Raw genomic sequence first — 288,358 nt, 5'->3', positions numbered from 1 at the left:
TCATCATCTGAACGCTGCTCAAAGTGCTCACACTGTTTTGAAAAAGCCAATTGTCAGTCTGACCATCAACCATGGCACTCATATCCCTCCTGGACTTGCACCCATATGTCTGTTGCATGTTGGATGCTAATACCCCAATGTGCAGACATGCACCACCTACACAGTTGTTGGACATGCAAGTGTACATGTAGAAGTTTGTCACTATACACACATCACACCTCTTGCCACTGACTCAGGACAGGTGTCAGGAAGAAGGGATGGCCAGAGTCTCATTTCACATGCTTGTGATGCATACCAGCAACACACACTATGATGTTCTCATGTCCTGATAGTCAATGCCACAATGGGGTGCATGGAGCACATTTGACTCCAATGTAGGATCCCTCATAGCAAGTTAAATGCCATGGCACAGGCATACCTGGAAATTCAGTCATCACTGTCTCCTGTCACAGGGGTAGGGCATCCAGACAGCAACAGTATGCACTGTGTCACAATCATAGGTCATGAGTTAAGCAAACTCTGCAGCTGACAAGTGCATTTGTCCATCCCCTGCAAACAATATATCCCGGACTCAGATGACCCCACATCATACAAATCAGACATATGAGTGACTGCAAACACAACTCCCTGAACATGAGCACCTCACAGTCTGCTGTGTATGAAACACAGCTGCCTGAAATTCAAAGTTGCATACACCATTGTGCACTGTCAAGTGATCACACACCTATATGTCCCAAAGGTCTCGTCTCCTATAGTCACATCTCAGATGTCCTGCTGACCCTCAAACTCATGAACACCCCAGTTGTCCTGAAAAGGAAGCCCCACCACAATGACACAGAGGCAGACACCTGAAGGCACATGTCACTAAGCACAATCTGTAAGTTGATACACGGGAGTGGGAGTACAGAGTGTTTTTAAATGCCCTGGAGTAGGCATGACTGCCCAGGTCTACGTGAAACAGTGTATAGCCCTGGACAGTAGGCAGGTGGCTAAGCAAGTGTGACACACTTGATATACATACTCCTGAGGCCCAGAATTTGGAGTCACCTGCTGCATGGGTGTGTTTGGAATACCCCAGGCACATGTGGCGAGTCAGACCAGCAATTGGAACACATATCAAGGGCACACACAGATCACATGTCAGATCTCAGCATTGTGTAAACAATTGACCCACCCACGAAACACACAACAGAGTCCCGATAACAGATGCTGTCCGGAACCTTAAGCATAGCTGACTGCAGGGACACAGTGCCCTAGTGAAACAAGGCACAGACTGTAGTGGCCACACCTGTGGGTCAGATGAGGACGGTGCATTACACAATTGAGGGACATGAGTCCTGGACTACAAGACCGACGTAATGTGGAAGTGTGACCAGGCCAAAAGACTGCAAATAGCATGTCAGACATAGTTCACAGATTAGGCATGGACTTACCCCCTCCTTGCTGCTGTCTAGCCTTCAGCTGCCCATCCAGGTCCGGGAAAACCACTGCCAGAATCCTGAGCATGTGGGGGGTCAGGGTCCGGTGTCCGCCCCTCCTGCGAGTAGGCGACCGCTTCAGCTGGACCCTTGCGATCCTCTGGGTCCAGCCCCGAAGGTCCTGCCACCTCTTCTGGCAGTTACGGATCCGGCGCTTGTAGACCCCCACTGATCTAACGGCCCGGGCGATGGTCAGCCAGGTCTCGTGCTTCTGGTGGGCATCAACCTGTGAGGATGACAAAGTGAAAAGGCCATTACCACACATGCCACATATTTGTGCTGCACACAGTTGGATATACATGTAGTCATCACAAAGGTAAATGAGGTACACAGGTAGTGCACCCAAGGAAAAGGACAATTGCCCTGCATGTCTGACATGGTAACATTGCCAGGGAAGTTAAAGCTTGCACAAATGCACTTTTGCTGCAGAACACCTGTGTATCACATGAACCTACACACTTTGTGGGTTGAAAGTACTCAGTGAGTATGCTTGCCACTGGGGTACACACTGCTAGTACTGCTAGTCAGACAACATGCACAATTAGGAAGGCAGTGGACTGCACACTCACCTGCTCCCCTGGTTTCCCATACAGCTTGCAGTACTGTGGAAGGAGCCCGTCCAGCAGGGCCTGGTTCTCCTCCTCAGTGAAGGCTGGGGCTCTCTCCAGAGTACATGCCATAGCAGTAGCCAGAGGATGCAGAGACAGCAGCAGTGGTAGCAGAGATGTGGTCCAGTAGCATGTAGTGCAGGCAAGTGAGCTCCCTGGGAGCCAGTCAGCCTTATATCTGTGCTGCAGAGGCAGAATCTGTGCCATGTGTCCTAAGTGATAGGTCCAACACGGTTGCATCCTATGAATCTGGCCAATCCATGGAATTGTACGACTCGTACATGTCTTCCGCATCGTTCAAATTTTCACCTTCATGACATCCTAGAAATTGCAACATTGCTGTAGGCAGCCAACTGAATTTCCAGCGCCCGACTCGTACAAGTTTTGAATCCACGTCCATCTCCATGACAGTCAATATCCAATGAGTGCGCACGGCTCGGTCAACTAACTGACAACGCGTAGTTTGAAAATCCACACGCACCCGTCTCCATACGATTCAATGGGCTATGCGTTCGCACGGCTCGGTCCATGCCTGCACGACGCATATGCATAATAGTCACCCGCATCGGTTCACATTGCAGTCAATGGCCGAGGCGTGCGCATGGCTCGGTCCATGCCTGCACGACGCGTATGCATAAAGTCACCCGCATCGGTTCACATTGCAGTCAATGGCCAAGGTGTGCGCACGGCTCGGTCCATGCCTGCACGACGCGTATGCATAAAAGTCAACCACATCGGTTCACATTGCAGTCAATGGCCAAGGCGTGCGCACGGCTCGGTCCACATCTGTGCAATGCGTCTCTGTAGAAGTCACCCGTGTCGGTTGACATTGTTGTGACGTGTTAACGGATTCCACACACAATTACTTGCCAGGGACTCACACTACAGCATCTGCCACACTCTGTCCCATGGCATGTAAGGCTGCATTACCTGTGTGTGTAGGGGGGCAACATTTGGTTTGTTGTGTGGCACTTTGGTGAAGCCACTCCCAGGCTGTGCACGTGTTCATGGGGACAGCATCCTTTGAGTGTTGTGCACATTACCACTGTGATGTGCAACTGTACAGTTATGGGCATGAGTCATGGACACAGTTGCAGGTTGGATATGTTTAGGACATGTCACATACACCCTGAGTCCTGGGTCAGATGGTATGTACGTCACAGTGAGACCCATAGCCACAATTCTGATGTACACCCACAGTCTGTGTACATGTTGTGTCTCAGATGTGTCTGATCCCATGTGCCCAATGGGAGACAGTGTCCACATCCATGTGGTTTGTGCATCAACATTGATGTTGAGTGTGTGTCTCAGAGACGTCCATGTATGGCTTGCAGAGACAACAGGGGCCACTACCTGTGGGACTCATGGTTGTTTTATGGCATGTACATGATACGCCATGTCATGCCAGTGTCCAGGTGGCAATACAAGGACCCTGGGTATCTGCCTGTCAAAAAGCTGTGATGCCTGGGAGACATCAGTCCTCATTTGTCACTGTGGTGTGTGTTTGGAACGTGACAGCAGTACATTGGTACTGCGAAACAGCCTAATGATTGGCCATTGCACTACATGTAACTTATGTAGACATGTGGACTTGAGATGTGAGATGATGGGCATGTAGGTGACATATGTGTCCATACCCAACAGCACACACCTCAGTACATTGTGTATTGTCGTGATGTATCATGTGATATTTTGCTTGGTCATAGCCACATGGGTGGATGAATCGACAATCTTCCTTTGTTCATCTCTGTACTGCAGGGCATCAGCTGTCCATAGACCGTTCCCAGACCTTGAAACCATGCTGGACTGAGACTGCATCCGACGGTACTGCTTCACCAGGCCACTGATTGAGGAGTTGGCGGAGCAGTTGGTGTCACATCTACTACCTGGCCAGACATACCCTACAGCACTGACCCCAGAGGTAAAGGTGATGGCAGCCCTGCACTTCTTTGCTACTGGTACCTTCCAGTACACTGTGGATACTGCTGGGGGTATGTCGCAAACTATGTTCAGTTGTGTGCTACACGATGTCTTGGAGGGGATGTTGCATTTCCTTGACCTGTAAATCAAGTTTCCTAGCCCAGGTCAACTCACTGACATAAAGGCTGCTTTTTATACACTGGGGAGGATGCCGAACGTCATCGGATCTATTGATGGTACACATGTGGCCCTGGTACCACCACGGGCACATGAGCAGACATACCGGAACAGGAAACATTTCCACTCCATCAATACTCCATCAATACTCTGGTGGTATGTCTAGCGGACATGTGCATCACACATGTGTGTGCACGTTTCCCCCGGTTCTGCGCACGATGCCTACATCATGAGGAGTAGTCGCATTGCAACGATGATGTCACAGATGCCAAACAAGCGTGCCTGGCTTGTCGGTGTGTACTGACTGTTTACCATTGTGTGTGTTTGGCAATGTTGTATTCCACCCTCTTTCAAAACTCAGCTAATTGTTCAATTGTTTGTATGTAGGTGACTCCGGATATCCCAACATGCTATGGTTGTTAACACCCCTCAGGAACCCTGTGACACCAGCCGAGATGCGCTGCAATGAGGCACATGGTCGGACCAGGAGGGTAATTGAGCAGACATCCTGAAAAGGCGCTTCCGCTGCCTGGACAAGACTGGAGGGGCCCTCCCATATGACCCTGCAAAGGTGTGCAAAATTATCCTTGTATGCTGCATGCTACACAACATGGCAGTGCGGAAGAAGTTGCCTCTCATCCAGGATGACGATGACCTACATCCGCCACCTGTGGAGGATCCAGGCCTGGGCCACGATGCCAGCCATGATGATGATGAGATTGACGTCCGCACACAGCTCAGCAACAACTTCTTGACCTGAATGTGAGTTTACAGGGTTGTAATGTCAATGCATTGAGTTAGCCTGAAATGTGTTGGGACTGCTCTGTTGCTGTTTGAGTGTGTCTGTGTGCTACTTGACTGGATGCGTGCAGTGATGTGTCCTTTCAGGTAGTCTGTACTCCACAATAGTGTCAACATGCTAACTTGTTTCTGTGTAGGTTTCTTGTGACATGTTTTGTGCATGTGTATTACATTTCTATCCTGTTCTGCAGTGCTTTTGACTGTGTCTTATGTCTGTCCTTCCCAGGGAACTTTGCCTGTTGTTTGGTCAACTCTGACCCCCAACACCCAGAGTCCAATCCCAGGGTGGAAGTTGTCGATTCCCATCAAGTGATGTACCACACACCCCTGGACTTCAATTCTTCGACACTTGGTGACCGTGTGTCCACTGTCACGTCGAATTACCTTGCAACTGTTGTGGAATAAACATGTTGCTGATGTGTAATTAACCTGTGCTACACTTTGTTATGTGCGTTGTCTGTCTTCCCACATCTGACTGACATTTGCTTACCTCACCTGTGGGCTTGTTACCACTGACTGTGAATAGGTGGGGTGTCTGTGCATTCCACTGCTTTTCCGGTCAACATCATTGTATGCGATGAGCTACATGGCCATGGTGAGTATGTGTTGTGGTGCCCTAGTGGTATTTCTCCCTCACATGTGTCACATCACGATGACTCACATAACGGTGATCACATTGCTGTAGTAATTAGCATGCACTGTGTTCTTTAGCAGATCATCATCTCTATGACACATACCAAGTTGGAATCACAACAGAGGCAAGTATAGTGTGATGGTGAGTTTATTTACAAACATGTGTGAGGATAGTGCACAGGATGGTGGGTGTTGTACATTGGGTTTTGAATCCAAAGTTCACAGAAGACTTGGAAGTGTTGGTAGCTGAAATGTCCAGAGTAAAGTCCACAGTCATCTGCTACATTAGACCAACATAAACCCTTCATGTCATGTTGGCGAGTTGGGTTATATACGACAAGATGAACGGTTTGCACACAAAGGAGATTTTCCAGAACAGGTTTTGTGTCCCTGAGGGATGTGCATGGCCATCTGCGTCTCACTTGTCCTTCTTCGGACGACCCCTCTTCTTCTTCTGGGGGGGATCCTCAGTTGCAGACGTCTGCGGTGCAGAGGACTCTCCACCAGAGTCATCCTCCCCTGGACATGTTGGTGCTTATCTGGCGGAGGCATGTCAGTATGTCCCTATGCACCGCAGTAAGTGCATCGCACTTGGACTCCGTACGAGCATTATGGGCAGCCTGCTCCTGTTGAATGTCCTTGAGGATCCCCACTACCTGGCCGAATCCTCCAGTGCTATCCTGGTACGCATCTGTGATACGTGCCAGTTGGGGGTCATCATGCAGTCCAGACCCCTCTGCAAGCTGTGACCTCTGCCTACCACCCCTCCCACCACCCCCTAGCCACATGGGCAGGACCTGCGGTGGCACGCACAGGTGACCCTGGGCCCCCTTGGGTGTTGTTACTGGTGGTGTTGTCCGTAGCTTCCTGGGTGGCCTGTGTCCCTGTGCTGTCGGAATTCTATGTCCTTGGTCTGTCCGTGTTGGCGGGGGTGCTTTGTCTGTTGCCAGATGTTAGAGGTGTGGGTGTAGGGGGTACAGATGTTTGTACTGCTGGTGCTGCATGATGACTCACACCGGAAGTGCCCGGTTGTTCTTCGTCATCCGAAGAGGACAGAGACTGATCCACACCAGAGAGCTGAGGGTCCACCGGAGTCTGGGACAGGGACTCCTCTTCGTTTGCTGCTGTGTCCCCAGCACCACCTGTGTTTGGAAGAGACACACAATGTAAGTTATGTTTCTACAGGCATCAATGGTTCACATACATGACATTTGCAACTGTACGTCAGGATGCGTGCCTGTACACTGCATTGTCCAAAGTTGTCACGGACAGAGATTGATATTGTTGTAGCACATTGTCCAGCGAACAGGAAGCATTTCAATGTGCATGGCGAAGTATGTGCATGACCAGCTCATGTATAGATTTGACTGTACATGGCCATTACTACTCAAGGGCCATCATGTGGCTGACACAGGTGTGTCATCCCTGTCCACATTTGATTGTGCAATTCCACTTAGGATATATTGCAAGATTGGGGAATGTGTGGTAGCAGTTTTTGCTAGTCTTTGTGCGTCACATTGGTGTGTTGGTACGACATGGTATGCCTGTGATCTCTTGGGAGAAAGTGTTTTTTTCCCTGTGTTCCTAGTTCCCATCTCATATCATACAAGTGATGATGTCACCGTAGCTAATGAGTCTGGTGCTGAGTTTTGTACGTGCATATGTGATTTGACTTATCAATGTTCTCCATGGTGATATGGATTGAGCAAGGCAGCTGTCTGGCTTTTCCATGCTCATGACAGTGATAGCCAGTGTTGTGTGTGTTGCGGTTTTGCTGCTGTGAGTAGCATGCCTCCCCCAATGCAGTCCAGGTTAGTCCTTGTGTCTACAGTGTCTATGACAGTGAGTGGTGTGTTGTGTGAAGGATGCATATGTTGCAGAACGATGTAGGAGTGGAATGCAGCTCACAACAGCACCTAGTGTGAATGAGACCATGCTACGGTGTCAGCTATATTGGTGCATCCATTCCATTCACTGTCAGATGTCCCCTGTCAATGATGTATATGTGAGTTCCTGTGTGTTTTGTGCAATGTACTATATATGGATCTCCACACTTGTCATCTGCAAGACACACCTCCACAGCCAGGCCAGGGGGCACCCCTGGACACTGCATCCTCAGACAGTGAGTTTGAACATACGGTTTCAATGGCTGTGTGTGCGAACGTGTTTGGGTTGGCCAGTGCATATGTGTGATTTGCAGCCACATCATTTATCAGGCCCATGTGTCAGCCATCTTGCCCGGGCATTTACTTTGTGAGTGACTGGTACCACGTCGGCAATGTGTTTTAGCAGAGAAGGTGTGTGTATCGCCAGCATCGGTGTTATTTGTTTTCAAGTCAGGACCTCCTTCTCCCCCAGGCCAGTTATCCCATCATGAAGCGTGCCACCATTGCAGTGGGTGCAGGTTAACTTTCAGGATGGCAGTCAGTGCAGTCCTATTGTTTGTTGGTGCCCAGTTCCCCTCATGGCCTTGTGCTCCCCACAACAGAGCCCAGTGTCAGACATCTTGTCAGTCCATTTCCACTCCCTGTGAGGTGAGCATGGTTCAGTGTGAGCTTGCTGGGCCATGTAGGTGGGTGGGGATTGTCTGCGACTGCAGTTCCCATCATGCTCGTGGCTACAACCCCCTTCCCAGCATGCCCATACTTCCTTCCTTTAGACTCTGCTTCCCTGTGAGGGAGTGTGACAGCAATGGCAAGATGGCTGACTGTGCAGTCCTGGTGTTTGTTGGTGCCCAGTTCCCAGCAGGGCCTTGTGCTCCCCACAACAGAGCCCAGTGTCAGACATCTTGTCAGTCCATTTCCACTCCCTGTGAGGTGAGCATGGTTCAGTGTGAGCTTGCTGGGCCATGTAGGTGGGTGGGGATTGTCTGTGACTGCAACTCCCATCATGCTCTTGGCTACACTCCCCCTTCCCAGCATGGCCATACTTCCTTCCTTTTGACTTTGCTTCCCTGTGAGGGAGTGTGACAGCAATGGTAAGATGGCTGACTGTGCAGTCCTGGTGTTTGTTGGTGCCCAGTTCCCAGCAGGGCCTTGTGCTCCCCTCAACAGAGCCCAGTGTCAGACATCTTGTCAGTCCATTTCCACTCCCTGTGAGGTGAGCATGGTTCTGTGTGAGCTTGCTGGGCCATGTAGGTGGGTGGGGATTGTCTGTGATTGCAACTCCCATCATGCTCTTGGCTACACCCCCTTCCCAGCATGCCCATACTTCCTTCCTTTTGACTCTGCTTCACTGTGAGGGAGTGTGACAGCAATGGCAAGATGGCTTACTGTGCAGTCCTGGTGTTTGTTTGGCTACAAGTCCAAAGAGAGCTCCTGTGCTTCACACAGCAGAACCCAGTGTGGTGTATCTTTGGGTGATATTTCAATACAGTGTGAGTCAATGCATTTATCCCTGATGAGTTGTGTGGAGTTTGTGTTGAGGGGTGTGTGTGTCTAAACATGCTGGTAAGTATGGTCAGAGCTGTCAGTACTCCTTCCCACCCGGCCAGACATCCCACCATGAAACGTGCTTACGTTGCAGGGCGTGCAAGTTGGCTTTCAGGATGTCAGGCAGTGGTGTCCTGCTTCTGATTTGAGCACAACCCCTACCAGAGCCTTGGGCTCTCCACAGCAGGAACCAGAGTCAGCCATCTTGTCAGTTATTTTCCACTCCCTGTGATGTGAGCATGGTTCAGAGAGGTCTTGATAGGCCAATTGGGAGGGGGAGCATTATCTGTGCCTACAAACCCCATCATGTTTTTGGATACACTCACTTCACCAGCATACCCACTATTCCTTCCTGTCAGTCAGCTTCACTGTGAGGTAGTGTGTTTGTGGTGGCAAAATGTCTGACAGTGTTTATTTAGATTTGTGCCACTGCCTTGCTCTATTTGTTGGTAGGTTTGTACATGTCATGACACAGTTACAAGTCACTATGAGACGGCAATTATTGTGTTTGTCTGACTAGCATACACATCTTGGGATGATTATCTATTGTTTACTGTGGCTTTGCTAACGGTGCATGGTTTCACTGTCCCCTTGACAGTGATGTGTGTGTATTGCCACACAATAGTGAGTATATTGGTTGTGTACTCACCAGGCTCTGGTATGTCTGATAGACCATGGACGCTCTCTGGTGGTAGGATGTCCCGCACCTTCTCCTCCCAGGACCTGAAGTATACTGGTTTGGCAGGAGGGCCACCACCAGTGCGCTGACTCAAGGCGTGATCCTTCTCGATGAGCTTTTTGACCCTCCTGCGCACATCATACCACCTGTTCTGGATGTCATCCTTTGTGCGCAACATTGGTGGTTGTGCGTTGAACTTGTCCACAATCCTCGCCCACTTCTTTGTTTTCTGTGACATGGGTGTCCTTTGGACCAATGTACCAAACAAATGTGGCTCTACTCTGATGATTTCATCTACCAGGACTTCTAACTCACAATCTGTGAACTTTGGATTCTTCTTTGGGGGCATGGTGATGGGTGGTGGTGGTGGTGAGTGATGTGTGTGTGAGGGTGCAAGTGAGGGTGGGTGAGTGTCAGTTTTGCTAGGTGTATGTGTGAGTGCTTTTGGAGAGGTGCTAATGGTGTGAAAGTTGTGTGATGGGTGAGTTGTGAGTGTGTCTGTGGTTGCTGTCTGATGGTGTTCTCTGCTGGTTGCTCTTTTGAATTTGCAAAGAATCATGGTAGTGATGTGTGGCCTTTATATAGGTGGAATTGTGGTTGTGTCTTTGTTCCAAGTTTATTTTTTTTATATTTATTGACTTTGTCATTGCTTGTTTGGTCCTTTTTTTGTATTTTTTCCTTTGGGTTTTTTAGGCATGAAGGAGACGTTCTTCTGACCGAGACGGACGTTGATGTTGGCTCGTGCGGGCTTCTCCGGGTCTTTCACGCTGACTTTCTTCTGTGTTTCATACGCGTCGGTCGCGGAGATCTCTATTGCTTCAGGTCCCTGTTTTCTGTGCGTGTCGGTCATGGGCTCCGTGCGAGTCGGTCTGGTTTTACACGCATTGCATCGTTCTGCGCGAGTCGAACATCATGGGTACGCGTCGGTTGGGTTCATTCCTGGTGCGTGTCGGTCAGTGCAAATCGCGTCCCGTTTCCGGGCAAATCACTGGTTTCCCTATGGGTCGGTCGTTCAGCTTGTATTCCGTACATGTCGGTTGTAATTCACACGCGTTGCATCGTACTGCACGGGTCGAATGGCGCCGGTCCGTGTCGGTCGGTCTCCGTTCCCGGTCCATGTCGGTCGGTACGTTTTACGGGCCAGAATCGGAATCGGCCCCATATTGTTTAAAGCAGGCGTCCCCAACCTTTTGTATAATAAAAGTTGCCAATGTTCAACAAAAATCCTCCCAAACTACGAATATTATTTGAGATGTAATAGTAACCAAATCAGACAAGATTACATTGGTGGCCACCATAAACAAGATTAGCAGCAGCAATAATCTCAGTGCACCAAGCATGGTTGCCAGCAGTAATGTAACAAATGCTTTGTCCATGTGGCAGCCCTCTACAAGGTGGATAATCAATAAAAGCCATAGCTTTAATGTCCCTAGCACCAAGTTAATAATGCTAGTAATCTAACCTGAACGATTGCGACTGACTTGTTGGGGGCAAGAGTGCAGTACCTTGTGAACCAACTGGCCCAAATAGTTCAAGTACCCTCACCAAGAAGAGCAATGTACGTGGCAAGGAGACATTGCCAGGTAGGGTGTCGGCTGAGCCTCAATTGTATACTGTTGCATTTATTGAACGCTGTACTTCTGAGACTGACCCGAAAGGTGAGGGTGACATTCTTGCCGCTGGGTTTGGAGGCCGAACAATTGTTGCAGTTTCAGAAGTGGGTAAGGCCATTTATCTTGACCCTGTTCCGAACGCCTTGGCTGGTCCTGCGGCTGAGGTGGGAAAATTAATCTCTTGGAACCTTGCTGGGCTGCGTTCCAAACTTGACTCTGGTGATTGGTTCAGCTTTGTTAACTCCTTTGATGTTTGTGTATTTCAGGAGACTTGGGCATGTGAACCCGTATTTGTGTTGGGATACTTGAATTTTTCTGTGCCCGCTCTAAAGGGCCCAAAGGGGAGACCAATGGGGGGTCTCACTATTTGGGTTCGGCAGTCCATAAATCTATCAATTAAAGCTATGGAAACTAGTCATAGTGATATCCAGTTAATTAAAATGTCCACTGGCACTATAGAAAAACTTGATATTTATAATATCTACGCCAGAGGTAACAAGGGAGGCAGATCAGAGGTATTAATTGCCTTGGGTACCCTTCTTGACATGCATTCGCAAGACAATAATATTGTCATTGCAGGTGATTTTAATCGGACTTTTGAACCCCTAGTCGCTGGTGAAGACTCCCTTGGGGACGAAGAGGATTCTCATTGGGGCATCCCTAGGTTAGAGTTGGCCCCAGTTATATGCTGGACTGAGGATGTGGTCGGTCTGAACGCCTTGTGTTTTGAAAAGGGTTTAAGAGCCTTGAATGGTAGAACAAAATCCGATAAACAAGGGGCTATGACATTTGACAATGGGCGGCACAAAAGCAGAATAGACTATGTATTCTGTAGTATGGGCCTAGGGTCTGCGACATGGAGGTTGTTTGGAGAAGTGAGAGTGACCACAACCCCTTATGCGTGGAGCATGAATGGTGGCTAGCTGCCAATGGTCTCATAGGCCCTAATACTCTTGTACCACCCTTGGTTGTTCCGGCAAATGATATGCGGAGATTAAGGTGGGACAGGGTAGCAACTGATCAACAGGCCATTGATATAATCAATTTTGAAACAGATAAAGCGATATTAGCTATGGAATCCGCTAATCCTTTTGTAGCTGGACTGGGTTGTGTGGTCAAAATTCATGACACTCTCTTTAGTATGATTAAAGATCAGTTTTTGAAGCCTGCCAAGCGTTACGGGGTGAGAGCCCGCAAAGGTGCAAAATGGTACAATGCTAACTGTCGAAATGCACGACTTGCTTTAGGTCGTGCCATCAAGAGGAGGGAGCCCGCGTCTATCCGGCTAGCCAGGAAGGATTATAAAGCTTGTATAGTGAAGGCTAAGAAAGCCTGGGACGAGCACCACTGGACTGAACTAAAACGTGCTAGTGATAGAAAAGACTCTAGATCGTTTTGGACCATTGTAAAGTGGGGAGGTGAGGGAGTGGTGGACCCCCCTAATAACAATGTTCCACAGGATGATTGGGTAAAATTCTTTAGCACCCAGTATGCTGAGACATGTCAGAATGCAAGAGTAGATAGTATTTGTCTACCGACTTCTCAAGATAATCTCTTTAGTTATAAAGAGATTATGATTGCACTAAGCTCAGTAAATAGTGGGCGCGCCCCAGGGCTAGATGGCGTACCTGCTGATATTTTTATAAATGATAAGGAACGGTGGTGTAAATACATCTACCTACTTATTAATACTATTGCGAAAGGAGCAGAGGTTCCGAAATCTTGGAGGGGTGCTATAATCATCCCAGTGTATAAAAAGGGCGATCGATCAAAGCCTGGTAACTATAGGCCGATAAGCCTCATTGATACCGTGCAAAAGATAGTAGGGCGGGTGATAGTAAACAGGCTTCTTGACTGGGTTGATGATAATAATGCTCTGTCACCCTTCCAAGCAGGTTTTCGTAGGGCTACAAGTACGGTGGACCAGGTATTCCGGTTTCAACTACTGCAATGGAGGACTGTGGTGTTGGGGGGGGCAGCCTTTATGCGGCTTTCGTCGATTTACGGGCTGCCTTCGACCTGGTGCCACGGTCAAAGCTGTGGTCTGTTCTTAAGGATTTGGGGGTGCCAGAGGTGCTACTGTCACTGATAATGCGACTTCATGAGTTAACTTTTGCTAAAATCCAGTGGGGTGGTCAGGGAATGGTCACAGCGGATTTCCCTGTTGAACGAGGTGTTCGACAAGGGTGCTCAATGGCACCGACCTTGTTTACTTTGTATATTAATGGTGTGGTCGCCCGTATGCTATCAGCGCAGGTGGACGCTCCCTCGCTTTCTGGTACAAAAATTCCCATTCTAATGTTTGCGGACGACACGCTCATTCTATCCAAGACCCCAAGTGGTCTGCAGCTTGCTCTGTCCATTTTTTATCAATTCTGCGGGGAACACGGTCTTGAGGTCAACGTGACCAAAACAAAACTCATGATTTTTAATCCCCATCCTAGTTTTAAATCAAAGATTATCATGAGTGGTCGTCCTCTTGAGGTGGTGAACTCCTTTACGTATCTGGGTATTCTCATTGCTGACAATAGTAGGTGGTGCCAGCATATAGATATTGCTACCTTGAGGCATAAGCAATTATCAGGTGCTATTAGCTCGGAACACAGAAAATCTTTGACGAAACCCCTTAAGCCTGCCTTGCAGGTTTACGAAGCGAAGGCGCTTGGGTCAGCTCTTTACGGGGCGGAGCTGTGGGGGTTCGAGAAGTTGAATACCCTACAAGCTTCGGAAAACAAGTTCTTCCGGGCAATCACAGGCACCCCGAAAAGTACTCCGCTGTTGCCTTTAAGGTACGATCTAGGTAGGAAACAAGTTTCCGATCTAGCTAGACTACGCCCAATTTTATACTGGAGAAGGCTCTGGACGACTCCCGAGCTTTCCCATTATGCTGATGGTTTTGAAGACGTTATCAAAGCGGATTCATTCCATAAAATAGGGTGGCTCAAATCGCTGAAGGTAACATTGCTTGAATTAGGTTTGAGCTCGCTTTGGCTAGATCCAGCAGGAGCTATATTTCCTTCCAAGAGTGTCTTGAAAAATATCTATTGGGACTACGTTGCCATTAGGAGTATGAGTAGCTTTAGCACAGGGTCCATGACAGTGGGATTCCTTGAGGCGAAATTGTATCCTGCCCTGGAACCCTACTGGGATATTATAACCAAACCAGGTGATAGAAAACTTCTCTTCCAGTTGAGAGCCGGTGCCCTCCCCCTAAGAAGTCTTGTACGGAAATGGGGAGGTGGGGTGTGTGATATCTGCCCAGCCTGTGGTTTGGGGAAAGAAACTCTTGGCCATTTTCTATTTTCTTGTAAGGCCTATTATGTGCCTAGACGTGTATGGTTATCTCCAATGTGTAGGAACCTGGGGACTAATTGTAGTACTGTTGCCCTGCGAATTATATGTTCGAGTACTCTGTCTTGGATTTCAATTGCCACTGCTAAGTACATCGGATGGGCCTGGTCGATCAGGCAGAGACTGCTAGTCAACTGACTATTCTCTGCCTGGATAATTTCTCTGCACGTTTAGAGTTATGGCTTTTAGTTATTTGTGTTTTTTAACCAAGTACATTTTATTCTTGTATACATTTTTATCTTATCTGCCAACCTTGTAATAGGTGAAATTATTGTAATTAATTTTATTACTTGAGACAACTGTGAATTGTTTGCTTTATTCCGACTGTATAGTTTAATTGTTTTTTAATTGGTGTATGTTTTGCTTTTATGAGTGCTAACTCGAATAAAGCATTATTTGACTTGACTTGACTTGCTAGTAATAGTCTCACCAACATCGTTTGATTATTATCACTGAAATATCAGCTTTAAATATATTTTGAAAATTCACCCATTTTTCTTCAAACATCGGCTTATTAATTCTAAAAATACTCCCATTTTCATCTTGAATACACTCTTTTCAACTCTGGCATAGGTTTATTAATTCAATCAAGCACAAACTTCTAATGTAGTTCACTGGACTGCACAGAGGAGAGCTACTTACAGATAACTGGAGAGCTACTAGTAGATCACGAGCTACTCGTTGGAGAGGGCTGGTTGAAAGTAACAAGAGGCAGTTCACTGTGTGGTGTGCCTGAACATCATTTAGTGGTAGCCAGGGGTTGCTGCTGTTTTTTTACCCAGGCTTTTATATGGTACTCATGTCACTGCCTTTGCTATTTCTGATCCCAGGGTGTCATAAAACAGAGAGAAAATAGGATTCCAAGGCCTAGATTTACTAACCAGAACTGCTCAGTGCTGCGTGAATGTAAAAAAAAATTGTGTAGCACAGTTTTTACTGCAAGTAATGTGCTGATGGTGTTATTGGCTGCACTTGCACTCAAAAACAAATGAGCATGAGGCTAAGAGTTGTGATATGGCGTGAGGATAAGCCCGCTGTGTTAACCATAGGTTTTATGTTGGCGACCAACAAAGGGGAGAGGACATAGCCTTACGGTTAGAGCGGTTGACTAGAAGCTGGGGAACCCGGTTCGAGTCTCGGCAACGACACTCAACATCCAATGATTCTGGGCAAATCACTTAATCTCCCCGTGCCTAACAAAAACAAGCATTGGCATAGCCAATAGGTCTCGCCTTTGGGACCTTATAAGTGTTTAGCCATGCAACAGTTGCATAACTAAATACTTAAATGTCCCAAAAGCGAGACCTATTAGCTATGCAAAGCGGTGCGAAAGTGAAAGTGATCAAGATCGCGGCGGCGAAAGTGAAAGTAATCGCGGTAAAGCGTGGCGCGCGCGCCCGCGCACGTGCACTGTAGCTCAAGGCTTGCCTGGTAGCACTTTTTGGAGCCCTCTCAATAAGTCTCGCCAGACCAGCGCATGCGCTGGGTCAGGCGAGACCTAATGAATGTGTCCTCATGTAAAGTAACTGGTGCTATGTAAAGCGCTCTGATACCCGTTATCTTCGGGTCTAGTTCGCGCTATATAAAACTCTAAAAAAGTTTTTAGAGCTATTCCTCCTTCCCTTTGATTGTGCCTAGTTTCACTTGACATTAGAATTTGACACACAACATGGTCATGCTCCTGCAGTGGGTGTGGCATTGCATCAGATCCTAGGGGGAGTTTGCGCTGCTCCCACCATGTTATGGCCCTTTGCCTACTTTCACTGTTTGTAGGCGCTCCTGAAATAACGCATTTTTGACGCTAGGCTTGCCTCAACTTTCAGCACTGAGACTTGTTAGTGCCAGGAAGTTGCATTGCTTAACGTCATGAATATCTGCACAATAGAATAGTAAATCTGGGCCTAAAAAGCCCATTTGCTGACTTTTTGTATTTGTTGTTGCTACTTGGTCTACTTCTAGTCACTCAACAGCAAATAGGAGGATGTGGGGGTTGGGTGAAGGAGGGAAAGGGCTTTACTAGGGTGCTGTGAGGTCTTTAAAAATCAAATGGTGTGTGATGTCACCTCCACTTACCAAGGCATTTTGATGACTGGACGTCCATGAGTCGAAAAATATTGATAATGTCGAATTAGAAGAATTGTATTGAAAATGCCGCAGCTAGGCCAGAGTGCAGCGCTAGTCTGAGCTGTCAACTGTCCTCAACCGAGACCCCCCTTCTCCATGCAGTCTTCCACCGGCGTGTTTTTAAATTCCTCAGTGTCCTTAAAGATAAAGTTTAAACAATAAAAATATTAACATGCCAAAGCATTATAATTTACCTTTTTAATTCAGAAACACTCCCCGGGTAGTGAATGAAGCAGAATGGATAAAACCCTCCCTGGAGAACGCCAAACCATCGCATGCCAGCGTGAATTTTAAACTCACAATTTATGGAGCATACTATACAATGAATCAGTTCTTGGTATATTAGTAAAGCCTGCTTAATTCCTGGAAATGCAAAACTGATTATGCAGAATCAATTAAAGCCAAACGTCGGTGCCCTTTGCAGGTCGATTAGAGCATGAAGCTAATAACCTGCAAAGTAATTTTTTAATCATCTGTAAAAGTATATCTCATCTGTTCAGTGCTGTGCAATCTCAGCCAGTGCTCTGGAAATCGTGGTAACCTCTTTAGTGACTGTGCATTTGCAGGATGTGTGTAAGAAATGCAATTCTTGGTTGGCTGAGGTTTACACCCAAGCCAGGCAGGTATCCTCACTCTAGTCAAGGCAACCTAGTACACACTAAAATATAGCCTGTGCCTGGTAGCTTGGCACAGAGCAGTCAGGCTTATCTAAAGAGGTAATGTGTAAAGTATTTGTACAACACAGACACACAGTAGCACAATGAATGCACCACAAAAAGAGTCCACACTGGTTCATTAAAATAATTTTTGTATTAAGTAAAACAAGACACCAGTGATAAAAATGCAAGTTATCCATTTCAGGATATGTGCATTCAGAGACATGAGTAAAAAACAGTGCTCTGGACTCTCCTCTTATTTCACTGTTTGTATGCAGTTGTGCTGGACCAAAGATAACAATAGAATTCTGAATGGGGGCCCTCCACAGAGGCTACCACCCAGTATCAGGTACAAAAATTGCCCTACAACCCCAAAGGCGCTGGAAAGGGGACAGGGGGCCACTCAGGTCATGCTCTGATGCAGCGGAGTCGCCCGTGAGGGAGCTCGAGTCGGCAAAACGCAGTACCTTGAAGTGGTGTTGCGGTACAGGAACCCGCAGCGCCCAGGTCAATACAGGAATTGGGCTGCGGAGGTTGTCAGCGAGTCAAGTGAGCGAGGCCTGCGTCGTCAGCTGTTTGGGACCACCCCAGCAGCGGCTGAAGCAGGAAGCACCATGCAGCTCCGCCATGCAGACATGTTTGATGAGCCAGCACTTTGGGACACGCCCCTTGTCACCAGGGCAATGCGTCATGGTGGAGCCACTCTGAAAGGCGCTGCAGCTGCAGGGAGAGTGGCAGGGAATTCGATCAGCATGAATTCAGCTGCTGGTCGGCAAAACATAGCACTGAGTCCTCATAGTCAGAAGACACAGCTGGGAGCGATAAGCTCAACTATTGTAGGGCCCCTGTATGCCGATAGGGGAATTTGAAGTGTTTTATGGCCCTGAGATTCATAAACATGGGGCAAGCCAAAAAGCCCTTGGAGAACACAAATAGCAGAGCTAAGAGGTAGCAAGCAGCAGGCCAGTACACAAGGCAAGTTGCAGAGTGGCAGTCCCTCCTGCAGCACAGGATGCAGCATGCCAGCACAGCAAAGCAGTTAAGAAAGTGACAGTCCCTCCTGGCAGCACTGCAGTCCTTCTGGTAGTGCGCAGATGTGGAGCCAAAAGTGTCTAGTTTTAAGTCAGTACCTATACCCAAAAGTACCTTTGATGTGGGGGTGACTTGAAAAATATTCTCTGAAGTGCACAGGTTACCGTTTCAACCCAGTCCTGTCTACCAGCCTAACAATGGGAGGGTAAATCAGCCTTTTTGTGTGGGGATAGGACACTAACTATTCAAGTGAAGTTTGATATCCTCCTGTCCCTCTTGCCCAGGAAGACCGATCAGTATGCAAATGAATATAGATGCAGTTGAGTGTCCTGTGTTGTGGCTGTCTAGAGGGAATGCACAAATGGAGCTGTCACCCAGCCCAGACGTGAATTGGAGACAGGCTGTCAGGCACACAGAGCAGTAAGTGTAGAGAAATGTCCACTTTCTAAAAGTAAATATATTCAATGGTAGTGTACCACGCACTCCAAATTAATCAATAATTCAGTGGTAATTAGTATTTTGATGGGCGTGCTCGGAGGAGTCGTCCTCTAAACCAAGACGTAATGGAATCACTGCGTTTGCACTATCCTGTGTGGGTTGTGTCTCTCCATAAGCACAGCCAATAGCGTGCGAGTTCGTCGCAGTTCGTGATTTAGATCAAATCAAGGTTTTAATCAAGTTCAAATCAAAACTTTATTTCTGATAATTCTCCAGTAAATTGTACTCATTATACTCATGAGTTAATCCATGAACCCATTTATCCAAAGGGTTGATCAATGATGCATACATTTAAATGAAGAACCCCAATGCATTTCGGGTAGATTGACTACCCTTCGTCAGGGAGAGTATTCCTAAAGAAAAACAAAGATAGGGGAGATTCAAGCGACCTGTTTTATCCAGGCTATTAATAGTTCATAAGCATGCTTCAGTCGAAAGCGACGCTCCTGTGTGTTAATAAAGTGGTTTCAAACGTATCAAAGGCTAAAAGTGACAATATGAAATGTTAAACAATGACTAAGGCCCAAACAGTTTGTTTGAGAACCGCGTGTGAATACACGATATGTGTCATCAAGAATCGCGTGCTGTTAATAAAGTGCCTGACATAGGAAAGAAAAATAAGAGACCGGATCCCGAAGACACCCAAGTGTACAGGAAATGCTGATGGAGTTCAAAGATGTCGTTTGACAAGTTACTGGTTTAACAAAGTGTAAAAACCGGTTACTGAAAGTACCCTAGTGTGCGTAAAGAAAGTGAAAAGAACTCCAATAGAAAAAAAGTGTGTCTGGAAAAACAGCGAGTGTGACACGAAAGTAAAGCGAAAGCTTTACTTTCGTGTCACACTCGCATTCATATTGTTACTCTTTAGCCTTTGATACGTTTGAAACCACTTTATTAACACACAGGAGCGTCGCTTTCGACTGAAACATGCTTATGGACTATTAATAGCCTGGATAAAACAGGTCGCTTGAATCTCCCCTATCTTTGTGTTTCTTTAGGAATACTCTCCCTGACGAAGGGTAGTCAATCTACCCGAAATGCTTTGGGGTTCTTCATTTAAATGTATGCATCATTGATCAACCCTTTGGATAAATGGGTTCATGGATTAACTCATGAGTATAATGAGTACAATTTACTGGAGAATAATCAGAAATAAAGTTTTGATTTGAACTTGATTGGAACCTTGATTTGATCTAAATCACGAACTGCGACGAACTCGCACGCTATTGACTGTGCTTAAGGAGGGACAGTACCCACACAGGATAGTGCAACCGCAGCACTTTCTAAAAGTGGCATTTCTACAATAGTAAAGTTAAATACAACCTTACCATTAAGTAGGATTTATCACTAACATTCCAAATATATGAGACATAAAAAAGCTACTCCTCTCAGATCGGGAATTACAGTTTTAAAGTGTATTAAGGAATTCCCAATGCTAACCTATGAGAGGTGTAGGCCTCACAGTAGTGAAAAACGAAATAGATTGTTTGTCACTACAGTGACTTGTATAACATAAAGGTGCATGTCCTACCTTTTACTTACCTTAGGGGTGACTTACATGTAATAAAATGGTAGTTTAGGGCTTGGCAAGTAGTTATAAATGCCAAGTCTTGCTGGCAGCAAACTATGCACTCTGGCACTGCAGTGACAGGCCTGAGACAGGTTGGAAAGGCTTCAATGGGTGGTACAATCAGTGCTGCAGCACATTAGTAGCATTTCACTTATAGGCTCTGTGTACAGGGGGTACCACTTTACAAGGGAATTACAAGTAAATTAAAAATTCCAATCAGGTTTACGCCAATCACAAACATGTTTAGGGAAGAAGCACATGCACTTTAGCACTGACCAGCAAGTGCTCAGAGCCCTAAGGCCAACATAAACAAGGGCACAGAAAGATGAAGTGGAAGGCAAAAGGTTTAGGGTAACCCTGCAGAAAGAGCCACTTACAACAACTTGTTTCCTTATTTTTGGCAGCTAAGTTTCCTGCACTCTACAAGGGTTATCAACTTGGTCCTATAGAATAAAACTGTCTCATTATTAGGTGTCAATGTGCAATGCTTGCTTTTCCATAAGGTACAGTTTTAGGCAGTCCAACTCTCTTATCACTTTAATTTTAGTGGTGTTTGCACCGAAACCTTAACGCACACCAAGTTGGGAATCTATGGAGAATGTCCATGTAGTGAACAACAATGATATTAAGGTTAGGTCACATAATAATGTTTGGGGTTTGAGTCAACAGATTGGATCTACCAAATTTTCCGTAATCCAACGAGTCATAAGACAAGTACCTTAAAAGGTGAACAGCCCCCACCAAGGCTAATCATTTGAGAAGGGCAACATACTTTGGGGCCCGATTCACAAAGGTTCTCCGCGCTCATGGCAGAGGTCCCGCAGTTGTGGCGGGACCTCCACACTGCAGTTTCTCATTGAGGAGGTCTCGCCACAAGTGCAAGCCCCCCGCCGTGACTGCAGGGTCTCTGTCCTCTCCATTAGCATTACTAGCTTGAAGGTCTGGTGGGAATCCCTTCTGAATCTCTGTCCCTATTGATGACCCCCATTTGCATATGCTGAAATGTATCGAACCCATTCTTTGCACCGATATGTCTCCTGAATGTCCTGCATAAATTGCTTGACACTATTTTACATTGGAGGAGTTCACCAATTGTGTCTTGGCCAGTCTTATACAATTTATAAGACTTGTAGCCTCAATTTAAAACATTTCAAGTTCTAGACATGTCATGGGAGCCCATGTACAGCTACTATGCCACAATGTCTTCTTACTAGCCAGTTTGAGAAGACATCCCATCCTGAAAATCCCATATGAGAGTCTCTAGTTCTGACACCATATAACCTTATTTAGCACCATACCCACAACTTAATTGAGCGTGTAGGTTTATAATAAGGACTAAAGGAAGCACATTTCATAAAGCACATGCACAGTGTATGTCACAACCTGGTTACTGTGGCTTTGAGCAGCAAGCTTAAACAAAGGAACTAGTGTAAAGCATTTAGAAGCACCAAACAACAAAATAAGAATCAAGATAAGAAAATCACACAACCCGAAAGAAATCTATCAATTTATAAAAATAGATTATATTCTTATGAATTTTTATACATTAAGTTGAGCAAAATACACTGAAGGTTCTGGAGATTTAGATTTGAAAGTAAAAAGTTAATCTCAGCCTCCAGTCCAAAGCACCAACAAGCATTGGTAACCATAAAGTTTGTACATTTTTGAAAGTTTGAAAGAATTATGCAGTTTTTTGTTGTTTGAACAGTTACCTAGTCGCCAAATTAGTCTCGAGTCCAGTTCCTCACTTTACGCCAAAATCTCCATAGACCATAATGGAGTAGGCCTGATGCTGAGGATACAGGCTGCTAGGATACTGAAAGATGCTGTAGCTCCTGTGTGGTCAACAGGGATCTTCTTGGGGTTATTCTCCGATCCGTAAGGTGGTGTAACTTCTCCCACAGGAGTCGGAGTCCCTCAAAGTTTTTATCACCCACAGGCTAACAGCAAAGTTGAGATGATTCAACAGAGTACTGGTTGAATGTATCCAGAGTGTTATAAAGGCGAAAATCAGTTGTGTAACAACTATTAGAGATGTGGTTTGGGCATATAGGACCACTCCACATTCTCTGCATTCTGTTTCTGGATCTATACCACTTGAACCAATGAGAGGTAGAAAGGTGGTTTCAACTTTTAACTCGTTCTGGAAAACCAAAGATTTGGGTGGTGAGTATAGTGTGATGAATGAATCCAACAAAGTCAAGTGTACCAGTGATAAATTTAGTAGTGAATGATGTGAAAAAGTTAGTCAGCAAAGGCAGAGAAGAGAAGTGAGTTACACAGTGGGTGAGTTTGTTTGTTTCAAGGACCCGTTGTTGTTGCGAAAAGGAAAATCGAAATTCAGGGAGCCCATTTGCATTACTGACATAAAGGGTCAGGCGGTGAAAACCGACAAAGGGGAATAGTGGAATATGTCATGTTTGGCTAAGATTAGGAAGAATAATGCTGAATTGGATGTAGACAAGCAAATTGGAGATTGGTGCAAACAAATTCCACGAAAGAGTACCAGGATCAGAAGAGTTCCCAGCAAATGTTATGATTAAATTGTATATATGTGTATCTTTTTGTTTTCCTTTATTCTGAGAAAGTTTGGGGGTATTTTTAGAAAGAGGGGAGATATGTGGTGTTTAGGTAGTAGCTTAAACTATACAGTGTTAAATAGAATGTTTAGGTTACCTAGTCACTGAGGTGCCTGTATTTTGTGTAATGTAGCTTATAGAATGTAATGACAAAGTTATTGGAACTCCAGAGTCAGTTGGTGCTGATCCTCTGGGCCCTTTACACTGGTATCCTGTTGCTCATCTTTATCTCCAATAAAAAATGTTTGGAAAACCATGGTGTTAGAAATGAGGTCCTCTAGTTGGCAGAGGTACGTACCTTTGTCCAAATAGGAACCCCTGCTTCTAGTCAGGGTAAGGGGGATACATACTTTAGATAACCCTTGCTCACCTCTTTGGTAGCTTGGCACGAGCAGACAGGCTTATCCCAAAGGCAATGTGTAAAGAATTTGTACCAACACTCACAGTAACACAGTGAAAACACCAGAAAAGGACACCACACACGTTTAGAAAAATAAAGTATCTTTATCTAAACTCCAACATACAAGTATTAAGAAAAATTACTTTCAAAAGGTTTTAGCAACTGAGTCCATAGAAAACTATGGATGTGTGATTTCTTGCAAAGTACCTGTCATTGTGACAAAATTCACCAAGCCAAACATCCGCAGCGATGGGACGCGTCAAATAAACAAAGAGATGCGTAGTTTCCGGCGACCTTCATGGATGCGATGCGACAGTTCCGCTGGACACAGGGGAGCGGTGCGTTGGGTCCGGTCTGTAGGGGGATGCAATGCATCGATTCCGAGACGACTCCAATCCGCGGGTGATGCATCGGGAAAAACTTGCCGCACTGGGACGCTGCGTCGGTTTTCAGCAGCGGCAGTGCGGGGAGATTCTTCTCGCACCACGGCGTTGTGACGGAAAAACTGTTGCAAGAAGAGTGATGCATCGATTTTCTTGTTTGTGTGTTGCTTTCCAGCTCCCAGCAGCAGAAACCACCTCCAGAGGCCGCACACAGTTACAGGCACTCCTGGTAGGTCAGAACTCCCAGCAAGGAAATTCAGGGGAGTTGGGGTTGAAGTCTTTGTGTTCCTGAGACTTCAAAACAGGAGGCAAGCTCTGCTCAAGCCCTTGTAGACTTTCCTCAAGCAGAGGACACAGCACACAGCAAAGTCCTTCTCCTTTTCTTGGCAGAAACAGCAACTGCAGGCCAACCTCAGACACACAGCAAGGGCAGTACTTCTCCTCAGTTTCTCCAGCTGTTCTCCTTGGCAAAGGTTCCTCTTGATTCCAGAAGTAGTCTAATGTTCAGGGGTTTCAGGTCTAATACTTATACCCCAAAATGTCTTTGTTCTCTTTGTGCAAGGGTCTCTGAGCCCAGTCCAAACCAGTTCTGTCCTCTCTGGTACAGCTGCCCGGCAGAAGGTGGAGACAGCATTGTGTAAGGCACACAGGCCCTATTCAGGTTCAAGGGAAATCTCCGCCCACCACTCTATATGTAGATCTGGCCTATTCCGGTGCTAGTGAGAACTCCTCCCCCTACTCTGAATGCAGCCCAGGTCTATTCAGCCCAGCCCTTACTCATTCAGGAAAGGCATGATACACATCAAACCTCCCGCCCCCGGTGGCTGTCTAAGAGAATGCACCTCCCCAGCCCCTGTCACTCCACGAAAATGCCTACTTTCTAAAAGTGGCATTTTCAAACACACAATTGAAAAACCATCTTTAGTAAAAGATGTGTCAATAAATTCTGAGTTCAGAGATTGTAAACTTTACTTTTCTATCTTATCCCTATGGGAAGATTGCTTGTAGAATGTTACAAAGCATTCCCCATTCTGTCCTATGGGGGACGATAGCCTTTCAATAATGAAAAACTAAATTGGCAGTATTTCACTATCAGGCCGTTACACACATCATTCCTACCTTTCACATACACTGCACCCTACCCAGGGGGGTACCTTGGGCCTACCATAGGGGGGTCCAATATGTAAGAAAAGGCAAGGTTAGGGCCTGGCAAGAGGGTGCACTTGCCAAGATGACATGGCAGTTAGCAAACTGTGCACAGGCACTGCAGTGGCAGGCCTGAGACAACTTTTCAGGGCTACACATGTGGGTGGCACACTCAGTGCTTCAAGCCCACTAGAAGTATTTGATTTACCAGCCCCGGCACACCCAGTGCACTTTATTAGGGACTGCCCAGTAAATTAAAATATGGCAATCAGGGAGAACCAATCATAATAATAATTTACACAGGGAGCATATGCACTTTAGTACTGATTAGCAGTGGTAAAGTGCCCAGGGTCCTAAAAGCAAAAAACACAGGTCAGGAAAAAATAGTAGGAAGAAGCAAAATGTTTGGTGATAACACTGCAAAAAGGGCCAAGTCCAACACATGGACTGACGGAACTTTATCTTTATACGTGTATTTTCCAGATTTCCTATAACTGTGTGTACTTTTGAACCAAGCCTGGCTATTAAATCAAAGATGTCCATAAATACATCCCCCTAAGTGTTATTGTTTATATTTAAGCTCAGCTACTTTTTACAAGGTAAATTCCAGTGGCTATGCATGGTTTAAAGAACAGCATGAGTAAGAGCCAATATTAGGGCTGAAGTAAAATGTGAGAAATATTGAAACAGTTTTTGAAAATTAAGCCTACATGTACCGCCTGTGATATTTAACAGTTGCATTTACATGTCTTCAGTTTTTGTATACAATGTTGTTAACTTTCATTTGTCATGTTCTACAGTCGCATGTACTCACGCTCTAGAGAGCATCTTCCGAGCGTGGTTCCATGTTCTGTGCCAGTACTCCTTGGCTTGCTGAGTTGGCAGTTACTGTGGGACCACAGGACGGGAAGGACACTAGAGGATGGGCTCCACTGTTCGCACCTGTATTTATTAAACATCTTCAGTCAACTCACTGGAGTTACGTGGATTCTTTATTAATTCCTTCCCCACTTTATTTTAGCAACAAAATGGGATTTGTTGATTTTTAAGGCATCTGGAGCCCATCTGTGAGTCCTTGGTCAACAGTGTTCACTGTGGGCCTTGTGGAAATCCTGCGTGGAAGTGAGTCATTCCAGCGTATAGGACAGCAGTTTTAAAAAATTCGTATGGCTTTCTGGCTAAGTATTGCCGATACTGAAGTCGGGAAAGGCTGTAGAACCTGCTCCACCAATCACAGACTAACACTGGGTGAAAGCCTGTCAACGCTTTGGAACGCGGCATCCAGGCAAGTGTTTAACGTTACAGCCTGGACGACAAACGTAAAATGTTAAAACGCACACATTGTGCGTGCCGCTATATATTTTGGTTTTCTCTTCAGCTGATTTGTGTCTCGCACACAGGAAATTACACTACGAGCTTGTATAGTCGTACCACGCTGCATAACAGGAGTTTCACGCCATATTAACTGTTACTTACTTTCTGTGGTGGCTAACTTAATTAACTTAAACAAGCATTTGTTGTGTTATTTTAGGAATACTGCCATATTGGAAGTGTTGGACTTGGCCCTATTTGCAGGGTCATCCCAGAACTTTTTGCCTTCCTCCTATATTGTTTCTGACCTGTTTTCGTTGGTTTTATGACTCTGGACACTTTACCACTGCTGATCAGTGCTAAAGTGCATATGCTCTCTGTGTAAATTGTTATTATGGATTACATGATTGGCATATTTTAATTACTTGTCAGACCCTACTATAGTGCACTGTGTGTGCCCAAGGCCTGTAAATCAAATGCTGCTTGTGGGCTGCATCACTGATTGTGCCACCCACAGAAGCAGCCTGTAAAATGTAACTGGCCTGCCATTGCAGAGCCTGTGTGCAGTCTGGGACTGCCATGTCGATTTGGTAAGTGCACACACTTACCAGTCCCTAAACTTTCCAGTTTCTACATATTAGCCACCCCTAAGGTAGGCCCAAGATGCCCCTGTGGGCAGGGTGCAATGTATGTAAAAGGTAGAACTTGCCCTGGAGTGTGTGGCATGTCCTGATAGTGAACTACTGCCAATTTTGTTTTTCACTATTGCAAGGCTACCTGTTCCCATAGGACAGAATGGGGAGTTTGTTTATAACATCTTATAAACATAACTGGCCCAAGGAACAAGGTCGTAAAATAAAGTTTAGTATGCCTGAACTCAGAATGTGAAAATGCATCTTTAAGTGAGGGTGATTTTTACATTCTGTGTTTGAAAATACCACTTTTAGAAAGTAGGTATTTTCTTTCCTAACCATCCAGTGTGCCTCTGCTAGGTTTGTGTATTGCATGTCTAGCTTTTGGATGACGGGCTGGAGAGCGGCTGTGGCTCCAGATGTCTGGTGAGTCAGAGTTGGGTTGAATGGACCTGGGCTGCATTTACAGTGGGGGAGTAGATTTCATTTTCACCTGAACGGGCCAGGTCTGCCTTCAACAATTCTATCTCCACCTCCTGCCAGGAAGCTGCACCAGTGAGGACAGAACTGGTTTTGGCCAGGTACAGACATTCTCTGACTTCAGAGAAGAAATGATTTTGGTGTGTAAAGAGAGGGGCCTAGACCCCAGACTTTTAGATCACTTCTGGGGATCAAGAGAAACCTTTTGCCAAGGAGAAGAGCCGGAGAAGCTGAGTAAGAATACTGCCCCTGTGCTGTTTTCTGTCTGTGGTTGGCCTGGAGTGGCTACTTGCTGCCAAGGTAAGGAGAAAAAGGACTTTGCTGTTTGCTTTGTCATCTGCTTGAGGAAGAAGATCTCCAAGGGATTGAAACTGAGCTTGCCTCCTGTTCTGAAGTCTCAGGGACACAAAGACTTCATTTCTTCTGTCTGTCTGCATCTGGAACTGCTGTTTCAGCTGCTACAGAAGGAAATTGCAACACCAACGCCGGCGAGCAACGCCATAACCTGCATCGAAGCCATGGGCACTGCTTGTGAAGAGCACGACGCACCGCCCTGACTTGCGGCATAGGCCAGACGCCTGCTGACGCCGCGCCACTTCGACTCCAACGCCAGTGCTTTATCAACGGGTAGCTGATACTTGACGTGGGTGACTCTTTAATCCATCGACACCGCACTGTCGTAAGGACCAGACGCCTCGCCACCGCGGTGACGTCACCTCCCGGACAGAGTAAAGAACAGATGTCTCGCCTCCCCTGTGCCTGAGTAAGGAACACCCCTGGGGTCGTAAGGAACAGACGCCGCTCGAAATTGACGAAGCATCCCCTGCCCGATGCCATGCAATGTCTTTATTTTCATCATTTCCAAGGTACTGTTCTTTGTGGGTCTATTTGACTCCGCGCCCAACGCCGCGCACCTCACGGGTGGTGCCATACTTTGGGATTTCTATCTGTCACGATGTTGTGATAACTCCAGGTGGAACCACTCCGTCATGAGCCACGGTTGCCCTGTGCTCATGACGGAGTGGTTCCGTCATGCTGCGGCCGTTGGCCGCCGCTCCACCCGCGCGGTGCTAATTCCCCGCCTGTGCGGGCGATTAGCGCAGTGGGCGGAGACGTGACGGAACCACTCCGTCATGAGCACAGCTCAACCGTGGCTCGTGACGGAGCGGTTCCGTCACGAGCACAGAGCCACCGCGCTGCCCCCAAACCCCCCCCAGCACCGCGGCAGAATTCCTGCCGCGGCGAAGGGGTTAAAAGAAGAGAATAACCTATTTTTGTGGATATTTTGATACATGTATTGTGGATTTTTGTCGTTTAGTCTTGTTTTGCTTTAGATAAAGATTACTTTTTATTCTAAACTGGTGTGGTGTCCATTTGAAGTATTTTCACTGTAATAATGTATGTGTTCACAAATGCTTTACACACTGCCTCTGAGATAGGCCTGTCTGCTCGTGCCAAGTTACCAAGGGGGTGAGCAGGGTTATTTTAGAAGTTTTCCCGCTTACCCTGACTAAAGGCAAGGGTCCCTATTTGGACAAAGGTGCAAACCATTGCCAACTAGAGACCCCCATTTCTAACAGGAAGGGAGAAATATACCGCAACCTCCAGATTTTTTATTTTTTAGACTTTCCTGGTATCTCAAAATGGAGAGGAAGCATTGGGCTCATGCGTTTAAGAATTATTTGGTGGCCATCGATAGTAGTGGGTACAGTCCTGCAGGGAAAATAGTCATTCTATACAATTGCCTAGGTCCTGAAGGGCAGAAGTTATTTGATAATTTACCAGAAATCCAACCTCCTGGAGAGGCTTCTGGGCACCCTGCTAACTGGGGGGGGGGGGGAGAGAGAGAGGGAGAGAGAGAGAGAGAGAGAGAGAGAGAAAGTGTGTGTGTGTGTGTGTGTGCGTGTGTGAGAGAGAGAGAGAGAGAGAGAGAGAGAGAGAGACACTGGCATAGCACTTCTTGGAGGAACCAAGTGTCGTTTTGGAAAGATTCAGCTTTTATTCTAGGAAGCAGTCTGCTGAGGACACTATTGATCAGTATGTGGCTGCTCTCAGAATTTTAGCAAGTACTTGCAGCTTTCAAAATGCTAAGGATCAATATTTGTACTATCAAATTGTTCTGAATTGTTTTTCCAAAAAGTACAAGAACATCTGCTTTGCTGCACTAATCCTATATTGGAGAAAACAATGAAAATTGCTAAAGGCATCAAGCATTCTGCTTTGCCAGTTAAAATGCTAGCTGCTGCAGTGGGCAGCGGGTCAAGTGCAACTGAGAGTGCGAATGTGAGTGCGGTGAAGACAGTGCAAAAAAATTTCAAAAGTGGCAAAACTACTAAGTCTAATACTTGTTATAGGTGTGGATAGCATACGCACATGGGTACCAGCTCATTTTGAAATGCACTAGGGAAAACATTTGTAAGTGCAGGAAAATATGGCACGCTCTTTGTTCCTTTATTACCCCTTTATTACCCCTTTTGGAGCCTACAAGTATAGACACTTGCTGTTCGGTCTAGCATCAGCGGTACGCATATTTCAAAACCTGATGTTTACTCTATTTAAGAATGTACCGGGTGTGCTCTTCTTCCAGGATGATATCCTTATATTTGATAAAAATGTGACAGAACACAATTGTATTTTGAATAAAATACTTGAGATTTTGTGTAAACACTGTATGACTGTGCCTAAAGACAAGTGCACATTTTTAACCCATAACGTTGAATACCTGGGGCATTGTATTACTTCTCAGCACATCTAGCCGAAAGAGGATCTTGTCAAGGACTGAGAGGAGTACCTGCTCCCCTGAAACAAAGAGGAGTTAAAATCATTTGTGGGATTAAACAATTACTATTCCAGGTTTGTTAGCGGAAAGCTACTCTTCTGGAGCCACTAATGAATACAATTTAGCTGGTGCTCTGAGGAACATAAAATATTCCTAGATACCAAAGTCATCCTTTCTAAAGTTCCCGCATTGTATTCTTAAATTAGTGGTCACAAATGCTTTATAACTTTGGATGCAAGTGCTGTTTGCTTGGGCGCTGTTTTGTGTCAACGAGAAGATAACACAGAGTATACTATAGCTTTTATATCCAGGGTTTTATCAGAAACTGAAAAAGGGACAGCACTATCGAGAGGGAAGCTCTAGCATGGGCTATTGAGAAGTTTAAAATGTATGTATAGGGTACACAGTTCATACTGTGCACCGACCACAAACCTCTAATGTACTTGTTTGGCGACAAAGGCACTGTGCCAGCTTCTTCTAGACTGATTAGAATTCTCTCAAAATGACAGGAATATAATTTTGAGGTGATGTACATTCCTGGCAGTACCAACACGAGGGCTGATTGCTTGTCTAGACTTCCGTGGAAGAACTAGAAGGGAGACAGGAGGAAACATTATTTGGGAATGAATGTGTTGCGGCTAGTGTGGATGTGCTCAATAAATGACAGGGCACAGTGTCTGAAGTAGAATGGAACAAAGCCTGTGAAGAGGATGACATTTTAAACAGAGTAAGACAGCTTGTGCAGCAAGGTTGGCCTCAAGTTAAATATTTTAAGGGTGGTTCTACTGTTTCTGTCAATTGGCATATCAGCTCACCATTGAGTCAGACACTCTATTGAGAGCAGTAACATTTGTTGTTCCCTAGGGGCTAAGGAGGAAAATATTGGACTGGGCTCACAGGGGGCATCTAGGGTCCACAGCTACTAAAAAATCTTTTATAACATTGTACATGCCTCATCGCAGACTGCATCACTTTTCAGCTCCGGTGCCACTAAGTCTGTTCCACAACATCCATGGACACTTTCTGGTTGAACTTTGGTGGCGACTAAATCTATGGACTGGGGGTTGTCGTCATCATCATGTCGGTGATACTGATTTGGTGGCAAAAACGAGGCAGTAGCATTCCACTCTGCACTCTGTGCAGCTCAAGTCAGGGACCCTGTCTGCTGAGATATTGGATGGCCTCGGAGACGATGGCCTTGGGTCATCAACGCCATGTGTATGTGGCCCTGGGCTGTCCGCTGCCTCCGGCCTCAACTGCGGTCCACCAGGGCTCACATATCAAATCGAGTCCTGACCGGCCCTGATGTCGCATCACCGCAGGAAGGCACACGCCAGCACCGCCAGGACCACCTCCAGACGGCAACTGCCAGAGTTGAAAGTGTCGTACTGCCAGACTATCAGAGTTGCTCACATCTATCGTGGATGCCATCATCTGCCTGATACCCTGCTCAGCACTCCAGGTACCACTAACTAAGTGCACCACGACTCATGGACCATTTCTGAATGAGTTGTGTGCTGTGTAGAGCTCATGCAGCAATGTCACCTCAGGCAGTGTGGGGGACCTGGGACAATGATGAGGAAGATGATGCAGGTGTAACACACCCCACTGCAGCTGCATCAGGAATTGTCGAAGGGACACAACCCTAGATATTTTCTTCACATGAGCATGCTCAGCTCTAGTGCCCCAACCTCAGTGCACTGCAAATCATGGACACTTCTGTTTGCAGATTGGGTGAGCTCTGTACTTGCTCCGGCTACCACCATGATGCTCCGCAGTTGTCTCTGTTATGCATGTGTTTTCTGCTTCCGTTTTAATAGTGTACATTGTTCAAGTTGTTGCCAGCACCAACCACTCCGTGCGGGCTGGCTTACACTCACCCCACACACATCCAGCACAGGCGTCACTGTATAAGTGACCCTGCCAATAAAGGGGCCGGGCGCACGTGCCCGTAGCCAGTTCCATAAACTATCTGCGTGTATCCGTGTGGATGTACGCATGAGGGCCCCATGGCCTACAACATTACATTGTTCTGTGTACAGCGGACGCAACCATGTCCCTGCTGGCAGCGGGTAAGACCTTGGACATGTAGCTTTGTCGTCACCCACTCAATACGTGAGAGGAGTGGACTGGGCCATCATACGGAGGTCCAGCATGGGGGTGTGAATGATGATTCCGGGGCTCTGGCGTGGTTCATTGCAGGAAATGTGCATATGCATGTGTCTCTGTTGAGGTATGGGTCTCATTTGTGGGGTGTAGGTGGTCCCTGATGGGACTTGAACACCCACATATACGATCTAGTTCGGCTTCCATGAGCTCTGACCCGTCCTGCATCTGTTCGGCCACCTCCTTTTGTCATTCTGGCACCTGGCATTGGAATGCGATGTGTGCTGAGGTGGAGTGTTGGGAGCCAGCCGTGGTGGCAGGTGCTTCCTGCTGTGTGGTCTGTGCAGGGGTTAGCGTCTCCTCTATGTAGCTTGGCTGCCCTGCTCCTTGGGGTGGATTGCCTAAGATGGCTATGAGCTGTTGTAGGGCATCGGTGTTGAAGGTGTGGTGGTCCTCTCCAGCATCACTGATGAGTAGTCTGGTCTGCTCTGATGGAGGTGTTGTTTGTCCCTCTGCAATGTGAAGGGGAGATGCATGTTGACAGTTGTAGCTGGCCATACAAATTAGTTTGATTTGTGCCTTGAATGTACTACTTACCTGAACACATTTTCTCAATGAGGGAGAGCGGTCTATTATTACATCCCCTTTTAGCTGCAATAATAGCTGCTTTGTTTCATTGTACCCTTTAGAAAATACTCTCTCAAAGGCAAATCAGACACACTCAATGGGATATTTACAAAGAAGTGTGAGGGTGAGGCCTTAGCCGTCATGGCTCAACGCCTCACTCCGCCACTTCAGAAACGCAAGGCTGCTCCATATTTACAAGGATATGGTGCAGCGTTGCGTTTGCCCCTGCGGTGCACTTAGAAGTGTAGTGCCAACTCAGGCACCCTTGCACCATAGTGCAAGGGTGTCTGCGTGCAAGAGAGGATTGTTTATGCGTAGGAAGGTGTCCCTTCCTGCACATAAACAATCCTGAAATGCCATTTTGTCACTTCTATGTGTGCTGCTTAATGCAGCACACATGGAAGTTACAAAGTGTCATTTTTTTAAGGATTGTTTATTTGCAGGAAGGGTCACCTCCCTACACATAAACAATCCAAGGCGTTTTGCTTTTTCCATGTGTGCTGCACAAGGCAGCACACATGGAAAAAGCAAAATTGAGGAGAAATAAAGCATTTATCCTTGTTTTGCCAAGCTAAGACCAGGATTTACCTGATCTTAATTTTGGCGCTGCTTCCTATTTACGCTGCCCTTGTAAATAAGGGGCAGCGTCAAAATCAATGGGTATTGAGGTGGAACGACCACTGCAACACCCACTGCCCACCTGGCAAGGGGGCCTTATATACAAGGCAGCGTTAAGCCACGTTAAGTGGTTTAACACTGTCTTTTAAATAAGGCGAAGCCCCTATTGCCACGGTAAGGTCACAAAAAGTGACGTTCCCATAGAGATAGGGCCTTGTACATATGCCCTTTTGTTTTGACTTGACTCAGACTGGTGCTGTGCTTTTAAGCTTGGCAAACAATAGTTGTATCTCATCCATCTGGATATTTTTTGGCCCAGGTTTTTGGCAGCTGCTCCATACTAGACACCAGGCCCTGGCTTGAATACCCCACCAGGTGTAGTATCAGAATATTGTCTGACATAAATATGGTGTTCAAAATATCGTTTACAAAAATACTACTCCAAGTGAGTTAATACTAGAAAATCTATGCCCAATTGGAAGATATATTTGAAACTGTTTTTGGGCACAATATTTATGTGAGGCAATATTTCCGAAGGTGATATTCTGGCGTACAGACACTGGCACTGCTGAGTAAACCCCTATTTATTCTGAGGAAGATAAAATGAGCGCCGTTAAGCTGGGTAAATTAACAACTGCTGTTTACAGCAATATAAAATGTGACAGCTGTGGATTCTGAAGGGCTTAATTAATGGAGGTGTTGCTGGTGCTGGGATAATTAATTCTTAACACCGGCACTTGTTTATGACTGTACACTGCATGTTGGTGCTGTCTTACTACAATTGGAAACAGGACAACAGCAGAACATTCATCAATTGAAAATACAGTGTGTGTATGTGTGTGTATATGCATATTGTTAGACCTGGCACCTTGGCGTGAGCCTCCCTTCCACTTTTTGTCGCTGTGCCTCATGTGTTTATGGTGTTGGCCGCTCAGAGCACTGTGCCACTGCCAACCAGTGCCACAGTGCAAGTGCTCCCTATTTAAAATGTATATGTTGGTTGGATTCCATGATTGGCTTATTTGGTTTACTGTCAGACCCCAGTAAAGTGCACCAGGAGTGCCCAGGGCTTGTAAATACAAATGCTGCTGGTGGGCTTGCAGCACTGGTTGTGCCACCCACAGAAGTGGCCTGGTAAAATGTATCTAAGGTCTGCCATTGCAGAACCTGCGTGCAGTCTGGTACTGTCATGCTGACTGGACAAGTGCACCCACTTCCCAGTCCCTAAACCTTCCCTTAACTTCATATTAGTCACCCCTATGGTCGGCCCAAGGGCAGGGTGCATTGTAAGCATAAGGTAGGACAAGCCCTGATGTGTGTGGCATGTCCTAATAGTGAATTACAACCATTTTCGTTTTTCACTATTGTAAGGCTACCTGTTCTCCATAGGCCAGAATGGGCTGTTAGAATTGTTACATCCTATGATCCTAACAGACCCAGGAAACATGGTAGAAAATCGAGTTTAGTATGCCTGAACTCAGAATAATAAAATACATCTTTTAGTAAAGTTTATTTTAATATTCTGTGTTTGCAAATACCACTTTTAGAAAGTTGGTATTTGCTTGCCTAACCATTTCAGCTCGCCTCTGCTATGATGTGTATCTGCCTGTCTGGTTTGTGTGAGTGACAGGGCTGGGGAAACCCAGAGGGGCAGGGCTAGGTAGCCTGGTGGTGAATAGAGAGATTGACATCCAGATGGGTGGGAGGAGTGCACCTGGACTCTGAATAGGGCTGTGCTCTGCCACCACAATGCTGGCTCCACCTCCTGTGGAGTGGCTGATGTCTCTGCCCTGCACCCTGAATAGAAAGGCAGAGTCATGTCAGCAAAGTGCTCAAGAACTGGTTTGGACTGGGCAAAGGCCCCTCTACCCCAGAGGAACAAAGGAATTAGGGGGATAAGTATTGGGTCCCTGCTCCCAAGAAATTAGATCCTGCTTGACAAGAAGAACCTCTGCCTGAGGAGAAGGAACTGGGAAAGCTGTAAGGAGGAGTACTGTCCCTGACCTGGGGGATTGGCCTGCAGTGGTTGCCTTGCTGCTGAAAGGAGAGTAGAAAAGACTACAAAGACTTTAATTCAACTGGTGCTTAAAAGATCTCCAAGGGCTTGTGCTGAGCTTGCCCCCTGAACGAAGTCCCAGGACCAGTGGACTTCACCCCCAGCTCCCCAGAGTCTTTTGGAAGTGCCTGCTGCTGTTGTTGGGCCTTCTGAGGGACTGCGTGTCGCAAGGAGCTGGAAGCGCGACTCAAGAAGGAGAAGCGTGCCGCCGTCGGAGCTGTTGCCGTCGCATCTCGCAAAGGATGTCGTCGCTGCAGCATCTCATCGAGCGGAAGCGTCTCCCATCATTCCGGAAGTGTCTCGCAACGCCGAAGAAGCGCGTCGCAGCCATCGTAGCTAACGCATTGCACCGCATCAAGAGAAGAGTCTCGCATCGAGGAAGAAGCGTGTCGCCATCGCAGCCATCGTAGTTGTCGCATTGCACTGCATCAAGAAAAGCGCCTTGCATCCACGGAGAAGCGAGCCGTCAGGGCTGCTGTCGTCGCATCGCGTAAAGGGGTGACGCCGCTGCAGCATCGCATCGAGCGGAAGCGTCTCGCAAACGTCGGAGAAGCGTGCCACTGCCAAGGCCGCTGTCGTCGCATCGCGTAAAGGGGTGACGCCGCTGCAGCCGATGCATCGAGACGAGTTTTCTCGCAACATCGGAGAAGCGTAACGCATCTGGAAGAAATTCACGTCTTTATTTCTTTGCACCAAAAACTTCATTGCATCAGCATCGTTGCAACACTTTCGTTGCCCTGCGTGTCGCATCTAAGGTAAATTGACTTAAAGTGTCGCATTTAAGAACTAAAGAGAACTAAGCAAACTTCTACACTCTAAAGTAACAGTGTTGTGTATTTTTGTCGTTTAATGGTCTTGTGGTAACTCTATATAAAGAATCCTTATTTTTAATATAAAAACCTGTGTGGTGTCCATCTGTAGTGTTGTCACTTGGTTAGTGTATGTGTTCACAAATGCTTAACCTATAACGCTCTGAGATAAGCCTTGTCTGCTCACCCAAGCTACCTAGAGGGTGAGCAGGGGTTATTTTAGGAGTGTAACCCCTTACCCTTACTAGAGGAAAGGTTCCCTGCTTGTCACAAGTACCCACCTGTGCCAACCAGAGAACCCGGATTCTAACATTGGTGGTCAGCGGTGAGGATTCTGGACTTGCATTTGTGACTCATGTACAGTAATTGGTGAACACTACTTAGTGAGTGCAGACCTTAAACGCAACCAATAATTGTTGGTAGATTTCTTTTGGGACTGTCTATTTTTGAGCACTGCCAAGCTTAACCATGGTGGAGAAAGCAGCATCCATAGTCTCTGTGAATACTGAATTTGAATGGGAAGAAGAGAAATTGGTTAGCTACACTGCCAAACAGCTGAAATTCTTCTGCAGGAAATTTAATGTTTCTACAACTGGATGTAAAAACAAGGCAGAGTTCTACAAGGCGCTGAGGGCCTGGGTAGAAGCAAGGAATGCCACTGATGATGAGAATGCAGATGAGCAGCTGGATGTGCCAGTGGGCCAAGAGGAAGGACAACCCCTTCCCCTGCAGGTAGCAGTGCTTCTAGTAAAAGTTTATCTCCAGAGGAGTTGGCAGACAGGAAGGAAACCAGAGCTCATGAAATAGAGATGGCCAAACTAAACGGACAACTGGCAATGGAACAAAAAAGGCTGGAAATGGAAGAGAAAAAATTCCAAATGGAGCATGACATGAAAATGAGGGAGCTGGAGTTGAAAGCCCAGGGCTTGGGAAGCACTCCCTCTGGTGGCAGCACACCCCCAGTGCAGGTAGAGTCCAGAGTGTACATACCCAAAGATGTAGTTAAAGATTTTTTTTAAAATGATGACATAGGGCAGTGGTTTAAAGCCTACGAAGTAGCCATGTCATCCCACCGGGTCCCTGAGAAGGATTGGGGAGCGGGGTTGTGGGGGCGGTTCTTGAGTGAAGGGCGGGACACACTGCTAGATTTGCCCTCAGAAGTGTATAACTCTTACCCCCATATGAAGGAAGCTTTAATGGCTAGGTATGGGTTAACCCCTGAAATGTATAGACAGAGGTTCAGGGGTTGCACTAAAATTCCCAATAGTACGTATGTAGAGTATGTGACTTTTTTTTGCAGAGCACTGGATGGTTGGGTGAAGGGTAGCAAAGTTGATAATTTTCAAGGGCTTCTTGATTTAATGGCATTGGAGCACTTGTCCAGTAATTGTTTTCCTGAGCTACGCCAGCACCTGATTGATAGTAGGCTGACTAACCCTAGGAAGCTTGCTGAGGAGGCGGACCGCTGGGTCAGTACCAGGGTCCACAAGGGTCCCGTGGGAGACTCCGCCAAAGGTGGGCAGGGGCCCCAGCAGAAGAGCAGGGGGACAAGGGTAAACAGAGGGAGTTCCAGAGGAGCCCCCAAAGTAATCCCCAAGGGAAAGGTTCTCAGCCTCCCCCACCCCAGAAACCGACTGCGGCCCCGACAGGTACCCCTGTTCAAAGAGGGCCCCCAACCTGTTACAGATGTGGTGAGCTGGGTCATTTTGCCAATGATCCCAAGTGTCGCCAGTTTGATAAACCAGCACTCCCTGGTGCAACCCCCCGGCAGACGGCTAGTGTAGCCCTGGGTGGAGAGATGGGTGTCCAAGGTGGGTTGGGTTCAGTAGAAATGTCCCTGGTCTCATTAGGAGACCGTGAAGTGGTCCCCAAAACCCAGCTGCCTGAGAACACTAAAAAATACAGGCAGTGGGTGACCATAAATGGCCATAGGGTGGAAGCTCTCAGAGACACAGGAGCCAGTGTGACGGCTGTCAAGCGCCACCTGGTGTCTCAGGAGCAGGTTGTCCCAGGAGCATTCTATCCGGTTGTTGCCGCCGACAACACCGAGAGTCACTGCCCGGTGGCTCAGGTTCCCTTTGAATTGGGGGGGGTCTCTGGTACTCTTCAGGTAGCTGTGAGGCCCGCCATGCCTGTAGACTGTCTGTTAGGGAACGATCTGGAGAGCTCACCTTGAGCTAAGGTGGAGCGGAGTGCTCACCTGGAGATGTTGGGTATGCCAGATTGGGCGTGTGTCACCACACGGTCCATGACAGCGAGTAGAGGTGCTCCAGAGGACCTGGAGCCTGAGAGGGAGGCCCAGGAACCGGCCTTAGGGAGAAGAGGCAGGGGGCGCGGGAAACCGGCCCCCAAAGATCCCACCGTCCAGGAGGAAACAGACCTTGAGGGGGATGCCCTGGAACCTACAGGGGAACAGATAGCTGAACTGGGGGACCTGCCTGAGCTGACCCATTGGCAGCAAGAAGGAGGACCCTCCAGGGAGGAATTCTGCAGGGAGCAGAAAGAGTGCCCTTCTCTCGTGGGTATGCGGCAGCAGGCTGCAGAACAGGCCAATGGTGATCAGTCTGGAACACATTTCATTTACTGGGAGAACGACCTCCTGTATTCTGAGCCTAAGGTTGCTGAGCCTGGGTCAGCCCGTGTGCTGGTGGTACCCCAGCGCTTCAGAGCCTTCCTACTGGGGCTGGCTCACGATGTGCCATTAGCAGGACATTTGGGGCAGGACAAGACCTTTGAAAGGCTTGTCACCCACTTCTTTTGGCCCCAAATGCGCAGTAGTTCAGACACTCACTGCAGGACCTGCCAGACTTGCCAGGCAAGTGGGAAGAGTGGAAAGAAGCAGAAGGCTCCATTCCAGCCATTCCCTGTGGTCGGTACCCCATTCCAGCGAGTGGTGATTGACATTGTAGGGCCACTGGACCCCAGGACAGCGATGGGCAATAGGTTCATCCTGGTCCTGGTGGACCATGCCACCCGGTACCCAGAAGCCATCCCTCTGAGGACAGTGACGGCCCCCGTGGTGGGACGTGCGCTGATGGGAATTTTCTCCCGAGTGGGATTCCCTCTAGAGGTGGTGTCTGACCGAGGTACCAATTTCATATCTAAATATATGAAATCCCTTTGGCAAGAGTGTGGTGTAACCTACAAGTTCACCACACCTTACCACCCCCAAGGAAACGGGTTGGTTGAGAGATTCAACCGAACCCTAAAAGGCATGATAATGGGTCTTGAGGGACCCATGAGGCGTAAGTGGGACGTCCTATTACCATGCCTTCTCTTTGCTTACAGAGAGGTGCCACAGAAGTCTCTAGGGTTCAGTCCCTTTGAGCTGCTGTACGGACACCCAGAGAGAGGACCTCTAAGTCTGGTCAAGGAAGGCTGGGAGCAATCTCCCAGGAAACCTCCCCAGAATGTATATAGCTGCATGCTGGCCTTCAGAAACCAGACTAGTCGTTTCAGGGAACTTGCTGAGGCAAACCTGGAAGCCAGCCAGGAGGAGATGAAGCGGTGGTACGACCAGAATGCCACTCTGGTAGAGCTTCAGCCTGGACAGAAGGTATGGGTCTTGGCCCCAGTGGAGCCCTGTGCACTCCAGGATAAGTGGACCGGTCCCTTTGAGGTTGTGGAGCGCAAGAGCCGTGTCACCTATTTGGTGAACTTGCGGTCTCCAAGGAACCCCTTGAAGGTCCTTCATGTCAACCGCCTCAAGTCCCACTTGGAGAGGTCCCAAGTGGGCATGCTCTTAGCGACAGATGCTGGGATGGAGGAGGAGACCGAGCCTCTTCCTGACCTCCTGTCAGCCAAGGAGCAAGATGGGTCAGTGGATGGTGTCATCCTCTCTTCCACCCTGACCCCTGAGCAACAGAACGATTGTCCCCAGTTACTGGGACAATTCTCTGACCTGTTTTCCCTGATTCCCGGTGTCACTGATTGGTGTGTCCATGATGTAGACACTGGGGATAGTACACCTGTGCGGCACAAGGCCTACAGGGTGACTGACAGGGTAAGGGCCTGCATCAAGGAGGAGGTCTCCAAGATGTTTGCCCTTGGGGTAATTGAGTCCTCAAGCAGTCCTTGGGCCAGCCAGGTGGTCTTGGTCCCAAAGGCTGCAGCGCCGGGAGCCACACCCGAACTCCGGTTCTGTGTGGACTACAGAGGACTCAATTCGGTCACCAGGACTGACGCACACCCCATCCCCAGAGCTGATGAGCTCATAGATCGGCTAGGGGCTGCCAACTACCTCAGCACGTTTGATTTAACGTCTGGGTATTGGCAGATCGCCTTGACCGATGGGGCCAAAGAGAGGTCAGCATTTTCCACCCCTGATGGGCACTACCAGTTCCGGGTTATGCCCTTTGGGATGAAGAATGCCCCTGCCACCTTCCAGAGGTTGGTCAACCAGGTGTTGGTTGGGCTGGATTCGTTCAGTGCAGCCTACCTGGAAGACATCGCAGTGTTCAGCTCCACGTGGGAGGAACACCTGCGCCACCTCTGGGAAGTGTTGATGGCGCTGCGGAGGGCAGGCCTCACGATCAAGGCGAGTAAGTGCCAGATCGGGCAGGGTTCAGTGGTGTACTTGGGGCACCAAGTTGGGAGTGGCCAGGTGGCACCCCTTCAACCCAAGATAGAAACCATCCTGAATTGGGAGTCGCCCAAAACCCAGACAGAGGTGAGAGCCTTCCTAGGTCTCACCGGGTACTACAGGAGGTTTGTCAAGGGGTATGGCAACATTGTTGCCCCCTTGACAGCGCTGACTTCAAGGAAGCAGCCCAGGAATGTGATTTGGACTGACACCTGTCAGAAATCTTTTGAGGCCCTGAAAGCTGCTATGTGCACGGTGCCCGTGCTTTTGGCTCCCAACTTCTCCAAAGAGTTTATCGTTCAGACAGACGCTTCAGAGCATGGTGTGGGGGCTGTTCTTTCACAGATTAATGAAGAGGGCCTAGATCAACCTGTAGCCTTTATTAGCAGGAGGTTACTACCACGGGAACAGAGATGGAGTGCTATTGAGCGTGAGGCATTTGCTGTGGTCTGGGTGCTGAAGAAGCTAAGACCCTACCTGTTTGGGTCTCACTTCCGGGTTCAGACAGACCACAGGCCCCTGAGATGGTTGATGCATATGAGGGGTGAGAATCCAAAGCTGTTGAGGTGGTCCATTTCCCTACAGGGTATGGATTTCACGGTGGAACATCGCCCTGGTACAGATCACGCCAATGCTGACGGTCTGTCCAGATTTTTCCGCCTTAGTGATGAGGAACTCCCTGGGGTAGGGTAGTTCTCCCCACTATTCAGCTGGAGGGGACACGTGTTAGACCTGGCACCTTGGCGTGAGTCTCCCTTCCACTTTTTGTCGCTGTGCCTCATGTGTTTTTATGGTGTTGGCCGCTCAGAGCACTGTGCCACTGCCAACCAGTGCCACAGTGCAAGTGCTCCCTATTTAAAATGTATATGTTGGTTGGATTCCATGATTGGCTTATTTGGTTTACTGTCAGACCCCAGTAAAGTGCACCAGGAGTGCCCAGGGCTTGTAAATACAAATGCTACTGATGGGCTTGCAGCACTGGTTGTGCCACCCACAGAAGCGGCCTGGTAAAATGTATCTAAGGTCTGCCATTGCAGAACCTGCGTGCAGTCTGGTACTGTCATGCTGACTGGACAAGTGCACCCACTTCCCAGTCCCTAAACCTTCCCTTAACTTCATATTAGTCACCCCTATGGTCGGCCCAAGGGCAGGGTGCATTGTAAGCATAAGGTAGGACAAGCCCTGATGTGTGTGGCATGTCCTAATAGTGAATTACAACCATTTTCGTTTTTCACTATTGTAAGGCTACCTGTTCTCCATAGGCCAGAATGGGCTGTTAGAATTGTTACATCCTATGATCCTAACAGACCCAGGAAACATGGTAGAAAATCGAGTTTAGTATGCCTGAACTCAGAATAATAAAATACATCTTTTAGTAAAGTTTATTTTAATATTCTGTGTTTGCAAATACCACTTTTAGAAAGTTGGTATTTGCTTGCCTAACCATTTCAGCTCGCCTCTGCTATGATGTGTATCTGCCTGTCTGGTTTGTGTGAGTGACAGGGCTGGGGAAACCCAGAGGGGCAGGGCTAGGTAGCCTGGTGGTGAATAGAGAGATTGACATCCAGATGGGTGGGAGGAGTGCACCTGGACTCTGAATAGGGCTGTGCTCTGCCACCACAATGCTGGCTCCACCTCCTGTGGAGTGGCTAATGTCTCTGCCCTGCACCCTGAATAGAAAGGCAGAGTCATGTCAGCAAAGTGCTCAAGAACTGGTTTGGACTGGGCAAAGGCCCCTCTACCCCAGAGGAACAAAGGAATTAGGGGGATAAGTATTGGGACCCTGCTCCCAAGAAATTAGATCCTGCTTGACAAGAAGAACCTCTGCCTGAGGAGAAGGAACTGGGAAAGCTGTAAGGAGGAGTACTGTCCCTGACCTGGGGGATTGGCCTGCAGTGGTTGCCTTGCTGCTGAAAGGAGAGTAGAAAAGACTACAAAGACTTTAATTCAACTGGTGCTTAAAAGATCTCCAAGGGCTTGTGCTGAGCTTGCCCCCTGAACAAAGTCCCAGGACCAGTGGACTTCACCCCCAGCTCCCCAGAGTCTTTTGGAAGTGCCTGCTGCTGTTGTTGGGCCTTCTGAGGGACTGCGTGTCGCAAGGAGCTGGAAGCGCGACTCAAGAAGGAGAAGCGTGCCGCCGTCGGAGCTGTTGTCGTCGCATCTCGCAAAGGGTGTCGCCGCTGCAGCATCGCATCGAGCGGAAGCGTCTCGCATCATTCCGGAAGTGTCTCGCAACGCCGAAGAAGCGTGTCGCTGTCGCAGCCATCGTAGCTGACGCATTGCACCGCATCAAGAGAAGAGTCCCGCATCGAGGAAGAAGCGTGTCGCCATCGCAGCCATCGTAGTTGTCGCATTGCACCGCATCAAGAAAAGCGCCTCGCATCCACGGAGAAGCATGCCGCCGTCTGAGCTGCTGTCGTCGCATCGCGTAAAGGGGTGACGCCGCTGCAGCATCGCATCGAGAGGAAGCGTCTCGCAAACGTCGGAGAAGAGTGCCGCTGCCAAGGCCGCAGTCGTCGCATCGCGTAAAGGGGGGACGCCGCTGCAGTCAACGCATCGAGACGAGTCTTCTCGCAACATCGGAGAAGCGTAACGCATCTGGAAGATCTTCACGTCTTTATTTCTTTGCACCAAAAACTTCATCGCATCAGCATCGTTGCAACACTTTCGTTGCCCTGCGTGTCGCATCTAAGGTACATTGACTTAAAGTGTCACATTTAAGAACTAAAGAGAACTAAGCAAACTTCTAAAGTAACAGTATTGTGTATTTTTGTCGTTTAATGGTCTTGTGGTAACTCTATATAAAGAATCCTTATTTTTATATAAAAACCTGTGTGGTGTTCATCTGTAGTGTTGTCACTTGGTTACTGTATGTGTTCACAAATGCTTAACCTATAACGCTCTGTGATAAGCCTTGTCTGCTCGCGCCAAGCTACCTAGAGGGTGAGCAGGGGTTATTTTAGGAGTGTAACCCCTTACCCTGACTAAAGGAAAGATTCCCTGCTTGTCACAAGTACCTACCTGTGCCAACCAGAGAACCCGGATTCTAACACATATATATATATTCACTTAAAAAAACACAGGTTTCAGGGACGTTATAGTTAGTTGGACATTTCACTCGTACAAAACCAGAGAAATTCGTCTGTTATAGTTAGTTGAGATGTCATCAGTGATGACATCAGTGATGTCACTGACCATGTAATAAATGATGTAATATGTGACGTCATCAGCAGTGCTTTGCAGGGGCGCGAGTTATAGTTAGCTCAACTAACTATACCGGCTGAATTTCTCTGGGTTTGTACGAGTGAAATGTCCAACTAACTATAACGTCCCTGAAACCTGTGGTTTTTTCAGTGAATTTCTAATTTTTTTAAAATGCTGATTTCTAACTACAACGTTCCTGAAACCTATGGTTTTTTCAGTGTATTTCAAAGGTTTTTTAAATGCTAATTTCTAACTATAACGTCCCTGAAACCTATGGTTTTTTATAGTGAATTTCTAAGCTTTTTAAATGCTAATTTCTAACTATGCCTGCAGAGGTAGGACATGTGCAGAAAGAGGAAGAAAGGCACAGAAATAAGCAAGAGAAATGCAGAAAGAGGCTATAGAAGTCTAGAAACAATAAGAAAGGTGCAGAAAGAAGCAAGAGATATGCAGAAAGAACTAACAGCGGTGCAAAGTCATCCTGTGCCACCAACTGTTTGCTGACTGGTACTGGTGGTAACTGACTCTTACTAACCAGGCCCGGAGCCATTGCTATGCTGAAAGACACATAGAATACAGTGAAAACACCGACATACACTAGGGTACACTATGGGTTGGAGTACCCCTGTGATTGACATGACCTCCCCTGTAAGGCCCTAGTACATATTAGGGCAGGGGATTAAAACTACCTCTAAGTCAGAGGTGCTGAAAGAGGCAAAAGAAGTGCAGAAAGAAGCAAAAGAGGTGCCAAAACAGGCAAGAGAGGTGCAGCAAGAAGCAAGTGCAGTGCAGAAAGAGGCAAGAGAGGTGCAGAAAGAGGCAACAGAGGTGCAGAAAGAGGCAACAGAGGTGCAGAAAGAGGCAGGAGCAGTGCAGAAAGAAGGAAGAGAAGTACAGAAAGAGGCAAGAGAATTGCTGAAAGAAGCAACAAAGGTGTAGAAAGAAGCAAGAGAAGTGCAAAAAGAGGCAAGTGAGGTGCAGAAAGAAGCAAAAGCAGTGCACAAAGAGCCAACAGAGGTGCAATAAGAGGCAAGAGGGATTCAGAAAAAGGTAGTAGAGGTGCACAAAGAGGCAAGAGAGGTACAGAAAGAGGCAGGAGGGTTGTAGAAAGAAGGAAGAGAAGTGCAGGAAGAAGCAACAGAGGTACTGAAAGAGGCAAGAGGGGTACAGAAAGAGGCAAGAGAGGAGCAGAAAGAGGTAAGAAAGGTGCACAAATGGCATGAGGGGTGCAGAAATTTGCAAGAGTGGTGCAGAAAGAAGCAAGAGAAGTGCAGAAAGAAGGAACAGAGGGGGGCGTGGCCTGAGTCCTCTGGACCCCCTCCATCATCGCCTCTAATCACCCCGTCTGCTGCAGTCATCCGTGGCTCTCTGCTGCCCGTCGGGGTTCCCGGCCCCCTTGGCCACTGATTGGTGCTTCTGGTGGGGGCTGCGGGGTCTCCGCCGTCCCGTTAGGCGCCATACCTGCTGTGGCCTGGAGCTCTCAACATGGCGGACTCCTGAAGCGGCGCTTGTATGCTTGGGCCTGCGCCTGGTTGGACCGCGGCCGGGCCTCCTTAGCTGCTGCGGGGGACTGCTCGGTGGTGACGCGGAGGCTGGGTCTTCCTCCCAGGGTTGCCGGGGTGGGCGGGATCTTGGTGTACTCACCCCTCTTTAGCTCTTGCTGGTCTTTACCCCGCCGCAAACTACAACCTTCACCGGGGGGTCGGCGTCCACGGGTGCCAGCCTGGGGCTGGGCGGTGAAGGTTGGCCCTCCCTGATCCGACCGGCCAGGTTGGTTGCGGAGCTCCTCTGCGGGGTGCGGGTCCCTCGGGGCCTTCACTAGTCCATAGGTACTTGCTTGGAGACGGGGCTGGTCCCACTGGGCTTGGAGCTTATGCTGCTGACCTGTCGGGGCCACTGCTGCAAGACTTGATTTGGCCGCCTTCCCTTGGAGTGTTCCCCTCTTTGCAGTGCTACAGGGGGGTGGAATGGAGCACCCGGATCTGAGTATCGACGATCTGGGTGTACGGCCTCCCTCCCCCTTCCTTTTTGGGACTGCTGTCCGGCCTCCTGCTCCGGCGGTGACTAGGCCCCGTCTTTGGTGGTTATGGGCAGGACTCGCGCCTCTGGACTGCCAACCCAGACGAAAATGGACCAGTTTACTACGTCTGGCCGTGATCCCAGGGGAGGGGTGCCTGATGCGCCGGCCCTTGCGGGGGGCGAACTTCCCACGATCTTTCAGGCGATAGGCGCGTCACAGGCCTCAGTCGAGAACAAGATCGGCGAGGTGAGGGTGGAGATGGCCCTCATTCGCCAGGACCTGCGCAACGCTACGGAACGCATTAAGGAGGCTGAATCCCGTATCTCCTCGGCTGAAGACGACATTGGCCAGCTTAAGTCCCAGGTGGCCCGCCTCCAGACTCAGACCTCGGCGCTCCACCGATGGGCCGAAGATGCTGAAAATCGATCGAGAAGAAACAACTTACGCTTGATCGGCGCGCTCGCCCGCCCTATTATTCTGAGGATCCTCAACTTCCGGGACAGAGACGCCATTCTCAGGGTGGCCAGGGCGCAGGGCCCACTGTTGTTCCAAAACCATAGGATTATGGTCTTCCCGGATTACACAAGGGAGGTGCAGACCCAGTGTCGGATATATGCAGACGTCAAACAGAAGCTTTGCACCTTGGGCCTGCGCTACGGTCTCCTATTCCCGACACGGCTCTGGGTTGTCTTCCAAGACAAGACGTTCTTCTTCGAAGATCCGCAGGCGGCATGGACCTGGCTCACGGAGGAGCGGCACCTCTTGAGTCGACTTGCCCCCTCCCAGGCGGAGCAGGACCCTGCGCAGTCCCACCCGCCCAGGCCGCGGCCCCAGAGACGCCGGACCAGGTCCCGCAGGAAGAGTGGCTATCGGGGGGGGGGCTTCCCGTTCGCCGGTGGCGCCGGCCCAACGCCCTCCATCCCGTGCATCCACTCAGAGGTCAGCTTCTCCCAGCCCGACTACCTCCCGGATTGATTTGAGCCCGCTCCCAGATCTCTCCGTGGCTCTGCGCCCAGCCATATCTGACTCTGACCTGTCTAAGAGCCCCATGCTCTGTGGCATCGGGGACGATGACAGGCCTTGAACTCTGGCCGGCAGTGAGGGTCGCTATTCAGCCTCTTACAAGGCTCCTGTACCCGTGACGTTATTCTGTCTCTGTATTGGGAGTGATTTATCCTTGCCATACTCCTGTTATGCAATCTGCTTTCTACTTCAGAATTGGGTTCCACTGGAGTTGCCCTGTTGCTGTAATGTTCTCAGGATGATTGCAGCTGATGTCGTTTCTTCATCCGACTCTATGGAGGGAGGTCCATCTCCACTTTGTCCATGTTCAGCTAACCGTTTTAGCTTAGCAGTTAGACTCTTTGGTGGGTTGTTGTTGCATGTTGTTTTCCTTCTAGGGATCCTCTTCAGAAGTGTAGGGTGGGGGTGTTGGGGGGCAAGGGAAGGGGGGTAGACCAGTGTCTCCCACTTGTTTGTTGTTTTCTGCCACCTTCGGGCCGCAGTTTTTTGTTTTTCCTGGCAGAGATCAAGGCACGTTCACTTACGATGAAGACCTGGGCTTTACTGAATTGCACCACTTTCACCCACTGACCCCGATTATGGTCCGCTGCCTCCCCTGGCATCTGGGTCAACCCGCGCTTGCGGTCCCCGCATCACATACTTTCCGCTCAGATGGTACCTACCCTAAATAGGCCCCTCCATGTTCTGTCATGGAATGTCAACGGGCACCTGGATCGCATAAAGCGCACTGCCGTCCTTCGTAGCGCTCAGCGTCATGCGCCTGATATCCTGTTCCTCCAAGAGACGCACCTTCTGGGTTCCCAATGCAATTTCCTTGCCCCCTATGGGTTTGATAGGGTCTCGCATTCTGGTTTCACACGGGGGTTCCGGGGGGTGGCCATCCTACTCCGGAGGGGTCTTCCTTTTACCCTGGCGCAGGCGGAGATAGACGCCCATGGCCGGTATGTGGCCCTGACGGGTAAGGTCGAGGGACAACCCTTGAACCTTCTTAGTGTATATGTCCCTCCTGTTGCCATGGCCTCTGCCCTTCGCCGTCTCACACTCGTCATTTCCTCGTTTCCTCAAGGCCTGACGGTCATTGGAGGCGGCTTCAACGTTGTTCTGCAGCCCTCCCGCAACGCGTCAGGTGCTCCTTCAGCGCAGCGCACTGCCTCTGCTAGGCGATTGTCTGATTGGTCGTCTGCCCTGGGTCTCTGTGATGCTTGGAGGGTTTGGAACCTCCGTCGTGAACAATACACTCACACTTTGGCGGCCCATCACAACCACTCCAGAGTCGATTTATTTTTGTTACCAGCCCCTGACTGCCAATTGATGGCCAGGGCTACTATCCTTCCCCAAGGCATTTCAGATCACTCCGCCGTCTCCCTCCGTCTCAGGAACTCTCCTGATAGCCCCCGTACGGTTTGGCGGATGAATGCCTGGTTCTTGCAAGATCCTGACTTTGTCGAGGCTCTCAGGCAGGAACTGGGGCACTATTTCTCGACTGACACAGGCTCGGTCCCTTCGCCGGGTATGCTATGGGAGGCCGGTAAGGCTACTGTACGGGGAGTGGCTAGAGGTCTGGTTCATGCGAAACGTGCAGAGCGGACTGCCCGGCTGGTGCAGCTCGAGGCTCACGCAGCACAGCTGGAAGGGGCCCAGGCTGGTTCCGACAGCGCAGTGTCTGCTCGGCAACTTGCACTGATCCGAGATGAGATTCGTCAGATCTCACTGGACTCAGCTCAAATGCTTTGGCGGTCTTCCATGGCCCGCATATACGGGTGGGGCGATAAAAATGGTAAATTGCTCCATAATTTGGTGTCCTACCCCAAAGCTAACCACATCATCCCCGAGATCTGTGATTTGGCCGGTCGTCATCACGCCACCTCTCGGGCGATCACCCAAACCTTCGCAGACTACTACGCTGCTCTTTATGCGGCCCGCCCCCTGGTGCCTCTCTCGCTGCCCTGTTGTCCGAGACCGGGACTCGGCTGCCCCGCCTCACTCAGGCGGTCGCGGAGACGTTAGATCTTCCCTTCACGCCAGAGGAGATACAAGGTGCTATTTCACTTTTACATCCAGGCAAGACGCCAGGGCCGGATGGCTATCCCCAAGAATATTATGCCACCTACCGCGACACTTTGGTCCCCCCCTTACTGGACTTGTTCAACCATGTGGTGGACACGGGCTCCTTCCCCTCCAAGTAGGATGTGGCCACCATTGTGGTCCTCCCGAAGACACAGCCACCCTCTCTGGCATGTGCGGATTACCGCCCCAATTCCCTCATCAATACAGAGGTAAAAATCTTTGCCACAGCTGTCGCCCAGAGACTCCGCCCTCACTTGAATGATCTGGTCCATCCAGACCAGTGTGGCTTTATGCCGGCCCGGGGTACCAGGCACTGCATACGACGACTACACCGTCACCAGCTCACCCCTTATCTAGCCCTGCTTCTCATCGACTTTGAAAAAGCCTTTGATATGGTCGATTGGAGCTATCTTGGGGACGTGTTGGAGGTGATGGGTTTTGGGCTCCCGTTCCGGCACCTTGTCCGAATGCTGTACTCCAGCCCCAGGGCGAGGGTCCTGATTAATGGCGTGCTTTCAGAGACATTTTCTATTCATAGGAGCCCCCGCCAGGGCTGTCCGCTTTCGCCGCTCTTATTTGCGCTAGCAATGGAGCTGCTGGCCTCCCTTATCCGTCAGGACCCCGGTATCTGTGGCTGGGCTTGGGACCCCTGCCAGATTGATAAGATTGCCTTATATGCGGATGATGTCCTCCTTTTTCTGGCGGACTCCGTGAGCTCGGGCCCACGCTGCCTGGCCGCCCTTTCGGCTTTTGAACGAGTCTCTGGGCTCCGGCTCACCCAGCGAAATCTACATTGGTTCCTCTGCACCCCTCCTGAGACTGTTTCGACTGGCAGACGTCCATTCCCCTGCGCAGGCAGTCGTTCAAATATTTGGGGGTGTGGGTCGCTCTCCTTCCGGAACTTGAATGGGCCCTAAATATTACACCTCTGGTATCTAAAGCCAAGGCGGATCTCCGAAAATGGCAATCCCTTCCCCTCAACCCCCTTGGCAGAAGTGCTCTATACAAAATGATGGTCTTACCCCGTTTTTTGTATATTTTGCAGAACATCGCCCTTTATCTCCCAGGGAGTTGGTTCCGGGAGTTAGACAGTACCCTCTCCCGGTTTTTGTGGGGGGGCAGACGGCCGCGACTCTCTTTGGCACATTGTCGCATACCTTCATACGACGGGGGTATGGGGGTCACTAATCTCCATCTATACTACCTGGCCACGAGGCTCCTTGTGATCCATGACTGGTTTGCGGGTGGCTGGTCTGACCCAGCATATCAGGTGGAACTTTCGTCAATGGATTTTCCACAGCTCCAAGCTTCCCTTTACGGGGTCCCCATATCACACACCCTCCCCTCCATCACTTGAACGGTGTTTATAGCCTGGCGTGCGGCCTTACGCCACACACGCTGGGGCGGGACACTAAGGTGGCGATCACGATCCGGTAAAAAATTCCCCCGTGCGACTCGTATCGGGTCTTTTTACCGTACGAATCGTACAAGTGCCGTACGAACTGGCAATCACGATTCGCATGGTAAAAAGTCCATACGAACCGCACTGGGAATCATTCCCCACACGTCCTCGGGTCGGAAAATGTGTCCGACACGTCCTCGGACGATTTACCTTACAAACGTGAAAAGCCAAGTCCGACCGAGGAATCACGATCCATCCCGTGCGTCCGAGGTTACAACCGTATGGAAAAAACACCGTCCGCACCGAACTCCTACAGCAACCATGGAGACATGTGCCCGCATACGCTTCCAACACTCCCCCCAGCCCCCGTACGTCCGACACGTACCCCCCGTATATGTATACCCCCACCCGTCTAGGTACACCCCAGTACGTTCCAGTCGAACCCCCACCCCAGTACGTGTCATAGCCCCGTCTACCTACACCCCAGTACGTTCCAGTTCTACCCCCACCCCAGTACGTGTTGTACCCCCGTGTACCTACACCCCAGTACGTTCGAGCCACACCCCCACCCCAGTACGTGTCATAGCCCCGTCTACCCACACCCCAGTACGTTCCAGTCGTACCCCCACCCCAGTACGTGTCGTACCCCCCGTGTACCTACACCCCAGTACGTTCGAGCCACACCCCCACCCCAGTACGTGTCATAGCCCCGTCTACCCACACCCCAGTACGTTCCAGTCGTACCCCCACCCCAGTACGTGTCGTACCCCCCGTGTACCTACACCCCAGTACGTTCGAGCCACACCCCCACCCCAGTACGTGTCATAGCCCCGTCTACCCACACCCCAGTACGTTCCAGTCGTACCCCCACCCCAGTACGTGTCGTACCACCGTCAATGTACACCCCCCCACCCCTGTACGTGTCGTACCACCGTCCATGTACACCCCAGTACGTTCCAGTCGTACCCCCACCCCAGTACGTGTCGTACCACCGTCAATGTACACCCCCCCACCCCAGTACTTGTCGTACCACCGTCAATGTACACTCCCCCACCCCTGTACGTGTCGTACCACCGTCCATGTACACCCCAGTACGTTCCAGTCGTACCCCCACCCCAGTACGTGTCGTACCACCGTCAATGTACACCCCCCCACCCCAGTACGTGTCGTACCACCGTCCATGTACACCCCAGTACGTTCCAGTCGTACTCCCACCCCAGTACGTGTCGTACCACCGTGAACCTACACCCCAGTACGTTCGAGCCCCACCCCCACCCCAGTACGTGTCGTACCACCGTCAATGTACACCCCCCCACCCCAGTACGTGTCGTACCCCCCGTGTACCTACACCCCAGTACGTTCGAGCCACACCCCCACCCCAGTACGTGTCATAGCCCCGTCTACCCACACCCCAGTACGTTCCAGTCGTACCCCCACCCCAGTACGTGTCGTACCCCCCGTGTACCTACACCCCAGTACGTTCGAGCCACACCCCCACCCCAGTACGTGTCATAGCCCCGTCTACCCACACCCCAGTACGTTCCAGTCGTACCCCCACCCCAGTACGTGTCGTACCACCGTCAATGTACACCCCCCACCCCTGTACGTGTCGTACCACCGTCCATGTACACCCCAGTACGTTCCAGTTGTACCCCCACCCCAGTACGTGTCGTACCACCGTCAATGTACACCCCCCCACCCCCAGTACGTGTCGTACCACCGTCAATGTACACCCCCCCACCCCTGTACGTGTCGTTCCACCGTCCATGTACACCCCAGTACGTTCCAGTCGTACCCCCACCCCAGTACGTGTCGTACCACCGTCAATGTACACCCCCCCACCCCAGTACGTGTCGTACCACCGTCCATGTACACCCCAGTACGTTCCAGTCGTACCCCCACCCCAGTACGTGTCGTACCACCGTGAACCTACACCCCAGTACGTTCGAGCCCCACCCCCACCCCAGTACGTGTCGTACCACCGTCAATGTACACCCCCCCACCCCAGTACGTGTCGTACCCCCCGTGTACCTACACCCCAGTACGTTCGAGCCACACCCCCACCCCAGTACGTGTCATAGCCCCGTCTACCCACACCCCAGTACGTTCCAGTCGTACCCCCACCCCAGTACGTGTCGTACCCCCCGTGTACCTACACCCCAGTACGTTCGAGCCACACCCCCACCCCAGTACGTGTCATAGCCCCGTCTACCCACACCCCAGTACGTTTCAGTCGTACCCCCACCCCAGTACGTGTCGTACCACCGTCAATGTACACCCCCCCACCCCTGTACGTGTCGTACCACCGTCCATGTACACCCCAGTACGTTCCAGTCGTACCCCCACCCCAGTACGTGTCGTACCACCGTCAATGTACACCCCCCCACCCCAGTACGTGTCGTACCACCGTCAATGTACACCCCCCCACCCCTGTACGTGTCGTACCACCGTCCATGTACACCCCAGTACGTTCCAGTCGTACCCCCACCCCAGTACGTGTCGTACCACCGTCAATGTACACCCCCCCACCCCAGTACGTGTCGTACCACCGTCCATGTACACCCCAGTACGTTCCAGTCGTACCCCCACCCCAGTACGTGTCGTACCACCGTGAACCTACACCCCAGTACGTTTGAGCCCCACCCCCACCCCAGTACGTGTCGTACCACCGTCAATGTACACCCCCCCACCCCTGTACGTGTCGTACCACCGTCCATGTACACCCCAGTACATTCCAGTCGTACCCCCACCCCAGTACGTGTCGTACCACCGTCAATGTACACCCCCCCACCCCAGTACGTGTCGTACCACCGTCCATGTACACCCCAGTACGTTCCAGTCGTACCCCCACCCCAGTACGTGTCGTACCACCGTGAACCTACACCCCAGTACGTTCGAGCCCCACCCCCACCCCAGTACGTGTCGTACCACCGTCAATGTACACCCCCCCACCCCTGTATGTGTCGTACCACCGTCCATGTACACCCCAGTACGTTCCAGTCGTACCCCCACCCCAGTACGTGTCGTACCACCGTCCATGTACACCCCAGTACGTTCCAGTCGTACCCCCACCCCAGTACGTGTCGTACCACCGTCAATGTGCACCCCCCCACCCCAGTACGTGTCGTACCACCGTCCATGTACACCCCAGTACGTTCCAGTCGTACCCCCACCCCAGTACGTGTCGTACCACCGTGAACCTACACCCCAGTACGTTCGAGCCCCACCCCCACCCCAGTACGTGTCGTACCACCGTCAATGTACACCCCCCCACCCCTGTACGTGTCGTACCACCGTCCATGTACACCCCAGTACGTTCCAGTCGTACCCCCACCCCAGTACGTGTCGTACCACCGTCAATGTACACCCCCCCACCCCAGTACGTGTCGTACCACCGTCAATGTACACCCCCCCACCCCTGTACGTGTCGTACCACCGTCCATGTACACCCCAGTACGTTCCAGTCGTACCCCCACCCCAGTACGTGTCGTACCACCGTCAATGTACACCCCCCCACCCCAGTACGTGTCGTACCACCGTCAATGTACACCCCCCCACCCCTGTACGTGTCGTACCACCGTCCATGTACACCCCAGTACGTTCCTGGCGCACCCCCAACACAACCTCCTAAGTACGGAGCGCACCCCATGCCCCAACATCACAACCGCATGTACGAGTCGTACAAAGCCACACACAAGGACATAATCGTACAACCAAATGGCCCATGTACACACCGTACACACGCTCAAAACGCATGTACACAACAAGGACAAAACAAAACAACACAAGAATACACCATTCGAAAGGCACACAGCCACTAAACATGGCCAACAACCACTAAAATAACACAATCACTGACCTGCAACTGTCAAAAACAAACAGAGGCCCAATACACCACCACTCCTTATAACACACCCACCCAAAATTCAAACACTGCCACACCCACCCATGGACCAATGAAAAGGGCCCACACACACAAACCATGAGCCTTTGTAACAGACTCACTGCTGCCAGACACCACAGAACCAGACTACAAGCTACACCACATCTTACACTTGCACACCTTCACACGACCACCCTCACAAACACCCTCTCATCACATTCACACACACACACAACCATCCACACCCCCCCCCAACATCCACACACCCCCCACACCCACACCATCCCTACCCACACCCCTCACCATGCCCACTACCAAGAATCCAAAGTTCAGTCACCGAGAGTTGGAGGTCCTTGTTGATCAAATCCTCAGAGTCGAGCCACAGATCTTTGGAACATTGGTCAGAAGCACCAGCCAGGCAGCCAAAACAGCCATGTGGCAGACCATCGTCGATGCTGTGAATGCTGTTGCGGACACCAGGAGGACCAAGCAGGATTGCCAGAACAGGTGGTACGATCTGCGGAGGAGGGTCAGAGCCAAGAGGCAGGAGGAACACGACCAGGCCAACGCCACCGGAGGAGGGCCCTCCCGCAGAGCCGTACAGTACCATCCCTGGGAGGAGAGGGTGATGGCCATACTGCCGGTGGAGGCAGTTGAAGGAGTAGAAGGACTCCGAGACCCGGGTGAGTACACAAACAACGCACCTCACATGGGGGGAACTGCAACCACAACCAAAATTAATAACAGGCACGCAACCACCACAAGCCATCGCATGACTCAACCACACTCCATGAGCAGGCACATGCCACTGCTGCCACCATGCCCCATGCACCCAGCTGGACAATGTCAAGTCACAGGCCACAGAAGACAACAACACATGACACGGTAACCCGGATGGCGGGAGGCTGGGCACCAAAAATCACATAGTGCGACTCCAAAGCAGACAACAATGCCCTCTGCCCATATGGCCTAGGTCACAGCCAGACAAACACTGTGTCCCAACACAGGAATGACTTGCCAGCAAATGGCGGACGCCTTGCATCAACACATGGGGGTGAAGGCACTGTTTTGCACATGACAGCAGCTAATGAACAGCCAACATTGTGAAAGAGTGGCAGCACACACCACCACAGCAGCAGCGCACAGACACACAGCAGACAAAATGGGTGCCTGGAGATCAGAAACAAACTCACATCAACAGGCCAAGGGCCACTCAAAGATCTGCTAACAGTGTGTGCCCAGGAAGCTGGGCCAAGGTGACAGAGGGTGACACACGGAGGGAGGGAGAGGGGGACACAGAGGGAGGGAGACACAGGAAGATGGACAGAGGGAGGAGGCTGACACACAGAGGGAGGGAGAGGGGGACAGAGAGGGAGGGAGAGGGGGACAGAGAGGGAGGGAGACACAGGAAGATGGACAGAGGGAGGAGGCTGACACACAGAGGGAGGGAGAGGGGGACAGAGAGGGAGGGAGAGGGGGACAGAGAAGGAGGGAGACACAGGGAGAGCAAATCAGTCCTTTGGTGTGTGGGAATGTCTGCTCGTCAGCAGGTGGACTGCGTGCATGTAGACAAGGGTGGCCAGTGCCAGAACCCCCCCTCTTCATCATGGCAAAACGCAGGGCCATGTCACAACCTGTACACGAGCACAAGGACAGCCACCTGCATCATATAAGTGTGTGGATCCACTCCATGTGCACATGTACAGTGCTACAAGGAAGGCGCAAATGCATGGCTCGCCACACCTGCACACTCCACTGCTGACTGCAGTCACACTTGACGCAGCAAGTAAGACTGTGCCACACATAGTTAAAGGGGCCAAATTGGTGCCCAAGGGACACACCCATGCACAAGTGCACTGTGAGTGGAATGCAAGACAGATCCTAATTCCAAGAGGAAATGTGCCAACTTTGAAACGGATGAAACATGGATGTTGCATGGATCAAAATTAACATTTTCTCTCTCACACACAGGTCAACGTCGTGCTGCACCCCCCAACACTGGGGGGGAACACTCACAGGACCCGGATCTGCAGGAGACCGATCCCACCGGCAGCGACCACTCTCACCACTCTGCGGACGACCCCGACCGACCTGGCCCCTCTGGTGTCCAACCACCTGCAGCACCTGCGTCAGGTACAACCGTGCCAACCACCACCCCCACTCCTGCCACATCCCAGGAGACACCCAGGATCCCTGCCCCAACACCACAATGCAGCCAGGCTCGCCAGGAGGGACACGGTGTCCCGGGCACCCAGGAGGAGGCAGGCGACAACGCCAATGCCACCCCTCAGGGGTCCCGGAGACCCGATGTTCCCACAAGTGCAGGCCAGACGCAAGTGGGCAGGGGTGGTGGGAGTGGAGGACGGCGGAGACGCGAGCCTGACCAGTTGGCTGGGGATCCGGTATTTTCCCATGTCCGTAACATCCTGGACTCATACCGGCAGGACACCACGGGCATGGCCCAGGTTGTGTCCGTCCTCGAGGGGATCAAGGTCCAGCAGGCCCAGCAACATGCGGAGCTAATAGCCTGTCTACAGGTACACCAACGGAGGATGGAGGACAGACAGGCTGAGCAAGTGACGGCGTCCCAGGGGATTCACGCTGCACTCCGTCGGATGGCCGACACCATGGCCGACCCTCCCTGTGCCAGAAGGCGGAGAACATCACCACCCACAGGGAGGGATCATGAGGAGGAGGAGGAAACATCCGACGGAGCATCCCAGACGTCGTCACGGCCTGCTGCTGAGGTTCCCCGCAGGAAGCCGGGTCGTCCACGGAAAGGACCGTGAGGGTGGCTGCTACATCACCATCTCCCAGGACACCTGGCCTGGCACCTGGCCCACTGGAGCAACAGCATCACAGCATCAAGAGACATTCTCTGCCACATGGCCCTGCTGGTCACTGGCTGACCAATGTTGACAAAGACTGTGGCATGGACTCTGAGGATTTCCAATGGCAAGGACACCAACTCCCCTACTGAACTTTGGATTCCCTAATCCCGGAAAGCCCCTCACTTTGTCCCCCCCCCCCCAATAATAAATCACACTATTAAGAGTAGATGCCTGCTGGTAGCATTATTACCTAACATGTGTCTTGTACAGTCTAAACATGCCTGAGTCATCTGTGCACTTCAACCATCCACACCCTGGGGCCTGAGTCTGGCACAGGACACATGGGTCACAGTTTATTAGGCAAGACAGACATGGAGCACCATACACACCCGTGATGGTCAGAACCAGCTGAGGGGGTGGCCGAACAACCGTGCTGACAGACACATTGAGTACAGCAACAGTCATGCGCAGAGGTCAGGGATCCTGGCCCGTGTCCTGGGGGGCACCCAGGTATGTGTAGACAGGTGGCAGAACCATGTCCTGCAAGCTTGAGTCCGGTGGATGCAGAGAATGGGGTCATGGACAACGTTGGATGCATGGGGATGGCACATGTCACAATACCCACACAGTCATGGACATCATGCCCAATACACAGTCTCAGCACACACACACAGCTTGCATCTTGCCACTCGACACATTGACACATAGCCACAATCAGGGAATACCATGCCAGACATGCAGGATGCACCGTGCCAACACACCAGCATTGACTGAGAAGAGGCACCTTGGAGGCATAGGGACACCTTTATTAGTCATGTTTTTGGGATTGCAGAGGCAACTTGAAGTACACATGAACACATCATGTGGAGTAACATGTGGCTCCAACACTGGCACCCCCCTTCTGCAGCACACATGCGTGATAGCCATGGAACTGGCACACAAGCGTCGGCTAACAGCTAAACACCCACAGCTGCTCACGGAGAGCCTGCCATACACCATACATCCGCTGATGTGGAAGTCCCACGCCATGTCAAGACAATGTTAACCGTATGTGTCCGAGGGCAGTGTCACACACATTGATGCCATCATCACAATCCACTATCCCATCACTGATGACTGACAACCAGGCAGCCCATCTATTCAGGTGTACCCAGCTGCATGTCGTGTCCCATGGGGATGCCACATGTCTGCAGAGGAACCAAACCCCGACCGGGGCAGTGTGCACACATCGTGAACAACTGCCACACCCAATACACCCCAGATGCATCCCTTACCCCATGGAGACTTCCAAACGTGTCCGTGCCTGTAACGCTGAGTCAGCCCACGATGTCATGTCCATGAGGAATAGCAGTGCCACAACAATGCAACCAGCAAACGGCATGCGCAGGTACCTGGGGAAGAGAGACACACAAGAAGTCAGCCACAAAAAGCACAGCCACTTGCATGTGCAGTTACTCGACACATGTATGGATGACAACATGCTAGGTCACAATTATGACTGGGGAAATAATACCATCACTGCCACCATCACTCCAGTGACACACCCACACACACCTCTGACCCACGTGCCATACATGCAGGTGGAGACACACATCACAACGCATGCCACACGGGGACCAATGCGTGCACACTCAGACCCTGGTACTCACCACTAAGCAAAGAAGTCGCGTATGAGCCGAGTCCGGATGTCCTCTTGCGGCTCCACATCCTCCACATCACTAGCCCCATTGCCAAGCCCTTCGTCCTCCACGGGTGGATGGTCCTCGTCATGTTGATTCAGGATGAGTGGCACAGCTCTTTCAACTGCCATGTTGTGCAGCATGCAGCAGACCATGAAGATCTTGCAGACCTTCGCCGGGGCATAAGGGAGTGCACCGCCGGTCTTGTGGAGGCACCGGAATCGGCTCTTCAGCATGCCAAACGTCCTCTCTATCACTCGCCTTGTCCGGCCATGGGCGGTGTTATAGCGGAGCTGGGCCGGCGTGATGGGGTTGCGGAGAGGTGTCAGCAGCCAAGGCATGTTGGGATAGCCAGCGTCCCCTACATGGGAAGCACATGGACATCGTTAGAACTGGTGTAGCGGTCGTGCTGGTCGGCTATGCAGAATACAGGACAGACAGACTGTACCCACCAACAACACATGCCCGTTCGTTGCGCAGCTGCATCATCATATCAGGCATCCCGCTACACCTCATGATGTAGGCATCGTGTGCTGATCCTGGGAAACGAGCACAGACATGTGAAATCACCATATTGGACAGACACACCACAAGGGCATTGATGGAGTGGTAGTGCTTCCGATTGCGGTACGCCACCTCCCGTGCGTGTGGTGGTACCAAACCTACATGTGTCCCATCTATGGACCCAATGACATGGGGCATCCCTCCCAGGGCATAGAATCCACGCTTGACCTCAGTCATCTGTTCAGGGGTTGGGAACTTGATGAAGTCATCCAGGTGAATCAACATGGCCTCCAAGAAATCATGCAGCACACCGCTGAACATGCTCTGGGACATGCCACCAACATGAGCTATGGTATTTTGGAAGGTACCCGTGGCAAGAAAATGTAGGGCAGCCATTACCTTCAGCTGGGGTGTCAGTGCCGTAGGATACCTGTGCTGCGGTTGCAGGTGTGGTGCCAGTCTCGCCGTCAGCTCCAGAATCAACGGTTGGGTGAAGCGGTAGAGCCGGATCCTGTCATTCTCCTGCATGGTAGCCAAGTCTGGAATTCTTCGGGCAACAGGAGGCGCTCTGCAGTAATTTGGAAGTGACAAGGAAGAGTGAGTGCACTACGAGAACAACTCATGTCTACTGAGCACATGTAAATCTGGCAATACACACATGCCACATAGGGAGTCAGGCATGTGCTACATGCCCAGGACACGTATGGATGCAAGGTGACACTCCTTCCAAGACCCAGCTACACACGGTGATTGAGAACCTCCCCATGCCACGCCATGGAAATAGCTGTGTCCCAGTGCAAGTGCACTGCCCGACGCAAGACAGGAGTGACATACACCCACACATCAGCAGAAGTGTGATGCCGATTGCAGAGACTGGTAGCGGAACACTGGAGCCACAGGTCACATGACATTACACTAGTCCAGCCCACACACCTTGCCATGAAGGTGCACATGTCATGACTCACCACACATTCCTTGTGAGTTTGCTGACATGGCCTTGTCACGCTACTCCGTGTCCCATGCATACATGTGCACCTCACATCCGATAACACATGTGGCATGGTGTTGGGAACAGTGTGCAATGACAATCTACACACAGCCACATGTTGGTTGCTGCAACGGCTGCAGCTTTTGAGGGTGCTACAACATCAACCTGATGTAAATCCCGGACACATATATGACATAGTCACATTGTGCACTGTGGGTAGTGACAAGTCATGTGTCATGACCCCTGTACCGGGCATCATGGGACACTTCCGTGTGTTGGTGTCCGTGCCATGCCAGTGACGCTCACCCCAAGTGCGCAGTCCCACATGCACACATGTCAAAGGAGTCAAGGGCATGCCTGGCACACATTGCACCCTCACACAGTACACATGTACACATCTCATCATACATCTGGTGCCTTCTCCACTCAGGAGGCATGTTCCACATCACAGCCTGTGACACCTGTGCCCCACACATGTAGTAATGCACAGACGATGCCTTGATGTCCATTCCTGGACAAGTATGTCCATCCATGGACAAGTATGTCCGCCCTATTCCTACATGTGTGTCGCCTATCACCACAGTGATGTGTAAAATCCGCCGTACTGCTGCTGAGAGGGCCTGTGCATGTTCCCAAATCACTGTGGGAGTGCTGCCGTATGTGTACCCATCGTGATGGCGAGCGTACAGGCATTCGTACGGTCCGTAGCACTACGGGTACGCATACGCGTGCAGACCCATAGTGATAGTGAGCGTAGATGCGTGTGTACGGCCCTATCACTATGGGTCTGCACGCGTATGCGTACCCGTAGTGGTACGGACCGTACACTCGCATCTACGCACACTATCACTATGGGTCTGCACGCGTATGCGTACCCGTAGTGTTACGGACCGTACACACGCATCTACGCTCACTATCACTATGGGTCTGCACGCGTATGCGTACCCGTAGTGGTACGGACCGTACACTCGCATCTACGCTCACTATCACTATGGGTCTGCACGCGTATGCGTACCCGTAGTGGTACGGAACGTACACACGCATCTACGCTCACTATCACTATGGGTCTGCACGCGTATGCGTACCCGTAGTGGTACGGACCGTACACTCGCATGTACGCTCACTATCACTACGAGTACGCATACGCGTGCAGACCCATAGTGATATAGAGCGTACATGCGTGTGTACGGTCCGTAACACTACGGGTACGCATACGCGTGCAGACCCATAGTGATAGAGAGCGTACATGCGTGTGTACGGTCCGTAACACTACGGGTACGCATACGCGTGCAGAACCATAGTGATAGAGAGCGTACATGCGTGTGTACGGTCCGTAACACTACGGGTACGCATACGCGTGCAGACCCATAGTGATATAGAGCGTACATGCGTGTGTACGGTCCGTAACACTACGGGTACGCATACGCGTGCAGACCCATAGTGATAGAGAGCGTGCATGCGTGTGTACGGTCCGTAACACTACGGGTACGCATACGCGTGCAGACCCATAGTGATGGAGAGCGTAGGCATGCATGTACGGGCTGTTGCCATGCATTTGGGGTGCCCTAGGGCCCCGAAACGCACCGTACCTGTGTGTGATGCTCCAAATTACATAGGGGACAAGTATTAAGGCCTACATGCATGCTGGTTGTCATGGAGACCAAGTTCAAAATTCGAAATTGTTCTGGAAGGTGCACAGCAGAAGTCAGTTGGAATTCTTCTACTTTGTTGCAATGTGTTTGTGGGGCTGACATCATGCAGGAGAATGAAACCGATAGAGAACCCACAGACTGCTAGGTTTGAAGGGATTGGTGGAAACATAGGATGCAAATGTGAGTGACCAATCACTCTGTACTCCTGTGCATGAGACTGGGCAGAAGGGCACATATAAGGCAGCCAGGTCCCATGAGGGAGCACTTGCCTGCACATCTTTGCATTCGTCGACCCAGCTGCTGCTACTGATTCCCTGGAACCATGTCAAGGGCTGTGGAGAGGACACAGCCATTCACCCTGGAGGAGAACATGGCTCTGCTGGATGTGATCCTCCCACAGTACTCCATGCTGTATGGGCGACCAGGGTATCAGGTGAGTGCATAGGCCACTGCCACAGACTGTCCCTATGTTGTGACTGTGACTTCTGCCATTGCGTCCAGGTGTAACACACATGCCATGTACTGTCGGGGGGGTCCCAGGGGGGGGTTCCTGATGTCTCCCAGCAGTGCCCTGAGACAGGAGGGGTGGGGGCCTATCACTCCCAGCAGTGCCCTGAGACAGGAGGGGTGGGGGCCTATCACTCACAGCAGTGCCCTGAGACAGGAGGGGTGGGGGCCTATCACTCACAGCAGTGCCCTGAGACAGGAGGGGTGGGGGCCTATCACTCACAGCAGTGCCCTGAGACAGGAGGGGTGGGGGCCTATCACTCACAGCAGTGCCCTGAGACAGGAGGGGTGGGGGCCTATCACTCACAGCAGTGCCCTGAGACAGGAGGGGTGGGGGCCTATCACTCCCAGCAGTGCCCTGAGACAGGAGGGGTGGGGGCCTATCACTCACAGCAGTGCCCTGAGACAGGAGGGGTGGGTGTGATGCACAGTGTGAGCCTTGATCATTGATTGTGACATTGCCATCATTCCACCTGTGTACCCACTGTGGCACGTACAGCTTTTTCCCTCACCAGGGGATGATGTCCCTATGACAAAGGTGCAATGCGTTGGCTGCATGACATGCCTTGTTGTAACCAGCTAATTTGTACCCATATGTCTCTCTGTGACATGTGGCTGGTGTATTGATGTGGTGTCACTTGTTCCTCCTCACAGGTAGGCGCCACTGCCAAGGAGCAGATCTGGCTGACCGCCGTCAGTGCCGTGAGGGGTGTGGATGGTCGGAGGCGAAGCCTGCCCCAGGTGAGAAAACGCTGGCAGGATATCCGGTGCTGGACGCGGAGGATTGCACGGCTCCTGCTGGGGGACTCACCTGAGAGCCACAAGAACCGCGGCCGCCGCCGTCTGAGCCACCTCCACAGGCGTGTGCTGCCGGTGGTCTTTCCAGACCTGGAGAGGCGCTTACAGGCGATGCAGCAGCCGGAAGGGGGTAGGTACATGTGTGTTTGTTGTGTGTCACCGGCATTTGTAAGGGCACAGTAGCATGAATTCACTGGCAGGGTTTAAAGGTGCTGTGCAGATCCTGTTTGCCCCAGTATAGCGCTGTGCCCCTGCCACCCTTCCCCTCCTTGCAATGTGTTCCCTGGTCTGTGTGTAGTCACTCCTTCACAAGGTGATGTAGGCTGGCGCTTTGTCCACGAGAACAATGACTGTAGCATCATGTGTGGGGGTGGTGTGTAACAGGTTGTGGGACCTTGCCTGTGCACTGTCAAGTTCACTGCATGTGGGTTCCATGTCAGTTGGCACTGATGCTGACTCCAGACATGGGAGTTGGTCTCTCATGTGTCATGCCTTACAGCGCGCATGTCCTATGTAGTGGCCTGTGACATGATGTGCATGAGTGTGCGATCCACATAGTGCAGGGATGGTGACGTGTGTTGCAGTCATTAACATTCAGAAGCATGTAGTTGCGTGCCCACTACTGTCCCCTGGGGCACCTTTTCCTCAGTGGTGTATGTGTCATCATAAACGTGGACAATCTCAGTGTCTACAGCGTAGGTTGTGCTCTGTGCCATTGTCCCCTGTCACCATGTATATAGACGTGCTATTTTGTACAGGTGTCCACTGTGCAGCCTGACCTGATTGTCCTTCTTCATACTCACAGTTGCCAGTGCCTGTGTGTCTTGTTATACTCATCTGAGGATGGGCACTGGAACCTCATTATTTGTACAGGCGCACCTTGGCTGTTTGGCGTACACTCTTGCTTTTTGCCTGCCCCTGTGTGTATCAGCCAGACTATGAGATGTTGGTGCCACCTGTGTCTCAACAATTTGCCTCGTGTAGGGTCTTGTTGGTGCGGGCAATGCCTATGTGTCAAATCCTGATTTCTACTTGCTGGGTCTGGGCAGTGTGTGATGTGTCTGGACACACACGCAATGTGCAGTGACCGAGTCATGTTGGGCATGTTTTCAGCATTACCTATGCAGCATGTGTTTCAAGTTCATGGATATGGTCCCTGGTCATCGGTATTTTCGCCAACGCTGTGTGGTGCAGATGCAGTGCTGGATTGTCCCCAGGGCCTGGGTGCTCTGTCAGACTCCGTTTCCTGTGTTTAGCTATTGTCTCATGCTCTCCATGGTATTTCAGTGGCATGGTGGCTCAACCAACTGTGTGTTTCATGCCCTACATCGGTACCTTGTTTAGTAGATGTTAGGGATCTTCCTTTTCAGGCTATGCAGTGTTACCTATGTCGATTGTACTCATGTGACTGATGTGTACAGCTGTCTGATTAATTTATGTCTCTCCACCCTGCCCACAGCATCGTCGGGGGACACAGAGGGAGACATGGACACAGGCAAGGCGGAGGGACCGAGCACCAGTGCCAGCCGTGACATCGGGGCTGGCACATCGAGTGGGACAGAGGTGGAGGATAGTGCGGCCGAGGACCTGTCGACTGGCACGTCAGAATACGAAGCTGACAGGTCCGAGGAGGATGTCTCCGAGTGGGCGGTGGCTGCACCAGCAGCTGACAGCGGAACAACACCTCGCACCGCCCACTCAGATCCCACCAGCCGCCTCCCACTTGCTCGTGTCCCTTCCCAGCGTGCCCGGTCACAGCATGTCTCCTTCCTGCCAGGCACCGCACCCCCTGCCCCTGTCTCCACTGCTGCCGCCAATGCAGAGTCTGTGGACATCCAGCGGCAACTGCAGGTTGGTCAGGCTGCGATCCTTAATGTCCTCCATGCCCACGGCAAAACCCTCACCAACATCGAGGCTTTCTTGGAGGGCATTCATTCATCGCAGGCTGACCAACGCAACTTGCTGAGGTCCATCGACACCACACTGACTGCAGCAGTGGGTCTCCTGCAGCGCGACCTCCCCCCACCTACCCCTGCCCCATCCACACTTCCCACTCCCATGCCTGTCCCACGTACACCCAGACGTCGGCATGCACCCACATCAACGGACACGGGCACCACACCAGCAGGGAAGGTCCACCGCACTCCTCCTGACACGCACACACAGGGTGAGGTAGGCACACCCACTGGGTCGGGGGGCAAACGTGTGACACGCAGCCATAGTGGGAGTCCGCATTCCACCCAGTCCACTCCCTCCAAATCCCCTCCCCTCAGCTCTCCTGGCCACATCTCCCCCAAGGACTCCTTCATAGCCGCTCTGTCCCTGAGCCCCACAGTTACACCACCACGCAAGCGGTCAAGGAGGTCCCCGGTCAGGGTGGTTGAGTCTCCCCCCCTGTCTCCACCCTCCCCCGGTGGCGCTGCGACCCATCCCTCTGACCCCCCCCCTCCTTGGGGCCTGAGGTCCCTTCGGGTGCAGGGGACTCCCTGGAGGACCTTGCAAAGGTGTGTAGTGCCATCCTGGCCTCCGCCTTTGGCACTGACCCACCCCCTGTGGTGGAGTCCTCCATCCCTGCACCCACAACGCCACCCCTTTGCCCTGATGTCCCTGCGGTGCCTGTTGCTTCCCCCCCCCCTGATGCCCTCACCAGTGTGGAAGACGATGCCATTTGACTGTGCAGGCAAGGTAGGGGACACGCATCCCACTGTGTCCCCCATCCAGCTGAGAATCATTGACTGCCCTATGGGCTTTGTGAAGATTGAACTGCCTGCGATCCACGGACATTGTGCTCATGCTGAATAAAGCTTAATTTTGTTTTCATTATCACACTACTGCTATGCTGGTACTGGTGTTGGTGGGGCTGCTACATGGTTTTGGGTGGTGTGTAAGGGTTTGGGTGTGTGGGATATGTAGTAGTGTACTGCTCATTGGTGGGACCCTGGGATCTGTGTGCCATCACAAGGTGTTGGCTAACTTTCTTTGTTCATGTAAGCAGTTACTGCATGGTGCACTTGTCCCAGGGTGTATTCCTTCCTCTGTGTACACAGCTTTCTTCCCTGCAGGGTGTTCCCAATGTTTAGCGCAGAGCTGTGTCTACATGAGCTGTGTGTGACGGAGCCCTTCTACTTTGGCCATGCATGCAGGGCCATGTCTCCACCTGCAACAATCGTGGCATCCTTGATGATCACTGTACTTGTGTGTGGAGTCTGTTGACATGAGTTCATGGGGACATGTTCCCTTGTAGCCAGTATGCATGTGGATAATTCTGGCCTCACACACATGTGTTACACCCCTCCTGTCTCAGGGCACTGGTGGGAGGACTCCACACCCACCCCTCCTGTCTCAGGGCACTGCTGGGAGTGATAGGCACCCGCCCCTCCTGTCTCAGGGCACTGCTGGGAGGACTCTGCACACACCCCTCCTGTCTCAGGGCACTGCTGGGAGTGATAGGCACCCACCCCTCCTGTCTCAGGGCACTGCTGGGAGGACTCTGCACCCACCCCTCCTGTCTCTGGGCACAGCTGGGAGGACTCCACACCCACCCCTCCTGTCTCAGGGCACTGCTGGGAGTGATAGGCCCCCACCCCTCCTGTCTCAGGGCACTGCTGGGAGGACTCCACACCCACCCCTCCTGTCTCAGGGCACTGCTGGGAGTGATAGGCACCCGCCCCTCCTGTCTCAGGGCACTGCTGGGAGGACTCTGCACACACCCCTCCTGTCTCAGGGCACTGCTGGGAGTGATAGGCACCCACCCCTCCTGTCTCAGGGCACTGCTGGGAGGACTCTGCACCCACCCCTCCTGTCTCTGGGCACAGCTGGGAGGACTCCACACCCACCCCTCCTGTCTCAGGGCACTGCTGGGAGTGATAGGCCCCCACCCCTCCTGTCTCAGGGCACTGCTGGGAGGACTCTGCACACACCCCTCCTGTCTCAGGGCACTGCTGGGAGTGATAGGCACCCACCCCTCCTGTCTCAGGGCACTGCTGGGAGGACTCTGCACACACCCCTCCTGTCGCAGGGCACTGCTGGGAGGACTCCACACCCACCCCTCCTGTCTCTGGGCACAGCTGGGAGGACTCCACACCCACCCCTCCTGTCTCAGGGCACTGCTGGGAGTGATAGGCACCCACCCCTCCTGTCTCAGGGCACTGCTGGGAGTGATAGGCAACCACCCCTCCTGTCTCAGGGCACTGCTGGGAGGACTCTGCACACACCCCTCCTGTCTCAGGGCACTGCTGGGAGTGATAGGCACCCACCCCTCCTGTCTCAGGGCACTGCTGGGAGGACTCTGCACCCACCCCTCCTGTCTCAGGGCACTGCTGGGAGTGATAGGCAACCACCCCTCCTGTCTCAGGGCACTGCTGGGTGGACTCTGCACACACACCTCCGATTTCAGGATATGTACGCTTGGCACATACACGGTGGGGGTACGCTCAATGCATTCGAGGTGAGGGTACGAGTCTACTTACACTGGTGTGGTGGGGGTACGCTCCATGCATACGCGGGTGAGGGTACGGGTCGAACTTACACTGTTGGGGTGGGGGTACGCTCCGTACGTCCGCGGGTGGGGGTACGGGTCGTACTTACACTGTTGGCATGGGGGGTACGCTCCTTGCATATGCGGGTGGGGGTACGGGTCGTACTTACACTGTTGGGCTGGGGGGTACGCTCCTTGCATTTGCGGGTGGGGGTACGGGTCGTACTTACGCTGTTGGGCTGGGGGGTACGCTCCTTGCATTCGCGGGTGGGGGTACGGGTCGTACTTACACTGTTGGGCTGGGGGGTACGCTCCTTGCATTCGCGGGTGGGGGTACGGGTCGTACTTACACTGTTGGGCTGGGGGGTACGCTCCTTGCATTCGCGGGTGGGGGTACGGGTCGTACTTACACTGTTGGGGTGGGGGTACGGTCCGTGAGTCCGCGGGTGGGGGTTCGAGTCGTACTTACACTGTTGGCATGGGGGGTACGCTCCATGCATACGCGGGTGAGGGTACGGGTCGAACTTACACTGTTGGGGTGGGGGTACGGTCCGTGAGTCCGCAGGTGGGGGTTCGAGTCGTACTTACAGTGTTGGCATGGGGGTACGCTCCATGCATACGCGGGTGGGGGTACGGGTCGAACTTACACTGTTGGGGTGGGGGTACGCTCCGTACGTCCGCGGGTGGGGGTACGTGTCGTACTAACACTGTTGGCATGGGGGGTACGCTCCTTGCATACGCGGGTGGGGGTACGGGTCGTACTTACACTGTTGGGCTGGGGGGTACGCTCCTTGCATACGCGGGTGAGGGTTCGCGTCGTACTTGCACTGTTGGCATGGGGGGTACGCTCCATGCATACGCGGGTGGGGGTACGGGTCGTACTTGCACTGTTGGGCTGGGGGGTACGCTCCTTGCATACGGGGTGGGGGTAGGGTCCGTACATATCCGTCCCCACGCTATGTGATGTTTGTGCGGCCCGTACCCAGGCCTTTGCCACGTGGGTGCGATCCGTCCCGCCATTGTTGGGGTGACGTGTGTGGGCGTGGTCCGACTCGTACCCACGCTCTTCAGGCGTGGGTACAGGACGTACCTGTCTGGTTGTGTTGCCGGTTCGCGTGGTGACGGACTTCCGTTGTGGCGGTCGCTGGCTTATCAGGACACGCCCCCACCCCCTCGTGGTGACCAGGGCATGGGAGTCGGGTATGTCCAGGCCATGTGTGGTGTGTGACTTATGTGGTTGTTTTGTGGCCTGCCCTGGTCGTGCCACCCCCACCCCACCCCACTTTCCCCCCTCCCTTAGTTATTCTGACCTTCTGCGGCGTCTGCGTCGTAACCTGTAGAGGAGGTGTACTGCTATGAGGGCAGGGATGACTCGTAGGTTCGGGTCCATGTCTGTCCATCGCGTACTGGTAATCCTTGCTCGCGTCGTCCTGTCGTGTACGGGTCCTCCTTGATCGCGTCGTCCTGTCGCGTACGGGTCCTCCTTGGTGGCGTCGTCCTGTGTGTCCGTCACGTACTGGTCCTCCTTGTTCGCGTCGTCGTCTGTCCGTCGCGTACTGGTGGTCCTTGTTCGCGTCGTCCTGATTTCCCGGCAGTTTTTGGCTGCCGCAAAATATTCACCGTGCGGGGTGACGTCGGTGCGAATCGTGATTCCTGGGTCGTGAATGGCTGGCTGCGAGCGTCCCGACGTCAGGTCGGCGCTTTCCCGGATCGCATTGGTAGGTGTTTTTTTGTTCGGTCGGGCTTTTTTACGATTCGTACGGTAATGGTGTACCCGTGCGAATCGTAATTCCTTGTTTGTGAAAATTGACGACCGGGTACGCGTCGGGCGGAGATTGTGCTCCGTCCGACGGTTCGTACCCGGTTTTTGCAGGATCGTGATCGGCACCTTACTAGGCAGACGCCCTTGTGGACGGGCGCTTGGCTGAAAGAAACTTCATCCCTTCAAGGCTTCAGCCGATAGGACCGCATCGGGATTTCGCTCCTCGGAGATGTTTGGGTAGGGGACCACATTCGATCGTTTGCGGATCTCCAGCAGAGGTACTCACTCCACTCCTCTCAATTTTATAAATATCTACAATTAAGGCATGCCCTACGGCTGCACGTTCCGTCCATCACCTCCTTCCCGGTATTCAGCCCTCTCGAAGCCCAGGTGATGATGGGGAACCTGGGTAGATTACCGTTCCCTCGTCAACAATGGCCCCGCATCCCTAGCCTTGCTGGGCGCCCAGTGGGAAGGGTGGCTGGGTCCCCTAGAAGACGCGGATTGGATGGATGCCCCTATGGCTCCCAGACTTTGACAACCTCCTCCAAGCTGCGTCTGATCGAACTCTATTACCTCCATGCGGCATACCTCACCCCAGCACGCCTCTACAGGGCGCGTTTGCGGCCCTCTCCATCCTGCACACGTTGCAGTCAGGCCCCTGCGTATTTCTACCATATGATCTGGCAGTGCCCGGTCCTGGAGCCCTTTTGGGTGGGGGTGGAACTGGAACTCACACAGACCCTGGGATGGGAGGTTCCTCATGACCCGCTGCGCCGGATCCTGGGGGTGTTTGATGATCTTGATGGCTCCCGGGCCGATAAGCGCTTCCTGGGCACTGCATTGGCGGTGGCGCAAAGGGATATTGCGATGCTCTGGTCCCAGGCCAAGCCATCGACTAGGCGGAAGTGGAGAAGGGGGGTGGATTGGTGCGGTACCCAAGAGGAAGCCCTTTTTGAAGCTCTGGGTTGTTCTGAGCTTTTTGATAAGGTATGGGGCAAGTGGTTCAACCTGCGGCCTTAGGGGGTGCAGCCTTTTTTGTCACGATTACAAGTGGGTGCATGGGTTGTTCTTTTCCTTGCGGATACTTTGCAGGGCTTTGCCCTTTTTCTTGCCAATGGGTCTCTTCAATCATGTACATGGTCTTACTGCCAGAAATGTTTTTTGTGATCAGTTATTGAAACCAATAAACTTGATTATCAAAAAAGAAGGAACAGAGGTGCAGAAAGAGGCAAGAAGGGTGCAGACAGAGGCAAGAGAGGTGCATGAAGATGGTAGAGGGGTGCAGAAAGAGGCAAGAGGGGTGCAGAAATTTGCAAGACAGGTGCAGAAAGAAACGAGAGCAGTACAGAAACTACCAAGAGAGGTGCAGAAACAGGTAAGAGGGGTGCAGAAAAAGGCAAGAGGGGTACAGAAATTTGCAAGAGAGGTGCAGAAAGAAGCAAGAGCAGTGCAAAGGAGAACCAACAGAGGTGCAAAAAGAGGCAAGAGATTTGCAGAAACAGGCAAAAGGGGTGGAAAAAGAGGGAAAAGTTGGGCAGACTGAGGCAAGAGAGGTATAGAAAGAGGCAAGAGAGGTGCAGAAAATGACAACAGAACTGCAGAAAGGCAAGAGGGATGCACAAAAGGGAAGAAGGGTGCAGAAAGAAACAGAAGAAGTGCACAAAGAAGGAACAGAGGTACAAAAAGAGGGAAGAGGGGTGGAAAAAGAGTAAGTAATCTTTATTGCATGATTTAAAAAGAAACCTTTGCAAGGTACAAAAGATAAAAATATGACACTTAATAAAATTAATAAAAATATAACACTTATTAGGCTTGATGAAAATGGAACCCTGGATCCAGTGATAAGAAGCACCCGGCCCCCCGCATGTACGTGCACTCTTGTTGGTGCGCTGGAGACGATCCCTTTAAGGCAGTTGTGTCCAAAGTTAGGTTTTGAGACTCAAGGTGTCCAGACTATGCGCACATTCCTTTGTTTATATCAATTATGCTTTGACAATACTGGCGATTTTCATATATCAGGGTGCCCGCAAGGCAGAATTGCCCGTTATTGTGGAGGACCTTGGATTTGCGCCTCTAGCTGAGGTGGCGATCAACAACTCCCCCCCTAGTTTTTTTACTGCGCAGTCCATAAACCTCGCCAGTGCGCAGTTTAAGTGTGTATTCCGTGGGTCGAAGCAGGCCAATACTGCAGTTCTACACGATCTAACTTCCTTGTTGTTCCAGGTCCTCCGTAGGAGTGACATTCTTTCTTTCAGAAGGCTTGGACACAGGCACAGTACGTGAATGATGTCTTCCCTATGGTTGCTGTTAGAAATGGGATTTCTGGTTGGCTAGGGCTTGCGCCAACGCCAGGCAGAAACCACCACTCTAGTCAGGGCTGGGGAGTTACACGCCAAAGATAACCCCTGCTCACCCCCTTGGTAGCTTGGCACGAGCAGTCAGGCTTATCCCAGAGGCAATGTGTAAAGCGTTTGCGCGCGCACCCAGCAACAACACCCAAGGCCCACCACAAAGGAAACTCCACACAAGGTTATATATACAAATAGCCTTTGTATTATACCAAAACACATTAGATAGTATTCACACAATTTACACTGTGCCAACTGGCACGGCGCAGAATTTTACAAGGGATTATATGTACAGGGGACAGGGCCACATGGACCACTGTCAGGAATTAGCACTTTTAGAACTTAGTACTTAGGACATAGGAATAACACTTCTAGGACATAGCACATACAATCACTGTAGCACCAATTAGAGCATGTAGCGCACAACCAGTAACCACTGGTAACAGGTAAGTACCACCTACGCAACCCTAACCACCTTAGGAAAATATTGCGCAGGGAACCAGGACCTCACTAGCACCACCTGTACTAGGAGACAAACAACCACCTAAGTATCACAATACCTTTAGGGGTATAAGCACATTACACATGACGCAAAAAAGCACATTCAGAGGTGTAAACACAAGGCACATGACGCATAAAAACACATTCAGAGGTGCAGGTTTAGGAACAATAGCGCAAAACTCACATTAGCCACCACTTGTGGCAGTCCCTAGGCCAACTGGCCTTGTCGGGGCTAGGACGCCCTGTGTCCCAATGTCAGGGGGGCCTAAACGTGGCAGCTGCCCACTAAGTGCTGGGCAGCTGGAGAAATACTGGGGCACCACTGTGCCTTTAAATCCAATATGCAGGCCGGGAGCCACCAAGGCTCTAAATATCAAGATTGGCCAGCGTTGGAGTCCCCTCTGGGACTCAGAACAACAATACTGGCCCCCTTTGTTGGAGCGCACGAGTGCTCTAAAACAAATATGCCCCCAACGATGGAGTCCCACTCGGGGGACTCGTGAGCCTCGCAGGCTCTGACCACAATGTGCCCTTTCGGTGGAGCCTACAGGCTCTAAAATGAATATTGTGCCCCCTCCGGTGGTTAGAGCGTCTACGCGCTCTGGAACAAAGAATCCTGGCCCCCTAGAGCCCCCCCCCCCGGCCCTCCTCTACTCACCGGGCCGCTCGCAGGGGGGACTCCGATCCTCTCTCGGCGGTCTGCAGCAGTCTCCTTTGGCTGCTCTGATCGCCGGGAGCAGGCTGGGCGGAGTGGGGAGGAGGAGCGCGGAGGCTGAAATGTGCCTCCTCCGGTCGTCTCGGTGCTTCCTTATTCATCCGGGCCTCCTCCTGGGACCCGGGACTCTGCAGGCACTCGGGGAGGCGGGGTAGGCTCCCATCCTCTCCCATCTTCTCTTCTCGGTCCCGGGGCGGACTTTCCTCTCGCGGGGCTTCCCTTCCTGGAAGTCCCGCCCACGGAGTCCCCGCCTTCCGGGTCACGCTAGGCAGCGGCCCGGGGGGAATCCAATGCGCGGCTCGGGCCGCGGCGGTGATTTCTGGATTGCGGTGATGCCGGGTGGGCACCCGCTAGGGGGATAACAACAAAAAGCAGCAAAGTCCCTGGCGGGGTGGGCACCCGCTAGGGATATTAACTCACTAATAAAGCGGGGTAGGCTCCCGCTCGAGCGCCACAATGCGGGGTGGGCACCCGCTTCTCAGCACGGCAGCAAAGCGGGGAATCCCACGCCGGGGTTCCCTCGCTAAGTATCGCAGCTCCGCGCTGCTGGCCACAATGACGACGCTCTTCAGGAAAAGCGCTTCTCGGCGCTTTAGGGGAGAAATAAAGCGCTCCCAGCGCTTAAAGGAGGATACAAACAAAGTCCAGCAAAAGTTCTCCCCCGCATACAGCAAGGCAGGGGTGGGGGGGGCAAGGCTGGACCCAGAGCCAGCTCACTGGGCCTCCAGGCAGGGAGGTAGTCCAAGTGGCGGTCCTCTGGTCCAGCAGCAGCAGCAGCCCCCCTCAGGCAGGATCCTGGAAGAGAACAACTCTGTGGGGACGCAGCCCCATTTTTATACACCTTTTCCCTTTGTTCTGGGTTCAGGGTGAGGGGGAAACCAGTCGCAGCTGGTTGGGGAGCACCCTTGATGTGCTCAGCCCCTCACTCTATTCACTGGCAGGGCCAGGGTCATCAGTCGTACCACAGGGGGCGGAGCCAGCATTGTGTAGGGAAAGCCCTGCCCTATTCAGGTCCAAGGTGCACTCCTCCCCAGCCATCAGCATGCTAATCTCCCTATTCACCACTGGGTGACTCCTCCTGACTCTGGGGATTCCCTAGCCCGTCACATAACCTCAGCCAGCCAATCACCAGACAAGGCACACATTTCACACTGCACACAGAAGTGCCCACTTCTAGAAGTGGCACTTCCATACTAGGTACATGCACGCTGCACACATCATCGCGCAGCATTTCATCACACGAGTCCACACATACCAGACTCAACCCTGCACACCCCATGCATCAGGAACTACCAGGGGCACATACATTCCCCATGCATTCCTATGGGAGGGCAGGCCTATCTCACCACATGCACTCAGAGTGCGCATGCACTTTACTCTGGGACACAGGGAAAGTGCGCCGAAACCAAAAATCACTACCACCAGGTCACCAGTAAATGCAAAAAGTTCAGGGGTGAACCTGCCAGAAGGGCCAAGTCCAACAGTTGCCACAAAGTCGACATGGCTCCGGAGCTTGTTCCCTTTTCCATTTTGGAAGATGGCAGGGCAAGTTGATCACCCCCAATCTTAGTTTTAAAAAACGGAGCTTAGTGCGTGCGTTAAAAGTACAAGTTAGGTAGCTCTGAGGTGTCAGCTGATCATATGAAGTGAGGGTCATCCAACCATGGCTTCTTGCGAGACTAGCCTTGTCTTCCATTGAGGAGAGTGTTTTGTGCTTATTTTTGCTAGCCTTTTGAACTAATTTTGGCTAACATGTAGGTCCCATACATCGCTCAGACCTAGGGTTTTTAGCCCGCTTGACAAATAGCGATGCCTCGCTTGCCATCGTTTTGTATTCAGATTGGGCAATAGGTGTTCCGCTAAGTTGCCCTCTTTTGATGACCTCAGCTTGTGGCAGCACATTAGGAAATTCATCATTCTACCCAATGTTTGTTTACAGATGCCCAGTTCCAGCCTAATTTGTGCCAGTGACGTGACAGGTGATAACTGGAAGACTGTTCTAAAGATGTCTGCTACAATTGTGTCTAGTTTGGCGCTATCCAGTCCTTTTAGCACCTCACTTCCATATGTTAAGGTTGAGATGACTTTTGCCTGTGCCACCTAAAGTGTAGGAGCGAATGTTGGGCCAAGTAGTTTCTTATGAATGGAGCTAAGAGCAAATGCTAACGCTGTTCCCATCTTTTTTTGCTCTCCCAGGTGGCTTTTGTATCTTCCGTTGTTGTCAAAAAGGACTCCTAAATACTTGTGGCATTTGGATTCTGTAATGCATTCCGAATTTAGGACCCATGCCAGCTTTTTAGGCCTTCCCGGGCGAACCGCCAAGATTTTTGTTTTCTTGTTGTTTATCTGGAGCTCGTTCTTGTTTGAGTATGCGGCAGTTGCATCCATGAGCCTTTGTAAGCCAACCTTTGTGTTACTTAGGAGGACCACGTCATCAGCATATAATAAATTAGACAGCTGTAATCTGCCTAGTTTGGGAGCATGAGAATTGACTGTGTTTAGGGCTTCCAGGAGATTTGATAAAAATAGATTAAAAAGTATGGGGTCCAAGGGGTGCGGAAAGAGGCATGAGGGGTGCAGAAAGAAGCACGAGATGTGCAGAAAGAAACAAAAGAAGTGCAGAAAAAAGGAACAGAGGTGCAGAAAGAGGCAACATGAGTACACAAAAAAAGAACAGAGGTGCATAAAGAGGCAACAGGGGTGCAGAAAGAGGGAAGAGGGATGGGGAAAGAGGCAAGGGGGTGTAGAAAGAAGCAACAGAGCTGTAGAAAAAACCAAAAGAAGTGCAGAAAGAAGGAACAGGTGCAGAGAGAGGCAAGAAAGGTGCAGAAAGAGGGAAAAGGGGTGCAGAAAGAGGGAAAAGGGGTGCAGAAAGAGGCATGAGGGATGCAGAAAGGGGCAAGAGAGGTGCATAAAGAAGTAACAGAGGTGCAAAAAGAAGCAACAGAGGTGCAGAAAGAGGGATGGAGAAAAAGGCAAGAGGGGTGCAGAAAGAAGCAAGAAAGTTGCAGAAAGAAACAAAAGAAGTACAGCAAGAAGGAACAGAGGTGCAGAAAGAGGCTAAAGGAGAGCAGAAAGAGAGAAGAAGGGTGCAGAAAGAGGCACAAGGGTTACAGGAAAAAGGCACAGAGGTGCAGAAAGAAGCACGAGAAGTGCAGAAAGAAGCAACAGAGATGCAAAAAGGTGGAACAGCAGTGGAGAAAGTGGCGAGAAGGGTGAAGAAAGAAGCAATAGATGTGCAGAAAGAAACAAAAAAAACAGAAAGAAGGAAAAGGGGTGCAGAAAGAGGCAAGAGGGGTACAGAAAGACAGAAGAGGGGTGCAGAAAGAAGCACGAGTGATGCAGAAAGAAGCAAGAGAGATACAGAAAGAAGCAAGACTAGTGAAGAAAGATGCAACAGAGGTGCAGAAAGAGGCAAGAGGGGTGCAAAAAGAGGGAATAAGGGTGCAGAAAGAAGCACGAGGAGTGCACAAAGAACCAAGAGAGGTGCAGAAAGAAGCAACAGAGGTGCAGAAAGAGGGAAGAGGAATGGAGAAATAGGCAAGAGGGGTGCAGAAAGAAGCAAGTGAGGTGGACAAAGTAACTAAAGAAGTGCAAAAAGAAGGAACAGAGGGGCAGCAAGAGGCAAGAGGAGTGCAGAAAGAGAAGAAGGGTGCAGAAAGAAGCACAAGAGGTGCAGAAAGAAGCAGGAGAGGTACAGAAAGAAGGAAGATAAGTGAAGAAAGAAGCAACAGAGATGCAGAAAGAGGGAAGAGGGGTGGAGAAAGAGGCAAGGAAAGTGAAGAAAGAAGCAACATACATGCAGAAAGGGGGAAGAGGGGTGGAGAAAGAAGCAAGAGGGGTACAGAAAGGATCAAGAGAGTTGCAGAAAAAAACAAAAGAAGTGCAGAAAGAAGGAACAGAGGTGCAAAAAGAGGCAAGAGGGTGCAGAAAGAGGAAAGAGGTGTGTAGAAAGAGGCAAGAGAGGTGCAGAAAGAGGCAAGAGGGGTGCACAAAGAAGCAAGTGAGGTACAGAAAGAGGCAACAGAGGTGCAGAAAGAGGCAAAAGAGGTGCAGAAAGAAGCAACAGAATTGCAGAAAGAGGCAAGAGGTGCAAAAAGAAGCAAGAGTGGCTTGCACACCATTAGTACCAATTTAACACCCACATTTAGCAATAAGTAAACAGTGACCATTCTAGGTTTACAATGGACCTTCCACCACGCTGTAACACTTGTTGTTGCATTTTTGGTAACATTTGAGCTAGAAACAAGGCTTTTTTATGTTAAAATCTGCAGATTAGGCAGCACATGATGGATTATGTGGCTAATGCGGAAAATGTATAATTGTGCAAACATTAGTGCAGCCAAACAGTCGCATAATTCCAGTGGCCCTGCTCATACCTCTGACTAGGTCCAAAAGTGCTCCTCAGTGATAGTGGTTCCTTCTTTTTTTTCTCAATGAGTTCATAGTTGAGCTTTTATGGAAACAAGGAAGACTAAGCCTGAGGTTACCATTCCACAACACACACTACCATACCACATAATTGCTCTCCATAACACATAATCCCACTCTATATAATTCCTGTACACTAAATACCACATACTTTCTATCCACATAATTTCACTGCACAACATACCAAATAATTCCACTACACCCAACGTACATTTACTCCAAAAAACATTTGTGAAAAACGTTTACATTTACAACGCCAATAGCTCTAAATCTCGCAAATGCGAGACCTATTAAATTACAAATACTCCTTTAACTGATAGTCACGTTTGCTGAGTGGTGGAGAAAGGGAGCAGGGCTTCCAACCAGCACTCAGGAATTCCGCTGCGTAGACTTGCAGGAGGTACCAGGAGGGCTTCTTTGCCCCCAAAGTCCCTCAGGAGTAAATAGGACTTCATCCCCAACCAGTACTGTGCCAGAAGGCACGTTTACAAAGTGGTGGAGAAAGAGGAGGTGTGGCCTCTGAAGAGCTCTTAGCAATCCCACTGTGTTGGACTTAGTGGAGGTAATAGGAGGGGTAGTTGGCCCCCAAGGACAACCGTGGGGGCCAACTACCCCTCCTATTACCTCCAGTAAGTCTGACACAGCAGCACTGCTAAGTTCTCATAGCAGGCCACGCCCCCTTTCCCCACCACTCTGCAAGCACGCTCCCTGGTGCTCTCTTGGATGGGGATTAAAGTCACCTTCGATGCTGGGGGTCCTTAGGTGCCAACTAGCCTACCTGTTACCTCCTGTAAGCCCCACACAGTGGGATTGCTGAGAGGTGCTAGGAGGCCACGCCCCCTTTCTCCACCACTTTGCAAACACGCCTTCTGGCACATTCTGGGTTGGGGGATTAAGTTCCATTAAATCCTGAGGGTTCCTGGGGGCCAACTAGCCTACCAGGAACCTCCAGTAAGCCCCACATTGCTGGATTGCTGAGAGTGGTCAGAGGCCATGCCCCCTTTTTACACCAGTCGGCGAACGCGCCTTTTGGCGCACTGCTGCTGATGCTGCTGGGGATGAAGTACACTTTGGACATGAAGTCCTCAGGACACAAGAAGACCTCATCGCCCCACCAGCAGTGCGCCAAGAGGCGCGTTTGCAGATTGGTGTAAAAAGGGGAATGGCATTGGACCACCTCTCAGCAATTCCACTCTGTGGGGATTACTGGAGGTACCTGGTGGCTTAGTTGGCCCCCAGGGACCCCCAGGATTCAAGGGGACTTAATCCCCCAACTTACAACGTGCCAGGAGGTGCTTTTGCAGATTGGTGCAGGGAGGGGCGGGGCCTCCAGCGAGATGCCGGCTTTTTTTTGCTAGCAGGGGGGCTGTGTGGCCCCCCTTCTTTTAATATTTTTGGGCCCCTGGTGACCCCAGCCCCCAAGCCCTGCCCCAGTAAAAAAAAACAGGAAGGGGGCTGCGCGGCCCCCCTCCCTTGGCCGATTTCGGCCCGGGAATCCCATCCCCCGGGGCATGGCCTCCTTTATTTTATTAATACTTATAGGGAAGGGGGGCCGTGTGGCCCTCCTCCCCAGGCAGATTAAGGTCCTGGGGACTCCGTCCTCCAGAGCCCAGCCATTCTGTTTTTTTCATTAAAGGAAGGGCCCCCCCTCTCCCCCCCGGGCCGGCCTTCAAGTTGGGGACCACCCCTATGCCCCAGCGTTCCCAGCTGGCTCCCCGCCTCCTGCAGGAGCCGGCATTGCTTTTGGGCAAGAGGAGCTGCTAACATGCAGCTCCCCTTGCCTAAAAGCAATTCTAAGTTTGCTTCGTTGAAGCGAGAGCGGGTATCCTGCTCTTGCTTCAATGAAGCAAAGCAGTGTTTGCTATGACAGGGCGGGAGCTGTGATCCCGCCCTGTCATAGCAAACGGCAATGTCCCGGGGGTGGGCATCCCGGGACATTGCAGGAGCTGGCCCTGGGGGGTGGCAGTCCCCAGGGCCATCGAGAGCTCCAGGAGGGGGGCCACGCAGCCCCACTCCCAGCATTTTTAAAGCCCCAGGCTGGTGGTGGTCCCTGGGGCCGGGAGTCCGCAACGGACCTCCGCCCCTTATTTAAAATTGCCCCGGGGAGGTGGTGGTCCCCAGGGCAGCGTGGGGGGGCAGAAGCCACACTATGCATTTTTTAACAAAAAGCCCTGAGAAGGTGGCAGCCCCCGGGGCTGCGGGGGGCCCCATAGGCCCCCACACCATAATTAAGAATTGCCCCAAGGCCCAGGCCCACCCGGGGGCTTGAAACAAAGAAGCCGCGCGTTCCTTTTTTTATTTATAATTTCGACTGGATTCGCGCACCCAGCGCAAATTTTTCCATAATTATAAAAAAAATGCTTTTTGGGCCCATTGGGGTCCTTGTGGGACCCCCTGAACAGGCCTAGGGGGTCAGGGTGTTTCTACCCTGCCCCCCTTTTCCTGTTTTTTAGTATTTTTTCTACAGTTTTCTTGTGACTCGGTTACCTTTGTAAGATGACCTTTGTATCTTTTGCTTACAGTCTGCTGGAGAAGTATTATCTGCAGGTACTTAGATTTGTGGTGAGTGTGAGCACTCCAATCTGGGTAGATGTGTCATTCTTTGGGCTGTTTATCCACTACCCTCCCAATGAAAGATGGTGGGGTGTGAGCGAACAGAATATTGTCTATGTAAGAGAAAGTATGCAAACTCTTATCATGAAGTTCATAGCTCTCTACAGCTCCTATGGCCTCTTACCACTACACCTGTGCACCAGTGGTTCCCAAACGTTTGAGTTCTGGGGACTCCCACTTAATCATTATTTGAACCTGGGGACCCCCACTGAATTATTTTTGGAATCCGGGGACCACCCTACGAGTCCTTAATGGTAGCTGGGGACACCAGCCTAAGCATTTTCAATGGTTGGAGCAACAAAACAATACACAAATTAAATATAGAAAAAAAGCATTTGTCAAACAAATACACAAATGTTGACACATTTTATACAATTCGCAAACACATATAACTAAAATGTAAAATATTTAATTTTAATAGAAAAGTTGGAGTTTTTCTAAATTCAATTGTGGCCACTCATTGTCCATACTATATTGTGTTTGATGCCCCTACACTGGTCCCACGAACCAATCAGAAATACTAATCTAATTTTTTAGCCTCCAATTTCAAATTCCTTTGCATTCACAGTACTTTTAAAATTTTCAGTTGAACATTTAGCTTCTTTATTTTATATGCACTTTATTAATCTGTTAGTATTATGTAATTATCTAAGTAGCCACAGACCACCTGGGAGGTGTTGGGGGACCCCAGGCGTCCCCGGATCACAGTTTGGGAGCCACTGCTCTACATCAAAGATGTTTATTGCACAGCGCTGATTAGGATAACAGAGGGAACATGTGAGAGGCACTACAAAACACTGCACTTTCTGCTCATCAAGCCCATAATTGTCAACAGCATCAGTATGTTGCAAATGGACATTGCAAATGTCTTTAAAATGACCAAAACAACATGTCGTACCTGTAGCTACTTGAAGCAGGGCCGCCCATGGGCAGCTTCATGGGAGCCCAGTCCCAACCCTATCTATGAGCCTCATACACATTCAAGGGTTGGTTTTTAATGAAAGAGCCAGAGGCAACCCTTTATCACCACACATTTCATCATCATGACTGCAATCTGACATTAAATTCATGCATTCGAAGTGCCACAAGCAAATAGCTCCATAAATATGGTATGGATATAATCTCCTACGCGTGATAATTCTACCGTCTCATTAGCAATGCCATAAATAAAAGCAAGCTGTGAAAAAGATATTTGGTTTATATGCTAATAGGGCTGTTTTATAATGCCACTAAGTACGGATTATTTGCATGCTGCAGTGGCATATATGCAAAAAGAGGTCCATATTTTACAGCATTTCATGAGAGTTAGAGATTTGTACACGCTGATCTTCAGGCATACCAATGTGAAAGGTAAAAGTAGGCAGCAGCAAGTTTGGGCACTTTTTAGGGTTGACACACTACAGCATTTGTCTAACTACCTATTGCACAAGTCTTCTCTTCTCATTACCCAAATAACCCTTTATAGACTCTTCCCTCCCGTATCCCTCCTTTGACTCAAAGCAAACCTCATTTTACTACTATGATCTCCCAAATAAGCCTTTCAGACTTTTCCCTCCTCCATCCCTCTTTGACTCATCCCAAACCTCATTCTACTACTATGATCTGCCATATAGCACTTTCTAGACTCTTCCCTCCCCTATCCCTCCTTTGACTCACCCCAAACCTCATTTTACTACTATGATCTCCCAAATAAGCCTTTCAAACTTTTCCCTCCTCCATCCCTCTTTGACTCACCCCAAACCTCATTCTAGTACTATGATCTGCCATATACCCTTTCTAGACTCTTCCCTCCCCTATACCTCCTTTGACTCACCCCAAACCTCAATTTACTACTATTATCTCCAAGATAACACTTTCTAGACTCTTCCCTCCTCTATCCTATTCAATCCAACTAACATTCTCACATGTCCATCATTTGAATTAGGAGCTTATATTTCCCTATACTAATCCGCTTTGGGTTTCGGAGTAGTGTGCTACTCACCGAAAAGTGCTTCAATGCCTTGTCAGGAGTAGGACCATATCACTACAATTACAGGTTACTGTGCGGGGCATATTTACAAGGGCTTTATCGCCCTATTTACAAGAGGGTGCAAACATGCGTAATCGCATGTTAGCACCCTTTTTCCCAGCGCCTCCCTTTGCATCTCTAATGAGACGCAAAGTGGGCGTCACTGGGCGTACTCTGGATGGACTACCTTGCAAATATCGCTGATGTTCACATCTCAATATTTACAAGGCAGCCCACAGGATTGTAGCAGGTGTTATATTTTGGTGAAAACGTCCGTTTTCGCCAAAATGTAACGTCTGCTAAAATCCTGACTTACCTATGTTTGACATAGGGGGTGGATTATGCTGATACGGCCACAGGGTCGCATCAGCAAGGTTATCGCCGTTTTGCAGGGAACATCGCTGGAAAACCAGCAATGTTCCCTGCAAAACGGCGATAACCTCGCTATCTCTGGAATTTTTATTGCCCTGGAGAAACGTGTTGTTAATAACGCGCTACCAGGGCGATAAATTCCAGAGATAGCCTGCGGTGAGAAATGTATCGCTAAGCACGGCTAGCAATAATTATCGCTGCCCGTTGATAATATGCCCCTGTGAATCCTCTTGCCACTGTCTCCACCTCCTAAAGCTGATTGGTTTATGTTGCTCTCATAGCGAACCATTAAGGTCTCCAGAAAACATATTATGAATTTTGGTTTCACTTTAACTAGCTGGTTCGATTCACTTGTGCGACCTGCTTTCTGAAGACTTCCATGTGTCAAGAAGGGGCTCTGAAGATTAGGTAAAGTGTCATCCACCATCAGACTACTAAAAACTTCCAAAAGAACAGGATGGCGGCTGGGAAGCAACAAAAATGGCAGCTGTGAGACCTCATGAGACAGGCCCAAAGCAAAGATAGCCCTTCAGTGTGGAGGACTGCAGTTACATCTTAATTTGAAAATATGTAAGTGCAGGAGTCCAAACGTTTTTGTAGGAGCCTACAGCAGGGTCTGCCAAGTGCCAGCTTTGCCGAATATCAAGTCTGCCTAGTCTTTATTTCACCTCAAGCCTTCTTTTTTTCCACCACCCAACACTTTCTGTCTCTTTTTTTTTTTTTTTCTTCTTTTATATAGCGCGAACTCGACCCGAAGGTATTGGAGCGCTGTACATGAGCACCGTATTTACATTACATATTCAGGCACGGGGAGATTAAGGGGCATATTATCAAGCCAGGCAATAAAATTATCGCCGCTTTAGCGGCAGAAAACTGCCGCTAAAACGGCGATAATGGGCTTGATAATATGCTCTATGGAATTCCAATTGAAGCCCATGTTAGATGTCCTTCATATCTAACATGGGCTTCAATTGGAATTCCATAGAGCATATTATCAAGCCCATTATCGCCGTTTTAGCGGCAGTTTTCTGCCGCTAAAGCGGCGATAATTTTATCGCCTGTCTTGTTATGCCCCTAAATTGTCTATCGTCTTCTTTCTCTGTTTTGCTCTAGATCATACTCTGAAGATGAAAAAAAGATCCTATTCCCTAGAAGGATTGTGGGTGCCACTTCCAGCAACCACCAGCGCAAATTAAGCACGTCCTCAGGTCAGTGTCAAAGTTCCGGTGTGCCCAAAGGAAAGCAGATGACAGCAATATACATCAAGTCACGTGACATCATCACGGAGCCTAAATAATGGGTGCTTTTACCTTGAACAACATTGGCTGCTAGTACGCACCGCAGCGTCACACCGCAAGCAGCAAAACACAGCACAGAGACAGGCCTAATGGTGAGACACCACAGTAGGTATGAGCAGCCCCCGAAGAGTGAGCCGGGAGCACTGATGAAAAACGCATTCATGAGCATCCTGGACAGCGAGGCGGCTATACCACCGTCAGCAAGCAGAATTTGCTCATAGGGCTATGACTTATTGGTGCAGGGGAGCAGCCCTATTTATCTGAAACCCTCGATAGAAAATACTTACTCCCTCATAAAGGGATCTTTCATGTTGTCATGAATGCATGATGTGGGTTGGATCTTGTGACATTTATAATGAGTGTGTAGTCAGGGCTCTAAGAGGGATGAAAAAACTGGAGGGGGGTCTCTCCAATGTAATGAAGGGCGTGGCTTAAAAAGACGTAAGATAAAAATCTGTGTTTGCATTTTTCTGTCATTGCATCCAGATATATGCTACAACAGGTAACATCATACCTACAGCCAGTCAAGATTATTGGCTTTGTCATTGGTTGTTAGTTGCATAAGATAAAGAGGCAGCAACTATGATTTGTTGTATATAATATTGAAAAAGCTTCCACTTAAAGCCCTGGTGGGACCACGACAATGTTGCTGTTCCTGAGTTTCAAAAAGAGAAGGGAAATCCAGAGAGAAAATGACTCTCTTTAAAGAATTTCCCTTCCCCTACAACGCTCACCTGGCATGACGTCATGCCGTAACTTCTCCACTAGTGAAAAGTGAGCAGTGTGAACATGCGCACATCACTGCAGTCAGGAACAAAGGGGACCGCCTGTGCCAGGGCACATTACAGAGCCCAATAGAGACCCATTTTGACTTTCGAGCCCTCCTTTAAAAAACTGCCGGTGCTCAGCACCAGCAAACCCTGGCCCGCTTAAAGCACTGTGTGTAGTGGGCATGTATTAGCGCCCATGCGCTGTCATTGTGCTGGGTGCGTGGTGTGCTCTGCGAGTGACAATGATTACACCACAAGACGGAGTTTCCTATGGATGTTATTGTAGCCCTGATGGAGGTGACAACTATTATGTTTCCTTCTCTGGAAAACCTGTAGCCGCTATTTGAGATTTGGGCAATCTACATTCACATCAAGCTAGCCCTAGAAATCTGTTGTTCAAACAAAGAGTGAATCAAAATTATTTGGTTGGCGGAGTATTCTATTACATTATAGATTTCTATACTAATTTTCTACCTCATGTTGAGGTCTAAAAGCCCTTCCCATAACTGCCCATTATGCATCGATGAGCCCATGTGTACCCTACACTTTGGGGCCTATTCCGATCCAGGTCGGAAGGGCACCGAACGCGATCCGGCCGAAAAAACTACGAGCGTACGCGTGTTTTCTGGCCGACTTGTACAGCTGTACGAGCGAGCAAGTACGATGCGAGCTACATGAAATTCACCGACCGACTCGTTTCCGGGTCCAAACCGCTCCGTACGTCTCGGTCGTAAGCTAACCGTGGCGTGCAATGGATGCGATTCACGACCGAGCCAGTACGATGCACGCGTCGGACAGCCTGTGCGAGCCGAGTGTCCGGCTCACAAATTGTCCGGGTGGTTGCCTTTGGGGGTCCGCTTCGGACCTCCTGTCACCCGCAGCCCTACGACTCGGACACAGGGGGAGACCCATGGTCTCCCCAACACAGGCATGTACTGACGCGTACCCACTGTAGAGGGCGCCCTTGTCTGCGACGTACCCATTCAGTCAATGGGAGCCCATGTACGCGTCGTACAACCGTACTCGCTCGGTCGGACTGCAGGACTCTGGCTCGGTCGGAAAACACTCCGGATCCGGCTCAGTCGGAGTGCTTTCCGACCCGGATCGGAATCGGCCCCTTTGTGTTGAGCTGGGATCTGCTCGGTAACAAAAAAACTTTGCTTAGAATGTGTGCTCACTTTATTGTCACATGCACATCCTATTTTTATTTTATTTTAGTTTTTGTTTTTATTATAATCTGGACAGGCAACCAGACGGATGCCTAAAATTATTCAAAGTGGAAAGAATGGAAGAGACAAAATATCACTTAGAATTGACAGTCCAGGTCATAAACTTGCCAGACGCGGTGGATTCTCAAGTAACAAATGGTTTCTCTACCAATTTGTTGCTCCTCCTCCCTTCCAGTGAGGAAATGTCCTAGAGAAAGCAGCTAGCTCTGATTGGTTGGAAGCGTGCTTCCTGGGTGTCTTCAACACTTTCTTATTCGTTCTGGCCTCCCTCCAATCTACTAGAACTGGACCAGACCAGATCCAATTCCTCGCATATCTTTTGGAAATTGTATGGAGCGCTGCAGCAATAATCAAAAGGCCTTTAAAGATTTTCTTTACGTCAATGTTAGGGCTGATCTTTGGACACCAAAGAGCCCCTACAGTGTTGGCTGCTTTGAAGACTAACACTGCTTATGGCCTCCAATGCCTTCTGACACTATGCAGTTCAGATGCAATTTTTTTAAATGTTGAGTTTAGGTTAGTGAAGGGTGAGGCAGTGGCAGCCTCCATAAAGTGAAAGGGGGGGGGGGCACAGGGAAAGGACGGGAGAAATAATAATTTTAAAAAAACGTACCTTTCCTTTTGCTGCCTCCGACGTCCGCCTCGGTGCTCTCCCATCAGTCTCTGGGAGAGCAGGCTCCCTAACCAATCCAGATGCTGCTCTCATGCTATGAGAACCACGCTAGGATTGGTCTGACTGGCCCCGCCCTACATGCATGCCTAAACCAATCACAGAAAAATAAAATGGTGTTGTTTTATTATGATTTTATTTTTCTGTCACTGACTCGCGACGCTCCTCTGCCATTACGGAGGAGCCACCCCTGGGGTGCAGCTATAGTCCTATAGTTGCCCACATAATATGCGTGAAACTATATATGCGTGAAACTATATTAGGTAGCTCTTGCCTGTGTTTGGCTATTGGGGAACCTCTAATCCAGCACAGCCTAAAAGTTATCCTCACTTTAACTGTGGAGACAAGTGCTACATTAAACACAACTTCCTTCGGCTGACTTCAACAACAATGTAGGAAGAGGAGGGCACTTAGTCAAGGCGTCTTTGGATGTCTGGGAGGTGAATCTTCAGGTGCTCTCAGAGATGCTACCTGCCAAAACACCTATTCTGCCTACAATGTAATTTTAATTAATTTCTATATATGATTAAAAGTGATATATTCATTTAATTATAAGTTTTTAAATTCGATTTTAATAAATATAATGTTGCATTTATTTTTAAGTCCAAAAAGTTTACTAAAATGTTTTAAAATAAAATAATAAATGTTTTCATTTCAGAAACTTTTGTTGAGATTTCAATACATGTATTTATATGTTTAAATAGATTAAATAATATATGTTAATTTAAAATGATTTCCTATGGGGTTTTATTTTAAGTCCCTACCTCTATTATTTTCTATGAGTGGGTTTTGCAGTACCAGTGGTTGACCAAAAGTGGTGCAAGAGTACCGTTACTATTGTTTTGGGTTCTTTTTGGCTGTAGTAACTTGGAAGCACAGTTTGTGAACAGGAATGGGTTTACTCTTTTGTGGGTGGGTGCACGTCCCTAAACCTGTCCCTAATCCTCCCTAAATCTAATTTAGTAGTGAATATGCCCCCTTTTCTAGCCACTCTTTCGGTCATTCCTACATCTACTACTAAGGGGCCGATTCCGATGTCGGACGGAAGGGCTCCGACCAACAGACAGGGCCTTACCGTCCACATCGGAAGGTGTCGTTCGGATTCCTTTCCGACTGAGCCATTCCGATGGTCTCGGTCAGAAAAGAATCCGCCTCAGATTTCCGGACGGCTTCCGACGGGCTCGTAGAGCCCGTCCGCCATCCGGAAATCCTTCGGTTCTCCCCCGGCCGCCTCTTTACGAACGAGGGAGTACGATGGCAGTTTTCCACTGCCTTTTCGTGCCGGTCCTTAGAGAACGAAAAGGCAGTCGGAAACTTTCTTTGGGGGCACCCAGTAGGGCCCCCATGGGTGCGAGGCCGCTGAATGGCGGCCTGGGGGCACCTATGGTGCCCCTCTGTTGAACACTGCGCCCGGTGGCAGGTACCTTGTGGTGCCGGCCACAGGGAGCAGGGATGAACTGCACCCCTCCATTTCACAATGCAGGCATGCACTCCGCTCGGAATGCATGCTCCCATTGCGCAACATACGAGTGCGACCGAACAGGGTTCACTTGCATCGTACTTGCAGGGCCGTAACCGACTACAGTAGGTCGGTTGGTTAATTGTAGGAGAATCTCCCCATAGAAAAGTTAGGAAAAGTTGAGGTGGAGATTTACATTCGTAGGCATGTGAACTGTATTTTGTAGTAAATAAGTAGCACTACTGCAGAACTACTTTACATTCTACAAAATGCAATTTGGGAATCAGGTCCTAGTGTTTTTTCAGGGATAATTGACTTTAAGGCATTTCAAGTACCATTTGATGTGAGAGATTTTGTGTGTTACCTGAAGTAAAAATGTCAGAATAGATACCATTCATGTGTGGAGAAATGTGACTTGTGCTCTGCCCTTTGGATCTCTATCCCATCTCAAAGTTACTTACTGAGTTAGCATGGTAGTAGTTACTTCCAATTCTACCAATCCCGCCAGTTCACTAAAAACCTCTGTGGAGTCGAAGTAACGCATGGGTAGATCAAAACTGCATAGTTTCCTGCCCATCCATGTCCCACATGCCCTAAGAGTAACTACACAGATATAGAGTGATGTCTACACAGTGCACGTGCTGTGTGAATAATAGATCATATGGTTTAGGAGCACATGGTGTACATATGTGCAGTGGCCAGCACATGTAGAAGTGTCTTAAATGGAGGCACGCAAAATGTTGTCTTAGGAAAACAAGTACCATGAAGGAGTGTACTGAAATAGACTACACTCATGATGGCATCTGTTCCCAATATAACCTGAATTTGATGCCTACTAAAAGGGTTCATGGCACCTAGCACCCAGAAGACACCAATTAAAGACGTTCACTGTTGAATGCCATCCTTCCAAGGAATGGAGGAAGCAAAGATCACACAATCATTTACACTAGTCAGAGATTTAGGCAAAAAGGGGGTAAATCCCCAAACCAGTTGAAACAGAGACACTGGACATGGGAGGAACAAGAGATGGGGAGATCAGATGCGCAAGGCGACTAGAGACTTTGCAATCAGACATGTGGAAGAGATGAAAGTCAAGGATATCAGACGTGTGGTGGAGATGAGAGACAGAGGGATCACGGAGTTCGACGGAGCGAGTCGGGTAGAAGTAGACGTGTCAAAAATGAGAGGGACCTGGGACACATGAAAGGGTTACCAGGGCTTTACATTGTTGCAATAGAGGCTCATACATGCTTTATGGAGTGGTGCTGGGGAAATTAAAAACATGCCTTGCTCAGTTACAATAAGGAAATTCCAAAGAATATTATGGGATTCAAGAGGTTGAAAAATCTACCTCAAAAGTAGCAGCGGCTATAGGTTGACCCTCTTCTCGGAGATGGAACCATTTTAATAGTGTTAATTTCGTAATTAAATTTTCTAATTTGAAACTGGAGCTGCGGAGCAGGTCTGTGTTCATGTGCACCACACTCCCTAAAATAAGGGGATTTCTTTTACAGAACCCCTCCTCATAAATCAGCCCAGCGTTGTGGAAAGCACTCTTTCAGACTGGGACTGCTCATCGTGTGCTAATCTGCAGCCAGGAGCTAGGGCCTGGCCTCCAGGAGCCACTGTAGAGACAAATCAACGCATTTGGAAGGAGCTACTTCTCCCTTTACTAATTCTTTCAATTTAGCCCCCAGTATTCTATGAATGAAGCGCAAACATAGAGCTGACATTGTATAAGCAAAAGCAGTAGATTGTTGAAGATTTCTTGGCCAATCAGGAAGTTGAGAATGGCACTACAACTGGCAGCCCACTCCACTGGGAATGGAGAATTGCTGTTTCACCACCTGTTGAAGTTTATAATCAGTTTGGGAAGTTAGTAACTAAAATAGTTTTTTTTGGTGCCTTTATTTTTGTACAAGTTTCAATTTCCCCATGGTGACATTGTGGAGCCAGGCACCTGGTAGTATCAAATCACACCAAACTATGGGGCATATCAACAACAACCGGCGATAATTATCGCTCAGCGCTCTTAGCGTGAGGATAATTATCGCCGGCTAGCGTGAATTTTTATCGCTGAGATAGCGTGCTATTAGCAACGCTTATCTCAATAGCGATAAAAATCTACACGCTAACAGGCTAACGTGAGATTATCGCTGGAAACCCAGCGATAATCTCACGTTAGCTTGTTGATAGGGACAGGCAAACTTAGCCATGATATCCTCCTTCCATAGGATATCATGGCTAAGTCTGAAAATTAGCAGACGTAAAAAAGCAGCGTTAACCGCGGTTAGCGCTGCTTTTTTTGTCTCTAACAGGGTTAGCGACATTCTTGATAATAGGAGAAATGTCGCTTAGCGACATTTCTCCTATTATTTTACTCTGGAACGCCCCCTTTGCATCTCATTAGAGATGCAAGGGGAAGCGTAGAGTAAAAGGGTGCTAACATGCAAATTTGCGTGTTAGCACCCTGTTGTTGATAGGGCGCTAGTTTTATCTCTGCTTTTTTGGCTTTTAAAGCCAAAAAAGCAGAGATAACGCCCTTGTTGATATGCCCCCAAATACGTTATTACTGTATGAATCAAAAAGATTACAATAAATACAAAATAATAAATGAGAAATCTAAAATAACAGTTTATAAGATGTTCAAGAGTAAATACAAGAAGGAGTGCCCATTAAAATTGTAACACTAAGAGCATCATTTTAAAAGCAGCACGGTAAGTTACTACATACCAAATCTAAGAATTTACTGAGTGTGCTAATAAAAGTTGGAGATTGAGTTGCAAAATAGTATGTAATCGCTTTTTTAACTGTCCTTGTTTTGGCCTCAATAAAAAACAAGCATTGGCATAGCCAATAGGTCTCGCCTTTGGGACCTTCTAAGTGTTTAGCTATGCAACAGTTGCATAACTAAATACTTATAAGGTCCCAAAAGCGAGACCTATTGGCTATGCAAAGCGGCCGTTAAAGTGAAAGTGATCGCGATCACGATCAGACATTAAAGCGGCCCTGTGGCCGCGAAAGTGAAAGTAATCGCGGTAAAGCGCGGCGCGCGCGCCCGCGCACATGCACAGTAGCTCTAGGCTGGCCTGGTAGCACTTTTTGGAGCCCTCTCAATAAGTCTCGCCAGACCAACGCATGCGCTGGGTCAAGCGAGACCTAATGACTGCAAATAAATTTTTCGAAAAGTTGGCGATTTAGGGCAGCTACAGATAATATGGTCTATAGTCTCAGATATGCAGACACATATCCCCCATGCGCCTTTGCGGATGAGCTGAGAGGTCCAGGCTCCCGATGTAAAATAATCTGTCTCACATATTCTATTTTCTTTGCTGCATTTAAGTTTGAAACAGATACGATTGGTTGAGATGAAAGTGAGGGTTATAAACTAGCTCCTTGGGCTTCAAAATTATAAGTACTTACAAGTAGTGCAAGTGACAACAAATACCCTTGGCCGCTTGATGACGTCACACGAAGGGACATCTGTTATGTTATGTTATGTTATGTTACTGTTTATTTTGTAGAGCGCTCAGCTGCTCCAAAGAGCGTCCCGGCGCTTAAGATCATCACACCAAATACCAGCAGCAAACAAACAGCCATAACAGAAAACATAACCAGAATTAACCATAACAGCATTACAAAGCAAACAGATAGGTTTTAAGTCCTTTCCTAAAAACCGAGAGATTGGTGCACACCCGCAACGTCAAGGGCAATGTGTTCCAGAGGCGGGGTGCAAGGTAACTAAAGGAGCGACCTCCAGAGCGAGCACGCTTCACTGTTGGAACGATAGCCTTGGCCTGGGCAGCAGATCTCAGAGGTCTAGATGGAAGATAGAAATTGACCCTTCTCTGCAGATATTCAGCGCCGAAATTGTGAAGCGCCCTAAAAGCTGTAGTTAGGGTCTTGAAGAAGATACGCTTACGAATCGGCAACCAATGCAGAGAGACAAGGAGATTGCTGGCCCTAGATCTTCTAGTTAAACCAAAGATTGCCCTGGCTGCAGAATTTTGAACTATCTGTAGACGAGTCAGCAGATACTCAGGAAGACCTAAGTAAAGGATGTTGGCGTAGTCTAGGCGCGAGCCAATTAATGCTTGCACCGTAATTTTCTTATGCTCCAAAGATAAATAGGGCAGAAACAGCCTTTGCCCTATATATCAGGCTACTGTATGTCTGTACAAACAATCTTTTTTGAAAATCGACTGATGTATTTTAAGAAACAGTGGGGCTTATTTATGAGCCCTTGCCTCAATTTTGCACCGCCGGTGCAGCACTTTTTGTGATTCAACAGTGCCGTAAAAAATGCACCATGGTGCATCATATTTACAAAGTGACGCATTTAGGTAGATGCGTCACTTTGTAAACCCCTGCGCCACATTATACCTGCGACAGGTATAATGTATGCAGGGTGGGCGTTCCGACTTAAGTAAGCCTCGTAGAAGTGACGCAGTGAAATCTATGACATTTCACTGCGCCACTTCTAGGACGCAAATGCGTCAATATCTTACACCTGCCACACAGCTGGCGTAAGACTGGCGCAGGCACATTTGAAATGGGACTTGCCCATGTTAAATGACCCATTGCTGTAGTTGCATCACTTTTGTGACACACTCCAGCTATGCGTCATTTTTGCGCCTACAGAGATGTCAGAAATGCTGACGTATCTGTAACTCTTTGCGCCATGATGCGTCATATTGTAAATATGACGCATCATTGGTGTCGCAAGGAGGGCGTAATGAAAAGTGATGCATCGGTGATTTCACGCAGCGATGCGTCACTTTTCATAAATGAGGCCCAGTGAGTGAAAATATGCAAAATAAATAGCAGTTAAAAACAGGACAAGTTGACAACAGAGGTATATCACCATAATTGTTTATATCTCAGAGGATACAAAATAGGATTTACCAGCAGCAGTTACCATCCCTTGATAACCTCCATGGCGTCCTTGAAAGCCCTTGGACAGGCAGCGTGATAGGCCATTGTTAAAAGCTGGGCGCACTGAGACTGTTAGCGCTTTCACAACTAAATCCAGAAGCTCCACTGAGTTCTGAGTCTTGTGTGGACCACAACGACAGGCTCGGAACTACTCTAGCCCACGGCGGCCACTCCATTAGGGCGGAGAAGCACCGCCACCCCTGCTACCAGCTCAAATAAAAAGTGTTTTAACCCCGTTTTATTATCGTTTTATTTTAATCCTCTGGACCCGCCCCAGGAGTCTGACGAGTCTTGGGGGCGGGTCTAAGGGATAACACTGCTTGTGGGGGAGTTGTGGCACACTCCCTTCACTGCGCATGAGTCTTTGGCCGGCCGTCTCTCAGGCCAGCCAAACCCCTCATGTGCATTGAAGCTCTCTCCAGCCTCAGCTGCTTTGCTGGAGCTAGAGAGAGCAGGCATAGGCTCCCAGTGTGCCTGGGAGCACAAGTTGCAAGTTCTCAGGCCAATCCCGACGCTGCTTTCATGCAGCATCAGGATTGGGCGCAGTGCAGTCTGGGAGCCGTACCCAGAAGCAGGAAGAGTGCGATGATATGGCGGCGTTGGTGGCGGAATCAGCAGCATTCAGGTCAGTTGTTTTAATTTTTATATTTTTATCCCCGAACACCTCCTCCCCTCCCCACCTCCCTTCCTCCCACTGCCCGCCCCGCCACTTTGGCAGCGGATGCGCCACTACTGATTCTAGGGCTAGCGTAGAGTGGAAACTGGCCACATTAGGGATCCGGCAGCAATTTCTGAGCTAGAACCAGGCCTGTGTGGATCATCAAGCCAATGTCCAGGTGCAGTGTGTTGCCACTAAGACACATGGAGTGCCACTTGCACATTCAGTGTCCTTGAATAATAGTAAACCAATTATAATCACTTATGTAGGTTCCCTCACCATACCTGCCAACTCACACGGTGCCACAGTGTGACCAACATTATCGGCTCCTAACACACGGTCACCCGGTGAGTAGCTGAAAGTTGAAAATCACTGTAAATAGTGGTTTTCCAGCTCGTTTTCCGAGGTTTTGAACTGCCGACGTCCATTAATGGGTGTGAAAACACCCCAGAATATCCGCACCAGCCTCAGCAAGCTTTGTTTTGGGGTGGCTGGGGGGTTTAAAAGTGCCTCATAGGTAGTTGGGGGCATGCCCCCTCCTCACACTGTATGATTGTTCTTCAAGTTGGCAGGTGTGCATCACGATATCCCACATCTCAAGAACACTCTACCTCCTTTGACCCAGGTGTTATCCTGACTGAGGCCATTTCTAAGACAAAGGTATCTGGTATGGACCATCACACATGGCCTACACGTTGCAATCCACAAGGACATACAAAGAAACCCCATGCAGTGTACCTTCGAAAGTAGCTAAGAGATAAACAGAGATTTTATTTACTTTCTCAGGCTCTGGGTCAGTTAGATATGTAGATCCATGCATGTTTTTTAGAAATACCTGGAATGTCTTCCTTTGGAGGTGTTAGTAAACAATTATAATCACTTATAAATCACAGAATACAAATTGATTTTTTATAGCATTCAGTAATAAGCATCTCTCACTTTCTTTTGGAATCCACTTTATCGACCTTAGAATAACAAAGGATTGAGTTAAAATCTGCATCAATCAATCACGGAATTGTGAAGCATGCTACCAACCTGTAAGGGTCTCAAGGCGCTGGGGGGTTGGGGGATTATGCAGCTCCGGTCAGTTGAAGAGCCAGGTCTTTAGGGTCTTCCTGAAGATGTGCAGAGTGCTGGCGCATCTGATGTTGATTGGGAGCTCGTTCCAGGTCTTTGCCGCGATGTACGAGAAGGCTCTTCCACCCGTTCTGGCTCTGCGGACGCGTGGGGTTTCGGCAAAGGCGAGGTCGACGGAACGGAGGTTTCTCTTGGGTACGTGGAAAGAGATTCTTTCATTGAGATATTGGGGTCCGGTGTTGTGAAGGCATTTGTAGGCGTGGGTGAGTATCTTGAAGGTTAATCTCTTCTCGACGGGGAGCCAGTGGAGGTCCCGCAGGCGTTGGGTGATGTGTTTGCTTTGGGGGATGCCGAGGCTGAGTCTAGCTGCGGTGTTCTGTATTGTCTGGAGCTTGCGGAGTAGAGAACCTTGTGCCTTGAAGCGTTAATAGGGCCATTTGGATCCGGCACAAAATTAATGACGCTACCAAGTCAGGATTGTATCTTACAACCTACAGGTAACACAAGGAACTCATCAACACAAGCATTAACACACCCAGGTCTTAATTGAAATATAAATGTGTGACCTACAGTTATATGCTATGCTTTACAGGAGACACACCAACCCCCGGGCTATTTTATGATGACTCACTCTTGTGACCAGAGAGTGCACACAGATATTTCCAGTAAATGCATTAATCACCAGAGTAATATTACTAGAGTTATACCCTCTAACGTGTTTGGCCCAAACTCATGTCCGCAGCACTGTCCCTCATTGTCCTGGCCCTCAGCACTCTGCTATACTCAATTTATGGATTATGTGAATACTGTATTCTATTTCCACCACTGACGTAACCCTTCTGATTTTTGCAGTGCACTGCTGCTTTCGCAGTAACACTACAGCCTCTATATGTATTTGAGTCCTCCTACCACTTTTGGGGCAGCTGCTGATTGGGCCAGCTGAGATTTTAGTGGCAGTTTCCCCTACAGGAGCAGATTTCCCAACTGCTCACGGAAGAGTTTTGGAACCGATGCCTTGCGGTGGCTGATGGAGTTACTCACTATCCGCACTGCACTGCACTGCACACGTATGTTTGCTAATGCACTGATGTGTTATGAAGTTTAAGGCGGACCATAGATCTCAGTGATCCCTTCTAAATATTTTTTTATTCTTTTCTCATAAAGATGTTGCGTCACTTCCTCTATCTTGGTTCTAGGACATGTGAATTTCCTGTGTCATCATCAGACCAAAGGTCATGTGATGTTACTGGGTCAATAACCTCATCGTGAATAATTAGCAGGACCACTGGAATAATGTGACTGGGCGGCTGTTTTTTGCAAAATTATGGAACTGCCATATTTGCCGCATAATCCATCATCTGCTGCATAATTTGCAGATTTTAACAAAAATATAATTTTGTTTCTAGCTCAAACGGTTCAAAAGTTACTATAAACAGCGCAGTGGAAGGCCATTTGCAAAGTTTGACTGGTCACCTTTCTGTTACCTATTGCTATGTTTGAGTGTTAAACTGAAACTAATGAGGTGCAGCCAATGGCCAGACAGTGCTAACAAGTGTAACAAGCATTTGCAATGCAATAGGTCTCGCAATTCAGAGATTTTGAGCTATTGGCATTGTAAATGACGATGCTTTTTATTTATGTGTTTAAAAAACCTGCAATATTGAAAGGCATCTTTTACAATACCAATAGGTCAAAGTTTCTAAAATGCAAGACCTATTGCATTACAAATGCTTGTTTTGGAATCGTCGCCTTGTTAACGTACACCAAATTTGTCATTGCCACAAACAATGTGCAGTGGACCTTGCCGATGGGAGAGCACACTTCCATTGCTTTAGTAGGTGACACATATTTTCAGATGAAAGGTTTGAATTTTGCAGCTCAAATCACCACACAGGGCACATGCACACAGGGTAGAGTTTCAGACAGCCCAAAATAGAGCAGAGCCTAGGCTGCACAACTTTCCAGACTTTTTTCCAGAATCACAGTAAGAGAATAAAGATGGGGCATTAATTCGGGTCCATAAACAGTCAGCATACTTAACAAATACAATGCTAAAGTTACTGACGTCATAGCGGCTCAAGATTCAGTTGACAAGAGCACATGAAAGGCAGTTATAATAAACCTGCTGTAACCGATCAAGCAGCAGGTGGCAACATACTGCTATTTGACCCACTTCCCCTAGGTCTAGACCCTGCATGACCCTCCCCCTACCCTTGCAATTGTAGCCCCTTGTGTTAAAGCCGAAGATGTTTGCCTGAAACATTTACAAAATGAGATACAGATACATTCCATACATAGGAAGAAATTAAACATTGACAGCCAATTGTTTCCGAGTGGTGATAGTGAAGGACATGTTACCACAACTGAGACTATATGAGGGAGAGGCAGAGAATAGAAAGGGGTGCAGTTTTAAAATTGGAAGAGGGTCCAAAAGAAGAGGGGATGGAAGAGAAAAGACTGGGTATGAACTGATGGGGGAGAAGCAGGTGCGGGGACCGGACCCCGAGAAGAGAGAGGCCAACAAACTGGGAAGTGCACCCGGCCTGGAATCCGTAAAGCTGATAAAACGGTACTGGCAACGGTTTTTATGAACTTAAAGTGTGTCTACTTTACAGAGATGACAGCATCTCTGGTCCCCGACTGCTTATATATTGTGAGAACAGTTACCAACAAAAAGTTGCAGCAACAAAGGAGCATGCATTTCACAAATGTCATGTGTTCAATGCTGGCTGAACAATAGTGAAATAGGTAGATTTTCAGGCAAGGGGAATTTTTGGGAATTTCGGTGGAACTGTGACAGAGTCACTCGCACATGTAGGTGGTTCCGTAGACGTTATTTGCACGATTGCATAATAAAGATGGGCATTTGAAACTTCCTGTCTGTGATATGGAGCAAAGCTTTTTTTGTGGTACTGTCTGTAGAGTTTTAAAATGCAAGTTGCTGTTATGCTGCGCCTGTGACGCACCACGCAAGGTCATGTGACCTCACTTTAATAAAGGGGTCGCGCACGTACGTACGCCAGTAAGGCTACGACGGCGAGACTAGTAACATCTACATTTGGCTCCCGAGTATTATTGATACTCATGTGAGGCCCACCAGCACCAGCACATGACCCCCTCTTGAGTGTCCGCACCGGTCGCGTCCGAGACCTGGTACGCGACACAACATCTGGCGACGAGGGTGGTTGTGCCCTCGCTGATCGCGACACATCGGTGTGGCGGCCGCGAGCACTGCCATCGGCTCACGGCGCTCGTGCCCCGGTGTGCGGCGCGTCGTGCCCCTGAGCTCGGCAACCTGCGAGGTTCGCCTAGAGCCCGGCGTGACTGAGGAGGCGGCCTACTGACATCGGCGGGAGCCTAGGAGGTGAGGCTGTGTGACGCGGCGCCCCAGCATGCTACCGAACACGCGTGTGGCCCGTCGGCCACGTGGTGCCCCGCCCTGCATGGAGCGCTCTGACACCTTGGCTGGCAGCGGGGCCTCAGGGACGCATCTCCGTCGGATTGCTTCCTCACCCAGGCTAGTCCATGTTGAGAAGTGCCACTTACAGGGCCAAGTGAAGCTCCTGTGCAGCGCGTGGGGGGAGAGGAAGCACACGCCCACACTGCAAGCCTGGCTGAGAGGGCCTCCCTGTAGGCCTAGCAGAGGAGGAGTGACACGTGGAGCCCCCAGAGAGGAGACAGACCACTGATTCCCACAAAAGGGGAAAGGCCCAGCAAATAGCGAGCCTGCAAGCTGCAGACTGTAGCAACAAGGGAAGACAACAAGCACTGCTAAAGGCACACACTCACTCAAGGTACGGCTGCGCTCCTGAGGGACAGTGAGCACGTGGGGAGCCGGTAGAAGTGACACACATACACCGGTCAAAGCGCCGACCATGTCCACAATACCCCCCACAGAGCCCTTCGTGGTGGAGCGATCGCCCTTGTCACTTGCACCCAAGTGGAAAGACTGGGTGGACCGCCTACTCATATTTTTCGAAGCCACCAAGGTTCACAAGGACCAGAAACGAACCATGCTATTACATCTCGGGGGCAAGGACATACATAACATTGCCAAGACACTCGTAGAGGCCACGCCCAAGAATCACCACACCCTGATAAACGCACTCAACGGACACTTTGAGCCAATGGCCAATCAAGATTACGAAAGGTTCATATTTAGTCAACTCCCCGAAGTCTCGCTGGACACATATCACGCCTGACTCAAAAACCTAGCGTCCACGTGAGGATTCCCCGATGAGACAGAGGAAATTAGGGGGCAAGTGATCCAGGGCTGTGCGTCCACCAAGCTCCGGGAACGGATATTAGAGGAGTCAGGGAAGTCTCTTGCTGACATACTAACCTTGGGGCGCACAAAGGAGCCGGTGAAGTCGGAATCGGTGAACGCAGTGGCGACCAAACCCCCGGCGAGGTGGATCAAGAAAGGACCAGGGATATCGGCCTCGGAACCCAATAAGACTTGTGGCTACTGCGGAGGATCACCCCATCAGGCGGCTGAGTGCCCCGCCAGAGGTAAACGATGTTCTGACTGCGGACGGTTTAACCACTTCGAGAAAGTCTGCAGGTCCAAGAGATACCGAAAGCCCCGACAAGTAGTGAATGCCCTGCCGGATTGAGAGAGAGTACCGAGTGACATGGATGACGATGAGGAGGAAGAGCGGGTAGTGCACAAAGTACACATGATCGGCACCACGACCCGGAAAGCGAGACGCCTCCCACAGTGCAGCATTCGCTTAGGCTCCCAAGAGATCATGGCAGTAGTTTATACCGGAGCCACCATTAACATCATGGCTTCAGCCCTCCACCGAACCATGAATCCCATGCCGGTCCTTCACTCTTCGGCAATCACAGTGTTTGCATATGGTCAAGACACACCCCTGAAGATACGAGGCCGGTTTCGAACATCCATTTCACATGGTGCCCAGTCCATAACCACTAACGTCTACATCATGGAAGACGGACAAGGAATTTTACTGGGGTGCCGAGCGGCTGAAGAGTTAGGCGTGGAGACGTTCGCCTTCGGGGTACACCAGGAGTCCATCTTGACCGAGTTCGCAGAAGTCTTCAAAGGAATCGGAAGGTTTAAAGGAAAAGAGGTCCACATACACATCGACCCTACTATTCAACCAGTGGCTCTGCAACATCGACGGATTGCATTTCACCTGCGGCCCCTGGTAGAGGAAGAGCTCAAGAAGTTGGAGTCCGCAGGTATAATTGAGAAAGTGACTGGTCCCACTCCCTGGGTCTCTCCAATTGTGGTCACCCGAAAGCCCAAACAGCCTGGCGCAGTGTGGATCTGTGTCGATATGAGGCTACCCAATGCCGCCATCAAGAGGGAGCGCCATATCACCCACACCATAGACGACCTCATAGGGGAGATGGCCGGGGCCTTCTGGTTTTCCAAGCTAGATCTGAGGTCCGGCTACCATCAGCTGGTGTTAGATGAAGAGTCCCGGAACATCACGACCTTCTCAACCCACGTCGGCCTCCGGAGGTATACCCGCCTGAGCTTCGGGGTGTCCAGCGCGGCTGAAGTCTTTCAGAACGTAATGCAGGAACTAGTCACTGATATCCCTGGTGTTATAAATGTCAGTGACGACATCATGATACATGCAAAGACAATCCCGAAACACAACACTCGCCTCACCCAGTTACTCCGTCAACTGCGAGATGCAGGACTCACCCTTCACAGGGAGAAGTGCGAATTCCTAAAAAGGAAGCTACCGTTTTTCGGCTACACCTTCTCCACAGAAGGAGTCAATCCAGACCCTGAAAAGGTCAGGGACATAAAAGAGGCTGACGCTCCTGCTAATGTTACCGAGGTTCGCAGTTTCCTCGGTATGGTAAACTATTGCGGGTGGTTCATCCGAGATCTAGCTAACCTGACCCTACCCCTGAGGGAGCTCACCAAAGACTCCACCCTGTGGAAGTGGGGCCCTGATCAAGCCAAAGCGTTCAAAGAAATCAAGGAAGCCCTTTCAGAGGCCACCACGCTTGCCTTCTTCGACCCCAGGAAGCTAACACTGGTTGTAGTGGATGCTGGGACCGTAGGGCTAGGAGCGGTGCTATTGCAAAGGCGACACCAGGAGGAAGACTGGGCTCTGGTGGCATTCGCCAGCCAATCTCTCACGGAAACAGAGCAGCGATACTCCCAAATAGAGAAAGAAGCCATTGCCATTCACTGGGGGTGCCGCCACTTTCACCTGTACGTCTACGGGAAACCCTTCGTAGTAGCAACCGATCACAAACCTCTCGTAGCCTTGTTCTCGGGGACATCCACAAAGCCACCGCCTCGAATTGAGAAGTGGATGCTGCAGCTCCAGAATTACAACTGCAAGGTGGAGTATCAGCCCGGTTCCAGGAACCCTGCCGATTACTTGTTTCGACATCCCCGGGCAGCCACGGTCCAGGAGATGGAAGATGCAGCCGACACAGAAGAGTACGTCCGGTGCGTCACTGCTCACTCCTGTCCCCGTCCCCTCTCCATGGAGAATCTCAGAGAAGCCACAAGCAACGGGCCATAGCGGCTCTAAACAGTGGTAACTGGCACAAGGCTAAGGAAGAATGGAGGATCCTAACAACTGAGGCACAGCGTATCATGGACAGTCTGTATCATGTGAGAGATGAGCTCACTGAAGACGCCACGGGATGTCTGCTACGCGGTCACCGACTGGTGACTCCGACAGCGTTGACCGCCCAGGTTATCCAGCTTGCACACATCGGACATCAGGGTATGGTCAAGACTAAGTCACGCCTCCGGACCAAAGTGTGGTTCCTACTGATGGACGAACTGATGGAAGCTACCTTCCGGTCATGCCTCACCTGCCAAGTGACGGGGGACACACCCCGGCCTGCACCGATCATGGTCGAACCAAGGCCGAAAACTCCGTGGTCCTGTGTCAGCTTGGACTTTGGTAGCCTCCCCAACAGTCGACACACGTTTGTGGCCATTGATGACCATTCCAAATACCCGGAAGTAGAAATCGTATCTGCTCCCAATACTACAGAAGTGATCCCGAAACTGGAAAAAATCATGGCCACCCATGGCTTTATGCAAGAACTAAGGACTGAAAATGGGCCTCCTTTCCAAGGGCAGGAACTTTCCAATTATCTGAGCTCCCTTGGTATCCGTCCCTAGATGGCCGCAAGCGAACGGCGAGGTGGAGAGATTCATGCTGACTTTAAATAAGGTGATCAGAATTGCTCATGACAAGGGACAGTCCACAGAATTAGCCATTTTTACGTTTCTATGGAGCTACCGCCAAACACCCCACACCACTACGGGCGTAGCCCCCGTGCATCTTCTCATGGGACTAGTGGTCACAGACTCAATTCCTCACCATCCTCAATGGCAGCCGGAGACACCTAATGACTGTCATATAGATGCTAGACGTCGCAAGACCCATGCCCAAATCAGTCACCGGTGAAGAGCCAGAAGTCCTCAGATTATCAGAGGAGACAGGGTGTTGCTCAAAAATCGCATCACCAGTGGAAAGTTTAGGTTGCCATACGAAAAGGGCCCCTGGACTGTGGTCAGTGTCAAAGGGACCCGGATCATTGCCACGGAAGGCAGGGAAACTGTGACCAGAAATGTGTCTCATTTCAAAAAGTACCAGTCAGAAGGAGTAGGGTCCACGGCCACATGGTCCGAGAGCAGTACTGACTATACGTCCTCGGGTGACGCCAACCCAAGCGATGTAGCAGACCTGTCGGCTCCCGAAGACAGTCGAGTATCACCTGGCCCTGTGTTGACCCAGCGACGACCGTCCACCAGTGAAGAGCTGGAGAGTCAATGCGATCATCCAGAGGCACGGCCCAGTGACATCACACCTGAAGTTGAAGGCCGGGACACCCAGAGCCGGGGCTTGTCCCAACATCAACTGCGTGGTAATCCAGCGCCCTCCTGCAGACTAAAGGACTACTTCACGTAAGACTGTTCCTATTTTTGTCTGCTGCATTGTGCACTAATTAGTTTGATAACATACGAGTCCCGCAGGAAGGTCACCTGCTAAAGTTGGGTTTTGTTGTTTGTTGGGGAGGAATGTTATGTTGTGCCTGTGATGCAACAGGCGCACCACGCAAGGTCATGTGACCTCACTTTAATAAAGGGGTCGCGCACGTACGTACGCCAGTAAGGCTACGACAGCGAGACTAGTAACATCTACATTTGGCTCCCGAGTATTATTGATAATCACGTGAGGCCCACCAGCACCTGACCCCCTCTTGAGTGTCCGCACCGGTCGCGTCCGAGACCTGGTACGCAACACAACAGTTGCCATAGTAAAACACGGCGCAGCGCAGCTATCCAAAATGCATTTTAAAGCTTCACTGGAATTCTTCATTAAATCTCTCACCCAGCAAATGAAGCACCGTTTTAATTTGGGAGAAACAAATATATATATTCCCTGGAAGCAACGCGTTTTTCAATTTTGAACGGGTGAAACATTTATCAGAGAAACAGACAAAGAAAGAGTGATAGAGGCAGGTGCAATGCCCGCGTGGCGCTTTCATGTGCCGGTAGTGTGGATTTTTGGAGGGTGCATTTTCCACAGATGCTGGCTAAGCTGTTTTACTGTGTAAAAGTGAATAGTGACAATTATTGTAGAAACACAGTTTAATTAGGGACAACGGCATGGCTTCTACAAGAGTAAATCATGGCTAAATAACCCGATTTACCAGTGTCTTTTTGACTATATTTTAAGATACTTAACTGTCCAAGACTAAAAGCACTCTGTCCTCCTCGTACCACACAAGCTTTCATAATAAGTGGCGCTTTACTGGTGCTATAAATCAATGTATAGCGGGGCACATTATCAAAGTATTAGTTATTTTTGCTCTTTAAGGGAAATACGGGCCTTCAGTGTATAATGTGAGCTCACTCACCACGGCGTGAAGTGATTGTGTTTGATACATAAATTATGGGGCTTGTCATGGAGTAAATGAAAAGTGTTGTGCGTGCGGTTGAGGCAGTTTTTCGACTTGTTAGAAAAAACCTGTCTTGCTGCCTTTAATGGACTGCTGCTGCAAGTCCAATAGAAACAGAGCCCAGGCCGGAATGACCCTTCGGGAGGGGTTTACGGAAGGCGGGCAGCAATCTGGCTCAAGACTGCGAGTTGTGCTTACCTCAGGCGGGTTCATGGTGTCATATCTTGCCCGCTGGAGCAAGGCTCTCTGGTAAGGAGCACATGAACACTCTTTGCGTGCAAATGAAATGCTGCGTTTTATCTGTTCGCCAGGGTATTATATTGTTTCGGGATTTTGGCCTTTAAAACCTTCCTACAGCGAATGCCATAGTTGCATTAAATATTCCGAAGCAAGACGTTAAATAACACACCAATCGAGAACGAAGACAACAAAACACAGACAGAGATACGAAATGAAGGCAAGGTAAATGGAGGAAATAAACAAGCATGTGGTGCTGGCGGGACCTGTTGAGGCGGTGCGACTTCTCTAGCCCTGCAGGTGTCCGCATGTTCCAGTGCTTACCAAGTGCAGGCGGTACATTTATTGCATGGTGGAGCGGGGAGACCCCTGGGAGCGGAGGGAGGAGGTTGGGCAGAGCAGCAAATGCTGCAGAGGAGGGGAGTGAGTATTAAAGAAGCATTGCCGCCTTAAGGGAAAGATTGCATGTGTGCCAAGCGTGGGGGAGGAGGAGGGATTCAATGCGTAGGGCAGGGGAGCTTCAAGGAGCACGCTGCGGCGTGCAAAACAAAAGAAAGGCTGCGCCTGCTTCATGCCCGGGTGATACTGCCACGCATAATGCACACCGAAGAGCCATCTCCCTCACCTGTTTTGTTCCCATATGGAGAGAGGCACAGGGGAAGAGCGAACTGAGTTGTGCGAGCCGGCCTAAAAGAAAACAAGGAAGTAGTCCCTACATTGAAAGATACCGCCCTGCAGCGAAGTTAACAGTAGTTGGTTGATGCTGCTTCCTCCAGAAACGGAAGAAAACGGAAGTGACGTATCGGACCACTAGCCAACAGTGAGCAAGATAAGAAGAGCAATGCCATATTTCACCAATGGCAAGCGACAAAACAAAGAGAAATGCAATGGTTGGAGTTTCACTAGTAATACTGATTACTTGATGCCTCGGAGAGGCGGCGCATGCGCTGCATATACGAGACCTAAAAATGGCTAAATAGTGCAGTTAAACTATCAGAAAATGTGCTGTATTACGCAGCATAATTTACATTTTCTTGCTGCATAATTTAGTCAACCCAGCCACATAATTTGGCCTTCTCCTTCCGCATAATTCCAGTGGCCCTGATAATTAGTTGTTTTAAAACATGAAACTTCCTGCATCTTTTCACTTACAGAATGTTGCCAAGCAAACAAGGATGTGATCTTTTCATAGTAAGGTACAATGATGCAGCCATGGGCTGGGCTCTGGCGCCTCTAGCGGGGGGACATGGTCAATCACATTATCTAAGGTAGAGAGAGCACAGGCGGGAGCGAATGATCCTCTCCACGCACAGTCTGACGCATGAACTGCAGTTTAGGAAGGCTGAAACGTCAATCAGTCTTGATTTACTCGTGCAAGTATAAAGATGACCTTAAAGCGGTAACGGCTTAGAATTAAGGAAGCAAATTCAATTTAATTCCGGAAGAGCTGATTGCGTCGTTCAATGCAAGTACTCAGCCAGCGATCTGAATGAACTGTTTCATTAAAGAACTGTGTTGGGTAGGATGAATCACAAATATTGAATAAGATACATTAAAAACTCGGATTGGAGGAACAAAGAAATAGAGTTTCATTAATCTGACACTAGGCAAGGACTCAGAGAATGTTGGGACGAAAACGTCTACCCCTCTGCTGAGATCTTGCAGTTTGGACAGGTAATTTAATTGAGTGACGCACAGGGAAATGAAGTGGTTTGCCAATGATCATCTATGTATGTGACAGAAAACAAGCACTGGCAATATACATTTGATCTGAAAGTGCCTCTTCAGTTACTGGTATGTTAGGGAGCTGATTGCCTCATCAGACATGCACTTTGTCACTCATCTTTGCACTCGTGTGTCTATTCCTCCAACCACCCACTCATTCACAATAAACATGCACACAATCTGAACAAGCACAGACAACATACAAGTAAAGAATAAAAGTTAAAAAAAGCTACTGCATAAATGTGTCGGGCTATGTGTGCTTGCAATGAAGAACAAATACAGAATTAAATGTAGCAATGAGTGGCCATGTTGGAATGGTGTTGTTTATAGTGATTAATTAATGTCCCTATCCAAAATGGCAGATATACTGCTTCTAAATCTGCCGGTCAGCTTAGAACAGTAAAACTTGGAACAGTAAAACAGTTACTATCTACAATACCATTCAAGTACCCCTCCCCCCTCCATTTGTGAAGCAGTGGCAATGGTTGATAAGTGGCGTGCAGATTAAATGAGCAGTAAAAGCGTGGATGAATGACCTAATACCATTGTGTAGGAAGCTGCCAGATGACTCTCCATAAAGAAGAGGCGAAAAGAAAAAAAAGGGAACCTCTAAAAGGAGAAAATGCAAAACTAAAAGCTAAAATGAATGGCACACAAGTCATGTACTGAAGCGCACTCAGATCATTTTAGAATGATGCGCACATGTGATCAGCCAAAACGCCATCACTCCTAAGGCAATGGAGCGAGTGGCTGACATGGACTGACTCATTGGCCTCTCTGTAGCTATTTTGGGCATCAACAGAATGTGAATGACATTGAAGCTGACCAACCGCTGAAGACATCTGACCCATGTATTTATATACATGCATCTTTAGAATTTTTCTTATTACAAAAGCTTAGCAGGGAGCTAGAACAGTCATGTTGGATCTAAAGGTTACTTAAATATACACACACCGCTAAATGCTACACATAGATGTATACACTTGTACAAAATCACAGTTGGCAAAATAATATACAGCTCCTCCTAAGACGCCTAACAACAATTCTTAAATGCAAATCTTCAACCCCCAGGACTTGGCAAAGCGTTGTAACAAACACAAAAACTCTAGCCTGCTACAGTAACCTGCAACATCTTATGTAATTAAGTTCCTGTCTACAGGTTTTAACTCAGTGTAAAAACAAACTACCCTGAAAGGCGTATTGTATTTTACATTTATTTTTCTCTATAAATAAGTACGTCCTACTGCCTTGTCAATGTTGTTCATAATAAGCAGAGTAGATATAATGCTTCTCACATAACATTTTCCAATTATTTTAATAGGTCTGTAGCCTTTATAATTAGCTTTCCACTATAACAAATGCTGGTCTACTGCATACAGTATAAACTTTGTCACGACGAATCCACCAGGCATACATGTGTACAATGACAAATAAGTACAGCATTACAGTGGGCAAAGTGACAGACAGCCCTACAAGGGCCTAACAGGGATTCTCACAGTGCAATTATTCTACTGTGAAGGATTGTCTGAATTGGTGATCAACAACTAAACCCTTGCCTCCCATCGTAACCTGTGAGATTACCTGTGTACGAAATTAGGTTATTGGTTGACATGTTGGACCAGCCATTTTTGGTGTTGTTTTCCCTAACTTGTTTACCTTTAATCCTCTTATTTTTGCTGTCATCCTTTTTGCTGGCCATAGGACTAGGTGCTTGTAATCTCTCCCTAAAACATGGTAACTTTAGCTTCCACCCAATTGGCACATCTAATTCACCTGTAAGTCCCTAGTAAAAAGGTACAGCCTGTACCCAGGGCCTGTAAATTAAATGCTACTAGTGGGCCTGCAGCACTTATTGTGTCCCCACTTAAGTAGCCATTTAAACATGTCTCAGGCCTACCATTGCAGGCTGTGGGTGCAGTTCTAAACTCCCATTATGACCCAGGCAAAATAACCACTTCGCAAGGCCTAACCCTTTCTTTTTAATGCACATTAGTCACCCCTAGGTTAGGACCTAAACTGCCCACATGTCACAAACTCCATTGTTGTTTCCCTTTGGCAGCAAGTCTAAGTTCACAAACATGCTTGAGGGCACCACTTTCTGAGATGGCACCTGCATTTAAAGAGGTTGTGTCCTTTCAACTGCACTAGCTAGTCATGAAGGGTTTTGAAAGGAGCTGCCACATTAAGGAGCCAAACACCCAAGAGTCTTTCTCGATTTCAGAGAGCTGTTCCTGTCTTCCTACAGGTCAAGGGTGCACATGTTTCCTGACACCGTGCTCTCTAACTGCTCTCTATCTGCGCGCTTTCAGTCCCTGCTCACCTTCAGGTGTTTGGATGAAGGACTGCCGTTTGGCGTGCTAGCAGAAACTCTTCTGGCAAATTGGAAAAAACAGCAGTCTGGTAAGGTAGCGAGTTGGGGGGCCTGCACAAGTGGTTGGTGAAGGGAAATCACCCACCCATAGCATGAGAGACACATAGGGAACTAACTCCCAGTCCCCCCTCAGTAGAGATTTGGCTCGTGATATATATCGGCTTGCTTTGGGAACTCGCAATGACCTTGAAAAGACCTGTTACACCTTTTGATTCAGGAATATCAAAAACTTTGTGTTATTTAACATAAGGAACAGTAATTCTGGACTTTGCTCTTTTAGTGGAGACAACAAGCATTTTCTTGTGTGAAACGCAAAAACAATTCTTCATGAAAGTAGAACTAAGAATTGTTCACTAACCTTTTTCCTTCCAGGTCTCCTTCCCTGCAGTACCCACCCTAACTTCCCTTTCCCCTCATATAGCCACATCAATACTTTGATGAAATATGAAACTCAGGGGACCTTATTTATGAGGCCCTTACGCCACAGTTGCATCACTTTTTGTGACGCTTTGGCGGTGTAAAAATGCATCATACTGCGCCCTATTTACAGATGCATCACTTTGTAAACCCCTGTGCTACATTATGTTTGTGCCAGGTATAATGTGTGCAGGGTGGGGGTTCTGCCACAGCAAAGCCACGTAGAAGTGATGCAGCGAAATCTATGAGATTTCACTGCACCACTTCTAAGGCGTCACTACGACAAATCCTTAGGCCTGCTTGAAGCAGGCATAAGGAGTGGCGCAAGGATTTTCACATGGGGCTTGCCCTATCTGAAGAGACACATTTCTGGAGTTGTGTCTGTTTTCAGACACACTCCAGCAATGCGGCAATTTTGCGCCCAGAGCTGTGTCAGGAATACTGATGTATATGTAAATCCTTGCAACATGGAGCGCCATACAGAAAATACAGCGCATCCATGGTGTTGCTAGGATGGCGCTAGGAAAAGTGTTGCATCGCTGTTTTCCTGCAGTGATGCAACACTTTTCATAAATGAGACCCAGAGTCGATGCTGCCAGAAGGGGGGCATTTGGACAGTATGGCTTCCGAGGATTTGGGCTTGACACCGTAGGGCAGGGTGCGGTGTATGTAAAAAGCTGGGCATGTATTTTTAAGATATACAAGTCCTGGTAGTGCAAAACCCCTACATTTGTTTTCACTATTGCAAGACCATAAGATACCATTGGCTACCTTATTACATTTAGTAAGTGCTAAGTTTTGTTTGTGAATAGATAGTAAAGTTGAGTTTGGACTCTTAAGTAATTTAAAATCCTCTTTAGTGGTATAGTTGGATTTTAAGTCACAATTGTGAAAATGGCAATTTTAGAAAGCTGCATTTTCATGTCCTAACCTTTTAGTGCCTGTATCCAGGTTCATTTGACTATGTGTACTTGGCAGTTGGTCTTTGTGTATTACTCCCAAACAGTGAGACAAAGGGTGAATAGGTTCTGTCATGATGGGCTATCTCTGACAGGATGTGGGGAACGAGCTATAACCTGCCACACTTGTACATCACAAAGACTCTGCCTCAGCACACTCACAAAGAGTTTCACACTAGTATTTTGTGCCTCCAGACAAGCTGTTGCCAGAGCAGGGAGGAAGGACATTTCTGACACCACTGTAGGGGGAGGACTCTAGAAGTGTCTCCCACTTCAAAGTGGGCACCTGGTATAAATAGTAGACCCTTAGACCCAACTTTTTAGATCACCTCTGGACTCTGCCAGGAAGAAGGAATGGCTAGCTGTGAAGTCTGCACTACTGACTTGCTGGCGGACCAAGGACTGCATTGCTGCACACAGACCATTGTTGCTGCCCCAAGACTCTTCTGCTGTGAGCTGCCCTGTCGAATCCAACCCACGTGTGTTGACCCAGGACCCCAATAAATCTCCAAGGCGCAGTCTGCTGGCTCCCTGATCAAGTCAAAAGGGCATAATAGGTTTCTTTGGCATTGATGCAACTCCAGGCATCTCAACGCAACACAATACAGCTCACCATCGACTCCGGCCCAGTGCAATTCAGCTTGTCCTTGACGCATCCCTGCACAAGTCCTTGCAAGCTCTGGTGGCTCTTCAATGGCGGCGCAGGACCTTGCGTCTCAGCTCTTCATCAACGGACATCAACGTCGCCGCTGCACGATGCATCTCAATACCAGACCGCGCATCGCAGCTCCACATCGACGGCTCCTTGTCACCGACCTGTACAGCATGACGCAATCTCGAAGCTCAGGCCACAAAGTATTTTTCAGAAGACTGAATTCAGTCCTGTATCCGATCCACCTCCGTCGTGATCAGCCTCAACTTGTGACTGGGACCCGGTCTGCCTTGGCCAGATAACCCCAGTTGGTGCTTTTTGGTCCTTAGCTCTTGAGTTTTTTACAGACTTTAAAATTGCTGATCTCTAGTTCTATTAATTGGATTTTTGTCATTTTGGTGTCAAATAAATGTTTTAATTTGACTATGTTTTTATCAATTGGTGTGGGATTTTAATTGTGTTGTGTTTTCACTTTATTAAATACTTTACACATTGCCTCTAAGTTAAGCCTGACTGCTTTTGTGCCAAGCTACCGAGATTTGAGCACAGGTTTATTTGGGGCTTGCTTGTGTTTTACCCTGACAAGAATTGTAGATGCTGCTTGAGTAGAGATTTACCCTTCCTCAACCAGTTACCCAATTTCCTACACCTGTGTAAACCCTTCTCAAGCAACAACCACAATCCTTGTCAGGGTGAACCACAAAAGTCACTAAATTCACCAGTGCTTAAATCTCACTGGTGTTGGTTGCAGTAAAATGGGCATCTTAACACAGCAAACCTTTTATTGATGACATTTTTAGAAGCAAAATGTGCGTTCTTACAAAGCACGTTTTTCCAATTTTTCGAACAAAATACATTTAGCTATATTTGACTATTTTCTTGGTTCCTTCTAGGGAAATCAACAAAGCTTGTGTACCTTTACAGTCCCCAACATGTGGAGAAAACAGAACACTATTTTGGCCTTAGATACCTGTGATGGAAAAAAGTTATGAAGGCTTAAGCACAAAGGGGCCGATTACGATGGCGGTCGGATCACAACCCACGGCTCATTAGTTGCAGTCCAACCGCCATCTGCTACTGCGATCTGACAGACGCATTAAAATGCATGGGGTCGGAGGCAGCAAGCAGAGGTACCATTTGCGGTGCTTCTGACGGGCTCAAGAAGCTTGGCAGTGCATTGGAAACACTTCATAATCCCCGAATAATGGCAGCTACGCCGTTGGGATTATGATGTCAGTTTCCGACAGCCATTCCATGTCGACCTTTCCAACATGGAAAGGCTGTCGGAAAGCAACAGTGAGGTCCCATAGCAGGGCCCCTTTCCCTCCTGGGCCTCCACACTGTGGCCCACCTATGGTGCCCCCCTGAACATCCCTGCACCGTGTGGCAGGCATCAGAGGTGCTTGCCACATGGTGCAGGGATGTTTCAAAACCTCCATTTCACTATGGCAGCTTGTGCTGCGGGCTTTTTCTGCCCACCGCACAAGCTGTCATAATGAAATGGATGTTTCCACATTGGAATGTCAGAACCGCCGACCTATGGTCGGGCGGTTCCAGACCATTACGGTCGTCTGGCTGACATCGTAATTAGGGCCAAAGTGACTTAAACATTAACAAAACAAGGGTTCAGCACTGGAGGTTGGAGGAGGGGTGCCCCATAGAAAATCCTAGTCCACAAATAATCATTTTAAAATATTCATCTGATTTTGTATTTTTTCACTTTTTATATGATAAAAAAATGAAAGAAACTGGTATAACTATGAGTCTAGTCTTAACTTCTACTTTTGAGAAGTGGATAAGATATACTCTATCCAAGCAATATCATAGAACTCAGCAAAAGCAATGCAAATAGATTTGCCTTTTTTTGCACCAGTGTAAGTTTAAGCTTGGAGACACTCCTCTTAGTTGTCCCTTAACCATCTCCTACTAGGCTGCAGCTACAATAATAAACCTGAATAAAATCTGAAAGCAAAACTAACAAGACTCTCATTGCATAATGTATATTTATAATTTAGCATTTTTTTTTTCTAAAACCAGTTGAGTTTCCATGATCTCTGCCACCATTAAATACATTTAAAATATTTCCTGTTTTACCATTGCAAAGTGTCTGACGTGTACATAAAATGGCAACACATTATACTGTATCCTGACATCTGTATAGCTGGACGCTTTCAAGCACCTGTTTTAGGAGGCAGGTGCCCTCCAGAGGTAAATCTGGCAGCAGGTCTGGCATAAAAACATCTGGTTCAATAATTATGTTTGGGGGAGTTAAGAGCCCAGATCCATCACAGACATGATACAGTCATTAGCATCCCATTGTACACTGTGAAGTCAGCTGGAGTGGGCCATATGGCAAGCTGCTCTAAATCTTCTGACGTTGTTCTTAATTAACATTTGAATAGAGTCGTTATCCGGGAGAATGGTACCTTTAGTTTCTCAGAGGCTACCTGGGTAATAGAGAAAATGTTGCCAACTGTAATCCAGTTTTTTTAAACATGATGTTTTTTATGATTAGTTAGAAAAAAAAAGCCAAGCATATGGTGTGAAGAGATCATCAAACTGCCTTGTGAAAAGAATACAAGCGGATGCTACCTTTTTATGAGATAATCACCCCGAGCACAATAATTCAGCAAATTAAAATAACTCATCCATGTTGTGGAATGGGCATAAACAAACCACCTGTGAGAGCTATAATATATATTCCATATTACAAAATTATTTAAGGTTGAGAGAGATGTAAGGAGTGGCTACAACAGAAATCCAAAACCACTTGAAATTCAGACGTTAAGGTACTTCTTTTATCTGCCATACCGACATAACTTAATCTTACTTCCCACCCCTGCAATTGTTTGTGAAATTGGAAATGAGAAGTGATTGAGAGATCGAGGGCCTGATTTACATAGGCAATTTAATTTTTTAGTACGTTTACACTTTGGAGTAAGTTTACTACTTTCAGTATTCAAAAACTCTGGGCCCAATTCACCAAAGTAATCTGAGACAAAATCCTAACTTTACGACTTTTGGTATTCACAAAGGGCATTTAGGAGTAGTAAAGTTAGGAATCCTAACTTTTCTACTCCTAAATGCCCTTTGTGAATACCGAAAGTTGTAAAGTTAGGATTTTGTCTCAGCTTATGAGTAGTAAAGTTAGGATTCCTAACTTTATTACTCCTAAATGCCATTTGTGAATACCAACAGTCGTAAAGTTAGAATTTTGTCTCAGTTTATGAGTAGTAAAGTTAGGATTCCTAACTTAAGTTAGGATTCCTAACTCTACTACTCCTAAATGCCCTTTGTGAATACCAAAAGTCGTAAAGTTAGGATTTTGTCTCAGATTACTTTTGTGAACCGGGCCCTCTGTGTCTAAATTTACTACAAAAGTGTAAATTACATGCCTCCAACCCCTAAGTATTGCAATTTATTTCCCCTTGTGTGGCTGGATGATGTCCCTCCCTAAACTTCTCCATGACCATCCTTCAATCACCCTTTCCCCTCCCTAATTCCATCCACTTTTGTTGTAAGTCTGCCCCTTCTTTAAGCCACTTCCCTGTGTCTCTGCCACATTTTCTAATAAAACCTATACTTACTTGTGAGGCGAATCCGCATTTGGGGCAAAGGACTCGGCACACTTGAGTATAGGTAAAGTGGGGGCATAAAACGCGACACGTAGTTTGTTAATTGCAATTTGTATTATGATTTGTAGTCCTATAAAACATACTACAAAGCGCAGTTTGTGAATCAGGACCTGAGTGTGGAAGGGTTTCTGGGATTGTGTGCATATGTTGGTGGAGTGACAATGAATTGAAATGTGGATTGTTCACTTGTTTCATTGTGTGTTGATCTATTAGGGGCTCTACTATTATTAGTTCAGGTAGTGAACTGGCACTACGATCTTCACCAGGAAGACTTGCAAAACGCATATCACGTGGTTCATGACAACAAGGGAGATAAATGGAAAATCACACTTAGAAAGTTTGGCCTCCATGTTTGAGTTTTGATGGAGAGACAAAAAACTAAAGGCATTGTCAGGGTCGAGACTAATACATATGGAGGTATGATCGAGGTACCAAGAGTTGCTTTCTTCAAGGTGACTATTTTTCTGTTGATCAGGAATGTCCAACCTTGAGAGAACTCCCCTGTAAGAAACAGGGTTACTGTTAAGGGGGGTAAAACCCTTCTCAAGCTGCTACCACAACTCTTGTCAGGGTGAAACCTCAACTTAACCTGTGCTCAGCCCTCTGGTAGCTTGGCACAGAGCAGTCAGGTTTAAAGTAGAGGCAATATTAAAAGTATTTAGGCAGTACTTTAAACAGTAATAAAGTGAAAACACCACAATAAAAACCCACATCAATTTACAAAAATAGAGCAAAATCTAATAAATAAATCAAGGCCAAAATGACAAATTCCAATCAGTAGAACCGGAGATATGCAATTTTAAAGATGTAAGTGAAAATAGAGCTAATAAGCCCAAAGTTCCACTGGGTTGTCCATGGTCTAACCCAGGTGTCAGCAGCGGTCCGTGCAGGTAAGTACGGTGTTTGTCGAAAGACAACAGGATAGCATTTTTTTCCCTATTCCTTTGTGTGTCTTCTCACCCCCCCCCCCCCCCCCCCCCCCACCCACTGCGCTTACCTGCATGGACAGTCGCTGAGGAGTGATTAAAAAGAAAGGTTTGGGCCTGACATAAGGTTTATATTGCCAGGTCGACATGGCAGTTTGAAACTGCACACACAGGTTGCAGTGGCAGGCCTGAGACATGTTTCGAGGGCTACTTAAGTGGGTGGCAGAATAAGTGCTGCAGACCCACTAGTGCAAAACAAAAGACAACAAAAAATCTCAACTGGTACCATTTAAGAAAGACAGTTAAAGATGCATGTATAAAGCATTGCAATCAAGAAAAGAAAGACTCTCAAACAGTAAATTTTGAGAAATTTGCAAAGAGCATCTTGTATTAGATACAATTAATAAATAAGGAGTAAACAACATAAATGAACAGGATAATGTTACAGTTGTAGCAGCACTGCAAGCAAAATCAATTAGCATAAAACAACCCGAAATTGTACTTGGTGCTCGGATGTGTATGTGACAGAAAGAAATAGCGACGCAAGTGACAAAGTGAGATCAGCAGGGGACGGCGCAAAGTGAAGTGAAAGTGAATAAATATACAATGAAATCAAAGGTTCTGGTCTCAATTATTAACAATAAGGAATCGACCTTCTCATTCAATGCACCGGACCCTGGCTGATTGAGGCGCCCTGCGCCGACCCTCTATTCATTAGATTTCCTGAATTGCCGCGCATTGCCCGCAACTGGATTACATGTTCTAATTTAATTACCACAAGATCCTGACCCTGCATTTCGTAATTCGAATTGCCGATGTACCAATTCTGTCACAGTTTTTTCATGCTTGCCGGTTAACCTATTTCAGCACCGCCTGAATATTTCAACCCGGTCCTGATGATGATCCTAAATAAACTGGATCGAAACGCCGTCGACCTGTCAGCTCAATTGATTGTGCAGCTTTTTCTTATGGTTCTATGAACAACTGGAACATTATTCCTTATTGTTAATAATTGTATATTGTATATTTATTCACTTTCACTTCACTTTGCGCCGTCCCCTGCTGATCTCACTTTGTCACTTGCGTCGCTATTTCTTTGTGTCACGGACACATCCGAGCATCAGTTTTTGACAGTCAACAAATATACTTAATTTTTTTAAACTGTGCCCCAAAGAAATTTTTAACAAGGACAAATGTAACAGTAAATCTGTCCAGGCCTCTTTGCTAACAGACAGGTTGCACTTTAAAATAACTTATGGGGTTAAGGCAACTACTGGCGAAACCTTGTTGTACCCCTAATTTTCTAGAGTATAATAACAGGAAGATAACTCTGGTGGATAACGCACTTGCTGGAGAGATCTGTGTGTAGTTATGTCGTAGGTTTGACTCATTATAAAATAACAACGAGGGTTAATGTGCCTGCAGCAAAGCAGAACATTTAACGTGCAGGTCGCTGATTTGTATTTCATGACGATAATTCAGGTGCTAATCTTTTTGTTGCAGAGATCCTTGTTTTACCTGCAGGTCATGGGTTACAGTCGTTGGGTTGTAGCAAAGTCATTTATGAAGCGGCATCAAGGAATGCAAACTGCTGGAACGTTACTGTGTCTTTTTCAATCTTCCTTTATCCTAAAAGTTGCTAAGAAATGGGTTTATTTTAATAGTAATAAAGACTCATCAGTACACAGAACTCCAACCACTGTGTCCGGTGAATCCCACCCACGTTTTAAATCCTGACTTTGTGTTTCTCGTCAACAAGCGTTCTTAACATACAATGCCAACCAACTAGAGTATGTGGCTTAATGGCTAGAGCGGCCGACCTTGAAGCTGGGGAACCAGGTTCGAGTCTGGCAGGAGGCTCAAACATCCTGTGAATTTGTGCAAATCACCTAATCTCCCCGAGCCTAAAAAAGACTGTGTCCTTGTGTGAGGTAACTGGTGCTGATGGTAAGCGCTCTGATACCTTCGGGTCGAGTTCGCGCTACATAAAACTGCAAAAAAAAAAAAAAGAAGACCAGTATTGAGGGTATGCGACTCGTACACCTTGTAACTCTGTCTTATGTAACACTTCCTATACATTGACTTACTTGTATGATTCACTGACCTTGATATAGTATCTGTGTGATGTGAAGTGCTACGACACCCTACACTGGGAATACATACAGATAACATATCTAATACTCTTACAGGCATGTGTATTTCTCACATACAAGAGTTGGAGAAGTCAAAAACCTGCCTTCCAATCACTGTTTCACTCTTAATCAGTCTTGAAATTCCAACAAGTTGAATGTCCTTGTTTCCCTCCATAGAATTTGCATCAAGGTGTTAGGCTACTGGTAGCTTCCAGCCTCGAGGAACAAAGGGAATGGTGATGGTCCTTGTATTTGCATTGGGCTCAACTCTACATAAAATAAAAGCCTCCTTCAGCCCTGTAGGTTGCTGCTCTGGAGCGTGGTCTCTGCTGTATGTGCCTTGGTGTCTGCAAGTTACACCAGGACAAGGTCATTATATTTCACAGGGGCCGGCCTGGACCAGGATCAATGATAGCTGCTCAATCTGGGATTCGGCTGGACCTCCTTCTTTTCCTGCCTCAATGTGGGAGGTAATCCTCGTCGAGCAGGAACAACATTAGGCTGGCTACACATAGGGTTTAAGTTGTCCCTGCACTAGTCCATCTAATGAACACTCCTTTCAAGGAGGGTGAGGGTGAAATAGCTGGGACAACAGACACTTCCCATACTTTATACTTGAGACAATGACACGTAGCTGCATATAACTCAACCTTGGGTTGTAGATGAGAGTACGCATGTCATTTGAAGATGGCAGACGATGTGGCTGTATGAGGGGTATGCCCTCAGAAAACTATGCCATCGACTGAACCACAGATGTCTCCCCACCGCGCATTGAGAAGCTAACAGGTGAGTAGTTGCGCTCTACAGGAACCTGATTGATTGATACCCAGGAAGGTAAATAGTCGCTGATGTAAAATCAAGAGAGGGATAGCCCCACAAACAATATTGAAGCAGCCGGCCTTCTTATTGCGCCTCCAAAAATGCATTTGGTGGGCAATGAAGAGTATTCAAAGACGAGGGCTTCTATGGGGTTTAGCTCCCATTACAGGGGCACGGGAAATGCTAAACATAATGGTTATGCGTGTACATCACTCTGACCTAGCAAGGGAAGGTACTGGGTAATTGAGTGTTATTGCTTCCTGTGTGGTTGCCTCCACAATAGCAGTGACCCACCAAACTATGAAGGACTCAGGGTTCCACATAAGCCCCCACCAGACAATATCGGATCTCAGAGACACTTTGAGGCTCCAACATTATAGTCACACACACAGTACTTGCACTTCTCAGGGCATGCCGCATTCTCTAGAAAGGATCATTTGTTGCCTATGGAACTGAAGACTCAGCTATAGGCATACAATCAAAAGAGGCAACTGAACATTATTTTTATGAGAAAATGGGATCAGTTGTCTCAATGCTAGTACTGTGGGAGGACTACAAAGTGGTCCGAGTGGGAGCACTTAAGTAATGGTAAAACAGAAAAGACAATGGCCACCTAGAGAATTGAGAGTGCTAGGAGAGGAACTCCCAAAACAAGAGCGGAAATATGTACCGGCACGCAACTCAGGCATGAGGAGCCAACAAGAGCGCACGAAAGAGCATGATCGAAATAAAGCTAGCAAAGCAGATGAGATTAACAGGCCTTCAGCCTCATTCCTCTCTATATTCATGGAACACCTCAGTGATTTGCAATATCCTTATAATGTACGGCAGGGGATAATTAATCCCATAAATATCAGGCCACTTTAGCTACCCAGAAACCAGGATAGACGTCTTCAAATTTATCAGGAAATTTAAATTAAAGAAATGGCATTATTTTAAAAACTCCAGAACCTGCAATGAGATTGAGAGAGGAGAGAATTTAGGAGAGGAATCCAACAATACTGAACTTAGGGCTTAAGATCTCCCCACATTATTAGTTCTACAAGAACTATTAGTAGAAACCGGAGTAGAGGAGAGCACCTCACTAGGCATTATAGATGTTAACCTTCACTACTCAGCTGCCACCAATTTTGAACCTAAACATATTTTCATGCCTAACAGTGCCCATGATAATATTGACACTTTCCACGATACAGTCACTCATGATCTGATCCAAGCGAAACAACATAAAAACAGAAAGAGCACACACAGTAACTTATCTTTTGCCCAGAGACAGATTATAAAATCACTGGCAGAAGATGAAACATTGGTCATACACCCAGCAGATCAGGGCGGAAACATTGTTATGTGGGACAAAGAGGTGTATAGGAAAGAAGCATTACGACAACTTGAGGATGAAAGATTCTATACTAAGATAGGCATTCAGAAATACAACAATAATATTCTCAGTTTATGGAACAGCCTAGAACAATGGAAAGACAAAGGAAACTTACTATGAGAAGAATACTGTTATCTGAAGCAAGACTATCCCAAACTGCCCATTTTCTATCTTTTACCCAAGATCCACAAGAAAGCACTTACACCGCCAGGAAGACCTATCGTGTCATCTATTGGAAGTGTGTCAGAGAAAATGTCCAAATATGTGGATCACTTCCTGAAACAGTATGTTGAGACACTCCTATCATACATCAAGGACACAAAAGAGTTTTTGTGTAAATTGAATAATATTGTGTGGGAAGAGGACTTCCTATTGGTCACGATGGATGTTACTTCATTGTACAATATCATTGACCACAATTCAGGGATCAGTGCCTGTATACACTTCTTGGAAAACACACCCATGAGATACCTGGAACATACTAATGTTCTTGCGGAAATTATGAGATTCTGTCTCTGCAATAATATTTTTATGTTTGATGGTACACTGTACAAACAAACACCAGGGTCAGCGATGGGTACGTGTTTTGCTCCCAGTTTTGTTAATCTGTTTCTGGGAGCATGGGAGCAGGAAATTAATAAAGATGAAACACTCACACCTATGTTCGAACAAGTGGCAGTATGGCTCTGATACATAGATGACCATTTTGTCATCAGGAAAGGCAGTGAAGACAGTGCTAGGAACTTTGTAAATAAACTGAACGACAACAGGTGCAACCTCACACTGACACACACCATGAATAGAAAGTCTACTAAATTTCTAGACGTGATGGTGGAAGTGGATGAGGGAACTAAGAAGTTACAGACTAGACTACACCGTAACATTACAGTTGGCAACAGTTTACTCCATGCCCACAGCAGTCACCCTGACACTTTCAAGTGGAGTATCCCTTTTGGGGAATTGCTGAGGGCAAGGAGGAACTGTAGCACAGACAGTCTGCACGAGGACGAACAAAGGTGTATAATCGAAAGATTCGAGGAAAGAGGATATCCGATGCGGGTTCTCAATAAAGCAGTCAGGAGAGTGAAAACTATTCAGAGGGAGGAGACTTTACAAGAAAAAGTCACAAATAGTGTCCAAACAGAGGAACAAAACACCATGAGAGTTATCCTCACATGTAACTCTGAATTGAGCAAAATCCATAGAATACTTGCAAAAAACTGTAATATTCTGGTATGTGACCCCATCATAGGACGTGATTTACCTTCAGGCCCATGATCACTTACAAGAGAGGGAGAAATTTAAAAGACCTCCTAGTGAAAGGTGATATAACTAAGAAACTACAGGGTCTACAAAACACTTTGAAGGGATTTTTCCCGCGCGGACACTGTAAGGCTTGCAGCAATAGTCACATGAAAAAAACATACATAACCCCTAGCAGTGAGAAAAACATAAAGCAATTCCTCACATGTAGCTTCAACTTTGTTGTTTTCGCTCCGGAGTGCCCATGCAACCTGAGGTATATAGGGAGTACTACCTTTGCGGCTCTGAAAAGAGTGCTTGAGCACTTGAGAGCAATAAACAACAAAGATAGTCACTATCCAGTTGCTAGGCACTTTGAGAAATACCACCTCTCGAATAGCTCACTCCTGAAATACTACATATTGGAGCAAGTGAAACAGAATCCTGCAGTGGAGTGGTGTGGCTCACTGGTTAGAGGCGGCAGACCCGGAAGCAGAAGTCGGCCCGGGACCAGGGTTCGATTCCCGATGCTGCAGGGTCTTGGGCCAAGGTCAGCGGACACGATAATTCTCGCCTCGGTGCCCACTCTAACCATGGATCCCACTCAGCAACTCTGGGCAATAGCTTGCTTAATCTCCACTTACGGCCCAATCAGCGCCGGGGATGCTTGTCTTCACCTTGGAGATGCCCAGTAGGGACCATCTCACAGGGAAAGCCAGGATGGGTTCCCCAGCAGCACACAGCGCCGGGACACTCTTCGGAGTAGCTGCGCGCTCAACAAATACAAATAACATAACATAACAATCCTAGAGGAAGTAATAGAACGTTGCAACTCAGGCAACGCGAATCATGGTACATACTGGACTTACAAACCAAGAGTCCTATAAGTCACAAACAAGATGAAGATTTGGGGATCCATCTTCATGAAAACTGAACTGTGAACATTGTTTTCTTGTTTACTGTTACCCCGTTTTCCACTACTGTCTATGCTCTATAGAGTCTAATCTCCAGTTGGGAGATACATCTGTACATTTTTTCATTGCTGTCGTATCATCTGGGTAGACACTTTAACTGACTAAGAATCTAGGCTGACATAAGAATAGACGTGTTCTATCAACCTTAGTCTACCTGTATCTAGACAAATGTTTGTTTTTAACCTTATTTTAATCTGCACTTTTGCTTTTTCTTTTATAGGAGGAAAGGAAGGGGCCTTATCCAGGAGGGGTAAGAGGATCTTGGTTACCTACCGTTTTCTTCATGACATCACATCATCTTGAATGGACTACAGCACGAGATAAGACTGTTGATTTTCTTTATTAAGATAATTGTTACATTGTAACTCACTGAGCCGATTGGCCTAGTTTTACTTTAATATTTGAATACATTTGAGAGGGAAAACTATAGGATGAATTTGTGAGCTTCAGCGTAGTTTTGCATACATCTGTGTGGGGACACTTAATCTCTCCTTCTGTGAATAGAAGAGGCTGTCAATCTTGTGTCGTATTTTCTACATAGCCACTTGGCAAATGAAGATGTAACAATACACAGACCCTTATCCCAGCCGCGGATACATTGCCAGTAGGATAGCCACTTAGGCGCATGAACCGCAGTATTTACTTACTTTAATTTAGTAACATTATGCTTTATATTCTGTTGTAGCGTATCCAACAGCACATTACGCCCAGAAGCCACTAGGGCGCTACTATTTTTACTTTGCACAAAACTTTATTAACAATCAGTCCGTACACTAGTTATGCGACCACCAGCTTGGGTTGTTGTTCCATGTCCTTCCGCAATTTCGGTGGCATGGTTACACTACGCTGACTGCCGCTCCACTACGCTACACGAGCGGGCAAGAATAAATACATAGTGTAATTACCAACAATAGTTGGGAGACACTACTTGACACAATCCGGCTTATGGCAAATGAAGGGCACTAACTCCCTTAGGTTTCGTTAGCCCCTTTTGGCAGCATCCATTGTTACAATCATGAGAAGTAATCATGAGCAAACTAACATAAATGTGTAGAGGAGAGTATGGATTGATTTGTAAGTTTTAATGTACATACAGCACTAATCTACTATTACAAAATGGATGCCCTTTGACGAGATTTTTGCCAACATGGATTCCATTGTCCTATGTTGATTTCCATGATTTTGTATGCAAAACAGGTGCTGTTTCTACATGCCAGTGTGGGATCAAGACTGCCTTGACAGTCAAAACTTGTAACTTGCAATAAATCTATGGTATTGCAACAATCCTGAGAGTGCGATTACTTGGTTTCGAATAATTTTATTGATATATATATATATCCACCACCTCGCTTACCAAAATATTGTAAGCACGAGCCACACCGATTCCAAGTTTACTTCAATCTGATTTATTACCCGGGCACAAACAGACGTGTTTCGAGCACAACAGCTCTTGGAGATATATATATATATATATATATATATATATATATATATATATATATATATTATCTACTGGCGGTCGCCAGTAGATAGTTATAGTTAGGACCGTGTTTCCATAGGAAATCTGAAAATTCTATTTTGAATAACTTTGGCGCCGGTTGACGAATCCTCGCGAATTTTTCAAAATAGGTGGGGCGCTCCGCTCCGCTCCTACCCTGAAAGTTTCGGGCTGATTAGTCAAGCGGGGACCGAGAAAAAAGGGGGGTCCCAAAACGCGTTTTCTCCATGCATTTTTCCATAGGGACCTTTAGTCCAAGGTACAGCCCGAACGGCTAAACAGAATTACTTGAAATTTGGCAGAGAGGTAGTCTTCAGGTCAGGGATGTGCCTTTTGAATATCCGGAGTCAATCTGTTCAGTAGTTCCAGAGAAAATTTCAGTTAAAAGTACATATATATCTATAAGCGCGCACCGTGCGCGCACGGTGCGCGCACGGTGACGTGCGCAAGCGCAATTCTAATTGGTTGTTAGATGTCAGTAAACATTCGAATCGGTCGAAATCAGGAAGTGTCGGCCACCATTTTGTCTCTCGCAGTCTGAGGCAGTGAAAAACAAAGGTGGAGAACGTGAAAAGGGGGCAGGGTGGACAGTTCCTGACCCCCTAGCCTTTGTCAGGGGGTCACTGACAAAAAAGCGCGGGGTGCGCGCAAGGCACGCACAACGCATCGTGGGCGCTCGGTTCGTGAAGCGCACCGAGTGCCCACAGCGCGTGCACGGTGCGCGCACGGTGAAAAACCTGAAAAAAAAAAATATTAATAAATACATAACTTAGCATTTAAAAAACCGTACAAATTCACTTAAAAAAACCATAGGTTTTACATACGTTATAGTTAGGAATTAGCATTTGAGAAACCTTGCAAATTCACTTAAAAAAACCATAGGTTTCACACATGTTATAGTTAGCTGGACATTTCCCTCGTAAAAAACCAATGAAATTCCCCCGTTATAGTTAGTGCAGGCAACTATAACTCACGCGACCGCAATCCTCTGCTGATGACGTCAGATATTACATCACTGTATTTAGACACCTATTTACCCATGTCTTCTTCCATTAATCTTTAGCTATACATATATTACAAATATTTATTTTTCAGAAAGACACATATGTAATCAGTGATGTAATATCTGACGTCATCAGCAGAGGATTGCGGTTGCGTGAGTTATAGTTGCCTGCACTAACTATAACGGGGGAATTTCATTGGTTTTTTACGAGGGAAATGTCCAGCTAACTATAACATGTGTGAAACCTATGGTTTTTTTAAGTGAATTTGCAAGGTTTTTTAAATGCTATTTCCTAACTATAACGTGTGTGAAACCTATGGTTTTTTCAGTGAATATATATATATATATATATATATATATATATTTAATGAACCAATCGTTCACAATCACCATGCTATAATACGTTATGAATGAACACTGGATACACTCTGGATTCCAAATAAACTGGGGTAAATATATGATATACCTGGTTCAGACCTTGAGCATAGTACTCAGTGCAAGCATTCTCCTGTCGATAGTCAACGACAGTTTCTGATTTCTGGCCCAAAAACAACCCTAACCAGACTTAGTGATGACATGAACCACTGCACAGGGCTTTTATTCTCGATACTGACCAGGACACGGGGTTTGCAGAATACATAATGAACCCTTTTCGTCTGGGAAGAACCATCAGTCCAGGTTGAAGGGGTAGCCATTTGTGAAGACACAGACGTGCATCTGCTGTTATCTTGACAGTGGCATCGTGTGTTTGTGGTTGGAGGCATTTATTTTTCTCTGTCGAAAACTGTTCTGGGGTCCAACATTAGTGTGGAGATATTCAGATGTTTAACAATGTGAATTAAGGTCGAAGGATAGGCAGCCCTTCTGCTGTGGGGACTTAAATGAACGACAAGGAGACAAAACACTTGTGCAACTCATTTTAGCGTTACATTTATTATTTTATTCCGGTATCTGTGCTGCATGACTTTAAAATATATTTATAAGACCCGTAGGATTTTGTGACACACTTTCTTTTGAGCAAGATACCATTATTAAAATAGAGAGAAACAGTGCCTTATAGTGACAATATTCTAATAATTGTTTGTAATTTCATACAGTTATTGCACAAAACCTTTGTAGAGTTTCCCCCTTCCTTTCTTCTTCCGGAAGTGAAGTTACTGGTAGCCCGTCATCTTCACTAGGGTGGGGTACCTGGTACGATGGGTCATGCACTTCTCCCGGTCGATGAACAGACTGTTCTCCTTGATGGCTATCTCCTTCACAAAGGACAGCCTGGTGTCCTCCATGTTCATCAGCGACTGCTCCGCCTCCTCCAGCTTCTGCTGCAGGCAGCGGATGGACCCCGCCAGCTCCTCCACCTCGTTGACCAATCTGAAGTTTGAAGCAAACAAAACACATTTGCAAAAGATTCTAAAAAACTCCATGATAGCAGAACAATAAATTCATTTGTGGATGTGAAGTGTGATGGGATAGGCTCCCTCATCACCCCAAGTCCTCACATACAACTCAGTTTTCAGTTCTCCTACGAGGAATGTCCCTCCAGTGGCCTCTTGTGAGCTAGTGCCCAATACAGAGAGCTATAGGGCTTCCTGTATGACCATTTTAGGTGGGGTTACATAGGACCAGAGGGACAAGGGCTGAGGTTTTTGGCATTAGCATCTGTCTGTCTTCAATGTTCCAGGTCTCATTCATTAAGTGAGTTCAGTAAAAGGCAACACTCATTTGTTTATAACCAACTTTCCTAAAGCCCTCTCCTAATAGCGGGTGTAAGTATCCTCACTCCTTCCCCATAGCTGGCTATTTTGTCTGTTCGACTCACTTGGCTATTCCTGTCTTGGGTATTAGAGTCTTGTGTACTAGACAGCGCTTGTGTACTAGTCTGTTGCAAGATATATTGTCAGCACACAGTGGACTTAGAGCCCGCTTATTGATTATCAATGGTTGGCTTTGTTGTCACTCTGATTTATTTCTTATTCGTTATCTTGTGTGGGTTGTACTTCTTCTATGTGCATTTGCCCCTCTCCTTGAGCATGGAGAATGGCTTGTTTCCTTCCCCTGCTCACTTTCAGCCGCTACTTTTTTCAAAGATTTATCCATGTGGTGGTCCCAGTCCTCGAGGACGAGCAGTTCGTGGCTTTTCGAATCACTGTTGTAGAAGTGCATAGATTTACCCCAGCCTGACAGTACAAGTTATTTGCTATGTTGACTACTCTACAGTAGCATGATGTAGGAGATGTTTAGGAATTTAATGTTGAGGCAGAACCTGCTTGGGAACTCTCTGTTACTTTCAGTTTCTTGCTGGTTGGCTTACAATGTGGAGTTTTTGATTGCTGCAGTGTTCTTCTACACACTTCCTACTCACCTCTCCATTAATGCAGAGAATGGGAGACAAACTCATGCACCAGACCATGAGGGACATTGTGAATGCAAAGGAAGAACATCCCTTGGGCTTTCTAAGGAGAGAGAAAGTGATAACACTGACAGATATGAGAACTAAGGCCACTGCGTTTGTTCATGAGTGTCAATTGGTCTCACAAAAGGAGATGGGTTAATAACATTGTTATTGGTGGCAGCGAATGGATTTGGAAATTCGTAACTCTGTGCCAGATGTAGAAAGCATTTTTCAAGTCCCTAACGGCCCAATTCACAGAATCGGGCCATTTCTGACCTAAAAAATGAATTTTTAAAAGTACAAACACCAAATTGTGATTTGGGAAAACATTACCGAAAAACAATTTGGGTTTGCGACCAAATACTGATTCGGTATTTGGAAGGGGCATGTTTAGGGTGTCCCTTCCAAATTCCAGTTCGTAGTGGTATGTATTAACAGTGGTCGAAGAGGGCAGGATCGGCAGGGCACGGCATGCCCCTACTTCTTCAATTCAATAGATTCCGTTCCCCTACTTTTTGATTTTAAATATGCGTCCCAGGATGGCAGAAATAGCCAAGGCCTACAGGTAAGGCTCGGCATTCATGGCCGTTTGGGGACAGGCAGGTGGGCAGAGAAGGAAAAGGGCTCTGTCCTTTCCTTCTTGCCCATAGAAGACCAGGACAGTCACTGTTCACTTCTCCTGCTCTGCCGCTTCAGCTGCCCCCTCTCTCTTTCTTCCTCTTTCTGTCTAGCAGCTCTTCCTCACTTACTGAAAACCGTGACTTCAAGAAAGGGTGCTCACCCTCTCTTTCCTTCTTAAGTTAATTTGTTCCCCTGTGAAATCGATCCAAAAAAGAAAAACACTTTTGCTGGAAATTTCTTTTTCCTGACATTTTTCTATTCCAAAGTGCAGCCTAAGGACTAAAAGGTTTAAAATATGAAAAAGACATAAATAACTAAATAAAGCAAGAGTGGTAGCAAAGTGGCCAGATTGATTTTATTCACACCTAAACACATTAGCACCACTTTACAGAGTGTGCCAGCGAAGAGCTACTTTTGTTTTCTTGTCTTTCTTTGAAAAACATTGTTTTTCACAGGTGGGGAAGTGCACCAATCCTGGAGGTACTGCAATGCCTGATTGATGGGTGGATTGGAAAACAAAATGTGTACCATGGCTCTGTGTTCATGGATGCAGTCTTTTCACCAGACTGCTTGCATGTTGTAAGGATATAAGCAATGGACACTGAAACGGGTTCCTTCCGGGCCCGGTAGTCATGTCCTTAACTTTTCAGGCAAAAGCACTCACTGATTTCTGAATAGTGAGTGTAAAAGCGTTAAGGTAAGCATGTTGTTCCTGCTTACATTTCACATGCTTTTCTTAATCTTTCATTACCTATGAGTGTTTGCTTTTTCCAGGATTGTTGCTTTTTTTTCAGGCAGCATATTGTTCTTGTTTACCACAAAAAGAGCTGCTCCTAGTGTGATGACCCTAATACAGTTACAAAAACATTGTGAGTGAAGACATCTCACAAAAAGTGACGGACTGGTCTCACACACCACCTGGTGTCATGCTTCATCATCGGCCAGTCCTCGCCCTCTAAAACCTTCGTTTGATAGAGGGCGGGCATACACCTGACGACAGGGATGCACTTCTAAACTACTAAGTGGGGCCCCGTGAAAATGTGAGTGAGATTAAAAATCATTATAGTTATCAAAAATCTATTTTAATGTGGCTAGCAACTATATGATACTAAAATCAATGGACTATTCATGTGACATGTGACACTCTATGTGTGTACACAGTAACAGAAAATTGTAAGAGTGAGATGACTCTCACTGTTCTTACCATAATTGCAAAAACGACTTGCCCCATGGGGGGAGGGGGAGGGAAAACTCCTGTTGTCCGGTCTGAAAGGGAAAAATATGCAAACCACAAACTGCGTGAAAGAAGGTTTTTTGAAAAATGGAGGGAAACCTCCAAACACAGATGGAAAACACCCCCACACTTGCACAAAACCGGATCAAAGGATCCTGGTGTATCTCTCAGCCCAGTCACACTCTTACTGTCTTAGGGAAAGTTTTCCTCATGCGTCCTAAGTGGCTGCTCCCGGTCCTCCCGAATGTTGAAGTGAGGGAGTGGTGCAGTCGACTTTATAGTGCAACTGTTTTTGTTAATTGGTGGTAACGATGTGAAATTAGCCGAAAAAGTGCCTCCCGGTGTGTGGGTTCCGGTGTCCTATGCGATCGTGGGATCGATTTAAGCTGGTGAAGGCCTGGTCTTAAGATGGCGGCGGCACGCGTCCAATGGTTGTGCAGACGGAGCGGGACGTGCCCTTAAAAGGGGCGTCCGGGGCGAGGCTAAGGTGAAGGAAAGGTGTTGCGTGACTGGCTGGGGGAGTGCGCGCATGGGTGTAAGTATCCCATGAGTTCTGGTGCCGCCTGAAGGTGGGATGGGTGATAAGGAGGCGTTGTCATGCGTCCGAACGTGACGCGTGACGGCGTGTGTGGTTGCCATAGTGGGCAGTGCGGTGTCTGAAGTCGAATTTCTTGACTCAATGTGCGCTGAAATGCGTGATCCAAAGTGGGCCGAAAAAAGCACTGATTTTAAACTAAGAAAGGTCATGGATAGGTCATGGGGAAGTACCATACCCGTAGATATGATGGGTATTGCCAGCACGTGCACATTAGGAGTGATGTTAAACCAGTGATGGGTACTCAGGAAGCGTTGTCATGCGTCCAAACGTGACGTGTGACGCGTGTATAGTTGCCATAGTGAAGCGGTGGCCTCGGGGGGAGTGCGGTGTCTGTAGTCAGTATCTTTGACTAAGTGTGCGCTGTAAATGCGCGGTCTAACCTTGACCGAAAAAAGCACTGATATTGAACTGAAAAAGGCCATGGATAGGTAATGGCGAATTACCGTAACCGTAAATACGATGGGTATTGCCAGCACGTGCACATCCTAACTGATGTTAGAACGGTGAGACCCTAGTGTAACTTGATGTTATGTAACACAGGGGGGCAGTGATGGAAATGTGTGCCCCTAATTCTTGGAATGGATGTCCATAGAACGGCCTTGTGGTAGAGCCATGTGTTATAGGAGAGAGGTGGTCACTGGTGGCTCTAAGGGGTTCAGTGGGAGTATTAGTGATAGGTCGATTTTTGTAGTCCTGCTGTAACTATTCAATATTCATGATCTTGAAGAGGCAGGGAGGGATTGTTGTATAGTGTTTAGATCGTAGTCTAATATCATCGTCCCAACTGTAGCCACGGAATGTCATCATTAAGGCACTTATCATGGGACCGCAGGCGATAGACCCATCTTTGTTCCCTCACATGTAGGGCTTTTGCGAGGTCAAATTTGTTTTTTTTCATTACCTCAAGAATGGTGCATCTGAGGTCTGTGTCATTGTGATTTCTTTCAACGAAATGACGTGTCAATTTAGTGTTTGTTTTCTTACACCTGATGGTGATGCGGTGTTCGCTAATGCGGACTTTTATTTTTCTGGTTGTCATGCCTTCATATTTAAGGTCGCATGGACATGTTATTAGGTACACAACGTTTTCAGTGTTACAGTTGCTGAATGTTCGTAGTTGCCATGGTTTTCCGGTGCCTATGTTCACTTCTTTCGTATTGTTGGTGAGAGTGCAGGATGTACATCCGCCACAGGCGAAGTGGCCCACTACTCGTGGTTGGTCCCAAAGTCTCTGTTGTTCTTCACCATCTGGGGTTGGCATTTTGGCATGTACCAGTTCATCTTGCAGGCTCTTATTGCGTTTAAACGCGAACAATGGTGGTTCCCACTGTTTTCCAGCGCTGTTCAGGATATACCATTTCTTCCTAATGATTTATTGTACTGTATTGGAGGCTGGGGTGAATGTGGTGACGCACAGTGTTTTCTTTTGTCACGTTCTCCAATAATGCTTCCCTTGGATTATTTCTTGCTCGTTTTCTAGCCTTTCTCACCATTTTTTTAGGATAATGATGTTCAAGGAGTTTCTCTTCTAGTTGTACTGCCTGTTCCTCAAAGGTATCCTTGTTGGAGCAATTCCTCCTAACACGTAGGAACTGTCCTATCGGTAGGTTTTGTCTTAAGGCCTTCGGGTGGTAGCTCTCATATAAGTAAGCTATTCTTATCGGTGGGTTTGTGTTGTACTTTGGTTGCTATCCCTTCGTTGGTCAGTGTGATATCCAAGTCTAGGAATACTGCGTGATTCTTGTTGATTGTGTGTGTGAATCTAAGGTGTCTGTCTTTGGTGTTGACCCATTGGACAAATCTTGTTGCATCCTCTTCCGTTCCATTCCACACTATCAGCACATCGTCTATGTAGCTTTCTATGTAGGACACTGGAAGCCACACACCGGGAGGCACTTTTTCGGCTAATTTCACATCGTTACCACCAATTAACCATACAGTTGCACTATAAATTCGACGGCACCACTCCCTCACTTCAACATTCAGGAGGACCGGGAGCAGCCACTTAGGACGCATGAGGAAAACTTTCCCTAAGACAGTAAGACTGTGATTGGGCTGAGAGATACACCAGGATCCTTTGATCCGGTTTTGTGCAAGTGTGGGGGTGTTTTCCATCTGTGTTTGGAGGTTTCCCTCCATTTTTCAAAAAACCTTAATTCACGCAGTTTGTGGTTTGCATATTTTTCCCTTTCAGAGCAGACACCAGGAGTTTTCCCTCCCCCTTCCCCCATGGGGCAAGTAGTTTTTGCAATTAGGGTAAGAACAGTGAGAGTCATCTCACTCTTACAATTTTCTGTTACTGTGTACACACAGAGTGTCACATGTCACATGAATAGTCACTCACCTTTAATGAACCAATGCATGCGTTGTTTCTTAATGTGTTTTACATGTTCTCTTGACCCAAGTCTATTATTACAAGAATGTATAATTTCTATCGTACTTTTTCTAGGCTTCACATTTGGCAGCCGTTTAGGAAGTGGAGAGTGGCCTTTGCCACACCCGCACAGTGGTATCTTCTTGCCACCTGTTGGTAAGAACGGAGCCCCCCTCTTTACACTTAGGTCCTGATGAATGCCTTGGACCCACCTGGGCCGACACGGCAGAAACATGTTGACCACTCACAGGACGGCTAGGGGACAATAAATCACCCACTCACCGTCCATTGATTTTAGTATCATATAGTTATTAGCCACATTAAAAAAGATTTTGATAACTATAATGATTTTTAATCTCACTCACATTTTCACGTGCCTCCACTTAGTAGTTGGGAAGTGCATCCCTGTCGTCAGGTGTATGCCCGCCCTCTATCAAACAAAGGTTTTAGAGGGCGAGGACTGGCCGATGATGAAGCATGACACCAGGTGGTGTGTGAGACCAGTCCGTCACTTTTTGCGAGATGCCTTCACTCACAATGTTTTTGTAAGTGTATTAGGGTCATCACACTAGGAGCAGCTCTTTCTGTGGTAAACAGTTAGTAGTGGAGGCTGCTAGCTCCTAGAACCCCACGCCTCTTGTTCCCTTCTCCACGCACCATGGAGTTTCTCTGTGATCATATAGCATATTGCTCTTGTCTAGTGCGTAATTTGATTTGAGTCACATCCAGGTGTTTATAGCATGGCACAATTGGGTTGTAGTTGAAGGCAGTGGGGCAGTATGGGGTTCAATGAGGTAGAGGATGTGGCACTATGGTCAGAGCTGCTGAATTTGGAACTGGGGAACCAGGTTCTGCCTTCATGACCAGTTCACCAGACCACTCTCCTGAGGCAGCACATTCCCGTGCTAGACCTTAGAAGCCCTGATGTCTTAGCACCAGCAGGTGGACCCTAGCGATGGCAATTGTAGGTTAACCTTGATGCCTGACCACCACAATCCATACTGAAGTTCACCTCCAGTCTTGTGGGTGGGCCTATGAAGCAGGACACCCTAGAGCAACAGTGGCTCTGTCACTGAGGTCATAGGACCCTTGAGAAGGGCCATCCCTAGGGCGCACTGTGTGCTGACTTTGGGTGGGGACGTCGTGTTTGCAAGTATATCATGGTTTTAAAAGCGCTTGCCGCCTCCTTCCTGGCTTCCAGCAATTTTTTGGAAACAATAAAAATATCATGATATTTCCGGTGATTAATCATCTTCCTAGAGAGAGATTGGAGTTTTGTGTAGTGGATGTTTTGACTCATGGAAAGGTAGCACAGAGGGTTAATGTGCCTGCTGTAAAGAACATGTACCATGCAGATCGCAAAGAGCACATAATGCAAATTGGTCAGTGGGTTACTGCTTTTGTCAGAGAGATCCTTTTGTCACTTGCAGTTTATTTGGCGCTGTAAATCAAATTAAATGCATCTGAGAGAGAATGTGGTTATGGGGACTCGAGGGGCATTGTTAAATGGTGGTAATGAGAGAATCTGTGGCGGTCATTGGGGGGCACCAACAAACATTGTTGCACAGGGCGCCACCAGTGCTAAAGCCGGCCCTGCCCTTGAGGCCAGTCCACCTCACCCGTTGGTACCTCCATTGGCTTTGTTTCAGCAGTAGTAGCTGCAACTCAACAGGGTTTGGCAATGCAGGATTTGCATGCATACCAAACTAAGTTCGCAAACTTCACAGTCTCTCTGATTCATGCAGAAGCACTATAAACATGTACTGCCTGATTTGAGGCCACTGGAATTATGCAGCAAATGAGGACAAAATTATGCTACATTGTTGACTAAATTATGCAGCAAAAAAAGGCTGCAGCATAATGCAGTAAATTTTCTGATACCTTATGAACTTTATTATTTTGACATTTTTATACATGCTAACTGTCTGTGTAAAGATTTTGCCTTATTAGTACCAATGTAACATACATATGCAGCAGTGATCAGTCAACCTTTGCAAAGGGCCATCCTCTTTGCAGCAACACAAGTCAAAATTTTTAGTAACTTCTGATCTGTTTGAGCTACAAACAATTTATTAGTTAAAATTGTCAGATTATGCAGCAGATGTTGTATTATGTGGCAAATATGGCATAGCCATAATTATATATAGAAAACATTTGCAAGCTAGAATAATTTGCCATTCATGTTTGAACTGCTCTTGTGGAAAAAGGTAGGAGATATGCTGATGACGGAAACTGCATTGCTCAGAGACAAATGGCTTGTGCTTCCACTTTTAAGCGTATTTGGGACAATCTGTGCTTGAAAACATATCCCACTTTGTGAATGTATTTTAATGTCAGTAACTCATATTAAACATAAAATAATCATGTGTATCCATTTGTTGAATTTAATTACATAGTAAGCTGTTACTGGGCAGTCAAATGCCAAACAAATACTAAAAATTGGAATGTTTTGTGCATTCTGAGCACACCTCTGACTCCGCCCATTGATCAAATCCTTGGGTCATTCCCACCCTCTTATTCTCCGCCAATAGTTCCCCCACTTTTTTTCCTGCACTTCGACCACTGGGTATTATTATTAGGTGCCTGAAATGACTCTGCAAAACATTAATATTTTATAAACACCTGGACAATAGGTTTAAGCATTAGTATTAGAGTATATTTTGAGTTGGCTACCATCCTGCTGCTTGTCTGTTGTGTTGAATGTATCGTTACAGGGGAGCTGACAGTGGGAATGAAATGGTGTGACAGAACGTCTGTATATGGCTTGGTGTCAATCAACTCTGGCTAATGCTCACCACGGGGTTCGCTAATAATAAACCTGGCATTAATTTGTATGCCTCTGAGCCGTTTCGTCATGTATGAACAACCACAACCCGATAAAGGAAGAGACTGAAGAATTTTTCCAAAGTACCAAACATACTGCGAAGGAACTCTTTATCTTGTTCATTCTGTGCTGAAACTGAGTGAACTCCTGCAGATAAATTAGCAGCAGTGGTGTAGCTAGGGGGGGCGTTCCGCCCCGGGTGGCACTTTTCTGGGGGCGGCGGCACAGATTTCGGCAAGCGCAAGGTAAGTGTTTTTCTTTTTTTTCATTTTATTTTCCCTCGTCGTCATCTGTCGACTCCCCCATTTGCTCTGAACCTGCACCGGCCGTCACTGGGTGGCAAACTCAGGGAGCGCCCCAGGCGGCAAAGGCCTAAGCTACACCACTGATTAGCAGCATCATGTTAGCTATGATAGCATCAAGTCTCTACCAACTGTGATTATCGAGGTTGGAGCAGTGTCCAATCACACAAGCATCACATATTCAGTGAAGATCTGCACTGCATTTACCTGATCTGTGCTGCATCCTTGCAGAGCTCCACATTTGGCCTGAAAGATCTCTGGTACAGCCTGGTCTGGGCCACTTTCATTGGGGTCTCCTTGTCCTTGATGGCCTGCTTCAGAGAGGCAATGTTCATCTCCTGCTTGCCAATCTCTTCAAGGGTCTGCAGAAAGAATACAGGTTAAATACCATGGCTAGCAACGAGCAGTGAGCACAGGTCATAGAAATGTATTTGCAATCCATGGTACATCCATACATGGGCAGGATAAAGGACGTCAAAGGCCCATGTAATCTGTTTCTTTTTCTGAAACACATTTCTAGTGATAACAGATGAGCTATAACCCTGAGAAATCCCCATCCTGTTCATCAGGCAAGACTTGGGCCTCATTAAGAGTGCTCCAGTACCTGGGGAGGTAATACTGCAACTGGTAATACCAATACTGCAGAGTGCAGCATTCAAGGGTGTTGTGCTACTTACCCATTATGGGTTTCAATGATCAGAATGAGTCCGCACACACGATCACCACAAATTTAACCTGATTTGAGTAATTTGTCCCCATTCATAATGTACCAGGTTTTTCCCAACGAAATGGGAAGGGTGAATAATTGCAAACAGGGATTCTTTTAATATGTCCAACAGAAGGTATATGAATGGTTTGAGCCCTCCCAAGCCTTTCCTGATACCTTAAGTTCCACTGCTTTTTGCCCCGTCAGCACCATGTCTAGAGCCAGCACATCATGGACATCATAGGTGAGTCCATGTTTTCCTACCACTCAGTTTGTGATGTGCAGTCACTATAGAGCACATAGACTGTATTGTATTTTGTCATTTATATAGTGCTTACTGCCATTATGTGGGGCACTGAATCACTTTCCTTCATGAGGTGCCGGTAGGTCTGTAGGGTGTATGTTTGGAAGGGTGTTTTTATTTGGTCTTGTGTGGGAAATGTTCCCATGTTGTGCATGATGATCACATGTTATAGGAGGCAGAGATTAGCAGCTTGATGGATGACATATAGATATAGATGAGATCTAGGCATGCAGTTTATGGTTTTCTTTAAGTGGGCAGCTTTGAACAGCTCTGTAGATCCCTTTATAATATTTCTTATGATCACACTCTACTTAGCTAGTTACTGCACTGGGTTACACATTCTGAGACCCTAAACTTAAGGTTTATGGGCCGAGCACGGAAAGATTGGAGGAGGAGATGGTGGGAAGATATGCTGGGATGGATTTTGTTACTTTAATCCCATATATGATTGTCATTGTGAGATGTCCTGAAGCGGTCATAGTATGTCGCTGTTTGGGAATGCAGTGCTGGACAAAATTAGAGACCTCTGTTGGCCGATGGTATGTGGCAGATCTCTTTATTTATTCCATACCTGTTCGGTTGGTAATCAGTGGTTTGTTGCTGTGCATTTGTACAGTACTGGGAGATGGGCAGGACTTTAGGGGGTCTGCCTTATGTGAAAAAGATCGAGCCGCATAAGGGAATTATTTGCAGCCTGTTTTAACTACAATCGGCTTCTTGACTGCTGAATGTTATGGCATTCGTATTAGTGTAAGCAAGGAGCGTTATATATGAATTGACATTAGTATGTAATACCCAGGATAGACGTAGGTCAGCCCTTCCTAACCCACCTAAACATAGAAAGTTGTATACAGGTTGGGCTATTCCGTATCTGTGAACTTTAGACTGGAGATCGTACTTGGAGGAGCGTTTGTTATCCCAGTGTTATGGTAAGAAGTAGTTATCTTGGAAATGACAATGTTTTCACCTCTCTTCTGAAGTGTAAATGGTCCAGAATGCTTTGAACCTTGGCTTGTAAGCAGTTCCAGAGCTTTGTGCGAGGTACCCAGAAAGTCATGCCTCCTATGTATTTCTTATAGTAAGCTGTCATGAGCTCAGTGTCCTACTTTGTTTGTATTGCTTAAATTTACCTAGTAGTTGGAGTAATCCCTTTCCTTGGTGGCCCTGTGGATGATGCAGAGTGCCTTGAACATTGCTCTTCTAGCTAACAGTAGCCAATGGAGTGACTGCAGGACTGGAGGTATGCGTTGTCTTTGCTGAAGGCGGAGAAGAATTCTTGCAGGTTTCTTGCAGATGTGTTTTTAATTAGACAGGATGACAATGTAAAAGCTGTTGGCATAGCTAATCTTGCAGATTATGAGTGTGGAGATAGCTTGTAGCTTTTGTTGGAATTCAAGGTTAAGTGAAGATGCGTCACAGTGTTGTCATTGTGTAGAAGATGCTCTTTGTGACCTTGTTGTACCCATGTAGTATCAAGGATAGTTCGGAGTCCATGGTTATCACTAGATTATCACTAGGTTATCACTAGCTTTCTGACTTCTCCAGGTGTCATTAGATGGGCCTCAAGTTCCGTATCTGTCTGTATCATCTGCTTTGCTATAACAGGTGAGGCTGAATGATTTAATCAGGTCCGTAAGAGGGTGTTGGACTTAGCCCTTTTGCAGGGTTATCCCAGAGCTTTTTGCCTTCCTCCTGTATTTTTTTTTACCTGTTTTTGTTGGTTTTATGACTCTGGGTACTTTAGCACTGCTGTCCAGGGCTAAAGAGCATGTGCTCTCTCTTGTACATTTGATAACATTGGTCTACACCTGTTTGGCATATTTAATTTACCTGTAAGTCCCTTGTACAGTGGTATCCCATATTCCCAGGGCCTGTAAATTAAATGCTACTAGTGGGCTTGCAGCGCTGCTTGTGCCACCCACCAAAGTAGCCTTTCAAACTTGTCTCGGGCCTCTGCCGCTGCAGGGCCAGCTGCACAGTTTACTGCTGCAGTGAAGTGGCATGCAAAGTGGTTGCCACGTCTGAAACTCCCCTTTTACTACATTTAAGTGACCCCTAAATTAGGCCCTAGCTAGCCCTATGAGCAGGGCACGGTGTAGGTAACAGGTAGGACATATGCCTTAACTGTGTGGCATGTCCTGGAAGTGACAAGAAACCTATTTGGTTTCTCACTACTGTGAGGCTGCCCTCTCATAGGTTTGCATTGGTAATTCCCTGATATGTGCTTCAGTGGTAATTTCTGATATGAGAGGGGTAGTGGGGCCATGTTTGGTATGTTTGGAATAGTAGTAATAAATCCTGCTTATTGGTGAAAGCAGGTTTGTTATTACTATTTTTGAAATGCCACTTTTAGAAGTGGGTATTTCTGTGTGCTTATGAGTCTTTGTGTCCTGCCTGAATGTGTATTCACCTTCTGGTTTAGACAGACAGGAGAGAGGGGAGGTGCATTCAATCTAGACAGTCACAAGGGGGTTGAGGTTTGTCCTGCCTTTTCTGGGTGACTCAGTGCTAGGCTGAATAGACCTTGGCTGCATTCGGAGTGGCGGGAGGAGTTTCCCTTGCACCTGAATACACCCGGTCTGCATTTAGAGTGGTGGGAGGAGTTGCACTTGCACCTGAATAGGGCTGTGCCTGCCTTCTACAATACTGTCTCTTCCCCCCTGTAGTGTGTCTGGGGACAGGATTCGGAATATAAATGGTGTGTTGTGCACTTCTGAACAGTGTTTGAAGTGCCCACTAGAACAAAGACTTTGGAACTATGAGTACAGGGGCTGTGACCCCATGAAACTAGATACTGGGTGGACTAATAACTAGATTCTGTTGGTTCTGGATGCTGCCCCAGAGGATTGCTGTGCTACCAAGGAACCGCCATCTGGACTTTGCCTGTGTGCTGGCCAGAGCATGCTTCCTGCTTGGGCCCCCGCGATCTACTAGGGGTTTGTGGCTTGCCCTGTGTGATTTAAACAGCACATGGTGAGCACTGCGCCTTGCAGCCTGTCCTTCTGAAGTGCGTGAGGAGCAATTTCATCTGCCCTGTAGCGCGTGCCGCGAACAAGTCTGGCTCGCCCTCTGGTTGCCAGAGCAACCTCTGAGTCAGACGAGTCCAGGTACCAGCAACGGAAGGGCTGCGCATCATCGTGAGGAGGTGGCTTCAGAGAGGACACTGCGAGCAAGTGGGGGAGCCACCGGTGTTTACACCGGAGAACACAGCCGGTAAGAGCATTCCCGGGAAGCCAGCACCTCAGTCAGACGCGACCTTGGGCCCGGCCCAGCTCTCACATGGAGCTACATTTCAGCAGCTGCACTGCACTTTCCCAGGCAGCTGCACTTTTGGAAATCCTGCCTTGGAGGACCCAGAGGGGTCTCTCCATCATTGTGGACTAAGCGGACGCATTACTCTCTGCCCTGAAGATGAACAGCCCAGTCGGCCAGGGAGGGGCTGGGCCTCTGTGTTGGCAGCTGCACTGCGTGTTTGCGGGCAGCTGCCTGTGGTTATCCTGAACGCGGCAGCTAGGAGGAACCAAGAGAGGTCACTCATGTCTGCTACAGCTTCAATCCCTATACTTAGGCCTTACCTGAGGAGAGAAACTGGTTGCCTGTGACAGTACAGGCAACCCGCTCTGTTGAAGAGGAGGATACCATATTACCTGTTGCAGGCGTGCTGGTGGCCCAGGAGCCTACGTCGGGGAGACAGAGTAACTGTGTTACCCATAATAGGAGCACAGGTGTCGCTCTTGATGTTCTTTAATGCAACGCATGGTAACATGGATATGCGGCGAGAAATTCCTATATGTCATGCCTAACCTAACTACTGCCTTTTGTGCCCTGATCTACTATGCATGTCATGTATGTCTGATTAATCAGGATCCCAGGCATTATCTCAGGAATTGCTTATATGTGCAGTGATGGTGGATTTATGATGTGTGCACTCGACAAGTATTTGCTTTAGTTCACTACTGGTGTTGTTATGACAATTTCCCAATTGGCAAAGTGGTTGTGTAGTCTATGTGACGTCATAACAAGTGCCTAGTGGCACAGTGATGTATGTGATTATGTTCTAAAGTGTTTTATGTACAATACAAAGTATATTTTAATATAACTTTGTGTGGAGTCTTTTGTGGTGTGCCTAGTGTGTAACTGGTGTGTGTGTTATACAAACGCTTTACACATTGCCTCTGGGATAAGCCTGACTGCTCTGCCAAGCTACCATGGGCGTGAGCAGGGGTTATCTTGGGTGTCTAACAACCTTACCCTGACTAGAATGGTGGGTTCTGCCTGGCTTAGGTGCATACCCTACCCAACCAGAAACCCCGTTTCTAACAGAGGGTTAAGTCAAAGTTGAATAATAGAGGAAAGATTATGAGCAACTGATGGTGTTCAGTGTAATGAATTGATGTGAAAGGTAGTAGGTATGCCTCATTTTCTAAAGCAAGAGGTAATCCATTTCAGAGCATTTTCATCTATTCCGAGATGATGGCGTCTTTGTCGTAGTGTGTGATGTTGGACGACGTCAAATGCAGCTGATCGGTCCTAAAGCAATAGAGCAGCCACTCCACTCTTGTCCACTGCAAATTTTAAGTCATCCCAAACGAATATGATAGCTGACTCTGTTCCTATAGCTGTTCTGAATCATGATTGGTGGTTTCCTCTCACCATTTTCCTCCATAAACGTGAAAAGTTGAATAAACTGCTTTCACACTTTTTCTAGGAATGAGTCATTAGATATTGGTCTGTAATTGGCTCGGTCATATCGATCAAGGTTTATATTTTTAAATGGTCTAATGTAGGCGGTGTTCAACTTAGGAAAGAATCTAGCACTAAGGACGTGTTGAGTAATTTTCTGGCTACCACCCCTGATCGGGTTGTATGAAGAATATCTTTAAAGGCTTTTGGGGGTGCTGTGTCTAAAGGTGATCCTAAGAGTCTGCTTGCAATTCCAATGGTAATGTTGGGAAAACCTTTTTCTGAGAGGGTATTGAAAGTATTACGTGGTGGAAGATTGCTTTTGTTTCTTTCTTTGGGGTCGAGTCATGCACCAGGGGTTTTAGTTTAAGGTAATTTTCTATCTTTTTTTAGATCAGTCCCGCAGGGAGTTCGTCACAGAAGGCTTGTGATTGTGGTGTCCCTATGTTTTGGCACCCTGTGTTGCAGAATTCTACTACAATCTTGTAAAGTTCATTAGATGGTTAGCTGGCTTCAATTATGTAAATGTGTTGTCGTTTTGGGGTTCTGATGGATCTTCTATAGGCTCTGTTATAGTCATGTAGTATCATTTTGTCTTTTTCATGTCTTGATTTACTCCACTTGTATTGAGAGTTGTGTTTTCATTGTTCCGATGTTGGTATTAATCCATGTGGTTTTCCTTTGTAATTCACCCTTGATAGGGTTTTTATCAGTATCTCATTGTCCAATGCAGTGGAGACCGAGGAGCAAGTTTACTTTTCTTTCACGCAACTATACGCAGCAAGACAAATTGCTGTGCAGCATTCAGTCAAAGGGAGAGAGAAGAAATGTGTAACATTTACAAACATATGGTGCATTTCTGCTGCCTCTTAGTGCTGGCTCCCTTGTGGCTGCCTAGCACAAATGCAGGCACCCTTGTGCCATGGTGCAAGCATGCCTATGTTACGGGCAGGATGTTTTTTTGCACAGGAAGGGACACCTTCCTGCACAAAAACTATATTTGAAACAATTTTCCTCTTGGTATGCATGCTGCAGAATTCAGAGGAAAAGGAAGTAACAAGGAGAAATTAAGATATTTTTCCTTGTTAAGCATAGGACAGAGAGGCTCACCATGTTGGCACAATCCCAGGTTTACAGACCTTTGTAAATCTGCGATTGTGTCAAAAATCTTGAAAGGTTGCCTAAGAGTTCCCATACTCCACCCATGTAACGCCTCCTTGCTGCAAGATAAAGCAAGGCAGCAATATGCGCTGCCTTGCTTTACTTTACATTTACTAAACCACGCATTAGCAGATCCCACTTAGTAAATCTGATCCCTAGCTGTTGAAAAAATATACGTATTTAGGTCCCAAATTTGTCATTCTTCATAGATGGGTGCTAAGTTTTTTGAAGTCTATTTTTTTGTATTTTCCTTGTGAGCATTTGTTGATAGTGGCTGTTGCTCTCTTCGAAGTGGTATTCTTGATAGGTGTGTTAATTCTGAAATTAATGATGCTGCGATTGCTCAATATTACCAGAGAGTTGTTTGTCACTGTGGCCAGTCCCAATGGGGAAGATAAGATGCAGAGACTGTGCCCAATGGAGTTGGGCCAAAAGCTATTTGTTAGAGGTTGAAGGCCTCGAGTTTGGTTGAGACAGCTGTGCTTGTAGTTAAATTCTTCTTGTCAAACCGTATATTGAGGGCTCCTAGAATGTATAGCTTGGGGTGGTTTCAATGAATCTTGGACGCTGTATCTAGTAAGACTTCTTTAAATTTTGTATTTCTAGGCATGGTTTATATATTAGGTGAGAGTTGAAGTGGGCTGACATCTTATCAGCAAGTATTCACATGCATTCATGGTGATTTTATTGATGTATGTTACTTTTAGTGATTTTCTATTGGGGCCTGCCAGCTATCCTACAAATTTGCCAATACGATTTTTGATGATAATGCTAATTGAAGGTGTATGGCTTTTTGGTATTTGGGTATGGAACCTTCACTGAGCCATGTTTTTGCAATGAAGGTGAGGCATAGGATGGTTTCTGAGAGTCAATCAAATATGCTGAAGCAGTTTTTGTCCCTGGATCTTTGCGGGGGTATAGTTTAGTAAAGAAGGAGAACCAAAGGCCCAAGGAATAACTGTGGGATCAGTTATGGATAGAATTTGTTTTTAGCTTGAGGAGTAAAAGGTTTGAGAGGTGGGTGTAGTGAGGGTTTTTTGTGGAGCTGGAGGTGCTGTAGCTTCAGCATTATATGGTGGTTTAAATGTGGTGTGGAGGGATCTGAGGGGAAAGTACGATCAGGCAAGCTAGAGATCATTTGGTTGCATTTTCCCTTTATTTTTAATTTACACCTGCCATGTGACCTTGTGTGAGTCAGTTGTTTGGGTTGTTGTCTTCCAGTTAGTGTACCGTTTTTGATAGGTTGAAGAGTTTAATTGTGGGTGGGTGGCCTCATTGTGAATGAAAGTATGAGAGGTGTGGGTTATTAGACCTGGGGGTGGATACTCTTTTCTTGTGGAGCTGCCAGTTGGTATATGCAGTTGCTGCTGGTAACAGAATGGTGAGATAGTGGCCTGGGAGTTATTTTCTCCATCTGGTATTTGATGTGGGCTGCTTGTGTGCTCATTTTCTGATTAGTTGCTGTATGTGTAATGTTAGACAAGTTGGTCATAGTCATTTAGTGGTTAGGTGTGATAGTCACCTGTAGCTCTGCATTGGTTATATTCACCCTGTGAGTGTATATGAGGGTTGGCACCTAGGATCAGTAGCATTTAGAAGGTAGTAGTAGATATTGACGGCGTCAATGAGTGTTTGCTTACCCGAAGTTTGAAAATGGAGATCAGAGTTTCTGGCACTAGGCCATTTCCAGGCCCTAAAAGTCACAAATGTGCAGCACCCTCAACCTGATGCACATCACCTCAACTTGGGAACATGTACATCAACCAGTTTCTAATGGTGGTTTAGTCCGACTCACCTATCTATTGCTCTAATGATAATAACCACAAGGTCCTACAGCCACACAAATTTAAGATAACACTTGCCTTTGTCAACTGATTTTCAAATTTGTGCCTGGCATCTTCCAGCTCCTCACAGCGCTTGGCAAAGGCCCTGTCCACAGCGGCGCACTGCTGTCGCATGTCTTCTGCTGTGTCTTGGAGAATGTTGTCGATTAGGGTCCGGAGATTAATGGAGGCCATCCTCTCATGCTCTGCCTTGCAGATGTTGTTGTGAGTAAAGTCAGCCCAGGATTCTGTAGTAGAGGCACTGGATGAAAGGAAGAAGGCAGAGTATTTTACAATCTTGTGTGGCTGTGAACTGGTGTTTACCATCTATATTCTGTTTCATCAAGAGGACTTTGAAATATGAGAATATATTTGCTCCCTTGTATGAGTTTTAGGCTGCCAAGAGGGGTGAACTCTCTATTACAATTTGCTGGCTGAAAAATAGAGATTTTAGTTAAAAAAATCATCCTTGTATAGTCTGTTTCTCCCCACCCTCTTTTTATTTTGATACATGAAGTCTCCCCTTCAGCCTTTACCTGTATTTAAATGTAATAGCCTGCTCTAGAGGCTAGGATCCCCCATACATTTTGAAAACATCTGTATGGAACTGTATTAAATGGGTTTTTCAAATATGTGTTTTTAAAGTGTGCAGGAAATTCTGAACTCTTAGATAAGGTTCACTGAAAATATTGGTCTGTGCCTCCCAAAGATATTCGTTAAGGGGGCAAAGATTGTGCGTGGCAAGAGTGTGCCTCCAGACTGTTTCCAACCAAGGAGTATATTTCTGCTTGTAGATCAGTCCAGAAACAAACAGGTTTGAAGTTTTGTTTTCAAACAACACAAGTATGGTCTCAGCCACCATTCATCTTTCATCTCGACTGACCAAAATGATGCAAATTAGATGAGAAGTTAAAATAATTGGTTATTATAACACTTATTATTATATATATGGATAAATACAAATAGAAGGGCCAAAAAATAAAGATGGAAATTGTAAAAAATTTATACCATAAAACCTGGAGCCTTAATTATGGATAGTGATGGAGACTAAGCAAGAATGCATACATCAAGTAGGGGCCTAAATCTTTGAATCACACGTAGGGTCAGATGTACGACCATTGGATTTAGCGCCTTGCAATTTGTGACAAATTGTGAGTCGCAAATTTCAAGGTGCTAAATCCAATGTACAACAGTGTCAGAGACACTATTAGCGATTCCCAATGGGGTTGCAAAATGCGAGGCTCATCAATATTCATGAGGCACTCACAATTTGCGACCCCATTGGGAATGGCCAACCTCACAGGGATGGTGGCCTGCTGGGGTCAGCAGTCTGTGACTGTTTTTCAATAAAGCAGTTTTTTTTAAATGCAGCCCGCTTTCCTTAAAGGAAAACAGGATGCATTTAAAAAGAAAATATTTAACGTTTTCGTTTCATTTTTTTAAGGGCAGGTAGTGGTCCCTGGGACCACTGCATGCCCTTTAAAAATATTTTCCCCCACATTCCCAAAGGGGAAGGGGTCCCTTTCCGTTTGCGAGCGCTTTACCACCCTTCTGAGAAGGGTGGTAAACTGTGACTGTTTTGCGACCGCAATTCATCCTCTCGCTCACGAACAATCCCGAAGACACCAGACTCTGCTTCCTGGAAGGAATGAAGCATGTGGCCGTCTGGTTGAAAGACAGCTGCTTGAAGCTCAACTCAGAGAAGACCGAGGTCCCTATCCTCAGACCCTGCACCTCCGCCTGGGACAACACCTGGTGGCCCTCCGCCCTCAGAACCCACCCACCCCTACAGACTACGCTCGGAACCTCAGCATCATCCTTGACTCCTCCCTCTCCATGAACCGCCAGATCAACGCCGTCGCTTCCACTAGTTTCAACTGCCTTCGCATCCTCCGTAGGACCTTCAAATGGATCCCCCCCGACTGCAGAAGAACCGTCACCCACACACTCATAACCTGCAGACTGAACTACGGCAACACCCTCTACACCGGAATCAATAGGAATCTTCTACACAAACTCCAAACCATCCAGAACGCCGCAGCCAGACTCGTCCTCGCGACACCACGTCACAAGCATATGACCCAACACCTACGAGGCCTCCACTGGCTCCCCGTCGAGAAGAGGGTCACCTTCAAACTCCTCACCCATGCCTACAAGTCCCTCAACAACATTGGACCCAAATACCTCAACGAGAGAGTATCCTTCCACGTACCCAAGAGGAACCTCCGCTCCGCCGACCTCTCCCTGGCAGAGGTCCCCTGCATCCGCAGGAATAGAACCAGTGGGAGAGCTTTCTCCTACATCGCAGCCAGGACCTGGAACGAGCTCCCTGTGAACATCAGATGCTCCCTGCACACGTTCATGAAGGCCCTCAAGACCTGGCTCTTCGACTTATCCAGAGCCACTCCCTCCCCACCCCCAGCACCTTGAGACCCTCATGGGTGAGTTTTACAAACCCCTGATTGATTGATTGAATGATTGCGGTCGCAGAAGAGTCATACATACCTGGAGGACCCACTATTAGGAAGGGACACCCTCGGAACGCCCCTTCCTAATAGTGACTCGCTATTCCTATTTTGCGAGTCGCAAATAATTTGCGACTCGCAAAATGGGAATAGTACATGAGGGGTCTGAAACCCCTCTGCGACCGCAAAAAATGGTCGTACATCTTTCCCACAGTTACACACAATTACATCATCATCACAGATGGAGTGATTTGCTGCACATTTTCCAGTCAGATTCCAAGCTGGATTCAAAGCCAGGTCCCCAGGTTGACCTAGTCACCACACCAAATCTTCTTCCTTAGTTGGAGTAATAAAACATTCAGAATAAGGTTAAGCATTGAAAATGCTCCAAACGTTCACCTTCACAAATCCTTGTGAACACTTATTATGCTCTGTTTCCCGTTCTGTCCAGTGAGTAGACTGAATGCAAATTATTGTGGTATGTAGGTATTATACAGGGGTCGAACCTTAATTACATTGGCTGTCGCTTAAGGTTCAGGTTTGACTATGTGCATATGAACTATGGGCTAAAGTGTAACATGGTATATAACATAAATATGTACGTTTTTCTCAACGATGTAATGATTTATTAATAGTGACGTATCTCCAGTTTACCCAAGAGGGTGGAACAGAGATAGTGGTCCAGATGATTCACTTTGTTTTACTGTGGTATTTCTATAAAATAGTATACAAAGGGTTGCTGAATCTTTTTTCAGTCCTTGGCCCTTTAATCCTCCTTTTTTGAAATGGCTATGCACTGCTGTGATTGGAAAGTGCCAATAATGCAAATAACAACTAGTAAAGGCAGTTTCTGTTTGTGAGCAGCAGGTTAAATATCTTTGAAGAAATATAGACACATGCCTAGGCTAACCTTGCACTCAGTCACATTATTTTTTTGTCCTAATGAAAGAGGGTTGGCTAAAGATGCCAACATTTAAATGTGTGCACGGTGCACCAGAAATTCATTATGGTAAATAATGTTGTCAGTGATGTTTATGAGGGGCTGAAGTTGTGTAAACAAATACATTATATCTTGTTATGGTGAGCATCAACAGCACAAGACACTGCTGCAGGATTAGATTGAGAGATCTTGGGATAGCCAGAGGGAGGCCTGGGCATAGACAATGTATGTGGGAAGGTGCTCGAATGCCCATGAACCTGCTGCCCCCTTCCACTGAGATCCTGTAGCTCCAGTTTGTGGACAACACTTACACCACCAGCCAGGGAGGAGCTCATGTTTCTCCACCTGAACAGATGCCATATGACCTCATACAGGAAGATCGAAGGTATAGCTAGCAGTATAGGGGAGTGCTTAGACCTTGTGTTTGCCGGGAGAACCATGATTGGAGCCTGAGGCTGCAGAAGGAAATCCCTCCTCCTGTACCCTTGAAATTAACCTGCTCTCACAGGCTTAATTCTACACACAACCATCCACTCAATTTAGGGTGTGCCTGCTGCAATGAGGTCCAGAGAGGTTATAGCAGAAGGAGTGGCAGCTGGATCACCAGGGAATGACAGCATTGTGCATGGTGTCCTGAAGAAGCAAGGCATTGGTATGAGTTATATCCACTGACAGTGCTATTCAGAGTGACAACAGCAGGAGCCGACAGTATATGATAGTAGTAGCACTTGCTTGCAGTGGCAAGGGTGTGAGTTGTAGGGCATGGCACCATTAAGACCTGCAGACACTGAAAGAAAGACTCAGTGACAGCAACAAGGCTCTAGGATATGAAAATGTAGGAGTTGTGGTAACAGCAGGACTCAATGTGACAGCATCAGAAGATTCAGGATATGTGGGAAGCATCTGTAACAGCATCTTAAATAAATGAGTGCGACTACACAACTACTTTTAGAATGCCACAACAGCGAGAATGGCCGTAGCACTAACACTTTCACCAATATACCCATTTAAATGGATTTAGCACCTGCTCCAAGGAACTGTGTGTAACCTACATCCTCGGCCCTACAGGTTCGGTCAGCGACAAAAGTTTGCAGTACAGCTCAACAGATATGTAGTGAAGCTTACATTGCTGCAGCCCAGGACACACATGTTCTATGAGGAAGCAAAGCTTGCACTAAAGGGGCAGATATGTAGTGAAGCTTGCATTGCTGCAGCCCAGGACATACATGTTCTATGAGGAAGCAAAGCTTGCACTGCTGTTGTCCCATCTGTTCCTGGTCTGTGAGAGAGGGACATGTTTCTACTGCTGCTCGTCCTCTACCTGTTCTGCTGGGAAGCTTTCACAATTGCTGTTATTTTTATACCTCCCCTGTTTGACAGCACCTTCTGCTGCCACATGCCCAGTACCTATTGCTTGTGCTTGGGATGCTGCCAATGCCACGATGGGCCTGTGGTATGCTATAGTGATCTTCCAATTAAATAATTTACCATTACAGAAGCCAAAGAAAATTGATTTGTCAATGTTTATTTTTAGACATGATCTTAAACTCACCAAACTATGCGAAAGGTTAATGCTTGATGTCCCATGTGAAAGTGATGATACCACCTTCTACAGTTCTAAACCATGGCTGCCAAGGGACTATGTTATGTGTGCAACCCTTCACCACTGCCCAATGATTGGTTTGTTAAAAGAAACAAACGTAAGTGGTGTTATCCAAAATGTTTCTTTGTACTCGCAACATCCACACCCAGGAGTGGCATCGCCCCTCACAAGGTGACAGTCACACGTCTGGTGAAGAGCAGAGCAAAAGTAATAGGAGAAATGTCCAGTAAAGGTTGCCTTAGTGTTATTACTAGCTGCTTGTTCACACGTCACTCACTCTGCCATCTCCCGTTTCACACACTTTCTTGCCTGTTTCCTCTCAGTCACATTCTTCTTTTCTTTTTCCTCTCTTTCTTCCTTCCATATTCTCTAACACGTTCTCTCTCTCTTCTATCAGTATTCTCTATCTTGTCTCTATCTTGTCTCTCTGTCTCCCCAATTTATATCCTCAGTCCCTTCTCTCTCACTCTCATCCTCTCTCCCTCCTTTTCCTCCGGACTCCCTATCAGAGACAGGCTCTGTCAGAGACAAACCTGGGTAAGAGGCCTGTGGACCTCCCACAGATCAGAATCTCAGTCCCCACAGAAGGTCAGATTTTGCATTGTAGTAATGAATATTGAAAAAGCTGAACTCTGCCTTTGAGCTGGCTCAACACAATCGATGAATCAACACGACTCATGCTGTGCGTGGGCTGAGCTCTATGAATACAGGGATCCTGCTTTGGTTCAGTGCAAGAAATACATTGTCGGTAAAGAACCTCAACAGAATATCTGTAGCAGCTCAGCTCCATCTGTGCATAAACTGTAATATATCTATGCAAGGGTTCAGCACTATGGCTGCAGGGACCTAGCTGTGGTGTACGACCAGAGATGTTGATTTCAGAACTAAAGAATGAGGTTCGAGTCTCAGCGTCAGTTAAACTGTCTGTGATCCTGGGCAAATCACTTAATCTCCGTCTGCCCAAAAAACGTATGTGACCTTGTGTAATGTACCGCCCCATTACCTTCAGGTCAAGTTTGTGCTATAAAAAACTGCAAAAACCCAAAAAATCAGCTCAATCTGTGAATGAGCTCTGTTCTAAAAGAGCAGTCTATTTATGACAGAGTCCCACTCTCTCTGCATGCGGAGGAACAGATGTTATCTGTGAGGGAACTCGTCTATGTCTTTTAGGTATTCAGCCGCATATCTAGAAGTGCAACCATATTCAGCTTGGGTGTATACACTTAATCTAATAAGCACCGAAATGTGATTCTCGATTCCAGGCAGTCTTGACCCTTTGATGGCTACGTTACGCAGCAACACTCTAGATAGTCACGCCTCAGGTGAGCTCACCTCGTCAAGTACTAAGTAGGGCCCTAGTGAAAATATGGGGGTTAAATTCACATTTTCATGGGGATGGTACTTTAAGGGCCAGGAAGTGGGTAACCATGAGTTTGAGAGATTTCAGACAGACAACTTTATTTATGTAAAAAGAACTATTGATGGACAGAATGCAGAGAAATGTCATACATTCACCCCAGGACAGAGATCTGGGCCTAAATCCATTGTTTTTTTGCTCAATATGCCATTCCAGTTTGGACCCAGCCATATGCAAATCAGTCTTGACCCTGTGCCTCATGGGCACAGTCCAGACCCAACTGCCAGGCCAGGTCCTCCCTGGACTGGAAACAAGCATCCTAGGACCGGTTTCGAGGTTTCACCCCTCTTCAGCCAGGATAGCTTGATTCCAGTGGCATGGAGAGCACGGGACTCACATCTGAGCATACCCGTCCCACTCGGGGTGACAAATGCAAAAAGAACTATTGATGGACAGAATGCAGAACAATGTCATACATTCACCCCAGAACAGAGATCTGGGCCTAAATCCATAGTTTTTTTGCTCAACATGCCATTCCAGTTTGGACCCAGCCATATGCAAATCAGTCTTGACCCTGTGTCCAATGGGAACAGTCCAGCCCGAACTGCCAGGCCAGGTCCTCCCGGGACTGGAAACAAGCATCCTAGGACCGGTTTCGGGGTTTCACCCCTCTTCAGCCAGGCTAGCTTGATTCCAGTGGAATGGAGAACACGGGACTCACGTATGAGCATACCAGTCCCACTCGGGGTGACAAATGCAAAAAGAACTATTGATGGACAGAATGCAGAACAATGTCATACATTCACCCCAGTACAGAGACCTGGGCCTAAATCCACCGTTTTTTTGCTCACCATGCCATTCCAGTTTGGACCCAGCCATATGCAAATCAGTCTTGACCCTGTGCCCAATGGGAACAGCCCAGCCCGAACTGCCAGGCCAGGTCCTCCCTGGACTGGAAACAAGCATCCTAGGACCGGTTTCGGGGTTTCACCCCTCTTCAGCCAGGATAGCTTGCTTCCAGTGGCATGGAGAGCACAGGGCTCACATCTGAGCATACCCGTCCCACTCAGGGTGACAAATGCAAAAAGAACTATTGATGGACAGAATGCAGAACAATGTTATACATTCACCCCAGTACAGAGAACTGGGCCTAAATCCATAGTTTTTTTGCTCACCATGCCATTCCAGTTTGGACCCAGCCATATGCAAATCAGTCTTCACCCTGTGTCCAATGGGAACAGTCCAGTCCGAACTGCCAGGCCAGGTCCTCCCTGGACTGGAAACAAGCATCCTAGGACGGGTTTCGGGGTTTCACCCCTCTTTAGCCAGGATAGCTTGATTCCAGTGGCATGGAGAGCATGGGAATCACGTCTGAGCATACCCGTCCCACTCGGGGTGACAAATGCAAGAAGAACTATTGATGGACAGAATGCAGAACAATGTCGTACATTCACCCCACCCAGTACAGAGATCTGGGCCTAAATCCATCGGTTTTTTGCTCACCATGCCATTCCAGTTTGGACCCAGCCATATGCAAATCAGTCTTGACCCTGTGCCCAATGGGAACAGTTCAGCCCGAATTGCCAGGGCAGGTTCTCCCTGGACTGGAAACAAGCATCCTAGGACCGGTTTCGGGGTTTCACCCCTGTTCAGCCAGGATAGCTTGATTCCAGTGGAATGGAGATCACGGGACCCACGTCTGAGCATACCCGTCCCACTTGGGGTGACAAATGCAAAAAGAACTATTGATGGACAGAATGCAAAACAATGTCATACATTCACCCCAGTACAGAGACCTGGGCCTAAATCCATTGTTTTTTTGCTCACCATGCCATTCCAGTTTGGACCCAGCCATATGCAAATCAGTCTTGATCCTGTGCCCAATGGCAACAGTCCAACCCGAACTGCCAGGCCAGGTCCTCCCTGGACTGGAAACAAGCATCCTAGGACCGTTTTCGGGGTTTCACCCCTCTTCAGCCCCTCCAGTGGCATGGAGAGCACAAGACTCACGTCTGAGCATACCCGTCCCACTCGGGGTGACAAATGCAAAAAGAACTGTTGATGGACAGAATGCAGAACCATGTCATACATTCACCCCAGTACAGAGATCTGGGCCCAAATCCATCGTTTTTTTGCTCACCATGCAATTCCAGTTTGGACCCAGCCATATGCAAATCAGTCTTGACCCTGTGTCCAATGGGAACAGTCCAGCCCGAACTGCCAGGCCAGGTCCTCCCTGGACTGGAAACAAGCATCCTAGGACCGGTTTCGGGGTTTCACCCCTCTTCAGCCAGGATAGCTTGATTCCAGTGGCATGGAGAGCACAGGACTCACATCTGAGCATACCCGTCCCACTCAGGGTGACAAATGCAAAAAGAACTATTGATGGACAGAATGCAGAACAATGTCATACATTCACCCCAGTACAGAGATCTGGGCCTAAATCCATAGTTTTTTTGCTCACCATGCCATTCCAGTTTGGACCCAGCCATATGCAAATCAGTCTTGACCCTGTGCCCAATGGGAACAGTCCAGCCCGAACTGCCAGGCCAGGTCCTCCCTGGACTGGAAACAAGCATCCTAGGACCGGTTTCGGGGTTTCACCCCTCTTCAGCCAGGATAGCTTGATTCCAGTGGAATAGAGAACACGGGACTCACGTCTGAGCATACTCGTCCCACTCAGGGTGACAAATGCAAAAAGAACTATTGATGGACAGAATGCAGAACAATGTCATACATTCACCCCAGTACAGAGATCTGGGCCTAAATCCATCGTTTTTTCGCTCACCATGCCATTCCAGTTTGGACTCAGCCATATGCAAATCAGTCTTGACCCGGTGTCCAATGGGAACAGTCCAGCCCAAACTGCCAGGCCAGGTCCTACCTGGACGGGAAACAAGCATCCTAGGACCGGTTTCGGGGTTTCACCCCTCTTCAGCCAGGATAGCTTGATTCCAGTGGCATGGAGAGCACGGGACTCACGTCTGAGCATACCCATCCCACTCGGGTGACAAATGCAAAAAGAACTATTGATGGTCAGAATGCAGAACAATGTCATACATTCACCCCAGTACAGAGATCTGGGCCTAAATGCATCGTTTTTTTGCTCACCATGCCAACTTTATTTATGTGTCTTTTGGAAAATAAATACGGCCGAAGAATGTTTAATTCTCAAAACTGAGTGTGGTGGTCTCAGGCTACATCATTGCTTTGATGCTGGGGTGGGGAATGTGGTTGTTTTAGTATATTCACCCAGATGTCTTCCCCACTCAATCTCTCTGATTCCCTTATCAATGTAAAATGTAAACTCTTGTCTCTGGCACTAAGCTTGAGCTTTAAATTCCCCTCTTCAGGCAGACATTCAAAAGAGGGGAGGCAACTGGGCTGTGACTCAGAAGAAGAAGGTGCATTAAAGGACACTAATACAGTTGCCGGTTTGTAGTTGGCATAGGATAGTAGAAGGCAGGGGCAGCTCCTGCTGACTGCACAAGTGGGTGAGCTTGAGAGACAGCAAGGTCCAGAGATTGCACACCTAGGATGTGTTTCAATTGAGCCTTTGAAATGTGTCTGTGTGTTGACTCTAGAGCTGGGCGCCCTTTTCACCATGTTTTCCAGCCACCAACTTCCACTTGTAGAGAGTAGGCTAATTAGATAAACCGCACAAGGGCAGTGCTGTTTTGGGCCCACCATGCTGCTGCAACAAAAAGCTTAGGTCGGCGCTGTGCCCATTGCTGTCGATGCACAGGGACATGAGGATCCTCTCTGTAAGTCTATTACATGTTCTGCTACCAAATACCAAGGGCAAGAAGCACACACGAGGTGGCTTGTGAGAGGTCAGCGCCTAGCAGTCTGCAGCATTGCACAGTGTAATATTATACCCCATGTGTGTCCCACTCTACCTAAAATGAGGTAGAGGAGCACAATGACGGGCGGCTTTCCTCTGCTGCAGATGTACGGACTATTAGAGTAAAATACATGACTGTGAAAGTAACTGTGTGACATGACGTTATTGTTAAGCCATCACTCTGACGCAAATACTGCCTGAAAGGCTATGGCTGGCCTTACTTTTTGGATAGAACAGGCAGCTAGAAACAATTTACACTGCCTGAGGGACGATCTTTTAAAAGTCCCTGCCTGCACTGATAAGTGCTGGTGCCACCTACCATCAATCAACGAAACACACCAACTTCTGCCCAGACCCCTATTTGCCAATATCACTTTCACACTCCTAGGACCAGATTTACTAAGGACTTGTGCATGTCCTTAGTGGGATTTACTAAGCCACACAAAGCCACCTTGCGTGGCTCTGTGTGGTTTAGTAAATCCAAGGTAACCCATTCCATGCGTGGAATGTGGGCATTCCTACGAATCGCCCATGGATTTTGACACAATGCCAGATTTACAAAGGTCTGTAAACCAGGATTGCGCCATAGTGGTGCGCCTCCCTGACCTAGGCCTAACGAGGAGAAATATCTTTGTTTTTCCGCGCTGACCCAATGGGCATTGCGCGACTGCCGCCATCTCACTAGCGCACAACAATACTACCTTGCATACACAGAGTGATATTTAGATTATTGGAAACACTAACTAGATTTGTCAGTAATCTGTGGCAAAATTGATTTCTTGCTTATTTATTTAATTTTTTAATGAGCAGATTACATGCTGCAGCTAGGAGATTTTGAACCACCGTAATGCTGCATATGTTTTCATTCCTCAGAATAATGATAAATTACTCATAGCTTTCAGGCCCTGCTTTGTACGTGCACATTTTAATACATAAAGTGTTTCAAATTGGTTGTGTTGCCTTTTCAGGATGAAAGGGGAGATAATCACATGTATTTTGTAGTAAGTGTTCTGTCCTTGCTTCTTCTCCGTACAGCTGAGTCACTGCGTAGTCTTGAATGTGAAAGCAACAGGCTTATGCAGTATTATCCTGCCACCTACTGAATATCCAAGGAACTGCATGTAGTCTTTATTTGCATCACTTACTGGCCTAACAGAATAAATATATATATTTATTACCTACTGGCGATTGCAGTAGGTAGTTATAGTTAGGACCTAGTTTCTATACGAAAAGCATTTTTTGACTTGCCTATAACTTAGGCGTTGTTCGACCAGTCTTCATGAAATTGTCAAGATAGGTTCTGGTTGTCATGGAAAGTTTGGGAGTGATCCGCGCAGTGGGGACCAAGAATTTGGGGCACGAAATAAGGATGCGTTTGTAATGTTGATTCCTATAGGAACCTTTAGCCACACCTACAGCCCGAACGACTGAATGGACTTACACCAACTTTGGCAGGGAGGTAGATGTTGGTTCAAGGAAGTGCCTTTTGCCTATTTGGTGTAAACCTGTTCAGTAGTTTTTGAGAAATTTAAGCCAAAAATTAGAGTAATATCTCTGGCCACAGATATTTTGTGACGATTCTGTGATTAATCACGCATGCACGTGGCAACGGGAATGCTCTGATTGGCTGGACGGAACCTGAACAGAAAGTTGCGACTGCCATTTTATTGATCAGGAACATATCCCAGGGCTGAAAATTTCTGAAAAAGCTAACATAAGGGGTCAGAGTAGAGGTACACTGGCCCCATGTTTGAGGAATGCGGGTGTTAATGGCACAAGTTATTTGTCCAAATAGATTTTTTTCATCGCGTGCGATATTCGCGACGTTGCCACAACCGCCAGCACGTCCCCCCTGTGTACCGTCGTGTACCATTGTGGGAACGCAAACATTAGTGAAAATAAAAAAAACAATATATATATATATATGTTTCAAAATTGTCCATGCAAGTAGAGGCGCACTCCTCCAGTCGGGGTTAGACAACCTTTATTTCTTAAAAGACAGGTTTACAGCTCTGACCTTCTTCCATCTGCCTGCCTGACGCGTTTCAGAGCTATCGAGCTCTTTCTTCAGAGGCAATTCAGATGCACAACTCCGTTAGGGGTCTCCCACAATTCCTTGCGTGCTTTAACCATTCTGTCAGCCTCAGGTGTGCTGTTTACGGTAAGTTTATTATTTACGTTGCATTCTGGGAATCGTGGTCTCATTACCCTGCTCAATGCCTCCAGTGGCCGTGTGCAATCCGAACATTTTAATGGATCAATTCCTGCCCTCCAGTGGGCCTCAGGGCTGGAAGCATGTCTTTGAATTAAAAGCCAACTGCGCCGTCATTTTTCCAAGTTGTACGGAGTTGTGCATCTGACAGTGTGAGGGAAAAGTGACATCAGTTCTGCAAAGGTGTTTTTCATTAGGATTTCCAGCCCTACCCCAGTCAATGTGCCTAGGTCATTGCCACCACAGTACACAATCATGAGGTGAGGAGCTTGGGAATCCACAATGGATTTAACCAAAGCCAGCAACTGATGAAACTTTAACCCCCACTGGCCAAACCAAGTAATCTGCACATTTGGCAAACCCAAGTCCCTGTCAATACTTCTCTTTTTTGCAGCCTCTTTAGCCCAATAGATATAGCTGTGGCCCATAATCAATACTCTAAGCATTATGAAGTGAAGGAGCAATAGTAGTCAGGAGAAGCATGGTGCTGAATGAGGTCGTTTTCAAAGGAAAGGCAGTTCAAATTGAGGTTTTTTTTCAAAGATATATTTCACTGGATGCTGTCAGCATTAAAGTGAATAAAATTAGGTAGAGTGTTGGATGCCTTAGCAAGAAGTCTTATTACTAGCTGTTGTTTAAATAAAGAAATGTAACACAAATGCTTTTGAATCTGTGGAATAAAGCACACCTGCTGTATCGTATTTGCAAGTAGCATGTTCCTTCTAGAATGTGCTGTGAACTTGTGACCTACTGGTTCCGCTGGGCTGCTAGGTACACTGAGCTAAGAATGTATTGGGGGGGGATGTTAAAGAGACAGCATTTGTTGTTTAAGTTATGGGGTGATGACACAATTTAGCTAATGGCAAGCTTTAATTTCCAACTCAGGACTATGTAATAAACTGTTGTGCAGCATTTAAATTTAAAAAAATGAAACTAGATATACCTTTGAACTCCCGCTATTTTTAAAAAATGTTTGCGATCTCTCCGCGATCATCACTAAAACATCGCAAACACACATAGATAGGAATCTGTTTTTGAAAGAGAGGGAAAAGGTTAATAGATATTAACCATTCACAAGTGGAGATAGTATAGTCTAAAATGAAATACATGAATTCATTTGCTGCCTTTCTCGTGATCACAGAGTGCAACGTTGAAGAGGTTGCTATTTTATGGTTGTTTTGTATGAGAGTGGTGTACCATTCTTGTGCTAAAACAACAATATAATCTACAAACTGTATTCACTGGTATGAACATTACTTTTTAATCCTTTAAAAAAATTACATTCGAAATGAAGATGTATATGGGAGTCTGATAAAAAAAATAGTAAAATGAATTAGTGCCTCTTTATTACATTGTGTACTTTATTGAAAAATAATATTATAGTTTTGTGGAAAGTTGCAAAGAGGAACTAAGAATAAATAGAACTATGAGAAACAATAAGAGTGGACAAAGTGTACATTGTAAGAACAGAAAAGATTGTAACAAAGATGGACAGACCTTAACCAGGAGACAGAAGCAGATTAAGGAAATCAGAGCCATGATGCTTCATAGTAGAGTGGTTGTAAATCTACTGAGAGATTTGAAGAAGTATAGAAGAAGGAGAGATGTTTTCTTTGACAAAGTGAATAAGATATATGATACTTTCCCAGCAAAAGCCAGAGATATTGAATGTATTTTGATTTGATTTGAGATTATATTTATAAAGAGCAGCTATCACTCCGCGAGGAGTATCTTGGCGCTAACGTCGTACGGTGATGAGAAAGAAAGAATATTGACCCGCTAAGAGCAATTAGATCAAAGCAAGACAGTAGTCCTCCGAGATGTATGAGGGCCTGGTTTGATTATTTAGAGAATAATGTGAGCCTGATGAGCTTTAGACCTATTGAGTCGGAGGAGATCTCTGAGTTAGTCTCTTCAATAAAGTCAGGTTCACCGTTGGTCCCAGCTTCCCTGCTTCCCTGTCCATTGTGAAAAGCGGCAGGGAAGTGGTTAACCCAGTTCTGGGTGAACTATTAAATTGCTCCTTGTTGTCAGGTCAGGTCCCTGGGTGCTGGAAGCATGTGGTGGTAGTTTCACCGTTAAGAAAAACATAATTGGACCCCACCAAACCAGAAACGTACTGCCTGGTTTTGCTATAGCCAGCCTTCTCCAAGATAAAGGAGAAATTTGTTAATAAATAGCTCTCATGTTTCTTAGAGAGCCATAACCTGCTGCATAGGACACAATCTTGCTTTCTGCCCTCATGCAGTCCTGAATCAGCCTTGCTATTGACGACAGAGGCTGCCTGTCAGATTCTGGGCACAGGCCATTCAGAAGCGCTGCTGTTATTGGATCTTAGTGCCGCGTTTGATACTGTGTTCCATAACATCCTTAATGAGAGGCTCTGGAGGTGTGGTGTGGGACATGAAGCATTGAACTTGATCGCTTCGTTTCTGTAAGGGCGGACCTTTCAAGTATCACAAAAACCTCATAAGTCAGAAGTGTTTCCTGTCGCTGGAAGATATCATCAAACGCTATGGATTTACCATCATTTCATATGTAAATGATACGCAGCCTATCATCACGCTTTCACAGAACCCCGTTCACATGGCCTCCATCATGTGCCTATGCATTGTAGAGGTTTGCTAGATGGATGGACCTGAATTGTCTCAAGCTCAATGCTGAGAAGACCGAGGTTCTGACCCTAGGAAACCAAGCAAATGTTTGGTCCACTGCATGGTGGCCTCAGGAGTTGGGCTCAGCTCCTGTCCCTAAACCTAACATCAAGAACTTTGGCATTTGGTTTGATGACAAGATGCCGTTTGGCAGTCAAGACACTTCAGTAGAAGTAAAATGCTTCGGAATGCTGAGTATAATCGTGTGCCTATTGCCGTCGGCAGGGAAACGTTATGCAGGCCTTGGTTATGTCGAGGCTAGATTATTGCAATGTTCTGTATCTGGGAGAGTCACTCAGAGACGGATCACAAGACTTCAGAGAGCGTAAAGCTCATCAGCACACCTTCTTCAGAAGAGTGCATCTATTGGGACCGCACTCAGGAAATTACATTGGCTGCCAGTTAAGCAGAGATCATCCTTTAAAGCTTTATGCTACTGTCACAAAGCGTTTGCCAATAGAGGGTTGGTTACCTCCAAAACGCTTACAAAGGGATATATCCCCTCTAGGAATCTAAGATCTGCAGGGGAATTGCTGGTGACAGTTACAAGAGAAAAGGAAGCGCGTGCAGGCGTGAACTCTTTCAGCTACCTGGCGCCAAAGTTGTGAAACGCCTTGCTCTTATCAGTTCGTCAGGCACATTCCGAAGTTCTTTTTAGGAAGCAACCTAAAACGTGTTTTTTTTAGATAAGGGCGCTCGAGCAATTGAAAGCAATAGATAGGGTGTGGAGATCTGCTTCGAGCACTGGAATACCTCACATGAGGTAGGCCATGCGCTTTATAAAACGTATTATTATTATTGTTATTTAGCGGTTCGGGCGGTAGTTGTGTCTAAAATCTCCATGAGAAATTGCATTGGGAAAAAGTGTTTTGGGACCCCTCCCTTGTTCTCGAGCCCTGCTTGATGAATCACCCCAGCACTTTAAAGACAGCAGCTGAAGTGAGCGGAAAACTTGTTTAAAACATTTCATGAAGATTCACCAAATGGCGCCAAAGTTATTAGCAAAACAAGAAACTCTACTCCTAACTATAATTACCTACTGGCAAACCCCAGTGTGTGTGTGTGTATGTGTATGTATATACCATAGGTTTCAGGGGCGTTATAATTAGCTGGACTTTTCACTCGTACAAAACCATTGAAATTCCCCTGTTATAGTTAGTTCGGCTAACTATAACTCGCACGCCCGCAATGCACTGCTGATGACGTCACATATTACATCACTCATGACATGGTCAGTGACATCACTCATGACATCACTGATGACATCTCAAATAACATCACTCATGACATCACTGATGACATCATCCTTGTGATAGAGTGGCAGACCTCCTCTCCCCCTAATATAACCTTTGATACACACATTCAAAAATAGAAACTAAAGTTTTCAAAACAATGGACATACCAATACCAGTTACAACAACCTATTCAGTAATTCTAAGATCCACATACACATCCACTCATTCACCAACAGTCATATACAGTCACTCATACATGTACTCACTCATCATATGTACTCATACACCTATACATCCTGTTACACAACGCCACTCATCCATAGAGTTACTCACACACATAGTCACTCATGCTAATAAAGAATCAAACATCCATTTACTTGCATATACAGTTATACACACACCACCACACTTACTTCTACAGAAACTTACACATACTTAGTCTTTTAAACAATCACTTATAGAAACACATACTTATTCATACAGGAACTCTTTCAATCTCTCACTCTCACATATACTCACTTATATACACCAATAGTCACATATACTAGTTTAAAACATATGTAGTTACTCATAAATACACTATTGAGATAGTCATTCACTCACTAACACACCCATGCACACACTCATCCACCCATACAGTCCTGCACACATGCTGTCTTCAACACATACAAACAGTGAGTCACTCATTCATGCACCTATGCACTACGTAATACCCCAAACCGAACCATACAGACACTCAGACACTCATACTGATACTCAAAAAACCAACTAATAACCTATATAGACACTCATGTAGCTACTCACCAACCCATGCAGCCACTTATACACAAAGTGAGAGACTGATACAGATGTTTACATATTTAAAAATTACTCACTAAGCCATGTATTCACTAAGATACACTTAATCAGTCAGTTATACAATCAATTTTTCAAAAACAAATTATCCATTTAGACACTTATATACCCATTTATTCTTCCATCGACCTTGAGATATACATATATATAACATATGTAATTTTCAGAAAAACACACATTCACTGGATGATGTCATCAGTGATGTCATCAGTGATGTCATTTGAGATGTCATGAGTGATGTCATGAGTGATGTCACTGACCATGTCATGAGTGATGTAATATGTGACGTCATCAGCAGTGCATTGCGGGCGCGAGAGTTATAGTTTGCTGAACTAACTATAACGGGGGAATTTCAATGGTTTTGTATGAGTGAAAAGTCCAGCTAACTATAACGCCCCTGAAACCTATGGTTTTTTCAGTGAATTTCTAAGGTTTTTTAAATGCTAATTCCTAACTATAACGTGCCTGAAACCTATGTTTTTTTCAGTGAATTTCAAAGGTTTTCTAAATGCTAATTTCTAACTATGCCTACAGAGATAGGACGTGTGAAGAAAGTAGAAAAAACGCACAGAAAGAAAAAAATGAAATGCAGAAAGAAGCAACAGAAGTCCTCAAAGACGAAGAAAAGTGCAGGAAGAAGGATAACGTGCAGAAAGAACAAACAGAAGAGCAGAAAGAAGCCTTGTTGCAAAATCATCCTGTGCCCTCAACTTTTTCAGATGGATACTGGTGGTAACTGAGTCTGACTAACCAGTCCCAGAGCCAGTGCTATGTTAAAAGACACTCAGAATACAGTGAAAACACCTACATACACTACGGAACACTATGCGTTGGGGTCCCCCTGTGATTAGCATGGCCTCCTCTGTAAGCCCCTGGTATATAATAGGGCAGGGGATTAAAACTACCTCTTAAAATGCGCCACAGGGCGTGTTTGCACACGTCACCTCAGGCCCCGTCCCCTCCCTTCCCCACTGTGTAAATGCGCCCTGTGGCCGTTCTAAGTTGAGAGATTAAGTCCCCTTGAATCCTAAGGGTCCCTAGGGTCAAACTAGCCCACTAGGTACCTCCAGTAAGCGCCACAGAGGTGTAAAAAGGGGCGTGGCCTCAGAACACCTGTCTGCAATGCAGCTCCCTGGCGCATACTGGAGATACCTGTTGGGCTAGTTGGCCCTCAGGGACCCTCAGTATTGAAGGCGAATTAATTCCCCAACTTACAACTGGCCAGGGGGCGCATTTGCAGAGAGCTGCAAGGAGGGGGCGTGGCCTCCGGCGCGATGGCGGCCTTTTATTTATTTTATTTTTTTAAGGAGGAGGGCTGTGTGGCCCCCCCTTCTTTTTCTAATTTATTGGCCCTGGGGACCCCATCCCCCAGGGCCTGCACCCTAATTTTTTTTGTTGAAAAAAATTAATTTGGCCCTTCCAAGGCCTTAATCGGCCCCGGGGACCCCAACCCCCGGGTCATGGCCTTTTTTATTTTTTAGTTCTTTAGAGTTGCCCCCCTCCTCAGGCCACTTATGGCCCCGGGGACCCCATCCCCCGGGGCCGGCCTTTGTTTTTTTTTGTTTTTTTTAAAATATATTTATAGAAACACCTAGGACATGCTGGACAAACCGAATGTACCTATCACCATGACGATTTGCGTGATATTCATTAAAAGGCGACTATGCATACAATGAATCCACGTGAAATGTATTTACACCGCTGGTGAAGCTCTGACGTGTCTGACGCCCTATCGTGCCTAATCCCGGCGCCCCCGCCGGTTGGTACTCTCCAAGTAGACACCCTTGTCGTTTATTTATACAAACATGGGTAGTTATTGACGGGCACATTTAATACACATGCACACCAAGCCATTCAAAGGGGATTCGACAAAAATTCGACCAAACTATGCAAGAAACCCCCCTCACAGTTAATAAAACACACATCCACCGCCATATGTGTAATACTTTTTATTTCACTCTCTGGAAAGGAGACGAACCTCACTTGAGAGTCACAGCGTGCTCCTGGCTGAGCCCAATGCTTTGTTACACCCACCAGTGCCCGCAGAGTGCCACACACCTCTGTGTTGTATTCCACCAGCTAGTACGTATGCTACGACACTCTCTAGCCCATGTGCACTGTAACACCACCCCGTGAATATGTCATGCCACACTTGCCTTTGCACAGGTTATATTGCCCCATCTAACGTGCCTTCCTCGATGCCTATGTTATAACGCTAATTGTAGACCCCTTTTTCGATCCTGTCCATCCACTGTATCCTTCCGATTGCTTGAGGAATCTGGGTTGAATCGTTGAAGTGTATATCTGTCATGATTTTACCTCCATTGATTGGGAGGAGAATTACGTTGGGCTTTGTCATGACCCCTTAGTGGGTCCACGGTCCCACTGGCTGATGAGACATGTCAATGACTGTAGGAATATAGCTCGAGCCTCCCCATATAATTTATTATTGAGGATGCTACTGTGTCGAGAAGAATTCACCATCCACACAGTTTTGTGATCTTTACACCCAGGGGCATAGCTCTAGACGTATGTGGAGGAGTTGAGAATAGGTTCGGATGTGTTGCCACTTATTTACTTCATTTGGTTTGATATGATTTCGTTTTTTTGTTCAAGGTTCCAATTTAGCATAGTTAAAACTGAGGCACTCATTTACTAGTGGATAGAGTAAGGCCACTCCGCTACGGCACGAATGGACATAGACGGAGTCACGGTCTCCTGTTTAACAAGGACTTGATGTGTACGGCTACTTGAAAATTAGTCCCTCTTTTGTGTTTGGTTAACTAGAGGCGTCCCACGTTATCACGTGTTTACGTATTTAATGACGGTCCGTCAGGAATCAGTAACGTCGGCTCGTGGAGATGACGGACGCCGAAGAGCAGTGTCGGTGAAAAGGACTTATAACACACGTAAGTTTAGATTGTTAGTGCCTCTTAGTCTGAGAGACGTAGCAGAGTTTTTAGATTGATAGACTACCCGGACATTTGCATGACAGGTGGTTTGTTTTTGTTTTTGTTTGTTGGTTTTAGTGATTGAAAATTGATCGAAGGAATCGAAGAGACCCAGAATTCCTGAGAAGATACAAGTGCCGAGGTTTGGTGCCTAATTTTAGTAGCTAGTACATAGTGTCCTGTCTGACGCACAGGAGATATTTCATAGATGTTCTCTCCCGCATATAGGAGCTTCCAACTGACGTGTGGGACCGGAGTATAAGTCGACCTTGTAATTCACGAGACCAGGTTGCCCCTAGAACCCATAGGTATTTTGGCCCCCTCACGGGCCAGGACCGGTTTATCTTAGGTCTCCACGGTGATGCCTTTCACTATAGTCGGTGGCGGTGTACCGAAGGGGTACAGGACCCCGCGTGTGTTTCACATCTTCTGGTTGGGTTCTGTGGCGTTTTGAACCATGTCTTTCATGTTGCTTCAGTTTTAAGTGCATGGCCTTCTTCATGCATAAGTGCGCGTTTTGATCATTTACATTGACACTTATTAAGCATATAAGTAGGATTTTTCATCTACTAGCCTGCATGATTTATGTTTTGTTTCTTTAGTTCATTTATGTTTTTTTATAAATGGCTTGGAGGTCCTGTTCACGCATCCCCGCAGATTCTCCTCTTCTAACAGCACTGTCTGGGCAAATAAGGGATAGAACACAGCGCAAATAGACATTAAGTACAATATAGGTTTTTAAAGTTCACTTTAGCGTTATTGTTTTTGTAGATCATATCCCTGTCCTGAGGAAGCCATAACGAAAGTAGGAGGCTGAAACGCGAACGCGTCGACACCTTGACAAAGGAGGAGTCCACTGTATTGTGGAATAAATACATAAATTGTATCGGCATTACAAACCTAGAGGAAATACTATATCTGTGTATTGCTGATAGGACTACCCCCGGTTGTAGCACTACGCAATGTTAAGTGCACACATGTTTGATGGAATGAGCGAATAGGGAAAGGATTTTTGATTGAATTACTTTGTATATGAGTTTGTATATATGTGCTGTAGTGTAAATATAAATTGTTGTGTATTAGATGTATTGATTGCACTGTGTTACATTATGTGTTTGGATGTTCACCGATAGATATTTGTGCCTGTATTATAATCATTTAATTTTGTCAGAAGAAATTGATTTTTTGCCGAGGTAATTAATAAACACTTGTGCAGAAAGTAAACATGATCTATCCCTCTATACCATTTGTATATATACCGTAGATGTTCCCTTGCCCAAGGTATAGGAGGGTCATTTGGGCAAACCCCTAATTATTTTGATTTATGTTATAACGCACAGCGCTATGCCATACATATTACAATCTGGGATCCATATCTTTGTCACAGTGCATAGGCAACTAGTTAGGTTACACAACACTGCCCTGTGCATATTACACTCCAAGGTGCATATCGCATAGCACGCGCTAGTGCCTATTCTATCTCGCGCTCTCCAATGAATCTGTCATTGCACACAATGTATTGCATATTATATTTCACGCCCCGGTTCATCTTATATCACACTTTTTGGTGCATAGTTTATACCATATACTATATCTAGTTTTCATTTTCAATCATGCTCTCAGGACTATGTTCTATATAACACTGCGTCCACCTACCCTTTTCACGAACATTACATTTTGCAATGTTGGGTGGAGGGTCAGGGGGTGTTTCTGCCAAGTGAGCCCGGAGTCACAGTCACAAACGTCCTCTTCTTCCTGAATAAAAGTGAGATTATGCTGCTTACTTGTTCATATTTTAAGTAGTTCGCACAGACACACATTTTAAAAACAATAAAGTTCCTAATATCCACCTTCTCTGAACAGTTAGCTTGCTGCCCCATCCACCTCCTCCCTATCCTCTGTTGTTTGAATCCATGGACTAGCCTCCTCCCTCCTGCCATGCATGGTCTGATGTGCTGCCACTGCCCTCCATTTAGCATGATGTACCAGTCCACCCCTCCTGCCCTCCATTGCCCGATTCTATGGCCCATCATTGACCTCCTGCTCAGCCTCTGTGCTTAGCTTGCTGCCCCTATTCTCCTTCCCCCTGCCCTCCGATGTCTTTGTGCATGCCCCAGCTCCATCCTTTTTGCCCACCATGTTCCATAGACCTGCCACTCCTATCTACTCTGAGTGTTCTGTTGAGCTGCCACTCCCCTCCCACCTGCCTAGCATTGTCAGATGATTGTAACCTGTCCCTGCCACCTCCACCCTGCCTGTCCACATGCCATGCCCCTATCCCCTTCCTCCTATCCTCCATGGTCCATTTTACTGCCACACCCTTCTGCCCTCCCTGGTCTGTTGTGCTGCAACTGCTCCTCCTGCCTGCCCCGCGCGGTCTGTTGTGAGGCCCCTTCCCCTGAACTCTCTTGTCTGTGCCCAGGTCCTGACCCTCCCTTCTATCCTCCATGGTCCTTTGTGCATGCCCCTGCACCCTCCTTCTTGCTCATCATAGCCATTGTGCTGCCACTAACCCTCCCGCTTGCCATGCATGATCTTCTGTGCTGCCATGGCCCCTCCCACCTTCCCTGTGTGGTCAGCTAGCTGCCCCTGACCCCCTTCCACCTTCCCTCCATGGTCTATGTGTATGCCATCATAGTCTCACTGTTGCTCTCCATGGTGTGTCTTGTTTCTAGTGCCCATCCTGCCTGACCTCCATGGTCATCTTGCTGCTCCTGCCCTGCCCCCAGCCCTCTGTTTCCATGTGCAGACCCCTATTCCCTCCCTCCTGGCTTGTCTGTTCCATTGTAATGCCCCTGATCCGTCCCTCCTGCTCTTTATGGTCTGTTATGCTGCAGCTTTCTCTCCTGTCTGTCCATTATGGTCAGCTAGCTACCATTGCCTCTTTCCCCTCTGTTCTCTGTTGTCCATGTGTATGGTCCTGTCCCCTCCCTATTGCTTTCTATGGATTGTTGTGCTGCACTCCCGTCCCGCATGCCCTGTGTGGTGTATTGTGCTGCTGCAAACCCTGATGCCTGCCCTGTAGGGTCAGTTTGGTGCACCTCTCCATGTCCCTCCTGTCCTCTGTTATCCGAGTCCATGTCCCTGCCCCAATTCCTCCTGCCTACTATGATCCAATGTACCAGACTTGCCAACATTTTGAACTTGGTATGAGGGAGAATTTGAAAAAAAAATGGGGTATTGATTTTCCCCTTTGAGTTACATTGAAAAAGAGGAAATTGTAGACAGGAGACAGATCAAATAAAGCCCATTTGACCTTAAAAACATTGGACGTTTCCTGGCTGAAACGGGTCTGTTGGCATGTATGGTTGTACTACCACTGCCTCTTCCTTCTGCCCACAATGGTCTATTATATTGCCAGAGCCTCTCTTGCCAGTCCTGTATTGTTGGTTTGTTGCCCCTGCCCCCCTTTCCACTGCCCTCCATAGTCTGTTGTGCTGCCACTGCCCTTCCTGCCTGCCCAGTGTGGTCAAATTGTTGCCTCTGCACTCTCCTACCTGCCTTCAATTTTCAGAGTCCGTGCCCCTGGCCTCTGCCTCTCAACAGTATCCCAATGAACAACTAGATTGCTAACATTCTATATTTATTACAAAAGTGTGGAACGCCTGACGTCATCTTGATGTAATCAAAACTGTAATACCTAGAGCATTTCCCTCTAAAAAACTAAAATGAGGACATATTTTCTGAGTTTTCAAATAGCGACAAAGATTATTTGTAATCTTTATGTTTTTTTATCCAGTTGACCACTTGATTAAATGTTGAACCGAGGGGAGAGGATGTGGTGTTACTTCCAGAGCTGCAGACTTTGCAACTGGGGAACCAGGTTGGAGTTTCTGATTCAGCTCAACATTCTGTGATTCTGGTCAAATCACTTAATCTCCCCATGTCAACAACCAAAATGAATTTGATCTTGTGTGATGTAACCAATGCTCATGTAAAGCACTCCAATACCTGACAAGTCTGCACTATATAAAACAGCAAATACACAAAAAATAAGTGTTTTGCACACTTCTGTCATTGGACTACATGTGGGCTACATCTGGGTGATATTTGTGCTGCATCTGGGCTCTTTTGTCTCTGGTGGCCATCTTGGGAGATTTATTTGTTATGAAGTTTCCTAATTTCCTCATTTACTGCAGTCTCCTCAGTAGGAAATGCTTTCGGTTTTTTACTTTTTTACTTTGATTCCATCAAGAAGGTATTCAGATATGTCACACATTTGCCATAAATTCTGAATGTTAGCACTCTAGTTGCTCATTAGATCAGTGTAGTACAGCTACTGCTCACCACGGAAGTCCGCTGCTGGTATTAAAAGTGCATGTTTCAGTCTGCATATCAGAATTTTTTAATGAAATAGAAGAGGATTTGAGAAGTCACTCAAAATGTGCCCTAATTTTTCTTTCTTCAGCACTAATCATAATTTCTATGGCAAAATGAACCCCCTCATTGTGTTCCTTTTTAAATTAAATGTTTTAAGTGTTCCCAGTTTATTCCAATCAAGATGGCTTCAGGTGTACCATACTTTTGTCATAAGTAAGACAGTAAGCGCTCTAGTTGTTCTTAAGAACACTCTGGGACATTCTGTCATTTGGCTATACTTGGGCTACACCTGGGTGATATTTGGGCTACATTTGGGCTCTTTTGTCTCTGGTGGCCATCTTGGGAGATTTATTTGTTATGAAGTTTCCTAATTTCCCGATTTACTGCAGTCTCCTCAGTAAGAAATGCTTTCAGTTTTTTACTTTGATTCCATCCAGACGGTATTCAGATATATCACACATTTGCCATACATTCTGAATGTTAGCACTCTAGTTGCTCATTAGATCACTGTAGTAAAGCTACTGCTCACCAGGGAAGTCTGCTGCTGGTATTCAAAGTGCATGTTTCAGTCTGCATGTCAGAATGTTTTTATGAAATAGAAGAGGATTTAACCCCTTCGCTGCGGTGCGAATTCCGCCGCAGCGCTGGGGGGGTTTGGGGGCTTGACGGCGCCGCTGTGCTCATGACGGAACCACGCTATCATGAGTCACGGGTGAGCTGTGCTCATGACGGCGTGGTTCCGTCATGACTCCACCCACTGCGCTAATCGCCCGCACAGGCGGGGAATTAGCGCCGCGTGGGAGGAGCGGCCGCCAAGCTACTGTGTACTGCTCACCAGGGAAGTCTGCTGCTGGTATTCAAAGTGCATGTTTCAGTCTGCATGTCAGAATTTTTTTATGAAATAGAAGAGGATTTGAGAAGTCAAAATGTGCCCTAATTTTTCTTTCTGCAGCACTAATCATAATTTCTATGGCAAAATGAACCCCCTCATTTTGTTCCTTTGTAAATTAAATGTTTTAAGAGTTACCACTTTACCACTTTATTCCAATCAAGATGGCGTCAGGTGTGCAATACGTTTGTCATAAGTAGGACTGTTAGCGCAACTGACAGTCTCTGCCCTTGTTGGATGTACATGTTTTACTGAGAATGTCAGACTTCATTCTCACATGACTGAGAAAGATAATGTTAATTTACAGAAAATATGCTCTCAGTTTAGTTTATAGATCACCTTCCAAATCTATGTGGGAAAAGCATGAGAAAATAGTTTTCTCTCAAACATGATTCATGATATCACAGCAGAAGGCTTTTTCACAGGGTAAAATCACCTTAGAACACACCACAATTCCTAAAGTGAGTATGGTACCATCAACAAATGATTTGTAATGTAACAAAGTCTTAAAACCTTCTATTAACTGCAATGCTTTTTAATGAGGTGCTATCATGTATATTGGTCCCAAGATGGCTCCAACACTTCTTGGATGAAGTACTGACAGCCAATCAGATCTCACGATGAGATGTGTGGTTAGGCTCCGCCCAGATATATCTATCTTTTTAACTCTAATTTTCTCAGGAACTACTGAACGGATTTACACCATTTAAGCAAACGGCACGAGTCTGAACTGAGGACTACCTCTTTGCCAAATTTGGTGTAATTCCGTTCAGCTGTTCGGGCTGTGGCTGCGTCAACAGGTCCTATGGGGAAATGCATGGGGAAAACGTGTTTTGGGACCCCCCCTTTTTTTTCTCGGCCTCCGCTTGACGAATCACCGTGAAATTTTCAGGATCGGAGGGGACCGGAGCTGGCCAAAAGTTTGGAAAATTTTGCGAAGATTCGCCAATCGGCGCCAACTTTATTCCAAATAGAATGTTGCGGATTTCCTATGGAAAATAGGTCCTAACTATAACTACCTACTGGCGACTGCCAGTAGGTAATATATATACACATATACATACATATATATATATATATATATATATACACACACACACACATACACACACACGTATATTTATTAATTTTCACTGACACAAATGTTAAAGTAACGTTATATTTAGGTCTGATAAATAGATCTGTTTTTGTTTATAAATACCCTTAGAAATTCACTGAAAAAAACAAAGGTTAAAGTAACGTGATAGGTGAATATGTCAGTGATAACATTAACGTTTTGAACTAAAACAAAACACAGAATTTCACCTGTTATAGTTAGCAGACATAACTATAACTTCCGCCCCCCACCATGCACTGCTTATGACCTCATATATTACATCGCTCATGGCATGTTCTATGACATCACTGATGACATCTCACATGACATCAATGATGACATTGCTGATGACATTATTGATGACATCATCCAATGAGTGTGTTTGTTTTCTAGTTTACATAGTGGTGGGTAACTACCATAGTACTTCTCTATCTAATTTTGTACTGCCTGTGTCCAGATAATGGGTATAAGTGTTTACAGAATGCATGTACTCCTAAAACATGCGTTGAGGTATTGAGCACGTTATAAATCTTTCCATTGAAGAGTAACCCTGTGTGCAGGTGACAGTTGACAACTTGAGTTCAACATGTTCCACACACGTTTTTGGGCTCTGCAGAAAAAGTTTGCAACAGGGCAAAGATTCTACATACTAAAAAAGGCAGATTTACAAAGAATTAGCGTAGGGCAGCGTCGCAAATAATTTTTCTGCACTGCCCTACACCAATTCAAAAGGACAGAAATGCACAGTATTTACAGGCCGGTGCATATTTTGCAGCCATGTGCCAATGCAGGCACCCTTGCACCATGGTGCAAGGGTGTCTGTGTTGTTGGCACAATGGTTTTAGTACAGTAAGGGGCACTTTCATGCACAAAAACAATCACTAAATAGGCATTTTCCTATTTCTACGTGTGCTGAAGAATGCAGCACGGTGGAAAGAGGAAAAAACGAGGAGAAATGTAAACATTTCTCCTTGTTACGCCTGCTCTAGGGCGGTGCATGGTTTTAGCGCTACCCCAGGTTTAACTGATGTTGTAAATCTGGGGCAGTGTCAAATTCCATGGGTGTTGAGTGGGAACACCCACAAAAACACCCATGAAAAATCTCTTTCACGCAGAGTAAGGGAAGGCAGCATCTTGCGCAGCCTCCTTAGTCCATATCTACAAGGCCATGAAAAGCTATGCAGGGTGGCTTTACATGGCCTTGTAGATATGGCTAAGCCCTGTGCGTCACTAAAACGTCACAAAAAGGGACGTTCACGTGGCGCACAGGGCTTGTAAATATGCCCCTTAGTATTGTGAGCAGCCTTAAGGTATTAAACAGAACCTTCTCAGCATGACAATTTCTACATAACATAGAAGACTGTGTACACCAGGTATTAACCTATCTACATGTGCCTCTTTTGCTTCAGAAGATGGGCTTTACGTAAGGTTTTCACCACAGTGTGAAGGCTGCGGGTAGTATGATCTTTAGCACCATCAGACATTGGTTATTTCAAGTGAATAGTGTTTTTTTGCCAAGTGTTGCATAGAGTGTACACTGTTCTTAGTAGATACTTTTTAATACATTGTAGTGTATTTCTCATGAACTGTCTGCAAACACTGTGGTACAGAGTAAACTCTCTCTATAAAGTGAACACTGTTTACAGTACCCACATTTCTACTCAAATCAACTTCAACTTTTTTATAAAAATCAATATTAATAAACATATTGAGTTGTAATAATAACATTTATAAATAATGCAGGAGGAGGAGCCTAGCGCGCATCCAAGATGGTCGCGTGAGCACAGGGCTCCCCGGACCCTTTCTGCGCCTCGGAATAAATCCTGAGACTATCCTGATTTGGTGTATGGAATCTGGGAGATGAAGACCAGCTGATCATATATCTCTTTTCAAAACTCTAATCGGACCTGGGAATCCTGAGTTATCGTCGCCGGAACTTTTGGGACCCACCCGACGGAGGTGGCCGGGGTGAAGGTGACCCGTGGGGCCGGGCTGCAATTGAACAACAGCGGCCTCAGCGCGGTGCCAGTTACCGATTCAGCACTTTCGGTTTCGGTTTTGGCCTTCAGGAGATCAGCTGGCGTGCGTGCTCAAGGTGGCGAGGTGCCTCCTGGGCCTCTGCCCGAGGTTTGCTTTCATCTGCTACTGGCGGGTCTGACGCCTCCGACCCCAACACCGACGGTTTGTGGTCCTTTCGCTGGCACCCGCGCACCCCTTGATCGGAGGTCCCATTGAGTGACTGCGCTCATATGGCGGGCAAAGGGGGTCCGGAGGGGCGCAAGACCAAGGCTTCACTGCGCGGGGGAGCGGTCCAGAGCAACAACATGGACCGCTATACCCAGGGCAGGGGGTCCCCTGGCGCTGCTGGCCTCTCCCCGGATGCTGCAGGGGGAGGCACGACCGTCGCTGCGGAACCTTCCCTGCAGGACATTATGGGCGCCATCGAGGGCATCAGGGAAACTATCGCGACGCAATATGAGGCCCTGGCCCGTAAGATCGACACTGTCGCGATCGACGTCACCCTGATTCGGGCCGACCTCTCTAAAACCAACGAGAAGGTCCAGGCCCTTGATGCACGGACCTCCACCCTGGGTGCGGAGGTGTCGGATCTGCGGGCCGCGCTTGGGGACATTAGAGTGGTCAACGACCATATGGCCCGGCGGCTTGAGGACTTCGAGGGACGGGCCCGACGCAACAATATCCGCATCATTGGGGTACCGGAGTCCTCCGACAGCCGCCCGGTGGACCTCGTGGTCGAGGAACTTATCCTGCAACAGCTGTCCCCGGTTGGCCTAAGCAAATTCTTCGCTGTGGAGCGGGCCCATCGAGTTCCGGGCGGCCGGCCGCGGCCGGGGGCCCCCCCGAGGCCTATCGTGGCTAAACTGTTCCACTACAGGGACCGCGATGCTATTCTGCAGGCTTCACGGACCCGTGGCCCGGTCCGCTACGAGAACTCGACCATCAACTTTTATCCGGACTTCACGCAACTGGTCCAGAAACAGCGGATGGGATTCCAAGGGGTGAAGCGCCGTCTCCGCGAGCTAGGCCTGAAGTACTCGATGATCTACCCGGCGAAACTTCGAGTGGAGCATGGAGAGCGGACAGCCTTTTTTGACTCTCCTGTGGCCGCAAGTGACTGGCTGGACTCGCTGCCGGACGGGGGTGGCCGGCCCGGGCCATCCGGGGGCACCGCAGGTGACGGGTCCCCTTAGACTGACCTTTGGTCCTTACTTTTGCGGCTTTGCACTGTACAGTTGGGTCTTACTTCTTTTGCATACTGTGCTTTACCAGGACCCGTGAGGGGTGCGGGCGGGTACGGGTCCCTTTCCTCCTCCGGGGTCTTTTTGTAGAATGGGGTTAGTGGGGCGACAGGCACACTGCAAGTTGGGGGGGGTCTTTGGCCCGCAGGGGTGCAGGGTGGGGGGCGTTGGACTTGGGGTGGGGTTGGGGGGGAAGAGGGGTTGTTTAGTTGTGTGTTTTTTGTTTACAGGGCGAGGTATTGATTCTTATCCATATTTGGGAGCGGTGCTGCGGGCTGGGGGCCTCTTGAGCTATTGGATGGGATGGGGGGAGACGGGTTGAGGCTTATGTCATGGAACGTCAATGGGTTGGGGGACCGTATTAAGCGGGGTGTTGTACTGCAATATTTGCGTCGTTTGACTCCTGATGTGGTGTTTCTCCAGGAGACGCATTTGGTCGGCAATGTCTGCCATGCGATGAACAGGGGGGGATACCGCCTCGTAGCCCATTCTGGTTTCACAACTGGCTCCAGGGGGGTGGGCATTCTCCTGCGAACCTCCCTTCCGGTGGAGATCACGAGGATAGTCTCGGATGACAGAGGGCGCTATGTGTGTTTGACTGGGAGGTGGGAGGGGCAGCCCCTTACCCTGGTTTCAGTCTACGTCCCCCCGGGCCTCCAGAACTCCACCTTCACTGACTTGGGTCGAATGCTGCTTGACCTTCCGGACGGCCTCCTGCTCATGGGCGGGGACTTTAATTCTGTGGTTTCGGGTGAACTGGATCGTCACCCACCGAGGACCCTCCCCGCTGCCCAGTCATGGCTGGGTGGGATGTTGGAGACCTTCGGCTTGGTGGATAGTTGGAGACTATTGCATCCGACCCAGTGTCAGTTCACCTTTCATTCGGGGGCGCATGGGAGTCTCTCCAGGTTAGACTACTTTCTTATGCCCGCGGCGCAGACTGGTCGGATTCGAGAGGTCAGACACCTGGCGCGTGGTATCTCCGACCATTCTCCGCTGTGGCTTCTCTTTGACACCGGGTCGCGGTCCGCAGGGCGGATAGCTCCCATTAACCCCTGGTACCTGCGGGACCCTGTGACTCGTGACAGCCTGGTTAAGGCCATGGACCAATACTTCAGTGAAAACGAGGGGTCGGTGTCGTCTGCGTTGTCCCTTTGGGAAGCCTTTAAAACTGTGATACGCGGACACGCCCTCGCCCAGATAGTGGTGGCCAAGAAGGTTAGGAGCGAGGCGGTGGTAAAGCTGGAGACTGACATCTCGGGGCTGGAGTCGGCCCTGGAGGCGAATGTTACTCCGGACGGACTACATGCCCTTAGCCTGAAACAGTTCGAATATAGGTCCCTGGTCACTGACGCGGCCAAAACTATGTATAGGGAGCAGCAGGGCCGATTGTATGACTCGGGGGACAAGGCGGGTAAGTTGATTGCGTGGCTGGACAAAAAAGAGAGAGTGAATCGTGTGGTCCCCGAGTTGCGTGCTGCGGATGGTGTGTGTGTGACTGAGCCGGATGAGATTGTGGAATGCTTCGCTGATCACCTCCGGGCGGTGTACTCCCCGGTGACTGACAGGGACGAGGATGACTCTCGCCTCCTACTGAGAGATATTGCTCTGCCCGGCCTGTCCGTTGAGGACCGGGAGCGGTTGGACGCCCCCTTATCGTCGGATGAAATAGCGACCGCGATTCGTTCCCTTCGCTCGGGCAAGGCTATGGGTCCTAACGGTCTGCCCATTGAACTATACAAATTGCGTCCTGATAAGCTTGCGCCCTTCCTCGGCCGCATGTTCCGCGACTCTCTTGCGGCGGGTTCCCTTCCTGCCGACCAGCGCTTGGCCACTATAGTCGTTATCCCCAAGGAGGGCAAGCCTCGTGACCGCTGTACCTCTTACCGGCCTATTTCACTGCTCAATGCGGAGCCTAAAATCCTGGCGAAAGTCCTGGCCAATCGATTGTTGAGTGTCGTGTGCGACCTTATTCATCCGGACCAATGCGGCTTTATCCCGCACCGCAACACCGCTCTTAACTTGCGGCGTCTGCACGGGGTCCTCGCCAGGGCGGAGTTCCTCTCCGAACCGGCCGTGTTGGTTTCTTTGGATGCCACGATGGCATTTGACACTATTGAGTGGCCATTCCTCTGGGCCGTCTTGGATAAATTCGGCTTTGGAGAGGGATTTATTGGTTGGGTGAGGCTCCTTTACACGGGACCCATGGCTCAAGTGGTGGTGAATGGGCGGGTCTCTCGGCCCTTTGCCCTCGGCAGGGGCACGAGGCAGGGGTGCCCGTTGTCCCCGTTGCTTTTTGCTCTCGCCCTGGAACCACTCGCTGCCTGGCTCCGTTGGGAGCCCTCGCTTAGAGGGATCCGGTGGGGCCCGGGCTTTGAAGATCGGGTCTCGCTGTATGCGGACGACATTCTCCTGTACCTCACCTCACCGCGGCAGTCACTCAACGTCCTCTTTGACGTTCTGACCTCCTTTGGGAACAATTCGGGTCTCACGATCAATTGGTCTAAATCCTGCGTTTATCCCATCGCTGGTGGTCCTCCTCTCCTGCCGCCTCGGCTCCCGATTCAAATATCTCTGAGCGGCTTTAAGTACCTGGGGATATACGTTTCGCTGGACCCGGTGGCTCGCTACGAGCAGAATCTTCTGCGTCCACTTCGGCGACTGCGGGAGGACACGGCCCGGTGGTGCAGGCTGCCCCTGTCCCCGCTGGGTCGGGCCGCGCTGTTTAAAATGATGTCCCTTCCCAGGTTCCTCTATGCACTCCAGAACTCCTTTGACGTTATCCCAGTGGCCTACTTTCGGGAGGTGGAGAGCCTGCAGAGGAGACTGGTGTGGAACGGCCGGGCGCGTATTGCTCTTGCCAAGCTCACTCTCCCCTGGTATGACGGGGGCATCGCGCTTCCTGACATTCGTAGGTACTATTGGGCCTCGCAGCTATCTGCCATTAACCACGCCACGTATGCGCCCGGCTTGAATCCGGCGTATGAGATGGACAAGTTCCTGCTTCCCGGCGGGAACTACAACAGGGCACTTTATTCCCGCCTGGCTGACCGGACCCTTACGGGTCCTACTAAGATTGCTGTGCGGACCTGGAGGGCTGCCACTGCGGCCACGGGCTGGAGTGAGCGAATGACATGTGCTACTCCCATGTTTGCCTCCGACCGCCTGGGCAGCTTGTGGACCACCAAGGGGTTTGACCAGTGGGACACGATTGGTATCAGCAAAGTGGGAGACCTGTGGCACAAGGGCGCGGTCAAGACGTTCGCGGTGCTCCAGGCCGAATACGAGCTGACCGACAGGGAGTTCTTCCGCTACGCCCAGGTTCGACACGCCCTGCTCTCGGTCTTCGGGGAGGGGACCAAGATCCCGGTTTCCTCGCCCCTCGAGGACCGCGTACTTGACGGACATGTCCCTGATAGTACTATTTCTTTAATTTATAAAAAATTGATTAATCACCGGGCGGATCTCCTGGTGCGCCTTCGGGAGGCTTGGACTGGGGATGGGGTTGAATTGGACGACGAAGACTGGCAGTCTGCACTGTCGTCCCCCAAGGAGGTTGCCATTCCGGCTCGTCTCCGGTTGGTACAGCTCAAGATTCTCCACCGGGTGTATGTTACGGGTCCGCGCTTGGTCGCGATGGGATTCTCCGACGACGGGCTCTGTAAACGAGGCTGCGGGCTCAGCGCCACCTTTCTTCATATCCTTTGGGAGTGTCGCGAGGTGGCGGACTACTGGCGCCGGGTCCACACGGTCATGGGACAGGTCACCGGGGTTGTGCTGCTGCCGGAGGTGCGTCGCTGTGTCCTGAATGTGTGGGAGCCCAATGACTACAACGCGGCTCAGACTCGGTGGGCGGCCCTAGGGAACATGATTGCCAAGAGGGATATAGCGCAACTTTGGGGCGCTCAACGGCTGCCCACCGTGTCAGTATGGAAGGAGAATATGGACTGGTGTATGTTTCGGGAGAAGACAGTGTATGTGGCCCGTGGCAAGCCGGGGGCATGGGGTAGAATTTGGGGTCAATGGAATGCGTATCGCGGAGGCATCTGTACGCCCCCCCTGGTGGACACTGATATCGCCATGTCCCCCTGACCCTTGACGGCTCCTGGCGCTTTTTGTAACAACTACATATGGACGTTCATCTCCCTTGACCCCCTTCCCCCCCCCCCTCCGTCCCCGGCCTCCCGGTACTCCTCTCTTTTAGCGGATTGCTCAAATGTTCTGACTGGAGTCTCCCGGGGGGAGCCTGAACCGCACTGGTATCCCTCGTAACTCGCCTTTTGTTTTTATTGTTTTTTCTTTTTGTTTCTGTTATTGTTGGACTGACGCTTGCTGTTCTTCGAGAACTATCTTGAGCCACGGCGGGGCAGTGCCCTGGGAACGGATTGCAGCCTTGATATGTGTATATTTCCTTATGTACCTAGCGGCCGGCCCGGGTGGTTGTAGGCCCATACTTGTAACCGAATTATTGTTCAATAAAAACTTTTTCCAAAAAAAAAAAAAAAAAAAAAAAAATAAATAAATAATGCAGTGTGAATTATTTAAATATACATTTGATTAGAAATATAGGCGAATTTCGAAGGAAGATGATAGATCTGCTTTATATATATCGATATGCTCACCCCTTGATAAAGCCATGGTGAAGGGTTTGCTGCACACAGGCCAGGCTAACCCCACGCTGAACACAGAGGGTTGGTCGCTGGCCTTTGGCCGTGGGTAGCAGAGGGTTGGCAGCCTGTGGGTGGAGGGGCCGAAGGCCGTGCGCTGCATGGGGTGGGTTGCCCATGAAGGGGGTTGGGCACAGGACCTGGCCAATGCGAGGAGGGGATTTACTTTATGTATGGTAATAAAATATTTCTTGACATTAAAAACCCTAGAAATTCACTGAAAAAAATAAACAACGGTTAAAGTGATGTTATAGATAGGTGAAAATGTCTGCGACAACGTTATGTTTTAAAACACTTAAATTCACCAGTTATAGTTACTTCTAGTAACTATAACTTATGCCCTGAGGTAACTATAGCTTGTCGCCATGCACTGCGGAAAGAAAGAAAGAAAGAAAGAAAGAAAGAAAGAAAGAAAGAAAGAAAGAAAGAAAGAAAGAAAGAAAGAAAGAAAGAATGGATGGATGGATGGATGGATGGGATGGATGGATGATGTGTTGCAGGTTGAATTCCACAATCTCTAATTGAAGATGTCACAGTGAATGTATGAAGTCATCAGTAATGTCATGTACTTTGAGATGTGATCAGTGATGTAATATGTGAGGTCATAAACAGAGCACAGCGGGAACACAGGTTTTAGTTACCTCGGTCAATCAGAGCTAGTGATTTACAGCGTTTTTGGAGAATTTTACACATTAGGTTTTTTATCTTATTCAACGCCTAACTATAATGTCACTCTAATCTTTGTTTTTATATATATATATATATACAATGGTGAAGGAAGGGGGCGGGGCCTGAGGTGATATGTGTGCAAACACGCCCTGTGGCGCGTTTTAAGTTGGGGAATTAATTCTTCTTCAACCCTGAGGGTCCCTGAGGACCAACTAGCCCACCAGGTACCTCCAGTAAGCGCCACGGAGCTGCGTTGCAGAGTGTTGTAAAAAGGGGCGTGGCCTCTGAACACCTCTCTGCAATGCAGCTCCCTGGCGCATACTGGAGGTACCTGGTGGGCTAGTTGGCCCCCAGAGGACCTCAGGATTGAAGAGGAATTAATTCCCCAAATTAAAACGCGCCACAGGGCGTGTTTGCACACGACACCTCAGGCCCCGCCCCCTTCCTTCACCATTGTACAAATATTCCTCTAAAATCAGCCGAACTACGAATTTCGATTTACTCACCTGTTATCAGGAGAGAACCCAGTGCTGCATCTTTTAGCCCAGCACTGACCCTGAAAAGTAATTCTAAGCGTACTTACCAGTAACTTGTAGGATAACATTGTGTGGGTTTCACCAGAAAATTTTCAAAGTGTCCATTATTGAAACGTACAAATATTCGTCTAAAATCAGCCGAACTACGAATTCCGATTTACTCACCAGTAATCAGGAGAGAACCCAGTGCTGCATCTTCTAGCCCAGCACTGACCCTGAAAAGTAATTCTAAGCGTACTTACCAGTAACTTGTATTTCCTTCCATAGGAATCCATTGTGTAGGTTTCACCAAAAAATGTTCAGTGTCTATTTTCACAAGCTAAAAATATTCCAAAAAAATCGTCTGTATGACTTAAACACATTCTTTCAACTGTTTACAGGAGGTTGGCCAGTGCTGGGTCTAGGATCCACCACTGAGTAAAAAAAAGTAACGATAACACTACTTACCTGCTAAGTGAATTTTCTGCCCTAGGATATCATTGGTGATTCTATGTGAAAAAATTTCAATGTGTCAACTTTTAAAATACAATAATATTCCTTAAAAATTACTACTGTAACCAAAACGCTTTTACTCAACTGTTTACAGGAGATGTCCAAGGACTGAATCTAGGATTCAGTCCTGTGGTTAGAAAAGTAATCCATAAAGTAACTAATTGCATTTAACTAGAAATTCACATTGAGCTCAATGTTGCTTTGTGTTTGAAATTGTGTTGCCCATTGCAACAACTGTAACTACTGTACTTAAAAGTCTGTTGCCTATTTGCCAAGTATTTAAACTAAAGTAATTCATTCTGAATAAGTATATTTTGTATTGTAATGTATAATGTAATTATAATGTAATTAAAACAAATATATCTAAAAATAAATAGTTTAAAAAATGTAGTAAATCAGTATCAAAAAAGCAGTATAACAATTAATACATTAAAAATTGTCATTTACAAAACCTTTGAAATTCACTGAAAAAACCATAGGTTTCAGACCTGATATAGTTAGGAATTAGCATTTAAAAAACCTTTGAAATTCACTGAAAAAACGATAGGTTTCAGGCCTGATATAGTTAGGAATTAGCATTTAAAAAACCTTAGAAATTCACTGAAAAAAACATAGGTTTTAGGGGTGTTATAGTTAGCTGGACATTTCACTCGAACAAAACCATTGAAATTCCTCCGATATAGTTAGTTGTACTAACTACATCTCGCGCGCCCGCAATCCACTGCTGATGATGTCACATATTACATCATTCATGACATGGTCAGTGACATCACTGATGACATCTCAAATGACATCACTGATGGCATCATCCACGTGACAATCAGATACACCTCATCATACACTAGTATAACCTTTCATCACTCACTGTAAAATACAGAGTGCCAGATTTAAAACCATTGACACACCAATACAAGTTTCTAAACACCCACTCAGTGATTCCTAGATCTATACACACATCTAATCACTTACCTATAGATTCACTCATACATGCTGTCAATGATCAATAGAACACTATCACTTATACACCTATATCGACATTACACACAGCACACATCCTAATCACTTATGAAGTAATCCTACTCACTTATGCAAACAATGGATCATACGTACTTTTACTTACCTATACACTTATAAAAACACCACTTCATCTAGTCATATAGATAATAAATCATACTTAGTGTCTTATAAAAACACTATTACAAGTATACAGTTATCCATACAGTCAATCAATCAATCAATCAGTGACACTTATAAAGCGCGCTACATACCCGTAGGGTCTCAAGGCGCTGGGGGGGGGGGGGGTGCCGCTACTGCTCGAATAGCCAGGTCTTCAGCTTCTTCCTGAAGGAGAGGTGGTCTTGGGTCAGGCGCAGGTCGGTCGGGAGGGAGTTCCAGGTCTTGGCGGCCAGGTAGGAGAAGGACCTTCCTCCTGTAGTCGCTCTTCGGATGCGGGGGACGGCGGCGAGGGCGTGGTTGGCTGATCGGAGGTGGCGCGTGGGAGCGTAGAAGTTGACTCGGCTGTTGAGGTAGCTCGGGCCTTGGTCGTGTAGGGCTTTGTGTGCGTGGGTGAGGAGGCGGAAGGTGATTCTCTTGTTGACGGGGAGCCAGTGAAGGTCTCTCAGATGTCCGGAGATGTGGCTGGATCGTGGGATGTCGAGGATGAGTCTGGCTGAGGCGTTCTGGATCCGCTGGAGTCTCTTCTGGAGCTTGGCGGTGGTACCGGCGTAGAGGGCGTTACCGTAGTCCAGTCGGCTGGTGACGAGGGCCTGGGTGACGGTCTTCCTGGTCTCTGTGGGGATCCACCAGAAGATCTTCCGAAGTATGCGTAGGATGTTGAAGCACGCCGAGGAGACGTTGTTGACCTGCCTGGTCATGGAGAGGGAGGAGTCCAGGATGAAGCCCAGGTTGCGTGCATGGTCTGTCGGTTTGGGTGCGGTGCCCAGGGCGGGAGGCCACCAGGAGTCGTCCCAGGCGGAGGGTGAGGAGCCCAGGATGAGAACCTCCGTCTTGTCCGAGTTCAGTTTCAGGCGGCTGGTCGTCATCCACTCGGCTACCTCTTTCATCCCTTCGTGCAGGTTGGCTCTGGCGGCGGCGGGGTCGTTGGTCAGGGAGAGGATCAGCTGGGTGTCGTCGGCGTAGGAGATTATGCTGAGGTTGTGTTTGCGTACGATGGCCGCGAGGGGGCTCATGTAGACGTTGAAGAGGGTGGGGCTCAGAGATGATCCTTGGGGGACGCCGCAGATGACTTCGGAGGCCTCTGATTTCTACGGTGGTAGGCGGACTCTCTGTGTTCTTCCGTCGAGGAAGGAGATGATCCATTCCAGCGCCTTGTCCTTGATTCCGATGTTGCTGAGGCGCCGTACTAGGGTGCGGTGGCAGACCGTGTCGAATGCTGCGGAGAGGTCTAGGAGGATGAGGGCCGCTGTTTCCCCATTGTCCATCAGGGCTCGGATGTCATCGGTGGCGGCGATGAGGGCGGTCTCGGTGCTGTGTTTGGCTCGGAAGCCGGACTGTGAGGGGTCGAGGGATCCGTTCGTCTCGAGGAAGGCGGCCATCTGCTTGTTGACGGTCTTCTCGATGACTTTGGCTGGAAACGGGAGAAGCGAGATGGGGCGGTAATTCTTGAGGTCGGTGGGGTCCGCTGTTGGTTTCTTGAGTAGAGCGCTGAGTTCGGCGTGTTTCCAGCTCTCGGGGAAGATGGTGGTGTCGAAGGATGTGTTGATGATGTCTCGCAGGTGGGGTGCGATGACAGCGTCGGCCTTGTTGAAGACGTGGTGAGGGCAGGGGTCGGTCGGTGATCCGGAGTGGATGGAGTTCATCGTGCGGGTGGTGTCTTCGGTGCTGATCGGGGTCCAGGCGTGGAGGGTGGTGGTGGGTGGGGGTGGTTGGTCGGTCATGGTGTGCGTTGGTTGGTTGTTGAAGCTACTGTGTATGTCCGTGATCTTGTTGTGGAAGTATGAGGCGAGGGAGTTGCAGAGGTCTTGCGATGGGGTGATGTCGTTGTTTCCTGCGCTGGGGTTGGAGAGCTCTTTCACGATGTTGAAGAGTTCCTTGCCGTTGTGTGCGTTGTTGTCCAACCGGTCCTTGAATGCTGTTTTCTTGGCGGCGCGGATCAGCTGGTGGTGTTTCCGGGTGGCAAGTTTGTAGGAGGTCCTGTTGTCCGGTGTCGGTTCCCTTTTCCAGACTTTCTCGAGGGCTCGGAGGTTCTTCTTGGAGCACTTGAGTTCGTCGGTGAACCATGGGGCCTTCTTGCTGCCGGGTCTGCTAGGCGGGGTCCTCAGCGGGGCGAGCTCGTCCGCGCAGTTGCTGATCCACTTCGTGAGGTTGTCGGCGGCCTGGCTGGGGTTCGCTGAGCTGGCAGGAGGGTGCTGGCTCAGGGAGGTGGCGAGCTGGTCTGCTGAGATCTTGTTCCAACTTCTGCGGGCGGCTTGTTGCTGGTGTTGGTGGGTCGTCGTTCTCTTGAAGGTGAAGTGGACGCAGCTGTGGTCCGTCCATTGAAGCTCTGTGGCGTGGCTGAAGACGATGTCTGTGCTGGATGAGAAGACGGCGTCGAGTGTGTGTCCGGCGAGGTGGGTGGGGGTGGACACCAGTTGCTTGAGTCCCAGGTTGGCGAGGTTGTCGAGCAGGGTGCTGGTGTTGTGGTCGTTGTTGTTCTCCAGATGGAAGTTGAGGTCTCCCAGGAGGATGTAGTCAGCGGAGGGGAGGGCATGCGGGCTGACGAAGTCGGCGATGTCCTCGCTGAATTGCGTGCGTGGTCCAGGGGGTCGGTAGATCAGGGTGCCTCTGAGGGTGGTGTTCGGGTTGGTGTGGATCTGGAAGTGCAGGTGTTCGGCGCTGGTCAGGGTGTTGTCGGTGCTGGTCGTGAGACGGATGGTGCTCCTGTGGACAATGGCGATGCCTCCTCCCATCTGGTTGGCGTTTCGGTCCCTCCGGACGATCTTGTAGCCCTCTGGGATAGCGATGGCGATGTCGGGAGCTGAAGAGGCATTCATCCAGGTCTCCGTGAGGAAGGCAACGTCAGGGGCTGTGGCGTCTAGGAGGTTCCAGAGTTCGATGGCGTGTCTGTGGACGGAGCGGGTGTTGAGCAGGATGCACTTGAGGTGGGTGCTGCTGGTGTTCGACTTGGCGGGTGCTGGTGTGATGTTGGTCTGGGTGCAGGAGAACTTGCAGGCGTGGCAGCTGAATGGTCCGTGGGTGCATCGTGGTGTGGCTTGGTGGCAATCTGGGAGTCGGCCGGTGTTGAGAGCGATGAGGGTGGCGGCGGAGTACGTCAGGCGGGTAGGTCGGGGTCTTCGTGGGCCAGGGGTCCTGGCGCTGGACGCGATCCGGTCGCGGACGGGCGCAGACGGGCTTACCTTTGGCGCACCTTCGGCGCTCAATCGGCGCACCCGCTGCGCGTGGCCGCTGCGCGTTCGCACGGTCGCCATTTAAGGCGAAGTGCGCGGGTGGGCGGAGCAGCTGGGAGGCGGGAGCGGGGAGGGTTACAGAAGGCAAAAGGGGCGGGGACAGGCGGCGGTGGCGGGAGCGGGGAGGGTTACAGAAGGCAAAAGGGGCGGGGACAGGCGGCGGTGGCGGGAGCGGGAGCGGGGAGGGTTACAGAAGGCAAAGGGGGCGGAGCAGCTGGGAGGCGGGAGCGGGGAGGGTTACAGAAGGCAAAAGGGGCGGGGACAGGCGGCGGTGGCGGGAGCGGGGAGGGTTACAGAAGGCAAAAGGGGCGGGGACAGGCGGCGGTGGCGGGAGCGGGGAGGGTTACAGAAGGCAAAGGGGGCGGAGCAGCTGGGAGGCGGGAGCGGGGAGGGTTACAGAAGGCAAAAGGGGCGGGGACAGGCGGCGGTGGCGGGAGCGGGGAGGGTTACAGAAGGCAAAAGGGGCGGGGACAGGCGGCGGTGGCGGGAGCGGGGAGGGTTACAGAAGGCAAAGGGGGCGGAGCAGCTGGGAGGCGGGAGCGGGGAGGGTTACAGAAGGCAAAAGGGGCGGGGACAGGCGGCGGTGGCGGGAGCGGGGAGGGTTACAGAAGGCAAAGGGGGCGGGGACAGGCGGCGGTGGCGGGAGCGGGGAGGGTTTACAGAAGGCAAAACGGGGCGGAAAGCAAACACGGGGAAAATGAAATAACAACAGAACAGGCAAAAATACGATAAACAAGGGAAAAAAAAGAGAGTTAGACCAAGCAGGCACAGATTCACGTCAAGACAAGGGCAAAAACAACTGCAGCGGCGGCAGCCGGCGGACGAGGCAGCAGCGAGGCAGAGGGCAGGCAAGGGGCACACGCAGCAGCTGGTGGCCGTGCGGCGCGGGGGTGTCCCACAAGTGGGTCACACTCACCTGCGTCGCACGGTCGCCATTTAAGGCCAAGTGCGCGGGTGGGCGGAGCAGCTGGGAGGCGGGAGCGGGGAGGGTTACAGAAGGCAAAAGGGGCGGGGACAGGCGGCGGTGGCGGGAGCGGGGAGGGTTACAGAAGGCAAAGGGGGCGGGGACAGGCGGCGGTGGCGGGAGCGGGGAGGGTTTACAGAAGGCAAAACGGGGCGGAAAGCAAACACGGGGAAAATGAAATAACAACAGAACAGGCAAAAATACGATAAACAAGGGAAAAAAAAGAGAGTTAGACCAAGCAGGCACAGATTCACGTCAAGACAAGGGCAAAAACAACTGCAGCGGCGGCAGCCGGCGGACGAGGCAGCAGCGAGGCAGAGGGCAGGCAAGGGGCACACGCAGCAGCTGGTGGCCGTGCGGCGCGGGGGTGTCCCACAAGTGGGTCACACTCACCTGCGTCGCACGGTCGCCATTTAAGGCCAAGTGCGCGGGTGGGCGGAGCAGCTGGGAGGCGGGAGCGGGGAGGGTTACAGAAGGCAAAAGGGGCGGGGACAGGCGGCGGTGGCGGGAGCGGGGAGGGTTACAGAAGGCAAAAGGGGCGGGGACAGGCGGCGGTGGCGGGAGCGGGGAGGGTTACAGAAGGCAAAGGGGGCGGAGCAGCTGGGAGGCGGGAGCGGGGAGGGTTACAGAAGGCAAAAGGGGTGGGGACAGGCGGCGGTGGCGGGAGCGGGGAGGGTTACAGAAGGCAAAAGGGGCGGGGACAGGCGGCGGTGGCGGGAGCGGGGAGGGTTACAGAAGGCAAAGGGGGCGGAGCAGCTGGGAGGCGGGAGCGGGGAGGGTTACAGAAGGCAAAAGGGGTGGGGACAGGCGGCGGTGGCGGGAGCGGGGAGGGTTACAGAAGGCAAAAGGGGCGGGGACAGGCGGCGGTGGCGGGAGCGGGGAGGGTTACAGAAGGCAAAGGGGGCGGAGCAGCTGGGAGGCGGGAGCGGGGAGGGTTACAGAAGGCAAAAGGGGCGGGGACAGGCGGCGGTGGCGGGAGCGGGGAGGGTTACAGAAGGCAAAGGGGGCGGGGACAGGCGGCGGTGGCGGGAGCGGGGAGGGTTTACAGAAGGCAAAACGGGGCGGAAAGCAAACACGGGGAAAATGAAATAACAACAGAACAGGCAAAAATACGATAAACAAGGGAAAAAAAAGAGAGTTAGACCAAGCAGGCACAGATTCACGTCAAGACAAGGGCAAAAACAACTGCAGCGGCGGCAGCCGGCGGACGAGGCAGCAGCGAGGCAGAGGGCAGGCAAGGGGCACACACAGCAGCTGGTGGCCGTGCGGCGCGGGGGTGTCTCATACAATCATATATATACTTATTTATATACAACAACTGACACATACACTGCCTTTTATTTCCCTAGTTTGTTGGACATGTACCATTGAGACATGTATTGGCTCATCACCACACCCATAAAGATATTCACTCACCCAAACAACTGTTATAACATGTAGTTTTAACTTCATATACCTACTGAATCAACTATTCACACATCTTTGGGCAGTCACACACCCCTCACCGAACCACACACACATTCACTCTCCCATACAAATACTCCGTTAACTAATCAATCAATAATATAGACCTTCACGTAGCTAGTAACCAACTGGTGCAGCAGTTTACACAACAACTTACAAAGTGATACAGATATTCACACAGTTTAGTCACTATCCAATATATTTTGTAAGACACTATAAATTAGTCAAGTAAACAGTCAATCACACTGCTACTAAATCCTCCATCCAGATATTTATATTTATATATCCACTCATTCTTCAATGCAAATTGCTATATATATATAATACATATTTAAATAACTAACCAAACCACATTCACTGGATGATGTCATCAGTGATGTCATTTGAGATGTCATCAGTGATGTCACTGACCATGTCATGAATGATGTAATATGTGACATCATCAGCAGTAGATTGTGGGCGCGCGAGATTTAGTTAGTACAACTAACTATATCGGAGGAATTTCAATGGTTTTGTTCGAGTGAAATGTCCAGCTAACTATAACACCCCTAAAACCTATTGTTTTTTCAGTGAATTTCTAAGGTTTTTTAAATGCTAATTCCTAACTATATCAGGTCTGAAGCCTATGTTTTTTTCAGTGAATTTCAAAGGTTTTTTAAATGCTAATTCCTAACTATATCAGGCCTGAAACCTATGGTTTTTTCAGTGAATATATATATATATATATATATATACACATATATATAATACATGTTATTGTTTTTAGTTATTTAAAACAGTAATCATTTTACATATTAAAAACAACATAAAATATTCAACATGGCACAAACTTCATTCTTAAAGAGAGGCATAATTAAAACTTTTCCCTTTAAAAGCAGTTAATTCTAACATTGTAGTCATGAAACAGTATGCAAAGTAGTCAAATAGCTGCTCTTTTGTTAGTGCATAAAGTGCATAGTGCTTATCTGGACTGTCTCATCCTATATGTGCCATAATATAACACATCCTGTGGCCCTGATCGCTTACCAGGAACTATTGGAGGTAGATGTGTAAAGTGCTACATGGCAAACCAGGAGGATTTAGTGCTATGTTTACATAAAGTAAGGGTAAAAAATTGCCTGAATTAAGCAGGTCTAATCACACACCAGTAATTATAGGGAAGATTAAAAATAGATTGGGGGTACATGATTCTATACCTACTAGCTTTTCTTTTTTCTTTATCTTTTCCTTATTCATTTATTTTTTTCTCAACCAGTTATTTACATGGGTTGGTGTGTATACCATATGTTACTCTGCTCTCAGTTCTTACATGTTTCCTGGGCTTTGTCGTATGTAATAGTCCATCCGTTCACAATTCTCCACTCAGGGCTTTACTTATCAGGCCTGGGATTCTCAATATGCAACCCATGTACTATACTACTGTTAGTTTTCCCTGTTTGTTTTTGAAAATGTACAATAAATATGCCTGAACTAAAAAAATAGAGTGAGGGTATAATTCTTTATTTAAGCATAGGAAGGACTGGATTTGGACTGAATTCACTACAGGCAAAGCATTACTATGCATGACTTTATAAGCATCCTTCAGGAAATTCAAAAATCTAGATGTTGACTAAACGTTAGTCCCACTCAAACATTTTTCTATTGCTTTCTTGCATTGCCTGATTCCTAAGAGGCAGAATACTGGTCTATCTATTTATCTATCTACATTCAGAATACAAAATAAACATGGCATTTCAGGAACTTAGATAAATTAGAAATCATTAAGAGCTACCAACAAACATCCAATGCGTTTTGACCCTCCCAGTCTTTTTCATGGTCAGTAAGTCCTTTCTCATTGTCAATTTTATACCCATGTCCATCCAGCATGTTATGGTGCATTCTGGGATCTGTCGTTTTTAACTTACGTATTAACAAAATTCAACAAAACTTACCATAAAACCAATTGATTTTTATGAACAGGGATTCAACCTCACTGGTTTAGTCCTATATTCTCCAAAGTCATATGTCCATTTAATAAGGGATTACATTTTGTTCTACTACTAAGTCCACTCATTATTAGTTCTAACATCATGATGTTACCCATCTGTCAAATCATAAACGGCTTCAGTGTTGTATCTTATAATGTTTTTGGAAAGGTCATAGTCCCTAAGAGATTGGCCTCAGTGGCTGCCCATTTTCCTCATTTTCCAGAACATAAGTGTTAAATTAAATAATGTAAACTATTCATAGAGTTTCAAGTGTCACCCTAATTATAGAATGAAATTTGATCTCTGTTTATTTGTTTAATGTACGTTTATAAATGCTCGTAAAGCTCCTCATCATTCGTAAGTCTTTATGGTGTCTTTGTCCTTAGTCTGATAATGTGTTTGGATTCAAGTTGGTGATGTTTTCGTGTTCTGTCTATGCCTCCTTCACTTTTCCTTACCAAATCAATCGCATAGTATCTCATAGTTCTCCAGTCGCCTGAGTTGTACTTAATATAGTGTTCAGTGATGGCATAACTTTCATTTTTTGGGACTTCTCTTATATGATCAAGGAGCTAAACAAAAAAAACGTACAGAGAGATTGATAACAACGAAAAAACAACTTTTAGAAACAAATGATGGGGAAAGTATAAGACTAATCCTTACAGATAGCTAGGAAAATAGTGAGATTCAAAAAAATCTTTAACAAACACTGGAATATAATATGCCAAGATCCAGATATTGGAAAAAGGCTGGGAAATCAACCTCCCCAATGTCTATTCAAAAGGATTTCTGCTCAGAACTGGCAGTCCCATTGCAATCACCAAGCAGAAGTGTTTCCCACTGGAGCCAAGCATAATAAATTAATGGAACACCCCTTTTGGCACAGGGCTACAAACAGGGTTTGACCCACTCCGGGAAGGCATACCCCTCCCACTGTCCGCCAGGCATTATGAGGATTTGGAAACTTCATGCCATATAGGGAAACAAAATAAAAATGAAAACGTATTCCTAGTAGGCATTTATTGAGAATACGCTGAATATGCATGGAAAGGCTGGCATGAGTGAACTACTTGCAGTGATTCAACTCTAGCATCCTTGTAAACATCAAAGCATCGCTGCAAAAGCGCTCTGGGATCTTTTGTTGTATGATGATTGGTAATAAAATGCTTTTAAATTTGGAAAGGTGACTCTCAAATTTAGAAACTAGAAAAATTTAAACTTTAAAAAAAACAACAGTGATTTTAAAAAGCACGCTCCATTGTGTACATTCTAAATCGATTAAGTATCACTATGAATACTTTTTTAATTCTAGACATTGACACAGTTTTAAGGGAGAAACTTCGAAAGACTGTGGCCTCTTGGGGAAAACAAATATCCCTAGAGAAATAAAGTCCACGATATGCATTGCCTGCTACAAAAGTTATAACCTCTGGCACGGCCTGAAAGGGACAACTGTAAAAAAGACTTGATGAATCCCATCCAACCCATTTGTGAGATACCATCTGATACACATTTGAAAGCTTGCATCAGGTCATCCTAGAGTTTAAGAAGGAAAGGTTGTAAACCCTAAGATTATTCAAGCACACTCTGTCACTCACTGTGAACATGCAAAAGACAACATATACATCTTACTAGTCCTCAAACTTTGAAGAATTTGCATGAAATTGGATTTCGGTGCTTTGGTTATTGTATCTGCCACACTTGTCATCGATGTCATAGGCTTCAACCTTATCCGACCAGTCCATCTCAAGAGTTTCCTTGGCATCCTGGTTCAACCTAAAAAACAAAATAATTGTAGATTCAATGGGAATAATTTTATTTTGAGACATGTTTTATGAAGTTAAGAAGTGCCTAATGCCACCGTTGGTAGCTTCAAGGTGGTCGGAAGTAGGCAATGGGAACAGAATAGAGAGGTAAAAATACAAAGAGCTAAATAATATTGATAGTGATTTGAGTAGAGTGAAAATAAGGAAAACCTAAAATATCACAATAAATTATTTGTAATAATGAGCATGACCAATGAAGCATCAGGTGTGTCGTAAAGAGCATAAGGATCACTCAAACTAATAAAGTTGGGAGGCTGGAGTTTAAATCAAGGTCATCTTGTTTCATGGTCTTTAAATTCCTTACTAGACTATATCTGTAAGAACGACTGTACATTGTACAAGTTTAAAACTGTTTGGAACTTCAAAGAACAATAACTTCAAAGTATGACACTGCAATTTTTTTTTTATTTCTTCCTGTTGATATTCTGTGTAACATACAGCTTTCGAGAACAATGACTTTTCAATATTTGTTTTAGAAGTGTTTACTCTTTTATTGTTGACATGGGGCCAGATGTACGACCCACAAATTTGCGAGTCGCAAATTGTGTCGCATTTGCGACTCGCAAATTGGGATGCACAACAGTGTCTGTGGCACATTTTGCGATTCTCAATGGGGTTGCAAATTGTATGCCTCATACATAATAATGAGGCTGTCGCAATTTACTACCCCATTGGGAATGGCTGGCACTCCCAGGGATGGTGGCCTGCTGGGGTCAGCAGACCACCATGTCTGGGACTGCTTTTAAATAAAGCAGTTTTTTTCCTAAATGCAGCCAGTTTAACAGCGTTATTCAGAAAACTGGAATTCGGGAGATGTAACACAAATAAACACCTAACTTACATATCGTCAGGATATTTCAAATTAAATGAGCGTTGTCCTGTTTTTCAAAAAGTGATAGACATTATATTCCATAAACTGTGTACTTACTATTCATTCATTAAATTGTGGTCATTAAAATATTTGAAAAAACCTACTTCAAAACACTTAATAATTCGAAAAATCAATATAAGGATCAGTTCCCATTTTGCACTCAGTCTTCATAAATAAGTTTTAAAAAAATACAAAAACCAAGGGGTTTTGGTTAATAATGACCCTGCTGGACTCAACCCACCGAGTTGTCAAAACCCTAGGAAAACAACCCAAGTGCCAACATTTCATGAAGTCCTGCAATAATAAATGTTATAAATTGGTGGAGAGTCCAAAAAAACAAACCATAATAACACTTTTTTAATTAAAGAGCAGTTACATGTATTGCTTGAACATATCAATACAATATTAATTTCCTTAGTTATTTATGGCCATTGTTTGACAAAAGGGCACTACCATTTTCCACTTTTGAACAAAAATCCAAATTAGAAAACACTAGTCCAGTTTCCAAAAGCTGGAGAATCTCCAGTTTAGAAACATATACTGTGCCAGGGATGGGCCAGCGACCGCAGACTGGAGGATCTCCAGTTTGGAAAATCTCCAGTTTGGAATAATATATGATCAGGAATGGAATCCCAGACCCTGTATGTAGCATACACAAAATGTAACGGAAAGGAGATGAATTTTCCAATTGGAAGGTGATAGTTGTTCATTATTTATGCTGACGTGAGGTGCAAAGTTGTTTGAAGTACAAGTTGGTTCTTTTGCCCTCCAATTTCATAAACATTTGTATCACTAGCTAGAAACATGTGCTTGTCTTCATGAGATGGGTGGGTGGCTGTGTTTTATTGCACGCAAAGATATTGAGGTCAAGCATGGTTCCATATGATCTCCCAATGACAGACATCTTAATCTTTCCCTCGAATAAATATAGTCATGTTTGTGGGATACATGTCATTCCTATCTCCAACAATAAGCACCTTGGACATTTATATGATCTCTTTATTTTCACCTTAGAATAATAGTTTTCATAATTTGAGTTCATGTTGCTGAATACATTTTATAGAGTAGCTTATAGTACCAGTGATTGTATTTTGTGCAAATATTCACAAACCAATGTAAGTTAATAAATTAAGCCTGAGAAACTGATGTACTTTTAAGTTTTGTCCTAAGAGTCACTTTTAAAAATCTCTAGGGGTGAGTCAGGACCGGGGTTAGGGGAAATCCCAAAGGAGGCACCCACCCACCCATGTAAAACATTTTGGGAATTTACATTATTTTATTACATTGTCCACACTTAACTGCACACTGAAGTTAATTGTGCAAGATCCAGACGAGCAGCTGCAGAAAGTGTGGGAAAGAGCACAAATTACCCCATTACTCAAATGGGAGGGGGCTGTGTTGAGTGAAAAAACAACACGAGCAATGATATTTTAAAGTTAGAGTAGAAAGGATTTACAAAGTTAATTTAAAAGGGTGTAATTTTTCCAATCTTAATCAAGAACTATGCAAATTTCAGACTTTGAAAAGTCATGCCTATCTATTTCTATTGAATCCTAAACATGTTGGACCATCCCTTGAGACAGGCACAATTTACTCCTGTAAATAAGAGAGGTTTAGTAAATAGGCTCAACAAGAGCCTTGGGTGTAACTTCATAGGTACAATTGATGTTCATAAGAATTAATAGTTTTAATTAACTTTCGATAAATAACTCTAGCAAGTTACACCTAATCTTTCTATAAAGAAATCTAACAAGTTACACCTTCAGCACTATTGCTTTAAGTCGATTTTTGAAGCATATGTTTTTCTATGGTTTGAGGAATCTCTATGGGATTAAAGCAATATCTTAGCTGGGAATAGCTAAAAGCTTTTTTTCTGTTGGTACAGAGAGGTCAAAGTGAGGGGTATCTATTTGGAATGGTGTGCCCAAACTTTTGTTAACAAAAAAAAAAAACAATCTTTGCTGGAAGGTTAATGCTGAACTAGAGATGCCTCTGGCTGAAAGCGACAGGAGGGGGACTCATCTGTGCTGTGACATCAAGGGAGGGACAGAGAGCTAAGGAAGAAACAATAACCCCTCTTGTCAGGGTGCCTGCTACCTCACAAATATGTAAATGTGTTCAGTTGGCTAAGCAGCAAAGCAAAGGTTGTAGGGGAGCTAGCACAGGCTTTAAATAACTAATGGAATCACTTGAGTCATGGAGATAAAAAGTGACTCTTTTTTAAGAGGTGATGTAAGTGAAGAAACAACCTTTACAACGTAGTCTTTCCTAAGTAGCACACATGTAAGTATTTGTGACTTTATCACGCATACCTTTACCGACCAGGAAAATATTGTTTTTTTTATAACAGTTATTACTCTCTTTAAAAAAAAATGTGGAGAGTGATAGGGGTCATTTTAGGTTCTGGGGTGGGGTAGTGGTAAATGGTGGTAACTGTAATGTTAGGGTTTTGGGGTGGGTAAAGGGAGATATGGGTACTTTTAGGGTTATGTGTTAGGTAGTGATAAATGGAGGTAAGGGTAATGTTAGGGTTTAGGGGTGAGTAGCAGTGAAGGGGGGTAAATGTAATTTTAGGGTTTAGGGGTGGGTAGAAGTAAAGCTGGTAAGTGTAATTTTAGGGTTTCGGGCTGGGTGGTGGTAAATCCATGCAAGGGTAATTTTAGGGTTTAGGGGTGGGCAGTGGTAAAGGGAGGTAAGGATAGTTTTAGGGATTGGGGTGAGTAGAGGGAAAGGGAGGTGAGGGTAACTTTAAGATTTAGGGGTGACTAGTGGTAAAGGGAGGTAAGGAGTAATTTAAAACCATAGATGGTTTGGGGGGTCCTTCAGAAAATAAACAATGACTGCATGCATTGGAACGTCATGCATTCATGTAAGTTGCTACTAGATGAGATCTGGCGTGTGTCCTTTTAACAGACAGCTATAAAACTATCCGCACTGTGTACAGTCTGACTGGGTATTACTAAAATATATATTTTGAAAGCACCTATTTTATCTTGAAAACTGAGGGGCTCATTTATGAGTCCTTGCGTCACTTTTGCGCCGCCGGTGTGTCACTTTTTGTGACGCATCAGCGGCGCAAAAACTGGACCTTGTTGCACCATATTTACAAAGTGACGCATCTAGGTAGATGCGTCACATTTAAACCCCTGCGCTACATTATGCCTGCGTCAGGTATAATGTATGCAGGGTGGGCGTTCCCACGTAAGTAAGCATCGTGGAAGTAACGCAGTGAAATCTACGAGATTTCACTGCGCCACTTTTAGGGTGCAAATGCGTCAATATCTTGCGCCTGCCTCACAGCAGGCGTAAGACTGACGCAGGCCCTTTCACATGGGGCTTGCCCCATGTGAAAGGACACATTGCCGGATTTGCGTCACTTTTGTGACACACTCCAGCAATGTGTCACGTTTGCGCCTACAGATACATCAGAAATACTGACGTATCTGTGACTCCTTGCGACATGATGCGTCATACTGTAAATATGACGCATCATTGGAGTCGCAGGGAGGGCGCAGTGAAAAGTGACGCATCACTGTTTTCACGTAGTGATGCGTCACTTTTCATAAATGAGGCCCTGAATCTCTTTACACATTTTGCGGCAGCCTGTCTCATTCCATATGTAATACATGACAATAATAATGACCGACTGTTAGACCTGGCATCTTTGGCGTGGTTACCCCTGACTTTTTGCCTCTACCTCCTGTGTATTTTTGATGCTATGCTGGATTTCGTTTTTGCTGGTTTAGATGCTTTGGGCACTTTGCCACTGCTGATCAGTGTCAAAGTGCAAGTGCTCCCTTGGTAAATTGTTGTATTGATTGGTTATCCATGATTGGTATATTTGTTTCACCCGTTAGCCCCTAGTAAAGTGCACTGCGTGTGCCAGGGCTGGTGATTCAAATGCTACTAGTGGGCTGCAGCACTGATTGTGCCACCCACAGGAGTAGCGCTAAAAATGATGTCTTAGGCCTGCTTGCAGTGCCTATGTGCAGTCCAGGACTGCCATGTCGACCTGGCCAGTGCACCCACTGACCAGGCCTTATCCTTCCCTTTCTGTACATGTCAGGCATCCCTATGTTGGCCCTAGGTACCCCCCTGGGCTGGGTGCAGTGTACTTGAAAGGTAGGGCATGTACTGAGGTGTGTAACATGCCCTGGTAGTGAATTACAGCCATTTTCGTTTTTCACTGCTGAGAGGCTATCTTGCCCATAGGATAGAATGGGGAAGGCTGTTTACATGCCTATCTTCCCATAAGGGCAAGATAGAAAATCCAAGTTTGGTATCTCTGTGTTCAGAACTTAATTATACATCTTTTTAGCAAGATGGTTTTTAAATTCACTGTGTGAGAATAGCACTTTTTAGAAAGTAGCTATTCTCCTGTTTAACCTTCCTGTGTGCCTGTGTGCTGGTTGGCTGAAGGGTGTCATGTGATGGGCTAGGTGGCTCCAGGAGCCTGGATGAGTCAGCAGCAGGGTGAATAGGGAGATCTGCTTTAGATGGGTGGGAGGAGTAGTCCCTGGGTTTGAATAGGGCTGTCCCTGCCAAACACAAAGCTGGCTCCACCCCCTGCTGGCCAGGCTGAGGACTCTGCCTCTGCTGGCACAAAGAAGGCTCCACCTCCTGCTGAGCGTCTAACGACCCTGCCCCTCACTCTGAAAGGAACCAGGTGCTCCAGAGCAGAGCACACCCAGGAACCGGTTTGAGCAGGGGAATCCCCCCACTGGAACAAAGAGAGACAAAGACTTGGAGGGGTATAAGAAGAGGACCCCAGACACCTAAACTTTAGATCACTTTGGAACTAAGAAGAAACCTCTGCCAAGGAGAAAGCTGAAAAGAACTGAAGAGGAGAAGACTGCCTGCTTGCTGTTTTGCTTTGCTGCCAAGGAGAGGGGAAGGACTTTGCTGTGTCCCCTTCTTTTGATTCTGATCTCCAAGGGCCTGAGAAGAGCTGGCTCCCTGTTAAGAAGTCCCAGGAACAAAAGGACTTCACCACCAGCTCCCCTGGAACTCTGCTGAAGGAGTTCTGACCTGCCTTGGAGTGCTTGCCCAGTCTTGGGGCCTCAGGAGGTCGTTTTGCTGTGTTTGGGAGCTGGGAAGCAGAAGCGTGAACAAGAGTGACTGGTACCCAACGCATCATCCGATTGCGTGTCGCAAGACGAGAGTGCGTGGAAAATTTCATCGCGGCACCATCGCAACACGCAGGGTCTCCGCATCGCCGAGTGCGTCGAGCATCGTCCCGAAGCGTGAAGCTTCCTGCCATTGCGAGGGTTGTCGCAGAACCAGTTTGCGGGCCGCACCACTGCCAGTGCGGGAAAAGTCTCCAATCGCTGCGTGCGTCGACGCAGAGTCCCGTTCCGTGGCGCATCGAGAATTGCAGCGCCGGAAGGCAACGCTGCGCCACGCATCGCACCACATCGAAGAGTGTCGCATCGAACCTGTGCGTGAAGCTTCCCCCTAAGAAACCTACGCAACGAAGGCCAAAGTCATCGCATCCTCCCCTTACAGATCGGAGCCGGCGCATCCACCTCTGCTGCGTGAAGCAGGGCTGCTGCAAAGCCTCCCCAGGATCTCAGGAGCATCGCATCGCCTTTGCAAGCTTCCTTGTTATAGCTTTTGGGAACCTTATCGCAACTACAGGTACTGTTGGACACGAAAGTGTCGCATTTTGTGCATTGAGAGTCGCATTGTGCAGGACACTGACTTTTACATCCTGGAGTACTTTCTGCAAACTCTTGAACTATCTTTAAAGTAACCTTTTGAATTATATGTTGGTTTGTCTGTAGTATTTGGTCTTGTGAAGTTTTTAGTAAAGATACATTATTTTTCTAAAACTGGTGTGGAGTAAATCTGTGGTGTTTTCACTGTGTTACTGTGAGTGTTGGTACAAATACTTTACACATTGCCTTTGATAGCCTAGACTGCTCAGGCCAAGCTACCTAGAGGGTGAGCAGGGGTTATCTTAACAGTGTATCCCCCTTTCCCTGACTAGAAGCAAGGGTCCCTACTTGGACAGTGGTACCTACCCAGCCAACTAGAGACCCCCAGATCTAACATTGGTGGTCAGCGGTGGGATTGAACTTGTATTTGTACTTGACCCACAGTAATTGGTGTACATCACTAGTTTAAGTGCAGACCAATAGACAACCACATACTATATTTTTTTTGATTCTATTTTTGAGTAACTCTTCAAGAGCATCATGTCTCAGGTGGCAACAAGCGAGAAGGCAGAATTGGAGTTTTCCATTGCGGATTTATATTCATACAAAGTTGAAGATCTCAAGCAATTCTGCATAGACCGTGGTTGCTCTTTTAAAAGCGGAGCTAGAAAAGATGTGCTACAAAGAGTCCTGAAGGCCTGGTGGGAGGCCCAAGAGGAAAGTGATGCAAATGAAGAGGATGGTTTTGTTCCCCAAGATCTGCCTGTGAGCAGACCAGTCTCAAGGGCTAGCAGCTCCCATTCCAGTAGGGGGCTCACTCCAGAGGAGCTGGAGGAGAATCAAAGGGTGAGAAACCATGAAATGGAAATGATGAAAATGAAAATGAAGCAATTGGAAGTAGAGAAGGACAAGGCGGCGGAAGAGAGCAAGAATGCCCGTGCCTTGGAAGAGAAGAAATTGCTTCTGGCTCATGAAGTGAGCATGAGAGAACTGGACATCAAGGCCAAGCAGGTGGAGTCCGGTTCAAATGGTGGCAGCGCACAGCCAGTGCAGGGGGGTAAAGTATATATCCCCAAAGATTTAGTACAGAATTACAATAGGAGTGAAGATATCTATGCCTGGTTTACATCGTATGAGATAGCATTAAGAATGAATGGTGTGCCTGAACAGCATTGGGGGGCGGGCCTGTGGAAACATTTTGAGGCTTCTGGGAGGAGTGCTCTAGAGCCCTTAGAATTAGCAGGTGCCATGACCTATCCCAATATGAAGGAGGCCCTATGTCTCAGGTATGGACTTACTCCAGAGCAGTATAGACTGCAGTTTAGAAATTCCAAGAAGAAAGAGTCTGAGACTTGGATGGAGTGTGTGAATCTGTACTCGCGGGCACTGGAAGGTTGGATGAAGGGCAGCAAGGTAACTGATTATAAGGGGTTGTTACATTTAATTAGTTGGGAGCACTTGAGTAGTCTATGTGTTCCAGAGCTGCGCCAGCATCTTTTAGATAGCAAGTTGACGGACCCCATTGAGCTTGCTAAGGAGGCGGACCGCTGGACCAGTACCAGGGTCCACAGAGGAATTGTGGGTACCATTGCCAAAGGTGGGCAGGGTCCCCAGCAGAAGAGTGGGGGGGACAAGGGTAACCAAAAGGAGTTCTCACAAGGGCCCCAAAATAGTTCCCAGGGTAACCAGTCCCAGCCCCCCAAGTCAAAACCCAAACCAACCTGGCCCCCTAAGGGCAGGTCGGATAACAAGGGTCCCATTAAGTGTTATCACTGTCAGGAATTGGGTCACAAGTCTCCTGTGTGTCCCAAGAAATCCCAGGCACCCACTGGTGCTCCAACACCGGGTATAGCTAGTGTAGCTTTTGGGGGGGATTTAATTTCTAGTGATTTGGAGGGTTTAGCAGTTATGTCCCTTGTCTCTTTAGGAGACACAGAGATGGTCCAGGAAACCCCTGTCCCTGATAACACTAAGAAGTACAGGCAGTGGGTGACCATCAATGGGAGGAGGGTGGAGGCTCTCAGGGACACTGGAGCCAGTGTGACTACGGTCAGGTGTCAGTGGGTCCCTGAGGAGCTGATCATTCCAGACGTACTTCACCCAGTAGTGTCAGCTGACAACTCTGTGCGCCTTTGCAAGGTAGCACATGTTCCCTTTGAGTGGGGGGGGGTCTCAGGTCCTCTCAAAGTTGTTGTGAGTCCATCCATGCCAGTAGACTGTCTGCTAGGTAATGACCTGGAGAGTTCCCCGTGGAAGGAGGTGGAACGCCAGGCTCATTTGGAGATGTTGGGTTTGCCTGAGTGGGTCTGTGTGACCACCCGGTCCATGGCAGCCAGACAGGGTTGTGAAGCAGACCTGGAGCCTGAAACAGTGGCCCAGGTCCCTGCCAGAAAGAGGAAGGGCAGGGGGCGTGGTGCGTCCACCCCCGCTGTTCCCACGGTCCAGGAAGGAGCAGAACCTACGGGGGATGCCCTGGAGCCTACAGGGGAACAGGTCGCTGAGCTGGGAGACATACCTGAGCTGACCCATTGGCAGCAAGAGGGTGGTCCCTCCAGAGAGGAGTTCTGCCGTGCGCAGAAGACATGCCCTACTCTTGAAGGTCTGCGGCACCAGGCTGCAGACCAGGCAGCAGGTGCTGATCCGAAGAACTTTTTTCTCTACTGGGAGAATGACTTGTTGTACAGTGAGCCTAGGTTTGCTGAGCCCAGTGGATCACGTACCCTGGTGGTACCCGCAGGGTTCAGAGACTTCCTACTGGGTCTGGCTCACGACGTGCCGCTTGCAGGACATCTCGGGCAGGACAAGACCCGACAAAGGCTTGCCACCCACTTTTACTGGCCCGGGATGAAGACGGACGTCGCTTCCTTTTGTAAATCATGCCAGACTTGCCAGGCAAGTGGCAAGGCTGGAGGAAAATGCAAAGGCCCTCTCCAGCCTTTTCCGGTAGTGAGCACCCCTTTCGAGCGGGTGGGAATAGATATTGTGGGGCCACTGGACCCCAGGACCGCCTTAGGCAACAGGTTCATCCTGGTCCTGGTGGATCATGCCACCCGGTACCCGGAGGCTATCCCTCTCAGGACAACCACAGCCCCGGTGGTGGGCCGTGCGTTGATGGGGATCTTTTCCCGTGTGGGTTTCCCCAAAGAGGTGGTATCTGACCGGGGTACCAACTTCATCTCCGGGTATATGAAGTCTCTGTGGGAGGAGTGTGGGGTAACTTATAAGTTCACCACTCCTTACCACCCTCAAGGAAATGGGTTGGTTGAAAGGTTCAACCGGACCCTGAAAGGCATGATCATGGGGCTGACAGAGCCCATGAGACGGAAGTGGGACGTCTTTTTGCCATGCCTATTATTTGCCTACAGGGAGGTACCACAAAAGTCTCTAGGGTTCAGTCCCTTTGAGCTTTTGTACGGGCACCCTGTTAGAGGACCTCTCAGTCTGGTGAAGGAGGGTTGGGAGAAATCCCCGGGGAAAACCCCTCAGGATGTGTTCAGCTATGTGCTGGCCATCCGCAACCAGACACAGCGCTTCCGGGCCCTCGCTCAGGCGAACCTGGAAGCCAGCCAGGATGAGATGAAGAGGTGGTATGACCAGCATACCACTCTGATGGAATTTCAACCTGGGCAGATGGTGTGGGTGATGGCGCCAGTGGAGCCTTGCGCGCTCCAGGACAAGTGGACTGGGCCATATGAGGTGGTGGAGCGCAAGAGTGAGGTGACCTACCTGGTCAACTTGCGATCTCCCAGGAACCCCATGAGGGTCCTACACGTGAACCGCCTCAAACCCCATTTTGAGAGGTCTGAAATAACAATGCTACTTGCTACAGATGCAGGTATGGAGGAGGATAGCGATCCTCTTCCTGACCTCCTGGCCGCTAAGGAGCAAGATGGGTCAGTGGATGGAGTGGTCCTCTCGCCCACCCTGACCCCAGAACAGCAGAGGGACTGTCGCCATGTGTTGGGTCAGTTTGCATCTCTGTTCTCCCTGACCCCCGGTATCACCAACTGGTGTGTCCATGACGTGGACACGGGAGATAGCATGCCTGTGAAACAGAAGTTTTACCGGGTGGCTGACAAGGTCAGGGCCAGCATCAAGAAGGAGGTTTCTAAGATGTTGGAGCTAGGGGTGATTGAGCCCTCCAGCAGCCCCTGGGCTAGCCCAGTGGTACTTGTACCGAAAGCTGCTGCGCCAGGTGCCACTCCAGAACTTAGGTTTTGTGTGGACTACCGTGGGCTCAATGCTGTCACGAAGACTGATGCACACCCCATCCCCAGAGCTGATGAGCTCGTGGATCGGTTGGGAGCTGCCAACTACCTCAGTACGTTTGACTTAACTTCTGGGTACTGGCAGATTGCCTTAACTGATGGGGCCAAGGAGAGGTCTGCGTTTTCAACGCCAGAGGGGCACTTCCAGTTCCGTGTCATGCCCTTTGGGTTGAAGAACGCCCCTGCCACATTCCAGAGACTGGTCAACCAGGTACTGTCCGGGCTGGAGCAATTCAGCGCCGCATATCTGGATGACATCGCTGTGTTCAGCTCCACTTGGGAAGAACACTTGCAACACCTCTGCGCAGTGTTGAAGGCTCTGCATAGTGCAGGCCTCACTATCAAGGCCAGTAAGTGCCAGATAGGGCAGGGTTCGGTGGTGTATTTGGGACACCAGGTAGGAAGCGGCCAGGTGGCGCCCCTACAAGCCAAGATAGATACCATCCGGGCTTGGGAACCCCCCAAAACCCAGACAGCGGTGAGAGCCTTCTTAGGACTCACCGGGTACTATCGCCGTTTTGTCAAGGGGTATGGCACCATTGTGGCTCCCTTGACAGAACTAACTTCCAAGAAGTTACCGAAGAAAGTGATTTGGACCAGTGCCTGCCAAGAAGCTTTTGATGCCCTGAAGGAGGCCATGTGTACAGCACCTGTACTCAAGGCGCCTGACTTCTCCAAGGAATTCATAGTGCAGACAGACGCTTCTGAGCATGGAGTGGGAGCGGTGCTCTCACAACTAAATGATGAGGACTTGGACCAACCTGTAGCTTTCATTAGTAGGAGGCTACTTCCCAGGGAACAGAGGTGGAGTGCGATTGAAAGGGAAGCTTTTGCTGTGGTCTGGGCGCTGAAGAAGCTGAGACCCTACTTGTTTGGGACTCACTTCCGGGTTCAGACGGACCACAGGCCCCTCAGATGGTTGATGCAGATGAGGGGTGAGAATCCTAAGCTGTTGAGGTGGTCCATTTCCCTACAGGGGATGGACTTTACGGTGGAACACCGCCCCGGTACAGAACACGCCAACGCTGATGGTCTGTCCAGGTTTTTCCGCCTTAGCGATGAGAACTCCCAAGAGGGTGGGTAGTTCTCCCCACTTTCAGCTGGAGGGGACACGTGTTAGACCTGGCATCTTTGGCGTGGTTACCCCTGACTTTTTGCCTCTACCTCCTGTGTATTTTTGATGCTATGCTGGATTTCGTTTTTGCTGGTTTAGATGCTTTGGGCACTTTGCCACTGCTGATCAGTGTCAAAGTGCAAGTGCTCCCTTGGTAAATTGTTGTATTGATTGGTTATCCATGATTGGTATATTTGTTTCACCCGTTAGCCCCTAGTAAAGTGCACTGCGTGTGCCAGGGCTGGTGATTCAAATGCTACTAGTGGGCTGCAGCACTGATTGTGCCACCCACAGGAGTAGCGCTAAAAATGATGTCTTAGGCCTGCTTGCAGTGCCTATGTGCAGTCCAGGACTGCCATGTCGACCTGGCCAGTGCACCCACTGACCAGGCCTTATCCTTCCCTTTCTGTACATGTCAGGCATCCCTATGTTGGCCCTAGGTACCCCCCTGGGCTGGGTGCAGTGTACTTGAAAGGTAGGGCATGTACTGAGGTGTGTAACATGCCCTGGTAGTGAATTACAGCCATTTTCGTTTTTCACTGCTGAGAGGCTATCTTGCCCATAGGATAGAATGGGGAAGGCTGTTTACATGCCTATCTTCCCATAAGGGCAAGATAGAAAATCCAAGTTTGGTATCTCTGTGTTCAGAATTTAATTATACATCTTTTTAGCAAGATGGTTTTTAAATTCACTGTGTGAGAATAGCACTTTTTAGAAAGTAGCTATTCTCCTGTTTAACCTTCCTGTGTGCCTGTGTGCTGGTTGGCTGAAGGGTGTCATGTGATGGGCTAGGTGGCTCCAGGAGCCTGGATGAGTCAGCAGCAGGGTGAATAGGGAGATCTGCTTTAGATGGGTGGGAGGAGTAGTCCCTGGGTTTGAATAGGGCTGTCCCTGCCAAACACAAAGCTGGCTCCACCCCCTGCTGGCCAGGCTGAGGACTCTGCCTCTGCTGGCACAAAGAAGGCTCCACCTCCTGCTGAGCGTCTAACGACCCTGCCCCTCACTCTGAAAGGAACCAGGTGCTCCAGAGCAGAGCACACCCAGGAACCGGTTTGAGCAGGGGAATCCCCCCACTGGAACAAAGAGAGACAAAGACTTGGAGGGGTATAAGAAGAGGACCCCAGACACCTAAACTTTAGATCACTTTGGAACTAAGAAGAAACCTCTGCCAAGGAGAAAGCTGAAAAGAACTGAAGAGGAGAAGACTGCCTGCTTGCTGTTTTGCTTTGCTGCCAAGGAGAGGGGAAGGACTTTGCTGTGTCCCCTTCTTTTGATTCTGATCTCCAAGGGCCTGAGAAGAGCTGGCTCCCTGTTAAGAAGTCCCAGGAACAAAAGGACTTCACCACCAGCTCCCCTGGAACTCTGCTGAAGGAGTTCTGACCTGCCTTGGAGTGCTTGCCCAGTCTTGGGGCCTCAGGAGGTCGTTTTGCTGTGTTTGGGAGCTGGGAAGCAGAAGCGTGAACAAGAGTGACTGGTACCCAACGCATCATCCGATTGCGTGTCGCAAGACGAGAGTGCGTGGAAAATTTCATCGCGGCACCATCGCAACACGCAGGGTCTCCGCATCGCCGAGTGCGTCGAGCATCGTCCCGAAGCGTGAAGCTTCCTGCCATTGCGAGGGTTGTCGCAGAACCAGTTTGCGGGCCGCACCACTGCCAGTGCGGGAAAAGTCTCCAATCGCTGCGTGCGTCGACGCAGAGTCCCGTTCCGTGGCGCATCGAGAATTGCGGCGCCGGAAGGCAACGCTGCGCCACGCATCGCACCACATCGAAGAGTGTCGCATCGAACCTGTGCGTGAAGCTTCCCCCTAAGAAACCTACGCAACGAAGGCCAAAGTCATCGCATCCTCCCCTTACAGATCGGAGCCGGCGCATCCACCTCTGCTGCGTGAAGCAGGGCTGCTGCAAAGCCTCCCCAGGATCTCAGGAGCATCGCATCGCCTTTGCAAGCTTCCTTGTTATAGCTTTTGGGAACCTTATCGCAACTACAGGTACTGTTGGACACGAAAGTGTCGCATTTTGTGCATTGAGAGTCGCATTGTGCAGGACACTGACTTTTACATCCTGGAGTACTTTCTGCAAACTCTTGAACTATCTTTAAAGTAACCTTTTGAATTATATGTTGGTTTGTCTGTAGTATTTGGTCTTGTGAAGTTTTTAGTAAAGATACATTATTTTTCTAAAACTGGTGTGGAGTAAATCTGTGGTGTTTTCACTGTGTTACTGTGAGTGTTGGTACAAATACTTTACACATTGCCTTTGATAGCCTAGACTGCTCAGGCCAAGCTACCTAGAGGGTGAGCAGGGGTTATCTTAACAGTGTATCCCCCTTTCCCTGACTAGAAGCAAGGGTCCCTACTTGGACAGTGGTACCTACCCAGCCAACTAGAGACCCCCAGATCTAACACCGACTTAACTAACTGAGGTTTCATAGCTTGAGAGTGCTTTCCCACCGCTTAGTTTAACTTGCTTAATTTTTCGTCGGAGGCGTGCTGCTTTAACCACATCTTCTTGATGCGATAGCTGTGTATTCAAATACAAATTGTTCTGACTACATGAGCTTCTGTACACTTACGATCTTATGTGCGCCTGGCCCATTATCTGCAGTCATAGAATATGTCACTGTTCTGGCCTGCACTAAATACAAATTAAACCCACACAGCGCTGTGCCATTTAAGGCCTGTGCTACTTCTGAGAACATCATGGAAACGAAAACAGACTGAAGGAGAAACACATGATGTAACCAGTTAATAATATTAAGGACAGAGCGCAGAACGACAGACTGCAAAGAACGAGTACAGTTCAGAATGAGCACAGCCTTAAGTGAGATTGCTCCGAACGTCTTTCACCACTGGGAGGCAGCATAACATAAGGAATGATACAGATTATCACTCCAATGAGAATGAAATTTGCAATGGCATAATAACTGTAGTGTCTTTCAAATATGAACAGCAGGAGCCTTCAGGTCCTTGATGGACCCCATAGGAGAATTGCCAAATATAGCACCACCGCCTTTCTGAAACCACTGCTTCCATTCAATACTGCAAAAAGCAGAATATTGATGCCAGATGGACTGCATAGACCGAAACATTTGATCATTTATATTATGTGGTAGAAAAAGTAGATGACAAAAAAATCATCAAATACTTAAGAAATCTCGCAGTTGACGGAGTGAAAGAAGTGGTAAAGAAAATACCACAAGCTGATGGAATATTTTACCGTCAAATTAAGGAGGCATTAGAAACAAAGTTCAATTCAATGCCGAATATCGACTATGAATGGTAGATTTTCAACCAGGCAAGACAGCAAGCTGCTGAAATAATGTATGAGATTTTCAAAAGACTTGATACCCTCATCAGGCATTGCAGGTTCAACCATCTCATTGATGAAGAAGCCATACGTCTCAGAGTCATCGAAGGTTGCCTGTCCGAATCGTTCAGCCGACTTATGCTGAGAGAGACGGCTGTAATATGCAGATTGACAAGCTGATGATATGGAAGCTGGAATAGCCCAGAGTGAATCAGCATTGAAGATCAAATGTAAGCAGAGGTTGAGGGTCGCGGGTCATAAAGTGATGTCTCAGAGGAAAAAGAATTTGTATTTCCAATGTTGATTCTCCCTCCTACATGAAGGTAAATATCCCGCCATTGGATAATTGTGCAAAGGCGACAGGACAGAAAATCATTTTATAATGGTTTGCATAGCAAAAGAGAAACCAACTGCATCACGTCGAGAAGAGAAAATGGATGGCAGAAAATTCTAGAAGCACTCAAGCCACTCCCAGAAGGCCAAATGGCAACATCAATTGAGGCAAGTGGAAACCAAAAGAAGTCAATCATTATCAAAGTTGTCTTCTGAAGGCTCTTCGATGTCATTGTTGAGTGATAGTGAAGAAGATGGCTGTGTTATGATGATGTCAACCACTAAGCGACGTGCACATGTAGGTTTGGCTGTATGCAGAGAAGAGCCCAAGACCAAGAAAGCCACGTGAAACAACCAAATTAATTTAGACAGTGCCCTAAGATCACACTAAAGGTAAATGGTTGCTCCAGACCTTTTATTATCAACAGTGTTGCATTGATAAACATCATGCCGGCAGAATAATACAATTAACTGTCTCCGGTGCCCCATCACACACCATCGAAGAATAAGTTAAACACGTGGGTTTTCTCCACGCCATTGAGACATAAGAAGACTAAAAAACAAGCGCCAATTCACGTTCTTCAAGGTGCTTCGTCAAGTGCATGTTCACTCAGTTTTAGTACTGCTGCTGACATTGGGCCGAACTCTATCAATTATTACCTGAATGCACATTCTGTAATAGTGAGTCTGTTGGAAACCGGGCAACCGGGTTAGCAGTCACCAGGTTCCCAGCACAGTGGTAGCTTGGCTCGAGCGGTTGGGGGTCAGGCACCGTGTTAAGCGTACGTCACACCCTCACAATAACCATGCGTTCATCCGTTCCAAAAACGACACTACACCGTAAAAATAATGCAAGTCAAATTGAAAATATATATGTCTTTATCTTATTTTCTCTTAGTTGCAGGTTTCATAACATAAATACAATACAATGGGATTTTCCTTCAAAAGAGCAGGTCAAATTAATAATACTACTTAGGAATTTCAATAAATAGGGTCAGGTCATCATTACACAAAGAATAAATAGATGTGCAATAAATACAAGAATACCTTTTCATGAGGTCACTTGGTCTTACTTTGCCCATACACAACTTAAGGACACTTGGATGGCATGGGGGTGTCCCACCTAGATTGATCAAGGCTGGGGCCTAAGCTGAGGCAGAACAAGAGTAACCTAAAGATCTGGCCCTCCAAACCACACAACCCTTTATGGAGGTCACTGTACCAGTCTCAGTTCAGCCCTGGCACTCCCAGGCTGGTTCTAACACCCCTTTAGCCCCTAGAATGGTCTTTTAGGGCTACACGGGGCCTCAGACGCCCCCTCTACCACTTACTGTCCTTTTCAAGATGATCGGCTCCGCTCGGCACCGCGTCGACGCCGTGAGGCGGCTCCGGATCGATGTCGCTGGGCGGTCTCGACTCGATGTCGCTGGGCGGCCTCGGTTCGATGTCGCTGGGCGGTCTCGACTCGATGTCGCTGGGCGGTCTCGGCTCGATGTCGCTGGGCGGCCTCGGCTCGATGTCGCTGGGCGGTCTCGACTCGATGTCGCTGGACGGCCTCGTCTCGATGTCGCCTTCCGGCGTCGCAGGGACTCGGACTCCCCACTTCCTGGTGCGATCTACACTCCCGACCTCCGGCGCGCTTCACCTCAGTTTCCGGCGTCTCCGGTGGGCGGACTTCACTTCCCCCGTCGACGCCTCACCTCGACCTCAGGTGACTCCTTACTCGACCTCCGGCGCCTCTCCACGACCTCCGTCGGCGCCCTCACTCAACCTCCGGTGACTCCCTACTCGACCTCCGGTGCCTCTCCACGACCCCCGTCGGCGCCCTCACTCGACCTCTGACGGCTCCGGGTACGACGTCTGCTTTCTGTCAGCGCCGCTTCTCGACCTCAGGCCCCAGGTCTCCAGGCTTCTCGACGTTAGGACTTCAGGAGGACACTGCTAAACAGGTCAGGAGCTTGCTGTTCTTCTTCTTTAAGGCCTGTTCCAAATATTCAGGTCCTTAAGATGGTTCTTCTGGTCTTGGTCCCACACAGGGCTTTAGGCTGGGCTTGGTCAGTAGGGACTAGCATCAAGGGTGGGTTTCTGGACCCCACTCCAAGCACTGGTTTCCACCCCTGCTGCCTTACTCCGACCTCCTTCTATCTCTGTCCTCTCTCCTCTCTAGTCAGATGCCAACTGCCACTCTGAGATGGCCTCCCAACATTCTAAACTGCCTCCCACTGTCACAGGGTTCTAGAATGTTACAGAAGGTTCTAGAAACCTCCAGTGGGTTCTGGTGATGTCACAGGTGACAATGGGTGGCCACCATTTTGTGTCTCAGGCCCTCAGACAGAAGTTCCAGGGGTAGGGAAAATGGCTCCCTGACCCTGCATCAACACTAAAAAGTCTGGTGGTTCCCAAAAATGAAAAAGTATAACAGGGTTTGAGGCAGAAGTGGGACAAAATAAATAATGATGAGGAGGGACCACCCAAAGGGCTGACAGGTCTAACAGAGTCCGTTCCAGTTGTTGTTTCATGGACTAGCAGAGCTTAAGACAATGAAAGTGCACTTTCACATAAATAAGAACATTCATCTTGTTGCTCAAAGACATCTTTGATTTACTTTCCATCTACAGGAAGCTGTTGAGAAAGAACTCGAAGCCCTGTTGAAGCATGATAACATTGAACACTCTTTTGGCCCGATGCCATGGGTTTCGCCCATAGTGGTAGTGCCAAAAAAGGACAGCGGAGGGGCAGTGCGCATTTGTGTTGATATGCACCAAGCTAACAAGGCAATTGGGAGAGAAAGACATCCAGGTCTCCACATTGCATACATGATTAAACAGCTGAATGGTACCAGGTGTTTTTTGCACCTTGATCTGAACAAGGGGTACCATCAATTCGAACTAGAAGAAAATTGCAAATACATTACCATCTTTTCGACCCATGTTGGTTAATTCAGATATAAAAGACTAAGCGCCCGATTTAGATCTTGATGGACTAGTTCCTCCGTCACAAGAGTGACTGTATCTCACCACCGAAATGTAAATCCCATAGGATATTATGAGATATATATTTTGGCGGACAGGATATCCGTCACCATTGTGACGGAGTAACCCGTCCGCCAAGATCTAAATCATGCCCTAGGTTTTGGGGTATAATCAGCTGCAAAGCTTTTTCAGGATGTCATTGGCCACATAATGCCGCCTGTCACACATGCTTTTAATTACAGTGATGATATACTGGTATTTGGGGCACTTGAAAGGAACATGACATAGCCCTTACAGAAGTATGCCATTACTTGCCGATACAGGTCTCACTTTGAACACAGAAAAGTGTGAGTTTCACAAAACTCAAATGCTTCTGGCATATTTTCTCAGTAAAGGGGATGACACCAGATCCAACTAAAGTGCAAGCCTTATCATCCCCTTGCCCTCTACAGGATGTGACCATGCTGCGATCGTTCCTCGGCATGGCCAGTTACTGTTCCAAGTATATTAGTGGCTTTGCCACAGTCAGTGCCCCATCAAGAGATATAACAAAACAGAACGCTCTGTTCAAGTGATCACATGAATGCAATCAGAGCTTTAGGAAAATTAAACTTGCAATTGAAAACGCAACTGAAATGGCCTATTTTTATTCAAAATTACATACTGAGATTGTGGTAAATGCAAGTCCAGTGGGGCTGGGTACAATCCTTGCCCAGCACAATGGACACAATGCAACAGACACATTGTGCCTTATGCAAGCATTAGTCTTTCGTAGACCGAACGTGCTTATTCACAACCTGATAAAGAAAGCCTAGCTGTATTGTGGACTTGTGAACACTTATATGTATTTCTATACGGAAAGCACTTCAACCATGTCACTGATCACCAGGAGTTGCTCACCATCTTCGGAAATCTGAAAGCCAAGATGTCCACTTGCATCGAAAGGTGGGGGTTGCAACTATAAGAGTAGGATTACACTATTGTGCATAGGCCCAGGAAAGATCAAAATCCAGCAATTTTTCACAATTATCACTGCAGTGTCCTAGTACAATGTCTGAAGTGGCTGAGGCATATATTAACTTCATAGTTAAGTCAAGCATGCCTGCAGCCATATCCGTGGAACATATTTTCGCTGCTACGAAGACTGATTGAGATATGCTTGCCCTCAAGGGCATTGTTGCACAGCAATCCTGGAGGAAACATACTCAACCTCTTAAAGATGACTTTGAATGTCAAAAGTTCAAAAATGTGAGAGAGGAACTTTCGGTTATTCAAGAAGGCATTATATTAGGGGGTTCGTGAATTGTCATTCCAGAGAGTCTGAGACAACAAGTCATTGGGTCATCGTGGCATTTTCGCCACTAAGAAAGCTCACCAAGACCGAGTGTTGATTTCTCGGCCTTGATGAAAGAGTTGAAAGAGAATTAAAGGCCTGTCATTTGTGTTTATCTCCCAAAACAACAGGGCATCTACTAGTTATGTCTGATCTTCTGAAGCAAGTGTGGGAGAGAATTGCAGTGGATTTCTTTGGACACCGCAACAATGGACATCATCTCATGGTAGTCATTGATGAGTACTCAGGATTTCCTCTCGTGGAAGACCTATCATCAACTACACATGACAAAGTCATTGGGACATTAAATTACATTTTTTCAACACTGGGTGTTCCCTCCGTTCTAAGTCTGACAATGACCCACCTTTCAATAGCCTGGAGTTTAAAGACTTTCTCACTAATATGAATGTTAAACATCTGAAAAGTGCACCTCTGTGGCCACAGGCGAATGGCATTGTTGAACGATTCATGGCCACCCTAAAGAGAGTAGCTCAGCATGCTGCGCTAGAAGGAAGGGACCTCAAATCAGCTTTATGTTCAGCCCTTCATGCTTACAGAACAAATTCCACTCTCCACGACAGGTGAAAGCCCCACCACCTTAATGTTTGGGAGAGCCATGTGAACAAAATTGCCACAATGGACCACTAATAGCTCGACAGATGCTAACAAGTTCCATACAAGAGTTCTTTCACAAGTCCAGAATGAAGACATATGCTGACCAACGGCAATGTGCTTGGGATGCATTTTTTAAGGAAGGACACCAGGTCCTGGTCAAACATAAATGGAAACGCAAGTCTCATGCTCCATTTGCTGCTGACCCACTGAGGGCTGTGACGAGCAAAGGACATATGGTGACAGCTCAACGTCCAAGTAAGTCCATCACAATAGACTCGTCACATTTCAAACACTTGCCTTGATGTTCATCGGCTCCAGATGATGGAAGTGAGACATTTCCACCTGCGAGTCCAGAGAGCCACACTCATACACCTGCCTCTGCATCACCTGTACCCGAGGTAGGCCTCTCTCCTACGCCTCATCCTCCTCACAAGACAAGATCTGAAACAGTGGTTCAAGCACGTCGACGACTCATTGAGGAACTATAATGTTTATATGTAATATTTGTACTTTTTATTTAACAAAGGGGGAGCTGTCGTGTCTTGTGAATATGGATACGAGGACCCTTCTGGGCCCTGATGGACCCTGTAGGAAAATGGTGTAATCGGTTGTGTGTGTCTAATAATGTTTATGATGCAGTGCGTGCAGTTAACAGTTGCACTCTGAAGAATAAAGACGTGCACTACAGAGCTACGCATGTGGCATGCTCATTTGCATGCTGACGGGCTGGGGAGGGCGCGACAATAACGGGAATGAAAAACAGGAGGATTGATTACGATGGGTGTAGTAGTGTCGCCATGCGACATGCTCATGGCTCATCAGTGCAGACTTTGAACTTCTAATGCCAGGAATTGTGGATCAGACATGTAGGATGGGCCAGACATGAAGAGAAACTACGGAAAGCAACAAATATGAGGCCATCATTACAAAACTTAAAACTTCGGCCACAGACTGAAACTCTGCCTGAGCGCCCTTTGATGGTCCCCAACTCATGTATTCACATAGAATCACAGATGTGCATCTGTAAAGCTGAGCCATATTAAGGTTTACAGGCTAAACGTGGGAGTGTGGGAGTTCTGTTCCCCTTGTGTGGAATTCTACACAGCGTAGCATTCCACATAGGGGAATGGAGCCCCATGTACAAATTCCCATTTCATCTTGTGAAGTGGTTCTCTTGGCGGTAGTACCTTTATGTCAATTTCTATTGTGGGAAAGGGCTTGGTCAGAGTTTGAGAAACTTCCAAGGGAAACTACATCTTGGAACAGTGCTACTGGAGCAATTTTCCACATGGGAGTGCTGGCCTTTGGCGACACCACACAGATGCAATTGGAGTTAGCAAAACCGGTGTCACTGAGTAAGTGAGCTCAGCAGAGTACATAAGCCTTCCAGGGGGGCTAGATGGATTTTCAGGACCTGGAAAGTAATACTTAACAGGATCTTCAAAAGTATGTATGTGCACATTAGACACATTTTGTGCTGTGCTGAGTCTGCATCCTTTCACACTTAGCCTCACTGCGCCCTGAGTGTATTTCACCCAATCTCTTCACTGCGTAAGAATGGGGAAAGAAAGCCACTGTTTACTGGAAGGTCATGAGAGGCTGCACAAGCTCATGCACTCTTCATCCAGTGCAGCTATCTCTTGTTAGGGTGCCACGAGGCTGGTATTTTAGCTTGATGGACATTGTTTCTATGTTAAGGCCCGTTAAAGAAAAATGGGAAAAATCAGCAAAAGGTGGTATTTTTTGCTTTGATATATAAACACATACAATGGGAGATAGAATCTCTTTAAAAGTATTTTAGATGTGTTTGCAGTAATTATACATGATCAGCAATGTAAACAAGAGCAAAACTAACAGGTAAGAATGAGTATAAAGGATTTTACAATAAATCGTACTAAAGTCCTATTTCCTCTAGGATTCCCAACATATATAAATGTACAATATTTTTCTTAGAGGGTATCAACCCTACCATTGATGCATATGGAAGCGTCAAAGCCCTTTTAGTTTTAATTCAAAATGATCATCAGTGTTGGAAATGGCTCTTTTTGCAGGGTTACGCCAAACTTTTTGCCTTCCTCCTCCTCGGTTTTTGATTTCGGTTTTGCTGGTTTTAGGACTCTGGACACTTTACCACTGCTGACCAGTGCTAAAGTGCATGTGCTCTGTGTCTAAAATATAATGCCATTTAGTTTCTCCATGAGTGGCATATTTGATTTACTGGTAAGTCCCTAGTACAATGCACTACATGTACCCAGGGCCTGTAAATCAAATGCTACTAGTGGGCCTGCAGCACTGATTGTGCCACCCACATGAATAGCCTTTCAAACATGTCTCAGGCCTGTCACTGCAGAGGCTGTGTGTGCAGTTTTAAACTGCCACTTTGCTGCTAGCTTTACTGTGTTGGCCTGCTGCTTCTTGCCTGGGAGTTAAAGAACTGGGCTTCACTCTCTACATCCTGCAATTCTAAGGTTCTCCATGGGCTTAACTGAGCTTACCTCCTGTTATTGAAGACTCAGGTAAATCATAGACTGCACCTGCATGTTGCTACCAGCACCTGGGCTCCTCTTCTGTGGACCCTGCTCTCCCAAGTGGTGCCAAATCCAGTCCTGTGCCCTTGGAAGTGAAATTTTGTGCTGCAACCAAGAAGCCGACACATCGACTCCAAAGCATTATTTCAGAACCAGCGCATCCCTGCGAAATCGATGCATCGCTGCTGCCTGCACCGAAGTCCTGGACACCGCTTGCCAACTGAGTGCCGCAACAACCTCGACTTTCAACACAGCCCGAATTTGCCACAGCACCTCAACAAATCTGCTGCTCTGTGAGTCTCAGATACCGCATCACCGACGTCCGTGGTGCACCATCCTGAAGCATTCCTGGCCCTGCGTGGCTTTCGACTGACGCATCACTTTCTGCCCAGCAGTTCGCCTTCAACACTGTGGAATTGACGCATTGCACTCTTGACGACGAATCACCGACACTGCACCGCCTTCAGAAACCAAAGCCTTGCAATAGGCGCATCACCTGCACCACCTCTATGAACTGACGCATCACCTGCATCCGCAGCACATCCTCTCCGTTGCGCACCTCATCATCCCCAAGCATCGACGCATCCAAGGTATTGTCAGCGGATCTGCATGACTCCTGTATTCGTCCCGCGCTCCATCACGGTCAAAATGAACTTTTGGATGTGCCCTGGTCAAGCATGACTAGATAGCTACAGTCAGAGCTATTGACTTCTAAGCACTGCATGTGAATTTAATCTTGTAAAATTCATTTCTTGACTTGTGTATGGTGGATTTTTGTCGTTTTTATCTTGTTTTAGTCAGATAAATATTGACTTTATTCTAAACTGGTGTGAAGTACTTTTGTGGTGTTTTCACTTTGTTACTGTGTGTGTGTGTCCACAAATACTTTACACATTGTCACTTTAGTTTAGCTTGACTGCTCTGTGCCAAGCTATCAGAGGGGGAACACAGGTAGACATTTAGTGTATACTACACTTACCCTGACTAGAGTGGTGGTTCCTACTTGGACAGGGTACATACCTCTGCCAAGTAAAGACCCCATTTCCAACGTTGTTGTTCAGCAGTGGGGATAGGACTTGTATTTGTGCATTACATACAGTGATTGGTGTACACTAAATTCATATCTCAGATAATTACATACCAATATACAATTTTTTCCTCTTAGGTAACCTTCCGAGTTTCTGCAACAACCATGGATCAATCTTGAGAGCCAACAGCCGTACCTACAGCACTGGAGTTTGAGCTTGATGGCTGAAGGATCCAGCATTTCCTGTGAGGAGGCGCAGCCAGCCTGAATGGAGAAAAAGCTACCTCCAGAGCTGGCAGAAGTGTTTCTTCTCAAAGGTCTGTCCCTGGAGGAGCTGGAGGGCAGACAGGAAGCCAGGAAGCTCAAGTTGGTGCTGGCTAAACTCAAATGGGAAATGGGAAAAAGGAAATTGGATATGGGGGAGAAGGAAATGATTTTAGCTCATAAGCTCAGGTTGAGAGAGCTGGATTTAGAAGCCAGGATGGCTGAGTACATCACTGATGGTTGAAGCGAAAGTACCATGTCCAGTACTAAAGAACAGGCCTACATACCCAGACACTTGGTGCCTAACTTCTAGGAGAGGGGTGACATACACCAGTGGTTTCAGGCATATGAGGTAGCCCTGGAGGTGCCCAGGATCTCTGAGGAGGATTTGGGAACTGGCATAGGGAGTCATATTCCTTATAGTGGGAGGCACACTCTACTGGCCCCAGAAGACAGTGCCCGGGAGAGGATTACCCCCATGGAGGAAGCACTAGTAAGGAAGTATGGAGTCACCCCAGAGGAGTGTAGGTTGAGTTTCAGGGGCAGTCATATATTGTCTCACCAGTCCTGGGGGGATTTTGTGGGGTACTTTTTTGAGTCACTGGATGGTTAGGTGAAGGATAGTATGGTTAATACACTTTAGGGACTGTACAATTTGATTGCTAGAGAGCATATGCTCAGTCACTGTTTTCCAGAGCTACACAACCACCTGTTGGAGTGTAAGTTCTCTGACTCCAGGGAACTTGCAAAGACGTCTGATCTCTGGGTGAGTGCCAGAGGGTCTTGGAAGGCATTTGGGAGTTGGGAGTGATCCTAAAGAGAGTGGCTCAGGTTCCCCCAAACCGAGGGCAGGGGAAGTTCACAGTAGCCGAAAAAGATCTCAGTGCAGTGGGATGGGTAGTAGGTCCCAGCTCCCTTCTCAGAGTAGGAGGAGAGGTCAGGGAGGGCAGAGGCCCTGGATGCCCTATATCCAATCCCAGAGCCTGGATAATTCCCAGAGGGAACACCAGGGAGGGAGCCTAGTCTGTACCAGGAGACCATACATGGAAGGGGCTCTATACGGTCAGGAGAGCTTGGGGGACTGGCACAAGCATGCCATTTCTGGTGTCTGTCTGTACCACTTCACAGAGGAGGGTGCAGAAGTCCAGATGGAGGAGTAAGAGAGGGAGACAGTCCCCAGTGGGAGGACCAGTGGGTCAGGGGTTGCCAGCGCTGAGGTCAGCGCATCTCAGGACTGATCCTGATGACACCACTTCTGGACTGGGAGGACTCCATGCTCTGTCAGATGGACAGGGGTTAGGAGACCATTGCCAGGCAGACTCTTACACAACACCTAAATAATGTGTTTCCCTTGGGGGGTAGGGGTACTCTCCCGAACGGCCTGACTTGCCAGGCACCTTTTCAGCCTTAGGGTACAGAACCTAGGTTGAAGGACCAGTCTCAGGCTACGCCCTGAACTAAAGGAAGGGTGAGTGGACAAAGGGTGCCAGTCACCTAGGGCTACCTCCCGCCACTCTGAGAAACCAGAGAGGTTAGAGAGCCCTGGATGGCCTGGGGCCTGGCTCTTGTCACTGACAGCTGTCAGTGGCCACTGTTGGTTTCTGTCTTTGTGGTCAGAGATTCCCCTGGGTTGGGGACAGAAGTCAGATCCAAGGGAAGGAATAGGCCACATCACATTGTTGGCCATGGTGGTACTGTCTGCCAACTGGGATGCATCTATGAGCAAAGTGAGGCTGGGTGCTGCACAGATGGGGACACATTGCCTCATAATTCTGAAGTTTAACACTGTCTCCGATTCATTGAATTGTGAGTGCTCTGTTGAGGTAAAGGATTAGGGTGTCATAATTGCAGGGTCCCTCCTGCCCACAGATTGCAAGGAGCCATTAACAGTTGCAATGACTAAATTGTGGCTGGACTTCAGAACAAAATTGTAATGAGGAAGCATGAAAATGTAGAATTGATGTTGTAGGGTTGTGATTCCACATTTATCTTAGATGTGTTCCTGACATATTTCATTTAATCAATGGACTCCTCTTCTTCGCACTTCCAGATCAATATGTGCCCATGCTGCAGGAAAAAAAGATCGAAAAAGCAAAGTATGACAGGGGGTTATAGGAAGCAATAGGCAAGCTTGTGAAGAGGGAGCCACATGCCAAACATGAGGTGTTGTCAGGGCTTTAAGTGGGATGAAAAAACTGGGGGGTCTCTCAAAGGGGCGTGGTCAATGTAATTAAGGGCGTGGCTTAAAAACACGTAAGCTAAAAATCTGTGTTTAGCACAGTGTCCCGCCCGACTTGTATTTTGCTGTTCCTGTCATTGCTTCCACATATACGATACAAAAAGTAACATCATACCTACACGTCAGGACTATTGGCTTTGTCAATGATTGTTAGTTGCATAAGATAAATAAGCATCAACTATGGCTTGTATATAATATTTTAAAAAACTTCCACTTAAAGCCCTGGTGACACCAGGACAATGTTGCTGCTCCTGAGTTTCAAAAAGAGAAGGGAAATCCAGAGAGAAAATGACTCTCTTTAAAGGATTTCCCTTCCTCTACAACGCTCACCGATGTGCCTGCTGTTACTGCAGTCCAGAAAAAAAAACACGGACCGCCTGTGCGAGGGCACAACACAGAGCCCGATAGAGACCCGTTTCGAGGCCCCCTTAAAAAAAACTGCCGGTGCTCAGACCCGGTGAGACCTGGCTCACTTAAAACCCTGGGTGTTGTGGATGTCAAGAAAGAAGCAGCACACAGGTGAGAGAACAAAAAAATGCATGTACAATCATAGGGCGTGGAAAGAAAAAACATGTCGATCCTGATGTGAAGCTATTGAAGGATACGAGACATCCCGTCCAAAGGATGATAAAAAATGTATGCTCCAGGGGAGGGACAAACAAAAAGAGGAAGTCAAGATATCAAAAATGAAGCAAACAAGAGCGATCGATATGAAAGCGAAGCAATGGTAAGCTATGAGCTGCCCCAAAGCACACTCTAAGTATTGGTATTGTTCATAGGTGGTCGTCGACAACAGACAGCGAAAAGCTGTCGGCAGGCAAGAGCTAAAAAAAGGCAGCCAATCCCAGATCAACTGAGAAAAAAATCCTGCTTTAAAGTTAGAAATTCTCTGCACTCTGAAGTTTTTTAAATGTAAGTATTGTGAATGCACCAATTAAGTTAGAATTGTGTAGTGTTGTGTACTGCAGCTAAAAATCCTATGCTTGATTGACTGATTCATTGATTGATTTAGGGATTTCTATAGCGTGCAGCTACCCAATGGAAAAAATGAGGGTTGTCCGATCTTTGTAAATTCATAGATGGTATTTATTTAAGTAGTAATAAAGGAGAGCCCCACCAGGAGCAGTCTGTGCTCTGCTCAGCCCATACAGCAACTGACTAAATCATACCAACATTCTAACCTTCAACATTCTAAAATACACACATCCTGGCTGAGCAGCATACTACATCTTCTCCCTTCCTTGCAATGAGAAAGGAGATTTCAAAGAGGCACAACAAAAGGTTACGATCAAAGCGTAAGGTGAATAAATCTTGAATAGATGTGATAAAGAATACATTTTACAACATGTAATGAGATAATGATAAGTTTTTTTAAACATGTAATGAATGGGTAACAAATTTTGAAACTTTTAAAAGAAAAGCGCTGAGAAAAGCACTGACGTATGAAAGACGAAAGCAAAGCATGGATAGAAAAGGAACACAACCCTTCTTCCCCCTTTAATGGAGACAACAGATGTGATTAAGATGAAGTTGTAAAGAGAAGAGTGATGTAAAGAAAAACAAGCAAAGAAATGAAGGAAGAAATTTGCGCAGCAAAGGTAGTGCAAAAACATGAAAAATAAGGAATTGGCCAGACCATTGTGAAGGTGGCGAGCAGAAAGGAAATGGAAAAGAACAGTAAGTGCAGAAGAAAGAAAGGAAAAGCACTTTAAAGGCAAAAGGGAGGTGTGTGAGGTACACCTAGGTGGATTTTTGAAAATAAATCCACTAGACAGTTGAAAAATTTTAAATCACATACAGGTACCATGTAGGGTGAAAATACAAACTGTCTTACATCCCATGAAAGGGGATATGTAAATGAAAAATAAGTAGCGTGTAAGCTATCGCGACACGTGCCTTACGGAAATTCTACCACAGGGGTTTAGAAAGAAGGCACTGTAAAGTACATAAATGGTAACATAATGTAAATAAGCACTGTAATGTAAAGTTACCTTGAACAATGAAAATTCCCACAACAGTTAGGGTGAAAGGTGTGCGGAAGGGGCACACGGCACAATGTGCTACATGAAAATGTGATACGGATGTGGAGGAGGACCACATAAAGCAGTAAAATTTCACTCAAATTGAGTGGAAGGTGTGGGAGGTACCCACACAGTACAAAGTAAAAATGTAAAATGCAAAATGGCCATTAAAAGTGGATGTACCAGAAATGATGTGATGAACAAACATGCGCATGCAAAAAAAAAAATAATAATTATAATGCAATGTGTAAAACAATGAAATGTGTCTGTGGGTGTAGTTTAAAGTACCACACATGTAAACGTAGAAAGTGCAACTGGCACTCAATAGGGAAGTATGTAAAACAATGTAATGTGTCACTAGATGTGGCTTGAGGAATCAGATATGGAAACCGCAGGAGAATAAACTGACATTCAGAGCAGAAGAAAGTGTGGAAGCAAACGCACGATAATAGGTAATATGAAGAGGCTTAAGGAGTTGGTGTGGATAAAACTGCCACACAGTAAAAAACATATGATGTGAACAACGTAAATGTAGAACTACCCCTCCCCCTTTTTTTTTTTTAACATGCTACACAGTAAAAATGCAATTTACAGTAACAGCGCTAATGACATGTTAAGGCAAGTACATGAAAATGATGTCAAAGTCATGAAAATAGTAAATGCCATATGGTAATGATATGAGCCTTGCAGGTAACTCCAGGCGAGGTTGAGTCTGATGGAATAACTTCAATTTAAAATAACAGAAGGAACACTTGAACATATGCATTAAATCAGCTGGAATTTTGTTTTCCTTGAGGAGATGCGGTGGGAAAGATAACCACTAGATGGCACTGTTGGAAAAGTTAAAGTACAGTACTTCGAGCGTGCCGAAAAGGTGTATAATATGGAGTTAGAAATAAAGAAGGTTTCGCAAGCAGGAAGTGCATCCAAGGCTATAAATGACTGTCAAAAGGAAACGGCAGATCAAAGTGGTGTTGAAGGTTCCCACAGAAGACGGCTTGTCTCATTTACAAATGTGAGGAGGCAGCATGTTTAAAAATAAAAAATAAAAAAATGAAACAGTACCTACGGAAGATCTATTAAGGCGCTCCAATGTCCTTGGGTAAAATCGATGTGTAGGTAGAAGGCACGCCGGAAATCCGTGGGAGGTTTGGATGGCAAAAACGAGTGGCTGACACCGAGAGTAGTGTGCCGGAAGCTACACATGAACTGATGGAAGGCACCAATACTAAAATGGCGGCACGCCGACGTGAGAAATGCCGGGTGACTCCAGGCATCACCATGCTTCAAAGCGTAACTAAGTGGAAGAAAGGCAGGCTCACGTCATAGAGGACGATGATGAAGCATCGCAAGAGCACGGGGCACAGGTGAGGATGCACGCGCTGAGTATATCTTCACGGTAGGCAGCTCGTGCCAATTTAAAAATTAACGGTAGCAGTTTAACCGTCATTACAGGAGCATACAGGGGGCAATATGTAAAATACACCAAGTACTCACAATTAGTGCCGAAGTGAGCTACAGTCTTAGTCACCGCAAAATACTTCTCCACAGTAGCGAACTTGCGCTGTTTTTGACATGACTGGTAACTGGGGAGGTTCTGTGAACGTAGCATGAGAGAAACAGCCCTGATATCGTCGTTGCAGGCAGTAGAGAGGAAAGCCAGGCAGGGACTGGTGCACTGGTGTTGAGGGCGACAGGTGTCGCAGGAGCTGGCATGCAGGAAGGAACTGGCATGCGGACACGACAGGAACTGTGGGAAGGAACTGGAAGGCAACAGGATCTGCAGGTAGGAAGTGGCACTTTGGAGTTGAGGGCGACCGGTGGGAGGTCACTGGTGGGGCTCGTAGTGCCAGATGAGTTGAGCTGCTGCTTCAGAATTTTTGTATCTTGAGGTAGCTTTATCTTGAGGTTTCTTGGAAGTTGAAGCGCAGGGCCTTTCCAAATCGTCGCCAAATGTAATGGAAATAAATGAGGGTTGTCCGATCTTTGTAAATTCATAGATGGTATTTATTTAAGTAGTAATAAAGGAGAGCCCCACCAGGAGCCGTCTGTGCTCTGCTCAGCCCATACAGCAACTGACTAAATCATACCAACATTCTAACCTTCAGCATTCTAAAATACACACATCCTGGCTGAGCAGCATACTACAAAAATGTAAGTATTGTGAGTGCACAAATTAAGTTAGAATTGTGTAGTGTTGTGTACTGCAGCTAAAAATCCTATGCTTGATTGACTGATTCATTGATTGATTTAGGGATTTCTAGTGCGTGCAGCTACCCAAGGGTGACCAGACACATGAAGACCCCAAGAAGGACAAAATCACATATTTTTTTTCAGACTGCAGAACTATTACGCAAAATTACAGTATAGCATGAAAAGTATTATATTGACAGAAATGTTGGACTATATGCCAATAATATTACACAGTATGGTGGGAACAATTGCTGGTTAACCTACGCCAAATGAATGACTGCGGTATTAAACTACGGTGGTGCTGCGTGTCATGGGAAAAAGCAAATACAGACTGTTGATACACAATGGAGTTGCACAATCAACATATTTACTGTTGAGTCTGATGAGTGGAATTACTGATTTGTTTCCAATCACATGAGGTGGCACCCCCAACTAGTTTTAAACGTACTGAGTGGGGGGGGGGGGGGGGGCGGAAATATCCATGATGCCAATGGACTACTATGCCGAGGCTGTCATCTTGGAACACGGTTGCTATGCACAGTGCCTGAGACAGTCACATAGATTAGGGAGTCAGCAACAATGACATCCTATGACTTTATGCTCTTTTGCACATTATATAAGGATATAAGGGCCCGTTTTATTAGGCCAATTTTGAAGGAAATTTGTCCTAGTTCGCATCAAGAGGGTTTTAATTATTTATTATCTTTATCTTCGGTTGCCATCTGTAGTGCTGTGCTTAATTTTAATAGAAGTGCATTATCAATTAGGAAACAATATGAATTGTGTTAGGAAATCCGGGTAATGCGATTGAACGGTTTAAATCCATGCAGTTATTTTCGGATAGTGATAGAATACGCTGAAAGCTTAAGATCATGTTTTAAAAAATTTATATTGTGAAATCTAAATATTTATCCACCCCAAATATTGTATTGGGAAATGTTAAAGATGTTTTATGTATGATGCTTACTTTTGAATCAAATAAAGTTTATTTGATGATGGTGATGACATCCTATGACATCCTATGGAAGGTTAATAAAACAGATGTCATGCCTGAAGAATGATGTATTACGAGAGAAACAACTCTGGACCTTCAAATTGAAAAATGTGTCTGGCTGTTTCCTAGAAACAAATTAGGAAAGGGCTGTTTGTGTGAAAGGGAGATGAGTCGGAGGAGGGTTCGTAAATTTTCAAGATAACACTCTTCTGGTAATTTTTTCACGATTTCACAAAGGCTACTGAGCTATAGATTACAAAATAATGCAGTTAGGTCAAATTAATGATACGTTTGGTTAGGTTCATGCCTCCTCTTGGGGTTGATGCCACGGTCAGAGTTGACTGCTGGCTGACCGAGTAAAATTCTGTAGCCCCCGCTGGGGTAAAGCAGCCACAGACTTTGACTGAAATGATGGTTTGTGTGTGCAGTCCTGGGGCAGTGATGGGTGAAAATGCAGCCCAGCCACAGTGCTCTCAACTTCAGCACCGCTCTCTGGAGATTGAAGCCTCTGTGAAGGAGGGCCATGGGTCTCCACCACAGACCGTGGTGGGTGGGTGGGTGGGTGGGGGGTGGGGGGTTGTAGAGGTTGATGAAGATGAAGACTTGGGTGGTCTTCAAGCACAAGGACCAAATTCTGCTCTTCCAAAGACTGGGCCAGTGAAGTATAGAGTCTAGGATTCAACTTTCTACCCAAGAGTTGTTTTTCACCTTTTTTCGCATTTAGAATGAGTGCAAACTAGCCTGATGTCAGATGGCAGGTGCCACTAATATGCAAGGAATCCACTGTGTGCATGTAGTCATTTAATTAACCATATCACACTTCTAAAACTGTAATGTACAAACCGGTCCCCATGGTTGGCATTGAGCAGTCCTCGGTAACAGAGCTCTTGTAACCATGGAGCAGATAAACATGTTAAACAATGCATGTGGACGACACAAGATCCCTCCCAGAGTGCCTTACCGGATCTGCATGACGGTCTGCTCTAAAGTTCGCTTCAGAAGCTCCTGCACGTTTCGGATCAGTTCCATTTCCTGCACAGACAAGCAGAACTTCAATTTAGGCTGAGATCAAACTCTTTTCATGTTTTTAACTGCAGGATTAAATAGGGAAACAAATTCAACAGTCGTGTTCTATGAAAGCCCTGTTGAAGGCCTCATTGAGTTTTGTGGCAATAAATTTAAGCAGGGCACAAGTCAGGGGTAAGGGCGGTACACGGCGACTACTCTCGATTTTCACAGGGCGGCGCCGTCCACCCAGCCAAGACGTCAGGCCGCTGAAATATGCTGAGTTTGTTCGAATGCAATTTTCATACCCCGGGACAGTTCAGCAGTGCCTGCACGTTGCCTGCTTTATTCCAAGCAGCAAAGTGCATGCGCGGGGGCTTTGTTATTTTCACCTCCAGCTGGGCCAAAGATAAAGGCCGAAGGTAAAGGGCCATCAGGCCTCCTTTTGTTCCTATAGCCTGGCTGGGTGCGGTCTGGTGCCTCACACTTTGATTCAAATGCAATGGAGAGGAAACAAAGTCACACAGCTTATCACTTCACAGGTACTCAAGGGAGGCATACTTTTGACTTTGTTCAGTCCCTGTATATAAGAGCTATGGGAAACATAATTTAGCATGCGGTGTGAACCGTGCAATACCTTTACCACACATCCATTACCACGCAAATAAATGCAGTTAACACACATGCCTTTACCACGTATGCATTTACAACAAGTTAGAATATATATAACGCGTTGTAAAGGCATATGCATGGTCAAGATTTGTGTGGTAAAGGCATGCCTGATAAAGGCCAACGGTAAGGGGCCATCAGGTCTCCTTTGTTCCTGTAGCCTGGCTGGGCGCGGTCTGGTGTCTCACACTTTGATTCAAATCCAGTGTAGAGGACACAAAGGCGCACAGCTTACCACTTCGCAGGTACTCAAGGGAGGCGTGGTTTTGACTGTATATAAGAGATAAGCATGCACTGTAAGATTGTCAGATGTGTGGTTCTCTCCCAGTACTTACACAAATAGGAATTAAAATACCACTATTTTATTTCTTCTATAGTGCTACTCGCCCCAACGCAGGGTGTCTGAGTGCTTTACATCACGCTTAAACATTATACATTAACAATAAATCATGTGTGTGTTAATCAACGTACAAGATGTGTTATGTACGGCAGTGAGGGTTACAGGGTGTAGGAGTCACATGTTCTTCCTAGCTCACGGTGCTGTATTAGAAGGATTACAATTTATGAACTGCAAGATACAAAAGGATCTCTGTGTAAAAAAGTAGTAATACACTACCCTAGGTACATAAACGAAAACTCTGTCAGCCAGGACCGGCTTTAGTGCTGGTGGCGCCCTATGCGACAATGTTTGTTGGCGCCCCCCAATGACCACCTCCACCACGGATTCTCTCACTAGCAACCTTTAACAGTGACCAAGTCTCCATAACCACACCCTCTCAGATGCATTGAATTAGTTATATAGCGCCACTCATACCAGCGTAGGGTGTCTGAGCACTTTGCATCACGCACACATTACACAGAGACAATCAATCATATGTGTGTAAATCAGTGTATAGGAAATGTTACATAAGCCAAAGGACTAAAAGTGTAGGAGTCACATGTCATCCATACTGGTAGGCTGTATAGTTTAAGAGTGCTGGGTCTGGAGAAGCACAAACTCAGAGTCCAAAAAGAAACAGCATAGTTGGGAGTTTTCTTTAAAAATAAGACTCGATTTCTAGCCAAATTAACCCTTTTTGCAACATTAATCAATGTCCTAATAATGTATACTTTGCAGTGTGTATGCAGTTCTAGGATGAAAGTTAATAGCTCACTATCCTATATTAGGACTTTAAGTTATAAAATGCAAGTAACAAAAGGATGTCTCTTTTGAATGCAGTAACCTGCTGATCTGTTTATATCATACGCACTCTGTAATCTACTTGGTACATGTTCTTTGCAGCAGGCATATTAACCCTCTGCACTAACTTCACCTAAAAGTCAAAACTTCAACTATACAAAATGCTGATCTCTCTCCAGGAAGATAATTAATCACACGAGTTACCTTGACATTTATGTGAGGCCTGGTAATTGCCGGGGGAAAGAAACGCTGCAGCAGGTGCTTCAAAAGCATAATAAACTTTCAAACACGGCGCCCCCAGGAAGCCAGCACCCGGTGCGGTGGCACCGGTCGCACCGCCCTAAAGCCGGCCCTGCTGTCAGCTACATGATGTGCTTAGCAGGTGACACATTAACCCTCTATGCTACTTGATTCAAAACTGGGATTAAACAAAACACAGTTTCTCCAACAAATGCATTAACCTTCAGAGTTATCTTAGCATTATTATTATTCCCTGAAACGTACTGTGCACACACAGATCTCTGCAGCAGGTACCTTAACCCAGTACGTGTTATAATTGGAAGACTTTGCAAACAATTAAGTAGAACAGATCTACTGCCTCGTTTTTCCTTGTTAACAATTTGTTTGTGGCAGAGTTTAAAAAAATGTATATATTAGTTAAGGCCCAGATTTTGCATCAGGGCTGCACCACTTTTTTAGCACAATCCCAACACACATTGTCATTTATTAAATCTCGTACTGCGCCTAAATGTACTTATGAAAAACCTTCAAAAAATATGTATGAGGTCTTAATATTCAATGCCACTTCTTGTGAGGTCACTTCCTGTGATGCCATGTGCAATGTCACGCGCCATTACGTCATGCACTGTGATGTCACACACCATGATGTCACTTGCATACTGCCTAACTTGGTTAGTCCTCCCATTTCTTTGTTTAGGATTAGTGCCCTGAATTTAAGACACTGAAACGAGCTGCAACTCATGTCATATAACCCCTTCCACGCTTGCAGGTCAAGCAGATAACGCACTCATACTACACTGTTCAGATGTTCAACTAGTGCAGAGGGGTATTTAGAAAGAATATGTCAGCATGGACTCAGCTTAGTATTCTACGCCAACGACACCCAGGTCATCCTCTCACTCACCACGGACCCCCTCAGCACCAGAATCAGCTTCCAGGAAGGAATGAAGGATGTCGCATCCTGGATGAGCAGCAGCTGCCTGAAGCTTAACTCGGAGAAGACAGAAGTCCTCGTCTTTTGACCCTCCCCCTCTGCATGCTACACCATCTGGTGGCCCACCGCCCTCGGCAGCTCCGGGACCCACACAGACCATGCCCGGAACCTCTGCATCATTCTCGAATGGTCCCTCACCATGACCCGACAGAACAACGCTGTCGCCCCCACCTACTTCAACACCCTCCGCATCCTTTCCAAAAGCTTCAATTGGATCCCGAGCGAATCAAGAAAGATCGTCACTCACACACTCATAACCGGCACACTGGACTATGAAAAGGCCATCTACTCCGGGATCAAAAAATATCTGCCCCACAAGCTCCAGACCCTTCACAACACTGCAGCCAGACTCGTCCTCTGCATCCCTCGACACAAACACATCACCCAGCACCTGCAAGACCTCCACTGGCTCCCCGTCGAGAAGAGAGTAACCTTCAAGATACTCACCCACAGGGCCGGACTGGCCATAGCGGGCACCGGGCAATCCCCCGGTGGGCCGCACGGGTGGGGGACGGTTTTGGGCCCCTGGGGGCCGTTTTTGTTACAGGGCCGTTTTTGCAGCATAGCTGCAAAATCGGCCCTGTAATAAAATCATCCTAAAACCGGCCCGGGCAAAGAGCTCTGCGGCACCCCCAACGCCCCCCCCCATCCCCCCTGGGGGGTGGCCGAGCACTTTGCCAGGGCCGGTTTGGTTCCCAGTCCGGCCCTGCTCACCCACGCCTACAAATGCCTCCACACCACCGGACCCCAATATCTCAACAAAAGAAGAATCTCTTTCCACTCACCCAAGAGAAACCTACGATCCTCCGACCTCGTCCTCACTGAAACCCAGCGCATCCGCAGAGCCTGAACGGATGGAAGAGCCTCCTCCTACATCACGGCAAAGACCTGGAACGAGCTCCCGATCAACATCAGACGTGCCCCTACTCTGAACATCTTCAAGAAGACCCTCCAGACCTGGCTCTTCGACTGACCGGAGCTGCACCCCCACCCCCTCCAGCACCATGAGACCCTCAATTCCCTGATTGATTGATAGGCTTTTGTCGTTAGGATAGAGAATTACTTTCACTGGCTCCATATCTGCTGGTCAGTAGCGCTGAAAGTAGGTCATAGTCCCTAGCGCAAGGAAGGAAATGTCCTCCCTGGCTGCTGATTGAGCTGTAAATTTCACCAATATTCCAGGTTTTGTAGACCCCTCAAGCCTCTGGGCCTGGGTGCCACTGCACCTGCTACACTAATGGAAGCTATGGCCCTTCTGCGTGGGTGCTAACACTGTCCTGGGCAGCAGTGGACCGGGATATTGCGGGTATCTCGGGAGACTGACCACTTGCATCTCCATTCTCTGTTCTGCAAACAGGCCCTGGGAAAAAGGACATAAGGTTCAGGGGGAGCAGGATAGGATGACAGAGAGATAGTAAAACAACAACATGCCAGGCTTTTGGTTTTGTCAATGTTTGTTTGGTTTTCATGGTATTTGCAGAACTCTATTGATGGTTAGCTGCTGGGCGCTCACGTATGTATACAAAGATAAACAATAAGAAAAAGTAAATATTTTGGGGCTCAAAAAGCACACTTTGCCATAGCGATTTCCTAGACAGACGAGAACTACGCTGACGGACGTGCTCCTTTTTTTCGGATTTATATAGCGCGAACTCAACCCGAAGCGCTTTACATGAGCACCGGTTACGTTACGTTACACATTCAGGCACGGGGAGATTAAGAGATTTGCCCAGAATCACAGGATATGGATGCGACCCCGAGGCTCGAACCCTCCCATCCTTGTGAAATCCTCTCCCATCCTTGTGAAAAAAACAGAATGCCAGTGACTCACAATGAAGTGAGCCACTGGCTGAAGTGGACTGACTCTTTTGACCCATCCCGTATGCTGTAGTGGGCGGAAGAAAAATGTGACTGACGCTACAACAGACGAATGGATGAAGGGGGCTGGCTGAAAGCCCTATAAGTAATTATATCCTATGTATAATTTTAGTAAAATCAAAAGGTCATTGATAAGGACAGACCTAAAAAAAGGGGGGGGGATTAAAAATGCTGCTTATTAGGTAGAGTTGACAATTATGACGTCATTGAAGAGGAAGAGTGGCCAGGTATTCCACTGCAAGGACGGTTTTTGTGCAGGTGTTTTGTGACGTAAGTAAAATATGGTTATGACGTCACACTTTAGCTTTCAAGGTGTCATTCCACCGCGCCATTACTCTGCCTTCACACACAGAAGAGGCATCGTCCTCTATGTAGGTGTGATAAAGTATCATGTCATGGTTTCTTGATACCTTTTCCTTATTTTGCTCTAAGGTGCTGATTTTGATGCCGTTATTTTCGTCCAGAAGGAAAAATCGAAGTCTAATCCAGGAGAGAGGACGTGACGGTGCTACTGCAGTTAGTGAAGCGCTTAGATGTCAATACGTAGCCAAGTGTTCAATGTGTAGCTGCCAGAGACCGATTTTTAGTGTCAGTAAAGAGTGAAGTAATTAGGGAGTGATAGGAATTTGACAAAAATGGTGAGAGCTTAAGGTTTATGATGTCGCCACAGAAATTGTGATTTCAATATAAGTTGGAGTTATTGGGTCAAATGATTGTAGAACCCTCGCATTTTTATAATTAAAGCTGTTTCGAGAAATCAGTACCGAACGATAATAGGACTGAAAACCCCCGAGGCTTAGAGACGAATTTGCATCTAACAAGGTATATAAAACAGACAGCCTCCTTCTTCCAAGCATCACTGGGGAAGTAGTCAACGGTCTTTTCCCACCATAATATAACTAGCTTGCAACCAAAACAGTATGGCATCGTTCAAAAAGCTTTACTGAGCTATAGCAGTGAAAATGGCTTGACACCATTGAAAATCGATGGTTATGTGTTTTGGGCCTCCTTTCTGCCCTCTACTGAGCACAGTGTGCCCGGTCCAGATGTCTCGAGTCCTTGCAAAGTGCTACCTACACCTGGATGCCCATCAATGACTTGTCTACCCTGTCTATGGTAGTCAATCCACCTACCCTGATCAGCTCCACTTCCACATCGTCTCGCACCAGGTCGGGCCCGAGCCGGCGCTCCCGGCACTGCAGGTTGTCGCTGGCGATGCTGGCCGGGGTCTCGGTGGCGTCCAGGGCCCGCTCCAGCCGCCTCTTCTGGGCCAGCAGCAGGTCGGTCTCGGACGTCAGGTCCCCGATCTCGCGACACAGCTCGGAGCGCCAGAAGTGCAGGTCCTGCAGCCGCTCGCCCAGGGCCTTGGTCACCCCGGCCTGGCTGCGCTGGGACCTCGCCTCGGTCTCCGCCGCCATCCGCTTGGAGTCATGGCGGCCGCGCTCCGAGGTGTCCCGGTCAGAGTAGGCCTGGGCGAAGCCGGCCTGGCACCGCACAGCCCACTCGCTCGGGAGGTACTTAGCGGTGCGAAAGCCGGCGGTGACCAGGCCGGAGGAGGGTAGGGGCAGGGCGGGCTCGCAGGGTCCCGGTGGTGGGATGGAGCATGGCGGGACACTCTGGGGGATCGGAGGGCGAGAGATGAGCACCGGCCGTGGAGGCACGGGGCACGGGGCGCTAGGGGGAGGCACACAGCACACCGACATGGTTTTGGGAGAAGACCGACTCAAAGGGCTAGGACGCGGCGGCGAGAAACGAGCGCACCCACAGCTCAGCGCCGGGAGAAAGCGTCTCTGCGGCGTCAAGGAGACGGCTGTCAAAGGAACCGGAGTGCGCGTCCGGGAGCGTTGCTAGGCAGCAGCCAATGGCTGAGCCACGGAGGACTATCGAGCAGGAACCGGATTGGTGAAACTTCTGTAGAAGAATGTACACCCTCAAAGTAATTTGTAAAATATGAGTATCACTGAATACAGAAAAAAGTAATCCGGAAAACTGTATGAAAAAAAAATTAGTTTCTGAGCATAATGTTTGCATCTAAAATGAAAAAGGAACTTAGTGGCCAAAATGACAACGATGTATGTGTCTTTACTGCTTAAATAAAACAGTGTTATGATTTTGATATGGTTGCAGGCACACTTGTTCTGTCTGTGTAGTTGTTTTTAGGTCTCGCCTTGGCAGCGCATGCGCTGTCTCAACGAGACCTAAAGTAATCTCTATATGTTGGCAAGCAGCCGGTAGTTTCTCCTTCTGCTTGCCATTGACTTAGTGTTGTTCTCGCATTTCTTACCTTTGTTTTCAGTGGCTGTTGATGTCCAACTGACTTCTGTGTAGTCCGGAACCAGCGGCCACCAACTACAGTTTTAGTCCGCCTGTTCAAACTTTTTGTTTGTCTTGCGCATTACTGCCTGACGTAAACATGGCAGCGGCGCATGCGCAAGGAGCCGGTATGCGCGAGGGGTGGGCAGCGCATCCTGCTTGTTTATTAATGGTTTCAGTCAGCTTTTCAGGCTGGGCTGAACTGACGCGTTAAGCGGGCCTGCTGTCAGAGCGCACAGCTGGCCGCCTGGATTCACTTCGCAGCCAATGTAAAGCAGTTCTACGCCCTGTTGGAGTTGTCCCCATGGTGGTCTGCTCGGGCTCCCGTGCAATTCAAGCTGTACCCTTTTCGCCTCCATAACTATTGTGAATACTGGTGATAGGTGATAATACCATCTTCTTTTCCAGAATGCTCAAAGAAAGAGACTGCAATGTTTGTGACGCAAGGTACGCAAAGGCCTGTTATTGCTACTGCGCTCTTGTGTGTGTGAAGCACTGGCCACATTTCGGCTTCTGATGCCCACCATACTGAAACGCTCGTCATCTGCAGTTCGGTGCTCTTTTTATAGTGCAGGATTCTATTTTCCGGTCTCTGTATGAGAGGTGACGCGTGGGATACAAACTGTAACTTCTATATAAAAGCCCTGTGTCTGTTTGTCACAGTGTTTTCTAATTCTTTTAGATGTGTTAAAAGATTTTCTCCCTGGTCTGAAAGGTCAGCTGCTGTTAGTTGTGCACTGGCAGAATGCTAATGCAGCCCTTATTCAAATCACCTGCTCCAGCCCTTATTAAATTGATGGTCTGGTGTTGTAACTTAATTCTGTCATCATCCAGAGGCAGGGCGCAGCTGCACGCAGTTCAGGATTAGATGGTAGAGAGGCAAAGTTCACGCAGTATCGGCATCTCAGTGTCGCATTCCCCACTAAATTAGCACTCGGAAGCCATTTATAACTTTAGCATGCCAGTAGTGTTGTGGGCAGGCATGCGCTGTTGGGGGAGAGGTGAGGGGAAGGGCATGGGGGGATTAAGAGTGGCACAGCGTGCACCAAAAAAAGAGCGGGCATCGGAGCTGTGGTATGCCAAACATTCACTCAGCGGCGGCCTCTGGTCTCAAAGCTGGGGGTTCGGTGTCAGAGTCTCCAGGTTGGCATCTTAAAAATGAAAACTCTCCTCAGACTTTAATCCCATTACCGGAGGGTCGCGAAATGCCCTTTACTTGCAAATGGATATTAGCCACCTGCAAGAGAAGCCTGGACTGGCCTGGACTGCCACTGAACTCCACGCTCGTAAATAAACATCAAGTAAGTTGGGAAAATTAAAGAATACCTTGGTGCATTTCTTTTACAAACGTTTAATGTCTTAATCAGCTGTTTTTCTTATGTTATTTTATTTAATGTGTCTTATGTTATTTTATTTAATGTGTACGGCTGCTCTGTCTGTGTTCAGGGGTGTGGTCTTTTCAAAATAATATTGCATATAAGCAGCACAAGTTCTGTGAAACCCCAGCACCAGAGCCCCTTTGAGACCCCATCCAGGGTTAGGCTATGGAAACAAATAGGCCCTGGCACCAAGGTCAGACTGGCCATACCGGGCATGGGACGAGAGGCTGGAGGGGTGGGAGGCTGTTTTTTTTAACTGGTGACCGGTTTTGCGGCAGTGCTGCAAAATCGTCCCCCAGTAACAAAACAAACATTTGCAATGTAATAGGTCTCACATTTGCGACATTTTAAGCTATTGTCATTGTAAATGACAATGAGTATTATTTATCTGTTTTCAAAACCAACACATAGATAAAAGGTTTGTCATTTACAATGCCAGTAGCTCAAAGTCTCGCAAATGTGAGACCTATTGCATTGCAAATGCTTGTTCTTTAAGATTTCCTCACAGTGTCTGGATTGTTTAGCTTTGAGGAGCTTTGAGAAGTCAGTGGGTTGCATGAAGGACAACTTTGCCTCCCAGGGCTTAGTTGATTGTGTTCTATTGAGGAATAAACTCAACTTCAAACTCATCTGTTTTGGATAATAATTAACAAGCAGTGAACCTGTGTCCTTATGGTTACATTAATGTTATGTGCACGCTGGGCACATTACACTCTCTTGAAGGAGTATTGTGCACCTAATGTGGTCGCCGGAAGAGTGTCAGCTGTGTCATTGAGAGTATGCTCTGTGGCCTGCACTCCATTCAGGAAGAGGTGGATGAGCCACTGAAAACTCGAGCCAGATGCTTGGCTTTGCCTCAGCTCAAAGTCCTCTTGTGCTCTCAAGCCCAAAACGAGCCAAGCGTTCATGTGGCTCCTGGCTGCCTCTCACGCTCTAACTCCATTCACCAAGATTTATAGGCAAAGCCAGCATTACACATTTATATGATATGGGACAGAGAAAGAGCTGCCCACCTAGTGGCTGAATTGCACACTGTGAAACCAGAAAACCCGAGATCAACCCGGGCTGCCTTGCTGACTAAATTGTGTGATTCTATGCAATTATGTTATTTCACTGAGTTGACTTTTTCTTCATTATGACATATGACAGCATCTTCAAGGATGTGACTTTTAGGATGTTTTCTGTGCAAACACCTTTTGTGTTTCTTTAAATAGACTATAATGTAGCTCCCCGTATAATAGCAATATAGGCCATTCATTGGGTACATATGACAATTGACTTGCAACTTTACAGTATTGTCCTCATGGGGTGTGGGGGCCCCTAAAAGTTTCTAAATTCATCTTTAAAAACGATCCCTTTTGATAGATTTTATTTTCTAGCTGGGTTGCTAAGTAGTACAATTTCAGGTCCTGGACTTCCATCCCTCCTTTGCCCCATTCTAACTTAAGTGTGGAGAGTCCCATTCTGCACCTTTTCCTTGCCCATAGTAATTCTACCAGGAGTTGATCTAATTCTCTGAATACTCCATGGGGGAGCTCATACATAGTGCCCTGCAGCACATAAAGTCATTGGGGTTAACTTCACCATTTTAATCAGCACCATTTTTCCCATCAGGGAGAGCTTCAAGGTGTTCCAGAACCTAATAGAGGGGCGAAGGTTGGCAACGACCCGGCACATGTTCAGTGTGTGGCATTGCTGCAGTCCGTGCACAGTGTGTAGCCCAAGGTCCACAGTGTGTAGCCCAAGGTATCGTACACTATCTGTCCTCCAAGGCAGTCCCGCCCCAAGTAATAACTCGATGTCCACTCCTTTTAGCTGACCTAGTTGGACCAGTACAGACTTTAACTGGTTATTGTGAAGCCCTGACAGTTCCCCAAATTCCCTCATGATGTTCAGGAGGATCCGGACCGAGGTGGCCGACTGACGCAAGTATATCATGGCGTTGTGTGCGTATAAGGACACAACATGCACCGTCTAGCCCACCTGGTTTCCCAACCATGCAGTACCTGACGCAGTCTGCATGCCACAGGCTCCATTGCTAGGTCGAACAAAAGGGGGGCAGGAGGCAACCCTGTCGCTCCCTCTCTGTAATAAGAAGTCGTCGGAGACAGAGTTCCCAGTCCTCACTCGTGCCGTCGGTTGCGTGTATAGCAGTTCGACCCAGGTGACAAATCTGGGTCCCAATTCCATTTTTTCTAATACTTGCCAAATATACATCCAGCACACGGAGTCAAAAGCCTGCTCTATAGCTAGAAAGGCTATGGCATTGATCTTGGTTTAAATCAGGGACATAGAGGACATGAGCCAGCCGCCGCAGGTTACACATGGCATTGTACGTGGAATGAACCCCGACTGGTCAGTATGGACCAGATTCTGGAGATATCGAAGCAAATGCACTGCCAGAACATGGCTGAGTATTTTTTGATCCACATTTAAAATGAAGAGGGGGTGATAGGAAGTCGTGCTGAGTGGATCTTTTCCCAGCTTTGGTACCAGGATGACCAGGTCCTCCTGCAAGAAGCTTGGAAGTAGCTCCTGTGCCATGGCCTCTAAATAGACCACTAATAACCTATCAGCCTGTGTCTCGGGATATGCCTTGTACAGTTCTACTGGCAATCCATCTTTCTCCAGGGCCTTAGCTCTCTGAAGGGAATGAATCACCAGGACCACCTCTTGTTTTGTCAGCGGCATCTCTAGGGCCCGGCAGGGCTAAGTGTACACCCCTCTGACTCCTAAGCAGCTAAAGCGCCTTCCTGTATCACCAGGTCTCTCTCCGACATCCGACAGATACCTGTGGTGGCATCCATCCACACTCCCCTGAGCACCACCATCATTGCAGCCCACTCCACCGCTGTACCTGAGGTGCTCTCCCAATTATGTGTAAAACAATCTGTTATTGTTTCAGCTACCACCCCCCCTGTAGATTGGGTCTGTAAGGGCCTCTGCCCTCATCCACCAATGCAGATCCTGGGATCTGGGTCTGACCAAGGAGTAGGTCAGCAGCAGGGGAGTGGTCGGAGAGATAGCTAGCTGGAGCGATACCTAGCTAAGTGCTCCACATCAGTCATTCTCAGCACTTCACTCATTTGTATGAGGAAATAACTAGTCTACTGTATGTGTCAGTTGCGGGAGTATATGGCAAAATTGCTGTATTTCTCACCATTATGAGGGCATTCGAGACATGATGGCAAGCACTCCTTGTGTATTCTATATCCTGTCAAGATGGTGGTACATCTTTTTGTATTGTGGTCACCTGTGGCTCTAAGGTACCCTAAATGCTGCACATTTGGCATTTGAGAGCATTGATGGCACTCATGGTGGTGCCCACGCATATTGCTGTGCATACATTGATCCTACTATTCTCCAATATAGAGCCTAACCTGACCCAGGAGATTAAACCTCTCCCCTGGACAGACCACTCACTAATCTCTTTCTCTCTCAGCCTGCCGGCGACCTTAACAAAATCTCCCAAACCTCTACAAGTGGCAAACAGAGCCTGGATGCTGTTCACTCTTGACTCATTTAAACTCCACTCCGTCCTTAATGATTCAAAGGCTCTAGGTGCCCTCCCCGTTAATACGGGAGTAGTAAGTCTCGAAACTGAGATCACAAACACACTGGATCAGTGTGCACCTAAACTAAAACCAGAATCTATAAAGACAACGTCATCTGAGAAGTGATACTCGCTGGAACTCAGGGCACTGAAAAGAAAGTGCAAAACAATGGAACATAATTGGAGACTGTCTAAACAGGACACGGACAGACTAGCATATAAGACAGAAATGAGGAGTTATAACAATGCAATTAAGAAGGCCAAGAGAACTTACTTTGCAAAGCGAATAAATGAGAATGCCAACTCGGCTAAAGAGCTGTACAGAATAGTACAAGAACTTTGCAAACCAGCCAGTATGTCCCAGACCCTGCCTCCCTCAGAAGAATGCTGTGAAAAGATTAGCGAATTCTGATAAAATCAGCAAAATATACTCATCATTTAGTAGCAATACCCCACTTGACACCACAAATTGGGAACACCTGGATCCCCACCCCGATGCCGTAGCATGGCTGGGTAGCTTTTCCCCGTTTACAGAGGAAGAGGTCGCAAAGGCAATGGGGGAAGTTAAATCAGGGTCCCCTCTTGATCCCTGCCCACACTTAATTTTCGCTTGGATCATACCTGTACTATGCCCATATGTCACGCAGCTATTCAATCAATCTCTAGAGACTGCAGTTTTCCCAGAAACTTGGAAACAGGCTATAGTGACCCCTCTGCTGAAAAAGGCAGGCACAGATGTCCACACCCCAGCCAACTATCGGCCAATATCCCAACTCCCTTATCTTTCTACAGTAATGGAGAAGTTGGTTAATAGACAACTATCCAACTATCTTGAGACCAACAAACTTTTTGGGATCCCAACTCTTACCTTGGTACCCAGTTTTAGTTTGTGAGGTGTCTGTGGGCCCACCCTCCTGGACAGGTTTTTGGGGGTTACCCGGGGCTCCTTACGTTTATCTTTAAAAGGCTCACTGTCTTTCCCCTTGGAAGGGTTTGTAACCCCTTTATTTGGTCACCCCCAGTGGACGCCCTGGTCACCCATGGTCTTGACCCAGTGGTCCGCCTTCTTTGTCAATTCTTGGAGAGAAATTGCACCTAGGTCTGCACGATACTGATCTACTTTTCATCAATGCAATTACTTAATATGTGTTCTTTCATAAACAAATGATAAAGATCATCATAATCTTGCACTTTACTTCCAGTCAACCAGCGACCTGGTGTTTTAATTGAGTAGTCCATAAATTCTACCCAGGGCTGACTCGAGGTTTTCTGAGCCCCCTGAATCTAATTCTATACTCCTCAGTAGTGAGTCCAAATCCCTCTATCAGGGTGCCCTTCATGGGTTCATAGGTCTCTGCTTCTGCCCCACTAAGGATCAGATGTCTGTCTCTGCACTTACCAGAGAACAGTTCCCCAGTGATTTTTATTCACATTTCTGGCTTCACAAGCCCTCTCAAAGGCTGTGAACCACATGGTGATAGCATCACCATCTTCAAATTTAGGAACAATCCCTTTGGGGATTTTGGGATCATAAGATTGCTCTCTGACCTTATTTATTAAGTTGCTGCCACCATTGATGGGTACTAGGCCCATCTCTGCTCTCTCTTTTTCTACAACCAGGAGTCTGGTCTCTAGGTCTAATCTTTTGGCCAACCTCACTAAAAGGTTGGTCTCTTCATTGAAGCTGTCCTCAATGGACTCAGAAGCACCTGACCCACCTATGTGGGATTTAGGTGCTGTGAGTTGTATTCTTGGAGTAAGGGGCACAGGGACCCTGTTCTCCCTAGGACGTGGAGAGGGCTGGAAGTTATCCTAATCCCCTCCATCCTCTTCCCCATCTGAGAGTTCTTCACCTTGCTCAGAGGGGTGGTCCTTAGCATACCCTGCCAACAGCTACTGGAGCTTTTGTTTGGAGGGATGGGACCCCATGGTTATGTTTTTAAGTTTACATAGAGACCTTAACTCCCTAAATTCTAAGTGGAGTTAAGAGATGAGGTCGAGCTCCTCAACCATATTCTCTATGTCATTAGTTATATTTTCACTAATAGCTGGGTTCTTGTTAAGAGACATTCTACAAAAAGTGTCTAACCCTCTTACCCCTAACTATAGTGAGTTTTTAGTTTTCTAAAATTCTAAATGGACTTAACCAGGGCCCTAACAAGACTTTTAGTAATTTGGAAAAATTCGTCAATTCAAAAATCTGAATTTCTAAAGACAATTTAGGAGCTCTGTCGTGTGATCAGGTTTTGACCAAGTCAGTCCAACAAATGCAAAGTTGCAGTCCCACTGCTGATCCACCAATGTAGGAAGCTGGCTCTGTATAAATTATACCAAGGTAAGGTATAGTGTGAACAGAGTCCAGTGGAACCCCAAAGGTAGGCAGACGTAAAAGTAGATAATAACTTACTCTCTATTTGTGGTAGTGTAGGCGAGCAGTAAGGCTTTATCAGAGGGTAGTTGTATGAGAGTAGGATCTGCACTTATGTTGCCCCCACTTTTTTTCTGATGTATACACTGGTTTCTGGATATAGTCTGGCTGGGTCCCTGCTAATCAGAGCCCCAGTCTCTCTGTTCTCTCTAAATGACTTGGTGTGCATATTAGATGCACTAGTGATTGGATACTGTGGTAACTTATGAGCTCCTAGTATATGGTACCTTAGGTCCTTAGGGCATAGGCACTTCACAGGCCTACCAGGGGCTGAAGCATGTATTATGCCACCCCTGGGAAGCAGACTCAATCTGACACCACAGGCCTGCTACTGCAGCCTGGGTGAGGTAGTGTTAGCACTCCTCACTGAGGTATAGGTTCCTATATCTCACCATACACACACATATAAACCTATCAGCCACCCCTAAGGCAGGCCCTATCAATCCTGAGGACAGGGTGCTGAGGTAATTCAGTTTTCCTATCCTGTTCGCATTTAACCACCATTTTGTGTCCTACCACCATTTTGTGTTGCCCTCACTCAGGCAGCACGGTGAACGAGGTGTTGTTTTCCTCTTTCTACTTCAACGTGTCAGATAACCTCCTGCCTCTGTTTAAAGCTGGTGTCAGGGTCTGGCCGACTCCACTAATCCTCGTCTGGTTCGACTGATCCCTGTCTCGACTATCTGATTGGTTTGCACCATTCTTTCCTGACTTTATCTTATCCTCTGGCCTTCGCTATTCTTTACTCGTATTCTCTCATTTCACAACTGTCCTCCGGGGCATACAAATGTGTCCTGCCACCTGCAAGACGAATTATAAACGCTACCACTGATTAACTTGTGGGGAAGGGTGACAAACACAGTTGGAAGAGAGGCTTATTTGAGTTACTTAATATCTTGTTTTCACATTCTTCTCATTGGTTAACCCTGTATGCATTGGGAGTGTTCTTTGTGAATATGTGTGTTATAAAAGATTGTGCGCCACGAAGTAAAGTGGCAGTCTCCTAAGAACATACCGAGTGTACTTCTGGGACAACTGTACTTAGCTGCAGCTAATAAACCTGATCTTCTACGCCTAACGGAGTGTCCCGTGTCTCTGTTCGACAAACCAGGTGAACTCAGGAGATTAAGGCGTACCCTGCGCCGCCAGGCCCATAAGACCTTGGTTCTTTAAATTGGCGCCCACGTTGGGCGGCTTCAGAGGTAGCAGTTCTGCCCGAGGATCGTGAGGAGCCCCGCAAGAAAATTCCGGAGGAATCACGAACCACGTCAAGCGACCCCTGTATGTCAAAGTGGTCCGAAGGTATTTTGCAGCGCGGTTTCTCCTTTCTGACGGCTGCTGATGACTGCTGCCCTGACTGCCGCCCTGCTTTGGTCCCTTTGATGATGTTTGGTATCGCGAGACGTTAGACGGGCCTCTGTTGGCGTAAGAAGACACTTAGTTAAGTATTGGTGGGTAGCTCCCACTATTTTGTTTTGATTAGGGTCATTGATTCGGCTATTGCAAAAGCCGAAGCCGAGGGGTGAGTACGTTTGTGCTGTACTATTTGATTTAACCCCTTGATGTTTGTGAACAGTCCAGTGAAATAACGATGCCTGGTCTGAGTAAGTTTAGGAAGTTCAGTTGCTTTGGTTGTAATAGGGATTCCCGGCTGGAGGACTCTTGTCCGATTCCTCCGGTTGGAACTCCCACCTATGAGCTTTATTCAAAACATGGTGTCGGCCCCATTGCCTTTAATAAGGCATGGATCCGATACACGAAGAACAATGGTGTTCTACAGTGGCCACAGAATGGTAGTTTTGAGCCTGACATATTAGACAATTTGGAAGCGATATTGTTCAAAAGAAAAGCCCGGCCGGCAATGTTTGACTCTTTCCGCCTCTGGCGTAAGGAAGCCAAACAGAAAGAAATTAAGCAGGCAAAACGAGATAAGAAAGCACAAAATATGACGATTAAACAGGCTGCCCAGCAGTTTAAAGATAATGAGATTGATAATACAATGAAAATTTCAGAGAGACAGCATCGTATGGCAATAGATAGATGCTATCCGGTGTTGCCTAATTCCCCTTGTAATAAAAGTAAGGATCTGGAGGAAGACCCTTTGATGTCTCACCTATTGAGATTGCCTCCGCCCTATGTACAAGGTGCTAATGCACCCCCCTTGTTACAACCTGTTCAGTTGCCTGTTGTCCCCCCACCTGTTCCGGTTCTTCCACATTTGCCCCTACCGGTATTGCCACTCCCACCTCCTGTGCCACCGATTCCTTTGTCTCCGTCTCCTGAACATCAATCTCCTTTGTCTTCGGCTCCCCTTATAACTACCAGTTCCTCTCCTGTATCACCTAATACCTTGTCACCTGTCCTTATGTCTAATTCTCCTACAGTGCGCAAACGAATAACAGATACTGTCTCAGGTTTTTTGTCCCCTTTCTTCGGGACTCTGAACATGAGCTTTTTCTCGAAGACAGTCTCGTAGTCAACTTCCAGGTTCCGACGAACGGGTGGCGTTGGACTCTCTCGCTCGCAAATGGATCGAGAAGGGTCCCCAGTATAGTGTGAAAGATATCATGACCACCTTTCATCAGTGGGATGCGCCCACGCAGAGATATGTATTTGATGTTATGTGTGACACTCTTGCTAAAGGATGGGAGGATATGGATTTGGGTTTACTTCCCCAGGGTCTGTTGGATGTTCAGGCTAATTTCGATAAAGGACTCATTGTGGGTTCTAAGTTTGAGGACGCCGTAAGGACACTTGTTACTTTTAGGTCCTTATTTTCTTCACAAACTTTTCTTGATTCTGATCCTGCTGTTCGGCAGACATTGAAACATTACCCAATGAGAGAGGTTCCTCCGATATGGAGGGAAGAGGTTGCGCAAGCAGGTAATAATCCAGCTATTCCCGCTCACTTCCAGCGTATATGGGTACATGTCCCCTGGAAGAGATCTGATGTTTTGGCTCTCAAACAGTCTTTACCGGATCCCCGTAAAAACCCTGCTGGTTACTATAAAGAATTGTCCCAGACTGTTGATGCCTGTATTTTGAATTTAGCCGATATTGACATGTTGATGGGAAATGTAGTCCCACAAGCCTTATGGGCTCGGATTCGTAGAGAGGATCGCGTTCAAGAATTGGGTGGTACTTGGGCTGCTATAACTGACGCGGATAGAGCCCAAGTGGGTGGTGCTAAACCTGATGTTTTGATTACAGAACTCCCTGGTAGGATTATTACTTTAATGAAAACAATGATGCCCGCCTTACGAGTTAATTGGGATAAATTAGCTGCGTGTAAACAGAAGAAAGATGAGAGTGTCTCCGATTTCTTCACTCGTTTTGAGGAGACGTTTATTGATCACAGTGGTCAGGATATGACTACGGAGGGTGGACAGCGATTATTTGTAGATACATTCGTATTTAATTTGCTTCCCGAGTTGTCACATAAATTGAAAAACTCTGAAAGTTCATGGGCTGTTTCTTCTTCTGCTCAGATATTGGCTACTGATCAATATTACGAACACAGGGACAAAGAGGAAAAAGACAAGCAAGAGAAAAGGACTAAAGAATTAAAAACGAAGGTCCTTCTTCAACAAGCTTATCCTCCTCGCTCTGCTCAGCGCCAGTTTCAACAGCCTCCCCAGTTTCAGAGGGTGTTTCAAAAGCCTGAGCCCTATATTCTGCGGCCTTTGTTAGGTCCTAACCAATGTGCCTATTGTAGGGAGGAAGGTCATTTTAAGAATGGCTGCCCGGTTTTATTACAGCGTAATGGAGGACTATCTACTCCACGAGGTCGTGGTGGTTCCCAGTTAGCGCCCAGGGGTAGAGGTCGAGGTATGTTGCCCCAAACACAGCGTTCCCTTCCACCTCCACATTCTATGAACTACTTTGATCAGCAAAATACTCAGTCTACCCAGTATTACAATGATGATCACTATGTTGAAGGTGAGACTGAAGGTCTTCACGCTAACATGGACAGCCATAGACAAAGTGAGGGAGTTGTATCGATTCCAGTAGATCAGAATGGGCCTTATGTTAATGTCACTACAATGGGTGTTTCAGAGCCATTTCTTTTAGATACTGGTGCGATGAGAAGTTCTATCATTCGCTCCAAACTCCCTGGGGCACCTTTGTCTGGCTTAACAAACGTATCCGTAGGATTTTCTGGCACCCCAGTTCATAGCCCTGTCTCTTGTCCTCTGCCTATTTCAATTGGTTCTTATGATTTGGGGGCTCCGCTTCTTTTAACGACTGGTTGCGGCGAAAATCTGTTGGGTTTGGATTTATTGAAAAGATTGCATGCAACAATATATTGCTCTCCTTCTGGTGTACATCTTGCTTTGGGGCAGAAACTGACTTCTCCAATGTATTTGTCTAAAGATCAATTTCCACCTAAATTGCTCGCTCTCCCTGCAACACTTTGGGCTACGGGTCCAAATGATGTTGGTTACGTTGAGATCCCACCCTATGTTGTTACCCTCAAGCCCCATGCTAAATTGCCACTTATCCCTCAATACAAAATTCCCAATGATGGTGAAAGAGCGCTTTTTGCTATTATTTATGATTTGGTTCAGAAGGATGTGGTTGAGGAGACGAGGGGAAATGTATGCAATAGTCCTGTTCTTCCAGTTCTTAAACGCACTAATCCGTCTCAGCCTCCTGTTTATCGCTTTGTTATTGATCTCCGGGAGGTTAATAAAATTGTTGTACAGCAGTTTCCTGTTGTTCAACATATCACTGCCCTGTTAACTATGATACCTGCCTCGGCAGCTTGGTTTTCTGTTATTGATTTGAAAAATGCTTTCTTCAGCATCCCCATTGCTGAAGAGAGTAGGGATATTTTTGGCTTCTCTTTAGGAGGCCGAAGTTTCCGGTTCAAGCGCGCACCCCAAGGCTATTGTGAAAGTCCCTCCATCTATAGCAAAGCTCTGAAAGGCCAGCTTGATGTTTTTCCTTTGCTGCCAGGTGCTACCCTTATTCAGTATGTGGATGATTTATTGATTGCTGCTGATTCAGAGGATGTTTGCAAGAACGTGACTGTTGCACTATTGCGTCACTTGTCTGACCTTCACCATAAGGTTTCACCTTCTAAGTTACAATATGCCCGCCAAGAGGTTACCTATTTAGGTCATCTCTTGTCGAAGGAGGGAAGGCGATTGACCCCAGAACGTATTCAAGCAATTGCACACATGTATGTGCCATCCACACAAAGAGAAGTGCATGCCTTTCTGGGCATTACCTCTTATTGTAGACAGTGGATTCCACACTTTTCTTTGTTGGCTAAACCTTTGTTGGCACTCACTTTGAAAGACACACCCCAACCCCTTCCTTGGACTGACAAATGTCAGAAGAGTTTTTCTGATTTACGTGCTGCTCTGTGCACTGCTCCTGTGTTGGGTACTCCGGATTACAGTAAGCCCTTCACGCTCTATGTCCATGAAAGAGAGAGTTGTGCGTTGTCAGTTTTAACACAACGATTTGGAGACAAGCAGCGGCCATGTGCCTATTGTTCGGCTACGTTAGACCCAGTAGCCAAGGCATTGCCTAGTTGTCTTAAAGCTACAGCAGCAGTCGCAATTTCTATTCGTCAGTCTGCTGGAGTGGTACTAGATAACACTCTTATTGTTATGGTACCACATGCAGTGGATACCTTGCTAAATAGGACGAAAACGCAGCATCTTACAAGTGCTCGCTTGTCTGGGTATGAGCTGACACTCTTGGCTAGTCATGTGCACATCAAACGATGTAACACTTTAAATCCAGCCACATTGTTACCCCTTCCAGAGGAGAAAGGTATTCAGGAACAACTTGATTGTTTTCTCCGTACTGAGAAGGAGACAAAAGGTGGGATTGATTTGAAAGATGCACCACTAATGGGCCCGGATGGGATCCTATGGGTGGATGGTTCTTGTTTTAAACTCCCTAATGGTGAAACAACTTCAGCTTATGCTGTTACCACCTTGCATACAATCGTGGAGACAGCACGCATCAGACATAATTCAGCTCAGGCAGCTAAACTGATAGCTTTGACCAGAGCGTGTGTGTTATCTAAGGGGAAGAGAGTGAATATATATACCGACAGCCAGTATGCGTTTGGTGTGGCACATAGTTTTGGTCGTTTGTGGAAGGAAAGAGGATTCTTTACCTCCCACGGTACTAAAATACAGCATGGTCAGTTGGTAACTGATCTTCTTGAGTCACTTGCTCTGCCTACCCAGATAGCAATCGTAAAGTGTAGTGCGCATAAGAGGATTACTGATGATGTTGGTCGCGGGAAAGCTTTTGCGGATGAGGGAGCAAAAGAAACAGCCAGAGATGCTATAAGCCGCATGTATGTTGTGGGCCCTGCAAATTGGGTCAAGGGAAAAGGAATGTGTGAGGATACAATAGAAAGTGTGAGATCGATTCAAGGAGAGGCTACAGAGAAAGAGTTGAGTAAGTGGAAAGAGAGTACAGGAATGTTAGACGCAATGGGATGTTGGATAGAATTGTCAGAACATCAGCGTTGGCTGTTACCAGATGCCTACGTACTGCCTGTAGTTGCTATGGCACATGGTCCAGCCCACATCAGTGCGAAAGGAATATGCAAGCTTCTGGCTCCAGTGTGGCTGAACGAAGGGATCCCAAATTGTATAGATAATTTAGTGAAGCATTGTATTGTTTGCTTGATGCATAATCCAGGAAAGAGAACCCCAACTCCAGCAGGTCATTTTGCTCCCCCAACATATCGTTTTGAGGTGTTGCAAATTGATTATATTCACATGGAGCGATGCAACAATCTCAAATATGTTTTGGTGGTGGTGTGTGCCTTCTCCAGATGGATAGAGGCCTACCCCCTGAAAGACAACACTGCTTTGTCCACTGCCAAAGTTCTTCTGAAAGAGTTCTTCCCTAGGTTTGGTTTGCCGCGCATTGTCTGGAGTGACAATGGAAGTGAATTTGTGGGCCAAATTATGAAAAAGGTGTGTGCCGGTCTTGGTATCAGGCAGAAATTCCAGGCGGCGAACCATCCTCAATCAGCGGGTTTGGTAGAGTGCTATAAAGGCACTCTCAAACTTAAGCTTGCAAAGGTACAGGCCAGCACGGGACTTGCCAGGCCCGATGCTTTACCTTTGGCTCTCCTATCCACTAGAACAGCTGTACATTCTCGTTTGGGACTCAGCCCATACAAGGCTGTTTTTGGGCGCCCGGCTAATGTTTGGGGAGTCCCTCGCCCTAAAAAGTATTCTGACATACAGTATCCAATGCTGATTGACTACTTACATGACCTCACCACTAAATTACGTGTTCTCCACCAACAGGTTCAAAACGCTTTACCAGAGGCCTCCACAGACCCAGGTCATTCTATCCAACCTGGAGACTGGGTCTGTGTGAAAAATTTTCAGAGGACAAGGAATTTGGAACCTCGTTGGAAGGCGCCGCGACAAGTTCTTCTGGTGACACGTACAGCAGTGAAAGTCGAAGGGAAAAAGAACTGGATCCATGGTGTGCACTGCAAAAAGGTGCCCTTGCACTTGCCTTTTGACCAGTGGGTCCGTAAGGGTGTAGGTGATTTTGAAGGCGAAAGGGTCCCCCGGTTTGTACCTTTCAGTAGTGCACACCTAGATGGAACTCGGTCAGAGAAAGAAGATGACGACGTTTTACAAGAAGCCGTACCGCCACATCTCCGATTGAACACTACAGATCCACAGACACTATTTCAGGACCAAACTGTACTGAACAGAACTCGATATAATTTAAGGCCTAGACTGGTCAAGGACACCTGAGATTTTCATCTCTTTCGTGACACGTATCATCTGTCCAGGTTGCAGGGTCACGGTAGGAGTCTTGGTTCGTGACCTGTATAGTGGCTAGGCCCCCCAGGACTTGCAGTGTCATAGGACGGCTAATAATCACAGCCAAGTGAGTAAGGAAGATTGCCGTGAGCAACAATTTTAGAGGATGGATGTCAAATTGGGAAAGAATAATGAGAAGGAAGAGATGAGAAAGAAATATTGTAAACTAGTGTACAGTCAATGTGGCATAACATTGTGTGTTCTTATGTTCTTTAGTACCTTATTGGCTTGTGTAGGTTGGATTGTTCATGCTATGCAGCACAAATCTGTCCCTACTTCTATTTCCTTGCCTCTTCATTCTACTATCTCCCCACATCAATTACATACGCTTCCCCAACATGAACTAATCAGGAGAACAGAATATTTTAACAATTCATTTGTCCAGTTGTTGCATCAACATCAATTGGTAGTCAACACAACCGACTGTTGGGTGTGTGAACTTATGCCTCATACCACAGACAAAGGGATGCCCTATTTAGCCCTTCCATTTTCTTATGAAGGTTCCGCTTGGGCCTATTTTGTGATGTTTTCAAATACATATCAGAACCGATTTAGACGTCCAGTTGGTTCATATGGTAGTGGACCAGATTTTAGTCATAGTTCTCTGATAACAGGAATAGTGGCTATGGCTAGAATTGTGGAGAATAGTAGGGTTCCTGTTGATGAGAAATGGGCATACGATGGTTGGAACGTGACTCGTTACGTTACTAGCCTTACAGATAGAGTTAAACAGGGAAAATCTCCACCAATTTGGACTGTGCCTCATCAAGGTAACTTTTGTTTACAAATGAATAGCCAGAGTTCTGACACTGGACAGGGAAAAAGTTTTTGTCTCCATACATACATTTACACATCTCAGAATTCACCACCGTTAGTGCCATCCCAGGACACGTATTTTGTCTGCCACGATAGAGCCTACACGTGGCTACCGACGGATTTTTCAGGAACGTGCTATATAGCCTTTCTTCTCCCTCCTACATACACTGCTCCTTCGGAACATCACAGAAACAGATATTGCAGAGGGATTATTGATTCTAAAGACACGGCAGGACAAGAGGGAGGAGATTTCCTTAAAGGATTTCTCCCTTTTTTGGGGCCCAATGGCCAACAGCAGAAACATGAGACAATTGGTTTGTGTTGTTGAGACTACCATAGATATCACTGTGGGAGCCTTGAGTAATATCACAACTGAACTTCAGGCGGATCGTCTCATGACATTGCAGAACCAGATTGCTCTGGATGTTAATCTTGCGGATCGTGGTGGAGTTTGTAAATTGATCGGATCTAGCTGTTGCATTTATATACCTGACGATGCCCCTACGGTATACCAAGCCATCTCCAAATTACATGTGATCTCCGAGTCGATTCATCAGGACGAAGGAGATTGGTCTTTATTGGAATGGTTTTGGGGATTACTGTCCAAATGGGGATGGAAGGTATTAACCATCCTTGGAGTGGTTTTGGCCATCATTTTTTCCTGCTGTCTCTGTATGCAGTGTGGTACCGCCATCTGTGGTCTTTGTGCCACTATGTGTGTCCCAAGGCCTGTGTCACGGAAGACGGAGAGCATTAAAATGATGTTGCAGCAACAGCTTGATGACCTCATGGCCATTGACGTCGATTAAAATGAGTCTGTGCGTTTTGCCTGAGTAATGGCAAATGGAGGGTCTGAGGTAATTCAGTTTTCCTATCCCGTTCGCATTTAACCACCATTTTGTGTCCCGCCGCCATTTTGGGTTGTCCTCACTCAGGCAGCACGGTGAACGAGGTGTTGTTTTCCTCTTTCTACTGCAACGTGTCAGATAACCTCCTGCCTCTGTTTAAAGCTGGTGTCAGGGTCTGGCCGACTCCACTAATCCTCGTCTGGTTCGACTGATCCCTGTCTCAACTATCTGATTGGTTCGCACCATTCTTTCCTGACTTTATCTTATCCTCTGGCCTTCGCTATTCTTTACTCGTATTCTCTCATTTCACGACTGTCCTCCGGGGCATACAAATGTGTCCTGCCACCTGCAAACCGAATTATAAACGCTACCACTGATTAACTTATGGGGAAGGGTGACAAACACAGTTGAAGAGAGGCTTATTTGAGTTACTTAATATCTTGTTTTCACATTCTTCTCATTGGTTAACCCTGTATGCATTGGGAGTGTTCTTTGTGAATATGTGTGTTATAAAAGATTGTGCGCCACGAAGTAAAGTGGCAGTCTCCTAAGAACATACCGAGTGTACTTCTGGGACAACTGTACTTAGCTGCAGCTAATAAACCTGATCTTCTACGCCTAACGGAGTGTCCCGTGTCTCTGTTCGACAAAGCAGGTGAACTCAGGAGATTAAGGCGTACCCTGCGCCGCCAGGCCCATAAGGCCTTGGTTCTTCAGTGCTTGGTTTACAATGTGAGGGGGTGCCAATGCATGAGCAGGACCCTTCTGCAGCTGGCAGAGTCTATTCTCTGTGGCTGTTTGTGGATGCGGTTAAACCATATACTCTTAAGTGCATCATAACCTCCCGGTTAATGCTAACTTTGGAATGACTGCATCAAAGTATGTCGTGTTTGGTGTCAAACAACTTGGAATCATATCCCCACACCAGTAACTGGTGTGTGAGTATGATCCCACCCTTCTAGAGGGGACGACATGTACCTACTGTGGTAACACAGTAGAAATCTGAAGGAGCCCTGGCATCACAAAATGGAATGCCACCAGCACAGACACTGGGCTGCCCTCCTGCTGCTGACTGAAACTTGCAGTGGAGGAGGCCCAACAATAGGCATCCTGTCACAGGGAGGTGTCACTACCTTCCAGACAGGATTTAGTGTATTGGAGCTGGGTGGGTGCACCCCTAGAGTGCTTTGAAGTCCTGCACTGGGGGAGCAGTAGGCTCCTCTGTGCATATGCCAGCTCAAACCGGTTCAGGGGCTACCTGTCCCTGCTCTGGCGCGAAACTGGACAAAGGGAAGTGGGTGTAACGACCCCCTACCCTGACCATCCCAGAGGAGTGGCCATAGAGCTAGGCCCTCCCCTATCTTCAGTATAAGATAGGAAACCTTGCCATTGCAAAGTAGATAACCCTGGACGACGCTTTACAAGAAGAATCCTGGCCCTTCGACGTTCCACTACCTTTGGAAGACGGAAGAATCTCCCTTGGAGTCAAGGAGTGACTCCCCTGCTTGGCAGGCACCAAAAACTTGAATCAACAGTCACAAACGTTCCCGCTCCCGCTGGAGTCCGAAGTCCCTGCAGCCCCAGAAGTGGATTTCCTGACCTCGACGGCCATTGTGAGTCCCCAGCAGAGCTGAGGCGAGTGGACCCCACGAGTGACGAGGAACAGCAATACCCGGGTACCGTGCACTATTGTCGAGTGCAACCCCTTCACGACGTTCTATGAACTTGTGCTTTGGTCCATTTGTGGCCCAAGCCTCCAGCAGGTTTTGCAGCGAAAATCAGAGGCATACCCCGTCCCGAGTGACCGTGGGCTCCTGTGAAGCATTTCCTCACGAGGCGTCTTCGCGATCCCTTGCCAGTTGGCTTGTGGGTCCCCCGAAGACTTTATCAAACAAAAGGGCTACCCTGGTTGCTCCAGGCCTGCCCTCACTTACCCTTGCTGGGTGAGTCCCTCAGACCTTGCTGGTCTGCACCATTGACTAAATTCACTTTCCACGCGACTTGCTGTTGCCAAGGCTTGTTGGCTCCAATCTGGTTGCCGACACCGCAGTCAGCTGCAGATGTTGTGGGACACTCTGAATCCAGCTGCTGGTCATCGTTGATCTCTCCTGGTCATTGGGAGCGAAGAGTCAAAACACCCTTTATCACCGGAAATCACCTGACATCCGTGGGCATCCATCTCCCGGGCCCCGGGTCACTGGCAAGTGACTGTGAGCACTGTTGTTGGACTTGGCCCTTCTGGAAGGTTCACCCCTAAAACTTTTTGCCTTTTAATGTGACCTGATGTTAGTTGTTTTAGGCCTCTAGGCACTTTAACACTGTGTCCCAGTGTAAAGTGCGTGCGCTCTGTGTTACATTTAGTGAGACTGGCCTGCCCTCCCATAGGAATGCATGGGGAATGTGTGTGACCCTGGTAGTTCCTGATGCGTGGGGAGTGCAGGGTCGAGTTTGGTATGTGCGAACTCGTGAGATTGAATGCTGCGCAATGATGTGTGTGGCGTCACTGTGTCTAGTGTAGAAGTGCCACTTCTAGAAGCTGGCATGTCTGTGTAAGAAATGTGAAATGACTGTCTGGCTTGTGATTGGCTGGTGTGCCTGGCTCCAGGAGTCAGGATGGGTCTGCCCCAGTGGTGAATAGGGAGATTTATATCCAGATGGGTGGGAGGAGTACACCTGGGACCTGAATAGGGCTGGGCTTTCCCTACACAATGCTGGCTCCGCCTCCTGTGGTGCGACTGATGTCCCTAGCCTGTCCAGTGAATGGAGAGAGGGGCTGAGCACAACAGAGTGCTCCAAAACCAGTTGCATCTGGTTTTTCCTTAACCCTGCAGCCTGAGACAAAGGAAATGTGTAGATAAAAAGGGGCTGTGACCCCATGTAAAATGTTCTTCTTCTGATCTCAACTGGAGGGGGGGGGGCTGCCGCTGGGTGCCGGGAGAGACCGCCACTGGGGACTGCCTCCCTGCCTGGAGGGCCCTGTGAGCTGGCCCCTGGGCTAGCCCTTTCCCCCCTGCCTCCTGAAAGACTTTTCCTGGACTTTTGCCTCCAGCACCCTGGGAGCGCTTTTGCATATATTTTACTAGAGCGCTTGGCTCTTGGCCCGCAGACGAAGAAGCGCGTCCCGTGGCTACCTGCAGCGCTGAGCAGGCGAACCTTGTCGAGGCAATCCCGACGTAGGGATTCCCCCAGTTGTGCTTCCTCGAAAGCGGGTGCCCACCCCGCATTGCGGTGCTCGTTGGCGGGTCCCCACCCCGCTGATTTCATTATATTTAACTTTAAAACGAAGGCGGGAACCCACCCCGCGCTTCGGTGAAGGAAGAAGAGAGGATCTCCGCCGCAGCCCGGCCCGGACAGGAAGCCAGGCAACCTGTGTGAGGACGTGGGCGGGGCTTAACCAGGAAGCGGACTGGAGCCTACCCCGCGCTCCTGTGATCACTGCCACGAGGAAGCAGAAATGAAATGAAATGAAATGAAAAGTAAATGTATATAGCGCGGTTGCTGCCCAGAGGTGTCCAAGCGCTAGAGGCCAGAGTGAGTTGCTTTCCAGAGGAAGAAAAAAGAATAGCGGGAAGTTAATGACGGGCATTAAACAAAAAAGTCTTCAGCTGTTTTCGAAAAGAGGAGAGGTTAGAGTTGGACCTAAGATAAAAAGGGAGTGAATTCCATGTCTTGGCGGCATTGTAGGCGAACGTCCTGCCGCCAGCTCTTACCTTTTTTATTCTGGGGACTATGGCCATTCATGCCTGGCTAGAGCGGAGGTTTCTGCTGGGTTTGTACTGTTTTAGTAGGTCCCGAAAAAATCATCGGTCCTGTGTCTCAAAAGGCCTGGTGAGAAATACACGTGGCCTTGAAGGTGATCCTTTGTCGCACTGGAAGCCAATGCAGCCTGCTCAGTCCAGGTTTGGCTGACTGTCTGCGCGGCAGCTGGAGCAGTGTACGAGCCGCACAATTCTGGACTATCTGTAGTTTGCGCAAGGTGTATTCCGGGGCACCGAGATAAAGGACGTTATTAAAGTCCAAACGGGACTGGATCAAGCCTTGAATGGCCACCTGCTTTGCCTCCACAGGTAGAAGAGGGAGGACTTTCTTCAACATCCTAAGAAGTCCGAAGCAGGTAGCCGAGAGTTTGGTAGCCTGGGTGTTAAATGAGAGGGTTTTATCAAGCCAGACCCCAAGGCTCTTAATATTGTCCTTGGGTATAGGGGGAGCACCTAAACAAGGGGGCCACAAGGAGATGAAAAAGGTGGGATTTGTGGGACCCAGGAGCATCAACTCAGTTTTGTCCCCATTGAGCTTAAGGGAGGAGGAAGTCATCCATCCCTTTACCTCCTCTAAGCATTTTGTTAGCCCACCTGAAGATGACAGACCAGCCTCCTGCGCCAAGGAGACCACTAGCTGGGTGTCGTCCGCGTAAGAAATTATTTTAATCCCAAACGGATGGACAATCTCGGCCAGTGGTCTCATGTAGATGTTAAAAAGCGCGGGGCTAAAGGAGGAGCCCTGTGGGACTCCGCACCTCAAAGGTCTGCTCGTGAATACTGTATCTCCATCAAAAACTTGGAAGGATCTGTCACTCAAAAAGGATTTGAGCCATAGCCATGCTCCATCAACTATTCCGACACTCGAGAGGCGGCTCAGCAGGGTGTCGTGGCTGACCGTATCGAATGCCGCACTTAGATCAAGGAGGATCACTGCCACTGCTCCCCCTTGATCCAAGATTTTTCTGGTTTCCTCAGTGACTGCCAGTAGGGCAGTCTCTGTTCCATGTCTGGGTCTAAAACCCATCTGGGTGACATCTAACAGCTGGTTGTTCTCGAGAAAATTCACCAGATGGAGGTTGATGTATCTCTCGAGACTTTTGCTCACCCATGGGAGTAGAGAAATCGTCCGGTAGTTACTGAAATCAGTAGGGTCCAGATTAGTTTTTTTTAGCAGAGCCCAAACCATGGCCCGCTTCCAGGCAGGAGGAACAGTACCAGAGATGATGGAAGCATTCAGAAGGTCCATGATAGTCGGTAGGATAACCTGTGATGCCAACATCATGACTTCTGGAGGTGCTGGATCACACGAAGACCCAGATTTTACCTTGCGGGCTATAGAATCCAAAGATTCGGGATCTAGTGGTGGAAAGTGATTCAATGTTATCAGGGATTGAGATGGAGTATCCCCCAAATTTGTCTGGCCCTGAGCTATGGGAGCCATTGCTATAGAGGGGAAAGATGAATAGATTTTATTAACTTTCTGGTGGAAAAATTCTGCCAAGTCATTGCAGTGGGCTGTTGTTATGTCCTGATGCATACTGGAAGAGGGAAGTTTAGTAAGATTTTTCAATATTTCAAAAATTTCCTTAGGCTTGGACTTGGCTTGTATGATTTTATCAGAAAAGTATACAGATTGGGCAACTTTAACCTCGGTTTTATAGATTTTAATTGCCTCTCTATATCGGGCTTTTTCCTCCAAGGAGTAGTCTAAACGCCACCGTCTTTCTATTTTCCTGCAGTGGCGTTTCTTTTCCCTAAGCGCCTCTGAATACCAGGGGGCCATTTTATGAGAACGTTTCAATGTGATTTTGCCCAAGGGGAGAGTGGCTTCAAGGGATTGTGCGATCCAGTCTCCATATTCCTGATTGGCCAAACATGGGTCCTCATTGTAGGAGGGCTGGTCAGTCGCTAATCTACTTGCCAAGGCATCGACGGGTAGCCGCGCCCACGATCTAGCATTCCTTACAGTGGGTGTAGAGGGGAGTGGCTTGAATGTGGTCCAGGTGAAAGGCACAAGTAGATGGTCAGTCCAAGGGAGGGAAATAGGCAACCCGGCCACAAGGTCTATACAGTTACTGAACACAGGGTCCAGTAAGTGGCCCTTGATGTGAGTAGGTGTTTTACTACAGACGGGAGCCTACCCCGCGCTCCTGTGATCGCTGCCGCCGGAACTTGACGGGAGCCCACCCCGCGCTCCGGTATGAAGAGCAGAGGAAACCCGAAGAAGCGTCCAGGCGGGAGCCCACCCCACACTGGACGGTGTGCGATGGAGCGGAGGAGTACAGCAGTGGCTGGCGGGGCTCCCATGCCAAGAGGGAGAGCCCCGCACCTACAACAGAGGAGGCGTCCCCTGCCTGAGGAGTCCCCGCTTCAGTCCGGTGAGTGGGGTGAAAAAGGGGGCCTGGCTTGGTGACTAAGCCCTGTGGGGCCCGCGCACACCTAGTTGGTGCCTGCTTCAGGGCACATTGTCGGTGCTCGCAGCTGCCCCACTTGTCAGAGGGCAGCTGCAACACGTGGGCACAGTTTTGGATTCCCTTTGAGTCCGAGAGCGGGACTCCAACATTGAGAGCTAGTACGTCCCCAGTGCTGGGGCCAAGTTCCCCTCAGTGGTGCCGCCGTAGCAGGCCACTGCAACGTGGGGCATTCATTTTGGATTACACGAGAGCGGAGTGAGATACACTCCCCCGGCCCCCCTGCGCTTGGGGCACATTGCTTTCTGCTGCCCCAGAGGCCAGTAGAAGGCCCACCGCTTACGCCCTGACATTTTTGGGACATAGGGCATTGGAGCCCCAGTAAGAGGCCAGGTGGCCTGGGGGTCAGTTCAGCAAAATTACGCTAAGGGGATGTATGCACCTAATTAGTGGTTCTATGGTGCTCAGCGTTTTATTATATAGTGTGTTCATGCTACTGTGGTTTTTGCCTAATATGATTCAGGTCTAATGTGATTTATGCTTAGGAGTTATGGCATACAGTGTTTATGATGGCGCTTGTGCATAATGTATTTATGCCTCCTAATGTGGTTATGCCTAATGTAATAATGCTGGGGTCATTATTGCGCCGGTAATTACGGGTTGTGCTCTACAGTGATAATTTGTGTTACAGTTTGTATATGTCTTACATCTACAATTGGTGATTTGTGCTAATTCGGACAGTGGTCCATGTGGCCCTGTCTTGTGTAAATAGTCCCCTGTAAATTCTGCCAGTGCCAGTTGGCACAGTGTAAATTATGTGATTATCGTCTAATGTGTTTATTATAATACAAAGGCTATTTTTATATACATCCTTGTGTGGAGTTCCTTTTGTGGTGGGCCTAGGGTGTTGTTGCTGGGTGCGCGCGCAAATGCTTTACACATTGCCTCCGGGATAAGCCTGACTGCTCGTGCCAAGCTACCAAGGGGGTGAGCAGGGGTTATCTTTGGCGTGTAACTTCCCTGCCCTGACTAGAGTGGTGGTTTCTGCCTGGCTTTGGCGCAAGCCCTAGCCAACCAGAAATCCCATTTCTAACAACTGTCCCTTCAATTTTCAGGTCATCTTCATCTTGAATACAGCCTTGGATTCCACTGGACACTTCTCCAGTCTTCGCAAGCAGCAAATCTTCTTTTGTCTCCATAGAAAACAGCGACGCGACCCGACCCGACACCAAAAGACACCTATGCACCCGGCTTCCCTGGGTGAGGTAACTCGTGCACTCCGGTGCCCTAGTGTGTGTTGGCCCTCGAATTACTTACCTTGTAAGTGGCTTGCTTGTAGACTTCCTCGAAGTACCCTAAAACTTTAAAAATCAAACCGCGACTTGCTCAATTGAAATCAATAGGGAACCCGCGGCTGTGTTCTCACACTGCATGCGTCTCCCGTGGGTCTGTTACTTACCTGCTTTTACTGCATTAGTGAAGCCCCAGCAATTCTACAGGCCCTAGGCCTTGTCATTCTGCAAGTCGACTTTCCTAAACCTCTTTTTTAGTATATGGTCTGGTACGCCCCTAGGGCCCCAGCCATATTTGTGCTTAACTTATTGTGAAACGTTGATATTTGAATGTGTTCCTGGCTTCTAATCTCATAAAGAGATTAGTAGAGTGTGTCTAGAAATAAATACATATATATTTGATATGTATACCTGTGTGGTGTCCTTTCATTTGGTAATTCAAGAGATTATAAGGTAAAACAAGCTGCTTTACATTCCTCAGAGACTTAGCCTGAAGGCTGCTCTCCACAGCTACCACTAGGATAGCTTTCATTAAAAGGTTGTCTTAACCCTATCTACAATAAGAGTCAAATTGGACTGGTGCAAGGTGGCCACTATAACTAGTGACCAGCATATGCCAGGCCAACTTCTCACATTGGTGGGCAGCGTGTGGGATTCCAGCTTGCCATTGTTTTACCAGAAAATCTCTATTTGAATTACTAACTGAAAACCACTAAAGGTACTCAAGGTACATATAAAAGTCAAGCTTAGTATCAATAAGTTCTACTGAACTTAGAGTTGTTTGTGAAGGGGTAGCACACCCTTGCTACAGCTCAAGCTAGGATCAGTAGGCCACAAACTAGTGTAGGTAGTGCAACACTGCATAACACTAGAATGTCCTCAAGGGATGGAGCCAGTGGGTCCACCCAAACTCAGTATAAGGACATGACCTTCTTTGACTTGAAGGCCATGTGTGTTGCAAGACACCTGGGGTTAGGACAGAGTCCCTCCACACTACACCTGATAAATCTACTGGTAGCAGATGATCTTAGACTAGCTTTAGGAGCTAGTGGATCTGGATCAGGGGGTGGGTCAGCCATAGTCTCTGGGTCAGATGATGAAAATCAAGATGACCTGGAGTCTGTGAATGAAGGGCCAGGCCCAGAAAGGTCTGAACAGGACAGAGGAATTCTCCCTAAGAGAGTTGACAGAGTGGAAGAGAGGCCTAGGTCCCTTTCAAGGGCATCTAACCACTCATATCACTCTGACAAAGATTCTGTCCATCAGAGGAACTCATACTTTCATAGAGAAACCTCCTCTGAAAGAAGGTACAAGATGCTCCAGTATGAGGAAGCTAGGCTTGCCCTCAGAACGAAGCAATTGGCCTTAGATAGAGAAGCCTTTGAGCTCCAGAGAGCTTCTAGAAAAGAGGGGTTAGAAACCCCTGGTGGCAGCAACAGTGTCCCTAGAGGCAGAGATTACATTCCAGACCATAGGAACCTGTCCAAGGCTGTTCCTCCCTACCAGAGTGGGGATGATATCCACAAATGGATAACTGCTATGGAGAGGGCCTGTAAAGTTCAACAGGTCCCCCAGAAACAGTGGGCAGCAATCTTGTGGCTCTCCTTTTCTGATAAAAGTAGAGACAAGCTCCTCACTGTTAGAGAAGAGGATGCTAATGACTATGAAGCCATGAAGAGTGCATTAATAGATGGGTTTGGCTTAACCACTGAACAGTACAGGTTGAAGTTCAGAGATACCCAGAAAGCACAGACTCAGGATTGGACTGACTTTGTTGATTGTGCAACCAAGGCTCTGGAAGGTTGGCTGGTTGGTAGTAGAGTTGCTGATTTTAAGGGATTGTATAATCTTATAATGAGAGAACCGATCCTTAATAATTGCCAAAACCAGTTGTTGCATCAGTACCTGGTGGACTCTGATCTGACCTCTCCCCAAGAATTGGGAAAGAAGGCAGACAAATGGGTCAGAACCAGGGTGAGGCAGAAAACCCAGAACCAAGGGGGTGACACTAAGAAGCAGGATCCTAAAGGCTCAGATAAATGTAGGGATAAGGCAAAAGACCAGAAGTCTTCACAAGGGCTCTCCAAAAATCTGCATCTGGTGGGGATTCACAGTCTACAAAGGGAAAAGGCCAAAAGAAGCCCTGGTGCAAATTCTGTAAACAGAAAGGGCACTGGACTTCTGATTGTACCAAGTCCAAAGACCAAACCACCACCACTCCTGCCCCTAAGGCAACTGTTCCCCCTAGTGCAGTCATTGGTGGAGGAGGTAATCAGAATACGGGTGTAGTAGGGTTGACCCTGGGTTCTGATGTGGACTCTGGCCTAGTCAGAGAAACCACACAGGCAATGCTGGTTTGTGAGGGAGACATTGACATGTCCTTCCTAGTGAGCTCCAGTAATCTGGGCAAATACAAACAGCAGCCTATAATAAATGGCAAACAGGCTTTGGCATTCAGGGACACAGGTGCTAGTGTCACCATGGTGGCAGAGGATCTAGTGGACCCTGCACAGAACATCCTTGGTGAAATGTACCAGGTTACCAATGCAAGCAATGTCAGGACCAACCATAGTCTGGCAATTGTGAATTTCTCCTGGGGAGGGGTAACTGGCCTCAAAAAGGTAGTAGTCAGTGCAGACCTCCCTGTTGAATGTTTGTTGGGCAATGATCTGGAGACTTCAGCCTGGTCTGAAGTGGAGTTATGGACTCATGCTGAGATATTGGGCATACCTACAGAGGTATTTGCTGTAACCTTGTCACAGGCCAAAATGCATAAAGCTGAACCAGCTCTGGATCCTGAAACTATGGACCAGATGCTACCCAAGAGGAGGAGCAGTAGGGTTAAGGCAGTGCCTTTCCCTCTGTCTCAAATTCCCCTTCTGAGGGAGGAGAAGCAGAGGCTGAAGAAGGAACTGCCCCGGAGGAACTTGAGCCTGGTCAGGTTGAGTTCTTGGGGGCAGGGGACCTTCCAGGGAAGATCTGAGTAAGGAGCAACAGTGCTGCCCCACTCTTGAACCCCTCAGACAGCAAGCTGCTGCTGAGGCTGCTGGAAGTGCTAGTGGGTCCCATAAGGTGTATTGGGATGAGGGACTCCTATATTCTGAGGCTAGAGATCCTACCCCTGGAGCCACCAGGAGGTTGGTAATACCTCAGAAGTTTAGGGGGTTCCTCTTGACCCTAGCACATGATGTCCCATTGGCAGGACACTTGGGCCAAAACAAGACCTGGGACAGGCTTGTTCCACATTTTCATTGGCCACACATGTCAGAGGACACCAAGGAGTTTTGTCGCTCCTAAGTCACTTGCCAAGCCAGTGGCAAGTCAGGTGGCACAACAAAGGCCCCCCTGATACTACTACCTGTGGTGGGGGTTCCCTTTGAAAGGGTAGGGATTGACATTGTTGGTCCCCTTGACCCTCCAACAGCATCTGGGCACAGGTTTATCCTGGTGGTAGTGGATCATGTACACCAGGTACCCAGAAGCAATTCCCCTCAGGACCACCACAGCCCCTGTGGTGGCAAGAGCCCTCATTGGAGTCTTCTCCAGAGTGGGTTTCCCTAAGGAGGTTATATCTGACAGAGATACAAACTTTATGTCAGGGTATCTAAAAGCAATGTGGAAGGAGTGTGGTGTAAACTACAAGTTCACTACTCCCTATCACCCACAATGCAATGGGTTAGTTGAAAGGCTCAACAAAACCCTAAAGGGAATGATTAAGGGCCTCCCAGAAAAGCTTAGGCGAAAATGGGACCTTTTACTTCCCTGCCTTCTGTTTGCATACAGGGAGGTTTCACAGAAGGGGGTTGGCTACAGCCCTTTCTGTTTGAGCACCCTGTCAGAGGCCCATTATGTTTGGTGAAGGAGGGCTGGGAGTTACCTCTCAAACCTCCCAAACAGGATGTGATGGACTATGTACTTGGTCTCCGCTCCCGGATGGCTGAGTACATGAAGAAGGCAACCAAAAACCTGGAGGCAAGCCAAGAACTACAAAAAGCTTGGCATGACCAAAAGGCTGTACTGACTGTTTATCAGCCAGGACAGAAAGTGTGGGTGTTGGAGCCTGTGGCCCCAGCAGCTCTCCAGGACAAATGGAGTGGCCCCCATACAATTGTTGAGAAAAAGGGAGAAGTCACCTACTTGGTGGATCTTGGAACTCCCAGGAGCCCCCTTAGGGTGCTCCATGTCAACAGATTAAAGCCATATGTGGACAGGGCTGACATGGGCTTGCTCATGGCAACTGATGAGGAACAGGAGGAGGAGAGTGACCCTCTCTCTGACCTGCTCTCACAGAACCCTGATGATGGGTCAGTTGATGGTGTTGCTTTGGCAAGAAGCCTCACTGATCATCAGCAAACTGAATGCAGACAAGTTCTGCAACAGTTCAGACATATGTTTAGCCTGACCCCAAGTCAGACTTCCTGGTGCACCCATGAGGTGGACACTGGAGACAGTCTGCCTGTCAAGAGTAAAATCTATAGGCAACCTGACCATGTCAGTGACTGTATCAGGACTGAAGTCCAGAAAATGTTGGAACTAGGTGTTATTGAGCCTTCAGATAGCCCTTGGGCTAGTCCAGTAGTCCTTGTGCCTAAACCTCATACCCAGGGTGGTAAGAAAGAAATGAGGTTTTGTGTTGACTACAGAGCCCTCAATGCAGCCACCAAGACTGATGCCTATCCAATCCCAAGGGCAGATGAACTGATAGATACTTTGGCCTCGGCCAAGTATCTTAGTACATTTGACCTAACAGCTGGCTACTGGCAAATCAAGTTAGCTGATGATACCAAGGCCAAAACAGCATTTTCAACCCCTGGTGGGCACTATCATTTTGTGGTGATGCCCTTTGGTTTGAAAAATGCACCTGCCAATTTTCAGAGGTTGGTGAACAAAGTTCTGACAGGTATGGAAACGTATTGTTCAGCTTATCTAGATGATATTGCTGTCTTTAGTTCCACCTGGCAGGATCACCTGGTCCACCTCAGAAATGTTTTGGAGGCCCTGCAAAAAGCAGGCCTCACTATCAAGGCCACCAAGTGCCAGATAGGGCAGAGTCAGGTGGTGTACCTGGGCCACCTTGTAGGTGGAGGTCAGGTTCAACCATTGCAGAGCAAAATCCAGGCCATAACGGAATGGGTGGCTCCAGCAACCCAGACACAGGTTAGAGCCTTTTTCGGCCTGACTGGGTACTATAGGAGGTTTGTTAAGGGATATGGATCTATAGTGACCCCCTTAAATGATCTAACCTCTAAGAAAATGCCAAAAAAGGTTCAGTGGACAGCTAGCTGTCAAAAGGCATTTGATGACCTAAAGCAGGCAATGTGCACTGCCCCCATCTTGCAGAGTCCAGACTACAAAAATAAGTTCATTGTTCAAACAGATGTTTCAGAGCTGGGTGTGGGAGCTGTACTGTCTCAACTTAATGATGATAGTCAAGACCAGCCAGTAGCTTTCATAAGCAGAAGGCTGACCCCTAGAGAGAAACGTTGGTCAGCTATAGAGAGGGAGGCCTTTGCTGTGGTGTGGGCCCTGAAGAAGCTGAGGCCATACTTGTTTGGCACTCACTTCATAGTTCAGACTGACCACAAGCCCCTCCTATGGCTCAAACAGATGAAAGGTGAAAATCCTAAACTGCTCAGGTGGTCCATTTCCCTACAGGGGATGGACTATACAGTGGAACATAGACCTGGGACCCAACATGACAATGCAGATGGACTCTCAAGGTATTTCCACTTAGAACATGAAAACTCAACTAGTCAAGGTTAGTTTAGTGTCCCTGCGTTTGTGGGGGGGGGGGGGATTGTGTAGGAGAGTAGGATCTGCACTTATGTTGCCCCCACTTTTTTTCTGATGAATACACTGGTTTCTGGCTATAGTCTGGCTGGGTCCCTGCTAATCAGGGCCCCAGTCTCTCTGTTCTCTCTAAACGACTTGGTGTGCATATTAGATGCACTAGTGATTGGATACTGTGGTACCTTATGAGCCCCTAGTATATGGTACCCTAGGTACCTAGGGCACAGGCACTTCACAGGCCTACCAGGGGCTGAAGCATGTATTGTGCCACCCCTGGGAAGCAGACTCAATCTGACACCACAGGCCTGCTACTGCAGCCTGGGTGAGGTAGTGTTAGCACTCCTCACTGAGGTATAGGTTCCTATATCTCACCATACACACACATATAAACCTATCAGTCACCCCTAAGGCAGGCCCTATCAATCCTGAGGGCAAGGTGCTTGGTTTACAATGTGAGGGGGTGCCTCTGCATGAGCAGGACCGTGTGTTAAACCATATACTCTTAAGTGCATTATAACCTCCCGGTTAATGCTAACTTTGGAATGACTGCATCAAAACATGTCGTGTTTGGTGTCAAACAACTTAGAATCATACCCCCACACCAGTAACTGGTGTGGGAGTATGATCCCACCCTTCTAGAGGGGTCGACATGTACCTACTGTGGTAACACGGTAGAAATGTGAAAGAGCCCTGGCATCACACAATGGATGCCACCAGCACAGACACTGGGCTGCCCTCCTGCTGCTGACTGAAACTCGCAGTGGAGGAGGCCCAACAATAGGCATCCTGTCACAGGGAGGTGTCACTACCTTCCAGACAGGATTTAGTGTATTGGGGCTGGGTGGGTGCACTCCTAGAGGGCTTTGAAGTCCTGCACTGGGGGAGCAGTAGGCTCCTCTGTGCATATGCCAGCTCAAACCGGTTCAGGGGCTACCTGTCCCTGCTCTGACGCGAAATTGGACAAAGGGAAGTGGGTGTAATCACCCCCTACCCTGACCCTCCCAGAGCAGTGGTCATAGAGCTAGGCCCTCCCCTATCTTCAGTATAAGATAGGAAACCTTGCCATTGCAAAGTAGATAACCCTGGATGACGCTTTACAAGAAGAATCCTGGCCCTTCGACGTTCCACTACCTTTGAAAGACGGAAGAATCTCCCTTGGAGTCAAGGAGTGACTCCTATGCTTGGCAGGCACCAAAAACTTGAATCAACGGTCGCAAACTTTCCCGCTCCCGCTGGAGTCCGAAGCCCCTGCAGCCCTGGAAGTGGATTTCCTGACTTCCCGACAGCCATTGTGAGTTCCCAGCAGAGCTGAGGCGAGTGGACCCAACGAGTGACGAGGAACAGCAATACCCGGGTACCGTGCACTATTGTCGAGTGCAACCCCTTCACAATGTTCTGCGAACTTGTGCTTTGGACCATTTGTGGCCCAAGCTTCCAGCAGGTTTTGCAGCGACAATCAGAGGCCTACCCCATCCCGAGTGACCGTGGGCTCCTGTGAAGCATTTCCTCACAAGGCGTCTTCGCGATCCCTTGCCCGTTGGCTTGTGGGTCCCCCGAAGACTTTCTTATCAAACAAAAGGGCTCCCCTGGTTGCTCCAGGACTGCCCTCACTTACCCTTGCTGGGTGAGTCCTTCAGACCTTGCTGGTCTGCACCATTGACTAAATTCACTTTCCACAAGACTTGCTGTTGCCAAGGCTTGTTGGCTCCAATCCAGTAGCCGACACTGCAGTCAGCTGCAGACGTCGTGGGACACTCCGAATCCAGCTGCTGGTCATCATCGATCTCTCCTGGTCTTTGGGAGCGAAGAGTCAAAACACCCTTGATCACCTGAAATCACCCAACATCCGTGGGCATCCATCTTCCTGGCCCCGGGTCACTGGCAAGTGACTGTGAACACTGTCCCTTCAATTTTCAGGTCATCTTCATCTTGAATCCAGCCTTGGATTCCACCGGACACTTCTCCAGTCTTCACAAGCAGCAAATCTTCTTTGGTCTCCATAGAAAACATCGACGCGACCCGACACCAAAAGACACCTATGCACCCGGCTTCCCTGGGTGAGGTAACTCGTGCTCTCCGGTGCCCTAGTGTGTGCTGGTGCTCGAATTACTTACCTTGTAAGTGGCTTGCTTGAAGACTTCCTCGAAGTACCCTAAAACTTTAAAAATCAAACCGCGACTTGCTCCATTGAAATCAATAGGGAACCCGCGGCTGTGTTCTCACACTGCATGCATCTCCCGTGGGTCTGTTACTTACCTGTTTTTACTGCATTAGTGAAGCCCCAGCGATTCTACAGGCCCTAGGCCTTGTCATTCTGCAAGTCGACTTTCCTAAACCTCTTTTTTAGTATATGGTCTGGTACGCCCCTAGGGCCCCAGCCATATTTGTGCTTAACTTATTGTGAAACGTTGATATTTGAATGTGTTCCTGGCTTCTAATCTCATAAAGAGATTAGTAGAGTGTGTCTAGAAATAAATACATATATATTTGATATGTATACCTGTGTGGTGTCCTTTCATTTGGTAATTCAAGAGATTATAAGGTAAACCAAGGTGCTTTACATTCCTCAGAGACTTAGCCTGATGGCTGCTCTCCACAGCTACCACTAGGATAGCTTTCTTTAAAAGGTTGTCTTAAACCTATCTACCATAAGAGTCGAATTGGACTGGTGCAAGGTGGCCACTATAACTAGTGACCAGCATATGCCAGGCCAACTTCTCACAGTAGTGTTAAGCATTTATTGTACACACTCAGGCAAAAATGATGTCACACACTCAAAGACTGAACTCAGACCAATTTGTTTGTATACAGATATTATTTTATTTTATTTCACGGACCAAGCCAGACCTGGTGCAGGTAAGTGAGATAATACTTTGCAGGTATATTGCAGTTGAAATACAATTGAAATGCAGTTGGATGCAATTGGTTTGTTTTACAGGTAAGTCAACACTTAAAATTACTTTACAGTTACTTTTGAGATTACTTTGTACATTACTTTTCAGATTACTTTTTCAATTACCTTTTCTACTCAGTAAGATATGCCTAGATATCACACTGGGACATTTCCTACAGAAAAGGTAAGTAATTCAGTTTTTGTACATTTGCAGTTTTCCAAGGTTTCATACAAACCAACCCCACACTTAGAAGAATTTTCAAAGAAAAGCAGTCAATGCAATCCTATGGGAGGAAATGAAGTTATGGGTTTACAGGTAAGTACTTGGTTGTAGGAGTTGGGTTTCTGGGATTAGACCAGGGTTTCCCCAGGGTCAAGGATACACTCTCAGCGGCACTAGGGCGGCTGGGTTCAGAGTGCTGAGGCCAAATGTTATCCAATGGGGGGATAAGGGGCCCCCGGTTGGTGGCTGCTCAAGAACAGGCCACAGGGTTATGGGAGCAAAGCTCCTGGTGTTAGGCTCAGGGAACAGGGGGATCCAATTTAACACACAAGGTGCACCCACAGCAGCACAGGTGTGGCCGGGTGCAGGCTGCTGTTTTGGCATTGGGTGCCCAGTTGTTTCAAATGGGGATTGTCGTTTTTGTTTTTTATCTGCAGGCTCGGTCCAGGAAGTCTTCCAAGAGGAACCAACAGCTGGGCAGGTACGTTGGAGGGCTCGGGGATGTAGGTGCACCTCAGGTCCTCTTTTCCAGGGTGCAGGGCGGCTGGATGCAGGGGTATCTTTTGAGTTCGGATTTCACCTTACCGGGCCACTCGCGGTTGGGGGTGGGTCTCCATGCAGAGGCTGCAGGCGACGTCGGGGAGTTCTCGAGGGGTCAACCCATGGTGGGATTGGACTCTGGAGCGCTGGGGGACCTGGCTGGGATCGGTGGGCCACTCGGACTTGGACCGTAGGCATCGGGTGCAGTGGTGTTTCAGGCGTCGGGTTTCTTTGTCCTCATCCGCCTCAGAGTCTTTCTTGGCTGTTTTTTTTAGGTCTCGCATATGCAGCGCGCGGAAAAAGACCTTTTGGATTCGCTTCACTCTTAGGCCTATAAATGTGCACGCGTTGCATTGCTTTCAATACCAAAGCGTGAACGTTTGCCGATTCCCTTGCGAGAGCAAGCTTTGGCACCATGTGTTAGCAATTATCGCTCCTGGTGCTGCTCGCTCCCGCAAGGGAAACGCTTTCACTTTTGCCGACAGTCCATTTCTGCACTCGCCCTTCTTCCCTCTTTCTGTCTTCTCTCTCCTTTCGTCCTGACACTTCCCTCATTCCACCCCTTTCCTTTGCTCATTCCCTGTTCTTCTTCCCTCTATGTTTACGGCTCTCCCTGCTATTTTCTCCCGGAAGAAGATGCTACCATTCGATACAATATAGCTGCGTTCTCTTGACGAGCGGTCCAGGCCCTGCTAAAGGGAGGTTGATTGGGGGACATGTTTTCAGATGCTCTGCCCTCCCCCCGTCCATTTCTCAGACTCTAGCTCGGTTTCTGCTCTGACTCACGCCTCTGTCACGCACCCCTCTCCCAGAGCCGCACCAGCTGCAGCCCCGCTCTGCTGAGGCAGCTGAGACTGTACCCTGATCTGGAGAGCACAGAGGACCGTGGGAGATGGGAGAGAGCCGTGGAGGGATGGAGAGAGGTCCGGAGTGAGTGACGGGGCTCGCTTCACGTCCAGCGGGTGAGAATTGCACGCATCCATCGTCCTCTTTTCAGAACTCACCACTCTGTGCCCACTTCTTAATGTCACGCAAAAGGCTGAACTCTAGGCTAACATGTTGCTGTCCTGGGCTCCCTTCCTCCCACGGGTGCATGTGGCCAGGCCGTGTATTATGGCTGAACTCCTCGAGTGCATCTGTGTGGGCTGCACATGTCTCCGACATGTCTTCAGGAGGTTTTTGGGGTGCTTGTGTCGAGAGTATGCCTTCAGGGTGCATGTTCCAGGATATGTCTTCAGGGTACACACGTCCGGGGTATGCCTTAAGGGTATTTGTTCCAAGGTATGTCTTTAGGTTCTGAGTCTCCGAGGCATGGCTTCATGGTGCATGTTCCAAGACATGTCTTTGGGGTGCTTGTGTCCTGGGACTGTCTTCAGGAAGCATGTTCCAAGAAATAACTTTGGGATACAGGTGTCAGTGGCATGTGTCCTGAGTGCATGTTCCAAGACATGTTTCCAGGGTCTGGGTGTCCGGGGTATGTTTTTAGGGAACATGTTTCAAGACATGTCTTTGGGGCACAAATGTCTGGGGCATGTCTTCAGGGTTCATGTTGTAAAAAAAGTCTTTGGAGTGCACATATCTGGGGCATGTCTTCATGGTGCATGTCCTAAGACATACTTATTTGGTCTGTGAGTTCGGGACATGTCACCAGCAGGAGCTCCTCTGTATGTAATTTGAACAGAAGGCCAGCGGTAGCGGAAATGACATCATGTACCCTTTTACCGCCTTCGTGACATCACCTGATTGATCCCTTGTGCCACCGTTAATCGCTTCCTATTTGCTGCTGTTGGGCTAAGAAGGAGCAACAAGCATTGGCATAGCCAATAGGTCTCGCCTTTGGGACCTTATAAGTGTTTAACCATGCAACAGTTAATGTTGGTGCACCAAGGATATTGTGCTGCATAACTAAATAATTATAAGGTCCCAAAAGCGAGACCCATTGGCTATGCCAATGCTTGTTTAACAGAGCTGCGGTTCACTGGAGATCTGGTCTTTGTTGAAGGCAGTCAGGTTTTGGAGGTCACTGACTGCAGGACAAGGCGACTTTTGGCACCGGATCACTGGAAACTGCAGACGGGCTGTTAGGGCTTTGGCCAAGTCAGTTCTTCTCTGCAGTCTCCTCTACTGGGCATCTTCTTTCTTTCTTCTTCTTCATAGATTGTGGGAATCTGTCTACTTGGTTCAGGGCTGTCCCCTACATACTGTATTTAGGGGGCGTTTTAGGGGTCTCCAGGTCAGTAGCCAATGGGCTACTGATCTTAAGGTGACTACACCCTTGGAGTGCTCACCCCACATGGGGGAATGGGCACAATCCCTAATCCTGATTGGAGAGTGACTGCCATCTGCAAGGTGGCGGGCACTCAAGAGTGGGCTTCACCTCACCTCCCCCACCTGAGGGGTGGGGTGGCAGAGGTGGGCACACCTTCAGGTCTGTGCTAATTTTTCCTGCCTATCTTCTAACCTAAAATGAGGGGAGACAGGAAGGGGCCCTGCTCCTGATAGCAGAAGAGGCTGGGGGTCGCGTTACAAAGGTGGCAAGGCCTTTGAAGCTCCCCTGCCACAGATGGCTCGTCCTGACCTGGAGGTTGGGTGTGACCTCCTCCGCCCAGGAAAGGCTTTGTTTCTGGGCTCCAGGAGTGAAGGCTCCCACCCCAGGGGTCCAGAAACATGTCTCGTGGTGGCAGGCTGGTGTTTACCAGTCAAGGAACCCACCAGAGGCTGGTCGTTTTTCAGGCGCCATCTCTAAGCTGCCCCCTGAGTGCATGGTATATTAAATCCCATACTAGCATCAGTGTGGGTTTATTATGCTGAGAAGTTTGCTACCAAACTTCCCAGAATTCAGTAAAGCCATTATGGTGCTGTGGGGTTCGTAATGACAAACTCCCAGACCATATACTCTTTATGGATTTACTGCACTTGAAATTAATTAAATGAAAGATACTTTTATATAGCGCATGGCTACCCGGAGGCATCCCAGCACTGACAGCAGAAAGATCAGCAAAGCAACCAGACTAGGGGAATATCCAGGTCTTTAACAGTTTACGGAAGACCAGATGGTTGGGTTCTTTCCGTAAGTCTAAAGGAAGAGAGTTCCATAACTTCACTGCGTTGTAGGAGAACATACGACCTCCAGTTCTTGCTTTCCTAATCCTTGGAACGGAGGCTAGATGTAAGTGGTCTGAGCGAAGGCGTATGTTGGCACGTTAGGGAGGAATAATGGAATTATTAATGGCAGGACTTTTCCCGGCCAAAGATTTGTGTAGTATGCACATTGCCTTGAATTTGACTCTCTCCTTGATCGGAAGCCAATGAAAGGATTTTAGGGCTGGTTTTTCTGATTGGAATTTAGGAGTGTTCAGAAGAATTCTAGCTGTCCAGTTCTGTACCGTCTGAAGTTTGGACAATGTTGCACAGGGAGCACCTAAATAAAGGGAATTGCCATAGTCAAGGCGCCACAGAATGAGTGCCTGAACACTCAGTTTCCTGGCCTGAAAAGGGAGTAGAGGCAGGATCTTCCGAAGCATCCTCAGGATACCATAAGAAGAGGCTGCCACCTTTACCGTGCTTGAGCCTTGAAGGTCAAATCCTGGTCTAACCAGATACCTAGGCTCTTTATCCGGGGCTTGGGAGTGGGGACGGGACCCAATGTATTTGGCCATATAGTGTTCAAGTCAAAGGGTGATCGGTTCCCCAAGATCATGAGCTCGGTTTTTTCCCCAGTTAATTTCAGAAAGGAATCATCCATCCATTTGGCAGTCTCTTCCAAGCATTGTCGGATGTTGGGGGATGCGATGTCAGCATGATTGAGTCCAGCCACCAGTTGGGTGTCATCTGCATAGGTCACTATGTGCACCCGAAAGGCACCACCAACTTCGCTAAAGGGCTCATATACACGTTGAACAATGTGGGACTCAGGGATGATCCCTGTGGAACCCTGCAGCGAAGAGGTACCTGTTTCGATGCCACATCAGCATCAAAGACCTGAAAGAATCTCTCACTCAAGAAGGATTACATCGAGGCCAGCGCAGCCCTGTTCACCCCCAATCTCCTAAGTCCTGGACCAGGAGTTGATGGTTGACCGTGTCGAAGGCTGCGCTGAGATCTAGAAGTATGATCACTGAGATGCCTCTGGAATCCGCATTTTTGTTTTACTCTTCTACAACTGAGAGTAGGGTTGTTTCTGTGCCTTGTAATGGGCGGAAGCCAGTTTGAGACGGATGAAGAAGTTTGTTGGTCTCCAAAAAGGTAGACAGCACTGAATGTACATGTTTTTCAGCTATTTTGCTGATCTCTGGGAGAAGTGAAATAGTACGATAATTTCCCAGGGAGTCAGGAATGGACTAAGACACTGTAGGGGTACAGTGCCCATGAAACCAGTGATATAAAGCACCCAGCTAGAGGGGTGTCTCACCTGTACCATAGGCAGTGGGTTTCAGGCATGGCACACAGGAATGTGTGCTATGTCGACCCTTCACTTTTCTCTTCACGGTTTTGTCAGCCCCTTTCGTCCCGCCCAACCCGAGATACGTGCTCATACCTGTTGGAGCCACGCTTCTCCTGAAACGTGGCGGGGCGAGTCGCAGAGTCGTTGGCCTCCAGGCTCCGGTACCCTCGGGGTCGGTCTCGCGGACTTTCCTCCATCGTCTGTCTCTCTCTCACGTTTGTTCCCAGCAATCTCTCTCCTCTCGTTCTCGTCGTCGTTGGATAAGGAACACCCCAAACTCTCCCTACTTCCTGGATTTGAGCTCCTCTCCTTTTCTACGTCATCGGTGTTGGCGGGGCATGATGAGAACTCGGCCCAGTTAAAGAAACGCGGGCCCCCTTTTTCTCCAGCGGCTCATGTGTGAAGTTCCGCTTTCCAGGCTTCAGGCTGCTGGAGGGAGAGAGGGGAGAGGGGATTGTTCACGCACTCTGTTACCAGAGGTAGGTTCCCATCCTCGTCTGTACGGGCCTCCTCGTCACAATATGTTTATCCAACTTTTTACGCGCCTCCTCCAGTAAGTCCACTAGCCTGATAAGAAAGCCTCCAGATTACTTGAATCCAGCATAACGCCACAAACAATAGAAATCTAAGACCGGAGCATCAAACCGCCTCCACATGATAGAAGGGAAAGGGAAAACACACCCATTCTAATGTTTTCAGCTGACTCACAGTCACTTGTAACGTTGCCCCCAGACTGAATTTGCTGGAGCTGGTGGAAACGTAGGACCCCCAATATGACACTAGGCATATCCCTCAATGCATATCTGAATATTTGTTTCCATGACGAGTTTTGTTAAGAAATTATCCAAGCTGCCCCTTTCCCTCCCTTCTTCTCCCTTCTTTCCCTTATCAGTTCGATCTTCAGTCTTGTTTAATCTCCCGTGCAGCCGACAGTTATTTTTAAATCGGCCATAAATCACCAACCTTGCCGCCAGAATGCCTCTAGTTCCTCTCACATAACCGAGAAACTTCTTTCCCTTTTCCGACCACAATAAGAATTTAGTAACAGCCACTTGTTCTTGAAAGCTGCAAGATGCTTTCCGTCTCTGATGGGCTCCAGTGATTCTCTTGAAAGCTGCAAGCGATGTAAACTCGTGCTGGAAAGCCCTCTGTATTCCGAAAAAATTACTTCAGCAGCTGAACATTAATCACGAGACCTCGGCTGCCAGACGTTCCCTTTCGCGCTCAGCTCCCAGAAATTTTCAGCAATCATAGATCACCTCGGCAGTGTAGCGTTATTCACCACGCTCATCGCCATTCCTTCTCCTCGGTTTCTCCCACGAGGGGCGGAGTCACACACCTGACTAAGGAGAGGCAGGGATCTCCATAGCCCCGAGTTTCCCACCAGTCGCACTGCTTGTTGTGTCTAAAAGGCACCTGGGACGCTGGGCCTAGGTGCTGCAGTGATGCGTGGTGCAGAGCGGGTGTCCAGGGAGACTAACAGACACTCGTTGTTGTCTGGCACTGGACTGCCTCTGCCTAGCCCCGCCTGTTTATATGTCGCCCACGGTCATGTGACTGCTGGCACAACCAAAAGCGGCTGTGATGCCTGAGTGTGTATGAAAAACACCCCCGCCCGGCCGAGAACATTACATTCCTCCTTTATCATAAATCAACAGCTAAGAAACAGTTCTGTCAAACTGGCAAACATGGCATTAAGTGATAAACACAATATAGTATAGCTATCAGTCCAAATGGGCAGTTTCTGGAGGAAAGAAAAAACAAAATTATACATAAGCATACAAAGCATTTGATGGAAAGCACACAAGGGATAATAATGTTTCATATTCCAGCTCTCCGACTCTGGATCTCCCCTTTTTCTTGTCAGTCAATCACATAGTCCTGGATCTGCTGGGATGGCATTGAGTTTCGTCTGAGGTGGTATCTTGGGAAACCTCAAACAGGTCCTGGCTGTTCAGAGACGGGCTGCTCGCTCTCCTCCTTGGCGCACGTCAGAATGACCTGAGGGGTTTAGCTCAGTTCCAGTGGGCACTTGAAAAGACATCCTCCCAGGGACACAGGGACACGAGGTAAGTGGTACCTCAACTGCTTCCTGACTGTCTTCCTGATCGGGCATGCTCCTGTGAGGATTCCAGTGTGCTGTCAGGGTCCCCTCTGAAACTTTGAAGTGTGACACATTCCGGAAGTGGGCGTGATCTTTCTACCACAATCCATACATACTCTTCGACCGCTTCAGATTCTTGAGGAGTGCCGGGCCGCATGCGCCTCGAGAGATAGTCATCTGGATTGTCGGAGCCCGTTCGGTATTCCACAGAGAAATACTAGTCCTGGAGCTGGAGTATCCACTTCTCGATCCTCGGCGGAGGCTGACCCTTTGAAAAATGATAGTAGGGGCTTGTAGTCAGTGTTGACAACAAATGGGTGTCTGTACAGATAGATGTGGAAATGTTGGCAGCCCCAATGGATGGCGATCACCTCTTTCTCAATGTGAGAATATCTTTGTTTAGTCAGAGTCAGGGCACATCTGACATAGGCGATGGGGGCCCACTCTCCACATAACTGCGTCTGGGAGAGAAACGCCCCTAGACCTGTGGGGCTGGCATCGATGGACCGCTCTGTATCTTTGCTGGGGTTGAAGTATGCAAGCGTGGTGTTGGCAGACAAAGCCTACTTGGTGTTCTGCAAAGATTCTTCCTGTTTGGGACTCCACTGCCAGGGGTTCGATGCTTTTGTAAGTTCCCGCAATGGTCCTGTGGCTGAGTCAGATTCTGTATGAGACGCCCACAATGTGTGACCATGCCTAAGAAACATTTTACTCCGGTGATGGTGGAGGGTGCGGGTGCACTCTGAATGTCGTGGACCTTGGCAGGGTCGGGGTTGATCCCTGTGGTGGAAAAAAACAGATTTCCTCCTTGTTAGATTTGGGGGTCTCTAGTTGGCATAGGTAGGTACCTGTGACAAATAGGGACCTTTGCGTCTAGTCAGGGTAAGGGGGTACACTCAACCCCTGCTCGCCCCCTTAGTAGCTTGGCATGAGCAGACAGGCTTATCTCAGAGGCAGTGTGTAAAGCATTTGTGAAAACATACAGTAATCAAGTGACAACACTACAGATGGACGCCACACAAGTTTTATATCAAAAATAAGTATTCTTTATATAGGTTTAACACAAGACCATAAACGACAAAAATCCACAATACTGTTACTTTAAAATGGTAGAATTGAGCTTAGTTCTCTTAAGATGATAAATGCGACACTCACAGTTCAATGTACCTTAAGATGCGACACGCAGGGCAACGAAAGTGTAGCAAAGACGGTGATGCATTGAAGATCCGGTGCAAATAAACAAAGCTGACGCTTTCTTCTTGATGCAACACGCTTCCCGGTGATGCGGCGGCGCCTGTTGCGACGTCAATCCTCTTCTCCGGTGATACGAGCTGTTTCCTCACGATGCGAGCCGCGACAGGCCCTACGACACGCTTCCCAGTGATGCGGCGGCATCTGCTGTGACGTCGATCCTCTCTCCTGGCGATGCAAGTTGCTTCCACAACAATGCAAGCCGCGACAGGCCCTGCGACATTCTTCCCGGTGATGCGGTGGCGTCTGCTGCGGCATCAATCCTCTTCTCCGGCGATGAGCCGCGACAGGCCCTGCGACACGCTTCTCGGAGATGCGGCGACGTCTGATGCAACGTTGATCCTCGTCTCCTGCGATGAGCCGCGACAGGCCCTGCGACAAGCTACCCAGTGATGCGGCGGCGTCTGCTGCGACGTCGATCCTCTTCTCCTGGCGATGCAAGGCACTTCGGTGGACCTGCGATGACTCAATGATTCTTCTGCGACACGCTTCTCAGTGATGCGGCGGCATCTGCTGCAACGTCGATCCTCTTCTCCAGCGATGCAAGGCGCTTCGTGTTGTGAAGCGGCAGCGGCAGTTCGGCGACACGCTTCTTGTTCTTGAGTCGCTCTTCCAGCTCCTTGCGACACGCAAGTCCTCACATAGTCCAGCACAACTGCAGACACTTCAAGAGAGCTTTTGGGGAGCTTGTGGGTGAAGTCTGTTGTCCCTGAGACTTCGGGATGAAAATGCACACAAAGTCCTTTCTCCTTTCTTTGGCAGTCAGGAAACCACTGCAGGACAATCCCCCAAGCAGCATTTCAGCTTAGGGATAGTCTCTCCTCAGTTTCTTCTGGTTCCACTCCTCAGCAAAGGTTTCTTCTTGTTCCCAAGGTGATCTAAAGTTCTTGGGTTTGGGTCCCAATATTTATACCAAGTTTCTATTTGTTCTCTGAAGGCAGGGAGCCCTTTGCCTAGTCCAAACCAGTTCTGGTCAGTCCTGGAGCACTTTGTTTACATGACTCCTTCTTTCCTTTCAGAGTGCACGGCAGAGACATCAGACGTACCACAGGAGGTGGAGACAGCATTGTGGAGGGAAAGCACAGCCCTATTCAGGTCCCAGGTGCAACTCCTCCCACCCATCTACATGGAGATCTCTCTATTCAGCCTTGTGCTGACTCACCCTGTCTCCGGGAATTCCCCAGCCCCCTGGAATTACCTAGCCCCTGTCACTCAAACTCCAGACAAGGAATACATAGCCTAGCAGAGGCAGGTTTGGATGGTTAGACAAGAAAATACCTACTTTCTAAAAGTGGTATTTTCAAACACAGGATGTTAAAACCAACTTCACTAAAATATGTATTTTATCATTCTGAGTTCAGGCATACTAAATTCGAATTTCTACCATGTTCCCTGAGTCAGTTAGGATTATAAAATGTAATAATCAAACTGCCCATTCTGGCCTATGGGGAACAGGTAGGCATTGTGAGAAAGTGCCATCTTTCTTGCATGGTATGCCCCCACTTTTTGCTAAATTGCTAAATGTACTTTGACTGAGTGTACCCTGGACTCCTGCCAATCAGGTGCCCAGGGCCTATGTTCCTTCCTTAAAACACACAAACTCCAAATTGGCAAACCCTGGCCACATGTCAGCCCCTAGTAAATGGTACCCTAGGTACCCAGGGCCTTGTGACCAGGGAAGGCCCCTAAGGGCTGCAGCACTCATTGTGCCACCCTTAGGGGCCCTGTACCCTTACACACACACACTGCCTTTGCAGGCTGAGTGTCGGGGTGCAGGACAAAATGAAGAGTCGACATGGCACACATCTCTGTGTGCCATGCCCAACACTCACACTGCCAAGGCATATGTCAGTCACCCCTCTGGCTGGGTGCCTTATGCCCATGGCGTGGGCACAGGAGCAGGAGCCCTGTGCCCCTACAGTACCCAGGTCCATTCCCGGGCACTGTAAGTGCAGTGCTGCCATTTAAGAGTACATGGTGCTGAGAGCTCGTCAAACACGAGCTCCACAGCACCATAATGGCAACACTAAAGACTGGGAAGTTTGGTATCAAACTTCTCAGCACATTAAACCCACACTCTTGCCAGTGTGAGATTTAATGTACCAAGCACCCCAGAGGGCATCTTAGAGATGCCCCCTTACAACTAACCTACAATCCACGTCTGCTCTGAGGCTGCCCAGGCTGCCACACAGCAGACACGTTGCTGGACCCCTGGGTGGGAGAGCCCCTGCTCTCCCGGGCCTACAACAATGCACATCCTGGGAGAGGTGATAAATCTCCTTCCCCAGGATGAGCAAAGGGAAGCTTCAAAGGCCTGCCGCCTCTAGGAGTTTCCCCAGGCCACTGCAACCCCCCACTCTGGCGGGAAGTTTGGCCGGAAACCCCATACAAGGACAGGGGATGTGCCAGCCTGCCCACCCCACCCCTCAGGTGGGGGAGGCGAGGTGAAGCACATCTCCGGGCTCTTGCCATCTTGAAGATGGGAGGCCCTACCCTATCAGGATTAGGCTACTGCCCCCTCCCACAGGAGAGGGGCAGGATAGGGGGTGTACCCACCCCAGGACAGGGACCCATTGGTCCCTGACCTTCACCTACCTGTAATGCCCCTAAATCTAGTATTTAGGGGCACCCTAAACCTTCCTTCCCCAGATCCCAGATTCGAAACTACAAGAAGAGCAAGAAGAACAAAGACCTGCCCTGCAGCTGCTGAAAAGAGGAAGACACCAACTGCTTTGGCCCCAGCCCTACCGGCCTGTCGACTCTCGAACCTGCTCCTGCTCCAGCGCAGCATCTCTTGTGGCCAGCAACCTCAGAAACCCCGGAGGACCTGGCTACCTTTGAACTCTGATCCCCTGGGACTCCCATGAGTAGAGGCTCTACTCAGAACCTACCTTTCACCCCTGGCAGCAGCCCGGAACCGCGATCCCAGCCCACTCTGCACCCGCCAAGCCTGGCCGGTGCCGGAGTGAACTAAACCCACGAGGACGACCCCATGGCGACTGTGACCCCGAGTCCGGCACCCAAGGACCCCCCTCGACTATCCTGAAGAAGCTTGCAGCCTCAGAACCGAGTGCCACCCCAACCGCGATCAACAAGAGGGTAAGATTTCCGACATCAAAAGGCACCCCTGCACCCGGCGCCCCACGGCCCTCTGTGCTCAATCCCGGGGTACCTACCTATCCTTCAACTACCCAACTTACCCCTCGAAGTGGTGGTGGCACCCGAAGAGTCCTCGTCCCCGAGCTTGCAGCCTTTTTCCAAACCGGAGATTTCCCATAGAAATCAATTGAGCCCCGGCGGCTCAAAAGCACCCTGCAGCCAGCCGCCCGAGTGGCCCTGGCAGTGAACACTCTACTCTAACCTACTTCCCCACTTGCCCTGAGTAAGTGACCAGGAGCCCAGCTCCCACAGCCACGTGGCTTGCCAGACAGCAGCCACCAACCAAGGCCCCCCTATCCCTCATAGGATAACATTGGGCCTAACTCTCTCTGCACCCGGCCGTCCTGAAACCACTGAGGGTGAACTAACTGTACCTACCTGACACTGGGGGACCCCTGAGTCTATGCCCAGAACTTCAACTCTGCCAGTCGAGTACTTACCCTTAAACCGCTAACTTCATTTTCCTCATAGGGTAACATTGACTGGCTTTTGCTTGAAAATTCTTCTAAGTGTGGACTTTTCAAAACTTCAAATAATCACCAAAAATCAGCCGAGTGACAAAAACGAATTTACTCACCTGCTCTTAGGTGAGCTCCCAGTGCTGGATCTTGGTGCCCAGCACTGACTCTGAAAAGTACCCACAACTATACTTACCTTTAACTCATTTTTCTTCCATAGGAAACCATTGACTGCTTTTCTGTGAAATTTCTTCCAAGTGTTGATTTCTGCAATTTCTAAATATTCCGCAAAAATTGTATAACATCTGAAAACGTAATTACTTACCTGTTTTGGATAAATGTCCCAGTACTGAGTCTAGACACCTAGTACTGGATTACAAAAGTAACAATAACCTACTGTACCTGTAACCTACATTTCCTTCCATAAGGAATCATTGATTGTTTGCTCTGAAATATTTTCTAAGTGCTCACATTTGAAATAGCTAAATATTAGCTAAAAATCATTACAGTACCAAAGCCGACTTTTAACAGCTGATTCTGAGAACTGACCCAGGGCTGGATCTAGGATCCAAGCCTGGAATTACAAAAGTAATCTACAAAGTAATCTGTTGCATATAATCTAAATTTATCATTGAGCTCAATGTATTGTGTGTAGAAATAGAGTTGCCTACTGCAACTATTTGTAACTGTTTACTAAAAAGTCAATTGCATATACAAAAGTATTTTTATGAAACATCTCCTGTCGAGAAAGTATATTTTAATTCCAAGTGTTGGTTCTAAAATAAAACAAGCATATATTTTTTATATACAAACCATTGGCCTAGAGTTAAGTTATTGAGTGTGTGGAACTATTTGCTGACTGAGTGTGTACAACAAATGCTTTACACGTACTCTGATACTGCCTTACTGCTCGACCAGGCTACCACTTTGGAGAGTAAGGTTATATCTAACTTTAACCTCTGTTAAACCCTTGGGGTCTGTGGACTCTGTACACCCTGTACCTATTAAGGAACAGTATATACAGAGCCACTTTCTCACATTGGTGGATCAGCGGTGGGATACAAACTTGCATTTGTTGGACTACTTGGTTACCATCTGACCACACGACAGAACTCCTAAAAATTGCCTTTAGAATTCTGATTGGTCTTTCCAAAATTACTAAAAGTCTTGCTAGGGCCTTGCTTAAGTCCCATTAGAATTTTAGAAAAATAAAAGTCACTATAGTCAGGGTAGAGGGTTAGAACTGTCAGGTTAGAATGTCTCAAACAAACCCAGCTATTAGTGATAATAATAACATGGACCTGGTGGAGGAGCTCGACCTCACACCTTACTTACACTTGTCTTTCAAGGAATTGAGGTCCTTATGCAAACTTAAAAATTTACAAATGGGCCTGCATCCAACCAAACTCGGGCTCCAGGAGCTCTTGGCTGAGTATGCTAAGGACCACCCATCTGAATATGGTGATGGCCAGTCAGATGAGGAAAGGGAATCAGAGGAGGTTGACAACAGCCCCCCCATGCTATTCCCTAGGGAGGAGAGGGCACCCATACCCTCCAATCCAAGGATTAGCATCTGGGAACCTAGAGACTACACAGGTGGCTCTGGTCTCAGAGAGAACAGTGGGGGACCCACCAGTGAAGAGGACAGCCTTTTAGCAAGGCTGACCAAAAGAGTAGAGCTAGAGTCCAGGTTCCTGGCTCTAGAAAAAGAAAGGAGAGAGATGGGGTTAGCACCCATCAATGGTGGCAGTAATAATAAAAACAAGGATAGGGAGGAAACTTCTGATCTTAAAATCCCCAAAGGGATTGTCCCTAAATTTGAGGAAGGTGATGATATCACCAAATGGTTCACAGCCTTTGAGAGAGCTTGTGATATCAGAAAAGTAAAGAAACCTCTCTGGGGGGCACTCCTGTGGGAACTGTTCTCTGGTAACTGCAGAGACAGGCTTCTGACCCTTTCTGGGCCAGAGGCAGGATCCTATGACCTCATGAAGAAAGCTCTGATTGGGGGATTTGGATTCACCACTGAGGAGTATAGAATTAGATTCAGGGGGGCTCACAAAACCCAGACCCAGTCCTGGATTGATTTTGTAGATTTCTCAGTGAAGACACTGGATGGTTGGTTAGCTGGACATGGTGTGCAGGATTTTACTGGTTTGTACAATTTATTCATGAAGGAACATATTTTAAGTTACTGCACAAATGAAAAGTTGCATCAGCATTTGGTAGACCTAGGTCTAATTTCTCCCCAAGAATTGGGAAAGAAGGCAGACCACTGGGTCAAGACTAGGGTAACTAGGGCGTCCACTGGGGGTGACCAAAACAAAGGGGTCCCAAAGCCTCCCCAAAAGAAAGAGAGTGAACCCATTGCAGATAAAAGTAAGGAGTCCCAGGTAGCCCCCCAAAAACCTGTCCAGGAGGGTGGGCCCCACGACACCTCACAAACTAGACCAGGGTACCAAGGTAGGAATTGGGATCCCAACAGAATATGGTGTTACAACTGTCAGAAGTCTGGACACCACACCAAGGACTCTAGCTGTCCTAAAAACAAAATCCCTAGTACAGCTCCAGGGGTGACTAGTGTAGCCCCAGGTGTTGCCAGTGTAGCTTGGGAGGGAGGGTCCTCAGATGAGGAAGGCCTCCTAGCTTTCAACTGGGGAATGGGCCCAAGAAGCAAGCTGGAGATCCCAGAGGGGAGTAGACACTTCCACCACCTCCTGGTGAATGGAATCCCAGCCACTGCCCTGAGAGATACCTGTGCCAGTCACACTGTGGTGCATGACAGGTTGGTATTCCCACACCAATATGTCCCAGGGGAAACAAGAAGGGTGAGAACTGTCCCAGGGGGAGTCACTGTTAGGCCTGTGGCTATCGTGCCCCTAGCCACAGCTGGATCCCTTAGATGGAGAAAAGTGATAGTCAGTAAAAACCTCCCCCTTGATTGTCTCTTGGGGAATGATCACTTGGAGGTAGAACTGAGCCAAAGAGAGGTGCTGGCCCAATGCCAGGCCTCACCCAAAGAACCGGTGGGTGCTCAACCTGCAGTCAGCTCAGCTGAGCCCCAAAAGAGTGAGAAGAAACAGATTAGGAAAGGTGGGCAACTGTTAGCCACAGTTCCAGAGGGCCAGGGAGATTCTATCCCAGTGAGGGAAGACCCAAACAATGGCACTGGTACAGCCCCCCCTAACCAACAACAAGACCTGACTAGTCAGGCAACTTTCCAGTCTGAGTTAGTGGCTCCTCAGATGGCAGAACAAAGGGTGGAGAAAGGGTGCTCCCTACAAAGAGTAGTGACCCCCCACCCTCAAATAGACCAACAGCCAGGACCCAAAGAGACCTATAAGATAGCCCCCTCACTTGCCAGTCAGGAGCTAAAGGTGTGGTTCTGGGCACTGACAGCTGTCAGCAGCCTCTGCTGGGTGTTAGCCTTCATGGCAGCCCTATCCTTGGCATGGTGGCCTAACCCCCTGCCAAATAGCAAGTCAGGCCCCCTGACCTTATTGGTCATGGTGGGGTTGCTCAAGTTGTGGGTAACCTCTGTGGGTAAGCTGGGCCTAGCCCTGGCTAAATTAGAATTTGCAGAGGTATGCACCTCAAACCCCGAAATAGAAAGATGGGACAAGGACACTAAAAGACAAGGAGAGGAGCCTTGGGAGTTAGGTCCTGAAACTAATAAGACAGGCCAGCTTCCCACAGGGACTGCCCATGCCAATGCAGATGGACTTTCCAGGTTCCTCCACTTAGACAATGAAGACTCCATAGGACAAGGTTAGTCTCATCACCTTTCGTTTGGGGGGGGGGGGGGGGTTTGTGAGAAAGTGCCATCTTTCTTGCATGGTATGCCCCCACTTTTTGCTAAATTGCTGAATGTACTTTGACTGAGTGTACCCTGGACTCCTGCCAATCAGGTGCCCAGGGCCTATGTTCCTTCCTTAAAACACACAAACTCCAAATCGGCAAACCCTGGCCACATGTCAGCCCCTAGTAAATGGTACCCTAGCTACCCAGGGCCTTGTGACCAGGGAAGGCCCCTAAGGGCTGCAGCACTCATTGTGCCACCCTTAGGGGCCCTGTACCCTTACACACTGTCAAGAATTCCTGTCATGCGAGGGGAGGAAAACGGTAACCAGCGAAAACGGACTACATCTCCCAGGATGCTTAGCGGTTGAGAGGTTATGTAAACAGGAGAGCTGTTACATAACTCAAGGAAAACACGCCCTTATGTAAAACAGGAGAGCTGTTACATAACTCAAGGAAAACACGCCCTTATGTAAACAGGAGAGCTGTTACATAACTCAAGGAAAACACGCCCTTATGTAAACAGGAGAGCTGTTACATAACACAAGGAAAACACGCCCTTATGTAAACAGGAGAGCTGTTACATAACTCAAGGAAAACACGCCCTATAAAGGGAGGAACCAGGAGGTACAACGCTGTCGGATATTGTGTTTACACCGACGTACCTGCTTAGTGAAGAGCAGTGTTCAGGAGTGGTGCTCCAGTAAGGCAAGAACGGAGGTAGGTCGAGTCGTTACTCCCTGGGCCGTGTCTTGCCCCATCGTCACCTGTGAAGGACCCGGAAGCTCTACCGGATAACCATTGAGCTTCGCTTTTTGACTCGGCTGAGTCAAAGCGCAGTGGCGCTTTTGCTGGTTGGAGTCGTAACTCCCAGCCCGACCAGAGATACAGGGACTGCCAGCTGTAACGTACACCAGGAGGTGTTTGCCGCGTTACAGACTCGGAAGTCCACAGGATCGATCGAGCGGCTGCTCTCGGTTCAGTCTTCTTTGCTTGTGATTGGGGTATCGGTGACGCATCACCAGGAGGTGACTCCGCGTCCCGGTGCAGTCTGAGGAAGAGGTTGAGCGGCTGCTCCCTTCAGGTAGAGACCCCGGCTGGGTGTTTCCCTGACTCCTCGATTCTCCCCAACACTCTTCGTGCCCCTCACAGCCTACCGATTGGCATTGTCGGCCATTTCATTTCTGCCCTCTGTTGGCATACGCCGGGATCGGCGTATATGCAGAGGACGGTTAGGACCATCCGTGCTGTGGGCTGGTAACGTACTTAGCCTGGAGGATTCCAGTGACTATAACCTTTGTTTATTCCTTGTATTATTTTTGCCTTCATTAAAATAACTAAACCTTCACAAGTGGTTGCGTTCTCATTATCGTGTCTGTTAAACGATCCTGAGACGTTCAGGGCGTTACACACACACACACTGCCTTTGCAGGCTGAGTGTCGGGGTGCAGGACAAAATGAAGAGTCGACATGGCACACATCTCTGTGTGCCATGCCCAACACCCACACTGCCAAGGCATATGTCAGTCACCCCTCTGGCTGGGTGCCTTATGCCCATGGCGTGGGCACAGGAGCAGAGCCCTGTGCCCCTACAGTACCCAGGTCCATTCCCGGGCACTGTAAGTGCAGTGCTGCCATTTAAGAGTACATGGTGCTGAGAGCTCGTCAAACACGAGCTCCACAGCACCATAATGGCAACACTAAAGACTGTGAAGTTTGGTATCAAACTTCTCAGCACATTAAACCCACACTGATGCCAGTGTGAGATTTAATGTACCAAGCACCCCAGAGGGCATCTTAGAGATGCCCCCTTACAACTAACCTACAATCCACGTCTGCTCTGAGGCTGCCCAGGCTGCCACACAGCAGACACGTTGCTGGACCCCTGGGTGGGAGAGCCCCTGCTCTCCCGGGCCTGCAACAATGCACATCCTGGGTGAGGTGAGAAATCTCCTCCCCCAGGATGAGCAAAGGGAAGCTTCAAAGGCCTGCCACCTCTAGGAGTTTCCCCAGGCCACTGCAACCCCCCACTCTGGCGGGAAGCTTGGCCGGAAACCCCATACAAGGACAGGGGATGTGCCAGCCTGCCCACCCCACCCCTCAGGCGGGGGAGGCGAGGTGAAGCACATCTCCTGGCTCTCGCCATCTTGAAGATGGGAGGCCCTACCCTATCAGGATTAGGCTACTGCCCCCCCTCCCACAGGAGAGGGGCAGGATAGGGGGTGTACCCACCCCAGGACAGGGACCCATTGGTCCCTGACCTTCACCTACCTGTAACGCCCCTAAATCTAGTATTTAGGGGCACCCTGAACCTTCCTTCCCCAGATCCCAGATTCAAAACTACAAGAAGAGCAAGAAGAACAAAGACCTGCCCTGCAGCTGCTGAAAAGAGGAAGACACCAACTGCTTTGGCCCCAGCCCTACCGGCCTGTCGACCCTCGAACCTGCTCCTGCTCCAGCGCGGCATCTCTTGTGGCCAGCAACCTCAGAAACCCCGGAGGACCTGGCTACCTTTGAACTCTGATCCCCTGGGACTCCCATGAGTAGAGGCTCTACTCAGAACCTACCTTTCACCCCTGGCAGCAGCCCGGGACCGCGATCCCAGCCCACTCTGCACCCGCCAAGCCTGGCCGGTGCCGGAGTGAACTAAACCCACGAGGACGACCCCACGGCGACTGTGACCCCGAGTCCGGCACCCAAGGACACCCCTCGACTATCCTGAAGAAGCTTGCAGCCTCAGAACCGAGTGCCACCCCAACCGCGATCAACAAGAGGGTAAGATTTCCGACATCAAAAGGCACCCCCTGCACCCGGCGCCCCACGGCCCTCTGTGCCCAATCCCGGGGTACCTACCTATCCTTCAACTACCCAACTTACCCCTCGAAGTGGTGGTGGCACCTGAAGAGTCCTCGTCCCCGAGCTTGCAGCCTTTTTCCAAACCGGAGATTTCCCATAGAAATCAATTGAGCGCCCGGCGGCTCAAAAGCACCCTGCAGCCAGCCGCCCGAGTGGCCCTGGCAGTGAAAACTCTACTCTAACCTACTTCCCCACTTGCCCTGAGTAAGTGACCAGGAGCCCAGCTCCCACAGCCACGTGGCTTGCCAGACAGCAGCCACCAACCAAGGCCCCCCTATCCCTCATAGGATAACATTGGGCCTAACTCTCTCTGCACCCGGCCGTCCTGAAACCGCTGAGGGTGAACTAACTGTACCTACCTGACACTGGGGGACCTCTGAGTCTATGCCCAGAACTTCAACTCTGCCAGTCGAGTACTTACCCTTAAACCGCTAACTTCATTTTCCTCATAGGGTAACATTGACTGGCTTTTGCTTGAAAATTCTTCTAAGTGTGGACTTTTCAAAACTTCAAATAATCACCAAAAATCAACCGAGTGACAAAAACGAATTTACTCACCTGCTCTTAGGTGAGCTCCCAGTGCTGGATCTTGGTGCCCAGCACTGACTCTGAAAAGTACCCACAACTATACTTACCTTTAACTCATTTTTCTTCCATAGGAAACCATTGACTGCTTTTCTGTGAAATTTCTTCCAAGTGTTGATTTCTGCAATTTCTAAATATTCCTCAAAAATTGTATAACATCTGAAAACGTAATTACTTACCTGTTTTGGATAAATGTCCCAGTACTGAGTCTAGACACCTAGTACTGGATTACAAAAGTAACAATAACCTACTGTACCTGTAACCTACATTTCCTTCCATAGGGAATCATTGATTGTTTGCTCTGAAATATTTTCTAAGTGCTCACTTTTGAAATAGCTAAATATTAGCTAAAAATCATTACAGTACCAAAGCCGACTTTTAACAGCTGATTCTGAGAACTGACCCAGGGCTGGATCTAGGATCCAAGCCTGGAATTACAAAAGTAATCTACAAAGTAATCTGTTGCATATAATCTAAATTTATCATTGAGCTCGATGTATTGTGTGTAGAAATAGAGTTGCCTACTGCAACTATTTGTAACTGTTTACTAAAAAGTCAATTGCATATACAAAAGTATTTTTATGAAACATCTCCTGTCGAGAAAGTATATTTTAATTCCAAGTGTTGGTTCTAAAATAAAACAAGCATATATTTTTTATATACAAACCATTGGCCTAGAGTTCAGTTATTGAGTGTGTGGAACTATTTGCTGACTGAGTGTGTACAACAAATGCTTTACACGTCCTCTGATACTGCCTTACTGCTCGACCAGGCTACCACTTTGGAGAGTAAGGTTATATCTAACTTTAACCTCTGTTAAACCCTTGGGTTCTGTGGACTCTGTACACCCTGTACCTATTAAGCAACAGTATATACAGAGCCACTTTCTCACAGGCTTGCAATAGTGAAACACGGAAATGGCTGTAATTCACTATTAGGACATGCCACACACATCAGGGCTTGTCCTACCTTATACTTACAATGCGCCCTGCCCTTGGGCCTACCATAGGGGTGTCTGATATGAAGAAAAGGGAAGGTTTAGGGACTGGCAAGTGGGTGCACTTGCCCATTCAGCATGACAGTACCAGACTGCACGCAGGCTCTGCAATGGCAGGCCTTAGACACACTTTTACAGGCTGCTTCTGTGGGTGGCACAACCAGTGCTGCAAGCCCACCAGCAGCATTTGGATTTACAAGCCCTGGGCACTCCTGGTGCACTGTACTAGGGTCTGACAAGTAAACCAAATCAGCCAATCATGGAACCACCAATTTATACATCAATTTACAATAGGGAGAGCATATGCACTTTAGCACTGGTCAGCAGTGGTAAAGTGCCCAGAGTTATAAAACAGCCAACAGCAGGTCCGAAAAAATATAGGAGGAAGGCAAAAAGTTCAGGCATGACCCTGCAAAAAGGGCCAAGTCTAACACTCCTTCAAGAATTTGCTCTTGTCTTTGTGCAACGTGAGGCCACAGCTCTGCAGCCGATAGAACACAGACCTTAACCGATGGAGGTGTTCTTCCAGGGAGGGGGCATGGACCAAGATGTTGTCACTGACGTTCAGGATGCCAGTAAGCCCCACCAGCACTCCCCGGATGATATCCTGAAACACTTCGGCAGCGCTGGAGTTGCCAAAGCTAAGGCGTTTGTACAGATGTAGCCCCAGGTGCATGGAAAAAGTGGTCACATGTCGGGACTCCGGAATGAGAAGAATCTGGTGGCATCCTGAGCGGAGGTCCATCTTCGAGAACCATCTGGAGCCTGTGAGCTCTCCCACAATGTTGTCAATGGTGGGGGTCAGGTGGCGCTCACGTTTGATGGCAGTGTTCGGGACTCACTTGTCGACGCATATGCGTACCTCACCGGGCTGTTTGGGCTTGCGTGCGACAATGATGGGCGACACCCATGGTGCGGGTCCTTCAACTCTCTCAATGATGTTTTCATTTTTCAATGTCAGCAGCTCGGCCTCTATCTTGTGTCCGAGGTGAAAGGTGACGCAACAATGCCTTAGGGCCATGGCTGCGCTGACTGGTAAATGTGGAGATGGACCATACATTTTTTTGACATCCGATGCCTTAGAAGAGTTGTTCAAACTCCACGAGCAAAGAGTCAAGGGCGCCTATGTGCACTCCAAATGCGAATTAAACCAGTTATAACTGTTCAGCTGTTTGCAGCTGAGTAGCATGTCTGCACCTCCCTTGGTTGCATATACCATCGTCTTCGTGGCTTGACCATGGCTGACTGCGGTGGTGAAGAATCTCGCCAGAGAGAGGCACGTGGCGGTGGCATAGGCGTACACCCTTCTGATGGTAGGGCGCAAAACAGGGGGTGTCACCATACCTCGATGTAGAGCCAGCGGTAGGGTGTTTATTGAGGCTCCATTATCGATGAGCGCCACTATCGGTTGTCCTTCGACCATGACGAGGCATCGGGGAGCTTGATGAATGCGACTACAGTCTGGTTCCACGATGGGGATGACGTGGACAGTCTTTCTGATTCGTCTTTCTCCATGTCGTCATCTTCAGCCATCACGGACTCTGTATCCACCTGATTCATGGGAGGGGTCCGGTTTCATGTACCTTCTTGGACAGTCTTAGGATGGCAGCACCGCCAAGGTGGAGCAGCATCGGTCGTTGTCTGTCTTCCTCTAGTCCAACCGCTGCAAAATACGTCTCTAGGCAGTCCACCCACATGGCCCACTTTGTGACTTAGGATGACAGTGCACCAGCTATGAACAGAGGTTCCATGATGGGTACTGACATCATGGATGCTGATGCCAGTCGAATCTAAATTGCCCAGGGAGGGGTGGTGATGTTTGTGATCGCTCCTCCGCGGTGGTGGGTGTAGACAAATGCTCCGATATGGCTAATGGGCGCACAGTGACCATCTTCCTTGGAGGTTAGGGTACGGACAGGAACTCTGTACTACCTTCCCTCCTCCTCTCTTTTGTAGATGCCTGTCGGCTGCAGCCACTTTTGGGTTGTGAAGGGTGGAGGTGTGCCATTGGGACACCTTATGTGGCCCTGAATTTCTCCCACAATTGTGCTTGCAGAGCACGTGCTGTTCAGCAATGCTGGAATGCAGTGTTGGCCGTGAAGTGTAAGCTGTGGGCTCGCTATCGGTACGTGACACTTACTGGAAGTAATCAGGGCTGATGGGCGGAGTTGCGATGCTGCTTTCTGCTGCCGAAGGTGTCATGCTGCGGGTTCTGGTGATCACCACACGGCGGGCAGTACATCCCGTCCGGCATCACCAGTTGTTGTGTCTATGGGCAGCCTTGGACACTGAGCCTAGGTGCTGCGTGGAGCAGCGCCGGACGTGCAGGGAGACTTGCACACACTGGTTGTGATCTGGCGCAGAAATGCCTCTGTGCAGCCCAGACCGTTTATTTATCCTGCGCGGTCATGTGACCACAGGCACAACCAAAAGAGGCCGTGGCGTGTATGAAAAACACCCATGGGTGGCAGAGAACATTACACTGCCCTGATCTGGCCCTGCATCTATCCATCCTTCTGAATTTACCTATTTATACATGAATCCAATCATTGATTAATTCTTAAATTAACTAACTGACCCATCAACACAAGTGCTACATCATCCTAGCCAATAAAGGAAAACTTTCAGATTAGAGGAACCAGATTATTGGTTTTGCCAGTGCTTATTTTAAAGGCCGATTGCACGCATGTGCTACGATTGACAGCAGTTGCAAAACCTGCTCTACCAATAAATAAGTCTTTGACTAATTCTACTTAATCATTGGCAAAACCTACTTGAAGGGGCAGGACCACCTTGGAGTAACAAATAAACAAGACATATCAATTCTAAAAAGCACAAATATACCCCATGGCAAGGTGTCTCCATCTTAGAATGATCCCCTTCTCTCTTCACCTATCTCACTCTATAACTCTTAGCCAACCTTAAAGGACTACAACCTGGTTCCGCAACACCAAAAACATTGACCTTGACATTCTTTGCGATTCTGCCATGCTTTCACTGCCAATATTAGACCCGAAATCGGATGTCAACAAACTTACCTCCTAATGCCTCTCCAGCCTTGCAGTCGAAATTGATAATGTTGCTCCACTTCAAAGCAAAAATAAAAGGCCTATTCCTTCTTCTCCGTGGTTCAATAAATCCCTTTATGCAGAAAGGAAGAACCTGAGACTTCAGGTGAAACAATAGAGACAATCACCATCCACCCCATCCACCACTAATCTCTCTATTCTGCGCTCAGAAAGATCAGAATACCACAAACACATCTTCCATGAAAAAGCAGCATACTTCAGAACCCTCCTCAACTCAGCCAAAAACAGACCTAAAAAACGATTTGACCTCATCAATCAATCAATCAATCAGAAATTTGTAGAGCGCACTACTCACCCGTGAGGGTCTCAAGGCGCTAAGGGGGAGGGGTGCTGCTACTGCTCAAATAGCCAGGTCTTGAGTAGCATCCTGAAGGTTAGTAGGTCCTGGGTCTGCTGTAGGAGGATGGGGAGGGTGTTCCATGTCTTGGCGGCGAGGTGGGAGAACGATCTGCCGCTGGAGGTTGCTCTTCGGATGCGGGGGATGGTAGCGAGGGCGAGGTCGGGCGACCGGAGATGGCGGTTCGGGGTGTAGAAGGTGAGTCGTCTGTTGAGGTATGCTGGTCCGGTGTCGTGGAGTGCCATGTGTGTGTGGGTGAGGAGCTTGAAGGTGATCCTCTTGTTGACGGGGAGCCAGTGAAGTTCTCTCAGGTGGGGTGTGATGTGGCTGTGTCGAGGATCAGGCGGGCGGAGGCGTTCTGTATGCGTAGCAGCCATTTCAGGAGTTTGGCCGGGGCTCCTGCGTAGAGGGCGTTTCCGTAGCCCAGCCTGCTACTGATGAGGGCCTGGGTGACTGTTCTTCTTGTTTCGGTGGGGATCCACCTGTAGATCTTGCCGAGCATGCAGAGGGTGTTGAAGCAGGAGGACGAGACGGCGTTGACTTGCTTGGCCATGGAGAGCGTTGAGTCGAGGATGACCCCCAGGTTGCGTGCTTGGTCGGTGGGGGTCGGTGCTGCTCCCAGGGCGGTCGGCCACCAGGAGTCGTACCAGGCTGAGGGGGTGGATCCGAGGATGAGGACCTCCATCTTGTCCGAGTTCTATTTCAGACGGCTGTTCTTCATCCATTCGGCGACAGCTTTCATTCCTTCGTGGAGGTTAGCTTTTGCGGTGAGGGGGTCCTTGGTGAGGGAGAGGATCAGCTAGGTGTCGTTGGCGTAGGAGATGATGTTGAGGTCGTGCAGTCTGGCGACGAGGGCGAGCGGGGCCATGTAGACGTTGAACAATGTCGGGCTGAGGGATGATCCTTGGGGCACGTCGCAGATGATTTCGGAGGCTTCGGAATGGAAAGGGGAGGCGGACTCTCTGGGTTCTGCCGGAGAGGAAGGAGGTGGTTCATTCCACAGCCTTGTCTCGGATTCCTGCGTTGTGGAGGCGTGTGCATAGGGTGTGGTGGCAGACAGTGTTGAAGGCGGCTGATAGGTCCAGGAGGACGAGGGCCGCGGTTTCGCCGTTGTCCAGCAGGGCCCTGATGTCATCAGTAGCGGCGATGAGGGCAGTTTCGGTGCTGTGGTTGCTGCGGAACCAGGATTGGGATGGGTCCAGGATTTTGTTTTCCTCGAGGTAGCGGGTCAGCTGTTTGTTGACGGCTTTCTCGATTACCTTTGCCGGGAACGGGAGCAGGGAGATGGGCCGGAAGTTCTTGAGGTCCCTCCGAACCGCCTTGGGTTTCTTGAGCAAGGCGTTGATCTCGGCGTGCTTCCAGCTCTCCGGGAAGGTCGCGGTCTCGAAGGAGATGTTGATGGCCTTGCGGCGATGGGGTGCGATGGTGGCGCTGGCTTTGTTGAAGATGTGGTGTTGGCACGGGTCTGACAGAGCGCCGGAGTGGATGGTGTTCATGATTTTGATGGTGTCGTCGTCATTGATGTTGGTCCAGGTGAGCAGGGGGTCGATGTCGGTGGTGGCCGTGGGGTCTGAGGTGTTGGTGGCTGCCGGAGTGGTCGGGTTGTCGAAGCTGTCATGGATGTCTGCGATCTTGCGGTGGAAGAAGGTGGCGAGGGAGTCGCACAGGTCTTGCGATGGTGGGATGTCGTTGGTGTTGGAGCTGGGGTTGGAGAGTTCCTTCACGATGTTGAAGAGCTCTTTGCTGTTGTGTGCGTTGTTGTCGAGGCAATCTTTGATGGAGGTCCTTTTGGCGAATCTGATGAGGTGATGGTGTTGGTGAATGGCGTTCTTGTTGGCTGCGTGGTTCTCCGGTGTCTGCATTGCTATTTCTTCTCTAGTTTTCGGAAGGTTTGCTTGGAGGTCTGGAGGTCCGCGGTGAACCAGCTGGCATTCTTGTTGGTGAGTCTGTT

The 288,358-nt window shown here is 47.9% G+C and overlaps 1 protein-coding gene across 1 annotated transcript; it reads right to left on the bottom strand.

Annotated features, from left to right (window-relative positions):
- Nucleotides 1-124,770: 124,770 nt before the first annotated feature.
- On the bottom strand, nt 124,771-229,051 carry TEKT4 (tektin 4). Its single transcript, XM_085629334.1, has 6 exons — nt 228,387-229,051; nt 222,249-222,319; nt 189,357-189,500; nt 142,918-143,140; nt 134,409-134,563; nt 124,771-125,227 (listed from the first exon to the last, which is right to left on the bottom strand). Exons 1-6 carry the CDS (start codon nt 228,954-228,956, stop codon nt 125,011-125,013), a joined length of 1,380 nt encoding a protein of 459 aa, XP_085485460.1. The 5' UTR covers nt 228,957-229,051; the 3' UTR covers nt 124,771-125,010.
- Between the last annotated feature and the right edge of the window lie 59,307 nt (nt 229,052-288,358).

The sequence above is a fragment of the Triturus cristatus genome, chromosome 10 (assembly GCF_964204655.1).
Source record: "Triturus cristatus chromosome 10, aTriCri1.1, whole genome shotgun sequence".
Classification (NCBI taxonomy): Eukaryota; Metazoa; Chordata; class Amphibia; order Caudata; family Salamandridae; genus Triturus; species Triturus cristatus.
This window is presented reverse-complemented; position numbering and strand designations above follow the sequence as displayed.

Excerpts from the sequence above, each read along its gene's own strand:
- TEKT4 (XM_085629334.1), bottom strand. The coding sequence starts at position 228,956 with ATGTCGGTGTGCTGTGTGCCTCCCCCTAGCGCCCCGTGCCCCGTGCCT. Across the intron at positions 222,320-228,386 it reads TGGAAGTGGAGCTGATCAGG|GAAATGGAACTGATCCGAAA; the intron begins GTAGGTGGATTG and ends TTGTCTGTGCAG. Across the intron at positions 189,501-222,248 it reads CAGACCGTCATGCAGATCCG|GTTGAACCAGGATGCCAAGG; the intron begins GTAAGGCACTCT and ends TTTGTTTTTTAG.